The following is a 264457-nucleotide window of genomic DNA, read 5'->3' as shown; positions in this document are numbered from 1 at the left end:
GCGCCTGGGTGGCTCAGTGGATTAAGCCGCTGCCTTCGGCTCAGGTCATGACCTCGGGGTCCTGGGATCGAGCCCCGCATCGGGCTCTCTACTCCGCAGGGAGCCTGCTTTCTCCTCTCTCTCTCCCTGCCTCTCTGCCTACTTGTGATCTCTCTCTCTCTGTCAAATAAATAAATAAATAATCTTAAAAAAAAAATTTGCACTGCAGTGGTATTTTACCTCTATTCAGAGTTATGCAACCATCACCTCTAATTCTAGAACATTTTCATCACCCGGAAAAGAAACCCCTTAACAGTCATTCCCCTTCCTCGCTCCTGGCAACAACTAGTCCACCTTTTTTATATGCACTTGCCTAACCTGGACATTTCACATAAATGGGATTACACAATATATAGTCTTTTGACAGGCTTCTTTCACTTAGTATATAATGTTTTCAAGTTTCATCAACATTGTAGCATGTATCAGTGCTTCATTCTTTTTTATGGATGAAGAATATTCCATTGTATTAGTATACCTATTTTGTCTGCCCATTCATCAGGTGGATGGGCATTGAGTTGTTTCTACTTTTTGGCTATTATAATTAATGCTGTTACAAACATTCCTTTAGTAGTTTTTCTATGGACGAATGTGTTCGTTTCTCTGAGGTACTATACCTAGGACTGTCTGGATCATGTGGTAACTATACATTCAACTTTTTGAGGAATTCCCAAACTGTTTTCTGAATTTGCAGCACCACTTTACGTTCACACTGGCACATGTCTGGAGGTTCTAATATTTCCATATTCTTTTTTTTTAAAGATTTTATTTATTTATTTGACACAGAGAGAATGAGATCACAAGTAGGCAGAGAGGCAGGCAGAGAGAGGGGGAAGCAGGCTCCCTGCCCAGCAGAGAGCTGGATGCGGGGCTCAATCCCAGGACCCTGAGATCATGACCCAAGCCGAAGGCGGATGCTTAACCCGCTGAGCCACCCAGGCGCCCCTAATATTTCCATATTCTTGATGACATTTGCTATAGTCTTTTTTTGTGTGTGTTTTCAGGTGCATTTACCTTTTTTTTTTTTTAAGATTCACTTATTTATTTTACACAGAGAGAGAGTGAGTATGCAAGCAGTTGGAGGGGCAGACAGAGAAAATCTCAAGCAGACTCCCCATGGAGGATGGAGCCCAATGAGGGGCTCTAGATGGGGCTTGGTGTGGGGTTTGAGCTCATGACCCCAAAATCATGACCTGAGCCGAAATCAAGAGTCGCTGCTCAACTGACTGAGCCACCCAGCTGCCTGACTATTGTCTTTTTTATTGTAACTATCTTAGTGGATGTGAAGTGATAATCTCATTGTGACTTTGATTTGAATGTCCCTGTTGGCAGCTGTTGAGAATCTTTTCATCTGCTTATTGACCATGTGAAAGGAATTTATTTTTATCTTCCTTTAAAGTTATCTCAAACCCTCAAAGGATGATACAACAACCTAAAAGGGGTTCCAGTTCAATAACATAGTTCACTGTCTCCATGACATCACCATCTCTTTATTCCTCAACACTCATCAGTCAAGAGTCTGCACTCCACTTGACCTCCCGAAAAAATTTGTCTCATCAAGCTCTCCAGTGTCTTAGCTTCTGAATTCCATGGGTATTTTTCAGTCCTTATCTTACTTGCCACTTGGTTCTATCTGACCCATCCTACCAGACTTCTCATTTGATCATAGTGATTTCATTTTTCAAAAACCTCTATCTTAAAAAACAAAAAACCTCTTTCTTATTCTCTGTGATCTGGTTTCTATAAGGCAAGAGTGGGGGGCACAGAAAGGGGAAGACCATGGCCAGAATGTTGTAACAGTTTATTTTAGTCACACTTTTTTGGTAGCAAGTGACAGAAATCCACACTGTATTTGTATTTCCAACTGACCTGTCTTATATTGTCTTTCCCACTAGACTGTGAGATTGCTTAAAAAGAAAATCTTTTTAAAAATAATAAAGTGAAGCAAAATAGAAAAGAATGACTAAAAAGCTCATATGACTATTTGTGTTTGAAACGTGCCAGTGCTGCTTAATAATATAACATTTTAAGTATTTTATAACCCTTTGCCTCGGTTTTCTCATCTGTAAAATGGGGAACAACCTCATAGGGTTGTGTTCAGCTATATGAGTTCAGTTACAGAGCTCAATTTAGACTATTCTTGGAACATATACTGGATTAAATTTTGCTATTTAAAACAGAAGAAATTTTAACATATCTTATTGAGACAGAGAAACTGAAGGGACCCCATGGAGGGAAAAAAGCTGGTTTGGGGGGTTTTTCCCCCTCTTTGCTTCTCTTCTGGCTTCTGCCTTGCTAGGACCTGCACCCCTACCTCAGTCTATATACACCTTGTAATGCTATAGCATATGTCCTCCTTGTAAGGGACAAAAAGATAATGATGTCTCTGGAGTCTTCCAGTACCATAGATAACATCTAAGGAGTGACTGCTTGAGGTCATCATAAAGGTTCTCTAACACCACTGACTCCAAATACCTTGATGCCTACACCCCTGGCTTCAGGGAATGAGGGACTTCTGGACACCTGGATCCTGTCCTTGATCTGACCAGTTCCTGAATGCCTGAGAGGACTTGTGCTCTACACAAGACCACAATCGCTAATAAAACCCCAGGCCCCAAGTAAAGATAAGACTTATACCCGCTCCCTTCCAAATCTCTTGGATGCTCCACCTATATCTCTCTCACTCTCTCTGCATATATATCTTCAATAAACTCTGCTCTCACCTACTGCTGGCTCAGATTTGATTTCCATCCTGCATGAAGCCCAGGACCCTCTTCTCTAGTCCTGCAGGACTCCCTCTGGGTCCTTGGACCAGACCTACCCACGTCATTATCCCCTCTATTGGGTCGCCAGCTTCCTGACAGCAAATCCCAGATTTATTTACCTTTGTGTTTTACCCATGTCTACTGTGGGGCCTTGTGTCAGTGTAGATACTCAGAAAATACATGCTACGTGAGTGCAGTTGGATAGCTGGCTATATGTTATCTTACTTTATTTATTATTTTTAAAAGACTTATTTATTTATTTTAGAGAGTTGAGGCAGGGAGGAGGGGCAGAGGAACTGGGAAAGAGACTCTCAAGCGGATTCCCTGCTAAGCACAGAACTGGACTTGGAGCCTGATCCCACGACCCGGAGACCATGACCTGAACGAGTATCGAGCCAGATACCCAACCAACTGAGCCACCTAGGCACTGCTATATATATATCAGTTTAGACTAGTTCCTTTAGTGATGTGGCCCCTGAATTTCAGCAGTTTTGTGTAGCTTGGGAAGTGGTTATATCTGTTTGCCCAGAAAGTACATGCTCACCTTTTTTTTTGTTTGTTTGTTTTGTCTTGTCTTTTATCTACCATGGGTTTCTCTAGTGGAGAAAAATTTTTGATCAAATGACTGTGAAATGACCATATATGACAGTACATATGTTCTGGGAGGGATGGAAGTGCCTTCCTCAGACACTTTTAAAAGGAAGTCATGTGGGAAAACCACAGAAATATATCACTAGGATACAGGAGGGAAAGTCAAGGGAAGTCCTATGCTTGTTCTGTACCCTTGGCTTCTGAGAAAGAACACAGCCAGTAAATGCTAGAGCAGTGGTAAACTGGAAACTACCTCTATGTGTTTTGGATACCCACGTGTTTTCCATGAGAATTTTTTGTATTTTCGTCTTGTACACATGTTCTCTCTCACACACACACACACAATTATTCTAGGCCATGTAGTCTCATAGAATTACAATGTGAGCCACATGTATAATTTAAAACCTTCTAGGAATATATATAATTTTTTTAAGGCTTTATTTATTTGAGAGAGAAAGAGCATGAGCTGGGGCCATGGACAAAGGGAGAGGGAGAAGCACACTCCCCACTGTCGCTGTGATGCCGGGGCTCGATCCCATGACCCTGGGATCATGACCTGAGCCAAAGGCAGACTCTTAACACACTGAGCCACCCAGGTGCTCCTCTAGGATATATATTTTAAAAAGCAAAAATAAACACAAGTCAAAAACCCCGGTGGAATTAATTTTATTTAACCCAATATACTCCAAATAATGTGATTTTAACATGAAATCGATTTTTAAAATATTGAATGAACCACACTGCTTTTATTCATTCTAAGTCATCAAAATATGATATGAGTGTGTTTTACATACACACAACCTAATTCAGACTATATCCATATTTCATGTGCTCCATAGCCACATATGGCTAGCAGCTGCCATACGGGACGGTGTAGTTCTAGACCAACTGTATGACCCTCTGACGACACAACTTCAGTACCGTGGGTCCATTTGTGCTTGCTCTACTCAGCACCAAAGTACCAAGTTGTCATGATCTAATGAAACATTAACAGAAGCAAATGATACGAAAACAATGCATTAGCCCCAAGTGACAGCTACATGATGCCACGTTGGAATGAAGAAACCAAGGAAAAGGAAAATGATAGGAGAACAGAGTCATGGCTTAGTGGATGGTGATGCAGAATGCTCAGCGAAGAACTTGCCCGGTACCTGTCACTACCGTATTCATGTCGCAGGTGACTTCATTTCACCCAAGTATAACCCGTCACATTAAATGATGCTGGTAATTTGATTTTATTAACTTCAGTAGTTTTGTTGGTTTAATTTATAACATTGTTTTCTGATAGATGTAAAAAGCTATAAACACAAAAACACATATGGTTTTATAGTTTTATAATAACTTATATTATTTAAACAATGTAATTACCATGAAAATATTTCCCAACAGCATGGGGAGAAAGGAATTCATGAAAAATTTTCCCTCTTTTAATAGGATTGTTCAAGTTGGGCATCTCCCCTGAAGGTATGAAAGGCCACCGAGTTATTTAAAAAAACCTTTCAGGATAGCTAGATTTGGGGGTGGGGGAAGTGAGGAATCACAGGGATTTGGGGAAGAACCTAGGTCAATATTTGATCAGGATATCAACATAGTTCACTTAGGCATCAAAGATTAGATTTCTGAGTTGGGAGAGGAAGATCTCGAGCTAATTACCGATTGCTGCAGGGCAATCGCTCCCTTCCCGGGCCAGCACACAGCCTATAGTTTGCAAAGACTGGGGAGGTGTACTCCCTCCTTGGCTCAGTTGTCTAAAGAGATCATTACCCACCATCTGTTCACAGCAGATGCTGAAAGCAGAAGCTAAGCAGTAAATTATAAAGTAGCCAGTACTGCCTTTTCTGAACTTCTCCCAGCCCCCCACCGCCACCCCCTGTCATCACGCAGTTCCCCTTTCCAGCTCTCTCGGACAGAATTTGCAACCTTGCATTTTCATTCTGTGTCAGAGTCCTAGACAGGACACTGACATCATTCACCAAACTCCCACTTTGCCACACCAACCTCACCCACAGGCAGGGCCTCTTCCCACGTGGCTCACGGCACGATGCTGCCCCTCCCGGGCTAGCAGGGTCTCTTAGCAGCTGCTCCCGTTTCAGCTCCTGCCACAAATGAGTGAAAAAAGACAAGCAGTAAATTTGCTAAGCCGTCTTTGCCCATTCCTGTAGGGCTCAGGTGTTAGACTGTGAAAGAGAAATCCCAACGTATCAGGCACGGAAAACACTCAGCCAAGAAGTCCAATGAAAGTTTCCACTCTGAAAATATCTGAAGTCTGGGGTGCCAGGGTGGCTCAATTGGTTAAGCGTCTGCCTTTGGCTCAGGTCATAATCCCGGGGTCCTGGGATCCAGCCCCCACATGGGGCTCTTTACTGGGCGGGCGAGGAGTCTGCTTCTCCCTCTCTGCCTGCCGCTTACCCTGCTTGCGCCCACCCCCCAATAAATAAATAAATAAAATTTTGAAAAAGAAAATATCTTGAGTCTAAGGTCAGCCCTCTGCCAGTCACCTGGACAAGGCATAGTCCTTGCCCTCCTGGAGCGTATATTCAGTTGGAGAAGATAGATATTAATCAAATAAGCACACAGGTTCTCTTAGGAGGAAAAGCACAGAATGCATGAAGAGCATTCCGAGAACATCATGAGAGACGTAAGAGGGAGCAGGAAGTCTTAGGAGAGGCCACTGAAGCCGAGCCCCCAGAAGATGAGTTAGCCCAGTAAAGAGAGAGGGGAGAGGGTCCACTCAGTCAATAGCATTCCTAAAGGCTCTGAAGCAGGTAAGTGTTTGCCCTGATCCAGGCATCGAGAGAAGTCACTGAATGTGGCAGGCAAGGGGAAAAGTGAAGAGAGCTGAAGGCAGTCAGTAAGAATCTTGGATCTGATGTGAGGCAAGGTGGCCAGTCAGCGAGGGGTTTCCGGAGAAGGACGATGCCAGCTACACTGTAAAGCACCAAGGCAGTTAAGGCGCTATTACCGTTGTCCGGGCGGGAGGTGGAGTTGACCTGGACTGGAGCAGTGGAGATGGGTAGATGGAGCTGAGAGATGTTCTGGAGAAAGAATATGCCCATCTCAGTGCAGAGCTGGATGGGGTTAAGGCTGGGCCTGTGTTTCTGGCACAAACAACTAACTGGTAGCTGGTTTGTCCCAGTTACTAAGATAGAAAAGACTGGAGGACGGCGCCTGGGTGGCTCAGTCGGTTAAGCCTCTGCCTTTGGCTCAGGTCATGATCTCAGGGTTCTGGGATTGAGCCCCACATCGGGCTTCTTGCTCAGCAGAGAGCCTGCTTCTCCCTCTCCGTCTGCCTGCTACTCTCCCTGCTTATGCTCGTGCACTTTCTCTCTCTCTCTCTCAAAGAAATAAAATCTTAAAAAAACTGCAAGGAAAAGCAGCTTTGGGCATAGATCAGGAGTTCCATTCTGAATGCACTAACTCTGAAATGTCGACAATACAGATACATTCAGAGGTGAAAATCTGCAAAGAGACCAGGTTAGAGCTGAACTGGGGAGTTAGCAGCTGCACCTGGCTGGCTCAATGGGTTAAGCGTCTGCCTTTGGCTCAGGTCATCAGGGAGCCTGCTTCTCCCTTTCTCTTTCCCTTCCCCTGTTGGTGCCCTCAATTGCTCGCTCTCTCTCTCTCAAATAAATAAAATCTTACAAAACAAACAAAAAAAAAACCAACTTGGGAGTTAGCAGCACATAGATATTTACAGCGATGGCGGGATAAAATAGCCAAGCGAAGGGCAGAGATCTCCAGGATAGAAGCTGGTATTTAAAGTCCGCATAGAGGAGAACTTTGAGAGAAGCAGCCAGAGAAGTAGGAAGGAAAGTAGGAGGGAATCTTAATGAAAGCAAGAGAAGAGTCTTGAAGGATAAGAGAGAGCGTCAACCCTGTTGAATGATCTCGAAGTTTCGGTAAGATGAGGACTAAAGGGAAAGTCTGTGAAAGCAGTGACCGTGCGGAAATCTGACAGCTTTCTCATCTTCAGGTTCCACCTCAGTGATTCAGGACAGAAGACTTGTAACCGCCATCCCTGTGGGGGAGGGACCTGGGCAGGAACCAGATGTACTGATGAAAACCTCTGTCACCCAGGCATGGCTGCTCTACTCACTCAAGAGTAGCTTTCTCTGAAAGCTGCTCTTTCTTCAGTGAGAAATGGTGAAGAAAATTCGGGTCCAGTTGCCTTCTGCCATGGACACCCTATTGACCCCAAAGTTGTAAATGCCTTTTCTCTCATATTTTTCCACCATTTTACTTTGCTCTAGTAACTCTGCCGCTTACCAGCTGTGCACCGAGGGCAAGTTATTTCGCCTCTTTGTGTCTTCCTTTCCCCATTGGTAAAATAAGGATAATACCACAACAGGTATGAGGATTAGAAATACATGGAAAACACTTAAAACTCTGCCTCCTATATGTTGGCCATTATTAGTCTCAAAAACAGTTTGGGGTGATGACTTCTTTTCTTTTCTCTTAATGTTCAAAAGCAAATTTTCTTGTGTCTTGAAAAAGGAAAGGGGGGGGTGCCTGGGTGACTCAGTTGGTTGAGCAGCCTACACTTGGTTTCAGCCCAGGTCATCATCTCAGGGTCCTGGGATCAAGCCCCCCACAGTGTGCTCTCTGCTCAGTGGGGGTCTGCTTGTGGGTTCTCTCTCTCCTTCTCCCTCTGGCCCAGCTCTCTCTGATAATTAAATAAATAAATATTTTTTTTTTTTTTTAAAAAAAGGAAAGGAAATGCGTTTGAAAATTAGATCTGCTATTTACTTGACCATGTGATTTGGGGGGAAGTTACTAACCTCTCTGTGCCTTGGTTTCTTGATCTATAAAATAGGAATATTGTAGTATACTACTTTGTGGGGTTATTGTGAAGACTAAATGAGTTACTAAGCATAAAGCATTTAGAACATAAAGTCTGGCACACAGTAAGTGCTACTTGTTACTTACGCTGTTCTCTGCAGCAAATCATTCCCCTCAATATTACTACCACCTTTAATCTTTTTTTTTTAAAGATTTTATTTATTTATTTGACAGAGAGAGATCACAAGTAGGCAGAGAGGCAGGCAGGCAGAGAGAGAGAGAGGAGGAAGCAGACTCCCCGCTAAGCAGAGAGCCCGATGCGGGGCTCGATCCCAGGACCCTGAGATCATGACCTGAGCCAAGGCAGCGGCTTAGTCCACTGAGCCACCCAGGCGCCCCACTACCACCTTTAATCTTAAATGGAATTAAGTCAGGACAAATAGAAATTGTGTAGGATTATTTTCATGATCAAATAGATGTTGTAATTGATTTATAATTAATTATAAGGAGATAAAAAGCAACAGCATCCTGGGTTGGCATCCAAGTACTGATGTTTGGGGGACAAGCAGTATTTTCCATAACAATTCCTGGTGCTGCTCTCAGTACTATGTATTTTTAACCACTCCGATAAAGCATCATCTCTCTCTCTCTTTTTTTTAAGACTTTATTTATTTATTTGACAGAGAGATGCAGAAAGAACACAAGGAGACAAAGCTGCAAGCAGAGGGAGAGGGAGAAGCAGGCTCTCTGCTGAGCTGGGAGCCCGATGTGGGACTCAATCCCAGGACCCTGGGATCATGACCTGAACTGAAGGCAGCTACTTAACTGACTGAGCCTCCAAGCCGCTCCATATCTCTATTTTTTTTTTTAATATTTTACTTATTTGTTTGGGAGAGAGAGAGCAAGTGCACAAGCAGGCACGGGGTAGAGGGAGAAACATACTCACTGCTGAGCCGGGACCCCGAAGCGGGGCTCAATCATGACCTGAGCCAAAGGCAGACAGATGCTCAACCGACTGTTACCCAGGAGACCCTATCATCTCTATTTAAAAACAAAAAAAAGTCATACAACATTTTTGCAAGTGTTGAAAGTTTAATGAGTTCTTTTTAGATGGCCAAATAAACAAAAAAAAAAAAAAAAAAAGAAAGAAAGAAAGAAAAGAAAAGGAGAAGGAGAAGGAAGAAGAAGACAAAGAAGAAAGGGAAACAAAGGAAGGATTGGTAGAGTATAAGCTTCCGGGAGAATCATGTCCTTAAATGTTCTGTTGCCTTGTCAGGATTCCTTTTTCTACATTCCAGCCACTACATTCTGCCAGATGCCCTGTCTTCTGTCTAACTTAACACAACAGTGATAGACGTTGGAAGAGCATTGTTCCTAGATGAAAATACGCCTATGTTTAATCCTGACACTGCCATTACAAGCTGGTGATCCTGGGCAAATTACTTTAAATTTGTAAATTTGTGTCTTCTGTAATATACGTAATAACAGAATGATGTCACAGGAATGATTTACGTGAGCAAATGTAGGGGAAGGATCTAGCACAGTTACTGGCACGTGGCTAGTAGTCTGCGAACATAGAATCCTTCTTCCTCAACCTCTCACTTCCTGTCCCCTTTCCTTTCCTGCCAAATACGTCAGGTTTACTTACTTCTTAAAATTCTAGGGGCGCCTACGTGACTCAGATGGTTAAGCATCTGTCTTTGGCTCAGGTCACCCATGGTCTCTGGTTCCTGGGCTTGGAGCCCTCTCCCTCTGCCTCTCCCCTCAGCTCATGATCTCTCTCAAATGAATAAATAAAATCTTTTTTAAAAATAAGGAAATTAGAAAAAACCTGAATTGCATCACTTCTGGGTACCACACTGACTCCCCGATACAGAGGAACCCCTTACACTGAAGGACCCTCAGTTCAAAAGACAAGAAAGAACCTAAAGCTTGGAAATTCTGAGGCCAGTATTCTCCAAACACAAGATTCTTTTTCTTTATTTTTTAATTTTTATTTATCTATTAATTATTTTTAAAAATATTTCATTTATTTATTTGACAGAAATCACAAGTAGGCAGAGGCAGGAAGAGAGAGAGGAGGAAGCAGGCTCCCCGTCAAGCAGAGAGCCGGATGTGTGGCTCGATCCCAGGACCGTTGGACCATGACCCAAGCCAAAGGCAGAGGCCCAACCCACTGAGCCACCCAGGCGCCCTTTTTTAAAATTTTTGATTTATTTATTTTTGAGAAAGAGATTGAGAGCAAGCATGAGTAGGGGGAGGGGCAGAGGGGTAGAATCTCTCACACAGACTCCCCGCTGAGTGTTGAGCCCCACTCTGGGCTTGATCCCACTACTCATGAGATCATGACCTGAGCTGAAACCGAGTCAGATGCTTAACCGACTGAGCCACCCAGGTGCCCCCCTCCCAGCTTTCTATGAGCAAGAATGTACTGCCGGTGAACCTCCAGGGCTCCTTTTCCCTGTCGAAGGCTCTGCCAGAAAGGCTGGACATATTCCTCGGCTTCTTCTCCCCACCTACACTTTCACTGCAGCCATAGAGGCAATTCTGGTAGGAATTTGCCATGAGTTTGGGGTCCCTACGCTAAGCTTCCCGGGCCCTCTTGGCATATCTCTATCACTTATCCATTCAACTAACAAGATTTGTTTTCCATCCCACTGGGCTAGAAATCTGGTCAGTCTGAGTTTGCATTTTACTTGATGTTTTTATATACTTCCACAATACCATTCATTCACATCTGATGTCTTGAAGGTTCTCAGTACCACATTTTTTTTTCTTACTTTTCTGTTCACCATATGCCTGCCTAATCCCCAAGCACCATGAGGGTAGAACTCTTATTGGTCTTTTTCTTTTTTCACTTGTTTTTTTTTTTTAAGATTTTATTCATTTATTTGTCAGAGAGAGAGAGAGAGAGAGGGAAACAGCACAAGCAGGCAGAGTGGCAGGCAGAGGCAGAGGGAGAAGCAGGCTCCCATGAGCAAGAAGCCTGATGTGGGGCTCCATTCCAGGACCCTGCAATCCTGACCTGAGCAGAAGCCAGATGCTTAACTGACTGAGCCACCCAGGCATCCCTCTGTAGCTTACTTTATTGTAAAAAAACTATATGGATATAATACATATAGCATAAAATATATGTTAATTAAGTGTTTATATTATCAGTAAGGCTTTTGGTCAACAGTAGGGTATTATTAGTTAAGTTTCTGGGGAGTCAAAAGTGATATGAGGATTTTTGACTATGTGGAGGTGTGCACTCTTAACCTGCCTGTTATTCAAAGGTCAACTGTATTATATTATGCTATGTTTTAATATATATAGATATTTTTCTGAACCATTTGAAGACATGATGTCTCTTTATTTCTAAAGGCAAGTACATTCTTTTATATAACCACAATATGGCTAGGTAAAGCAAGAAATGAACACTGATACCATGCTATTAGCTGATCTAAAGACTTTATTAATATTTTGCCAATTGATCTGTAATATCTTTTACAGCAAAGAGAAAGGAAAAAGAAAAATGAAATAAAGAGAAAGAAAGATAAATTCTTTGGTTCCAAATCACACATTACATTTGTCATGTTGAGACTTCTCTAAATCTAGAACAGTTCCCCATGCTTTGTTTTTCATGACTTTGACGTTTTTCAAAGAGTACAGGCTGCTTGTCTTGTAAAATAACTCTGTTTGGGCTTGTCTGATATTTCCTTGTGATTAGATTAAGATCCACTAGCATCTTCCAAAATTTCAGGACTATGGTTTTTTTCTAGGCCGTTTTAATATTCCAGGTCTGTGTTCTCTCTTCTCAGTGTGTAAGTGAAAAATCTTTAATAGTTTTTAGGGGACTTAAAGGTTTAGGAAAAAATCACTTCATTCAATTTTCAGACTTGTGAAGAGTTATGAAGTGATGTGTCCTCTTCAAGATAACGCGTGTTTGTTCCACTACTGGTGGTGTTAACTTTTTTTTTAATTAAAATTTTAAAAGATTTTATTTATTTGACAGACAGAGATCACAAGTAGGCAGAGAGAGGAGGAAGCAGGCTTCCCTGCTGAGCAGAGAGCCCGATGCGAGACTCAATCCCAGGACTCTGGGATCATGACCTGAGCCAAAGGCAGAGGCTTTAACCCACTGAGCCACCCAGGTGCCCTGGTGGTGTTAACTTTGATCATTCATTTAAGGTCATGACTTTCAGGCTTCCCTGCTGTAAATTTACAATTTCCCACCTTTACTATTAATAAGTATTTTGTGGTAGAGATACTTTGACACTATGCAAAAAGAGTAGCCAGATAAAATACAGTTCAATTTTAATCGCAGAGGACCATCGAATACTACCCTAATACAAGTATGACGCCTCCTCCTAAATTATTTCTCTAAAATTCAAATTTAATTGAGTGTCTTGTATTTTTACTTGCAAGATCTGGCAACCCGGTAAGTACATACCCTGTTCCTCATCCAGTTGTTTTGACATCCACAGTGATCCGTTTTTCCTATGATTTTGCCAAATGGTTTCTTTCTAACTCCATCATTCTTCTATCTGCTTGTCTTTTTATCCACTTTTTACACTGCCTGGCACACAGTAGGCGCGTTCAAGCAATGAATGAACCAACTCTCACTCGGGCCGGCCTGTCTTCCGTGACACCCGCGGCGTCCTGCAGGGGCTTGCCTTCTTCCGCCAATCCCTGCAGACTACGGCGGCTTCTGAGCCTTCCAGGACCTCACCGCTTGTTCTTCTTGCTCCAGTCACAAGCAGGGCTTTCCTAGGAAGGGGCCAATGGGTGCGGGCGGGAGGCGGGGCCTGCCACGCGGCCGGGGTATAACTGCGCGACCCGCGCGCGCGCTTCTCTCCTGGCGCGGACCTCGGCGCGGGTAATGGCAGCCGTTTCCGTCGTGTCCACGTTGGCCACCCGGCTGCTCCGGCCCGCGCAGAGCTGCCGCCTCCGTCATCGCCCCTTCCACCTCTCGGTAGTTCGGTAAGGGGGTCCGGGAGCTGGGTCAGCGCCGAAAGCCGAGGGGAACCGAGGGTGGGGTACCGCCCGGGCTCCGGAGGGGCGCCGAGGGACGTTCTGCTGAGCATCTCTGCCCCGGGCGGTGACGGGGCGACGTGGCAGCCGAGCGCGGCCGCAGTCTGCGACCTGAGCGCTAGCTCCGTGGGGCGGGCTGGTGCCCGGAGCCCGCCTTTCGGAGGGAGCCGGTCTCCTCAGCCCCGGGGCGTCGCCCTCTCTCGGGGCCAGTCCGTAGGCGGGACAGGGCCCACGGTGCGGAGCGAAGGCTCAGGCAGGCTCTGGCGCTCCCGGATTTACTACGTGGTACAGTACGGAGGTTACCGGCCAGAACCTGCGGGCCGCCCTTGGCGGTGTTGCCGAGCCGCTTGGCCAAGCAGAGGATACGCTTTGGGGCGAGCGGGGAAGGGCTCTGAATGAGCAGCGTTCCGTGCGCGTCGGGATCCTAGCGGCAGACAGTGTTGGTGCAGTCTGATGAAATCCCAGATCCGGCTTGCTCGCCGGGTACCCGCTCTTCCCTCCTCCTCCGGGAGGTGGATATGGCTCCTGCAGCTCTTCAAGCTGCCCCTTACCCTCCCAGGATGATAAATGTGCTGCGGTCACCAAGGCTTTGATGCGGTCCACCCGGCACTACTCATTGCCAGGCTGAGTAAGGGATAATTCCCGAGAGGAGAGAAAGAGCTCTCTGTTTGCATTTTCTTAGGGAGCTGATAGGTTTTTCTTGATATTTTCAGACCTCAAACTTCGATTCTTAAACCTAGGTTGAAGAGTCTTCTTGGGGCCCGTGATTTGTCTCCCTAAATCTGCGCACTCTCTCACCCATCTTTAGAGCTCTTGCATTGCTAGCGAGCTAAGCCTTGTAACAGCAGCCCCTTCTTCCATCCAGGCACTGCCCTAGGCTGTGTGAATTCAGAAATGATCTTAAGTCTTCTTTCCTAGTGGAACTCACCTGTCAAGGGGCAGAACCCGTGTGTACTTTCTACTCAATGTAAAAAAAAAAAAATGTTATTAGAAACATTGCCAAGGTGCTGTCCTAGCACAGAATGCGGATTAATGCGTTCTTGAAGACTGGAAACCTTTAGGGCTTTCCTTGTTCTGACCCTGACCTGCCTTTCCAGCCCCATCCCTCATGACTACTGTCTGTTCTCCCCGTTGCTCCCTTCCTGAGTCTGGCCCCGTGTGCCTGTGGCTTTCATGATTGAAGACATTTGTAAAGATCTTCTAACTCATCATCTAGAAAACTGGACCAGTTCGTTCACTCTCCAGTAACAGATGCCCTCCTTTCACTAACGTTTCTGAATGAACAAGTAGGCTTCCACTTCTCTGAAGGCAATACTGTAGTATTTATGGTTCCCTTGTATTGCTTTGATCACTGCTGCCTGGTAAATGTGAAACAGTAATATCTTTTATGAGTATGCATATATTCCTTTTGAGGGAGGAGGGTTTCAGGAACATAAACTCATGGTTGGAGAGTAGTACTATAGTAGACTAGGGTATAGGGGAAAATGGACTTTGGAGGCTGGAGGCAGAGGTTTGTGTTTTAATCTTGTTTCTACTGTCCTCACTTTCTCCTCTATATACGAGTTATTATAATAATCCCAAGGTAAATGAGCGTAATACATGTAAAACTCTTAGCAAAATACCTAATGTTTAATAGATGTTAGTTCCATCCCTCTTTGTGTGTAATTAATTATTAGATAATTGAACTCTTTTCCAGAATAACTTGATCATGAATTGTAAAATGAACCTGATTTTTATGAATTTTATGGAAAATTACAGTGCTCAAAGCTATTGAATTGGAAGGCAAAGATGCTACTGAGTTGGATTTTAATTCTGATTTTTACTTGAACAGTCCTTGTGACTTTTTTCTAGTCTGTTCACTCATTTTATTCTCATTTGTCATCTTAATGAATTATTAAACACATCTGTGAAAAGCATCTAATTCCTACATAAGTGTTAGCTAATATAGTTAATACATTTTGGATTCCCTGTGGGACTGAGCTGAGCCTCTGTTTCTTTTGGGGTAGCAGTTGCTTTATCTGCCCTTTGGCAGAAGAAATGATGGGAAATTAGGTAATGACTCACTGGCAGGACTGTGTTTCAAATTTTGCAGAGTTGTATGTGCAGAGGAGGGCTAAAACAGCTGATATTACAGAAGATACTCATTGTGTTGTTGCTTTATTTTTGGTTCTTGTTGCTCTTTGATGGTTTTTTTAAAACCTAATTGGCATAACATCCAGAACCTGCCTTTGGGACTTGGAACACTGGGTTCTTCCAGAATCCTGTGTTCTTAACTGTAGTAGATCATTCTTAACCCAAATGTGCTTCTACCATTTTGTCTAAGTTCATTGCTTTCAGTTTTCTTTAAAAATATTTATTTATTTGAGAGAGGGAGGGAGAGGTGGGGGAGGAGCAGAGGGAGAGAGACAAGGGTAGAGCCTGACGGGGCCCTATCACACAATCCTGAGATCTCAACCTGAGCTGAAGGCTGACGCTTAACTGACGGAGGCACCCAGGTGCCCCCTCGAAAGGAACTTTTTAAGGAAATGCAATTTAAGACTCTATTGAATATTTATATATGTGTATATGTTTACACACATATCCTTATGAGTGTGTAAGTAAATATATATATTATATATTAAGATATGTGTTGTGTGTGTAAATCTAGCCAAAGGAAGAGAGTAAGAAATTAATTTTTATTGAATATATATGCCTTGCACTTTACATATGTTATTTTATTGAATATAAATCACTGTCGTAAGCTCTTTTAAAGTAATCTTTAAAGAAAGCGTCCCAGGGTTGGGAATATGTTTCTGGACTGGGGCTATTCCCCAGGAGTGTTGCCAGAGGTGTGTGTGTCCAAAGCCCTTTGAATGAAGTCTTCAACTCTAGTTCTAAAATAGATTTGCGAATGTTAACATGTTTTCAGTTCCTGAATATACCATGGGTGTATATGAAATGCTATTATATATTTTATGCTATGCTGCTTTCATTACATAAAATTTGGGTAAATATACTATTTGCTATAAAATTTTATCTTTTTAATATTCCCAAGAAACAAATACAAATTAATATAAAGTTTAGATATAAAATTACTGCTTTATATCCAAGACATTACAATCTGGTTCAAAGTAGGTATTTAATCTTAATGGGAAGGAAGCATGGAAGGTTTAAATGCTGTTGAAGCTTTAAAATTCCATTTTAATTAACAGTGGTCTTAAGAATGAATCATACCTAGGGCACCTGGCTGTCTCAGTTGGAGGAGCGTCCAGCTGCTGATCACGGGGTTGTAAGTTCAAGCCCCATATTGAGCGTAGAGATTACTTAAAAAAATCTTAAAAAAAAAAAAAAAAGAATGAATCATATCTGACCATACAAGATAACCAGCATCTTGGTGTTATCCCTGAGAATTAAATATGTTCTATTAGGGGAAATTTTTTCAATATTTCAGATAATTGTGTGTCTCCTTGGTCTTGAGGTTGAAGCATTCTTCATGATAGTGGGACAGAAAGAAAACTAAAAGAAAAGACATTTCCACTGAGACCTTTATGCTTAAAGAGCAGATGCTCATCCTACATTAAGTATTGGGAACTTTATTATAAGGACATATATGGGGGCGCCTGGGTGGCTCAGTGGATTAAGCCGCTGCCTTCGGCTCAGGTCATGATCTCAGGGTCCTGGGATCGAGCCCCGCATCGGGCTCTCTGCTCCGCAGGGAGCCTGCTTCCTCCTCTCTCTGTCTGCCTCTCTGCCTACTTGTGATCTCTCTCTGTCAAATAAATAAAATAAAAAAAAAAAAAAAAAAAAGGACATATATGGAAATAAGAAAACCAGGAATGTTCCACATTAGAACCCAGGAAGAGCTGTATAAACAGTCCTTATGGGGAAGAAGTGGTCTTTCAGAGATCAGAACATGGTTTTGGGAACTGGGGGTTCTTCTAGACCCTGAGTTTTCTCGTTGCCCCATCAGTAGCAGTTTCCTCCTCTCTTGCTCTGTCCTACTTTGGGTGTCACTGCTCTGTCTCTACTTTTTTCTATGTCTTTCTTCCGCTCCTCCCACCAGCAGGTCCTCTACGGTTCTAGTGTGTGAATGTGTTTCAGGGAGAAGCTCTTCCCAGTCTGGTTAACTACCACTGCCCTTGTTGCACTGAGCTTATACATCAGCTGGACCGCTGGCCAGCCTAGAAATTGTCCTAGCGGCAGATACTCACTCCTGGTCTGTCAGCTGTGGGTGGGTCACTGGGGTCCTGGGGTAGAGCACACTGCCACCCATGGGATGGAACCTCCTTCTTCTTACTGGGAATGTCTTCTCCAGGAGGGCTATGGAGAGCAATGGTAATTTTGAGGTCTGACCTGTCCAGAACATAGTCTGTTGGTTTAATTGGATAATATAATTTATATATTTAAAAGCATCATAGAAATTAAAAGCCAATTGACTTAACTGGGAGATGGTTCAAATTATATGGCTGGATGCTAATAACACAGGCAAAACACAAACTACAAAATTGTATATAAGCACATAGGAAACACTAACCTCATAGTGGTGACAGGTCAAATAAGACAATGCAAATTAAAACAATGGAAAACTTTTTTGGGGGGTTCTATCAATATGTCAGTGATCCGGGGGCAGGATGGTGTAGCGGTGAGAGCCTGGATTCTGGAGTGAGACAGCTGGATAGGAGAGCCCGCTTTGCCAAGTACTAGCTGGCACTCACCCTCTCTGTGCTTCAGGGTAATGATAGTAACTGTTTCGGTCAACTTTATCTTCCTAAACATGCGGCTGGACACAGATTAACCACTCTGAAACTGCCCTTCAGATTTCCGTTGACCCTCAGTTTAGGTACCATGCATTTTAATCTACTCTTTAAGTTTGGGGTATTGAATAACTTTTTTTTTTGGTAGTCCAATCTTTACTTTTCACAAAAAGGTAAGCTTTTTGGTGTTGTGACTGTGATTGCCTTCTGCAGAAATGAAGCTGTTGTCATCTCTGGAAGGAAACTTGCCCGGCAGATCAAGCAGGAAGTGCGGCAGGAGGTGGAAGAATGGGTGGCGTCTGGCAACAAGCGGCCGCACCTGAGCGTGGTGCTGGTGGGCGAGAATCCTGCAAGTCACTCCTACGTCCTCAACAAGACCCGGGCAGCTGCAGAAGTGGGTATGTGTCACTCGCAGACCCGACTGCTGTCAGATTGTGGCTTATCTGAGACAAACTCCGTTGGCAGTTGTGATTCTTTTCTTCTAATTAGGAGGCTCAAGCAGGGGAGGCTAATGGGATTGAACTGTATGCAGAACGTGGTCATAAAGAAATCAGGCCTATCTACTGGGGAGGCTTATAGACTAAAATGGGAGTGGTTGGTACACGCAGTGTCTTCTGGAATATAAGCTAAATTCTGTCTTTAGTCTTCACGTTGGATAAGCGACCTTGAACATGGTTTACATTTGCTTTCCTTAACTAGTAATGAGAGTCTGGCTGAGATGTTTGAGATTTGGTGAGGAGGCCTCAGTGATATGGCCTAGAACACCTAGGTTTGAAGGAAATGACTCTGACTTCTGGAAAAAGCTTTTGGCTTCTTTACCAACTGGGTCCAAAGCCAATTAAATCAGGCAGAGGGAGGCAACGAAGTGGCTCAGTTGGTTAAGCGGCTGACTCTTGATTTCAGCTTAGGTCATGGTCTCAGGGTCCTGGGATTGAGCCCCACATCAGGCTCTATACTCAGCAGGGAGTTGACTTGAGGATTTTCTCTCTCTCTCTCTCTCCCTCTGCCCTTCCCCCTGCTTGCATGCTCTGTCTTTAAAATAAATAAAAATACATCTTTAAAAAAAATCATGCAGTGGTTAGAGTTTGGAATGCAGAAACTGATGTTCTCGGTGATGGGAGGTTTGTGTTCGAGGTCTTGCTATACCACAGACTCTATGATGGTAGACCTGGGGTAGGTGGGCTTGGCTCTGCCTCTTCCTGCTCCTCTGTGGGTCGGTGGTATGCGTCCTGGATGCCCTTCCCTTCGGAAAAGCTGTGAAACCACTGGGGAGGCTGGGCCATTGACAGACCATGAGTCCTTGGTATCACTGAGGATTGAGGCCTCCTGCCCTTTTCTTTGAAAAAGCTTTAGAACCTTTGAAAATGGCAAGCTGTGGCTTTTTAAGACACTGGGAGGAAGCACAGTGCAGTGGAAAGAACATGGACTCCAGAACTGGAAGGACTGCCTTCATCACTATGTGGCTTGTGTTTCAATTTTGCTGAGCCTCAGTCTCCTTGTCTAAATTGAAGTTCATGAGGATAGTGTAGAATAATGTAGCTAATTGTCAAGCCAATGTTCTCTAGTGTGTATATTTGTGAAGTTACTTTTCTGGGTGCTCTGAGAACTGATCCAGGCTCTTTAGCTACCAGTGTTGGGCGTGATAAAGAACCTCTGTGTTACAGTACCATGGCAGGCAGCATAGCATTGCTCATTAAATGCTCGAGATTTCCTTTTTCTTTTCTTTTTAGATTTTTATTTATTTATTTATTTGACAGACAGAGATCACAAGCTGGCAGAGAGGCACGCAGAGAGAGCTGGGGGCGGGAAGCAGGCTCCCTGCTGAGCAGAGAGCCCGATGCGGGGCTCGATCCCAGGACCCTGGGATCATGACCTGAGCCAAAGGCAGAGGCTTAACCCACTGAGCCACCCAGGCGCCCCGACATTTCTTTTTTAACCTTGGAATTTTCTCATAGGAATCAACAGTGAGACAATTGTGAAACCAGCTTCAGTGTCAGAGGAAGAACTGTTGAATTTAATCAATAAACTAAATAACGACGATGATGTAGATGGCCTCCTGGTTCAGCTGCCTCTTCCAGGTGAGTTTTGGACTCCATCACTTAGAATGATTTTTGAGGAGTAGAGGATGCTTAGCTACTTTATACTCCCGGACCCTATGGGTTTGTCTTAAAGGGGAGGTAAACTCGGGAGAGTGAATATTTTATTAGGTATGCACAGACATACACAGAATACCAATTCCTCCTTGACTCGGGGTTGAGATCTTGATACAAAATGGCAGTGGAGGGAAGCAGCTGTAGAACAGGATACTGCCTTTGATATTGGCATTTGGCTTTGCTGGGTGTGTGTTCCTTCTGTGCAGATGAAGTCAATCACGGAGGCAACTCATGGAAGAGGAGCAGGTTTGTGTGATAAACCAGCTAAGCTGGTGTCAGGCAGTGCAAACTATGTGACAGTGACTTCAGGCTGCTGCTCTGCTCTCTGTTTCAGAGCACATCGACGAGCGGAAGATCTGCAACGCTGTTTCCCCAGACAAGGATGTGGATGGCTTTCACGTAATTAACGTAGGACGAATGTGTCTGGACCAGTACTCCATGTTACCAGCTACACCATGGGGTGTCTGGGAAATAATTAAGCGAACTGGTAGGTATATCCCATAGTTGTATGTCTGTGTTAGTATCATGAAACCAGTACTTGCCACCGGTAATAGTGCCTACAGTCGCAGAGTGGACACTTGGGCCACACATCCTCCAGTCCTGCCCCTGAAGCCAGCCTCTCTCTGCGGTTGCCTGTTTTGACTGTTTGCCTGGTTGACTTTGTTGCTATTTAATCCAGAAGCCTCCGTAAAGGAAACATAAGGTTTCGTTGCGTTGATAGTGCACACTCATGTAATATTTTATAGCTTCCAGGGTCCTTTTCCTCATGTTCTTTTAGCCTTTAGGATGTGTAGCAAGTGATGGGACCTTCTTGACTGATGAGGCTTAGTAACTCCCTTGCTTATCACAGTCAGATTCATGCCCTAGGCCTCTGTCTGCCTTCTTTGGTGCTCCTTCTAACATAGTCTAGCACTCTTTTCATGTAAATATATATATTTCTTCATAGGCATTCCAACCCTAGGGAAGAATGTGGTTGTGGCTGGGAGGTCAAAAAATGTTGGAATGCCCATTGCAATGCTGCTGCACACAGATGGGGCACACGAACGCCCTGGAGGTAAGGAAATGGCCTTCAGAAGAGTGTTCCCTGCTCGCTTATATGGGAACCTTCAGAAGGTGTCCTGTGTTTGTTAAACTTTGTATTTGCTGTAATTTTGTTAGCAGCTATTTGGGGGAGTAATCTGTGTAGGAGAAGCTGAACTCCTGTCACCTAAGACTTTATTTATATTCATTTATTAGGAACTAGTACAGAAATGGACATGCCTCAAAGTATATTTGAGAGTTTTGAGTATAAGCATGGTTGTAGGCAATTAGACATTTTCAGTTATGGCTTTGATAGTTGGAACTAAGAAACAGTTCATAGTAGCCCATCTTGTGTCATTTGATAGAAAAATATCTTAGACCATTGCAAAGGATTCACTTGATAAGACTATAAAATGTTATTATCTCAGGTTCTGATAATTTGAGAAAAAGGCTCAGAAATCAGTTATCACATGTGATTATCATGACCTTACATGATTATATCAGAAATAATGACAAAACTATGTATTTTTAGACACTCTTTAGTACACTTATTTTTTTTTTAAAGATTTTGTTTATTTTTACTTATTTGACAGAGAGAGATCACAAGTAGGCAGAGAAGCAGGCAGAGAGAGTGAGAGGGAAGCAGGCTCCCTGCCGAGCAGAGAGCCGGATGCGGGACTTGATCCCAGGACCCTGAGATCATGACCTGAGCCGAAGGCAGTGGCTTAAACCACTGAGCCACCCAGGCGCCCAGTACACTTATTTTTTAAACCTTGAATAATTCTAGTGATATTTTGCTTAGGAAAGGTAAAATTCATGAAAGACTGTTGAATAGGATAAGGAATAAATAAATTTAATTTTAAACGATCCCAAAGGGTAGAGTTAGTTAAGATGAGGGGATAAAAGTTATAAGAAACTGGGTATTTACCCAAAGGTTACGAACATAGTGATCTGAAGGGGCACTTGTACCCCAATGTCCACAATAGCCTCTGGAAAGAGCCCAGATGTCCATTGACTGATGGATGGGTAAAGAAGAGGTGACATATATATAATGAACTATTACTCAGCCATCAAAAGAAAGAGATCTTATTGTTTGCAACCATGTGGATGGAACTAGAAGGTATTATGCTAAGTGAAATAAGTCAGTCAGAGAAAGACAGTTATCATAAGATTTCAGTCATGTGGAATTTAAGAGACAAAACAGGATCCTAGGGGATGGGATAGGAAAAATAAATGGGAGGGAAAAATAAAATAAGATGAGATCAGAGAGAGATACAAACCATAAAAGACTCCTGACTGTAGAGAACAAAGGGAAGGTTGTTGGAAAGGAGTGGGGGTGGTAATTGGATGATGGGCATTAAGGAGGGCACTTGTAATGAGCACTGGGTGTTATATGTAAGTGATAAATCACTGAACTCTACTTCTGAAACTAATAATACACTCTGTGTTAATTGATTGAATTTAAATTAAAAAAAAAAAAAAGAAATGGTATTAATCGCTGAAAAGTAACCGGTACTTAGCTGTCCAGAAAATATGGTACACGAATTAAGTCAGTTACTTTTTCAGAGATGGTGAATTTCTAGAATGGGTTGCCTGGTTCTAATCCAATCTCAGTTTTGATTCAGAAATCAAGACATGTATTTTTTTAATCCCTAGGTGATGCCACTGTTACCATATCTCATCGACACACTCCCAAAGAGCAACTGAAGAAACATACAGTTCTTGCCGACATCGTGGTGTCCGCTGCAGGTAAGAACCCCAGGGAGGCGGGAGAGGCCTCACCTCAGAAGGGTGAAGAGCGGCTGTTTCAAATTTGCCTGCCTCCCTGCCACCCCATTCACCATTCTTCTAGCCGTGATACTGTATGCGGCCCATAAAGATAAGGCGAGAACCATGTGTGGGGCGTTGGTTTCTGGCTTTCCAATCTTGACTTGATGGGTGAATGTTACTTCAGAAACCTCTGAATATGTCTATTTACTGTTTGAAGTTTCAGTGGTTCCTTGGCTAATGGTTTTTACAGGTTTTCATCAAACAAGCTAATTAGTTCTTCCAGGTCTTTTCAAACTGAAATCAGATAAGCCTCTGATAAGTAGAATCTTCCTTTCAGGACTAGTGATCATTCCTCTCATTCCTCTCTGGTTTGCAGGCATTCCAAATCTGATCACAGCAGATATGATCAAGGAGGGAGCTGCAGTCATCGATGTGGGAATAAATAGAGTTCAAGATCCCATCACTGCTAAACCCAAGTTAGTTGGAGATGTGGATTTTGAAGGTAAATGATATAATTTTCTTAAAATATAAAATCAGTAAATAGTACCTTTAATGGACATTTAGGACAGATCATTTACTTTTAACTTATGTTACTCTTGGAGCACCCGGGTGGCTTAGTTGGTGGAGCATGTGTCTCTTGATCTCAGGGTTGTGAGTTCAAGCCCCATGTTGGGGGTAGAAATTACTTAAAAGAAAAGAAAAAACAGTTACTGTGGTAATTCAAAATGCAATCCACATGAATTAAGGGAAACTTAAATTACAGTCATTCTAGGACCATTTTAGTTGTTTATATCATAAAATTATGGGGATCAGGTATAAACTTTTCAGGGAGGTGTTTGCTCTTTCCTTAAGGTTACTTCATAATTCAAATGACTTCATCACTTTTAACAAGTGTGAAAATTTAATGAATTGACTTTCTGAAACCACTGAGTCTCCTAGAAGGTGTTACAGATTTATTGTTTTCACACTGAGGGGAGAGATCACAGACCTGGCATGTTAAAAATGATCCAGGAAAGAGCCACGTTCCTGGATTTTGAAATATACTTAGTTTTCTATTTCTAATAAAGCAACCAGACACAAGCCTAAGTATCTAAGTATTTTTCTTTAAGATTAGGTTAGAAAAAATCTTACTTCTCACTTTCCAGAAAAATACTTTGCTTTGGTGCTTGGGCAAACAGTATAGTTAAATAAATATAGTCAAATAATAGCAAATAAGAGAGTAAGAAATGAATGTTGTAGGTAGGTATTAATTGGTAATATGTTAATATTAATAATATAATTATAGTTATATCTCACATATAGTTAACCCCTTGAGGTTTTTCTTTCTAAACTGATTTATTTGATAGAGATCACAAGTAGGCAGAGAGAGAGGAAGGGAAGCAGGCTCCCCGCTGAGCAGAGAGCCGGATGCGGGGCTCGATCCCAGGACCCTGGGACCACGACCCGAGCCGAAGGCAGAGGCTTTAACCCACAGCCACCCAGGCGCCCCCTAAACTGATTTAATATGAAGGAAAAGTTTGGGTGGTAAATTATAGGTCATTTAGATGTATAAATATTCATTGAACAACTCTTATTATATGAATCTTCTTTTTTTAGTATATTCTAAAGCCTTTACTACTAAGTAATATAGATATGACTTATTTTTTTAATGAGTTTGAGGCTTATGAAGGTGCTTATGTATATTCTTGGTTTTTCTTTTTTTTTTTTTTAAAGATTTTATCCATTCATCTGACAGACAGAGATCACAAGTAGGCAGAGAGGCAGGCAGAGAAAGAGAGAGAGAGAGGAGGAAGCAGGCTCCCCGCAGAGCAGAGAGCCCGATGTGGGGCTTGATCCCAGGACCCTGGGATCATGACCTGAGCCGAAGGCAGAGGCTCTAACCCACTGAGCCACCCAGGCGCCCCTATTCTTGGTTTTTCTTTGGATGCTTCTTCCATGGTACGTTAAGATGCATACATTTCCTTTGCCAGAATTAAGCCAGAGCATACCCGTCTTGTTTCTATGTAGGAGTCAGAAAGAAAGCTGGTTACATCACTCCAGTCCCGGGGGGTGTTGGTCCCATGACGGTGGCAATGCTGATGAAGAATACCATTATTGCTGCAAAGAAGGTGCTGAGGCTTGAAGATCAGGAAGTATTGAAGCCTAAGGAGCGTGGAGTAGCAACTAGTTAACTGTTGCGTCTTCTGTCACAAACATCACTCCAAGCCAGTCCAAGAGGCAAAACAGGCCAATAGAAATGCAATATTTTTTATTTATTTTACTGAACTGGTTTAAAACGATGCTTTGTATTTATTGAAAGCTGAACTGGGTGGGCGTCTGTGTGTGGCTCTGCCGTACCTCACCACGGAGCAAGCTGGCCTCCGGCTAGGTCGTCTGAGCCGGCCAGGAGAACACTTCACCTGGTGACAAACGGGGAGGACATCGTCCCAGTAAGATCCGGTGCTTAACTTTGTCAGGCCACTTCCGTTAAAATTTGCCTTTTCTAGGATTGCATTTCCCAAGTGCTATTCCAATAAGAGTTGATACTCACTTTAGGTTCCAAACCTTTTGAGTTCAACTAGTCAAACCAAAGGAAAAATGTTGCTAGAGAAAATTAGGGAAAAAGTCAAAAGGAAGAAATGATAATTGAGTAGAAAAAACCTGTAATTTACATACCTATAGTATGTAAAACTACATGTGAACGGTGTCCTGAGCTGTCATTCCGTGGCTTAGTCATTGGGAAAATATTTAGGTAGTTCCACGTGCTGTCAGTCCTCGTCCCATGTGTGTTATATTCACGAGGCTTTCCCATGTTCCTCTAAGATTGAAAGGCTTATTTTATTTTATAGATTATTTGTGTGTTGTCGTATTTGGCTTTTTCTCTATCCTTAAAATTCACTGTTACATCTTTGTACTCTTGGGGGTGTCCGTATTGGTTTCCTTGGGATATCTTGAAACCTATTTTTGAAAAACAAAACTTGGGCTTGATAATCATTAGGATTAGGGCAGCCTGTTTAAGTATGCAACTTACTTTTCCACCAAAGACTTGTTAGCAGCTGCCTGCTTTTTCTCTGATGTACCTGTTGGCTTTCCCCAATGGGTTTTTGAGAATTTGAGTTCATATTGAATTTAATCAGACTTTCTGATTAAAAGGGTTTTTTGTTTGTTTTGCCTTTTTTTTTTTTTAATAAAACACTTCTGACTGGTGTGGAATGAGTTCTGCAAAATAATGTATCTTCCCGCCTCTGTTCTAGTTTTGACCTAATCATAGTTAATCTTTCTGATTGGATGCAACAGATGTCAGTATTCCTATATTTGGTAACCCCTAATCCTATGCCTTAAACGAAGTGCTGTGGAGAAACCAGTCTAGTCCTTTCAGTCTGGTGTCCCACCAGGCTGTGCCAAGCTGGGAGCTTAATCTACAAGATTCATTTAAGTGGTGAGGCTTATTCCGGGTGTTTTCTAAACCATGAAGTTGAATTTACACATTGTTGGATTTACAGAGGACTTCTTGACGTGCTTGATGCTCCCTGCTTTCTATACAATTATTTTTTCTTTTTCAGTGCGTGTGTGTTTGATTTGACAGATTGGAAGGTATTTGCTGGGCACAGTTTGAGGCTGGGATAGGTCCTGTGTATTCTCTCTTCTCTACCAGGGCTGAGTATTTTGGGGAGGTGGGACGAGAAGGCAGACAGGGATGTAATTTGGATCGACAGATCCTCCTGCTCCAGGCAGCTTGAGGTGGAAAGAAAAGAACAATGGGGCGCTGACTTCTTCCTTTTCTTCTGCCAGCTGACTTTACTCTTTTGATAGTTTCCTGGGTATGAAAGAGGATACTTTGCTGCAGATGTTTTTGTAAGCGAGATTCAGCTCATGTCCATATCCCATGTTTGCTGACTAAATTATTAAACATGGAGCAAGATGAGCAGACAGGATTAAGTTTTATTGAATTATAATTACAAGTGGAAAGAAGTTCTGACCTACGACATGAAGTAACAATATGTCAACCTGTTAAGAGCTGTCACAACGAAAATGTTCGTGTGTATACAAAATATAAATGACATGTAAGGTGAAAGTGACAGTGATCAATTTACAACAACCACAAAATTAACATTGTAGTTTCCAACTTGTTTGATTAATCAAGCACATTTATTCTGAGTCCATAACATTTCTACAGTTTCATTTGGACAAAGTACTATTGGAAATCTACCAACTTTTAAAACGGAAATGTTACGGATTGTTAGAACTTCCGGGATTGGTGCAGCTGAAGATACAGAATTTATCCCTAAATTCAAGTGATGGTTCTGGGTTAGAGAGCAGCTAAGTCATTTTGCTGCGATCAGTACAAGTAGGAGAGGTGTAGGGCTTTATCTCTTGACAGTATCCCTTAGAAGGGAGCTCTGAGATTTAACTTAACACAGTTTTCTAGGGACCAGGCACTGTATGAAGCTCTGAGGATTGCAGGCGCAATTGGCTGTCCTCATACCCAAAGTGTTAATCATCTAGTATTGTTTGTCTTTAAAAAAACAGAAAAGATTGAAGAAGAAAAGCACCTGCTTTGGTCACCATGAGTACATGTAGTAACTAACCAAAGTGATTTCCTCAAGACCGAAATGCGTAGTAGTTTTGGAGAAAGGAAATGTCAGCTGCACTGTGGCTGTCAGGCACATAGTGGGTGGTAAATAGACAAAGTTGGTGTTAAGTGGGGATTAAAGATAGACTGATAAGTTTCGTGAGGACAGGGTTTGCCTCCGTATTAATGACTTATTAATCTATCCAACTTCCAATCATTCCTTTAAAGTACTAATCTAATACTGCAAAGTTATAATCTAATATTTTACATTAGCACTGCCTAACATGCAGTGGTCCTGTGGATGGGAGTTTGACTTTGGGAACAAGGTCACTGGAAACTTAGAGGAAGGACCAACCCGAGAGTAGACAGAAGTCTTATTCTGGTTGTGAAAAACTAGTGATACTAATTTAAAGGATCATTTTGTGGACGTAATGTGGTTGGGAGTTTTCATTTTAACAAGAACAATTTTATTTTGAAAACATTTGCCTGCTCTCATGCATTTGTTTTCCATTAGCAGACTTTGGGCACTGGCTTCTCAGTCTGGGGAAGCTCCAGTCACACTTCCGTGCTGGCCTTGGGCCTAGAGCCCATGCAGATGGTGCAGACTTGCCGTAGGAGCTTTAGAAAGCTGCATGAGATGGGAAGGCGAGATAGGGCATTTTATGTATTTCTTAGTGTGTCCAGTTGCAAAACAAATTTTCCAACTTTGGTCTGTTGAAGTATGAGCATTTTAATGGTTTTTTTTCAAGACCTTCTAGATACTTTAAAATCTAAGCTTAAAAAAAATCTAACTGGTATTTGTTTCAATAAAAATTTACTATTGCTCCCTTTATCTTAGCTATATTTTGAGAGGCAAGCATTGTTTTCATTTCAAGAAACGTTATCATTTCTATCCTGGACAGCATTTTAAAATAAGGTATTACGTTTATATTGGTTGTTTTTTTATAACTACAGAAAGAAGGAGACAGCTTTGTACGTAAGTAGTACTTTTCACCCATAGATCAGTTTCCTAGCAAGTGGAATGACTCCGTCTGCTCAGCAAATAGGGAAACCGGCTCAGAGAAGTTGAGGGGCCTGACCAGGCCTCACAGTGAAGATGCAACCATGTCCTCCCACAGTGAAGATGAAGCCCTGTCCAGGGGCAGCTGCATCCTAGAGGGTGGTCTCGCCGTCAGTCTCTCTTCCGTATTTGTCCACGTCTGTGAGGTCACAGTCGGACTCCATCTCTATCTTCACCTGTGGCACCATGAACACTGGGCTCTGTGAATAGTTGAAAGCAGGCGAAGCTGGACAGGAAATTCTGAAGTGCAATGTGATGCTGAATGAGAAAAAGAGGGAAGGGAGAGTGACTGATCCAGTACTCGGTGTTTTCCACGCTATCCCCCAGAGCAGGGCTCTAAAGCAAGTTGTTTTGTCCTTGCTTATGAACTCTTTTTTTTTTTTTTTAAAGATTTTATTTATTTATTTGACAGAGAGAGATACAAGTAGGCAGAGAGGCAGGCAGAGAGAGTGAGAGGGAAGCAGGCTCCCTGCCGAGCAGAGAGCCCGATGCGGGACTTGATCCCAGGACCCTGAGATCATGACCTGAGCCGAAGGCAGCGGCTTAAACCACTGAGCCACCCAGGCGCCCGCTTATGAACTCTTAACGTCATGGCAACAATCCACAGCCTCTGTGCTTGGCCTTCACTGTGCTTTGCTGAGGTAGTCTCGCCCGGAGTCTCTGCCCAGTCTTCACATGACCGCCAAGGGGAACTTTCGGGATCAACCGTGTAAGAGATAGAATCCAAGCTCCTTAGTTTGGCCAGTTGGGGCCTTTTATGTTTGCACTCCTGGTTACTTCTAGTCTGACTGCCCGTCCAGCCCAGCAGTCCTCCCCGTGTATCTATTTTCAAATGGTATTTCAGGCATGTGCCCACTGCCTGAAATGTCCTTCTTTTGTCACTTTTCTTCTTTATTCTGCGCACCTGGCAGTCTCCTATTTATCGTTCTTGGTCTTTCCAGATAAGGCAGATCCCTCCCTCAGACACTGCTTTCTCTTACGTGTACTCCCTTGTTCTCGGCACACGGAGCTGTATATCTTTGTTCGTAGGCCTGTCTCTAGGCTCCCAGGGATTAAGCATCATGCCTGGTAGACCTCCGATGCTTAATCTTTATTAAACTAGATCATGTTGCTGAGTCTTTTCCTTCACTGAAATGGAATCCTGTTCAGTGCTCTCTGGTCCCACCTACTTACACAGAGCTGGTAAAACACCAGTGAAGCTGTACCAAGTTTGTACTGGAAATGCCCCACCCTGGTCCCTATTTTCTCTCCACGGACTGAAGTTGGGGCACTTAGAGGTTCAATTTGGTGTAGGCTACTTAAAACTAAAAAGTTGGGATAGACTGCTTTTCTCCCAACACCTTTATATATAAAAATCAGTGGCATTCATGTAATGGTGTAGGGACCCTGACTGGGGAGGTGGGATGAGAAGGCAGGCAGGGATGTAACTTAGCCCTGTGACACTCCTGGGCTAGAGTGGGCTTGGGTTCGCTACTTAGGGGGGTTCATTACGGGATTTCTCTTCTCATCTTGGCAATGTGGTAACAGCTTTGACTTCTAACTCAGACGATCTCGTGCATGTTTTCTAAAATCTCTTGGATGAGTGCATCTAAATCTGGAGGTTTATCTCCCTATAGGCTTGGGATAGACTATGCCTTGCTTATGTGTGATATAGTACAGTGATGCCCATCTAGGTTAGGGCACCATGTAGGAGCACCTTACTGTCTTCCCCAGTAACAGCTGAGGCTGACTTTCTTGCCCTGGATTTCTCTTCCATTTCTGAGCCCTCGTTTTCAGTCATCAAATTGTCCACTTTTTCTCTGGCTTCTCATTAAGAACACTAAGGTATCACAGTTGGCACAGGGAGCCCTGGAAACGGCTGGGAATCTTTTTGACTATTCTCTGCATTTATTATTATTATTATTATTTTTTAAAGGAATCTCTACACCCAACCTGGGGGTTGAACTCACAGCTCTGAGATCAGAAGTCGCCCATATTCCACTTAATCTTTGATATTTAGTTAGGTTTCTGACCTTTGCTAATTAACCATGCTGTTACTTTATTCCACATACTTTAGTCCTGGAGTACCTGGTGGTGTGATCTTTGGGCTCATTTATCCTGACATTCAATAATACATGCTTAAGTCATGTGTAGTTTTTCTCTGTTGTTTTTTCCCCAGTGTTTTTAATTGTACATAGTATTCTGTGATTCCTTTTCTAAAGTAGAACACCTTTGTGTACTGTAATCATGTTATGTCAGTAAAAGGACAGATTTGTTACTTGGCGCCAATAATCAGGTCCAACCCCCTCTGTCTCCCAAGGTGGACGAGCAAAGGCCTTTTCCGGAGACACTGGCTAACCTGGGAAATTAGCCCCTCCACCTTCCTGGCCACTGCTTAAGTCTCTTCTCTAATACCCAAGGAGTCTACTCATGGCCATTACCTTCGGTCGAGTTCTGAGTCACTGAAGGACGAATCAGAATGAGTAACTCCAACTGGAAGATCTTTTTCCTGGCGGGAAAATGAAAACATCAGTTGTGGAGCTGGTTTGAGGATGATACTGGAGAAGACCTTTCTCCAGTGCTTCCCTCTTGTCTTCCTCTTCTCCAATCCCCACAGCCAACACTATGCAAGAGGAAATCGGGGGCCTCATGGGTGCCTTCTGGCTCAGTTACTCCTTCCCCAGAGGGCTCTCAGCCAGGATAGGTGGGTGTGGGGCAGGGCCAGGGCAGAGTGAGAAAGGGTGATGGAAGTATACAAATGGGAAGGAGAGTTAGCAACTAAGAAAGAAGAGGTACCAATGACAGAGAGAGTGATGGGAAGCCCCTCAAGGAATCCCCTGGCAGAATCTTAATCTGGGCCTTTTAGGAAAGTGACAAGCCCTACGCTAGGAACACCAAGGTCGGGATTCAAGTGGGAGCCTCCTGATTACCCCGGGGATAGGCTATAGTCTTGATAACAGGACTGTCCTCTGGTAGGGGACCAAAGCTGGGAGGGAGTAAAGGCAGCCACAGAACACCACAGGATCTTTGTAAGCAAGGCTTACAGGCAGCCTCCCTTTCAGCAGGAGGAAGGTGCTCATTGTTCATACTGAGTCACAGCCCAGCCACTACGATCTTCCCTGCTAATTTATGATCCGAATGCTATGCTACCTGTTTCTCTAAAGGGAACAACTGGCTTGGATTTGAACCCTCAATCATTTTCAACAACCACTGGAAAGCATGGGAGGCTCAGTGGGTCGTGTGTGGATTGATGTGGTCTGAAACAATTCAAGGGAGGGCCAGATGGCGCCACAGGCCTCCGGAGGCACCAGGGGAACTGAAGGAATGAGGGGCTTTGCCTAAATGGAAATGAAGCTTGATCTCAGGCACCTGCAGGGTTTGATTTGGGGATTCCATTGGTTGAAGTCCGAATCCTTGGGGCCCAGTTCTCACTGAACTCTGCCTACCACAGGAGTCCTCTAGCATCTAAGACCATTAGGTCCCCCTGAGTTAAAGATGGAAATTCCTTGGAGGAAGAGGTGGAGAATTAGTAGTAAGTAGGAAGGGAGAGACACCATGTGTTTACTTACTGGCAATGCAGTGGATACCATTTTGGGGATCTGATTGGACACTTTCCATGGGAATCTTTATAACTGAGGGAGAAGGGAACTGGGGCTGGAGAGAAATAGTGGGAAAAGCTGATAAACACCACTAATTACAACAGCTTTCACTTTCTTGCCAAGATGGAAAATACACGCATCCACAATGTGCCAACCACCATCCTCTCTACATCCAGTCTAAACAGTTAGGGGGTGCTGCAAACACTCTGGGGCTCACTGAGGGGGTAATCATAGCCTGCTGTCCTAAACAGGACAGAACTGTTCCAGGAACATTATCGATCAGAACAGTGTCAACTATCATAGTGAGCAATCTCAGGAGTGAATCTCGCACAATAGCTGGTGTTGCTGTAAAGACGTGTAGAATGAATTTATACAAATTGAGTCCCATTTTTCCATTGAATGTATCATGCTTTCCCCCAACCCTGGAATAGTTCCTGGCATGTGGTAGCCACTCAAATATTTATTAGATGAATCAATGAAAGAGTATTTGTCTTTAAAAGGCACTTAGACTCTCAGTTTCTTTGTTCTCAAGGCTTGTCCTTGCAAACCATCTAAATCATCAATGAAAAACATGTGAATGAATGATGGGCCTCTTTCTACCTAGAAGAGGAAAGCAGTTAAGGACCAGGGGAGTTTGAGTCTATCACTACCATCAGAAGATGGTCTAACTGCCACCAGTCAGCAAGGATTTGCCTATGAACTTGGATCTGCAAAACGCAAAAATCACTAGAAGAGTTCCAGGTGGATGCAGGGATGTGGGTTCTGGTCAGACCCAGAACGGGAGCCAGGTGTGTTGCTAGGTGGCATGGGCAGCTTAGCATGTTGGAAGTGATCAAAGTCAGGACAAAGGGCGCCTAGGTAGCTCACTTGGTTAAGCCTCTGCCTTCAACTCAGGTCATGGTCTCAGGGTCCTGGGATCAAGCCCCGTATGGGGCTCCCTGCTCAGTGGGGATTCTGCTTCTCCCTCTCATTCTGCCCCTCTCCCTCCTCTTGCTCTCTTTCTCAAGTGAAAAAAATTTTTTTTAAATAATAAAATTTTTTTAAAAGTCAGGAACAGTTTTCTTAATTCCCTTTCAGACATTTAGCCATATGTCCACCTCAGGTGAACCACTTCCATTTTGGAGGATTGTTTCATCATCTCTAATGAGTACTTGAACTAGGAGATCTTTCTGCTTCACATTTTGTGACTTACTCTTAGTTCTGGACTGGCTTCCTGTCTATTGATTCCACGTGTTTTAGAGGTGGGATGGGGAGGAAGCATGAGAGAAAAAGGGTAGATGGGGCAACCAGGTGGTCCCAAGAATCTGGGGAATGTAGCCATTCTCCTTTCAGTGAGGACATTTGCCTCTCTCCCCACCTTCTTCCCTGATACCCCAGGGGCAGGCCAAGCAAACATTGTTCCTAGTCCTTCCACCTGTCTAGGAGTCCAATCTACTAACTGGTGTCCATCAGACTCTTCCCCTAAGACCTGCTCCATTCTTTGGAGGTTAGTCCTCATAACGTCCCCCATGATGGAGCCGGGTCTTCTGCCCTGTTCCATCAAGGACCTGAACTGCTGTTGGTAACAGCCCCGGGAGCTCACAGAATTGGAAATGAATGCGTGTGGCAAACAGCCTTTCCCTGGGTTGGGGGAGGGGTTCATTCTGAGGCTATTCCCACAAGCAGACAAGCTCTCAGCACCCCACACCAACACAGGCAGAAGACTCAGCTCATCCCGGACTAGGCCCAGGTGATCACAGCTGGCCACCTGAGAGCCCACCCTCTTCCTGGCCTGGGCAGAAGTGGAGGGAGGGTCTCTTTATCGCTTCCCTCAGCCCTGGGCTCACATCCTCCCCACCTCCTCGTCACTGTCCTCATGGGCCCCTTTCCTTCTCTTCTTTTTATCTGTCTCCTTCTTCTCCTTTTCTGGAAGGATGTTGTCAATCCAGGCCAGATCATGCTGGGAGAAGATGAGGTCCAGAAGCCTTCGAACGATGATGAGGCCCAGGATCTGTGGTGAGAGTTAAGAGAAAACCCTGAGATCAAGGCCCCAAACTCAGACATTGTTTTTTTCTCCCTCGGCCAGCTATATTTAGGGACTTCCTCTGGTATCTTTGGAGCCATCTCAGAGCTCTGACAAACCATCATTTACCACCTGCCCATCTTAGTTCCTCTCAACTGGCCTTTCCTCAGTTGAGTGGCAAAGCCTACCATTGAGCCAGGGCACAGAGCCTGTGACAGTTGAAGTGGGGAGCCAGGCAGAGACCGAGGGGCTACAGAACTACTACAGTTGTTTTTTTTAAAATCAGTGATCCTCAAACTTGAGCTTCCATCAAAACACCCGAAGGGCTTGCTAATCCATACACTGCCGGGACCCCCCCCCCAACAAGAGGTCCTGAGTCAGCGGGTCTGGGGCCCAAGAATCTGCATCTCTAACAAGTCTCCCAGGAGATGTTGATACTTCTGGGTCAGAGATCATGCTTTGAGGCCCACTGTCCCTCTGTCCCTATTTCTGAGGGCTGCCAACCTCTGTTAACAAGTATAACGTCCACTGAATAACATGTTCTGGAATATTGGGAATTTCTACAGTAAAGTCTAGAAAGTTTGGTTCTGCTCAGCATACACAAAAAGGGGAAAAATGTGTGCTTTGGGGAAAGGATTAAACACTGGACTTTTAATAATTAACTCCATGGGCCCGGGGTAACTAGTTATAAATATTGTCCCTTCACTACCAAGAACAGGCCACTAAATGAAGTCAGGAAGAAAATGAGCTAGCTGGATTTAACTCTGGCTCCTCACTGACCTGCTTCTTGGGAGCAAGTAGAGCTTGAGAGCTGGACAGACCTGAGTCTTAAAAATCCTGGGCTTTGAAAACAAATTAGTGGTTCCTAGGGAGGGGCAGGGGTCGGAAGAGGCACCGTCTGCATAGAAATGGCCTGGCGGGAGCGCCTGGGTGGCTCCGTGGGTTGTGTTTGATCTTGATTTCAGCCCAGGCTGTGAGATTGAGCCCCGGTCGGGCTCCGTGCCAGGCATGGAGCCTGCTTAAGATTCTCTTCCTGCCCCTCTCCCACTTGCTCCTGCGGTCGCACACACGCTCTTTCTCTCTCTCTCTTTATTTCTCTAAAAAAAAAAATGCCATGAGGGAATTTTCGGTATGATGGAACTGTTTCTGTATCATGACTATGGTTGTGGAACCACTAGTCTGTGCATTTGTCAAAACTCATAGAACCACAGAGTGAATTTGGATCACACACACATGCTCTCTGAGCCTCAGTTTTTGTTTTCTTTTTCTTTTTTTTTTTTTTTTTAAAGATTTTATTTATGTATTTGACACAGAGAGAGCACAAGCAGGGGGAGAGAGAGGCTCTCTGCTGAGCAGGAGCCCGATGTGGGGCTCGATTCCAGGACCCTGGGATCATGACCTGAGCCGAAGGCAGCGGCTTAACTGACTGAACCACCCAAGTGCCCTAGAGCCTCAGTTTTCTCACCTGTAAAATGGGGTTAGTAGTAGTATTTTTAAGGCTGCTGTGGACTAAATGAAACAACACTCCACACATGCTAATCGTGACTATAATTTCCTTTCCTTTCCCCTTGTTACGCTAAATCCCATGAGGGCCCTACTGGGGAGGATCCATTTCCCTTGCCCTGGAGTGGTGGTTCTCAACCTTGACTACATTTATGCTCACCTGCAGACTTACTACAGACACCAATGCCTGGGCTTCCCCAAGAGATACCGATTCAATTGATGTGGGGTGAGGCCTAGGCACACAGTTTTTAAAAGCTCCCAAGTGAGTCTAATGGTCACCCAAGGTTGAGAATCCCATGTGGGCACATTTCAGATCCCATCTCTGTGTTCTCACTCTGGCCGCCAGTCCAGCCCTTCAGGCTTTTCCCCACGCATTAGCCCCCAGGCTCCTGCATGGTCCCCCTGTGCCCCCCTCTCTATCTGGCCTGGACTCACTACCCGAATCTTGTTCTGCGCTTGCCTCTGTGACCCGGAGAGCATCAAGCCATCTGCACCAGCAGACGGCCCCACTGGGGATGCCTGCCCAGTCCCAGTCGTTGCAGTGGGCTGGGGAGCCCGTTCCCACCTTACCATGACGGGGAAGATGATGGCAGCCACCGTGGACTTGAGGATCCAGAGCACCGCCAGGCAGAGGATCTGCACCAGCGTGAAGAGGTGGATCCGGCGCAGGGGCACGTGCCGCAGGAAGGCGTGGTCTGGCTGGTGCTTGGCCGGCATGAGGAAGAGCTTGCAGCGTTCCCAGAACTGGCGGAGAGTGTGAGGCTCAGTCAGCATTGGGGACCCCGGGAGGGAGGTGGCCCTGCTGGGAGGTTGGGACCGGGGAGGGCGGGATGTGGTGGGGTCTCATAGGAGGTAGCTCCTTGTCTGGACTAAGAATGCCCAGGATGGGGGCTGCAGGTCTAGGAGGACACTTAGGGAGCCCTTTGGGGAGGAGGTCTGGGCCCTGCCTGGGGGTACAGCCCTGCAGCTGGCCACACAGCCACACGTGAACCCTGCCCCCAAAATGCAACTAACTGCAACACGAAGATATCCAAGACATCTGTACATCCTGCTAAGTAGAGAACAAAACGTTTTCTTCTGCTAGAGTTGCCTTAGAGAAGAAGAGAGATGTAGTGAGATGCTCATTGGACTCAGCCCCATTGGGGTGGGAATCCTGAGCCTGTTTCCTCGTCTTTAAATAGGTTTCACAGCACCTACTTACACAGAATTCATTACAGAACACCTATGAAGGGCCTGCTGTAGTGACTCGACTTGGCACAAAGTACATGGTAGTATCTTTATCACCATTATTTCTCCACTGATCTGGGAAAGTGAGCACTTGCAGTTTCGGGAATATGGCAGCTGACATGGAGAGCTGATTTGGGTCAGAGCAGCCTGGGGCTGGGTGGGGTGGTGAGAACCTTACCTGGATGCCATTGAGGGAGGCCACGCCCATGTAGAGGAAGACTCCATACAGCACCGGCAAGGGAATGTACTGAAACGGGAGGGAAGCAGAGTTGTGGATTGGGTCTCTGCTCCTGGCCAGGCTGTTGGCCGCCCTGTTCTGTATGATGGCATCTGCCAGGTCACAGAGGTGGCCTGGCCTGCCTTGGCTTTCCCCAAGCCGGGAAGGAGCTAATGCTTAGGGGAACTGAGCCTCTGACAGCAGATCTGGAGCCAGGGTGGGTGGGGAGCACTGCCCTGCCCCCTTTTGCCCGTGCAGCGGTTCCCCCAGCCCGACCACCCTGTTGCCCTGCTCCCTGTCCCGGCCGAGGCCCTGGGGTTTGACTGAAGACACACCTTCTGGAACACAGGAAAGCTTCACAGAAAGCCTCCTGCTGATTCTTATCAGCTACTCTCCCCTTCCAGCCCCAGCTGAGGACCCGCTACAAAGCAGCACTGCTCTGGGGACCTTTATTGACCTGATCTCCATCAGCAGAGAGTACATGCAGATTAACAAAAATTATACACCCTACATAATCGGATTAGAAAGCAAAACAGATGTGTATAGGTAAACCAACCACCATTAATTGCCAACTAACTGCTAATGGCTTGGTGGGCATCCTTTTCTGATCAGGCTCACAGGTAGTTTGTTAGCTTTTTAAAAAATAAAACCGTATCACTCATACTGTTCTTTTTTTTTTTAATTTGACAGAGAGAAATCACAACTAGGCAGAGAGGCAGGCAGAGAGAGAGGAGGAAGCAGGCTCCCCGTGGAGTAGAGAGCCCGATGTGGGGCTCTATCCCAGGACCCTGGGATCATGACCTGAGCCGAAGGCAGAGGCTTTAACCCACTGAGCCACCCAGGTGCCCCCACTCATACTGTTCTACGATCATCACTGTGACTCTTTAGGAGTCTTTTAAGGTATTTCTCCACTGTCTCTCTAAGCTGTGTTTCTGCTTCTTTCAAACCCCCCCCCAACTTTTTTTTCTCTTTTTTTGGAGAGTATATGTGTGAGAGCTGCAGGGGGAGGGGTGGGGAGAGCAGAGGGAGAGGGAGAGAGAGAATCTTAAGCAGACTCCATACTATGCCCAACATGGAGCCCAATGTGGGGCTTGATCTCACAACCCTGAGATCATGACCTGTGCTGAAATCAAGAATCAAACACTCAGCCAACTGATCCACCCAGTGCTTCCTCCTCCTTCCCTTTATCTGCCTCTTTGACATGTGCCACTGTGAACAAGGGTTGGCTTTGATTCCAGGGTGGTCATATTGGAACATGTAGACAAATACACTCTTGTGCTCAACTTTTATTCATTTATTTTTATTTATTATTTGACAGAAAGAGACAGAGAGAAATAAGGAAGACAAGCTGGGGGAGTGGGAGAGAGAGAACCGGGCTCTCCACTGAGCAGAGAGTCCAATGTGGGGCTCAATCCCAGGACCCTGGGATCGTGACCTGAGCTGAAGGCAGACGCTTAACGACTGAGCCACCGAGGTGTCCCTGTGCTCAACTTTTAGATGCCACTTAGGATGTCCATAAATCCTACCAAATAAGTAACCTCTTTTATCATAAGTTAGACTGGCCTCATTTTCTTTTTAACAGAAACCATGATTTGGACCCATATGCTGTAAACCTCAATCCAAGACATCTGATCTTAAAGAAGGGAAATATGGCCACTGCATCATTCCATTTGTACATGGCTTATGAGATTTTTTGCCTAATTATGAAACAAAGTAAAAATTACCATGAACAATACTGTCCTAATCATTCTCAAAGTGTGGGAGCAATTGAGAGAGAAATAAAATCTTACAAATTTCAGATGGCTTGAAACTTCCCTTTGATCATGACCTGAGCCGAAGGCAGCGGCTCAACCCACTGAGCCACCCAGGCGCCTGGGATCAAGTCCTGCATCAGGCTCTCTGCTCGGCAGCGAGCCTGCTTCCCTCTCTCTCTCTCTCTGCCTGCCTCTCTGTCTACTTGTGATCTCTCTCTGTCAAATAAATAAATAAAATCTTTAAAAAAAAACCAAAAACTTCCCTGTGGGTGGGAATGCAAGCTGGCAACCACTCTGGAAAACAGCATGGAGGTTCCTCAAAAAGTTGAAAATAGAGCTACCCTATGACCCAGCAATTGCACTACTGGGTATTTACCCTAAAGATACAAACGTAGTGATCCAAAGCAGCACGTGCACCCGAATGTTTATAGCAGCAATGTCTACAATAGCCAAGCTATGGAAAGAACCTAGATGTCCATCAACAGATGAATGGATAAAGAAGAGGTGGTGTATATATACAATGGAATACTATGCAGCCATCAAAAGAAATGAAATCTCACCATTTGCGACGACGTGGATGGAACTATGCTTAGCGAAATAAGTCAGTTGGAGAAAGACAACTGTCATATGATCTCCCTGATATGAGGAAGTGGAGATGCAACGTGGGGGGTTTGGGGTATAGGAAAAGAATAAATGAAACAAGATGGGATCAGGAGGGAGACAAACCATAAGAGACTCTTAATTTCACAAAACAAACTGAGGGTGGCTGTGGGGAAGGGGGTCGGGAGAGGGTGGTGGGGTTATGGACATTGGGGAGGGTATGTGCTATGATGAGAGCTGTGAAGTGTGCAAACCTGGCAATTCACAGACCTGTACCCCTGGGGATAAAAATACATTAAATGTTTATTTTAAAAATTTAAAAATTATTAAAAAAAATTCCCTTTGGACCTGAGGAGAACTGCACTAAGTCATAGAGAATTTGCAGTTACCAGTGCCTCATCAAAAAGTCATGCATTAACCCTAGGAAATTATCTCCGGTCTTGTCATTTGCAGGTTCAAGCAGTGTTCTCAGCAAACCCCAAAGGTCCATGACATCACACTGACAAGTGTTGGGGCTGTGATCTAGAACTGGAGATTAATCCATGCAAATCTTCCTTGGATCCCCCAGAAAGCCCTTTTCAAACAGTAATGAAAGAGTAAAATAGAAAAAAGGTGCCTCGAATGTTAGATTTCTACTCTCTGTTGGAGGAGTCGACAATGATCACAGTCCCACAAATGTAAGGACACTGCAGCCTTCCCATATGACTTGAAGCTGAGACCATGAAAGCAACTCATGGGGTTCAAAGAGGGGGCTTTTCATATGGCCAGGGGTTCCCTGGAGGCGGAAGGCAGAAATCCACAGTCCTGAAGAACAGTGGCAAGGTGGGAGCAAAACATGAAACAAAACAGGACAATGCTTGAGGGCTTGAGAAGGACTGGCGGTTTGCAGAACTGACTGGGTAAGATGTTCATGTTGCCCATCAGATACGTGACCACCTCATCCTCCAACGCCCTCATTTGGTAAGATAACCAAAGATTTGCAAATTGGTGATGACAGGGCTGAAGATTATCAATGATCTTCTAGCAGTAAAAATCGCAGTGTCTAAATCAGGGCAACCATCCACTGAGAGAGAGATTTCATCCCTTACTGCTCCAAGTGTGGCCTTTGGGCCGGCATCATTGGCATTGACCGTGAGCTTGTTAAAAATGCAGAATTTTGGGGGCGCCTGGGTGGCTCAGTAGGTTAAAGCCTCTGCCTTCGGCTCAGGTCATGATCCCAGGGTCCTGGGATCGAGCCCCGCATCGGGCTCTCTGCTCAGCGGGGAGCCTGCTTCCTCCTCTCTCTCTGCCTGCCTCTCTGCCTACTTGTGATCTCTGTCTGTTAAATAAAATAAAAATTTTAAAAAATGCAGAATTTTGGTTCTACCCATACTTACTGAATCAGTACCTTTTTTTAAGTTTTAATTCTAATTTCAGAATAGTTAATATACAATATTATATTAGTATCTTTCTTTAACAAGATTCCCAGGTAATTTTTTTCATATATATATTTTTTCACATATATACAGATAAATAAATTTTTCATATATATATGAAATACATATGTATATGTATGTATATATATATAATTTTTTTTGACCGTCAATGTTGGGCTTGAACTTGTGACTCTGAGGTCAAGACCTGTGCTGAGATCAAGAGTCAGATACTTAACCAATTGAACCAACCAGGTGTCCCTCCAAGGTGATTTTTATACACATTAAAATTTGAGAAGTGCTAGAGCAGAATTCTACTGGAGGAACTGGTACAAAGGTATAGTTAAGAACTGATTTAGAAACGTTGATAAAAATAGAAACACTAATAACTAGGATCCAAATTGTACCCTCTAAAATTTATAGCCCTAAAGAGCTCTCTCCCTTGTTGGCTATATAGACAAGAATTAAAGGTCCGAGGGTGCCTGAGTGGCTCAGTCAGTTAAGTGCCCAATTCTTGATTCGGCTCAGGTCATGATGTTAAGGTCCTGGGATTGAGCCCCATGATGGGCTTCATGCTCAGCAGGGAGTCTGCTTGAGGATTCTCTCCCTCTGTCCCTCCCTCTCTCAAATAAATAAATAAAGCTTAAAAAAATTAAAGTTCTTCAACTAATATCTTCGGTAGGCAGCTCTCCAATGTATGTTCTCTGAATCGGGTATGTACTCAGCTATGCCTAATTTGACAGACATGGGCAAATGATACAGTGGCAAAAAGGTAAATAAGCTTTATGGATAATTTTTTTAAAATACTTTTTTATTTACTTGAGAGAGAGCACAAGTGAAGGGGGAAGCAAAGGGAGAGGGAGAAGCAGACCCCCCACTGAGCAGGGGAGCGGCTTTGTTCCAAGAATTCTGGGATCGTGACCTGAGCCAGAGGCGGATGCTTAACCAACTGAACCACCCAGGCGTCCTGGAAGATTTTTATTGGAAATAAATGCTGGGATTAAATCTAGGACCTCAGATCTAGGTTAAGTTATATTTTTCTTGAATTGGCTATACAAAATATCTTTCCTTTAGCCTAAAATTAGCCTTACTACTTTGAACAGTAAGGGATGAAATTTCTCTTTCAATGGAGGGTTGTCCTGACTTAGACATAGTGACTTTTACTGCTAGAAGATCAGCGACAATCTTCAGCCCTGTCATCACCAATTTGCAGATCTTTGGTCATCTCTCCAAATTAGTACAAGTGTCAAAATTAGTACTAGCGTCAGCTAGTGACAATGCTTTAATCATTTAACAATTTTGAAACCCAATCTTTTTTCTGTTGCTGTTGTTAGAAGTGGTTTTATTTTGCTTAGTTAAGATGGGAGACATTTGGATAGTTGTCAGGCTGTGATGGGAAAGGTCTGCCTCAAGGACACTTGAGCTCTCATTCCCAGAAGCAGTTTTGGGTGGAATCAGTCTCTGAAGAAGTGTGTGCAAAGTTGCTGACTTCCTCTGAGAGCCTATCTTTATAAAAAGATATAAAAATATAAACAAAAAATGAAAATATATACCCTATATACTTTAATACAATCAAATGAGAAAACCTAAATCAACAAAAATCTAGATAGGTCTTCTCTGTTATAAAATTTATCAAACAGATTAATTGGTGGTGAGTAAAATGATATTATATTTTTTCTACTCTTATTATAAAAGAACATGGGTAGAATTTTTTTGAGGGGGGGATAGGATTTTTTCAAATCGTTTGTCATTGAATACAAAGACAATATCAGAGTCTCTGGAACCATGCAGACTCACGGAAAGTTTTCCATGATGGCCAAAGTAATAATTAACATTTCCCCATATCTGGCTTCAGAAGAGACCAAAGCTAGTGACGCTTTGATCAGAAACTTCTAGCCTCCAGAACTGTAAGAAAATAAGTGTTGTTTAGGCACCCTGGTTTGTGGTATTGTGTTATGGCAGCAAATGAACACAGCAGATGAGTGGCTGAACTGGAGAGACGGAGAAACCTAAGCAGAGTGTTCGCGGATGCCCACTCTGGGTGTACTCTCGTCTGACTTCATCTCTTCCAGTTGGACTGGGAGGATGCGACAAAAAGGAGTTTCAAACTGTGGGGGGTGGGGGGGGGAAACAGTTATGTGCCCAGGACATGCAGGACAGAGGAGCAGAGAACAGAGCACAGGAAAATCTACAAAAGCCCTCCCCTTGTAAGTCTGACACTTCAGAAAAAGGGTGAGCAAGGAGGGGTCTAGTGAGCCATAAAACTCAATGTGGAGACACAACCAGGGCAGGAGGCTCCTGATCTAAGCAAGGATGGAACTTGGCCAAGGACACCTGTGGGGGTTCAGTTGGTTAAGCGTCTGCCTTCTGCTCAGGTCATGATCCCAGGGTTGTGGGATCGAGTCCTGCATGGGGCTCCTTGCTCAGCGGGGAGCCTGCTTCTCCCTCTGCCGGCAGCTCTCCCTGCTTGTGTGTGCACGTACTTTCTCTCTCTCTCTGACAAATAAATAAATAAAATCTTACAAAACCAAACCAAACCAGGATGGGACTCGGCCAAACTTTCTGAAGGAGGAGCATCTCCAGAAAAGGGAGGGTAGACCCTGGGAGGAGTGGAAAAGAGCAGTGAGGATTGTCTAGTGCTGATAAGTGATGCAAAATTCCAGAAAACAAGGATGGTGATGAAACATCTCTTTGGGTCCTGCCTCTTGAGGGTGCATGTGGAGACCCTCTCCCCACCTCTGAGGCATCGGCCAGTGTTTCTTAGGGGGACATGGCCCTGGTGGAGGGTGCAGAGCCTCACCTTCAGGATGGGAGCCAGGAAGACAGAGATGCCCGTCAGGATGAAGACGATGGTGCCAGTCACTCTTTGCTCCCTGGCAGACAAGGGCACACGGTCAGGGGGTACTGGGAGAGGCTCCCTGCCCATTCTAGCCCTCTGGCCCTGTGTGTGCACCTAATGGCTGTTTCCACGCCCCGGCCTCTGCCCTGTTCCCCATTCCAGGAAGTACACCCGCTGCCTGAGGCCCAGCTGACCAGCACATGGGAAGAGAAGGAATCCTGACCGAGGCAGCTGGAGGGGCGTTTGGGAGGGTGTCCAGGGCAGTGACTAACAGCAGAGGCACTGGAGCCAGACTGACCTCAAGCTCGGTTGCGTGGCATCAGGCGAGGCCCTACATGTCTTCTGCCTTGGTAGAAGCAAGAGAGTGAGTGGTAGCTGTCTAGGGAATTGTGAGGCTGAAATGGGAATGTGCACTGCTTATGAGCCCTGCCCTTCGAGGCAGGAAGGTCCTTGTCTGTGGGGCGTGACTAACAGGACTCAGAGGGAGGGGGTCTGGCTTCTGGCAGAGCAGGCGAGAGGGGTGGGAGTGCCCAGGCCCAGGCAACAATCCAGGTGGGGGCTGGGGACTTGGGGGCAGACTGCTCAGGCCCAGTCCTCTGGGGTCAGGAGTCTAGGAGGGGACCCTGCCCTGGCCAGAAAAGGAGCCCCCAGGGCAGGCTGGGTAGCCCAGGTATCCTGAGGCAGTGAGGAGAAGCTCTCTGGACAGTTAAGAGTCTGGTGTGGGCTCACCCCGGAGACCCTAAGAGATGGAAGATATGTGTGGCCGCTGGGAACAGGCCAGGGAGTGGAATGGGCATGAGAGGAGACTGAGGAGGGTGTGGAGGTGATGGGTCATGGGCCACTGTCTAGGGAGTGGGGGCGTCCTGGGAAGACTGTCTGGAAGCATGGAGACTGGGGAGGACCTGCACCCACAGGATGGTTTGGGGGACGGTGGGGGTCTTGAGGAAGAGGAGACGAAGGATGGGTCAGAGGGGGCTGCAGGTGAGAGGTCATGTGCACGCAGGCCGCGGTGGTGCACTGCTTGCATTCCATCACTAAAAAAGCACCACTTAGAACGGAATTTTTGTCTCCCTCCCTCTCCCTTAGGAATATAACTCCTATCCTCACTGTTCCCGGGCTGCAGAACAAGGGACCTTTTTGCCCAGATAACTTGATGGTAAGAAAAACCTGCTTCCCTTCTCCCAACCTAAACACCCCTGCTCAGGTGGTCCCCAGTCACGGCTCCCCACCTACCTGACCCCCAGGAACTGGGGCTGCTCCCCAGGGGCACTGGTCTCCGTCTCCATCTTGAGGCTGTCGATGTGGGCGATGGAGATGACAGTGGCCGCCACATACCAGGGGAGCCCCATGAAGGAGCACAGCGCCATGAGGATGCCAACCCAGAACAGGTCCAGATGGTAGCCGGCAGCCTTCTGCATGGGGCAGGGGGAGAGGAGAAGCTATCCAGAGAGTCTGCACCAGACCACCTGTTGGTGTGAGGGGGAGGGAGATCCAAATCTCCCCCAGAGCAGCCATTTTGTGGAACCAGGTTCAAAGGCTCCCCTCGGCCTTCATTAGGGACTCTTAGGCTGTCACTAGCCTGAGGTGCTCAGGCATCACCAACCCCATGGTTTGCTGAACTAGGGAAGGGACACAGGAAAGGGAGGAGAGGGTTGTTTAGACTTGTAGAGGCCCTGGGCTTGAGTCCTTGGGAAGGAGGGCTCCTACCAACGGCCACAATCTCTCTGCAATTCTTGAACAAGGGGTCTTGGCCAGGCAGGCTCTAGACCAAGCTCAGAGTAGTCTAGATTGGGATGGGGACAGGGTAGCCCAAATCTCCTCAAACCCAGAGGAAGGGACCAGAAGGGCTAAGGACTCTCCTCAGCCTCATGGTTCTGGGTCAAAATCCCAGATCTACTTGGATTCCCAAGTGCCTGGTCAGGAGGCACAGAGCTGGAAGGTCACTTTGGAAGAAGCAAGGAGCCTGGGCCTAGAGGCCCACCCTGGGTTTCGTCCTGGTCCTTGGATAATCACTCTGGTCCTGGCAGCCTTACCTGCATCTGGAGGTCACATCTCCCCCCTTCCCCCGCCCGCACACACACCAGAACCCCAGACTTCTGACCTCACATCTTGCTTTATAAATGGCCCACATTTTGACAGAAGCACCATCTCCCTTCTCTGTTCCTTCTGACTTTGTGGGAAGAAAGAGGTTGTGCTCCTCCTCCCAGCAGCCGCCTTACCCTCAGCTTATTCTCCTTCCGGTTGACTATGACGGCGGTGATCTGCTGGTCCATGAAGATCAGGATGGTCACCAGCAGGGCGGGCAGGACGCTCGCCAGGTACACCCACCATGGGTTCTTCCCAAAGGGGGCCACGAACCAGCCTCGGTCAGGCCGCGTGGGCTGAGCAGAGCAAATGGAAACAGCCCTTTCCTCTCTCCCTTGTCCCAGTGCACTTGCTGCCCGGGGCCCCACTCCCCCACGTGGAGTGCTTCTTGAGTGCAGTCTTTTCCCTTCACGATGTTGGGTACCTGCAACTGTCAACGGACCACAGACGCAGACAGACTTGGGAAGGGATGGCGTCTGCTGCACTAGGAGCATTGGGGGCAGCTCCCTGGGCTGATGGGGAATGGGGAGGTGAGAGCCCAGGCCGCAGGGAGGGAGCATGCAGTCACTAACTGCAAGGTAACAAGAAACAGGAATGAGGCCCAATAGGCAAGAATCAGGAATTTGATGGGCGCAGTGCCGGACCCTTCTGCCTCTCCTCTGAGTTACCTGTCTGGGGAGCATTATAGGATGCTCTGTAAAACATTAATTCAGATTAATGTTTTACATTAATTGCACATTAGGACAAGGGATTATCTGTGCAGGAGCTGGGCTGAAATCTCTCTTTGGTTTCATTTAAGAGCAAGAGGTACTTTTTGTGTTTAAGCTCCTTAGGAGAACCCTGAAGCAAGCCCTCAAAGGCAGGGAGGGTGAATTCTAGAACCTTCACTTCTACGCCCAGGGTAGGTGGCTGGTGCTCCCAGGGAGGGAGCCGAGCCTGAGCTTCCCTCTGAGCAAGCAGCACCAGCACCAACGGGTGATTCTCCAACTTGGTGGGCCCTTTCCAGGAGGGGGGGAGGGGGTGGAGCTTATTAAAATGCAGAACTCCAGGATCCATCCCCAGACCTTCTGATTCCACAGGTCTGGTGTAGGGCTGAGCAGATGGCTTTCCTAGCAAGTTCTCAGGTGATGGTGTGATGTTAGTCTGGGGACCACATTTTGAGAATCAGTGTTCTAAGGGATCATTTTCAACAGACCCCCGGTGACTCCACTTAAAGATAGCTGGAGCCTGGGGATCAGAGCCCCGTAAGTGGAAATCAGGGGACTGCTGCTGGGCTGGAGCGGGGTTTCAGCACTTCTCCATGCCATGACTCCACAGCAGGATTTCACTGTGAATATGTCCCCAACCTCCCATGGCAAGGGATCTCCCGCTGGGAGGCTTTGTGGAGGAAGGGCAGGGCATACCCAGAGAAACTCCCAGGTTGTTTGGCTGAGAGTGTATGGAAGTTTGATCAGTCTAGAGGGGAAAGGAGCTGCAGTTGGTAGGCAGACCGGGCTAACGCCCAGAGCAGGGGCCAGGGGCAAACCTTGATGACACTGGGCACGTGCAGTTTGGGGGTCGCCAGGCCGAAGCAGGCATCGATTCCACAGAACAGAAGGATGGAGAAGATAATGGAAAAGTCGGCAACCAGGGCCCGGACCTGCAGGAGGGAGATGCGTAGGTAAGGGAAGTCCCTGCCCTCCTCCCCAAGGGCTCAGTCCTTCCCTGCCAGCATGAGGAGCACAGGTAAGAACTTGGGCTTCGGTGTCAGCAGACTGAGCTCGAATCCTGGCTCTACCCTTGCCAGCCATGTGACGGTGGGGAAGCACGATATCTCTTGGCGCCTCAGTTTCTTCATCTGTGAAATGGACATAATGATAGCACCTTTTCCATAGACATAAGTGAACAACTATAATACACCCAGAGGGCTTGGCATAGGAGAGCGAATGTGGGAACTGTTATTAGTCATGTGGCATGGCGCCACGGCCGAAAACATTTTCTGGTGTGACAGACTGAACTCAGCCGCCATGAAGGGCGGTGACGGCAAGGCTGAACTTAGATCTCAAGGAAGTCCTATCTCCTGAAAATGTATGGCAGAGGGCTGCACTGCCACCTGGGCTGGGAGGGAGGTCCCCGATTCTGCTGGGGACCCCTACTTGCTCTCGGACCGTCTGTCCACTAGAAGTCCTTCACCTCTTGCTCCTGTGTCTCGGGATGCCCATCCTAGGCCAGGTTCACGACCTCACACCCTCTGCCCTCTGACCAACGTCCACACTGCTGCCTTTTCTATGATCTCTTCAAAGAGAGTAGTTTCCAGAGAACAGCAGGGAAAGAAGTTAGGAAGGGCAGGGGCCGGTGATGGCACACTGAATGCATTCCCTTACCCCCCCCCCAACTCCCCTTTAAAATTGTTATTAAAAGAACATATATAATTAAAGAAAAACCCACATGATATAGAAAGCCAAGTCCCCCACTTCACCTTTCCTCACTCCAGATGTACCCGTATGTCTGCTTGATTTTAGTTGTTCTGGTGATTTCTTCCATGTCATTATCTAATACACTATACTTTTATATGTTGATTTACTAATTTAAAGCATGATCTGCTAATAAAGATTTGGCTTACTTGCACTGGCCCTCCTGCCCCTTCTTCAGCCCCAATCTTTGAGAGTTATTTTCAAACACTTTCTATGGGTTTTTCCTTTGTTACTTTCACTGCGTAGTGAAGCCTCTCTTTCTGCTGACTTTGCCATCCACTCGCATGCCCTGTGGCGTGGCTAGCTGCCTCCTTTCTCACCACCAACCCTCCCCATCCTGTTCCCTCTGTGACCCTTCCCTGTGAATCTTGACATTGTCAAAGCTGAGAACACTCACATTCTGTTCCATGACCACATGTCTTTTGTGGTTTATCTATAAGGTGATTCTAAAAGTTGAAAATCAGTAACAGCTTTATATTACTGTGATCATCTAAGCCAAGCAGCGTGCAGGTTTCCAGTAATTTTCCTGCAATATCCCCAGCACTCAGATCAAAAGTTAAGTTAAACCATATGAGTTTGCCATTCTTTGTAGGGCAAAACAGTCTAACACACTCCATTTCGCATGGTCTGACCTAGCGTAAAGATGGATATGATAAACAGCTGTGTACTCCCCATACCGTAAGAAATGAATATACACCCATTTAGTTGATGCCTCTCTGTGATCCAGTTATGGCATCCCTGTCTCTGCTCTCTAGAGAGATCCACTGCTCTGAATTTGGACTTTATTATTCCAACGAATGTCTTAAAACTTTTAGTAAATATGTACATAGCCCTAAACAAAATATGGCATTTTTTACATGCTTTAAAAATTTTACATAAATGGTTTCATATTATTTGTAATCTTCTGCAATTTGCATTATTGGCTCAACATTATGTTGGTGCTATGTTTCCTTGTGGATCAATACGGCTGTAATCTACGTGCATATGTGCTGTAGCTTAATACATGATTATTTGGGGCACCCGGGTGGCTCAGTGGGTTAAGCCTCTGCCTTCAGCTCAGGTGTGATCTCAGGGTCCTGGGATCGAGTCCCGCATCGGGCTCTTTGCTCAGCGGGGAGCCTGCTTCTCCCTCTCTCTGCCTCTGTGCCTGCTTGTGATCTCGCTCTGTCAAATAAATAAATAATAATCTTTTAAAAAAGTATTATTTCCCATTTATTTCTTCATTCTTCTGTTGATAGATCAACTTAGATTATTTTCTTGGTTTTCCCCTTAGAATCAATGCTTCTTTGAACATTCTTACACACATGAGGATTTCTCTGGGGTATATTTCTGGGAATGGAAATGCCCACTGGAAAATCACAGCCGTCTTTAGCTCTACCAGACAGTGCCAACAACTCTCTGCATTGCTCGTGTCTATTTACGCTCTCAACTCGCTTTTCACCTCCCACACTTGGTGTCCCAAGACCTTCATATCTTTACCAGATGGGTGTGAAATGGCATTGTCTCATTCTTCTCTGAAACACTAAATTTCAGGAGGCAACAGGGCAATTTGTAAGAATGTAAGGGGGAAAACGGTGATAAAAGAATTTCCTGCTATGTGAATTATATTTCATCCTCCAGGAAACAGACACTCTCAGATGCAATCGGTGCTCTAGATCTTTTACATAAGAGGTGACTTGGATACGATTTGGTTGGAAGTAGTGAGGAAGGGAGTGAATTTGTCTTGACGATGCATTTGTGTGGCAAGCACAGGATTTTTTCCACAGCTCATACACTGCAAAACTTCCTAAAGAGTCTTTTATTTAGTCTTTTGAAATATTGAGAAAAATTCAGTGATTATCAATATTACCATCATTATCATGTGTAGTTGTAGTAGCAGGAGCAGTAATATTTATTTAAGATGGCTTTAGGAGAGGGGTGCCTGGCTGACTCAGCAGAAATGAAACTCTCACCCTGGGGGTCATGACTTTGAGCCCACATTGGGTGTAGAGATCACTAAAAGTAAATAAACTTTAAAAAGATGACTTTAGGAGAGTGCTCGTAGGATTTATGGTGGGAGAGTGTTGCTAAAATTCTTCCGAGCTCCCCTCTCTAAGGCACAGCTTTGCTCATATATGCAGATGCTGTTTTGATTAATTAATGTTTTATTCTCACCACAGGAAAAAAATGCAATTCAAATTAGTATTTAGCATTTTAATAGCATAAAAGAATAAAGTCCTTAGGAATATATCTAATAAAAAGTGTGCAAGAGCTTAAGGCCCAAACCTGAAAAAAATTATGGAGAGAAAAAAAGACCCAAATAAGTTGTGAAGCATGCAGTAGTCTGGATCAGAGGACTCCAAACGTAAAAGGTGGCAATCCTCTCCAAATGGACATTGAAGGTCAAATAATCCGATCAAAATTCCAACAAATTCTTATTTAATAAAATTAAAGATGATTCTTGGGAAAGAAGGATAAAGAGGGAGAGTTTGGTCCATAAGACATACAGACTTAAGAGCGCCTGGGTGGCTCAGTGGGTTAAGCCGCTGCCTTCGGCTCAGGTCATGATCTCAGGGTCCTGGGATCGAGCCCCGCATCGGGCTCTCTGCTCGGCAGGGAGTCTGCTTCCCCCCCTCTCTCTCTGCCTGCCTCTCTGCCTACTTGTGATCTCTGTCAAATAAATAAATAAAATCTTAAAAAAAAAAAAAAGACACACAGACTGAAGAGCCATACAAATGGAGACTGTGGCACGGGCAGACAAACCAGTGAAGCAGAATAAAGAACCTAGGAACACACCCCATCGTATGTGAATATTTGACATCTAGCAAAGGAAGTATTGCAGAGCAGAGGAAAAGATGGTCTTTTTCAAAAAGTGCTATTTATACACACATAAAAGGAAACACTATCTCACCCTATATGTCAAAATTGATTTTGATAGAACACGAAAGGAGAAAAATGATGCTTTTAGAAGATAACAGGAGAATATTTTCTGTCCAATATTTTCCCTGAAGAAAATTCTGATATATTATAATAAATATAATATATAATAAATATATTATAATTATAATAATATAATAAAGCTAAGAATTTCTATTAGTCAAAAGCTACCATAAAGAAATAAAAAGTTCAGTCATATACGAGAAGATATTTGCGACACATATGATCACAAAAAGGTTTCTACCCAGAATATGTATAGAACTCCTGCAAATAGACACTTCCATTAAGAAATTCAAATGGCTATGTGGCCAATAAACACACAAGACTTTCAACGTCATTAGTCATTGGGGAAATGAAAATTTTAACAACACAATGAGATACTACTACACAGAAAGATCAAAGATAAAAGTCTTACAATACCAAGTGTTGCCAAGGGGACTTGACAACAAGGGAACTCACTTCTCTCTGATTCTGAATCTGTGCTCTTAACTTGAAAAATCCCAGTATGTGGGCCGGTGCTAATGTGGTGGTGTCCATCCTGTCAGGGCCAGAACCCTCACAGGGAGACTCAATGGGGCTTCCTTGTGAACTGCATAACTGTAGGCCCCTTCCTCACTGCACGGTGAGCTTACCTTGGTAGGGAAATAGCGGCTGAATTTGAACTTCTTCAGGGTCAGGGTCATGGAGTACGTCCCGAAGAAAAGGATGAAGGACATGAGTGCCAGGTCTGGGATGAACTGGCAGGAATTCCCGAGCAGCTGCCCACCATAGTTCAGACACTCCTTCTTGCTCAGCAGAGACCAGTCCAGTGCTGTGAGGTTAAGGGGGTTGTACTTGGAGACCAAGCACGGGAGAGAAAGGGTCAGGGCCTTCCTGGGAAGTCAGCTGTATCCTTGCCCCTAGAGTCCCTCAGGCAGTCCACATACCCCTCCCATCCTCCATGGGGCCCAGCAACAGAATTATGTTCCTGGAGAAAGGCTATGTCAAGGAACAACAAACAGCAGAGCCCCTAGGAAAATTAGGAGCTGACATGTGTTTCTTCAGTGTGTTCGAGGATGCACTGCTGAGTTAGCAAGGAGAAGTCGCTCAGAGGTTGGGACGCCCTCTCCTGCAGCAGGTTTGGCTCCGGCTCAGTCAGCTATGCATCTCTTCCCTGGAGCAGGTCACATTTATTCTTCCTTTTCCTTCCCCTGTGCACACCTTCTCACACATTTCACCCTTGTCAGATCTCTCTTAGGTCAGTCACTTCCCCCTTTCATGTCTAGATGCCTAAAATCCAGTGTACACAAAACAATTACATATACAGAAACAAACACACACGTATATCTGTATGTATATGAATGCATGTGTAGACACACATATATGTTCATATACATGTGTTTCTAAGTGTAATAAAAGCAGGGTAATTTATAATAAAATTTAATATATATTTTTAAAAATTACTGTGTAGGGGCGTCTGGGTGGCTCAGTGGGTTAAAGCCTCTGCCTTCGGCTCAGGTCATAATCCCGGGGTCCTGGGATTGAGCCCTGCATCGGGCTCTCTACTCAGTGGGGAACCTGCTTCCTCCCCACCCCACCCGCCTGCATCTCTGCCTACTTGTGATCTCTGTCTGTCAAATAAATAAAATTTAAAAAAATTACTGTGTAAATATTCATGAACCTACAAAATGAAGTAAACAGATGTCTGAAACCACCTGTAATGAATCTTTGCATTAAGAGGAATGTGGGACTTTGAAATAATCGTGGTTTCCAATGAATCAGGCCTCCCTGTGTCCATACTCCTTTGCCATGTGACACCAACAGGTCTCCCTTCAAAAGGTGAAGTCTGTCTCTCCACCCTTTTGAATCTGGCCTGGCCCTGGGTCCGCTTAGACCAAAGGAATGGGGAGGAAGTGGCTTTGAGCAGGTTCTGGAGCCTTAAGGGGCCTTGCCGGATCTGCTCTTACCCTGTTACCTTACCGCCACAGAGTGGGAAAGCCCAGGATCAGAAAATACCACATGAAGAGAGAAGTCCAGATTTGTAAGACATCTGCTGAATGCCAAGACCCCTCTCAATCACTGAAGCTATCCAAACTGCCCCCCGCCAGGCTGCGTGCTTCCACTGCCCCACTGGGCCGGCCCCACATCTCTCTCCCAGCTCCCCTCTTGTGCTTCCCCTGGGCCCTGCCACACGCTCCTGCTGTCTTGGCTGGGCGGGCCCACTCGCTGTGCTCAGGACAGCTTTTGTGTTTTCCTTGTCTGCCCTTCTGTCTGGGCTGGTCCCTGGCCTGGAATGTGGCTCTCTCTAGGGAACCAACTTTCCCCACCTTCCAGACCAGATCACATTCCACTTTCTGAGGCTTTCCTCCCAGTTTGCAGGGTGCCTCCTGTCTCCATGGCTGGAAGGACACGTTTGGCCTATACTTGACAAACGACATGTTCTGCTTCTGCTGTCCTGTTAGCCTTCGTGTTTGTCTCCATACGTATACCACACACAAGTTGGACGGCAGGCAGGAGCCACATCTGTTTTTGTCTTTTTGGTCCTCAGAGTGCACACAGCACCTCACACATAGCAAGCATCCAGGCTTAGGCCCTGGTTGAGTCCATTCTTCCTCCCTCAAAATCAGATATTTGAAAGACCTTAGGCTAAGTTGCCAACCGAATGGGCGGCCACCTCTGCAGGAGTGACTGAGGGAGGAAGCTGCGCGACACAGAAAGTCCCAAGATCTCCCCCAAAGCCCATCAGGAGCTGCTCCTCTCTCGCTGTTGGACTTCCCACCCTTGGAGCCACCCAGGCCGGGCCCCTCTCCTGAGGGCCACTGCCCATCATTGTGGGGAGGGGCAGACCAGACCAGACGGGGACTCGTGCGCACACAGGACAGAGCAGATCCAGCGAAGCGGGGTGTTGGGGGGTAGAATTCATAACCTTTCTGGGACTGGGGAGTGGCACTGTTGGGTGGGAGTTGGAGATGCTGGGTGGAAAGGCAAGGAAGAGGTAGAAAGCCGGCTGGGAAACTGTTTATACTGTTGTGTGGCCCTACTTACATTCCTCCCCTCTACCTCCCCTTCTGTGTGTGGTATTTATGCACATGGATGTAATAGGATGAGACGTGTTTTAAAGGGGAGGTTTTGACTGTACACATTTACAATAAATGTCTGCATTTACACAGCTCACAGGTGACCCTGATGTGCAGCTGGGACTGAGCGTGGCAAAGTCTAGCTGGCCATAAAAGGGTCTCTGTTTCCCAACCTCTCCCACTCTCCCCACAAGCAAAAACCCTCGAACTTCTGAGTTAGAGGCGAGGACTTACCAGAGAAGTGTTGGTGTTTGGTGTCAGCAAGGCTGAAGCATTGAACACGGTTGTATTCGCTGTGGATGAGCACAGGACACGGAACTAGTCAGCAGCTGCTGGGTTGGGAGCCCACGGCCAACACCAGGCCCCCACCTCTTCCATCTCCCACCCTTGCTCAGAGCCCAGGAGTGGCTTCCCTTGTGAGGGCAGCTCATTGCGCCCTGACCCAGTGAGGACAGGGAGGGTGCTCGGACAGACGCACTGGGCCAGTCTGGGACAGCTCCTGCCTGACCTGGAAGGGCTGGCTTTAAAAACCAAAGCAAGGCATCTGCTGCCACGACATAGTGCGGACACAAGCTGGGGGAAAATGGGCCTTGTGAATCCCTACCAGCACCCCAATCCATGTCTGTGCTCTCAGACATTTTCAAAGGACTTACTCTACGTCACGCACTATGCCAAACCATACACACATCATCTGGCCAAGTTCCTAAATTCCCAAGTCGTCTCCCCCTTTTTAAAGATGAGGTCACGGAAGCCCAGAGAGACTAAGTAACCTGCCCACTGCCCACAGTCAAACAGCTCTGGCTTGCAGGAGTCCTGATCCATCCCAGGGAGCTGGCCCAGCCTGGATGTCTCCAAGCTCTACACAGCGAGCGTCCCTTCATACATGCTGCCCTTCCCTCCCCATTCCTGTCCACACGTGCTTTTTGTAGGCCAACTGTAAGAATGCATCGGCTTTACTATTAAATTTTCTAACCTGCCCCCTGAATGCATGCGTGGAACATTAAACCGAAGTCTGGGACCTGAAGGAGAATCAGAACCCAGAGGTGCTGCTCTGAGCTGTGGACACATCCCTTGTCTGGGCACTCCCCTACCCAGTCTTGTGTCCTGAACTGTAAGTGGAGCATATAAGGGTTCCCATCATAGGCCACGGGAAGAATTGAGAGCTGTTAATTCTCTTCCTGTGGCATGTAGCCATTCATTAGAAAGGCAGGCCTCGGAGGCTGCTGTTTGCCTTCTCTCTTGCTCCTGCACTGCATGGGTGGAGAAGGGCCAGGTCCTCCTTGCCTTTCTTCTCCAAGTGAAAGCTCATTAAGTAATTCCGATGCAGCAGGTTTGGGGAGGGAGGGAGGAGGCCTGCTAGCCAGTTGGCGGGCAGTAAATGTGAAATGCAGTGCAAGCCATGTGGCTCCTGCCGGCCGCCCACGGTTGGTTAGGAACCCAGAGCGAAACCAAGGATATTCCTGAAGCTTCCTTCAACTTCCAACAAGCTGTCATGGGATGGAGGGGGCTCACAGGGCCCCTCTGTGTTGCCCACTTCTGGGGCGGTTGGGGCTGCGAGCCACTAAGGAATTCTGTCTTGACCCAGGGCAGAATATTCCTGAAAGTTCTACCAACTAGAGGTTTGTTACGATTATTCTGAAGAGAGCTTCACTAACAGAAATCAGGACACCCGCTGTTGTCCCTCACAACGCTGACCAAGAGAGCACAACGCACAGTTAACAACAGAGCAGAGAAAGTAGGCAAGAAGGCTAACTCAGGGCCACACAAACACTAGAGGAGGACTCGGGGCTAATGTCTGAGCCTGAGCGTTCAGGTGCCTTTCCATTACCCAAGCTTGTCAGACCAGACACTCCTTTGATGTCTTCTGCTTTGGCTTAGCCATTTTTTATATTGGGTAGGGTTTATCTGAAAGTCACTTCGAGATGAAGAAGGATAAAATAGAACATGGAAAATTCCAGAAAGGGTCCAAGTATCAAATATTTTTAAATGCTAGTGTTTACAGAGTGGTACTCACTTGGGATTGAAAGCAGCCAAGTCAGTGTGTGCAGCATCCATAAACAGAATACAAACCAGTTACAATGGAAACAAGATTAATTTTAAAAAGAGCGCCCCCGCACAATGAGCTCTTAGGATGAAGAGTGGGGAAGACTGAGAGGGTGCCTTGCCCAAATGCGGCTTTGCAGTAAAGCTAGGAACGTGGAATATTTTGTAAGCAAGTGGCCCACAGACTGGGAAAGAAACACTCCTCACTTAGTTCCCCCCTTGCCCAACTCCTGTTGTTGAGAACTTTCCTTTCATATTCTAATCAAAACTAAATTGTCCTGATTTCAGTTCCTTTACCCTTGGTGAAGAAACTGAAAATCTAATCTTACCAGGGTTAATGACTAATAATGGCTACGTATCACTAATTAATAGTTCAAGGGAGCAATGGTTCTCAAACTTAGGCATGCATCAGAAGCACCTGGAAGGTTTCTTACTATACAGCTGGCTCTACCCCAGAGTTTCTGATTAGCAGGTTTGGGGAGAGGCCCAAGAATTTGTATTTCTAACAAGTTCCCAGAGGTGTTAAGGTTGCTTCTGGGGACCACACTTTGAGAACCATGGCAATAGACTGACCCAGAATCATGAGGTGACATCAGGCAACTGGGCAAGGCCAGAGGAGGCACTGTTTGGAGGCAAGTAGATTTTCTTATGGCCATCAATTCCAACCTTATATGCTCCTTCGTCCCCTGTTCTTAGGACATGTCTAAGTTTGGTTTCTCCTGGGGACAGATGATTCTCAGAATGACCAAAGTGCTACATATGACCCCAGAATTAGGACTGTTTCTAAAAGAGACCAAGGCATGTACTTCCAAAAGCCATGTTTGTGGGAACATTTGTGTTCAGTCAGTGCAACGAAGCCACCATCCAATGGGCACAAGCAGTAAATGGCAGTGCCCTGATGGGGCCCAAGCCACGGAGGAGAGATTCGCTCCAGGGCAGAATGAAAGGGCCTGCAGGTAGCATCTCCTCCACCCCTGGGCAAGCAACACGTTCTGGCTCAAGACAAACGTTAGCTTCACATATTTTTAGATTTTAATGAAATAACTCTAAATTAATGATAGAAAAAGTTTAAGTCTAGACTTCTTTACAAAACTAGTGCAGTGAAAGAAGGAGAGAGGATATAACTAAAACTATACTCTCTGAGGTCAGAATATCTTCCTCCCCACGAGGCCTAGTCTAAAGCTGGGTGCACGGTGATGGCACAGTAATATTTTTGATTGACTTGTGATCAATCTTTTATCAATAACATGCGTTAGAGTGCTAAACAACACGGAATCTGCTTGTGTCAAACTCCGTTCTGATCTGGGCATAGATCTGAAAGCCTCACAAGAGTTCATGAGACCGGCAGGGCCAGCACTGTTATCCCTCCTTCATAGCTAGGGAAACTGAGCTTCAATGTGACCTTACGTGGTCTCTGGACCTGTTTGCTCTCTGTGAGTCCAGCTTGGTGGTGCTCAGAGATATATGGATCTCTCTCTCTCTCTCTCTCTCTCTCTCTCTAGATCTATGTATCTACGGGCGTCCTGGCTCTGCAGCATCCTGGCTACCCCAGGCACAGTCCACTGAAGGTTCCGAAGGCATAACTGGGACTGTGAAGGGAAGCCAGTGGTTGAGACTATAGGAAGCCCTAACTAAACAGATGACACTTCTTTGGTCAGTAAGGAATTCCACAGGAATGGCACGGAGTATTACCAGGTTGACCAGTTGGTTGATTCAACCTCCTACCCAGTGCAGAATTTTTTTTTTTTTTTTTGAGAAAGCAATATAGTGGGGATGCTGGGGGAGCAGAGGGAGAGGGGGAGAGAGAATCTTAAGCAGGTTCCATGCTCAGCATAGAGCCTGACCTGCAGCTTGATCTTATGACCCTTAGATATGACCTCAGCCAAAATCAAGAGTCAGCGCTTAACTCACTGAGCCGCCCGGGCACCCCAGGAATTCTTTTTGTATCACCCTTGGCAGATGGACATCCAGGTAGTGTTCAGGTCACTTGCTACCACCCAAAGGGGCTGATAATCTCTCAGGGTGGTATCTCCTACATTTGAGTAGAGAGCTGTGGTTGGGGAGAGTGAGTGGGTGGGGGCCCAGGGCACATCTGGGATTACCGGTCACCTGTGTCAGGGGCGACACACTCGCATTTGTAGGTGGTGATGGAGTCAGGCTTAAAGTCCATATTGATGGGGTAGTACTTGAAGGCACCAATCATTTTCTTGATGGCATCATAGATGAAGATGAAGCTGATGAGGGTGGAGAAGCCCTCTTCAGTGAAGCGGGTGATATACTTGATGATAAAGCTGGCGTCAGTGGCCACCAGGATAAGGCACTGGATGGCTGAGTGGAGGCCAATCCAGAGGCGGAACTCCATGTAGTCCAGACCATTGCCTCTGGAAGACAGAGGGAAGAAAAGGGCCTCGAGCCCAGGGCTCTGGGACGTGCTTGGTTCCCCAGACCCACTCTTGGTGGCTCATCTGTCCCTCCTGTGGCACAGATGCCCTCCTGGGAACTGTGAGAGGACTAGGGACAGGGACAATTCCTGGGTAGGGTTGTCTCATCTTTGCAAATTCTGGGAAAGAATCTCATAGGGGTTGCAGGAAGGTGCTAAGACATCTCAATCTTACACATTTAGTAACAAACACCCAGGATGAAAGAAAAACAGGGAATATCCAAGTGACAGAATCAGGGAAGGCCTCTGAATGGCCTCATCTTGTATATGAAGCATCTGAGCCCAGGGTGGTGACAGGAGCTGCCTGGTTCAGGGCATAGCCTTTGGACCTCCAGCTCAAGACCGCACTACTTCTAGTTATAATTGTTTACAAACAGTGAGAATGGTCTCCTCTTGTTTTGCCTTGATGTCTCCCTATCAGCTATGCTAAAATGCACTAGGACAGCTAACGGCAGCTAGCTGGAGGGAGTCAGGAGGGACCACCTGGCAGTCCCTCCCACAGGGTAATAAAGGCAGCTTTGGTACCTCCTCACCTTTGCCTCCCTTTTGGGCCTATTCCCCTGTCCTGGCTTTGGTATAGTGCCCCAGGTGTGACAGCAGGCGCCGGGGGCTACCAAGGGCACCTACTTGCTGAAGTCGAAGAGGAGCTTCTCAAAGATGAGGATGGGCCCTGTGCTGCTGAGGATGATGAGAGGCTGTCCCGAGAAGAGGCAGAACAAGGATCCGGCCATGGCAGTGCCCAGGAAGCTCTCCATCACTCCCTGGGGGCATGAGGAGTACGAGGCTCAAGGGAGGCAGGAGAAGGGACCTCTTAGCATAGCCTAGAACCCAGCCAAGGGCTCAGGCCACAGTGCTCATCTTTCATTTTGGGCCCTTTCCTCCCAAAATTCACTATGTGGTATACCTGAAAACTAATATAACATTGCATGTCAACTATACTTCAACAATAAAAATTAAAAAAGAATAGAGTGCAATTAATACTACTTAATTAACAGATAATAAACACTGAAAAAGTTTGATCTGTTTATGTCATCCTTACATTTGGACTTTAGTAACATGATTTAGCTTTAGGTCTTTTAATACTACTGGCTTGTTGTTATTATTTTTTTTTTAAGGGTAAAGAATTACTAAAAATGATGGTCCAACCCCAAAGTGGATGAAACCCAAGCCTCGGTTTTGGGATTATGGGGTGAAGCTCCTTACCGCCACCTGGTGGCAGCAGTTTTACGAAGGTTTGCACTAGGGTCCCAGGCTCACACACACCTGATAATTGTCAGTGGCATCCCCCAGAAGCCCACCAAAGGTGATTGCATTGGTGATGCAGCCGAGGTAGATGAATAGGATGGCAGAGATGGACTGGATGTGGAAGCCATCGTAGAAGTCACTTGGGAACCAGGGCAGCTTCCTCTTGATATCCAGACACAGGCCACCGAAGAACCTGCTCAAGACAGGTCCAGAGGCTGCTTTCTCCCCGAAACACCAGGCAGGCGCAGGGCTATTTACAGGAGCCTGCAGAGTCTTGGGCAAGGAAGGGAACTTGACTAGAGGTGGATGGGGACAGAGACCTTTCTACCAGTACATTTAATGGCAGGGAAGGATTTTTGCAGGACAGAAAAGATTGTGGTCAGCATCATCCCCACCGGAAAGGTGGTCATGGACAGCCTGAATGGGAGAGAGGGGAGGCCTGCTGGGGACATGTTCTGGAGTAGACCTAATATTCCATGGGGAATGGAAATCATGGAGTCCACAGAAGTCCTTGCTGTCCTCCTCAGAAATGTCCCTGCTCATCTGTAGGGCCCCTGCCTGTGCTTGGTTAAACATAGGTGTGTCCAACTTTAGGAGAAAACAACATCCCAAATTCATCAAGGGCAAGTTCTTGAACTTATAACTGGTTTCTGTATTCTCCAGAATAATCGAGTGGGGAATTTGAGTTTAACAACAGTGTTTATTGGGCCTACTATTCCCCCGCAGCTCCTAATGCAATGCTTGGCATGGAGGCAGGTTTCTCGGCCTTGGTACTATTGGCATGTCAGGCTGGGTAATCCTTGGTCATGGGCCTGTCCTGTGCCTCACAGCAGGCTAAGCAGCATCTCTGGCCTCTGTCCACTAGATGCCAGCAGCATCCCCCCTCTCAGTGCGGCAAACAAAAATGTCTCCAGACATTATCAAATGTCTCCTGGGGGAGGTGGGGTAACAGGCAAATTTACCCCCAATTTGGAATCACTGGCTGGGATAGAGTCAAAGGCATATAAAACATGACTCCATTCTCAAAGTCATAATTCACACATTGCTTTGCAGGGCCATGTCCTTTCCTAAATTCAGAGCAACCTGAATTATTCTAAGAGTCAGCAAGGAAACCCAACCCAATTTCTCTCTCTTTCTTTTAAAGAAAGAAAAAAGAGAAAAAATTCAAATGGTACTGTTATGGATTAAATTGTGTCACCCCCCCAAAGACACATTGAAATCCTAACCCCAGTACCTGTGGATGTGACCTTCTAGGGAAATTGGGTCTTTGCTGATGTATTCAGCTTAAGATGAGGTCAGGGCAGTGGGCCCTAATCATTATGACTGGTGTCCTCAGAAGAAGAGGAAAATGCCCCAGGAAGAATAGGGAGAAGACCAAGTGAGGACAGACGCAGAGGCCAGAGCCACACCGCCACAAGCCAAGGACACTGAGAATCGCAGGCCACTACCAGAAGCTGGGGAGAGGGAGGGAATTTGTCTCCCAGAGTCTCAGAGGGAGCCGGCCCTGCCGATGCCTCAATTTGGAACTTCTACCCTGCAGAACCGAGACCGAAAACTTCTGTTGCTTAAGCCACCTAGAATGTGACACTCTGTTAGGACAGCCCTAGAAGACTCATACAGGAACAGAGTCAAGAGAAAAGTTCGGGTGCCTCCACTCCCGTGCTGGATCCCACTTCCCTTCTCCTGCCGAAACCCTGTCGCCAGATCCGTAGGGGTTTTGAGGGCGTGGGGAGGAAAAGAGTGCAGTGGCTAAACCCTGTGGCCGGGAGGGGGCGCTGCACGCAGCGGTGGGGAAGGTTCCCGCAGCTGGGTGAGGAGACAAGCCTAGAGGTCGGCCGTGTCACTGTCAGGCCTGGGGTGGGCACCTTCCCGTCCAGATAAGCTCTTCTCCGATTTCGTGCACGGCTGGCATCTCTCCATCGTCCCCGCTGCTCCCTCCGCCGACCCCGCCGCCGCCGCCGCCGCCGCCACCGCCTCCGCCGCTGCCTCCCGCAGCCGCCCCGCCGCCTCCCCCTGCAGAGCCGTTCATCTGGCCTAGCTCCATCAGCGAGAACACAGATTTCCTGTAAGGAACAAGGGGGTTAGGGGACGGTGGGGCTCCCAATCCTGGCACGAGCTTAGGCCCTCTAGAGCTGTTCTGAGAACACGTCTTACCTCTCCAACAAAAACCATGAACTAAAAAGAGACAAATGCAGAAAATGATCTCACATTACCCACACACAGGTCACCCAGATGTTACAGATGTTCACATGCAATATATTGCTTGCCTTTTTTTTTTTTTTTTAAAGAAATAAAATGACACCAGGAGAAGAAAGCATAAACCTGTCTATACTGACCACAAAAGCCATGGACAGACTCAGAACTCCCTTTGAACCCCAACCTCCCTCACCACCCCTCCATCCCCATACATACCTCTTATCAGCAGAGGGCACCTTCTTGGGGGGCTCAATTCGAATATTTGGGTCCCATTCTCCAGGGGGAAGGACGATGACCTCATCCAGAAACTCATCAATTCCTGCTATCAGATCGTCCCGATTCCGGGCTTTATAGGCCACGTCACTGAAGAGCTGGCAAGGGAAGGGGAAGGGGCCGTCTTGCTGAGGGCTGCCTCTTAGCCACCTCCTGGGAGCACATAACGTACAGCGCTGGAGAAAACCCCTCTGAACATTTGTTCCTTCCAGCTCACTCTCTGTCTTTAGGGAAAGACAGAGTCCTGCCGGGGAAATTCTGCACAACAGGGAGCAGCGGGCCTTGAAGGAAGGCCTGAAGGCCAGGTCTCCGTGGCCTAGCTGTAGGGCTTTGGCTGAATGACTTAACCTTTCTGCTTTCAGTTTTGCATGGAACAAGCTCATTCAAAAACCCGTTAGAGCCCAGTCCCAGAAGCTCAGCTATTTTAGATCTGATTATAACTTCTTAGCCCCTCATCCTTGGAGGGTCAGGCTGCATCTTTCCAGGCTGTCTACAGGGTGTTCTTTCTGATGTAGAGCTCATTAGAGCCTTTGTTGAATGTCTTCTAGGTTCCCCATCACTCCTGGCACAGAGAGAGCTCTAAGCTGTGCCTCCAGGCTCCATGTCATCTCCGGTTCATCTCCTGCTCTTGAAGACCTTACACTGAGCCTAAGTTGAACCACTTTTATCCAGCTTCTCCATTTCCAAGCTTTGGCTCCTTTTCCCATTATCTGGAATGCCTGCCTCTTAGGCTTGTGCAGGGTTGACCACCTAACTCCTGCTCATCCTTTGCATAAAGCCCTCTCCTTCAGGAAGCCTCACCTGGCTACCGAGACAGTTAGCATGTGGTTCCCTTCAGAATTACAGGTCTGTCTCTCCCACTTGACTGGTGCTCCTAAAGGGCAGTGACTGCCCCGATTCTCATAGCCCTTAGCACACCACACAACCTGGCACACAGGAGTGCTCCAATGTGCCTGTGGGGTAAGCGAGTGAGGGGAGGCCCAGTGCCTGACGCAGGAGCCGTGACAGTCAGCAGTATGCATTTCTCGTTACCACTTACATCGTCTACCATAAGGGTTGCAATGGCACGGCCAATTTCATTGTAGGATTTTGCTCTCCCAGAAGGTCCGAGCAGTATGAACAGAAATCTGCAAAGATGAGGAGGGAGGAGGTGGAAAAAAGCGAAAAGGAAAAATAGAAGCAGGTGAAGAGAGGGATTCTCTGGCCCTGGACATTATTCATTCCCAACTCATGAACTGACCACACACTTGTCCCTTCCCTCCTTTAAATCCCATATTTGCTCTGCAAAGACATCTCTTCTTCACTTCCACCAGCTCCCCCTTGCGCATCTTCCCCATGGTCTTGCTGCCCAAGCCCAGACAACGGTGTCTGTCTCAACTCCTTCTTTTTATGATTATTTTAATAAAGTCTAAAACTCTTCCCTAGTCAGAAGATTTCCCTCCCCAGCAATTGCCTGATTTTCCTTCTGTGTTTTAGGGGTGCCTCCAACAGTACTTTGTGTCGACTGCGGGGACAGCTGGCTTCCCTCTGGTGGGTGGGGGGGGGGTCAGATTTCAGTGACCCTCACCTGGTGGGAACAGGCACCTCAGTCACTCCTCCCAGCATGGCTGACTGGATAAGGCGCACGAAGGCGATGAACGGCTGGTCCAGGAAGTCCACCTCGCCCACAAGCACGTTGGAAGCTTCTGAGTCCTTGGGGATCTTCTTCATGAATTTGTTTTTCCGCTGGTCAGGGAGGGGGAAACAAGTATGGATACTCTCATCAGTGGTTTCAACTCTCGGTCCCTCAACCACCTTCAGATTGCTGTGAAGGTCTGACTTTAACAAATTCTCCAAGCATTTCTCAGGAGAGTGAAATAACCAAATATTTTGCCCTATTCTGCAAATGAGGAGACTCAAAACTGGTTAACTCCAGGACCAAGCAAGCCTTAGGAGGCGGGAAGGAACAGGCAATGACTTGACCCTTAAGACATTCCTTGATGGGTGGGAACTTTGCTCAACTAAACTGTGAGCCGAGGGTCAGACAAGAGACCCAGGGTTGCTGGACATCAGGCCTCATCCCCAAGCCCTCTGAGGCCCAAGCAGATGGCAGCCGGCAATTCCATGGCGGGCACACAGTCCTCCCTGTCTGCTTTCATCTTGGGTGGCCGTGGGAATGATGAGGCCCATTCTGATGAGCAGGGCAGACATGCTTTGGCATCAGCTTCCTGGCTGACAGGAGCCCCTGGACCCCACCTCCAAGTCTGAGGGAGACTTCCATGGCCCCAAGATACCCCCAGGAGAACTCCCAAGAAAACTCATAGCTTCTGAAACTTTCCAACTAAGACCACTGACATGCTAGGGGCTAGTGTCTATTCAGGAGAGGAAGGTCAAATAGGCAGAAGGAGTGGGGTCCAATATAAGAGGTACTGGAGACAGGTCCTCATCCCAAACTCATTTCCACTCTCTACGTGTCTGGCTTCATTCCTAGGGTTAGAACATGGAGTCCTCCTGAGTCCTATGTACAATGAAAATGCCCCAGGGACAGTCTATAAGTTGTCTCTGAGAGACTTTCACCAGGCAATGTTTTCTCATCATGGCTTCACCATCTGCATGCATGACTGTGGTAAAGTAATTTTCCCCTCTAAATAACATTCCAGAATATTCCTTCCTAAGTTGCTCCCAAAGTAAGGGCTCTAGAATCACACTGCCTGGGTCAAATCACGGTTCTGTTAACCTTTCAGGGCATGGACTTGGGCACATTATTTAACTGTTTTAAGTCTCAGGGTCCTCACCAGTAGAGTGGAGATGGTAAGAGCAGCTTCACAACGCACACAACAGCTCAGCATGGACTAGTGTGTGCAGTGTGTGGACCTTAAATGTTAACTGATGCCATTCTTCCTATTACTTTAGCCACCAAATGGCCCTCGAGGCTCTGACATGAGGGACTGCTTTGTTTTGCCTTCCACCAAACTTGGGGTGCCTTGAAGGTCTGCAGGTCACTCAAGCTCCTGAGGGGTTCTCAGCAAATTTTAGGTTTCCTTCAACACCTTTCTTCCTCTTTCTGGGGGCACAGGCAAGGGGACCATGATCCTGCTGCCTTCAAGATGTGTGGGGGTTGCAGTGGAAGGGGGCTCCCACCAGGCTTCTCCAGGGGCACAGTCACGGGGTACCTGGGCTGTGGGGCTTAGAACTTGGACTCAACATGTTTGTAGGATTCTGATCTGCTCATGGGGGTTTTAGGCAAGCTGGTGGAAGACAAGAATGGATGTTATCCTCCCCCAGCCTAGGAGAAGACCCACCAGTGGGCACTGGCCCTGTTGTCTCCACGAGGAGGCCTCACTGCTTTACTCTGCCAGCCCAAATCCCCACTCCATCCTTAAAGGTGCTTAGGGGCTCGAAGAGGGTAAGACTCTGTGTGCTGGCCTCTGTCCAACAAATCCCCAGCTCAGGGATGGCTGGGCCCTAACCTGATCATGCTTCTTTGTTCCCCACTCCCCCTAGTGCCTGGCATATAGGGTTTGGTCGGTACCTGACTGATGGGCTGGCCAATCACCAAGGCAGCCCAGAGCCCCCACCCAGGTGCTTCCTGGGGACTCCTACTCCTTCATGGGAGTGGAGTTCTGCCTATAGGGCTTCCCTGCCCAGCAACAAGAGCAGGGTCTTTACTACCTGGTCTGTGTTTGGGGTATGAGAAATATCATTCATGCTTCTGCTCTGGGTGTGACCTAGGAGAGAAGGAAAAGGGGGAAGTCAGGCTCTTACAGGTCCTTTTCTCTTGGTCCCCATACATGCTTCCCCCAGCTTTACAACCAAAGCAAGACCCCCTCTCCCCTCAGTCCCCTGGAGCTAGCCTCTGCTCCCTCTTCTCCTCTTTCTTCCCTTCTACTGCAAGTTCTCCTTTTCCCTGCTCACTCCTCAGTCGGCCGCACTCTGCTCCCTGCCCCTCCGTCCCCTCTCTTGGAGCAGAGATGAAGATGTCTGCTCTGTGCCAGGTCCCGAAGGAGGGGAGGGGACGCAGACACACTATCAGGTGAAACTCCAGGTGCCACCGAGCTTCGACTTGTTGGAGAGAAGACCACTTTCACCTCTGTCCTCCATGACCCATGTGAGTGTCACGAGCTGCTCGGGGATTTGGCTGGCAGGGGATGTGGGGCGGGGCTCTCTGTAGGAAGAACAGTGATGGCAAATTTTCTGAACTGCCCAGTGGTTCCTTCCCCTGTCCAGGCAGGAGAAAGTCAGCTCTCATCTTCCAGCAGTGGCTACATCCAAGGGGCACTCTCAGGCCTGTTATTTCTTGGCTTTCTGTGGCCTGTGGCAGCCCCTGGCTTCCAGAACTCTGCCCGCTCTTGGCTCCCTTCTTATTTGTATCCAGGATCCTCTCCTGGCGGGCTTGGGGCCTTGCTTTGCCTTCACTCCCTGCAGAGGCTTCACCCCTGCATCCTTGTTCAATCATGTCCGCCCCCGTTGCTTCACGCCCACCCTGGGCTGAGGACGCCCAGACTGGGTCTCCCTCCCACACCTCTCTCCTGAGTCCCACAGTCCCCTGGGCAGCCCCAGCTGGCCCTTAAGCTCAACACCCCGGGAAAAGGAACTCACGGACTTCCACCAGATGACGCCCATTCCATACCTTCTTCTGTTCGGTGTCCCTCCCTCCCATCCACCAGCCTGGGGGCCTGCCTTGCCTCCCCCACTTCCTCACCTCCTGCTGCTTCTGGTCCTTGCATCCCACCTTGAGCCTCTCCTCTCCACTCTTCCTCTGACAGTCTCTCACTTCCAATCTGGTCCCTTTCTAGTCTATTCTTTCTCAAATAAGAATCTGGTCATGGGGTGTGCCTCCACTTAAAGCTTCTCAGAGGTCCCCATTACCTTCAAAAGAGAGGCTCCTTCTGTAGGGTCCTTTTGTAGGGCATGTGGTCCCTCTTCGGTTTGACCTTCTTGCCCTCAGGCCCTGCCCTCCTCATGAAGTGAGCCGCCTCCTACACAGCACCTTCCTTCCGCTGTTTGTTTCCTTTGTTTGGACACCCTTCTCCCCTCTCACGCCCACCACATCCCGTGCTCCTAGAAAACGCCATTTATTCTCCAAGACTCAGGCATGTCTCCTCCTTGAGCCTTCCAGGGGCCAGCCCAGGGAGGGATGGTGTGCACACAGAATCTCCCTCCAGGCCTCCTTTACCACAGTGTTGGGCACAAGGGAGACCTCGGGCACAAGGGAGACCTCAGACACAGGGAACAACTGGGAGGAAGGCTCACCCAAAGCCATTCACTGCTGGCTGTCTCCTGGTGTCCCTCTGTGTAATAACCAAGGCCAGAAGGATGGGGACCCGGGGTCACCAAGAGCAGAGAGAAAAGACTACAGCTGAGCCCTTGGCCAGCGCCCACACCGCCCTCCAAATCACTCCTTGGGCCTGGTCGTGGCGCAGCTGACATAACTTGTTCATATCTTGGCCTTTTAGTAAAAGTTCTTAAAGGAACATACTCTTCTCACTCCTTTTTCTTTCTGTTTTGCAGGTTCTCTTTGCTTTGCTTTGCTCAGCTGCGTGCCCCCTAATGAGCTGCCTGAAGGGTGCTGTGAGAGCACACCTCACAAGCTTTCTCACTCAGCCTGGGCTACAGGGGGCCATGACTGCCCGCGGCCCATGGTCACGGTGCACAAGGCTGTCATCCAGTGGGGGCAGGAAAAAGTCCCTGGCCTGTTTCTAATTCCATGTCAAGGATCATTTCTTACCAAAAACAGGGCTGATGGTGGAAACAAAGGTACAGACTAAGACAAAAGCGCCTAGAACCGTAGGACTGAGTACCGATCGTGTCAGCACATGATTTAGAGCTGCACCTGTCAGAGCAATTACCTAGACACTTAGGGTAGCAAGTTAGGCCCCAAGGACAGCCCGGGTGTGGGGGTGAAGGTTAGATTTCTCCTGATGCCTGTCCTGAGAACTCTGGACAGGTCCTCCCCCCTCGAAAGCCTATGGAAGCTGGCTCTGCTTGCACGGCAGCCGAGCACACACTCACACAGCCGGCCGTAACTGGCACTTTGCCGTATCCTCAGGTCCTCGGTGGAGCGGTGGAGGCTCGGGCCAGCCGCTGGGCTCCGGGCCGGGCTGCGACCTGAGAGGAGGCACAGGAGGGGTCTGGCGTCAGCAGCCTGCCTGTCAGCATGGCTGACATTTCCAGTCATTCCACCTAAGCAAAGCTGGGCCTTGAGACACGTCTCTTCCCCTTTCAGGAAGAAGGCCTATGTTTCTCTTTTGAAGTTAATAGTTTGAACAAGATAACAGAAAATACTAGTACTCTTGAGAGTGAGATCGATACACAATTGTTAAATAGGCAGCTGGTGTTGTGGACTGTTGGGTTCAGCCCCAACTTCACCACTTACGAGCTGTGCGACCTTAGGTAAGTAACTTAACCTCTCCGTGTCTCAGGCTCCTCCTCTGTAAAATGGGGATAACAGGAACAGTAGCTAGCCACAGGGTTACTGTGGAGAAGACGTGAGTGAACACATGTGGAACACTCAGAACTGTGCCTGGGACACGCTAAATGCTGACTCCACACCTGCTGTTATTAGCATAGGCTAAACACTTCCTGTTTTAAAACCATTTATCTAAAGAGGTACCTCAAGGTGCCTTCTTCAGCAACCTCATCAACTTTGTTCTGGCAGGTTCAGCAAGGCTACTGTCTGGGCATCTCGAGTATAGCGTCAAGAGTGGAGGGTTGCAGGCTGGAGACATGTACTTGGAACAAGCCACTCGCCCTAATGGCCCCAGGCTCAGCCAACCACGGTGACACCGCAGCCAGATTTACAACCCTGGCCCACTTGAGATGAACCCAGAAACTTCTACTGCCTTGATGTGCTTCATTTTCTGCCAAGGCTCCTGGCTCTTCCTGGGAGTTCAGTGGGAGGCTTTCAAGCTCTTTCTACACACAGGTCATCTCCACCAGCATTTCACAATCCCAACCATACAAGGGAATCTCCTGGGGAGCTCTGTGAACTCCCTATTCCCAGGCCATACCCCAGACCACCTGAATCCAGCTCTCAGGGAGAGGCTGAGGCACTGGGACAGGTTTCATACCCCCAGGTGATTGCCGTGTGCTGCCCAGGCTGAGAACCAGCTATCTTCCTAGGACTAGTTCTGTTCTGCTGGTGGGGACAACATTGGGGTAAGGATGAGGTAGGTGGTAGGTATAGGCCTGCCAGAGAAGGAGGCTGAGGGATCCCCAGAACTTCTCCAGGATCATTAAGTCCAGAAGCCTCCACGTTGCCAAGACTCTCCAGCCACCAAGGTGGGCTCACTCGGCCCCTGGGACTTGACACCAGCCCCTACATGCCCATTGCCCACGAGCATATGGCCCGACTCACTGGTGGTGGAGGAGACGGACTTTCCAATGTCGACCAAGGAGCGGTGGATGGGCTTCTTGGTTTGGTGACGGTGTTTCCTCAGGAGGACATAGCTGACCCTCTCCCGGAGCTCAGGCCGCAGGAGGCCATCCTCGATTTGCTTCTCAATGACGTCATCTAAGTGGGGAACAGACACACCTCATCCATGTAGGACAGAAGGACCAGGTGTGTGGGGGTCTTGTTTCGTCTGTTATCAGTCGGTTAAAAGTAACTAAAGGAGACTGGAGCTCTGGAAATAGTTCCAGTTTTTCCACAAACCATGGAAACACGGGCAGGTCACAGGCCTTTGAGTACATGCGCGCGCGCGTGTGTGTGTACAACTCTACCCTCTATCAATGCTATGGTGAAAAGTCAATGAAGTACCCTAAGAAGCACAGAAGTTCTGTGTTCAATGGTTTTAGTGCTAACATGAAGTCCTTTTAGAAAAGCATTTGGGGCAAAACACTTGTGGCAAATTTGGGTGGAACAAAATTCGCAAACATTTTAGGGACAATAAGAGCTAATTCCCTGAAGATGAATGATGATCCATTTACTCTGACAAGAGACAGGTTGCCATGGTCATAGGTATCTCTGACAACACTAGGAAGTCCCTCTCTCTTTTGCTCCCTTGCAGGATGGCATTTCAGAAGATGGCATTTTCCCTGCTGGAGCTCTACATGGGACCCAGACCTGGAGCCACTGTGCTGGGAGTGTTAGACCCAGAGCCCAGTCTCTGCAGAATTGGGCAGGCATCACATAGACCTATCACAGGCATGAGGCTGCCATGGCTTTCTGGGGCCCCAGCCATCCCTGCCTCACCTATGATCTGTGGTAAGGAGCCGCTGTCCAGATCCAGCAGCACCGTCCCCGTCTGCAAGCAGGTCCGCAGCTCAAAGAGGCTGTGCAGTGACAGTGTAGACACGTGCGGCTTGCTCCAGCGTTCGCCTCCTTCCTCTACCTTTTCTTCAAACTTTATCCACCTGGAAGGGGTTAGGATGGGGCTCAGCATGGCCACTGTCCTCAGGAGCACCCCCCAGCGGGTCTCCCCGGGTAAAAGGGTGCGACCTGTTGTTGGGACACTGCTGCTGGGCTCCCAGGCAGAGGACCTTGGGAACCTTCTCACTCCCCCCACCCACCCCACCCCGCCACTTCTCCCCATGCTGTCGCACTCAGGGTAAAGTGACATTCCAGAGCAGGACCATAAATGGGCATGAGGGGTCTTTTGGGGGGTGGCAGAAATGTTCCCAAACTGGATTTGGTAATGGTTGCACAATTCTGTACATTCACTAAAAGTCATTTAATTGTACATTTAAAATGAGGGGAAAAAACAAAACAAAAAAAAATGAGGGAAGTTGATGATAACCTATAAAAATAAGGCTGTCTTTAAAAAAAGTATCAACGGGAACCTGGCTACCCAGGGTGGGTGACACATGTGTTCAGCATCTGCCTTATGGGGTGTGGTTCGCAGGGAGCAGAGAAAGCATTCCTGAAAAAACGTTTTTCCCCACAGCTTCTACTGCAGGGCCTGGAGATTCTACACACCCACTCTGGGTTTTGGTTCTCAAAGTTCTTATTAAAATCTATAGATCAGGGGCGCCTGGGTGGGTCAGTGGTTTAAGCCTCTGCCTTCGGCTCGGGTCGTGATCTCAGGGTCCTGGGATCGGGCCCCACATCGGGCTCTCTGCTCAATGGGGAGCCTGTTTCTCCCTCTCTCTCTGCCTGCCTCTCTGCCTTCTTGTGACCTCTCTCTCTGTCAAATAAATAAAAAAAATATTTTTTAAAATTTATAGATCATCTGGGGAAGGAAAGAAATTAAACCAAGGGTGCATAGGAATTTTTTCTTTCTAGAGGACAGAATCAGAGACTGGGTAGGGTTGCTGAGTGGAGGCCTGGGACAGCCCGGCAGAGGACAGCAGCAGACAGCCTGGAGAGGTGTCAGGAGCTCACGGCCGACAGGCTCCTTTGCGAGACGCCAACCTCAAGTTAGTGGGTAGCTTCAAGCTATTCCAATCAAAACCCCAAAAGAGTATTTTTGGACCATGTGACTAATTCTGAAGTTCTTCTGAAAAAGTACATGCCTGAAAATGGTTGGGGAAAATCTTAAAAAAAGAATGGGCATGGCCATGCTGTTAGGAGACAGAGAAACTCGCCTAAAAGCTGGAGTGTGATTCCTGTCTAAATACAGACAAAGGGATCAATGAACAACAGTCTACAAGCAGACCTGGGCCCTCATGGGAATTTGGGTTTTGATAGAGGAGTTGTTTAAAAGATGACCAACTTAAAAATAAAAAAAAAACTTACCTGTCACCTACTTCTAACCAAACGCAATATTAAATTCTCTTATGGATTAAAGTCTAAACATAAAGTTAAATCTACGATGGACTATTCCTGACTCTTAAAAAGAGAAGAAACTCTGGCACATGCTATAACATGGATGAATCTTGAAGACTTCATACTACATGGAAGCCAGGCGCAGAAGATGAACACTGCAGGAGTCCACTTACGTGGAGAACCCGAGTAACCAAATTCACAGAGACAGGCAGTAGAATGGTGGCTTCCAGGGGCTGTGGGGAATGGGGAATGGGGCTTACTGTCTGATGGATAGAGAGTTTCAGTTTTGCAAGATGAAAATTACTTCTGGAGATGAATGGTGGAGACAGTCACTCCATCATCACCTTAGGTGAACGTATCTAAGGTCACTGAACTGTACATTTAACCGTGGTTGGAATGGTAAATCCATTTTATGTATATTTTCCCACAATTAAAATAATTTAAAATGTATAAACAACAATAAAAATGTACTACAAGAGAATATAGGAAAGTCTTCTCATATTCTTGGTTCTATAGAAAGAATTCCTAAACAAGATGTAAAACCACAAGGGAGAAAAAACGGGCAGCTTTTGTTACATAAAACTAAACTAAACTAAAACTTCTGTATGACAAAATAAGACAAAGTTCCAAGAAATACAACACTGTGGGAGAATATTTACAACACACAGGGCATCAAAAATTGATATTTATAATATCACACAACTCCTTCACATCAATAAGAAAAATTCAAATTACCCAACTGACAAGTGAACGGTTCTGGAAAGAAATGAAGATGGCCAGAAGACCTTCAACTTTACTAGGAATCAAGAACATTTAAATTATTGCAAACTGGATGACATTCTTCATTTCTCATATTGGCAAAAATAAACAAGACTGGTGACTTCCGTTGTCGGTGAAAACATGGCGGATGTGGGCGTGAGATTAGTGGGTGTACGTACACAGTGTACGCATGCATGCATATGCTGTGAGTATGTGTACAGTGGAACGGCACACTCTTGGTGTGGGGAACCGGGCAGCTGCTGTCAACATTTAGTGGGCATGTCTTTTATTGCAGTGATTCCATTTCTAGGAAATTATCACAGAAATATCATGACACACCTGCATACAGTAAAATGTATACAAGGATATTCACTGCAGCTTTGTTCATAAAGGTGAAGAACTAGAAACATGGTCACAGTGATTCTCCCCACATGCCTGCTGCACAACATCCCTCAGAGGTAAAGAGTATGAGAGTGAATGATGCATACTGACAGGACAGAAACTACCGTCACATTTTATAAAAAAAGAAACACACACATCCTTGTGTTTGGCCACATGTGTCTATAAGTGCCTGGTAGAAGCTTTAGAAGGCTACCTGTCAAATGGTCAACAATGAGTCTGGGGAGAGGAGTGGGTTTGCTGGTGGGAGAGGGGTTAAGAGACTCTCATTCTGGGTTTAATTATGGTAGCAACAGGGCAGCCTGACAACCAGGTTGTGTGAGTCCCAGCTCCATCATTTATTAGCTGTGGGCTTTATCATTTTGTTTTCTTCAGGAATAATAATAGTACGTAACAGAGCAGAGTCCAGGACGAAAGTCACATTCTGTTAGTGTCAGTTATTAAGGTAAAAATAAAGAACATTGCTTTTGTAATTTTAGAAACAATGAAATATAAGAAAGCAGGGGCTTTCAAAGATCTTGCAACCAGAGGACACCATGGTTGATATTTCAAGGACTATCATTATTATTATATTTAATTTTTGAGAGAGAGAGAGAGCATACGAGGTGGGGAGAAGTGGAGGGGGAAGGGGAGAGGGACAGAGACCCTTAAGCAGGCTCCGTGCCCAGTGTGGAGGCTGAAATGGGGCCCCATCCCAGGACCCTGAGATCATAACCTGACCTGAAATTGAGTCTGACACTTCACTGACTGAGCCACCCGGGTGCCCCTACACAACTATCATTATAGGTCTGTGTGCATCAATGCACACGTGTACATATGCACACACACAATTTTACATTAATGACACCATAAGGACATAATACCTATTGGACATTCTTTCATGTCTACAAATGTATATAAATATTGATATCATTTTAAAGGCTCTTTAGCATTTATTTTGTTGCATAAATGGACCACAATTGATATGAATAACCCTCACTGGTGGACATTTAGGTTATTTCTAATTTTTTTCTTCAGATTTGATTTATTCATTTGAAAGAGAGAGAGAGAGGGCAAGTCTGAACAGGGGGAGAGGCAGAAAAGATGGAGAAGCAGGCTCCCTGCTGAGAGGGAGCCCGATGCGGGGGCTCAATCCTAGAACCCTGAGATCATGACCTCAGCAGAAGGCAGATGCTTAATCGACTGAGCCACCCAGGTGTCCCCTAATTATTCTTTATTATAAATAAGGCTGGCTTGAATATCCCTGGCCCTGTTCAATAATTCCCTTAGGATAAGCTCTCAGAGGTGGATTGCTGTGTCTGTACACTTCTAAGTGAATGATATACATTGCCAAACTGTTCTCCAGAAAGCTTCCGCCAATTTACACTTCCACCAATGCACAACCTCACATTACCCTGAAGTCTCTCAAACCCTGGTATTGTCATTCTTTTTCACTTTTGTTCATTCGGTAATTGAAAACTTACATCACGTTTGCATTCTTCTGATTACTAGTGAGGCTGGACATTTTTTTCTTTTGTCAGAATTCTTCTTTACACACCTGTGTGAGTGCTCTGCCTCGTGAATGCCTAACTTACACTTATTTGTGACCAGTTAACCAGGGGCCTGGCAGGGCCTTGGGGGCTTGAATGGACACAGGATGGGAGGTTGGATTAGAAGAGGCTTGGGAGGTGAGGACCTATAACATGGGGGTTGGAGCAGAGACCATGCATACACTTGTCTTAAGATTTACCAAAGCGTAGCTGACTTTTTTAAATGGGAAAAATCTGTTTGGAGGAAACATTAGCTAAATTATGGTAGATCCAAGACTGTGTGATGTCAATACAAAGTTTTTCTAAAAGTGGTATTAATATAAGAGTTGGTAAGGAAGAGATCAAAGGACAAATCCAAATGTTTTGATTGAGAAGATGCTTACCCTCTCCCTGAGACTTTTCTCCCATGCAAGCAATCACATTGCCCTGTTTTTTCTCTAAAATATGCAAGATAAATTATACTGTCACCTTGTCACTGAAGACCCTTTGCTACTCTATAGCCTTGCCCTATCCACCAAAAGGTGTGATGTGTCCCAGTACACCAGGCCGCTTGCATTGACTGCTCTCTACCCTGTCTCGTGAACTTTCTCTGGCAGCTCTCTGCCATGACATCCGTTCTTAGTGTTCTGCCTGTGCAAATCCAATTCCACCCAGAAAGAGTGGGTGAGAGCATACCTTCTCTTTGAAATATCCTCTATTATCTCCAGACAGCAAGGACAATCAGTTCTCTCTTCCTCCCAGAACTTCAAATATTTGTACTGTATTGGGTCCCCACAACACAGTCGGAGCACAGTTTGCAGAAAAGCAAAGTTATCTATTTCCAAGTTCAGGGCAATATCAGATCTAGTCTCCTACTACCAGCATCCCTGGAGAACTTGATTTCGAAGAATCCCAGGACACTCAACAACTTTACTAGGAACAGCTCTCCAGGTCCTCTTTGCAACTATTTTGGGAATCCAGATGTTGCAACAGTGAGCCAGTGCCCTGAAACTTAACTTTGTGTTTTTAATGGAGACTACTAGACATCGAGCTCACTTTTACCTTGAGTGGAACATGGAAACATGGAGGACCCAAGATGTGTAGCAATGGTTTTCAACTTTGGCTGCTAATTAGAATTTCCTGGGGAGATTTTGTAAAATACACCCCTTCCGGAGGGTGACCTGACCCTGAAAGCTCCCAGTTTATGTGACTGTGCCCTGAGGGTTGAGGAGCCCTTGCTCTTGAATCATACAGTCTGTGTCATTCAGGGATGGCTGGACTTGTCTGGGGTCCCAATGCAGACAAGCAGTTCTGTGCATGTGGGTCTCACTCTCCTGTACAAGAGGAAACATGGCTTTGAGAACACCAGCTGAAAGAGCAGACCATATCTTCGGAGTCTCCTTCCTAGCATGGCCATTTTTTCCCCCTGTATCTTTGATTTATATAATTGGAGTACACACACTATATCAGTGTGCCTCCCTCAAACTTTAATGTACAAAAAAAATCACAGAGATATTGTTAAAATATAGATTCTGATTCACCAGGTCTGGGGTGGGGTCCCAGATTCTGCATTTCTAACGAGCTCCTAGCTTTTGAGAGTCATGGATCTATATAGTGAGACGTCCTCTTTCCTCTCTGTTTTCCAGATCGGACCATTTCATTTTCTTTCTTTCTTTTTATTTTTAAGATTCTATTTATTATTTTTTTGACAGAAAGATCACAAGTTGGCAGAGAGGCAGGCAGAGAGAGAGGGGGAAGCAGGCTCTCCACTGAGCAGAGAGCCCGACACAGGGCTCGATCCCTGGACCCTGAGATCATGACCTGAGTTGAAAGCAGAGGCTTAACCCACTGAGCGCGGGTGCCCCTGACTCCTTCATTTTCTACTGCCCAGCAAGAAGACCACTTCCTCTCAAACCTCTACCAGTCATCCTGTTTATTTCTCCAACAGTACACTGAGGACAGGGTTCTCAAACTGAAGTACACATCAGTATCACTGGAAGGCTTAGGAAAATACAGATTACCAGGTCTCACCCTAGAGTTTCTGATTTCATAGGTCTCAGGCAGAAGAGAAGGAGCACCAAGAATATGGACATTTCTGGGGCGCCTGGGTGGCTCAGTGGATTAAGCCGCTGCCTTCGGCTCAGGTCATGATCTCAGGGTCCTGGGATCGAGCCCCGCATCGGGCTCTCTGCTCGGCGGGGAGCCTGCTTCCTCCTCTCTCTCTGCCTGCCTCTCTGCCTACTTGTGACCTCTCTCTCTGTCAAATAAATAAATAAAATCTTTAAAAAAAAAAAGAATATGGACATTTCTAACAAGTTCCTAGATGATGCTGATGCTATGATCTAGGGACCACACTTTAAGAACCCATATCCTAGGATAATGATTCTTAAACTGAGTTGCACAGAAAAATATCTCAGATGCTTTTAAAACTTTGATGCCTAGGTCTATCCTAGATCAATTTACACCAGAATACCTGAGTGGGTGGGTGGGGCATCTGGGTGGCTCAGTCGGTTAGGTGTCTGCCTTCAGCTCAGGTCAATATCTCAGGGGCTCAAGTCAAGATCGCAGGGTTCTGGGATCAAGCCCTCATCAGGATCCCAACTAAGCAGGGAGCCTACTTCTCCCTCACCTTCTGCCTACTACTCCCCCTTCTTCTGCTCTCTATCTCTCTGTTAAATAAATAAATAAGATATTCAGAATACCTGAGTGGGATCTAGGCAACTCTGCTATAGACCATTATGGGTAAAGTTCCTGACTTCTGGGGCTCAGATGCTAAAATAAACTATTAATTGTAGTCAATCATGTTTCCTGGTTATTTGGATATATACCTGCTTCCCCAAATAGACATCAAGCTTCTTGAGGACAGGGACCACTGCTTTCTCACCAGTGTCCCCTTACTGTCATTAAACGCTCACTCCTTTCTGCTTGAGGGTAGTGAGTCTTGACTGATCACGTTGGGTGAAGTCTAGGAGGAGGAAACGACTGGAGAAAAGAGACAATGGTGGGGCTTAATACTGGGAACAACCGAACTGATAACCATCATAGTCATCAGACACACACAAAGATCAGTGGGTAGGAGCGGCCTCCTGATAAAGGCAGACACTGGTGAAAACAGTCTTCTGAAAAAGGCAGACTGGAATTAGACAAGCCTGGATCCCACCATCACTTTAAAATAAATATAGATGGGTGGCTCAGTGGGTTAAGTCTCTGCCTTTGGCTCAGGTCATGATCTCAGGGTCCTGGGATCGAGCCCCGCGTCAGGCTCTCTGCTCAGTAGAGAGCCTGCTTCCCCCCCTCCCTGCCTGCCTCTCTGCCTATTTGTGATCTCTGTCTGTCAAGTAAATAAATAAAATCTTTTTAAAAAATAAATAGAATAAAATAAATATAGATGTTAAGGGGCGCCTGGGTGGCTCAGTGGTTTAAGCTGCTGCCTTCGGCTCAGGTCATGATCTCAGGGTCCTGGGATCGAGTCCCACATCAGGCTCTCTGCTCAGCAGGGAGCCTGCTTCCCTCTCACTCTCTCTGTCTGCCTCTCTGCCTACTTATGATCTCTCTCTGTCAAATAAATAAATAAAATCTTTTAAAAAAAAATATAGATGTTAAACCCCATCAGAGACATATGCAATCCAGAAGGTGCAAAACCTATAGGACAAATGATGCCGTTTCTTTAGCAATAACAACAACTATGAGGGAAAAATAGAGGAGGAAGAACCTGTAGAATAAAAATGACTTCAGAGACCTATCTCCCAAATGCAGTATGTGAACCAACTTTATATATATATAAGTCATGTGAGCTTCCCAGGCACCCCTAGACCAACTATATTTTTTAAAAAATAGAGGAGATGATCTGAGAAATATAGACACTGCCTAGATAATTCCATGAAAATAAAGAATTAGAAGTGTCTGGGTAGCTCAGCTGGTTAAGTGTCCAACTCTTGATTTCAGCTCAGGTCATGATCTCAGGGTCCTGGGATCCAGCCCCGCATCGGGCTCCACGCGGAGCATGGAGCCTGCTTAAGATTCTCTCCTTCCCTCACCCTCTGCCCCTCCCCCCACAAAAAAATTTAAAAATGAAAAATTAGTGTCATTTAAAAAAAAAAAGATGTGACAATGGTATTATGGTTGAAGCAATACCCAAGTAATTATTTTTTTAAAGATTTTATTTATTTGAATACCTAAGTAATTAAAACAGGGTCTTGAAGATGGTCTGTGGCTCAAGATCCATAGTCACAGTGGCATTATTCACTATAGCTAAACTGTGGAAGCCACCCAAGTGTGCACCAGTGGATGAATGGATAAGCAAATGTGGGATATACACACAATGGACTATTACTGAACCTTAAAAGGGAAGGGAATTCTGGCATATCCTACCACACCAATGAACCTGGAGGACATTATGCCATAATAACAAAGTGCAATAAGCCAGTCATGAAAAGACAAATAGGGTATGGTTCCACTTCTATGAGGTAGTTAGAGTCGTCAAAATCATGGAGACATAAGGTAGAAGGGTGGGTTCCAGGTGCCGGGGGTAAGGGGAGAAAGGAGAGTTATTGTTTCATGGGTCCCCGGTTTCAGTTTTAGAAGTTGAGAGCACTGTGAGGGTGGATGGGGGTGATAGCTGCACAGCATTAGAAATGTATTTAAAATCACTGCACTGGGGGCACCTGGGTGACTCACTGGGTTAAAGCCTCTGCCTTCGTCTCGGGTCATGATCCCGGGGTCCTGGGATTGAGCCCCGCATCAGGCGCTCTGCTCAGCGGGGAGCCTGCTTCCTCTTCTCTTCTCTCTCTCTCTGCCTGCCTCTCTGCCTGCTTGTGATCTCTATCTGTCAAGTACATAAATAAAATCTTAAAAAAATAAAATAAAATAAAATCACTGCACAGGATGCTTAAAAAACAGCCAAGATGGTAAGCATTATGTTAAGTATATTTTACCACAATAAAAAAATGGGAAAGAAAGAAGAAAAGAGACCTTATCTTTTAGAAGCACACACTGAAACATTTGCAGATGGAATGGTGTGTGTCTGGGATTCGTGTCACTGTGATCCAGTGTGTGTGTGTTCGGGTGGAGGGAGTGGCAAGCAAGGAACAGAGACACAAGATTGGCCATGACTTAGCTGGTAACCATTGAACCTGGGTGATGGGTGTGCGGGGGCTCATTCTACTACATACTACTTTCAAATTTAAATCTTCCATAATAAAATGTGTAACCACTTGTCAGAAGGAATACAGGAATGGGCTCTTTAAAAAGCGTCTGATCAGAGCCTGGCTTAAAAACTCTTGGACGCCTAATAAAATGGTTAATGTGTAATCCCAAGCAACTCATTGCAAAGTGACCTTTATACCATGGTTGGCTTTTAAAAATAGGGAATTAGAGTTGGAGAAACAGGTCAAGTGGAAAGAAAATCTCTGGGCTGGAAAGGAACTCACAGGGATTTTGTCCAGCTGGGAGGCGGGGCACCAGGTGCCCCTCTTGTAGCTGGGGAGGAGCTGAACAGAACCGTGAAGAGTCACATGTCCCAGAAAGCAGTTCCCTGTCACGCACAGAGGGTGTGGAACAGTGGCCTTTTCTGTGACTCAGAACTCGGCCACAGTTACGATTAGAGAAGCTGCGTTCGGTTAATACCTAGAGTGGCAGAAAGTGTCATGGGGGCAAGCTGCCAGGTATAGCCAAGGCTTTCCAACACTTAAACCAGGTTGTTAGAAGAAGACGGGGTTCTCCTGGAAAGAGCTGGAAACCAGAAGACCTGAATTCTAGCTCTCTCCTCGGACGGAGACTTAAATGATAACCCCACTCGCCCTGTCCTGGCCAGTGTATCAGTCACTCTTAACCTCAGCTGCACTGGTGTCATTTGGGAGCTTGTGACAAATTCCAGCACCTAGGGCTGAACCCCAGACTAATGACATCAGAATCCTAGGTGCCTGAGAATCGGACATCAGTACTTTTAAAAAGGAAGACATAGGTCTTTAAGAGGATAATGAGCAGGCCATCGGGTGTAGTTAGCAAAGAAAAAGTCTGGAAAATATAGACAAACATTTTGACTGGAGTGGAGGTCCTTTCTTTCTGCGCTTATTTTGCATATCATTATTATTAGATTATATCCTGGTTAATTTGTTTGCAAAAATTCCTCTAAGACTATCCTAAACTTAAAGATTAAAAAAATGTAGGGGTGCCTGGCTGGCTCAGTCAGAAAAGCCTGTGACTCTTGATCTCAGGGTCGTGAGTTCGAGCCCCATGTGGAGTGTAGAGACACTAAAACTAAAAACTTCAATAAAAAAAATAAAGATTTAGGGGCGCCTGGGTGGCTCAGTGGGTTAAGCCGCTGCCTTCGGCTCAGGTCATGATCTCAGGGTCCTGGGATCGAATCCCGCATGGGGCTCTCTGCTCAGCAGGGAGCCTGCCTCCCTCTCTCTCTCTCTCTCTCTCTCTGCCTGCCTCTCTGCCTAGTTGTGATTTCTCTCTGTCAAATAAATAAATAAAATCTTAAAAAAAAAAAATAAAGATTTAAAAAAGTAATCTCCGGGGTGCCTGGGTGGCCCTGTGGGTTAAAGCCTCTGCCTTCGGCTCGGGTCATGATCTCAGGGTCCTGGGATCAAGCCCCACATCGGGCTCTCTGCTCAGCAGGGAGCCTGCTTCCTCCTCTCTCTCTCTCTGCCTGCCTCTCTGCCTACTTGTGATCTCTGTCTGTCAAATAAATAAATAAATTTTTTTTAAAAAAAGTAATCTCCTATAGAAAGCAGCCTTTAATGTTAAGGTTACGTTGCCTCTAAACATCTGTTGTAAAACTTATATTTGTGTGAATTTATTGCTCAGATGAAGTTATGTATACTCACCTAAAAGTTGAGAAGTACACACTACACTGGTAATTCTCCACTTCTACGGCCTCACTGACCTTATTCTGCACCTCTCTCATCCCTGCCCCATCACCATTGTCCAAAGACTTGACTTCCATGTCTCAGTTACAAAGCATCAAGACATGGTGTTTTTGCTTGCTGCTTGGGGCCAGCTGGTAATAGATTTTGTGACTTTAACGGATTCATTCTTAAAAGTAACACAAATATGAGTTTTCCCCCATCATCTGGCAAAGCTGTTTAACTTTGCTTTGAGTCATATCAACACCCTGAATTTTCCAGCAGAAACCAAAGGCCAGTGTTAATTCTCTCAGGGGCCAATCAAGAATTTTCCTGGAAATGTCTGAGATATCTTTAGATATTCCCTAGTTTCAGTCTTTGAAAGAGGCACCAAGAGATGGCATTTGGAAGAAAAGTTTTTCAAAAGGGGAACTCCTAAGCAAATTTTTGCCCATTCCTACAACTTATTTGGCAAATTCTTACTACATAATGATAAGCACATGTATTTAAAAAAAAAATATATATATATATATATATACATATATATATATAAAGTAACACAAAAAAGTTACTTCTATGACTGATTAAAATTGCACATATGGTATATATGTTCACAAACCAAACATGACAGTGAATTTGAAAGACTAAAGCATGGAAGACTGAGCAGGCAGGTATGGGTCAAGGGTCAACATGGTAATGCAGAGGTTTAGAAGGTACCAGCAGGAGAAAAGCCTCACAGGTCTCTTAGGGTATCCACCCCAGAGCAGACTCAGAAATTTGTCTTTTTATTGTCCCAGAGATGATTAGTTCCAAGGATACTGACTAATGGTAACCAAGTTCAGAAGGATCGATGAGTAAACCCAAATTTACAATGAGCTTTCCAACAGTTACGGAGTTAGTTACTGTCATCTTGCAGCCCTTGCTTTCTCTCCTTCTAGGCAGATGCACGGGGAAAGCCAAATTATCATCAGAGAGATACGGAATCAGAACGGAGGCTACGTAACTCAAATGTTTAACAGACAGGATAAATGGAATCTTCCATCTCTGCAAATGAGATTTGTCTGGGACTGGGACCAGACAAGTAGGCACCTCTGTTATAGGCTGTTCTGGAGTGAACCCCGCATGCTTTCACGGCTGACTAACTCCCTGTGATTGAAAGTCTCTCATTTTGCTAGCATAGAGGTCTCTTCTAAGGGCCTTTGGTTAAGCAGTGCAGTTTGGGCATTACAGGAGAATCAGTTCTCAGAAAGCGCACTCAGTGGTTAGCTGGGAGCAACGAGGCAGAGGTGTGTCATTCCAGGAGTGTGGTCATGGAACGGGGATGGGCACTCTGCTCCTGAGGTCATGCATTTGGTGAGGGGTCTGTCCTGCTGCATATCGTATCTTTATTCAGCAGTAAGACGGAGCCCACAGCTAAGTGAATGCCATCAAGCACAGCAACTGGCAAATTCCTACCTGGTTCCTTCAGGGAAAGGCTTCTGGAGCCAAATCTCTCTGAAGACCACTTGTCTGTGTGTCCCAGAGTTTTTGTAATGACCTCCAAAGGACTCTCATTTACCAGCTTGTCAGTTCCCCTCAGGTCTCCTCCTCCCCACCTCTCAGAAAAGGCACCCTTCTCTCCCTGGGTACTCTCTCTCCCACCTTTGCTATTCAGGCCCTTGTCCAAAGGTCACTTCATCCACGCAAAGCCTCCCCAGGGACCCAGCTTGAAGAGACTGCTCTTTCCTTTCACTACCATCCCATCCCGTGCCATTTATCACATAGCACTTAATATAACAACAGTGGCTAAAGCTTACTGGGCACATACTATGCGCCAGGTATTATACTAAGAACTTCGCATGTATTATCTCACTTAATCCTCAAATCAGCGCCTTGAGGAAGGTCTGCTACTATTCTCATTGTCCAGGTTAGTGCTGAGCAGGGAGCCCAATGCGGGGCTCGATCCCAGGACCCTGGGATCATGACCTGAGCAGAAGGCAGACGCTTAACGACTGAGCCCCCCAGGCACCCCTGGTATTTATATTTTTAAAGGGTAGTAAGAAAGGAGGAAGAAAACTAGAAGAAAAAGAGGAAGAAGAGATCCTATATAAACAGAAAGCCTAAAATACTATCTGACCCTTACAAGAATTCTGTTGACACCTGCACTAGATCATAAGCATTTCCAGATCAGATTCATACATGTCCATTTCAATTCTCCTGTAGAACCTGACACAACATCCCCTAAAATGCTTTTAGAATGAAAGGAGAGAGGTATGGATAAGATAGATTTTCCAAAGGTCCAAACCTTCCACATTTCTGCTACCCTGGATTTGGTAGGATCAATAGGAACTGATCCAGGGGAGTGGTGACAGTAGTTATCCATGTACGGAGACCGGATGTGACTGGTGAAGTGCTTGTCCAAGAGGGGGCAGGTAGGCAAAACTCCCACCTATACTCTCGTGGTGGCCTGGAGACTTCTGGAAGTTCCGCTTGGCATTAGAAACACAACTGCAGCCATAGACTAGGTTACATAAAGTGCACATCTTTGCTACTACAGATGTGCAAAAGACATATTTGGGGTGTCTGCTCTGCTGCCATTCATGGGGATAGGTCCGTAGGCCATGCCCAGCCCTCCCCCTAGCTCCCCATAACTATAAGATCTGGGTCACAGTGTTGGGACAACCAAAGTTGGGCAAATCAGATGCTCTTTGAAGAATTAGGAATTGGGACTAAGAAATTGATGCACATTGTGGGACGGTCCCTTGAGTAGAATAGGTGTAAACTTAGAAGCTAAGGGATAGCCAAGGACAGAGACAAAAGGAAGGGACAGGAACAGCGGCAGAAGAGGAAGACACTGCTCAGAGACAGGCAGAGACCAGAAGCAGAGAGAGAGAACAGCCTGGCTTCCTGGGTTCAGGCCTTGACATACCTGACCGACCATTCCCGGGTACCATGAGGCCACCCCATATTCGGTTGATGTTCCCTCTTTTTGCATAAGTTAGCTTGAGTGGGCTTCTGTTATTTGCAGCCTACAATGCCCCTAAATTGACAGGGACATTTCCCTGTCCCTTGGCCATCCTACAGAGGCCCTGCCAGCTCCCTTGAGCTTAACTGTGCTCGTGAGGCTGGGTATATCAGATGGGAAAGCTCCTGCCTTTAGCACAAATGCCTGACAAAGGGACAAAGGCCCCTTTTCTGGGTGGTCTTTCCCTTCAGCATCTGTGGAATCGGACAGTTCTGATCCTAACAAGACAGGAGACATAACCACCAGAATCAGTTGGTGGACCTTGTTTTGATTAGAAGTTGCAAAAACCAACAGTAATGCTTTTGAGAAAATTAGAGATATTTGAAGGTAGACTAAATATCATATTAAGGAAGGGCTCTCAGTTTTGTTAGGAGACAAAATGGCATCGGCGTTGTCTTTATAGAAGAAGTCTAATCTCATCAGGTTGTGTACTAAAATGTTTACAACATGCAGGATCTTCTTTAAAACATTGCGGCAAAAGAGAAACAACAAAACAAAATTCCTAAATGCAAACTAAAAAAAGCGGTGAAGATAGATCCAATATTAATCACTGATGAAGCTGGGTAATAGATAGGTGAGGGCTCATTATATTGTTCTCTCTATTTTTTGTGTTTGAAACTTTCCATAATAAAAAACTATAGACAGACAGCTATTTAGATATTTAAAAGTTAAAAATATATATATTTGGATTTAGACAAATACATATTTACATTTATATGTATATGTGGATGAATCAACTAGTGTCTTGGCAGGCAAGGTGGTCTGATGATAGGCTTTCTCCCCCGACCCCCACCAACTTCTTTTTTTTTTTTTTAAAGATTTTATCTATTCATTTGTCAGAGACAGCATAATCTGGGGAAGGGCAGGCAGAGGGAAAAGCAGGCTCCCTGCTGAGCAAGGAGCCAGACACAGGGCTTGAACCCAGGACTCTGGGATAATGACCTGAGCCCAAGGCAAGACACTTAACTGACTGAGCCACCCAGGCTCCCCTTCTCCTCTTTTGCAACTGCAACTGAGGGAGCCACCCAAGGATGTCCTTGGTTGTGGAGAGGTGATCCTTCCTGCTGACCAGCCTCTAGGGGCTGTGTGGAACTGTCAGCCAGTCAAGCCACCTCCAGGAAGCCTCCTGCCCTCTCTCCTCACTTAGCAAGCCTTCCTGGCTAAGTGGTTAGCCAGCTAACCCTAGCTTACTGTCCTGAGTCTACCAGGTGATGGCGTTGTGTCACTGCCTGGCCCTCCCCAAGGGCGGGCTGGTGCTTCGCTAACCAGTCTGCAAGCACTCTAAAGCTGGCCCCTCCTGGGCTGTTAGGCCTCAGGGAGCCCCCACCCTGAGCTGTGCTGACTAGACGTGATCAGGAAATCCCTGGGGGACACACACCCTGGCTCAGGCCCCCAGTCTGTGTTTACACGGCTCACAGGTGAGAGCACTGGAGGCAACCAGGGCCTCAGAGGCCTGGGGAACATTGCCTACTTCTACCTGGGCTGCCATCCAAGTTCTGATTCGTACAAAATCACTTTTTCCCACTTACCCGGCGTAAGTGTCAGGTATCAGGGTTTGACTAGTGGAGGGAGAGGAAAGCACCATGTCAGCTACTGGATGTGAAAGCGGCTTGATAAAGACTGTGAGACTGTTCAGACCAGCAACTAGTCAAGGTCAAATAACCTTGAAAACTTTCATGGGACCACAAATCTCCATGCAAGGCTCAACGGCAGCCAAAGGAGGCCCCAGACCCACAGATGCTCACCTTCCTCAGGACCACCTGGCCACCAGCAGCTTCCGCAGTCTGCTCTTCCACTCCCCGCCTTGTCCAACAAGAGATGGTTCTGGCAATCACCAGCCCTCTCTAATTCCCTCATAGGAGCCCCCAGGCCTCGCTGCAGCTGCCCTGCCCTCTGCTCCTTCCTTCTGGCCTGTCACACAGAAGGGGTGGGGCCTTCCAGCTGGGGGCTCAGGGCCCTGTCCCCTCCACCCAGCAGCTCCTCGCACACTCACGCATCTTTGCACCACTCTCCTTCATCTATCTGGCCCCTTTCCATCAGCCTTCGGTATGCTCAGATCGCTCAAGCTTACAAAGAACAAAAGCCTCCCTTGGGAGACCAAGCTCACTGCCACCTTTCACAGACAAGCATCTTGGAAGAACGATTCCACTGAACCCACCCTCATCATCCTGACTCTTTCCTCCACCCTCTGCCCCACGTCACCCCTGAGGACTGCTCCCGTCTCTCCATCCTATGGATACTCTTCTGTTCCTCTCCCAGTGGTGGTCACTCCTTCCATCTTGAATGTCTCCCTGCCCCTGGTCTCCAGGGTACAGCACTCCTCTTATTCCCCTCCTACCTCTCTAGTGGCTCCTTCTCAGTCTCCGTGGTGGGTTCTACTCCCTTCTGCCCACCCCGCAAACATTAGTGACCAGGGGGTTCTTCCCTGGGAACTCTCTCATTTCATGATCTCAGAGCCAACCTTACCCTTTTCTATGGGTTTGAGTCCCATCTAGATGCTGAGCATGGACAAATCTAGCCTTCTCCACTCAGCTCCAGACCTCCGTGGCTACCTGGTGACCTGCTGGACACCTCCACCGGCAGCTTCCAACAGATCATGTGCCAGGGGGCACTCATCATCAGCATCCACCAGAACAAAACAAAATGCCCAACACAATGAAAATTTGCTCTTCCTCCTGGGTTTCCTATATTGCTACCACAAGTTACCCGCTTGCTCAAGCAGGAAAGGTGGACATCTCCCTGGCTATCCTGGTCCCCCGTATGCCACCTGTTACTAAGTCCTGTAAATCCTCCCTGTTAAGACAGGTCTCAAATCCTGTAAAAAGAGCAGTGGCTGCCAGGGATTAGGAAGAGAGTGAGATACGAATAAGCAGAGCACAGCAGATGTTTAGGGCAGTGAAACTACTGTGTAGGAAATAATAATGATGGATACACGTTCTTACATATTTGTCCAAACCCACAGTAGGTGCAACACCAAGAGTGAACCTTCATGTAAACTCTGTGCTCTGGGTGATGGTGTGGCCATGTAGACTCAGCAACAGTGACAAATGGACCACGCTCATGGAGTGTGTTCGTCACAGGGAAGGCTCTGCCCATTCAGGGGCTGGAGGAAAATGGGAACTCTGCACCTTCCACCCACATTTCTTATGAATCTAAAACTGCTCTAAAAAATAAAGTATATTTAAAAGGAATATATATATTAACACACACACATATAATATATATATTAAATTACATGCTCAAAATATATTAAGTTATCTGCTCAAAAAAAAAAAAAATCAGTCTCAAATCAACCCCTGCTCTCTGTTCCCACTGCCAACATCTAGGTCTGTGGTCCCATCTTTCACCGGGACCAGCCTCCTGGGATAGGCCCAGCCTTGCCTCTTTTCATACAGAGCCAGAGTGCCTCTCCCAGACCATCCTGCTCCGCTTCCCCTCAGTGCGAGCTCCCACTGAGCTCAAGTTCAAACTGCAAATACGGCGGCCTGCGTCGGCCCTCCACGACTGACCCCACACTGTGCAGCCTAGCCACAGGCATTTCTGCCCCTTCATCTGTGGGTCTGTTCTCCTGGTTCCTGGGCCTCTCCTTTCCCCCGCCATACCCTCTCCTGGCTCACTTTGACCTATCTTTCCGGTCTTAAGGGGAACACCTCTTGCTCCAGTTTGTCTTCTTTGAGCCCTGCTGTCTGGGCTGGGTGCCCCCACACTGTGCTTTCACAGCACCCCATCTTCAAATGCCTGTTTATCCACTTTCGTGCCCCATTCGACGGAAAGCCCAAGTGAGTCAGGATGGCATCTGCTATGCTCATTTTTGGATCTCCAGCAGCTGGCTCAGGTTTACAGACAGTAAACACTTTGTAAATCATACTTAAACGAATGAATGAGGTTTGCGGACTTTTGTGCTAAGAGCTCTCAGCTTCCTACTCCGCTTTTAATCCGTAGAGTGGTCCTGAGGGAGTAGTGAGGCCAGAGGCTGAGGGTGGATTCTGCCCCAGACTAAGCAGGGAGATGATACTAGGAAGGCGTTCTACAGGACTGTAAGTGGGAGCACTTTAAAGCTGAGACAAAGTTCAGGCTCTCCTCTCTATCACACATGGAGTGTACAAGCATTCCTGCACAGAGGATGCTTTTGAAAATATGCTGATTTGGTTTGACCCAACTAAGCCGACCCACTTTTCCTGCCCTTCCTTCCACCCTTTCCTGGTCATCACAGGAATGTCTTTAAAGCACAGGTGTCTCATAAGAGCCTCTGCAAAATGGGGGGTGCCTGAGTGGCTCAGTGGGTTAAAAGCTCTGCCTTCGGCTTGGGTCATGATCCCAGGGTCCTGGGATTGAGCCCCACATCGGGCTCTCTGCTCAGTGGGGAGCCTGCTTCCTCCTCTCTCTGCCTACTTGTGATCTCTGTCTGTCAAATAAGTAAACAAAATCTTAAAAAAAAAAAAAAGAACCTCTGCAAAATGGCCAGTCACCAAACTGGAAAGAACCAAGATGCCCTTCAATGGACGAATGGATAAAGAAGATATGGTCCATATATACAATGGAATATTATGCCTCCATCAGAAAGGATGAATACCTAACTTTTGTATCAACGTGGACAGGACTGGAGGAGATTATGCTGAGTGAAATAAGTCAAGCAGAAAGAGTGAAGTATCATATGGTTTCACTTATTTGTGGAACATAAGGAAAACACGGAGGACATGGGGAGATGGAGAGAAGTGAATTGGGGGAAATTGGAGGGGGAGACAAACCATGAGAGACTGTGGACTCTGAGAAACAGACTGAGGGTTTTGGAGGGGAGGGGATGGGGATTGGGTGAGCCTGGTGGTGGGTATTATGGAGGGCACTTATTGCATGGAGCACTGGGTGTGGTGCATAAACAATGAATTTTGGAACACTGAAAAAAAATTAAATTTAAATAAAAAAGAACCTCTGCAAAGTTCACTTTTTGATCTGCTCTGAGTTGAGATCAGAGACAGCTTGGATTTGTAATTTTCTCTCATATCTCTTAGAAGGCTTTATTATTTTTTAAAAATTTTATTTATTTATTTGACAGAGATCACAAGCAGGCAGAGAGGCAGGCAGAAAGAAAGGGGGAAGCAGGCTTCCCACAGAGCAGAGAGCTCAACACAGGGCTGGATCCCAGGACCCTGGGATCATGACCTGAGTCGAAGGCAGAGGCTTAACCCACTGAGCCACCCAGGCGCCCCTAGAAGGCTTTAAACTCTGGCTATCTCTGGGTAACCCCAAAGGGCCGTCCACACTTGGGTAGGTTATAGCCCAGGTCACTCTTCTCTTGCTGTCCTTGCAGCCAGGCCGACTTGGACCTGAGAGAGGACAGCATTCTGGGTAAGTTGTTTGCAGAAGTGAGGGGCTGTGTGCCCCCACCCACCTGACCCAGCCCTCCCTTCAGGCAAGGTCAGGATCAGCCAACAGCCAGCTTCATTTTCCTCCCGGGAATGCTGAAGAGACAGAGTAGTAAAAATCTATCTTATTAACAGCCTGACCTACCAGCATTGATCACATCAGAAGTGACGCCTGCATACACAGTCCCCATTAACGTGCACAGGGGCAAGGATTCAGTGGAGCTCAAAAAGCCATTTAAATCCGTCCAGGGGTGACTCCTTCTCCAAGGGCTCAAAACATCCCCCAAACTAATAACCCCCAACAAAGCACCACCAGGGAAAATTCCTTGCGGATTTGAGATTTTCACTCTGTGTTAATCTCCTAACTCAATAAAGCAAACACTCCTGAAGCAAATTAAATGCTTTTATTAAAGGGTCCCCTCCTCCGTTCCCTTTGATGTGGGTATAGGCCTACAACCCTCCCAGGGCCTGAGTGTCTGTGTGAGGGGTTGTCCACTCCCCAAACCACCATCGTTTTCTCCCATTACCCCAAGGAGGCCAGAACCCCCTAGGATTTGCAGATTCTTGGATTCTGGAAACTTCTAAGACCTCTGGCTTCCCTGTCAGCTGAGGGAAATGCTTCCCATTCTTTCATGGGGGTGTGGCCTGGCCCCAAGCACTTCCACTGCTGCAGTTGACTCAGAAGAGTCTCCAGCACAAGTGTCCAGGCCAAGGTGGACTTGTTGGCCAATGGTCAAGCCCTTCCTCTGACCTCTCTATAACCTTGTTGGTCAAACCTCCAACAGTGAGGTGAAAAACTGAGGCGACTGGCTGGACAAAAGATTAAAGAAGGCTAGGTAGAGAAAGGGGGCTCCAGGTAGGGAGGTCTGAGCTCCTCTCCTCCCACTGTTTCCAGCCCCCAAGTTGACCCCCAAGCTGCTTCTCCCTCACATCTGCCTGGAATTGGGTTCAGCCATTTTAACTTCTTCTAGTCATCACTTTTTTTTTTTTTTAAGATTTTAATTATTTGTCAGAGAGAGAGAGAACACAAGCAGGGGGAGCAGCAGGCAGAGGGAGAAGCAGGTTCCCCACTGAGCAAAGAGTTCCATGCTGCAGGATTCAATTCCTGACCTGAAGGCAAACGCTTAACCAACTGAGCCCCCTCAGGCGCCCCTAGTCATCACTTTCCTCTCACTGTTGGTTTGAGGTCCACAGAGGACCCTTTCAGGATCACCACAGATGCTGTCCTCAGAAAGCCTACCTCACAGGGAAACCCAACAGCTTGTAGATGGTTAAGGATCAGACTCCTTTCTATTTCAGGAGGAACTTGCTTCTACAAACATCATCTCCTACAGTTTACCAGTTTCATCACAGGGTCTACAGTGCAGAAGGCACTATGGATCTATGCTCAGACCAGAAACAGTATTTTGTCTATGGTGACAGACAATTGGGTCTCTGAGGGCCGAGAGGCATTCTTAGCAAGGGTTCTGTGGGCCTGCATGATAGGTCCTCATGGAGGGTCTGGTCCTGGCATTTGTTGCCAGGGGCGGTCCTGGATGCAGATCTTGCCCAGCGGAGAGAAAATGCTCTTCTTACGGGGTCTCTGAGAAGGCCCCTCTCAATGTTCCTTCTATCAGCCCACCTTGGACAAGACAGGGAGGAGCAGCACTAGCTCCTCAGATGCAGTAAGCCGCCATCGCCCAGACTGGGCTCTGGTCATGCCCTCTCTTCTCAGCCCTGAATAGATGCCCTGGTCTCTGTGGCTATCTCCATTTATCTCCCATCCCAGTGAAATTGCCTCTAGACTCATGTATTCCCATGGAAACCCAAACAGAGCCCCTGGAAGTTGGGGGAAGGGAGGAAGTTAGCTGAAAAAATGAGGAAACATGACAAAGTGCATAAGCCCTCAGGCTGGGGTCAGACAGACCCGGTCTAGAACTCAGACTCAGCAGCCTGCACACTCTGAGACTTGCAAGCTATTTCCCCCTCTAAACCTCAGTATCCTCATCTATAAAATGGGGATAATCTAGCTCCCACTTCCTCATGATCATTGTGCAGCTTACATAAGATAAGCCTGTAAACTCTTGAGCATATAGTAAGGGCTTGCTGAATGGCTCATAAATAGAGGCTCCAGGGCTTCCAGACAGGGATTGGGGCAGGCTGTGAGGCTAGAATTCATTTGCTCCCGGAAGCCTGCAGGATCTAGTGGTCCACCCAGTGGCCTTTCTTCTAGGAGAGATTTGAAGGAGGCGGCTTGGGGATGTTCAAACTTGCTATCCTCACTCTAGAGAGCAACTGACCAGGTGAGTGAGGTTGGTGGGTGAGGGAAGAGCCCAGGCCATGGATGGAGCCTCTGCCAGGATCTTGGCATCCTGGTGGCCCCCAGGGCCAGCCAGTCCCGGACACAGGCATTCTCAGCTGGGGCAAAAGCAGCCCCAAAGGAGTCTTGGGGAGCAAAAAGTTTTAGGTATTACCATGATTTATGGCATTCCAAAGTTCAAGCCAACCTGACTTAAAACATGTTCCTTAGTATTTAATTCCTCTGAGAAATAAATACTAATTTAATAAAGTTAAATTTAAATTAAAAATTTCTTGGGAGTGAGGGGCACACTAATAAAAAAAAAAAAAAGAAAGAAAAATTGGTATGGCCCAGTTTTTGGCCTTTCTCAAGCTCCTACCCAGCCACTTTTTGGCCTTTCTCGAGCTCCTACCCAGGAGCAGCCCTTCTTGCTGCCTCCTACCATAGCCTACCTTTTCCTTAGACTCTTGGCAGCATTTGGTGTTGCTGACCAGTCCAATTAGAAAGCAACCGTATCCCAGGCACTGGGTATGGCCAGCACTACTCCTTACTCCAATCCTCCCCTGGCTCCACGTCTTCACCACGTTGTTCCCCAACAGCCTTCTGCCTCTTCTGCTTCTGCTACCCCTGTATACACAGTCAGTTCCTCTGTCCCAACCCCTCCACAGAGTGGAGCCTCCAGAGCTCCACTCTGCTTGTCCCAACCCAAACTCTGCTGAGTCTCTTTTCTTCAGAGGTCCACCAGACCTCCCCACCTGGATTTTTCATGACAAACATTTTTCTTCCTCTAGGAAGCCTTACCTGCCTACCCCAGCCCTATTGGTGTTTTCCCTTCTCCTTTCCCTCAAACTATAGCATTTAGTTTGAACCATTTGACAAGAACGTATATATGTCCTTTTATTATTCTCTCATGGCCTTATGGGTATCTGTTCTACTTTCCCACTTGGGTTTTAATTTGAGAATAAAGACAAAGTGATAAGTATCTGTTTGCTTATTTGTGTCCAGCCCAGTTCTGGACACCAAGGAAGGCCAACATGGAGGTCTTTAGGGCTCAGGGAGTGCCCCAGCAGGATGCAAGGTGCAAGACGCCAGTGGTCAGTGGTCCTTCCCACTAGGAAGGTCAGCTCAGCCTGGGCCCCAGGCAGACTGCAGTGGGAAGCCGCCTTCTCCCTTCCCCTGGGGATCTGCCTCACCTGGCTGACTCCTTCCACTCCATCTGGTCTCCGTCGTGCTGCAGGGTGTCCATTTCTGTGAAGAGGGTGGGGTTGGGAGCCTCATCTTCCTCCCCCAGGATGTCCTGGAGCTGCTCAGCAGCTGGAGACCCTGCAACAAGAGGACAGCAGGGTCTTGTGAAGGGCCCAGAAGAGGCTAAGGGCTGCAAGGCCAACTGAAATGGAGCAGAAGCCAGGCTCAAGGGAGATATAATTTAGTAAATTTAGTAAAATTTAGTAATTTTACTAAATTTAGTAAATTTAGTAATTACTAATTTAGTAAAACTAAGTCCTCACACCTCTGTGGGTTGGATGTGGGTGAGATTCTTTGAGATAAAGGGCATGACCAGATTTTTTTTTTTTAAACTTTATTTATTTGACAGACAGAGATCGCAAGTAGGCAGAGAGGCAGGCAGAGAGAGAGGGAAGGGAAGCAGGCTCCTCGCTGAGCAGAGAGCCTGACATGGTGCTCGATCCCAGGACCCTGGTATCATGACCTGAGTTGAAGGCAGAGGCCTTAACCCACTGAGCCACCCAGGCACCCCAGGATGACCAGATTTAATCTACATTCAGACTCCAGGGTCTGGGAGTCAGATGACAAGAAAGAAGGATAGAAAATGGCCAAAGCTGGGCAGCAGCAAGGGTGGAAAACAGAAAAGTAAGAAGTGAGAAAAACTCTGACCCAACTTCAGCATAAAAAAACCCAGAAAGACCCCTCTTCCCACTGGATCCCAAACCAGTCAACTCCCAGTGTTGGCCTTAAAGGGCCGGTCAGCCTGTGACAGGACGGGCTCGTACCTGTGTGCAGCAGGAGCCCACCTCCTTCTCGGGCACGGTAACAACCTATTCCTGAGCTCCCACTCTGCTTCCCAACTCCCCAGTGCATGTCACCTCCTGGCTGTTTCTCAGGCACCTTCCAACACTAAACATGTACCCTGCCCCAAACATGCTCCCCATCCTGCCTCCCTCCTTCTTTCCTCCCCCTCCCCTTCAAAAAAAGAAAAGATTATACTTATTTATTTAACAGAGAACACAAGCAGGAAGAGCAGCACACAGAGGGAGAAGCAGGCTCCCCGCTGAGCAGGGAGTCCGACGCGGGCCTCGATTCCAGGACGCTGGGATCATGACCTGAGCTGAAGGCTGACTCCTAACCAACTGAGCCACCTGGGCATCCCTTTTCTTTCCTTTCTCTTACTCAGCATTTCATGAAAGTTAACTATATGCCAGGCATTGTTCCAGGTGTTGGAAAACAAAGCTCAGATAAAGGCCCATATATGCCATATATCCCTCTTGAATGTCTGTTCTAGTGGTAGAAACAGACAAAAACAGGTAAAAGGATAAATAATCATTTCAGGTACTGATAAGAGTCCTGAAAAAAAAGAGAGAGAAAATAAAGCAACAGAGAACTACATTAGAAAGATTGGCTAAGAAAGACCCCTCTGAGGAGTAGGTTTACATTGTGACTTGGAAGAAGAGACTGTACCACTTCTGCATCTCTGGAAAAAGAGTGCTCTGAATGTTTCAAAGACTTTGAAGTGAGAATGTGCTGGCCCTTGTGTCTAGAGCAAGACAAGAGAGGCAGTACTTGATGTGGAGAGCCTCGGTTAAAGGCATGACTGTCCGCCCAACTGTACAGGCTAGATACCCTGGAGTCATCTTCACCTCAACCACTTTTTCTCACCTGTACCCCTCTATTGAAAGTTTTCAAGAATATTTCCCTCTTCACCAATCCCTTTGCTTCTGTTCCAGTTCAGTCTCTCATTGATTGTCTCCTGGGCTTCATCAACTCTTCCCCTTCCCCCAAGCCCCTCTGTCCCCTCAATTCATCATCCCCACTGGCCCTCACTTATTTCTCCGTGGATTCCCAGTGGTCAGTTTTCAACTACTTTGTCATCATACTCCCAACTCTTGACTTCCCAGTAAAACATGGCAGCCAATGCCCAAACAAGAATTCATTGGCCCAGTCTTCACCTCCACAGGAACATCCTGGGACACAGGGAGAGGCAGTGTGATACTGTGGTATGGTGGAGACAAGGCGCACAATGGGTTTGCAACCCAGCTAGACATGGGTATGAATCCAAGAGCTGCCACTTGCTTATAGGTGTTCAGTCTGAATGAGCAGGGTTGTTGAGAGGAGCAAGGAGATAAGTCAGTTAAGGAGAATAAGACACATGACAAGGGCCTGCAGTGTAACAGGTGCTAATCCCCTTCACCACCAACCCCAGCACCCAGGCTCATGAGCCCTGCTGGAGAAAACCATCCAGCTGTGCAAATGGAGGGTCTCCACCCTCAGCAGGTCTCAGAAGTGCAGCCACCGCCCACTCATCCTTGTCAGCGGCGTGTCCCGTGTCCCTTGATGCCATTCATACCCTTGCTCCTCTCTTCAAGCCTCTTGATCCATCTCCTACCCACTTCACCAAGGAAACAAAGGCCTCAAGATGTGAAATCCACTGCTGTCTCCCTTCTAGTTTGTCTGTACCCTTACCACTTCGTAGTCCATTTTTGAACAAAGGAGTCCTTCCTCCAGCTTAATCTCTGGCCACATTTATTCTCTTCTGCCGGACCGTTATTTTATTGACTATCCTTTCTTCACCTTGATTTTCAGCTTCGTTTCCCCACTCTTTTCCTCCCAGACTATAAACAGTTCTTCTTACCCTAGAACGCTCTCCCCTGACTCTACCTGCCTTCCATGCTCTCCTGCTCTCCTTTCTCTCCAACTTTCTGATGGAGAGGTCTCCACTTCCTCCTTACCCAATCACGTTCCAACCTGCTGCAACTGGTTCAGCCCACCTCTCTAAGTGACAGAGATTTCAAACTGGCCACTCTGTGTTTAATTTAGTCCTCACAGAGTATAACAGTTTTTGAAATAATTGCTAACATAAAGAATTGTGAGATTTCATTTAAGAATCCAGATTTCTGACTTCCCTTGAAGATTCAGATGTTCTGAGGACTGTGCCTACATTCCTGCTTGGCACCGATCACTTGTCACTAAGGCTGAGTGACAGCTGCTTTCTTCAGGTGGGTATATGCATTTTTAAAAAGTCCTTTTATTTGAATACAGTTGACACAAAGTGTCATGGGCAAATGCATTTTAATTTGCTAAAATGCTCCCTCCTCTACCCTGCTAATCTCTTTTATGCTACACACCTGAGTTTACAACCATGCCCTGAGATCACTCTTGCTAGCTTATTCTCAAACCAATTAGTTAATAAAACCAGGCAAAACAACAGGTCTGGTTTATCTCTTTGGGTCATCAATGGTGGTGACTGCTCCCTCTGGACAGACATGCTACACTCTTGGTTCTCATAACAAAGTACTTTCTTGATATTTTTGTCCTATCTCTTTGAGGACTCCTCAGTATTTTTCCCTGGCCCCTCTTGCCTGTCTTACTTAAATCTTCATCTTTCCCAAGATCTTTCCTTGGCCTTCTTCTCTTTTCTCTTTCTAAACTCTATACCATCTTGTGTTCTTTATGGTGTCACCCTATAGATGAGGTCCCCCAGGTCTCCAGACTCTGCTTGTATTGATCCAGCAGTCAACTGGATTACTCCATCTGGGAGTTCTGCAGCCTTCCCAAGTCCACCTCAATATATTCAAACCACTTTCCTTATTCCAACACCCCAACCCTGCCCTTCTCGATTTTGAATGATAGCCATGCTAGCTCTCCAGTCATCTAGGTAAGAAATATTGAACTCGCTCCTGAAGCCTCTTGCTCTCTCACCATTCATGTCCAGACACTAACTTCTTTCCCTTGCTTCCTAAATACTTTTCAGCTCTCTCCTTCTTACCCACTGCCACCATCTTAGTTCAGGTTCTGATTATTTCCTGATCCTATCACCACGAGAGCCTCCTCCTACTTCTACCTTTGGTTGCATAATCCACCCCTACTCCATATGTGGCAGTGAAGCTTGCTTTTAAAACATTTCAGACATGGGGCGCCTGGGTGGCTCAGTGGGTTAAAGCCTCTGCCTTTGGCTTGGGTCATGATCCCAGGGTCCTGGAATCAAGCCCGGCATCAGGCTCTCTGCTCAGCAGGGAGCCTGCTTCCTCCCCTCTCTCTGCCTGCCTCTCTGCCTACTTGTGATCTCTATCTGTCAAATAAATAAATAAAATCTTGAAAATAAAAAGAAAACATTTCAGACATGTTCACATGACACACTACTGGGAGTTATGGTGTTACTTGGGCAGCACCATAAAATATTTTGCATATATGGGTTAGAAATAATTTACTATCAAAAAATACTATTACTTTATCTGTATATGGCTCATTCTACCTCATTTACTTAAAGGAATTTTATTTCTGAATTTTTCTAATACTTTAAAATAGTCTTTTCATTGGGTTATTGACTGCTGAGGCTTGCTAGCAAACCTCAAAAGTTAAGGAAATTTTATAGAAGAAAAACTAGCAATGGAACACATAACCTTATTTTTTCTTTAGATTGGGAGAAGACTAAGACTCTGATTCTGAGGACACACCAATTCTCCACAGAATCAGAATTCAAAAACTACCCTCTTAAAATGTAGACTTGATTGTTACTCTCTAGGTAAAAAACCCTTAATAAGCTCTGTATTACCCAGAGCCTAGGGTCTAGGACATGGCTGAAAACATCCCTTGTGATCTGGCTCTTCCCTGCCTTTTTAGGTTCTACCATGTTCCTCGGCCAGATGTCCTAGAGCCCAGTCACCCTTAACCCCAGATATCCTTGGCCGCAGCCACCCCAGACCCCAGCCACCCGCAATCCCAGACAGCCTGGACTCCAGCCACATCAGACCACAGACAGCTCTCTGGAGAGAAGGGCACCTCACTCCTCATGCCTACTGCTCCCTAGGTCTGGAATTCCCCTTCCCCTTCAAGGCCAGGTAAGAAGACAAACAGATGCCAACAGTCCTGGGGAGTTGAGACCCGGCGGAGAGCAGGATGCCTGAGGCAGCCCTGAGTGTGGCATTACCTGCTCCCTGGGACAGCTGAGCGCTGGGGTCTCCGGCTGTTGGCACTGCCTCTGGCCCCAGCCTGCCTCTGCTGCCGGCACCCTGGCCACTGCCTCCAAACGTCCTCTTCCCCAGCGGCTCACAACAAACTCAGTTTTGTTTCCAGTTCAGCACCAGGGGAGGCGTCCGGAGAGAAGAGGGAGAGGGAGAGAAAGAGAGAGACAGGGAAGGAAGGGGAAAGAAAGGCTGGGGAGGTGTATGCGGGAGAGGAAAGAGCTACAGTAAGTGTGACAGAGATCGTGCGTAAGAGAGACTGTACTGAGGGCGAATTCAAGCTAGGGCGGGTGTGAGAGAGAGAGAATGTGAGAGGGAGCAGTGTGAAGGGCGGGGGTCCTCAAGGGCTCAGCGGCGCCGCAGCGGCGGGGGCTCCCCAGGGGCGGGGGCGGCGGCAGCGGCCGGCCTGTGAAAGGGCGCTCGGGACTGCCCCGAGCCCCCTCCCCCGCGAGGGCTCCAGGAGAGCCCAGGCGCTTCTCCTCAGGCCCCTTTATAAAGGCAGGGCTGGAGTTTGCCGGGAGACTCCCCGGGGCCTCCTTAAGAGCCTTCGACGCGGGTGAGCTCGTCTGAGAGCGGCTGCCAAGGCAGAGTTCTCTCAACAGCCACGCAGCCCCCCGGAGGGTTGCTGTGGGGTCTCGAGTTTCAAAGCAATCACACTTGGTCAATAAAGTTCCATGCACCTGGTTTCTCTTTGCCCCAACTCCAAATCCAAACTCCCCACCCTCCACCTCTTCAGCCACTTCCAGTCGGAGTGCCAAATGCCATCACTGGGGCGGGGGTGGGGAGGTTCCCGGATGCCCACGGACGGTGGGAATGGTCACTCCAGGGTGCGTGGCAAACCCCACTGCGGAATTATTTTGCTCTGCTGAGAAACTCCTAATCTCCTGGGTTCGGTTCAACAAGTGCTTACTGAGTACTTAGAATGTGCCAAGGTTGATTAGAGGTCACTGGGCGGCTGCTGCTCCAAGGGGCGCTGAGCCCTGAATTCTCTAAGTCTCAGGGCCAGGAGGAAGCTTAGCCGCTGTCGATTCCAAGCCCTTTACTTCACAGATGAGAAACTGGAAACCCAGTTTACAGCACAGAAGGCCCTACCAGGCCCCAAATTAGGAGAGCCCAGAGGAGAGCAAAGTCAGCTGACGTCCTCCAAGCCACACTGCCCACTGTGGCTGGCCTCACTCATCTCATCTTCATACCTGAGGCTCAAGAATCAAGGATGCCTGCTTTCAGGTTGAATAAACAGCAGCAGAAGGTCAGGAGTGTACGTTTAGGTGCTGGGTTCCCAGCAAACGCCACCATCCAGGAGTTTCTGCCACAGTGGACTCTCCAGCAGGACAGGACATGGAGGAGACAGGCACTTCCCCAGGGGCTCAGGCTCTACAGGTCACACTACAGTGTGGTTGAAGTCGGCCTGTCTCCTCCTGAGTGCCGATGGACAGCTACTATACACCACACCAGGTCAGGGGCTGGGTGTGACCCCGAAACACCACAGAAACACCCAAAGAGATCACCAAGGAGGCCAGAGAATTCTCTTTATTCCTGTGGTGCTTTAAGAGCCCAGACCTGGGTTTAACACCTGACTCTGCTAATTATTAGCAGTAGGATGTTGGCAAAGCATGAGTCTCTCAGAGTCTCAATTTCACCCCTCTATAAAGTGGGGCTAATCACACTGCACTAGACCCTGGTGGGCATTAAGTGAGATAATATATGTGATTTGGATGGCACAGTGCTTGGTACACACCAATCACCCAATAAATGCTCTGGCTACTGCTCTTGTTGCCAACGGGTCCAATGCCTTTCTCCCTTGTTACCAGTCACAAGCCTGGTCCTTTTAAACATTGCAAGGGCTCAGTCCTTTTCAGCTAAATGCCCATGCTGCTCCCATGCTACCTCCGTACCCTTCAGCCCACTGCCCTTCCACTCTCTCTGCACCTCCTCCCTGCTCACAGAAGATTTAGCGCACCACATGCTGGGCTCCCGGATCAGGGTGACTCTAATGCACTGTGGGCCCCACGTGCAGGCAGCACATCAGAAGTTAATCCCCATAATGAGAAATGCCACAGGTAATGCCCCTGTGGTTGATAGCACACAGCTGAGAGTCACATAGTGACGGCTGGAGGACTGGACTCCACCAGCAGTTGCTGGGAGAAACCTAACAGTGCAGGAGCCAGCTTCAGGAAACACAATAAAAAAAAACAAGCAGAATTGTGCTTTTACTGAGCAGGAACTGTCTAGTCATTGGATGAGCAAAGCACAAAATGATCTAGTGGACTACAAACCAGCAAGACTTCACCCCTAGGAAAGACCTTTAGGAAGGCATTTAGGACAGTCAGGAGGTTGGTCCTGGGGCCCTGTGCTCTGGACGAGCCCTTTCACAGGTTCCTGCCCTCTCTCTCCGCATGCATCTCTAGATAGCCAGCTTTGCGAGGGTGGCATCTGCCTTGCTCAAATCATGCTGCTGGCCCCCAGCACAGAGTTCACACAGCATGGGCACTCAATAAATATTTGCTGGGTGAATGAATTTCAGTGATTAACACTCATGAGCGTATCAGCTGGGATTAGCCTTGGCAAGAAAGGAGCCCAGGACAAGGAAATGCAGCTGGGGGGGGTGAAGCTGGGGGGGGGGTACTTTGGGTAGCTCCAAGGCCACTGAATACTGGGGAGTTGGAGACTGACCTAGAGTTCTGAGGTCATTGTGTGAGGTGGGTCTCGAGAGGTAATGTGAAGGCCCCAAGTCCTAATTTCATGGACAAGAGTTCTTTTTCTAGGAAGCTGTCCCTGAACTCCAAACGTGCTGAGAGAAGAGCAAGAGAATCTGCCCTCATTTGTGTTTACAGGAATTCCTCCCGTTGTGGGTAATTTTAGGGATGTCAGCCCAGCCCATAGCCCTACCCAAAAGGATGAAGCTCTGGCAGCTGTGTGTGTCGGTGTAATGTATGACCCCTGCCCCTTGGCTACAGGTAATCAGACCACGAAGAGTTCATTGGACATCTCACCCAAGCCTGGAAACTTTGAATTGGGTCTCTAAGACAACTGGGGCCTTTCCTGCTGCTCTCTGGAAGAGACAGCATGTAAACTGGAAGACAAGGGCACAGAAGATGCAAAAAAAAGGCTACAGAAGGAGGCAAATGGAGCAGACCCACGGGAAAGGCAGAGGAAGAGACCCATCCCGGAGAGGGGATTGAGAGGTGCTGTATCCATTCACTGAGCCTGGCTGTTTATTCTGCTTTGGGATCATGAGAGGCTTCTTTGGTCTTATAACATCAACCCACACCCACCCACATGTGCACGTACACACACACACACACACACACACACACACACACACACACATATACACACAGATTCCCTCCTTGCCCAAGCCAGCTCAGATAGGTTTCTAATACTTGTGATCAAATTACCTTCTTAATCATGAGTGCCCCTTTTATGAAATTCTAGGGTATGGAAATTTTCTTCTGTGTACCTTCTTAAGAACCGCAAGTGTGAGAGTTATAAAGAATGTTGAGTCATGGCAGTAAGAATAGTTAACATAAGGAAGAATGGGGCATCAATAAAAGAGGGGGAGTAAAGCAATGGTGGAGCAAGCCAAAAGCAAGACAAGAAGGAAGGTCAAGGAAAAGAAACCTTGGCCGTGGCCCTGACCAAGAGCAGAGCTGCATCAGAGGACAGAGGACCAGCATAGCCTGGCAAGTGCACTGCTGGCTTCCCTACAGGCTCATGGATGGAATGAAGGCTGGAAGGTCTTGGTGTGTCGGGCAAGTGGGACACTCACCCAAATTCAAATAAGAAATCCCTCTGCCTTCCCTGGAAAGAGCATCAACCTCAATAGGAAATCAGACTTTGAGCATTTGCAGGAGACCTCATAGAGAAAAAAGAACAATAGCATTCATCTGCCTGGAGCCCTTTACAAGGAGGTTCTGATATTTCTGGGGAGCCAAAATAGTAAGAAGGAATTGATTGTATCATATCCATTATTCACCATTTAAGGCGTGTGAGATGTTAACCATAGTCTTCAACTAGCATGTGGGTTTTATTGTTTTGTTTTAGTGACTATAAATGCAGTTAAGTGAAGAAATTGTTATTTAAAATCAAAGCAGAGGGGCGCCTGGGTGGCTCAGTGGGTTAGGCCGCTGCCTTCGGCTCAGGTCATGATCTCAGGGTCCTGGGATCGAGTCCCGCATCGGGCTCTCTGTCAGCGGCGAGCCTGCTTCCCTCTCTCTCTCTCTCTCTCTGCCTGCCTGTCTACTTGTGATCTCTCTCTGTCAAATAAATAAATAAAATCTTTAAAAAAAATAAAAAAATAAAATAAAATAAAAGCAGACAATTGCTGCTTCTCCTGCCTAAGCCATCAGGGATATGGGGCCCAAGTCACACAGGGAATCCTGACCTGGCCTGCAGAAGCCCAAGGGGAGAAAGAAAGGGAGAAGGAAGCATCAAGCCTCTTTCGGGTCTTTGAGGCTGCTGAATATGGTCTTTGTGTTTAGGTTAACCCACTATGTGGTCTCAGCTGTGCGAAAATGGGCCCTGAGCCAAGGAGGGGCGGGAAGAGAAACTGATGTGACTGAAAAGTGAGGGGACTGGGTGTGTGTGGGTGTGTGTGTGTGTGTGTGTGTGTGTGAGGAGGGGACTTAGCTGAAAGCAAGGAGATGTGAAGGGACTTGGGAGGGGACAGGGGCTGGGCAGATATGGTACCAAAATATAGCAGGAGACTGGAACTGCAGAGAAAAATGACCAGTGGGCAATTTCCCATGGCCAGAGGATTTTTAAGAAGAGGGATATATAGTATCTCATTTTATTTTTTTTTAAATTTTATTTATTTATTTGACAGACAGAGATCACAAGTAGACAGAGAGGCAGGCAGAGAGAGAGGAGGAAGCAGGCTTCCTGCTGAGCAGAGAGCCCGATGCGGGGCTCGATCCCAGGACCCTGGGATCATGACCTGAGCCGAAGGCAGAGGCTTTAACCCACTGAGCCACCCAGGCGCCCCCCTAGTATCTCATTTTAAAAATTGTGTATCTCTACGACATTAAACTTAGTTCTGAACCTCTGGCAAAGTCTGCCACTCACCATGTATGCTATATGCGACCAATTCTGGGGAAACCAAAGAAGGTCTGAACTCCATGCCTGAGCTGGCCTGGAGGTGAAGGCAGAAGACAGGTATAGGACATGAAACACAGGGAGATGGGGGGCCTGGATGGCTCAGTCAGTTAAGCGTCTGCCTTCACCTCAGTCATGATCTCAGGGTCCTGGGGTTGAGCCCCGCATCGGTCTCCCTGCTCAGCAGGAAGTGTGCTTCTCCCTCTGCCTCTCACCCCTGCTTGTGCTCTCTCTCTGTCAAATAAATAAATTAAATCTTTTTAAAAATTTATATATATATATATATATATATATGAAACACAGGGAGATGACAAGCCCACCAGGAAAAGACTTAGAGCCAGGGTGAGGCTGAGATTAGCAGCTCCCGGAAATGCACAGCAATTTCAGCAAAGACATGGACGTCCCCTAGGATGAGGCCAGAGAGACTGGAGTCCACTTTAGCTAATTCTCCAGGAATAAGGTAAACTTGGCTGGTGCATGGTTTATGAAAACTTTCCATTTATTAGGACTTTCACTGGTTCACTTGCAAACTTGGACTCTCAACCCAGTTACCCCTCAAGGTCTTAAGGTCACTAACTCAGGATTCTCTTCTAATGGGATTTTTTGTTTGTTTTTAGAATAGCCCTCATGGCTGGTGAGGGAATGTTGTATATGTTGATGATTCCAGGAGATCCAGGTTTTAAAGTGTCAAAGGACAAGGAGAGAGAGAAAATACATGATTCTTTGGGGAAATACATTTTAATTTGCTTTCCTGCCTGCCCCTCACCCCAAAGGGGGCATATAAGGTCTAGAATGATCCTCATTCTTTCTCCTTTTCTGTCTTCCTTTCCCCCTTCTCTCTCCAAGTTGTATCCTTCCAAGACACAAATTTATAGGTACACAAAGGCAAGGAAGCTACCCCGTTTCAAAGCTTCAAAGTCTAAAAGAACCCCAACTGTCCTTGCACTTATGCTGGAAATTGCCTGTTTCAGGAACCCTTCATGGAGGAGACGCTTTAGAGACAAATATGTGTTCTGTCCCAACCCTTGCTCCTTCCTCATCAGAAATGAGAATGGAAGGCCACAGGAAATATATCCTTGATCCTAAGGCCTTGGAATAAGGCTCAATATGAGGCTTAAATGCCTGGCTGGAAAACAGCCTTTCTCTCCTTTACTGCTCATCTTGAGGCAGTTTTGATCTGTTAGTGACCCCAGAGTTTAGTGACCAGGCAAGTAGAAGATCTTAATATTTTTTCACACCTCTCCCACCAGAAGAATCTCATAAGCCCTTGATGCCAATGAGCATAGCCAAACCAAACCAATATCCTCTTGTAGAGGAAAAAGATCTGGGATCCTCACTCTCATATTGGGTTAATGTGTATTAGTTGAGCCAACATCTATTAAGTGTCTACCACACACCTACCATGTTATTTGTTTCTTCTCTGCCTCAGGAGGGACCCAGCATACTCAATTTTACAAGGGGACCTCATCCCTAAATGTGGGGGAGGTGGTGGGGTATAGGAGAATGACCCAGAAGGGGAGGATGAGGCATCCAGATCTAACATGGGGAGCAGGAACTCTTCCCAACAGGCTAGCTCTCCTTTGGGTCTCTGATGTTCCCAGCCCTGAGCTGGTCCGTGTACACACTCATGTTTTCATCAGCGCTCATCTCTTCTGCTAGACAGCGCCAAAGGATTTCTATCAACCCATCTCCCACTTAGACACGTTTACTCTAGAAAAGCCACAGGACTTGGTAGACTTGGTGCCAAGGAGAGCAGTTGTTCAGGGCAGCTGCAAGATTGTGGGTGACTAAGGTGGCCTTTGGGAGCATGTGAGTCAGATCTCTTCCTACAGGGACACTGAGACACTGCCACTGCCTCTGACATTCCTTTGAAGATTTATAGTAAAATAACTAATTTTGCCTTGTCCAAGACAGGGGAAATATATAATAGAGACCAATCAAATACAATTTATTGGGCAGATTTAGGATATGCTGAGGTGAAATCATGTCCCTAGAAACAGCAAATTCTCAAAAGAATAAAATGTCATAGTTGGGCTCTCAGGATTCGAGTCTTTTCACTCTCTTAAGATTGATACTTTTCGGGGCACCTGGGTGGCTCTGGGTTAAGCCGCTGCCTTCGGCTCAGGTCATGATCTCAGGGTCCTGGGATCGAGTCCCACATCGGGCTCTCTGCTCGGCACGGAGCCTGCTTCCCTCTCTCTCTCTCTCTGCCTGCCTCTCTGCCTACTTGTGATCTCTGTCAAATAAATAAATAAAAATCTTAAAAAAAAAAAATTTGAGGGGAGCCTGGGTGGCTCAGTGGATTAAGCCGCTGCCTTCAGCTCAGGTCATGATCTCAGGGTCCTGAGATCGAGCCCCGTGTCAGGCTCTCTGCTCCGCAGGGAGCCTGCTTCCTCCTCTCTCTCTGCCTGCCTCTCTGCCTGCCTCTCTGCCTACTTGTGATCTCTCTCTCTGTCAAATAAATGAAATAAAATTAAAAAAAAAATTGATACTTTTCTTTCCACGGGAAGGAACAAAAGATGGATTTTTAATTAGCCCAAAACTGATTTCTGCAGCAGCAGCAGAAGGCCTCAGGGGATTTGCTGGCCTGGGAGAGAGCTTCCCAGGGGTCTGCAAGCTACCATACCAGTGCCTAGACAATTCTCTACTGTGCTTTCAAGCTCAGGTGAGGAAAGAGGGTGGAGGTAATGTGATGTGGAATTCAGTTTACAGAGCACAATGGCTCCTGCCAAGTCATGTTTGTGGTTAGGACAAGAGCTGTACGGCCCCTAAGAATTTGGAAATGAGGAAAATAATTAAGCCATGAAAACAGCTTGGGGTAGCTCAGAGCAGAGGTCTCCAAGTCACCAGAGAGAGACAGGGCTCAGCCTGGCTAAATGTATCCCTGGGCAAGGAGGTCGGTCTGCATGGGTGGCATAGCAGGGTAGTGAGAGCCCTGACCCCGGTGGGACATCATTGAGTCTCCGGAGAATCTCCCGGCTCTGTCACCCTGTCTGGGCTCCCCAGCAGATGGCTCCCCTGAAATGTGCCCCTCAAGAACTCACGAGTCCTGCTGACATGATGCACGTTGCTGTCCCGGCTGCTTCCCCTGCTGCCCACACCAGTCAGTTCCTGTTGTGGCTTGTCTGGCCGCAGGCCCCAGCAGACCTTCTGTAGGCCTGGAAGACGTCCCTGTGGGTCTCTTTTCCTTTGAGGGTAACTGGGGACTGAAAGCCCAATGTGGATGGAGCGGCAGTCTATGGGCAGAGCACAAAAGAGGGGGGAGGCAAGGATTACTGAAAATGGGCATTTCTCCTTACTATCCTCCAGTTACAAAGAGCTAGGGCCACCAAAGCAGAATGGAAGACATGGAATTCCTGGCCAGGACCACTGCCCCAAGTCTTGGGTTTGACAGAACTCCATTTCTGAACAATTCAGCAGTTGCTAGAAATGATACCCTTGGTGCTATAGTTAGAACTCAATTAGAATCAGCAGAACTCCCATCACTCTGTTCTTGCTTGTCCAGAATGGCAATAACTGCATAAGGCTTATGACACATGGCCTGAGAGAGTCCCTCAGTGACTCACAGATTTAGTCCAAAATGCCAACCCCCCTCTTTGGGAGGGCTGTATGCATTTCCATCAAGGGCCACTTTTACTCATAACGAAAGACTACATAAACTACTTATCAGAAAAGGGAGTTACTCGGACTTCTCAAAGCTGGTTTTGTATAGTAGAATTTTCAAGAACTTGACTCATGAAGAACCTTAATTTTGAATTCCACTAAGAAGCCTTGTTGGTCTGTAAAGCCCCCACTGGGTCTTTGCACACAAAAAGTAGCTGGAATTCTCTCAGCTCTCAGGATGGACATTCTGCTCTCAGTGTTTCATCAGTGTTGGCTTCAACTGGTCAACAGTTTTTAAAATAATCAATAGATTTAGTTTTATATATACAGAATAATTGAGCAGATAGTAAACAGGAAATGAGACTTCCATCCTACCCCCACCAGACCCCTGCTCTACAAACAGATCTCCTATTATTTTTTATTGAGGTATAATTATACCTCAATTATACAATATAATATATATTACTGAGGTATAACATTATATTAGTGCAAGGTGTACAACATACTAATTTGATAGATGTATATATTGCAAAATGATTGCCACAAGAAGTCTAGTTAACATCCATCACCCCACATCGCTGTACTTTTTTTCTTGTGTTGAGAAATTTTTAGAATCTACTCTCTTGGCAACTTTCAAATAAACAACACAGACTAATAACTATACTTACCTTGCCGTACATTCCATCCCCAGAATTTATTTATCTTATAACTGGAAGTTTTTCCTTTGACTGCTTTTACCCCTTTGCCCACCCCCAACCCCTGCCTCTGGCAACCACTAATCTGTTCTCTGTTTCTTTGAATTTGGTTCTTTAGATTCCACATCTAAATAGGATCATACAGTATTTGTCTTCTCTGTCATTGCCAAGACTGTCAAGGAGCTAATCCTTGTGTTTTCTTCTTGAAATTTTGTTGTTCAGGTCGTATATCAGACTGCCATCGATTTTGAATTTTGTGTGTGTGTGTGTGTGTGTGTGTGGTGTAAGATAGTGGTCCAATTTTATTCTTATGCATGTGGATGTCCAGTTTTCTCATCAGAGAGATCATCCTTTCCCCACTGTATATTCTTGGTTCCTTCATCATAAATTACCTGAACTTAAAAATGTGGGTGTATTTCTGGGCTCTCTTTTCTTCTCCACTGATCTATGTGTCTGTTTTTTTTTTTTTTAAGATTTTATTTTATTTATTTGACAGAGAGAGAGATCACAAGTAGGCAGAGAGAGAGAGGAGGAAGCAGGCTCCCTGCGGAGCAGAGAGCCCGACACGGGGCTCGATCCCAGGACCCTGAGATCATGACCTGAGCCGAAGGCAGCGGCTTAATCCACTGAGCCACCCAGACACCCCTCTATGTGTCTGTTTTTATACCAATACTATACCATCTTGATTAATATAGCTTTGTAATATCTTTTGAATCAGGAAGCATGATGCCTCCAGCTTTGTTCTTTTGCAAGATCACTCTGGCTATCGAAGGTCCTTCATGGTTCCATAAAAATTTTAGATTTATTCTATTTCTGTGAAAAACATCATTGAAATTTTGATAGGGATTACACTGAATCTGTAGGTTGCTTAGGGTAGCCTGGACACTTTAAAAATATTAATTCATCCAATCCATGAGCATGGGATATTTTTCCATTCCTTTGTGTCTTCTTCAATTTCTTTCATCAAGGTCTTAAAATTTTCAGAGCACAAGTCTTTCACCTCCCTTGTTAAGTTTATTTATTCCTGTTTATTTTATTCTTTTTGTGGCAATTATAAATAGAATTGTTTTCTTAATTTCTCCTTCTGACAGTTCATTATTAGTACATAGAAATGTACCCTTTTGTATTAATTTTTGTATATTGATTTTGTATCCTGTAACTTTACTGAATTTATTAGTTCTAACAGTTTTTCAGTGGACTCTTTAGGGTATGCCATATATAATATCACATCATCTGTGAATTGAAAGTTTTACTTCTTCCTTTCTGATTTGAATGTCTTTTATTTCTTTTTCTTGACTAATTGCTCTGGATAGGACTTCCAGTACAATGTTTATTCAACAATGTTGAATAAAAGTGGTGAGCGTGGGCATCCTGATCTTTTTCCTGATCTTAGAGGAAAAACTTTCAGCTTTTCATTGTTGAGTAGGATGTTAGCTGTGGGTTTGTCATATATGGCCTTTGTTATGTTGAGGTACATTCCCTCTAGACTCAGTTTGTTGAGATTTTGGTAAGGAATAGATATTGAATTTTGTCAAATACACTTTCTGCATCTATTGAGATCATCATATGATCTTTATCCTTCATTTTATTAATGGGGGTATATCACATTGATTGATTTACAGGTCTTGAGCCATCCTTGCACTCCTGAAATAAATCCTACTTGATCATGGGGCAAGACCCTTTTAATGTATTGCTGAATTTAGTTTCCTAATATTTTGTTGAGTATTTTTCACCTTAGGTCATCGGAGATATTGGCATGTAATTTTTTTTTCTTGTAGTGTCCTAGTCTGTTTTTGATACCCAGGTAATACTAGTGTCATAAAATGAAACTGAAAATGTTCCCTTCTTTTCTATTTTTTGGACGAGTTTGAGAAGGATTGGTATTAATTCGTACTTAAATGTTTGCTAGAATTTGCCAGTTAAGCCATCTGTTCCTGAACTTTTGTTTGTTAGGAGGTTTTTCATTACTGATTCAATCTCCTTACGAGTAATTGGTCTGTTCAATTTTTCTGTTTCTTCACTATTTAGTTTTGGTAAGTTGTACCTTTAGGAATTCATCCATTTCTTCTAAGTTGTCCAAATTGTTCACATATAATTGTTCACAGTAGTCTCTTTTGATCTTTTATATTTCTGTGCTTTCAGTTTTAATGTCTTTTCCTTTTCTTTCATTTCTAATTTTATTTGAGTATTCTCTTTTTTTCCCCTTGATAAGTCTAGCTAAAGATTTGTCTATTTTGTTTGTCTTTTCAAAAACCAGTTCTGTTTCATTGATCTTTTCTATTGTCTTTTTAGTCTCTATTTTACTTATTTCTTCTTAGATCTTTGTTGTTTCCTCCCTCTACTAACTCTGGGCTTAGTTTGTTCTTTTTCTAGTTCCTTGAGGTGTAAAGTTAGGTTGTTTACTTGGGCTCTATCTTTTTTCTTAATGTAGGCATTTCTTGCTATGAATAGATTACCCTATTATTAAAAACTTGCATTAGGGTGAACTGTTTGTTACAATTAATAAACCAATATTGATGTATTATGATTAACTCTAGTCTACTGTTTACATGAAGTTTCACTTTTAGTGTTGTATAGTTCTATGGGTTTTGAAAAATGCATGCATCTACCATTACAGTATCATACAGAATAGTTTCACCAGCCTAAAAATTCCCTGTGCTTTACCTACTCATCCGTCCCCTTCCTGAATACTCAAGTTACTTTCCTCTTTTGGCCTTTACACTTTGTTCTCTTTCCTTTTTTTCTTCTTTTTGAGGTGAAATGAGAATGGGTTGGGGTATATGAGTGGGAAGATCTTTTTCTCTGCTTATGTGAACTGCAGCAAAAATGTTTGAGAACCACTCTTTTAGAATAACTTGGAATAGTCTGAAATTCCATGGTGATGATTTTCCAAAGAGCAGGATGGCCAAAAAATATTATTGTAGTTCCTCCTTTCCACAGAGGATATGTTCCAAGTTCCCTAGAGGATGCCTGATAGTGCACATAGAACTGAACCCTACATATACCATGCTTTTTCCTGCACATACGTACCTATGATCAAGTTTAATTTATAAATTAGGCATAGTAAGAGATTAAGAATAATAAGTAATAATAAAATAGAATAATTATAATAATATTTTATAATAAAAGTTATGTGAACGAGATCCCTCTCTCTTTCTCTCTCTCTCAAGATATCCTATTGTACTGTATTCACCTTTTTACTTGTGATGATATGAGATAATAAAATGCCTATGTGACAAGATGAGGTAAAATAAATGACATATGCACTGTGACATAATGTTGGGCTACTACTGACCTTCAGATGATGTGTCAGAAAAAGAATCTGCTTCCAGACCATGATTGAATATGGGTAACTGAAACTGAAAAGAGTGAAATCACAGATAAAGGGGGGACTACTGTATTTTTGAAGCCCATGGATGGCAACTGAGATTTGAAAGCTGCTGTAGAACAGGAAATTAAACTCTGTGTTCTTACATCAAGATTTACCTTAACTTGATTTTATTTTCTTTGGAGGGGAGGTCTGCCTCTTGGCTCAAACTCCTGAAATGTAGATGCTAATGTCTGGGCATTCTTTGACTACAGATGTCACACAGAAACCACATCAAGCTGAACTTTGGAGAAGCATATCTAACTAAGCCCTTTCAAGATAGGTTGAGTGTCTACTCTGGTGAAAAGACTCTGAATCATTCCTAGGTACGGGAAAGTGAGTTTGCCAGGATGGCAGTGTCCAAATCTCTTTAGAACCCAGCTCACACCAGCTTACCTCACTGCTCACTCTTCTGAACCTCCAGTCTTTCTTGGCTGTAACCAAGAACATGACGTGGAGATTTTTATGAAGTACAGCCTTGCTTTCTAGTGGTCCAATACCAGAATGATTGGTCCTCCTCTTTCCTTCCCTCCTCTCCCTCCAGTATGGCATGACTTCCCTTGCTCAATTCTACCATTTCTTAAGCAAGTTGTAATTTGAGTAATCCATGGGACACGAGTAAGAGGTAAGCAGTTTTAATCTAAGGGCTTAGCAGATGAATTCCTAGTTTCCACTGTTGAGGCCAGGAACAGAAATGAGAAATGGCTGGTATATCAGAAAAGCCTCTGCCAAGAGTCACCTGCCTTGGATGCTCCCTGGCTCGTTTATCACTTGCTCCATGGCCATGGACATCTGCCTCTCAAGAACTCAGTGTCCTCACCTGTAAGGTGGAAATGAAACCCCTTCTCTACTATCTGGGCAGGGTTTTCGAGAAGACAGAATGGGATGGTATATGGGAACTTGATTAGAGAATTGTAAGGGCTACATACATGAAGAATATACTTATTGGAGAAATCAGGGAGGATAGCTGTCAGGAAAGTATTATACTTTTGCCCTGGATCTAACCTGTCCCTTTTTTTCCCTGGCTTCCATCATAATCATCAGAGTGTGGCTGTGTAGCTGGTGAAAGAATGGCTAGCCCTCTCCCAAGCTTCCTCTTTCACTCTGCAGGACCTCTCCACTCACTGGGAACATCTTGCAGTTGGGCTCAGGACAGTGCCAAGTTCTAGGAATTCCTCAACTGCATTCTTCTCCATTGACAGCTCCAGAATGGGTCTACACATTCTACAGCTCAGCAAGCATCCAGCTGGGCAGCGAGATTGGTGTTTCCCTCCAAGTGGGGCAGTGGCAGGGTGGTAGCCTGTCCGGTTGCCTCTTCATAAGTCCTGTGGTTGCTTCTTTGTAGAGTGTAGGAACTTAACACCTCTGCATCAGCAATTTTTGAGCAATAGATACCCCCATTCAATATCTTCTTGCAGTAGTTTGAGCTGCCATTTTTAGAATCTGTGAATGGTGGCATCTTGTATGGTTTGTAGGTATTGTAAAATTAGGTAAGTTTAATTTTGTGTTGGGGATGCTATGCCCTAATTCATAGAAACAAAGTGCCAGTTTCCTGTCTTCGGCCCCATGATGTGGTCTCTTTAAGACTGGTGCCACTGGGTCCACAGAAGACACCATGGGTGGGTCAGGGAAAGGGACCAGCTCTCTAGATCCTCCCACTGGAGGGTTGTTATAAGGATATTTAAGAAATTGGCAGACCATCCTAGGATTTGCATCAAGTTCTCAAGATGACCTTACCTTCCTGATCCTGACATCTCCTCCTGTAGTTAGCAGGGTCCAGCTTCCCTACCCCAGCCTTCTCTTCTTCCACCTTCATAACTATAAAAGATGAACACAGCCTCAAAATATATACAACACAAAAAGGTAGGATTTTGAGGAGAAATGGCCAAATCCACACCCATAGTAGGAGACCCTAAAGCAGATGAAAAAATTAAGGCAAAGGAACAAATTGTAAACAAATTGAAGAAGCTCAAATACTATCGCTAACAAATAGAGAACAGATCTCTTTTTCAAGTATAAATGGAACACTTATAGAAAGCACATATCTAGGTCACAGGTAAGCCTTAGTAAATTTCAAAGTAAGAATGTATATATATATATACACACACACATATATGTGTGTGTGTATGTAAGATGTAAGATATTCATATATATATAATAAATGTATATAAATATATGTATATACACATATAACTTTAGAAACTAAAAGTAATTTCTACTCATGGGTTTAACAGGAAACCACATAGAAATTATTAAATATTTAGAACTCAGCAATTACAACTACCAAATATTGAAACTTATGGGTTGCAATATATTTTGAGGAAACAGAGAAGGAAGGAGTGGAGGGAGGGAGGAAAGGAGGAAAATAAATGTGATAAGCATTCAACTAAAGAGCCTAGGGGTGGAAAAAAACAAGAGAAAAGCTAAAGAGAGTAGAAAATGTAACTATAAAATAAAAAACAAAAAAAAATAATGAAATAGAAACAAGAATAGATGGTTAACAAACCCAAAGGCAATTATTTGAAAAGATTCTTAAAATAGGCAAACTGTGCAAAACTAATCAAGCAGAGAAGAATGGTCATAAGTAACAATATTGGGAGTAAGAAAGCAACATAACTAAAAATATAGTAGAGAATTTAAAAATTAAAAGTGAATGCCATGAAAAACTTCATGCCATTATATTTTAGTTTGGGTAATAATAATAATTACCATTTCTATGAGCCAGGAACTATTTTAAATGCTCTGAATGTGTGACTTTTTTTTAAAGATTTTTAAAATGTATTTGACAGAGAGAGACACAGCAAGAGAGGGAACACAAGCAGGGGGAGTGGGAAAGGGAGAAGCAGGCTTCCTGTGGAGCAGGGAGCCCAATTCGGGGCTTGATACCAGGACCCTGGGATCATGACCAGAGCTGAAGGCAGGCACTTAAAAACTGAGCCACCCAGGTGCTCATTACTCATTTTACAGGTGAGTAAACTGAGGCACAAGAGCTTAACTGACTGCCCAAATGGAGGAACAGAGATTCAAACCCAGACAATCTGTTTCTGGAATTAAAATTCTTAGCCATGAGGCTGATAAATGGATATTTTATTAGGAAAATAATAGAAGTGACCAAAATTGACTTTAAAAGAATTAGAACATAGGGGATAACATGGAGGACATTAGGAGAAGGAAAAGAAAAGTGAAAAAGGAAAAGCAAAGCACAAGAGACTGTGGACTCTGAGAAACAAACTGAGGGTTTTAGAGGGGAGGGGGTGAGGGGATAGGTGAGCTTGGTGGTGGGTATTAAGGAGGGCACGAATTATATGGAGCACTGGGTGTTGTACATAAACAATGAATCCTGGAACACTGCTTCAAAAACTGATCATGTATTTTATGGTGATTAACATAACATAATAAAAATAAATAAACAAATAAATACTTTAAAAAAAGGGGAAAAGAGAATTAGAAAACCTCAACTAACCAATAACCATTAACTGAAATATTTATGGGTAAGTCATTACAAGCAGCCTTTCCCATGTCCCATGGATAATTTCTGAAGCTCGATTATAAGTACAAAAGGATTATCATTTTTTTCTATTTTTTTATGTCTGAATTTTTTTTTCCTATCGTGAAAGGAAAGATAAACACCAGGAGAAGACAGTTGTTTAAAAAATGTTTTATCTGAATCTTCAAGGATTAGATAGTCTCTGATACAAAATGGTTTTCAAAAGTAGAAAAAAAGGAAATTGGAGGCAGTAGATATATCTAAAGACCAGAATACAGGGTAGAACTAAAAGCAGAAGAGTTTGTTGAAAATCTTCCTAAGGAGTCAATTTAACCCTCAGATCCTCTTTCCTAGGCTCCAGTCTCCTAGAATGCGCCTCCTTCTAGAATATGGAGGGGTCAAACCCGAAGACCTCTGGATAACTAAGGGCAAGGAGTCATTTCATTGAGGGGTGGGGAGAGGATTTAAGCAAGGGAAGTTAGCCACTCAGCCCTCTGCCTACTTGACTCCTAAAACACTAATGAGGTTTACACACTCCAGGTGGGAGACTGGAGGATTTACAGATCCAGACATTTTGGGAACCTCTAACAAATGGTCAAGGTTCCACCCAACTGCCCACCATGAGTCTATCATTCAATAAGTCCAGCCTGTCAAACTGTTGTTGGGCAGTTCCACTCCAAAATCATGGCCAGCCAAGAATCGCCAGAATGACAGAGACCAAAACAAGCAGGAGGAGGGGAAGTCCAAGGAAACAGGAGCACTGTTGGCAGCCAAAGAACCATTTAAAAAGCATATAATTCACATATCCGAGTAGACTAGAAAACACCTTGTATCCATGACAAAAAGAAAAGTAGAATGCTACAAACCTGGGACTTCTAAAGAATAAGAAATAACTCTTGGGGGCGCCTGGGTGGCTCAGTGGGTTAAGCCTCTGCCTTCAGCTCAGACTGTGATCCCAGCATCCTAGGATAGAGCCCCATATCGGGCTCCCTGCTCAGGGGGGAAGACTGCTTCTCCCTCTCCCATTCCCCCTGCTTGTATTCCTTCTCTCGCTGTGTCTCTCTCTGTCAAATAAATAAATAAAATACTAAAAAAAAAAAAGAGAGAGAGAGAGTGAAATAACTCTTGAAAATTAAAGATATGTTAGAAGAAAATTTTCAGTAAAAGAATTAGAATATGAAGTTGAAAAAACATGTGAGATAATAGAGCACAAATACGAATAACTTTTTAAACAGTGGGAAAAGGCAAGGAAATCAGAAGACCAATCCAGGGGTCTAACATCAAAGCAACAGAAGTCCCCAAAGAGAGGCCAGAAAAAAATAATGGAGGGGAAATAATCAAGGACTTAAGAATATTTCCCAAAACTCATGGATTTGAATTTCCTGTTGGAAAGAACTTACTGAGAGCCCAGGAAAACGAATTTAAAACAAAGTCCACTCCAAGTGACATCATTACAAAGTGTTAGAATATTACATATAAAGAGAAGACCTTAAAAACCTTCCAGAAGGGGCACCTGGATGGCTCAGAGGGTTAACCCACTGCCTTCAGCTCAGGTCATGATCCCAGGGTCCTGGGATAGAGCCCCGCATCGGGCTCTCTGCTGAGCAGGGAGCCTGCTTCCTCCTCTCTCTCTGCCTGCCTCTCTGCCTACTTATGATCTGTCAAATAAATAAACTCTATTTAAAAAAAAAAAAAAACCTTCCAGAAGAAGGAAATAAGTCACCTACCAAGAATCAGATGTGAGAACTGGCATCAGACACAATGGAAGCTGTAAGACAATGGAGTTATGCCTCCAAAAGTGAGAAAAAATTATTTCCAACCTTGACTTCTAGTCCTAACTAAAATATCAAATGTGAGGGTAGAAAAAGTATTTTTAGACAAGTCTTAAAATTTTACTGCTTATGCACTTTTTTTCAGGAAGTGGCTGAAGGAAGAACTCCAGCAAGATGGAAGAGCATCTAAGGAAGGAATAGAGCATCTAGAAAATGGGATTCACCACAAAAGACTAGCACAGGAGGCCCTGGAAAGAAGCTGTATAGCAATCCAGAGAGTAGTGGGTTCATCTTAGATCAGGCTCTGCACGGGTTCTCAGAGAAAAACCTGAAACTGATCAATTATCTGGATGTGTTCCACTGTTTTGAGAGGATACTAAGATTCTTCCAAGAATAAAGAGTCATGGAAAGGAAAAGTGACCATTGAACACTATGTAACTCAAATGTGAGCGACATTTATGCAGTCATAATAAATAAAAATGAATATATAACCCAAAACTGGGATATAAGCAGGCTTGGTCTCCCACCACTGTGCATTATTATGCATATGTTGCTGTTTGTGGCTGGTGTTCAGGTATTCATTCCGACAGCTCGGTGTCAATGCCATATGGGTAATTAAATATTTTTAACTTCTACACTGGATGTAACTATTTGGAGAGATGAGGATTTGTCAGGGAGACAGGGGTTGTAAGACACCTGTAGAGGACACTGCTAGATGTCCATCCCCCTTTCTGCTCTGATTTTATTCAGGGCAGCAATGTGGCTGACTAAAAATAATCACTTCCTCCAAATGCCTCAGCAATCTCTGAAGAGATATCTCTAAAGAGATGCAGCAATCTCTAAAGAGAAAGAACCTAGGGAAAGATTCCCTTCCTGGATGAAGCCTCTGCAGAAGAAAGCATCTCTATTTTCCCTTCCTCTGCCTTCCTGGATAAGGTTGCCAGATTTAGCAAATAAAAATAGAGTTTTATATATACAATTAGTGGTTTTTAGTATAAGTCCCATGCAATATTTGGAATATACTTATACCAAAAGATGACTCATTGTTTACAAAATTCAAATTTAACTGGGCAAACTATTTTATCTGGCAAACTATCTCACCTCTGTATCTCGAGACTCAATGCCTGGAAGTGCAGCAGCCCTCTTGTCATCATGGAAATGGAGGCTATATGCTAACTGTGGATACAAGGGGAGGAAGAATCCTGGATCTTTAATGTCTTCACTGAGTCATTCTACAGCACTGGACAGCCCACACTTGGGTTTCTTGTTATGGAGAACAGTTAAAACACTACTTGTTTAAATACTATAGTTAACTTTTCTGTTACTCAAAACCACACCTGGGTCATAGGACAAAAGACTCTGGGGCTGTATTTACTGGGCAAATAAGATTGGGTTCCAGGGGTGCCTGGGTGGCTCAGTCGGTTAAGCATCTGCCTTCAGCTCAAGTCACGATCTCAGGGATCGAGCTCCATCTTGGGGCTGAGCAGGGAGTCTACTTCTCTCTCTCCCTCTGCCCCTCCCCCGCTTGTGCGCTCTATCTTGCATGCACACGTGCTCGCAAATACATAAAATCCTAAACTGTTGCCTCCAAAAAAACACATTAGAAAAAAAAGATTGGGTTCTGTTAGTAAGGAAAACAGGGGGAATGGGCACTGAGTGGTCATGTAACAGTGTTTGCTACACTTTCCAACACCAATTCCCTCCTTGTCTAGCCTGTTCTGTTCAAGTAGAGACACATGGCCCTTCATTGCTATAGACACCTTCCCCAGCTCCAGGCATGAATTAGCTCTGTCTAAATTATTCATGATAATCATATGGCCTTTGACCAGTAACTGATCTTAGAAGTAGTCATGTACCCCATCAAGCCAGTGAGATTTAAGTGGAAGTCCATTCAGTAGGACTTCCAGGAAAGCTTTTATTTCCCTAATAAAAAGTGACAGAGCCTTCTGGAATGCACATTTGGTCAATAACCCTCCCTACTTTCCTGCACAGACCTTGGACGTGAGACTGCTACTTGAAGCAGTCCTCTTGCAACAATATGGGTGACAAGTATGAAGAGCTAAGGCTCAGGCTGAGGACAGAGCAGAAGGCTAGAACAAATCTTGGTTCCTGATAATGTCACTGAGCTCCAGACTGCTTATCTCTGGGCTTCCTATTACATGAAAAGAAATCTACTTTGTATATTTAAATTGCTAGCCAAGTTTTATGTTGCTTTTAGCTAAAGACCTTTCCAGGGATGCCTGGGTGGCTCAGTCAGTTAAGCATCCAACTCTTGATGTCACCTCAGATCTTGATCTTGGGGTTCTGAATTCAGGCCCTGTGTTGAGCGCCATACAGGGTATGAAGCCTACTTAAAAAAATAATATAAGAAGAAATAAAGACCTATAAATAAAATAAAGATTATATAAAAATAAAGACCTTCCTAACTGATACATAATAGAATACTATGGGGAGCTGAAATGAATGAACTAGATTTCTGCATATTAACATGTATAAATCTCAAAAACATAAGAAATAGAAAAAAGCAAGGGAGCCTGGATAGCTCAGTCAGTTAAGCATCTGCCTTCAGCTCAGGTCAGGATCCCAGGGTCCTGGGATCGAGCCCCACATCAGGCTTCCCGCTCAGCGGGAGGGTCTGCTTCTCCTTCTCCCACCCCGCTGCTTGTGTTCCCTCTCCTGCTGTCTCTCTGTCAAATAAATACATAAAATCTTAAAAAAAAAAAAGCAAGTTATAAAGATACAGAAACAAAGTGACATTATTTATATAAAACTTCAAAACATTGTCTTAAATTTTATTGTTTATTGCTACATTTATAAGCAATAGCAGAAAATTGTCCAGAGGAATGAGACACAAAAATTCCAGATTAATTCTGAGAAAAGGTAAGGTTTAATCTTAATGTGTTAGCTGCATCTTTGATATTTTGGATAGATATAGATGGAAATGAAGCAAATATGATAAAATGTTAACATCTGTTAATTCAGGACAGAGATATACAAGTTTGAAATATTTTATTATTAAAAATTTTTAAATGAGTTTTTTTTTTTTAGGAAATAAGAGAACTCCCCACCACTATGATGTAACAGTCTCAAAATGGCCAAGTGAGTACCCTGCACAAAGAATGACTGGTGGGAAAAATCCTCACACTTTGATATATCATTGTGAAATTTTAGAACACTAAATAAATGTCAAGAAAAAAGGAAATCCTACAAACTTCTAGAGTGAAAGAAACAGAAACGGCTCACCTACAAATGAATAAAAGACTATCTGATTTCTCATCAGCAACTTGGATAACAGAAGACGACAGAGCAATGCATCCAAAATTCTGAGGGAGAATGATTTCTAACCTAGCATTCTCTACTCAGGCAAACTACCAGGCAAGAGAGGGTAGAAGACATCTTCACACATGCAAGAAATCATTTTACTTCTCTCTTGTAACTTCTTTTTTTTTTTTAAAGATTTTATTTATTTATTTGACAGAGAGAGAGATCACAAGTAGGCAGAGAGGCAGGCAGAGAGAGAGGAGGAAGCAGGCTCCCCATGGAGCAGAGAGCCTGATGCGGGGCTCGATCCCAGGACCCTGAGATCATGACCCGAGCTGAAGGCAGCAGCTTAATCCACTGAGCCACCCAGGCGCCCCCTCTCTTGTAACTTCTTATGAAGTTATTTAAGTATGTTACCACAATGAATCAAGAAGGGGAAGACAATGGGATCCAAGAGAGGGCTCCAAGCTAAAGAAAAATAAAGGGAGGTCCCTAGATGGGAGCTGTGCCACAGCCCTAGTCCCTCCTCAGAAGAGCTAAAAATGACATTTCAGAAGGAGCCACCCAAGGAAAAGATGAAATGCCGGAGATCTGATTCACTTCTTGAGAATTTGGAACAATTTAAGACAGAGAAAAAGATAGAAAATGCAAAGGAAGGCAATTAGAAATACCAGGAAAAAAAATTAATATTCCAAGAAATAAAATGTGGTTATGGTACACGATCATAAGAGTATAAACATTGATTTTTGAATTAACTAAAAACAATGATGATATATCTACATTGGGAGAAGGGAGAAGAGATGGCTGTGGTTTAATTATTTACCTGTAGGTGGCTAATATCCAACTCTGATAAATAGCAGGAGATACATATATAAAAATAATATGTATATATTATTAGAGGGGTGTAGGTAGCCAACAGAAAAAGCTAAAAGAATTACAGGTGACCATCCTTGGGAGATGGAACAGTGGAGTATTTAGAAAGCTAGAATGGAGTTTTGTTGTTTTTTTGTTATAAGCTCTTACATGTGTTACTTTATTTTTAATTATGGTTATATATTATTTTATTTTAAACATTTTAAGGCAAATAATTTAATATGACATGTATACTCCCACTTAATGAATAATTCTATCCCCCTGATAATCCAGGGTTAAATCCATTTGTTCAAAGTGTATCATGTTTAAATATTCAGGAGAACTGCAAAACAAAGAACCTTCAAGAAGTGGTTTGTAGGAGTACTCAAAGGTAAGCATGTGTCAGAATCTTCTGGAGGGTGCGTTAAAACCTGGATTTCTGAGCTCCACTCAAGAGTTACTGATTCTGTGGATCTGAGCTGTAGACTGAAAGTTTGTGCTCTCTACAAGTTTCCACTTGATGCTGAAGCTGCTGATCCAGGGACCACACATTGAGAACCGCTGTTTTAAGGAAATAACTCCTATTTATATTTTCTATTAAACTGAATCACCATACATGGATCTTAGTTCACATGAGCTTCACATGCATAACAAGATCACATCTTTGCTTTCAAACTGGGCACTGTGAACTGGTAAGCTTAGCGATGACGCACTGGTAGCTCCAACTGATTGGTGATTTTCTGACAGTATCTTCCTCAACCCTCACAGCATGAGTAAAGACAAGCTGAGTAACAGATCGTCTTTTCCCATATGGAACCATCTCCAAATCTTTTAGATGGGGCTCACCCCATCTCTCCCCAACCAGAAAAGGTCATGTGGTCCAGCCTAGCCAATCAAACACTCCCCATTCCCCCATCACAGAGATTGGTTCCAATCTCTGTGATGGCCAGTAAGCTTGGGTGCTACCATGTTGCTTGCCACAGGGAGGGAAATATCCAAGAAAAGTAGAAAAGCAGAGTACTGGTAACACTGTAACTTCCTAAGTCAGTTAATTCTAAACTGGCCTCACTAATAGAAATGAAATGGAATTTTCCAGCATGTTTTAAAAACATATTCTTTCATATCTGAAGTACTATGGATTTTCAGATTGGAAATCAAACAAAAGTGAACGCAAAAATGACAAACAGATGAAAACTTCATGGAACTATAGAAGCATGGAGATGTAATGTAGTTCATATTTGGGTAGATGCATACCTCCCAGTTCTGCACTAGTTCAGACCATTCCTTCCTCACCTCCTCCGCAGGTCCTACCTCCTCACAACTTGAGATAAGGTCCCTTCGAAGAGGATGCAGAAGTAGGAGAAGAACCCAGGCTGCCCCAGAACATCTTCAATGGAAATCATTCATTTGAAACAACTCAAGCAGAGTGCTAACCATTTGCAAAGTGTTTGGATTAACTATTCTAATCAGCAGATGCATGGCTTATCGCAAAAATTTACAAAAGTGACCTACCTCTTGAAACAGAATTTCTATCTCCACCATTTTGTATAACGTATATTAATTGAATGTCAGATATCTTGCTTTCATACTCTCATTTACTCCTGATTAAAATTCGGTGAGGGGGCGCCTGGGTGGCTCAGTGGGTTAAGCCTCTGCCTTCGGCTCAGGTCATGATCTCAGGGTCCTGGGATCGAGCCCCACATAGGGCTCTCTGCTCAGCAGGGAGTCTGTTTCCCACTCTCTCTCTCTGCCTGCCTCTCTGCCTATTTGTGATCTCTCTGTCCAATAAATAAATAAAATCTTAAAAAAAAATAAAATAAAATAAAATTCAGTGAGGTGCATAATTTTCACCCCCATTTTACGGATGAGGAAATGGAGATTCAAAGAATTAAGGAAGTTACCCTGTTTCACAGGCAGAGAGCTAAGATTGAAATGGGATTCTCTCTGATTCCCCAACCCCAGGTAGAAAGGCAGACAGCGAAAGAGAAAGGGAGAAAACGAAGGGAGGTAGGGGGTTGGAAGAGGAAAGAAAGAAGTGAAGACATAAGAGACAGAGAGGTCTGGAAGAAGCCATCGACTTCTGAGTTCTAGGCCCTTCCTGAGGTCTAGCTGAATTCCCATCTCCAAGACCTCCCAATGGCATTATAATAAACTTGTCTTTTCTCTTCAGCTAGCTTCAGGTGATTCCCAAGAATACTAACCAGTACAACCGTCCACTACAGTATGTTGCCAGAGAAAGTTATTAGCAACAAACCAGCCCCTGGCAAACTTGTAACAGCAGTTTGTCCTACACCAGCCCTTCCACTGCTGCACTCAATCCTCATTATTCTCCCATCCATCTTTAGACCCTGGCGGTGAGTATGCCTTTACAGTGAGGATCAGACCAAATTCTTTTCTATCCTGAGTCACCAGGGACCCATTCCACTTTACTGCCCCTGCCACCAGCCTGGACTCCCACTGTGGGTCCCTGAAAGCCTACTGACAGAATCAATGACCTAACACTGTGAGGCTAAGCACCAGAGTGCCACACCAGGGAACAGATACACAGGGTCCCTGCCCAACCAGCCTTCATGTCCGCTGCAGCAAGGAGGTGGTGATACAGCCAACCTGATGGGCATACAATGCATTTTGACTATCAAAACCCTGGTGATTGAATCATGGGCCATTTAACACTGCTCCCTCCCCAAGCCCCTGGCCAGAGAGGCACATCAGTTCAGTACAACAAATCCACTTTGTTCCAGATATTTGCTCTAGACACTGGAAACAAACAGAACAAAATAGATTATTCGGGAAGAAGGGCAAAATATGGTAATAAATCCTTTAGATTAGACATCCATATGTCTGGGGGGAAAACTAAGTAGAAAAAAGGTTGTGCCACAAGCATCGGTCAGCCTTTTAGGAGCTTTCCCTCCCATCCCATCTTCTAAGCCATTTGACATTATACTTAAAAATAGGACTAGCCCAATGTAGTATCCAGTGAACTCCGCAGACGGCTCAAAGTATTTCAAAAAAGGACCTCCTGGAGAGCTCACCTGGGATGATTTTGTGAGCTTAATTGACAGAAATGATGTGGGGTCATGAGTGCTTTAAAGACTAAGCTTAGAAATTAGAGAAAGGCCACCTTCCCAACCGATAGCTTATTCATTGCCTCTGGGCCCTGCAAACCTCACCCATGCGTGCCCCAGAAGAGGAAGAGAAAACAAGCAAACAAAATATCCCCTAGCAAACCACCAGTAGCAAAAACAGGTGCAGTATCCAAATCTAACAACAGAAATGTGTAATGAAAGGAGGCTAGCCATTATTTAGTTTCTATCCTGAGATGTTATATCAACAGATATAATCTATTTCCCATAGTTTTCTGGGGAAGAATCAAGTCTCAGTGTTCTTGCTTACTTCCCATAAAAATTTTCAGCCAGTCTTGTAAATTTCACAAAGTCAACAGAAATGTGCATTGCCTAGAGGAAAAAGATTCTCAGTTCCATCTGAGAAGAAAAATGAACTCACTTGCCAAGGTGTCAGAGAGTGCATTTCATATCATTTCAGTTAATTTGATGTGAGGTTCTATGCTCCAAACCAGTGAACTCAAGACAACAGGGTGACTGATACAGGATAATTTTTTTTTTAAAGAAAAGGCAAATATCCAGTGCTCATTTGGAGGATTTATTCAACTTTCATGGTATTCTCCTTCTCCGTGTGTGTGAAGCTCACTCTCAAATACTCTGTTCACATTGTCAAGCACATTTGTCTTTATCTGTATAGTTTTGTCTACTATCTCTGAAACTCCAAGCTGCAAACTTACCTTCACGCTCTTAGCACTGGAAACCAGGATCCAAATCTCAGGAAGGCTGGTGTCACTTGCTCTGGTGCTGGTAGGTGGCAAGAAGGACACTCTGTGATTTCCAGACTGAACTGTATTTGGGGCATTGGAGATTGACTTGTGGGGCTCAGTGGCGGCCAGCCATGTGACCAGGGTGGGGGAAGGGACACTCCTGCAGGGCAAGGGACCAATGCCTGCTCGGCAGACAGACCAGGGTAGAGCAGGGTCTGAGCAGAGCCAGCCATAATTGTAGGCAGACAACTTTGCTCTAAATTTCTTCTTGGATTTTAACTTAGCCTTGGTTTTTAGATGCTTGTTTATCTCCCTACATGATTTCTATCCTACATCCTTTTTGGATTCCGTCTTGGAGGGATGTTAGAGAGGGAAGAGACTTTAGGGATGATCCAGCACCTCCCCCCACCCCAAGGTCACCCATTTTACAGATCAGTGGCAGCACTTCCAGGAGCTTGCAGAGGCCTGGGTTTGGTATGGTGTACTGGGGAACACCAGCTGGCTGGCACCCCAAATTACAGCTCACTTGAATAACTTCAACCCTTAGATCATTAGAGCTTTGAGAACTCCTGAGACACCAGTAATGAATCTTATAACATTGCAGGTGCCTAAATCTGCAACTGTCAGATTAGGCCATGGCTTAGAAATTGTACTTGCGGTCAAAGAGTTTATATGGGGGCTCCTGGGCATCCGACTCCTGCTTTCAGCTCAGGGTGTGATCTCAGGGTCCTGGGATTGAGCCCTGTGTGGGGCTCTGTGCTCAGCATGGAGTCTGCTTGTCCCTCTCCCTCCCTCTGTGCCCTACCCCCTTCTCACTCATGCGTACTCTCTCTCTAAAGTAAATAAAAGAATCTGTTAAAAAAAGGAGTTTATATAAACATGTGCACTTATGTTTCTGTATCTCTATCACAGTCTCCTTAAAACACTCCGAGATGATCTTTTTGGAGGGATTAGGGGACACCAGGAACTGGAGAGATATTTGACCTCAAAGACCCTGAAGACTTCTCAAGACCAGAGCCATCTGAGCAGCCTTCTAGTTCACATCTAATTCTGTACCCAAATGGTCTGTGCTGGCTGCCTGCTAACCAAAAGGGGGATCGTAGTAATGATGGTGGAAATGGTCAAGAGAGAAGTAGCAGGGGGAATGGTAGCAGTGGTGATCCGGTAGCTGGGCATAGAGGGACATCGTAGAGGCATCAGCGGAGGTGGTGGAGGTGAGGATGGAGGTGATGAGGGATAGATGGAGGTAGTGATGGGGGAGGGGCAAGAAGTCCCCCTGAATGACAGAGTAGGAGATTCTTGGTACTGACTCGGGCTGATGACCCTGGATGAAGCTGTCCCCCTGGGATGACAGGTATGAAATGGTAAAGCCATGGCGTTAGAAGTCTGAAGAACCTCATTCTATCCCCAGAGCTGTGCAGTCTTAAGGTAATCACTTCACCTTTCTGGATTCTAGTTTCCTTGAAGTAGAGTTGGCACTTAAATGGTCTTGTTGGGGGAAACTCATCCTTCTCCCTCTAAACCCTTTACCATTCCCTATAACATAGTAGCTTCTGTCCTTTCTAAAGTCTCGAAAAGAGTACTCACTTACCTCTCTACCCCTCACTCAGTTTCACCTAGTGGAGGAAGAGTGACTCAGGCACATTTGGGAGAATACAGTGGGCATGTGCCATGGCTCAGATCCATCTGAGAACTGCCTGCTTCAGAGAAAATCCAAGTTGGGCTCCTCTCCTCCTCTCTTCACAGCAAACTTTTGAGACAGTTTCTCACCCTGCAGGTAGGGAGTCCTCAGTGTTGGGTAAACAAGCTTAATTCTGGTGGAAAAAATTAGGAAGCCTGATTGTGGGTGTACATTCTGAGACAAATTCTCTAATCAGCTTTACCTGTTACAAAGTTATTTTGACTTCTACCTATGGGACTTCTGTGTCTTATTATTTCTCATTTGATTCCAAGCATAGTGGGAAAGATTATAAACAAGTATCCTCCTCAAATCCCAGTGCTGATGAATTAATGAAAGAGCTTGCATAGAGTTCGTTGGACGAAACTGTCTCTAAATTTCCTTCAAGATTTAACATTCTGTGATTCTATGAGTCTATGCCTCTGGAGTAGAACAAATATTTGTGAAGCTGGGCGGGAGGTTGAGCCCTTTAGTGGACAACTTCCTGATCTCTGCCTCTCTTCTTTCCTGCTTTTCAACCCGATGAAGACCTCTACTCTCCAGACATCTTCCTCTTCCCCTTTCCACCAGCCCTACATGGCTTCATTTACCCCCATTCTGGAGGTATGAAGAGTTACTTCGCTCTCCCTTCATTGATACACACAATGTCTTGTTCCTGCCCTGCCAATCTTTTGGTGTAAATCAGCCCCACTGCTACCCTTCTCCTCCTGTACTGAGCTCTCTTTTGTCTCTGGAGAAAGCCTGTATTCAGGGGGAGAGAAAAGAGCCAAGACCCAAGACCGAGAGTGGTAGAAATGCGTGTGTATGTGTGTGTGACTAAGAGACAGAATGGAGAGAGACAGACCTAGTCCAGTGGTACCTATGGCCAGCTCTACCCCCTGGTCTTCCCCATGGTTTAGTTTTGTGAGTAAAAAATGTTGAAGGAGGGCGCCTGGGTGGCTCAGTGGGTTAAGCCACTGCCTTCGGCTCAGGTCATGGTCTCAGGGTCCTGGGATCGAGTTCCGCATCGGGCTCTCTGCTCGGCAGCGAGCCTGCTTCCCCCTCTCTCTCTCTCTGCCTGCCTCTCTGTCTACTTGTGATCTCTCTCTGTCAAATAAATAAATTTAAAAAAAATGTTGAAGGAAGATCTGGCCATCCCATTTCTCTCCTCTCCCTTACCTATGGCCTCACTCACATTACTGCTAAGGGGACTGGTTTGCCCAGCCAGCATTAAGCATGGGGACAAACGCTTGAGGGCTTTCAGTCCCTCCTCACCACCAGAGTGGTAATGGCTGAGACTCATGCATTGACTTAGGAGCAAGGGCAAAGATTGGACCCAATGTGTTCTTAGTCAGAAGTGTTTCCCCCCCAAGGGGACATCTGGCAATGACTGGACACATTTCTGGTTGTTAACACTGGGATGAGAGTCCTACTGGCCTCTAGTGGGTAGAGGCCAGAGATGCTGCTAACATCCTACAGTGTACAAGAAACCCCAGAGACTATCAACAGTGCCAAGGTCAAGAATCCTGGATACGACTGCTCAGACCCCTCTGGTTCTAGAAACCAAAATGCCTCTAATCCAGGCCAAAGAGTACTCCATATGCGCCCACCCCAGTCACCAGGATGCTACAAGGAGGAGGGAAGGGCAAAGATTCTTAGTAATTTGCAGCTTTGGACCTCTGGGCCTCTGTTTCCTTTGGAGACCTGGCACACAGAGGTGGTTACTTCACAGGGACAGGTTCCCTTCCATCTTCTGGTTCAATGCCACCTGAACCCCACCTGGGTTTAAAAGATGGCAGGTCTTAGGCAGGTCTGACATTGGGGGTGAAGTCCCATGAAAGAAAAATGAACTTCCTACCCTGGTGTTCCTGGGAATAAGGATTCATTTGGGTCTCTAGCAGGCTTCCCTAGAACTTTTGCCCACAAGAGGTTTTCCACAAGCAGGCGAGCCTCATGCCAGTATGCGTGATTTTGGGCTCTCAGATTGTTTGTGCCAAGCTTTGGCGGGTGGTACAAGACTGGCTGCCCCAGATTCTTTTCCACTTTAGCTGCTTTTGAACTGTATCCAGGGCTGAGGAGGGAACATACTGTGGCATGTCAAGGCTGTATGAGAAGGCAAGAAAAGCTGAGAGATATCTTAAAGGGAAGCTGAGAAATCTGAGGAGGCCAGGCTCAGGTTATGTGGTGGGTGGGTTCTCTCCTTCTGCCAGCTCCATCTACCCCCAGGCACTGCTATGGCCTGTGGCCTGCAATAGCACAGACCTTACTTAGCTCACTCTGCACCAACCACACTGCATATCCTGCTGTTCTTCCAACATCCCAAGCTCATTCCCACCTCAGCACCTTTGCACTTACTGCCTCCCCGACCTTCAGGTCTCTCACGTACCCAGCTTTCTGATGCCAAATACCTAAGAAATTCTTCCCTGACCAGCCTATCCAAAATGCCCCTCTCTAGCCTTTAACTCTGCCTTATTGGACTATATGGCATTTCTATCCAAAACCACCTTATATATTTGTTTGTTCATTCATTATTTTCTCTTCCTCTGATCTGACAGAGACTTAGTCTTGTTCACTGAGGTATCCCTGACACCTATAATAGAGGCTTATGAACGGTTGGTTCGAATCCTCACTCCACAAACTTTGGGATGTTGAGCAAGTCACCTATCTATTTTTTTCTTCAATTTCCTCAGCTGAAAAATGGAAATCATACCTACCTCAGTGGTTATTATGAGAACTGACTGAATCCATGTATATAAAATCTTAGGTCAATGTCTGGAACACAAAATAATTAGTATCAGCTAGTGATATTATCATTAGCATACTCCCAGGAAGTTCACACCCTGCCTGTTCTGTGGAGGCGGGGGAGACAAAATCCCTCCGCAGGCCTGGAACAGGACGTTTTCTCTCCTCTGCATCTGCTCTCTGCTGCCCTCTGAAGGCCCTGGGTGGAGGTTGTCAAAAGAGAATATTAAAGACTCCATGGATGACAAATTTCCCAAAGGAAAATGAGCCATCCCTTTTTTTAAGCAAGCCACACTCCCAAGGTGGCAAGCTTGGCCCTTGACAGAGCTGCCACTGTAGCCATCATTTGACAAGTTCAATTAGAAATCACTGAGGCCACAGAGGAACTGCGGGTGCTTGGGAATCCATCCTTCCCGCTCCAGGAGGGTCTTGGAGCAAACCCTTCTCCCTTCCCCCAGGCTGTACTTCCTGAGCCTGGGGACAGTGATCCGTCAGCCAGCCTGAACCACCCTGGAAAGCCATTCCTCACCCTGTCCCTCATTCCCTATTGGACTGTGTTTTACCATGTGGGTCAAGTGATCTTCATGCTGTTAGCCTAAAATGAGAGGGAAAGCCACTCCTCTGGGGGCTTCTGGATGGTGATTCATTAACAAGAATCTGGAGACACATATACACTGTCTGATGAAAAGATATAATAGGGAGAAAGATTTTATTTTCAATAGTGACAAAATTCCTAAAACATCTAGAAATAAACTTGCCTAGAAATGCATATTTTATATGAGAATGTAAGAAAAAATTTTGCTAAGAAGCATAAAATAAGGTAACATATTCCAGAATGGGAAAATTGAATAGAGATATATGTTAAATATTTATAAATGTATATACAGTTTAAATATGACAAATAGTCATGGTTAAGATATTAGCTTAGAATTCAGAGCTTTTACTATGTGCTAGGATCTGGGCAAACAGCTCTGTAAAAGCAATGGTTAAGAGCAGGAGGTCACATGACTCTGGGCAGGATACTTACAACCCTGAGACTTGGTTTCCTTATCTGTAAAATGGGAATAATAGTATGTATCTCATGAGTTTCTGCTTAGGATTAAATGAAATAATTTGGAATAGTGCCTGGTAAGTGCCAAGCACTTAATTAATATGAACTACTGTTATCTGCATTTATAGATAAGGAAATTAAAGCTGTGAGAGGATAAAATAACTTGCCCAAGTCCACCCACAGCTGATAAATGTCTGAACTAGCCTGGGGGATGGGGTTAGGGAGTCTTTCCTAAAAGATACAGAAAATTATATCATAATAGTTAAAACAAAGCACATCTTATATAAGGCATTCATATATGCCTTGCAAAATAATATTCTGAATGATTAGCCAGTGTCTGCTGTTGATGAATGAATGAATGACTGAATGAATGAATAACAGCCTGGCATTTTCTTTACTTCCTTTCCTGCCTCCCATTTAAACAGTCAGACCATTCCATGCTTTGCCTCAGGGAAGGCATGTGAAAGCAGAAATAAGAGATAAAAGAAGCCTCTTCCCTCAGCGCAACTGAAAAGACTCCTGAGCAAACCTAGACTGAAGTATGGGAGAGGATGGTTATGATGATCAAGGCTGTCCCCTCCCCCTCACCCGAGGTGGCACAAAGACATGGAGCGAGACTCGGTGCTCCACAGGAACCTATAGATACCAACAAAGAAGAACAGAGACAAGGACAGATGATGTCAAGGGTAGGGGCCTTTGTAGGGCCCTAATAGTCCAGCACCCGACTCTGACCCCCAAAATGGAAACTGGAACTGACAGGGATTTAAAAAGACAGCACCTTTTTAAAATGGGGGCTCAAAATACAGATGGAGATTGTTAGAAATAAACGAATGCTTCTTATACACTTCAGTTTAGAGGCTGAAACTGGATTCCAAAGGATAGATTTTTAAAGAAAATAGCGTTGGAGAAATGTGCCATTAAAAAATTTTCCATTTAGAGGAGAAGCTTGGTCAATGGACAAAGGCAGCAATGTATTTATTTGTTGGACTCAGCACATTCATCTCTGCCCTGAAATTAAATGTGATTGTCCTTAAGACTGGGGTTGAACTTGCATCTCAATTTGCCTTGGACAGTCACCATCTGCCCACTTGTCTTGGCTTCCCTGTTAGTACTGCCCCCTTTCATTCTCAAAAGCCTTCCTGGGCAATAAGTTATGTGGTTAGTCTGTTAAGATTTTAAAATTCAAGCAATGCTGTGGGTGAGCAACTCTTAGCTAGATGCCATGAAACAGAAAGTTTCATACCCTCCAGGCAGGGGCGGCTGGAGGTCAGTGGTGCAATGAAGTGAAGCCTCCGGAGGGGCTGAGAATCTTACCTGGGTGGGAAAGGAAGGGGCAGGCTCTGTCTCATGAGAGGAGTCTGGGAAAGGTTGAAGGTCAGGTGCCGTGTGGAGTTAAGAGGACACTGGTGGGGTTAGAAAGGGAGGTTTGAACTTAATCTTTCACACATGAAACAGCTCAGAGTGTCTCAATATCAGCATGGCCCAGGTTATGCTCATGGGAGCAGGCAAGAAATGGAACCCAAATTGTGTTTGGGATTAGGGTCTAGGCAGCTAAAGAGACACTTGAAAAGAGGGGATGTCTACTCTATACCCTTTTACTCCTATTACATTTTGAATCTTGTGACTGTATTATCTATTCGGAAAAATACAGATGCAAAATGGAAATTTTAAGGAATGGAGTCTACCTTGCCCATAATCTCTAGATAAACTGTGGAACCATTTTGTCAGGTTTCTAAAAATGCCATCAGGAAAACAAGTGGCCTTTAAACATTTGAAAAGATGTTCAACCTCGTTTTTAAAAAATTGGGTTGGAGGCCTGGCTGGCTCAATCGGTTAAGCGGTTAAGCATCTGCCTTTGGCTCAAGTCCTGATCTCAGGGGTCCTAGAATCTGAGAGTCATGCTCCCTGTTCAGTGGGAGTATGCTTGTCCCCCTGCCACTCCTCCAACTCATGCCTGCTCACTGTCTCTCTCTCTCTCTCTCTCTCTCGCTCAAATAAGTAAATGAAATCTTAAAAAAAGAAGAAGAAGCAAATTAGAGCCATAGTGAAATGCCACTTTTTAACTTTCAAATCACCAAATATCAAAAGATTTCATAACAGTAACAGGGGAAGAAGTGGGCCCTCTTCCACGCAATGGCTGGTGACCCTGTATTTGGGCATATGAAAATGCAGGGTTGATGGGGCCACTTTGGCAATATTTATAAAACTTTAAAATGCACATACCTTAGGGTGGCAGTGACTTTTTGTCTAGAAATTTATCTTGGGCATATACTCCCACCTGTGGGTAAAGACATATGTGTGGTTTGGGGCAGTTACCCACCTCCCTGCAATTTTATGTCACAGGATTATCATGGAAATTAAATGATATAATACATGGAAAGAACTGTAAAGGATTTGAACATGACACATAATAAATGCCCAGTAAATTCTGGCTGTTATTATTACAGCATTGTTTGTGGTAGCAAAGCACCGGAAACAACCTGAATATCCATCTATCGGGGACTGATTTAAAAAAAGTTTTGTCTGTACACTGGAAAACCATGAAGCTTTTAAATAGAGCGAATACTCTTTAAACAATGCTATGAAATGATCTTTAGAAATATTAAGTTGGGGGAAAAAGCAAAGTGTAGAACAGTGCTTATGGTTTGCCACCATTTGTTGGTGGGGGGAGCAGCAGGTGCACCTATGGGGGCATAGTCTCTCCAGGGAAGAAATCACAAGAACCTGGTTTCACTGAAGATTCCTGGGAGCAGAACCAGGAGGCAGGTGCCCATAGGCCACTGGTGTAACCTCTTGTCCCTTTTATATTGTCCACATAAGGATGTATTTGCTATCCAAAAACAAATTCTACTTCTGGATATATATATCCCAAAGGGTTAAAAAGCAGGGGTTCAAAGAGGTATTCATACCGTACACCAATGCTCGTTGCTCACAATAGGCAAAAGGTGGAAACAATCTGAATGTTTATCTACAGATGAAAGGTCAACCAAAATGTGGCATATCCATGCAATTCAAGATTACTCAGCCTTGAGAAGGGAAGAGGGGTGCCTGGCTGGCTCAGCTGGTAGAGCACATGCCTCTTGAGCTTGGGGTTGTAAGCTTGAGTCCCACACTGGGTGGAGAGATCACATAAAAATAAAATCTTTAAAAATATTTCTAAATGAAAGGAAGGAAATTTAACACTTGCTACAACATGCATGAACCTTGAGGACATTGTGCTAAGTGACATAAGCCCAACCCAAAAAGACAAATGCTGTATGATTCCACTTACACGAAGTACCTAGAATAGCCAGATTCATAGAGACAGGAGGCAGAATTGTGGATCTGAGGCTGGGGAAAGGGGCAATGGGGAGTCACTGTTTAATGGGTACAGAGTTTTAGTTGGGGAAGATGAAAAAGTTCTGGATATAGATGGTGGTGATGGTTGTACAGTAATGTGAATGTACTTAATGCTATTAAATTTGTATCCTCAAAAATAGTTAAAATGGTCCATTTTGTTATGTATATTTTACCACAAAAAAGTAAATAATTTTAATTTAATATTAAATAAGATATATATAATTTTAAACACTTCTTTAAAATAGTGGGGTTTTTTTTTTTTTAATTTGACTGGAGTTGTGTTAGAGGTAGAGTCTGATTACAAGGAGCTATAATGTATGAGACACACAAGGAATAAGCCCTAAAAAAAGGACCCTTAGTCTCTGAACCCTGGTGTCCTCCATGCCAGGCCAACCTACTGTGCTGACTGGCTTCTGGGGGATTCCTGATACAGAGCAGATGTGAAAGGCTGAACCAGGACCAAGGAAGGAGGGCAAGCAATTTCATCTAAGACAGGGAAAAAAAGGAAGGGAAGAGATGGTGGGTAGGGGCAGAAGCAGAGGAAATTCCCACCTGACCACATAGATTTCTCCATGAAAAGTGGTGAGGGGTGGGAGTGTGTGCCTTTGGGGTGGATTTTGAGGGTAGTAGAAATGTTGACCTTCAAGGGGTCAGACCAGGGACGTGTAAAAGAATTGCCATGTCCCCACTGAGGGCCCTAGTCATGCTAGAGATCAGACACTTGTAGAGAAAATTTTCCTACGCCTCCCACTTCTTCTCCGCCCGCCCCACCCCCACCCCCAGGCAACATCGCTGAAGCCTTTGCAGAACCCTGGGAGCTGAATAAGAGAGGAGGAGTAAAAACAAGGACTTTCCATCCATACCACCAACCACCATGGGCCTCTCTTCTTCAGCAACATCAGGTTGGATTGGGAAGAGGCCCCAATTTTAAACTGAGATTGAGGTTTGGATTATCAGTGGGATCAACATTATAATTTTTGAAATGAGCCTGAGACCAAGGGTGACCAGAGCAATAATATGACTTGTCTAAATTTTATCCAGGGGCAAAGCAAGATTCAGCCATACTGAATAAATCTAAAAGAGCAATCAGAGGTAAAACTCAGGCTGCTTTCTGATTTTGCCCCATGAGTCATGCTGTTTAATGGAACACTTACTACCTTCAACTGTTACTCAGCTTGCATGTATCTTGCACCTCCCGCTAGACTATAAGCTTTCTGAGGGCAGGGCCCATGGGCTATTGATCTGCATATTGCCACCACAGCCCAGCAAAGTGCCTTACATGTACACAGTAAGCCACAGGGTTATATGATTCAGTGCATGGGGATAGGGTCACTGGCGACATGACTAGTGCACCATGGTAAAAATTGGCTAGGCAGCTAGAAGCAACAAGGCAGTACTTTGGAAACTCATCCCAGAAAACTCCTTAGCTAGATCACTGAGTTCATGAAATACATTTTATAAAGGGGCTAAGTGGATTGGTTGGTTAAGCATCTGACTCTTAGTTTTGGCTCAGGTCGTGATCTCAGGGTCCTGGGATCAAGCCCTGTGTTGGGCTCCCCACTCGGTGGTGAGTCTGCTTCCCCTCTCCCTCTGCTCCTCCCCCTGCTCATGAGCTCTCGCGCTCTCTCTCTCTCTCAAAGAAATCTTCAAAAAATTAAAAAGAGCCTGTGTTCAAGGAATTCTGATATAAAATGACCTGTGTGCCCAGGTTTGGGGTAAAAGGCATAGAAATGAAGTAGGCGTGGATGATCATGTTCTGTTTCTCTGTTAGAGCTGCTCCTGTTCTGAATTAAGGGGTAGCAGACTAAGACACAAGAGGAGGGTGCAGTCAGACCCAGCTCATGCCCTATGAGAGCAGGCATGAATGCTACAGTGCCACATTAGGCTTTAAACCAAGCTGAATCCATTTTCGCATAAGGAATCTTATAGGGCTCCTGCCTTCAAAATTATATAAAATAATGCAAATTATGTACTTCTGAGAGAATAAATTAGCTGAAGAAGTACAGCGCCCAACTCTTCAGACAGGGAAGTAGATCTCGAGTAGCTGAGTAGCTCGAGAAGCAAAGTTTTCTCCAGATGAAGGTTATGAAAGGAAGACCCAAGACCGGTTGGTTCTGGTTTGCGGATGGTAACATCAGAGAACACAAACTGCCTTCTATTTTATGTGACAGCATCACTCCTGCTGAAGTATCTCCTTTGTTGGCCCGGCCTCCATCAACGGTCACAGAGCAGGGAGGTAAAAGAGAAGCTATTTGAGCATCTCCATCAATAACTCTGAGTATTCATTACTGCCTCTCCGATAAGATGAACTTAACCAAAGGGAGAGTGGGCAGGCATTCATTTAAGAGACAAGCCACTCACTGAGCACCTTCAATGGGTGGGGAAAGATGGCTCTCCTCAGACTGGGCAACCCAAAATAAGCTGGGGGTGGGGGGGAGTGAGGGGGAGAGGAGCATAGTTGGTGGGGTTTTAGGATACTCCTAAGAACATGATTCAGCTTGTGAGCTCATAGCTCAGTCCCAAATTGCAGGAAAGTAAAAAACTCTTTCTGGGCGACAGAAGCTCACAGAGCTAAGGGCTCTGGATTTCTAAGTTAGAATTTCATCAAGGAAAAAAAAAAAACAAAAAAAAAACACAAAAAACAAACAAACAAATAAATAAATAAATAAAAAGAATTTCATCAAGGGCTGGGTGACCCTTTCTTGGATAGACAACTGATCCCCAGAAGTCCTGATTTGCAAGAACTACAGTCTGTTACATCTAGAGAGAGGAGGACTAGCTCCCCGGCTTCTCATGCATAACCTGCCTCCCATTCCCGGAGCCCAAGAAGCAGATCCTTGGTAAAGGTCACCTCCTTCGGGTGGGAAAGCTCAGGTGAAGTAGGGATTTTTATATAAGTCTTATGTTTCCCTGAGTCATAGAAGCCTCCAAGAAGATGCTGGACATAACCCTTATTGAACTGAAAGAAGCTCGAAGGAAGCACAGGACCAAGCCTCATGACTTCCATGGCTGAAGAACCTGGATTAAGAAGGGCAGTTAGGGGGCACCTGGGTGGCTCAGTGGATTAAAGCCTCTGCCTTCAGCTCAGGTCATGATCCCAGAGTCCTGGGATTGAGCCCCACATCGAGCTCTCTGCTCCGCGGGGAGCCTGCTTCTTTCTCTCTCTCTGCCTGCCTCTCTGCCTAGTTGTGATTTCTCTCTATCAAATAAATAAAATTAAAAAAAAAAAAAAAGAAGGGCAGTTAGACCAACGTGCAGAGAATACAACGAGATCTAGATCTTAGCCCCTCAGTGCATGTCTGACATTGCATAGATGCACGTGCCCCTAGACGCTCCCCTCTCCTAAGGTGGGGGTAGGGGAGCGCAGAATAGCAACACCACCACAGGACAACCTGGTCATTATCTTGTCCTTCACTATGTTGAAATAGGTAAAAATTAAACAAGAGACTGTCCCTTATCTTTGCTCTCTAAATCCGGCACCCGCCCTTAGCAAAAAGCAACAAAATTCTCACCCGACCCTCTGTGGGCTGGAGACACCTGCCTATACCCTTGGGTTCATTCATTCACATCCCCAAACCTGAACCTACAACCAAGCTGTTAACTCCATATATTTAAAATCCACTCTACTCACCCGCGTGCAGTAGTGCAGTAACTGGCTGGTCTGCGGCCACTGCCACCGTTGAATCCAACCCTTTAGGGTGGGCCTTGCCTTTGGAACCCACCCACCTCTCCTTTTTTTCTACCTCTTCTATTAACATAGCCCCTCCTCTATTACCTCACCAACCAACTATTTTGGAGCCAAAAAGTCTTTGTCTATTCACAGACACCGTAAAAGTAACATTTAAGTTTTTAAATCTAGTGTCTTTGTCTTCCTCAATTCTTATTGTTTTATCTAATCAGCATGTTCTAGGGAGGGTTATTACTTGAAGGTTTAGTTTGCCCAAGCACAATGGGGCCAACTGAGCCGTTTCCCCAGAGAGAATCAGCTTCTTTAAAAGACAAGCCTCAGGGAAGATGTTCTCTTTGCCTCATCTCCTCACAGGCCTGAGATTAAGGAGCACATTCCACATCCTACAGCCCCTCCAGCTCTGCAGCCCCCAATTCCTGACTCTTCAGAGAAGGAAATGGCCAAGAGAAATGAAGAAGGCATTTGAACAAATCAAACCCTACAAGAAAAGCCTGCGTACTTTGTGATTGTTTACTTTATGATTGTTCTAAGTCTTGTGCTGAATTTTAACCTCATTTTAACTGCTTTGTAAGTAGGAAAGATAGACCGATCAGTGGGAAGAGCTCAGGGAGACGGCAGAGACAGTGAGTGGAAGTGAGGGATAAAAAAGTGCTAGTGGGGGAGGGACACACAGTGTTGGGTGTGGGCAAACATGGTTGGGGTGTGAGCACACAGCGCTGGGTGTGTGCACATGGTGTTGGGGTGTGTGAGCACACAGGGTTGGGTGTGAACACATGGGGTTGAGATATGGTATGCAGAGTTGCGGTGTGAGCATGGTGTTGGGGGATGGGCACATGGTTTGGCTTGTGGGCACACAGAGTAGGTGGGATGAGGAAGAGGGGCATGCTGAAATCTCTGGTGGCCTCTGGACGCCAAGTACTGGGCTCAGTGATAAACACAGCTTCTCTTATTTAACTCTCAACAGTCCTGCCAGGCAAGCATTTTACATATGGAAACTGAGACTCGAGAGAGTGTAATACTAGCCCATGGACACATAGATGTGGGAGGAAGAACAGGGGCTGGGAGCTCCTTGAGAAAAGGAACTCCACCTCTTTTCTTACACAGGCCCTATTGTGGATCTACTGAGTGTCTTCAGACCCATATTTCAGGGTTTACCTTTTCTTTCAGATAAGAAACTTATGTTCTGTATAAACTCCTCACTGTGTTCCTAGCTCCCTGGGGCTTCCGCCAGTGGAAAAGCCACACATACAGCAGACTTGTAGGAAGGTGTGTTTTAGACACCATGGCTGAACCATAACTTTAACCCTATGTCCTACTTTCTTTCCATAATCCATGGACTCAAAGACTAGCAAGACTAGGATGACCAACTCACCTTGGTTTGCCTGACACTTTCCCACTTTTAGCTCTGAAAGCACTTCAGCCTAGGAAACACCTTGTCTGGGGCAGATCAGGGTAGGCTGGCCCAGAAGATGTGGTCTCTAGCCTCAGGGCATTTCCACCAAATCAGAAATTAGATGAATACACAAGCAGAAGAGTGCAAGGCCCCATAAAACAGCACAAAGGGAGGGAGAGGTTTAGTAAAAGAAAAACCATATGTGTTTAGAGGACTTACTCATTTCACAAATGGTCACGGCTTACCTTTGAAGTCCCCAGCCATAGCTTAGGCCCTCTGTGTTGAAGAAACACTTCATGGAGGGGCCGCTGGGTGGTGGAATCAGTTGAACATTCAACTCTTGATTGCTGCTCCAGTCATGATTTCAGGGTCATGAGACTCAGCCTGCAGAGGCCCTGCATGGGCCCCTCATGAAGCTCCATGTCGGGCTCTGCACTGGGCATGGAGCTTGCTTAAGATTCTCTCCTTCCCCCTCTGCACTCCCCCGTCGCAATTGCACGTCCTCACGCTCTTGAAAGGAAGGAAGGAAGAGAGAGAGAGAGAGGAAGGAAGGAAGGAAGGAAGGAAAAGTAAGAGAGAAAGAAAAAGAAACACTTCATGGAGAAAATGGCCTTCAGTAGGACATAAAGGGAAAGGGTATAATGGTGGGATTTGGAATAGCAGACAGGAGGGAAGGAACCATAAAAACAAAGACCTAAGTGACGGAATAATGCAGTGTACCCCAGGAACCAGGGAGCAGTTTCCCTGGTACAGTGTGGGTTTGGGGAGGAAAAGGACTGGGCCATTCTAGGGAGAGACATAATTATCAGCAAATGTGTCTGAGCCCCAAGGAATGTGGAATGGGACTTTGTACAAGAATGGAAGGATTGGGGGCACCTGGGTGGCTCCGTGGGTTAAAGCCTCTGCCTTCAGCTTAGGTCATGATCCCAGGATCCTGGGATCTAGCCCTGCATCAGGCTCTCTGCTCAGCGGGGAGCCTGCTTCCTCCTCTCTCTCTGCCTGCCTCTCTCCCTACTTGTGATCTCTGTCTGTCAAAGAAATAAAATCTTTAAAAAAAAAAAAAAAGAATGGAAGGATTGGCTTCAGGGTGGGACAGGTTGGCACAGGTGGGAAGACACGTTGGGCCGTCACTGCCAAGCATTCCAGGGAGACCCTTTGGCTTCTACTTACCCAGATTTTGTTTAAATCATGTGGATATTTAGTTCAGATATTTTAGCTTTTGATTCTTGTTTTTGTTTTTCACTTTGTGTAGGAATTAGAGGGTGAGGTTCACCCTGGGTTAGTGAGGGACAGGATGCACAAAGGGAACAGGTTTGCAGGCTGAGGATCCTTCCTGATAAAGGAAGTAGGGAGAGGACTGCTCTGGTAGCAAAGTGCTTTCCAGTGTCCACTGGGAGTTCAATGAAGGCTTGTCTGTTCCTCCCTCCAGCTCTAATGACACCTTTGCTGTCAACCAATGCACATTCTTATTTACTTTTTTTTTTTTTTTTGGCTTAAAACAAAAACATAATTCCAAGAGTTCTTATTTACTTTGAGAGCCTTTCTGTCTTGCTGTAGAAGAATTCATTAATTTGCTGCGTGTGAGCAAAGGGCCAGGCAGGGTGGAGGCTGGGGCAGACGGCCTGACATGCCCCCACTGCCACCAACCGCCACAATGCCTGCTGTCTCGGGGCCGCAGGGCTTTCCCACTCTACCTAATTCTCAGGTGACCCCTCTTCTCTCCGTATGAGGAGGCAGCTTCCTCAGCAAGTGTGATGCAAGTTCAGTTTATATCCAGAAGTCTAGCAGGAAGGGACACTGAGAAGTAAGGTTTGGGGCTCTCCCATCTTTCCCACTAGGAGAGTGAAACGGAGCTTAAGAGAGCCTATCCAAGAATGTACCACAAGGTTTCTAAGTCTTGACCAATGGTAAAGCTATATTTGGTCTTCCAATCGACGATGATGTGTCGACGATGATGTGTCTGTTCCATAAACTAGAACCCAAGGTGAGGGTGGGAGGGGGCGGCTGAGAGGCATCCCTTCCCCTCACTGTGCCCCAGCCTGAGCCTTTCAGCCAGGACTCAGAAGCGGGATCTGCAGGAACGTGACCGTCCAACCTGAACCACGTGAGTGGAGTGAAGCTGGAGGACTTTCCTGCCAAATGGACAAGAGCTCGGTGTCTGATCCCAAAGAATCTACCGTACAACAGTCTCCCTCTTCCCCGCAGGCTCACCTTCTGTGGTTTCAGTTACCTGCTGTCTACTGTGGTCCAGAAGCACGTGCTCCTCCTTCATTAGCAGGTCAGCAGGAGCCTAAGGCTACGTAGATCACAGCACCTACATTATTCCCCTCACTGCATCTCACCCTGTGGGCATTTTATCATCTCACAGCATCACCAGAAGGGTGAGTACCATACAATAAGCTATTCTGAGAGAAAGAGAGAGAGCACATTCACATGACTTTTATTACAGTATATCATTATAGTCGTTCTATCTTATTATTAATTGTTGTTAATTACACTGTGCCTAATTTGTAAATTGATATAGGTATGTGTGTATAGGAAAAAACATAGTATAAAGGGAGTTCAGTGTATCTGTGGTTCCAGGCACTTACTGGGGGTCTAGGAACATATCTAGATAAGGGAGAGCTACCATACTTGTTTTCCAGCACTGCTTTGGAATTTTCCTTTTCTTTCCTTAAAAAAATTTAGTTTCAGTTGAACTTAGGGATGAATGAGAAGTAAATGTAAGAATTAGATTCATCTTGAAACTAGAGTTTTTTATTTTTTTTAAAGATTTCATTTATTTATTTGACAGAAAGAGATCACAAGTAGGCAGAGAGACAGGCAAAGAGAGAGGAGGCAGAGAGAGAGGAGGAAGCAGGCTCCCTGCCGAGCAGAGAGCCCAATTTGGGGCTCAATCCCAGGACCCTGGGATCATGACCTGGGCGGAAGACAGAAGCTTTAACCCACTGAGCCACCCAGGGGCCCCTCTGGTGTATTTTCTTGATAGACCTCTGTGGTACATTGTTGACAATTGTTTCCTTCTTGAAATCCCCTTTGGGGTGGTTTTTGTTTGCCTGTTGTTTTGTTTTGGTATATTTTGGGACATCTGGATCTTTAGGCATGTGCATCTTCATCTTTGCTGAATACTGCCACAATGTGCTCTAGAAGGAAGATAGTACTACACACCCCCACATGCAGTATGAAACACTCTAATGGGATTATTTAAGGAAAAGGGTTGGTAGAGTTGGGATGCTCCAGATCTCTGCCAGCATTTGCTCAGCTCCCCCTTTGCACCTTCTCCCCACAAATCTCTCTCTTGTGAACCTGAATCCTGCTGCTGGCTTAAGTCAACCCCATGACCATCCCTACTGTCCCCACAACACAAACCAACTGAGAGCGTTAAAGGCTCACTCTCCTAAAAGCTTGTTTTTGCATTTTGTTCCTTGTCCCCCAATCACCAGAGGCCTTCCAGGGCAGTCAAATAAAGTCTGAGCTCCTTGGATTGGCACCTAAGGCCTTCCCCTGCCCAGCTTCCTCATTCTTTCCATGACTTATTTCCCCCCACTCTCTATGGGAGAGCACTTGAATCCAGGCAAGGGGACCCATCCCGGTGCTGGGGGATAAACCAGTACAGCCACTCTGCAAAAACATGTGGTAATACTTGATAAGGTTGAAAATACACATACCAAACAACAAAGCAATTCCACTTTTGCATATATGTACCAGAACCACACGAACAAGGATATTTGTGTAGCGTGGTTTGCAGGTGCTTAAACTTGGAAACAACCCAAACGTCCATCAAGAGCAGAATGGAGAGGCACCTGGGTGGCTCAGTGGGTTAAGCTTCTGCCTTCAGCTCAGGTCAGGATCTCAGTGTCCTGGGATTGAGCCCCACAACAGGCTCTCTGCTCAGTGGGGAGACTGCTTCCCACCCCACCCCCCCACAGCCTGCCTCTCTGCCTACTTGTGATCTCTGTCAAATAAATAAATAAAATCTTTAAAAAAAAAGAGCAGAATGGATAAGTTCCAGTCTCTGTACCCTTCCCCACTCTGACCCCCACTGACCTAGCATCAGTGGGGATATTTCTTTTTCAGACAATATATCTTCATTCAAAACAGGAGCCTGACTACCTACTTTATAAAAGTTAGAATTTTTTCCCCCACTGAAAAATGAATTTCCTGTGTCATGTAAAAATGTAAGAAAACTCTAACAAGTTGTGGTCAACTACTTATTTTATCATTTTTTAAAATCTTTTTAATCCGATATACTCTTTTTTCATCCACTTTTAAAAGTTTATTTATAGTAAAATCCATTTTCTTTTAGCGTTCAGTTCTAAGAGTGTTGACAAATGCATACAGCCTATCTTTTGTCTTTTTTTTTTTTTTTTTACAAAGGAGTATCAATGTGGGTCTCACTTAATTTATCTTAGATTTTGTCCACTGAGATCTGAGACTTTGGAAAACAAAGCCTGATTTCACAATTCAGTAGGCAAGTTGTGTTTTCTCCATGAGTTCACAAAAGTTCAGTTTCACCCATTGGTCCTTGCTCAATTGTTTGCATAAGTTCTGATTGTCTTTTAGAATGGCCAGTCATGGGCTGACCCTTTCCACCAAGATCAGAAGGGAAAACACACCTTGCTTTCAACTCTCTACAGACACTTGACAAGCCGTTGCTGCAGGTGAAAGGTCCAACCAAGGAGCATCTAAACCACGTGCCCTCGGCTGCCAAGTCCAGAAGTGACCTAAAACTAAATAGCAGGAGAGGGTTTGCCGTTTCTGAGCTACTTTGTCATCTAGAAAGTGCCAAGATTTGATAGCCTAAGCATTGAGGGAGAGTGAACACTTGTCCCTACACTTCTCCAAGAAAGGCAGGGAAACTTGGACTCTTAGTAGCCATATAGTTTCCAAAGTACATGAAATCAACTAAGTTAACTCTTTAACCATAAGTCCACCATTCTGTTTGTTCTGACATGATACAAAAAAATTTTAGTTATTCATTGATTAAAACCTAGAAATACTTGCATGCCATCCCATCAAGAGACCAACTACTACCTCACCCAATATATTATCCCTTCCTACCCCAGTTGTATTGACCTTTATTTTTTAATGGATGACTTCAAGAATAGGATGCTAAGCCTCACCAAGATGGTGACTTTGATGGCCAGACTGTCTGAGGTGGCCAGCCCCTCTTGTGGTGTAAGAATTAACATATCTTACAAATTTCCAGGTGGTGCGGATGCTGGTGGTGAGGGGACCACACTTTGAGAATCACAGCTATAAAGCTAAAAATATATAGGAAATGTGGAAGGCAGAGGAACCTGTTAACACTATGAGGATATATTTTAAATCCAGACTCTGAGAAATAGTTCCTTCAACAAATAAATCATAAGGAAAAAGAAAGCAAGAAAGAACCTAGAGATTCCATACCTACTTAGTAGGTATGGAAAGTAGGGCCAAGAGAGCATAGTCGAAATACAAGCCTTGATCTCTGTATGAAGCTGGATGTCAGCATCTACCACATTCTGCCCAGCACCTCCAACAATAGCTACAGGCCAGCCTACTTAGACTGGTCACCTCCAAATCACTTCAAAAGGGAAGCTTGCCTATCAACTCGAGTATAAAATATCATGGGAGCTCTTTGTTTGAGCACCAATAGAAACAATGTCCTATCATTGCTGAGGAGATAGTGACAGATTCTAGCTTCTACTGTGTAATCTGGTTCCAGGACGACACTGGGCATAGTGCTTTCATTGATACTTACTTCATAGATCAGGTGATGTCTTTGACTTTAATATCCTCCTACAAAATTACTTGAAGTGGGTAAAACAATTATCTAAGATGTCCAGTGAATCTCAAGAACTGGACATTCATCCCAAGTTGGATCTGGGCCTCAAGGAAGGACAGATCATCAAGTTGAGTAACAGTAACATTGCAACCAAGAGAGGATGGGTTTCTAAGCCCAGGACTACAGGGGACTGGGGGCCTAAGTTTACTCCCAGACCCACTTGGAGGCAAAGTCATTATTCCCCCTCTATCCTCAGAGGATGTCATGAGCAGTCATGTTGCCCCCACCACCAATTCCAAATCTAACCATGGAGGCAATGACACAGATAACCTTTTATGATGGTCTTCTCCTACTCCTCTCATGACACTAGCTCCAGTCTCTGAGCAATGACTTGGGGAGACTTTGGCCCTTCATCCAGCTCTGTTTCCAACCTGGCACCACAGCCATCCAACTAAGTCCAGGACTGAATAGCCTCAGCAGAACATCAAGAATGGACTCGAAGAATAAAAATGACCTTGAGAAGTTGGGGAAGAAAACCCTATCTTTGATGAAGAAAATGGACAAGGTGCAGAAAAGACTTTTTCTAAACACTTTCAATATATAATATATCTGTTTGGGTGATGATCAGAATACTCACACAGAGCCAGGGGATATTCTTGAAGACTTTGTCATAGAGTTCATCCCTGAAATGATGCACAAGGCAATGTCAATTGAAAGACAAGGTCAAGGGGCATCTGGGGTGGCTCAGTTGGTTAAGCCTCTTCCTTTGACTCAGGTCATGATCTCAGGGTCCTGGGATTGAGCCCCGCATCGGGCTCTCTGCCCAGTGCGGAGCCTGCTTCCCCCCTCTCTCTGCCTACCTCTCTGCCTACTTGTGCTCTCTCTCTCTGTGTCAAATAAATAAATAAAATCTTAAAAAAAAAAAAAAAGAAAGAAAGAAAAGACAAGGTCAAGTACAAGCTGAAGATTTCATCTTCTTGATTTGAAAGGATCCAGGGAAGTTTGCTAAGGTTACTCGTGATTACTGTGATTACTGTGAAGCAGTCTGGAAAAGAATTTGATGAAGTCTACTATGGATCTTGACACTTTTTCTAATTTCTGAAGCTTCATTATCTTGTGGGGCAACCATTGATAGTAACTGATATTTTCTGCAGTAAGTTTCATGTAATTGAAAGATGAAGAACAAAACTTTCATATCTTCAATTTTAGAGTGAGATTTGAGATCTTAACTGCTTGCTTTGATATTACTATACTTGAATTACTTACTGGGTTTCAATGACCACACAAAAGTTAAATTATTTTACAAAACACAGTTTCTTCTGACTTTTGACTCTAAATGATGAAGCAGTACTTATATTAGATGTCTTTGTGCCATTGTAAGCTTCTACTATAGTTGTTTAAAATGTGAAACCTAGGGGCGCCTGGGTGGCTCAGTGGTTTAAGCTGCTGCTTTCGGCTCGGGTTATGATCTCAGGGTCCTGGGATCGAGTCCCACGTCGGGCTCTCTGCTCAGCAGGGAGCCTGCTTCCCTCTCACTCTCTCTGTCTGCCTCTCTGCCTACTTACGATCTCTCTCTGTCAAATAAATAAATAAAATCTTAAAAAAAAAATGTGAAACCTAAATGTCATTTTTGACACTATGATACCTGAAATATGTGTTTCATGTACTTTGAAGTTTCTAGACAACAGTAATCTAGCAGATTATTAAAGATAATTAACTGTTCAATCATTATATTGTATACCTGAAACTAATATCACACTGTATGTTAACTGGAATTTAAATAAAAACTGAAAAATAAAGATAGTGAACTGGTTTGTGTTTTTGTTAAGTAGAAGTTGATATTGGAATGTAGTCTTTTGTAAGAATGTTTATGTCTTAGAAGATAATTTGCACGGAGGACATGGGGAAATGGAGAGGAGAAGAGAGTTGGGGGAAATCGGAGGGGGAGATGAACCATGAGAGACTGTGGACTCTGAGAAACAAACTGAGGGTTTTGGAGGGGAGAAGCGTGGGAGGTTGGGTGAGCCTGGTAGTGGGTATTATGGAGAGCACGTATTGCATGGAGCACTGGGTGTGGTGCATAAACAATGAATTCTGGAACACCCAAAAGAAATTTAAAAAAAACCCAAAGAATTGTTAAAAAGATAATTTGCTCTATTCTTTTCTTTAGATAATGAGTGATTTTTGGAGAAACTATATTTCACATGAATACTTGTATTGAAAGATTTTTGACTTTAAAACTTTGGGGCTTATATATACTAGATTTCAAGTCATAGGAGAACTCATTCTCCTGGATCAGATTAAAGCATCTAAAATACATGCTTTTAGTAGTAGTTGGAATGGAATTGCTTAAAGAACTGATGGCAGAATAAGCATTTGGGGTAGTGTTTTGTTAACATATTTGTTAGTTCTTGTTCATTGTGGAAATGCGTACTTGATTAAAATCAAATACGGCTATGGAAACCACTTCCTCACCTTCCTGTAGTTCAGGATATACATATTTTGTGTATATTTAGCTATACTTTATTAAATTATTATTACACTTATTATAAAATAAGGATTTAAATTGCATTTAAAGAGATCAGGGAATATTGCTATTTGTGGGCTGTTTATAAACATTATAAATCAGTGGGGCGCCTGGGTGGCTCAGTGGGTTAAAGCCGCTGCCTCCGGCTCAGGTCATGATCTCAGGGTCCTGGGATCGAGTCCCGCGTCGGGCTCTCTGCTCAGCAGGGAGCCTGCTTCCCTCTCTCTCTCTCTCTGCCTGCCTCTCTGCCTACTTGTGATCTCTCTCTGTCAAATAAATAAAATCTTTAAAAAAAATTATAAATCAGTAATTGTGAAAACTCTACTTTCTCAAGCTACTAATACCAGGAATAAAATATGAAAAATTAAAATGAAATGACCCATGACCCTGGGGATACAAATCTTTAAGTTGGAAACCCTTTCTCTGTCCCAGAACTAAAACTACTGGACAGTCTTTTCCTTAACTTTCCCAGGGCATGCAAGCTGGTTTATGTCATTCTCTTCGACGTTACTTGCTGTGTATCTGGTCTCTTGCTCATTAACAAGGCAGGAGTAGTAGTACTGTACCTGTGGCTTCCTGTGAAGGGTTCAGCAGGCCAGGGAGAAATGACCTCTAATGTCTGTAAAATTCTTCTCCACCTTTTAAATTCAATTTATTTCGGTCATCTCATGATCCTTGGGCACCTCTTTGTGAAGTCTTATTTAGCAATTTCAGGGGACAAGAAATCCTTGTACTTCCTTCTCCCCTGAGCTAATTCTCTGAAAGTGGATGGACTAGCCTGGGTGTCTGTAATTCAGAATCTGGGAAGGGATAGGGATGGAGAAAGTTGTCTTCCCTGGGCGCTGTCTGTACCTCACTTCCCTGCATCCATGCTGACTGCAGCTCCATCCCCTCTCCTGCGTTCACATGGGAAAGGGTTGTGTCGATGGCATCTCCACTTACTCTTTTCTGTTGGCTGAGAAGCACACCTTTGGCCTGTAGGTATGGCTTGGATGAAGGAAGTTCAAGGGGCTGCTCTCAGTTATATTCTAGGGCAGTGTTAGTTTTCTTGTAGCTCCATCCTGTTGCTCCACGTGAAGCAAAGTTTTACTTGGTATTCACCCCAGTGTTTAATCATTGGCAGGTTTAGAACTTCTAACCTGATCTGTGGTGCAGAGAGATTGAAACCACTTAGTTCATGATGAATATCCATGTTGCCATGCTGCCAGGGTATCTGGCCCCTTTCTGTCAGTCTTCAAGTTCTTCAGTAGAAATGTGTTATATCATCATTTATTAAGTTGAAGGGTCATAGCTCCAGCTAACTGAGTCTTCCCAAAGTGAAGACTCTAGTACCCAGCACCTAGAGAACCTCAAAAACAGGTTGCTTTCCCACCACTTTCCCTTCTACCTAGCCCACTTTTGGTGTACAGTGCTGTGAGGAGACTGTCCCTTCACAGGTGAAGGGGCCCTATCAATTTGTTTAATTAATGGGCAACTTTGAGGCAGAAGTAAGAGCATATAATTTCTTAGCACTTACTTGGATGCTGTTATGGACTGAAATTATGTGTACCTCAAAATTCATGTTGCAATCTAATCCTTAATGTAATGGTATCTGAGGTAGGGCCTGTGGGAGTGATTAGGTCATGAGTGTGGAGCCTCATGAATGGGACTAGTCCACTTCCAAGAGGCCCGAGAGCTCGCTAATTTCTTTCTGCCATGTGAGGATCCAAGATGTCAGCTGCCTGCGACCAGAAGAGCACCCTCTCCAGAATACGACTATGCTGGCACCCTGATCTCAGACTTCCAGCTTCCAGAACTGTAAGAAATCAATTTTGTTGTTGATAAGCCACCCAGTTTATGGTATCTTGCTATCACAGCCCAAGCGAAGACTGATGCTTGCAATCTGAATGAAGGAAATCCTTACGTTTGGTTTCAAAATATATTCTCTCTTGATTTCCCTCCTTTATCTCTTCCTAACTTTGGGTCCTTTTTTTTTTCCTTCCCATTGTACTCCCCCTCCAACAGGTCTATGGTCACAGAGCCATGGCAGGGCATCTTTAAAGTTTTAAATGCAAAACACTGAAAGGAAAATAACTACAACCATTGGTGACTAAGAACTGGGAGCCTATGTTCTCAATCTTCCTCCACATTGTATTTATTGTATTCTCAAGATGATCTTGTGTGTGTGTACATATATGTAATATATATGTACATATTGACTGACACACTAAAAATGAAGTTTAAGGGGGTGCCTGGGTGGCTCAGTGGGTTAAACCTCTGCCTTTGGCTCAGGTCATGATCTCACGGTCCTGGGAGCTCAGCAGGGAGCCTGCTTTCCCCCTCTCTGCCTGCCGCTCTGCCTACTTGTGATCTCTCTGTCAAATAAATAAATAAAATCTTTTATTAAAAAAAGAAGTTTAAGGCATATGAGCATAAAGCATATGTTGTATTGGTGCAATAGTGGTAACTTAGAAAACGGACTCTAGAGACAACTATTTGTGGTGTATTGTCTTTCCCTTGAAACTTACCCGAATACACATACTATAAAACAAAACATTTATAAGACAATCAGGGAAATTTGAACACTGGATCTTTGATGAATTAAATTTTTTAGGTGGGATAATGGTATTATAGTTTTCGATAAGAGCACTATCTTTTAGGGGTCCTAAAATACTTTGAAATGAAATGAGAAGACGATGGCTGAGATCTGCTTCAAAATAATCTAGAAGGAAAGGAGAGCAAGGGGATGTGGGGAAACACAATCAGTCATGAAATGGTAGATTTAGGCAAATGGAGATTCTTTACACCCTACTCTCCTCATTTGAATGTTAAAATTTCCCATGATAAAAAGTAACAGAATGAAACACAGGGTGACAGACATATATTTACTGACACGTTATTTGAGCAAGATGAGTCCAGGTCTCACTTTCCAACTCCCCAGGCTTCCAGAGAGGAATGGAGGTCAAACATGCCAGGCTGGCCCTTTGCACACATCAGCAGTAGCAGCCCTGGTGTCCCCGGGAGCAGCAGTGCCCATTCCAGCTGGCATACGTGGCAGAGATGAAAGCAGCCTGGATGAGTGACAGGTTTCTCAATATACCTCAAGGAGAGGGCTACATGGAGCGTACACCCACAGGGAGGCAGGAGGAGCCCTCACCCTCAGAGCCCATGTTCTCTAGGTGCCCCTAGGCCTCCCTGCCAGGGATCAAGGTATTTCATCCTAGGAAGCTTTCTTTGCTTTCAGCCCCAGGGCTGGGTAGGGCACGATGGGCTCTGGGGCCTGGCACATTTCCCAGGATGAGCCAGCAGAGATTCAAGTCTCCATACTGCCTCCACTCCTGCTCCCCACCATCAGGTAGCACAAAAATGGGAACTAAGCAAGCAAATTCAACTGGGGTGGCTTTGACTCTCCCTCAGGCTTGGCCCACTAAAACGAAGAGGAAATAGTGCCTGGACGGTAGTGAGTAAGATGGTAACTGCCCATAAAACAAACTGAAAGCTGGGCACCAAGGACCGCCTCTCCTTTGATACCCAAAGCTGATTATTTGCGTCATAAATCTATGTCTTCGGAACATGACTGCTTGTATGTCATTCCATTTGTTCAGCATCAGCTTCTCCCAAGTATCCTTTTTTATTGCGTACCTGGGTCAAGCATGCTATTCCACTTGATCTTGCCCTGATTACCTCCGGAGGGGATACACCTGAGAAAGGTGCAAATAGCCCCAGTACAGACACAGAAATTGACAACAAGATTAGGAACTTGCCCAAATTCCCATAGCTTATAAGTGGAAGAGCTGGAATATGAGACTTATTCTTACTTCACAAAGCTGCCGCCATATTGGGGAAAGTGCCATTGACCCTGAGAATCGGCCCAAGAACCCCCAAAAGAGAGGGATTTCTAGTTGACAAGATTTAGGCTGCTCATACCCTGCCCCTGCCAATGGCTAGCCAGTCTGCTTGGTTCTCATGTCATAGCTATCAGCTGAGTGGATGGACCAAAGGAGGCGATTCCCATGCTCTCCCCCATCCTGGTACCGAGTGCATCACTAGGCCTCTCTCCCCCCCATCATCTCATCCCAGTTTCCCGAACCCTCGTGGGCCCCATAAGCAGCTCCCATCATTATTCACAGGCAATGATGCTTGTGTCAGCGGTCTGCCATCCGCTGGCCAGCTTCCACAATTGAACATTGACTAAACATTGGGACGCAGTACACACATGCTGCTCTCTCCCCCTTCTTGCCACCATGACCCAGTTCCTGCTCCCTCTAACCCACTGAGACTGCTCAGCTCACCAGGCATCTGAGAATCAGATGTGACTTTCTAGAACGCAGCCACATTGCCTCTGAGCTGTATTAGAGGCTGTTGACTACCTCTCCTGAGTCTCTCCTCCTTGGCCCTGACATTTCCGCTGGGGGCCTCTGTTCCAATGAATGCTGCCCTGGGTTCCACAGCAGGCTCTTCAATACTCAGGACTGGCCAGGGCTCTGCCCTCCTTCTGCCTAGACACTCTCCTCAGGTGACTTGTGGCCTCACCTGATTTCCAAGCCTTCAGTCACTTGCTCTGCCCTGACAAAGTCCTGCAGGCCAGTGGCCTTCTGTTCACCGTACTCCTTCAGGACCTGGGGGACTACAGGGCATGGGATCTGGCTTTCCCCGTGGCCAAGTCATACAATCCCAGCAAGTGAAGGAGAGCAACACCTCACAGGGCAAACTCAGACCACAGAAGACAGAAGACAGGAGGGAGAACAGGCGAATCTGCTTTCCATCCCTCCATCAACCCCCGTGTAATGTTGCGGCCGGGTACCGTGCTTGTGAACGGTCTCTCCAGAGACAGCCTATGTGGGCAGGTGGCTAGCTATGCCTTGGCAAAGCAGTGGGTAACTCATTAAAACAAACCTTGTTTCTTCTCCTTCCCTGCCTAGTTTCCCGCCCTTTTCCTCAGTCACAGTGCTTTGGGACTGCAATTACTATATATAAAGTATTACACTTTGGCTTTGCCTCTGGTTCAGTTCTCTGAGTGACCTGGACTAAACCTCATCCTCATCCTACACCTCATCCAAACCAACCACCACTGACACAACACATCCCCGAAACTCTATCTCCAATCCAGACTTCCCTGCTAAGCTCCAGACCTGAGCTCCAACTGCCCAGGGCCATCTGCACTCATACATCCTTGCAAGCACCTCATATCCATTTCCAAAATGAAATTCACAGCTCTCCTTCCCAAACATGTGCTCTTCTCCCTGTGTTTTGGGGGATGCCGAGATAAAAGACAACTTCTAGGAACTCTCACTCTGTCTACAGTGGGTAACCGAAGGGTTAACTGATGACTGCAATGACAAGAGATGTTTCCTGGTATGAAGCAGTGTTGTGGGTGCAGGCACTGGTACGAGAAGCAGGCCTGCAGGGCATAGGCCACGGTGCTGGAAGCCAGCATGCATTCTCTCTTTTAGCCTTCATGGCAACCCTGGGAGGCATCATTCTTCCCATTCCGCCATTGAGAAAACAAACCAAAGGTTAGAAACTCTGTCAAAGAACAAAGCCACTAAATCCAAGCACACCTGGAAAAAACGTTCACATTCTCTACTACCTCCAGTACAGGAGCACCCAAGAGGCCACAGGAATTGGAGATTTCCTAGGACGGCAACGCCAGGGCTGTCTTAATAAATGAACAGGATGTCAGCTGAGGAGGGGTGGGGCACGCAGGGGGGAGCAGAGGGCAGGAGGTGGCTGGCATCTTGGGCAGAGGAAAGGAGCCTGAGAGAGCACAGGGCGCCAAAGCAACTGCAGGGATTCACTAAGGAAAGACCACAAGGCACACGTGGACAAGTAGCCCCTTGCGAAGCTGGAGAGGTGGGCAAGATCCAGAACACAGATGGCCTTGTGTGCACTTCTAGTGAATTTAAAGTATCTCTAGATACTTAGAGAAATGACTTCAGGATTTCATTTAAATTAGAAATTTTAGTTGGAAGAACCATTTCAGGATTTAAAGCAGGGAATAACATGGCCCAGTTTGCATTCTGGAAAGGTCCCTCTGCTGTGAGTGGGAACTGGCTGACAGATGCATGGAGGTAGGGTGGCTGACCCTAAGTCCTAGCTCCCCTAACTCCATAAAGAACTTGGGTGCCAAGCCCCTGGTCTAGCCCTTTTCCCCTTGTTCACAGTAACTCAGTGCTCATGAGTGTTAGGGGCATGCCGTTTCACTGGTCTCTATAGAGAGGGACCCTCAAATCTGGCACAGCCAAAGCCTCCTCAGCATCCCTTCTCCTCCACTCCTGCTCTGAACAAAAAGGCCCAAGTCCCACTGCCAACACCACACAGAAAGCACTGAAGCAGAAGTTGCTTTAATCAAGGGGTGAAGTCCTCTATCAGGGGGACCTCACTGAACCTTTGGTGGTGGGGTCTCAGCCTACCCCCCACATGCCCTGAGGCCCCTCAGGAAGGAGGGAGCAGCTGAACAGCAAATCCTGGCAGAGGCCAAGGAATGGAAATAGGGGAACCCAAGTCAAGGAGCAAGGGCAGGGCAATGACAGGTGGAAATAAAGCTGAACAGGGCAGGAACAGCTGTGCACACAGTTCTACAACAGGGACTAGCTGAGGCGGCTGTGCGTCAGGCGGAGTGGCACCAGGAGGGCGGAAGGTAGAAGTGCATGGGGTGGAAGGAGCACTTAGGAGATGAGGCGACCATGAAGCTGGTGCAGCTGCTCCTGGGTCAGCACCAGCCGGTGTCGCTGTCCAAGGCCAGCTGCGCACGAGAAGGTCACTTTGCCCATGTAGACCGTGTCGTCTTGCTGCTCCTCCTTGGCCTGGGAGTTGGCAAGGGGAAGAGGTCCCCAGGTCAGAGGTTCACCTGAGCTGTGTGCCACTGACAGGGACCCTGAGCACTGGGACAAAGGCAGCCCCCATGAGACAGACTTTGGGGCTCCTAGACTATGGTGACCACATATTCCAAATCAGAATTGGGGTACAGAGTCTGTCAAGAGAGTTCTGAGCCTCTCCGGGTCTCAAAAGTAATAGAAGACGTTCAACTGCTAAAATACTGGGATTTCTGGAAGCACTGCAAGTACATCTGAGTTGCTTACAAGTAAGACTTGGATAGTTAACTCAGGATGTGCAGTTGTTGGACCTGAGCCCCCAAAGGCTGCTTCATATTCTGGGGAAGAGGGAAGGAGCCACCTGAGACCTCAATTCTCCTCATTCTCTCTCTTACCCTAAGGAAGGCTGACGAAGGGAAGATGGCAAAGTCAGTGGGGACTGTGGCTCCAGGGCGCTGAGATACGGTCTCCTTAAGGACCTCATCCTGGCAAGGAGGAGAACAAGGATTCATTTAAGCAACAACCCCCGCCTGCCCATGCTAGCCCAGAATCTCCCTGGTTTCACAGGAATGCCAGGATCAGGAGGAGCAGGGACCTGGTCCTGTCACCATACTTCTGCTCTCACCTCCAACCCCATCCCTATCCAACATCCTTACTTTATGATACTTATCCTATAAAGCCTGACTCAGACTCTACAGCCTCTGGGAAGCCACCCTCAACCATTCTACCCCCCAGTGATCTCAGCACTGAAGAATCTGCACCTGAAACCCATGCTCTAAAGATGATCCTAGCTCAACCCAATTTGTTGATGAGAATCTGTCTTCTGTTTGCACCAAGACAGTGAGCTTCCGAGACAGGAACCTTGCCTTACCCTCCACCTTCTCCCTAGTGTGCTGTCTAGCACAGGGCTGGGCCCAGAGGAACTCTGGGAGTGCCCATGGAAACAAATGTACTAAGGGCTCTAGCAGGGAATGTTATGAAGCAAACTCTGCAGACCGAGGAAGAGTAGGGTCTGAGCTAACCTTGAGTTTCTCGATGGTGTCACTTAAGGACTTGAGCTGAGCCACCTGCTCCAGGAGCTGGGCCGATGGGCTCTTGGCAGCTGTGGGGAAGAAAGGCTAGTGAGGCCCATCAAGGCCCAGGCGAGCAGGTGTCCTGGATGAAGGGTCAGGAGTGCAGACAGTAGACCCTCTCATGGAACAGGTCCATAAGAGAATGGATGAATCAAACGGAACACCGAGGCCAGAATGCAATGCTAGGAAGAGGCTCTACCATATGGCACATGCCTGGGTAGGGGTTACGGACCTGGGGCAAAGGGAGGGGGTTACGTTACTCATTTCACAGGTTGATGGGTCCATACCAGGGCTGGAACGAGTGATATCTACTACGTGGGTATGTGTGCTCAGTTGATTCAACGTCTCCAACAGCTGGCTGGTCTTACGATACAGTGCACCAGCTGCTAGTTCACTGTCAGGGCCCTCGTGTGGTGAGGGGGAGAGCTTTGCCACATGCAGAGGGGGCAAGGCTGCTAAAGATGCCTTCATCTGGGCTCCCTGTGGGGGGAAGAAGAGGAATGGTGGTAAGAGGCAACAGAAGGCCCTGCCATCTATCATCGATGGGGCAGGTAGACTCCATCTGCACCCCAGTCATTCCTGTGACCCTCTCACCTTGAGGATGCTGTTCTCATGCTGGAGCTGGGAGATGTGCAGCCTCATGGCAGAGATCTGCTGAAGCAGCAGTGGTGAGTCCTTCACCAGCCCAGGGCCTGGCACAGATCCTGGAGCCTGCCCAGGGGCACCTCCTGTGTGTACCAAGACCAATGTCATCAACCCCAAGCGGAGAGGGTGGAAGATGGGCCCCATCCCTGCTCATCCCCTTTCATTATCCATTCCCACCTCCAGTGCTGGTTGCTCCCAAGGGGGGAGTCTTACCCTGCTCCCCCAGACCCACTTCCCACAGCCCTGGAAACCCCCCGCCAGGGAGGCTCTCTACCTCGCTGTTGTTCTTCTGTGCTCAGGATAGCCCATGGGGGAGCAGGAAGAGAGGAGAGATGAGTTAGAGGACTTGGGATAAGGGGCCACACCAGAGGAATCCTAGACACAATCTATAGGAAAACCTGTTCCTAACCCTCACTCCCTCTCCAACAAGAACCTGCCCGCTCTCTGCACCTGTGGGAAGAGCAAGTATGTGTGAAAGAGGGGCGAAGTGTGAGGAAGAGCTGCAGTGGGGGTGCACACTAGAGGGAACACTTGGGGCAGGAGGTGTTCCTGCTCCCTGCCTCACATTCCATCTCTAAGAAGGGCAGAGGGATTGCTCCCCAAGACCCCAAGATGTCTGCACCTGTACTATTCTGCAGCAGCAAAGCTGAAGTTGAAGGTATAGCTGCAATCCCTGTTCCTTGGGTTCCCCATTATTTTGGGGTGAAAGATGCTCTTTTTTAGTGGGAAATTTTGTGAATCAGAACCAGTATCAGTTTAGAGAGCCTGTGCTACAACAACACAATGTGGTAACTCTGGAGACCCCTTGCCCAAGGAACAGGAGCCAACTGTACCACACAAGTCCAAGGCCAACAAGTCCTCGGTCACCTCCCAAGAACAAGAGGCACCAGTGAGGGGGGTTTGATGAGAACAAGAACCTAGGGAAGGCCAAGTGACAAGACAGGCATAGCAGGGGAGCTCTAGAGATCCTGATGGCTTCAGGGTAAGAAGCCTGTCTTCTGGAAGTAAGAAAAATGGAAAAACTACAGGGCAGATGAGAACCAGCACAGCAGTGGACATCTCCTTGGTCCTGGAAAACTAGGGAGACTGGGCTTCAGAACCAGAAACACTCCAGGTAAAAAGCCCTGACCATATAGAGACCAGAGAGAGGTCAGAACACAAGTCCCAAGTGGAACTGGGAGAACTCAGCAATGGAAAAGACAGCCATACCACAGGATAAAGGCACATGAACTCAGTAGAGAGAAATACAAAGTGCAAGGAGAAGAGCAATCAAGATCAGGCATCAGGCATGGCTGGATACAGCAGCAAAGTTAGCCTAATCTGCTGCAGGCTGATGACTGTCTGGGATATTGGGCTGGCACAAAAAGGCCAGACCCAAAAGGGACATCTGCTAGAGTCTAACTGTTGTTGTAATTCTGGGCTCCGCTGACAAGCTGGTAATGCCCCCACCTTGATCAGGGGGACTCTACGCATTATCTTCAGAAGTAAAAACTTGGTAAAAACCGGGGCGCCTGGGTGGCTCAGTGGGTTAAAGCTTCTGCCTTCGGCTTGAGTCATGGTCCCAGGGTCCTGGGATCGAGCCCCACATCGGGCTCTCTGCTCAGCAGGGAGCCTGCTTCCTCCTCTCTCTCCCTGCCTCTCTGACTAGTTGCAATCTCTGTCTATCAAATAAATAAATAAAATCTTAAAAAAAAAAAAACAACAAAACTTGGTAAAAACCTTTCACAGAGCAAAACCGGGCAAACACATTCCTGGCTGAACATCCAGGAAGAGAGGGTGAGAAATCAAACTGAGGCCAAGGACAGGAGGGAAGTCATTCAATCTCCTCTGGGCTAACGCTGCCTCTCCCACTGCACTCACCACCAGCGATGCCAGAGACCAGGGTAGCAATACCCGAGGGAGGGGGCCCCCGGAGCCCCTCGATTGTGCGCTTCGACTGGCTGTTCAGCCGCTGCTTTAGCTCTGCCTTCTCTGCCTCTAGCTGGTCAATGTCAGCCTGGAGTGCATCCATTGTTTCCTCAAACTCCCTGCAGAAGAGAATCTGGGCTTGGGCAGTGTCCCTTCCCCAGAGCGCCAGCCCCACTTCTCAGTCCTGACAGGGCCTCAGAGCAGCCCTGCTGGTGAGGAGCCAGGAGCAGCACATGCTCCAACTGGGATGACACAATGGGGTTGGCAGTGGGAAAGGAAAATGGTATGTGTTCCCCTGAGGAGAGTCTCACTTGGAGAGGGCCTGGGGGGGGAGGGGTTAGGAGGGAGAGCAGCTGGCAGGAAGGAGTGGAACAAGCAGGGACGCAGGGAAGGTGCCTGACTTCTCCTTCTTCCGCAGCAGTGCCTGCGTCTCCTCCAGCCGAGTCTGGACTTTCTCGATGCGCTCGTCTGCATCCTTGGCAGCACTGTCCAGCTTCTTCTCCAGGAGACTTAGTCGCACATTGGCCTCACTCAGCTCCTCCCCCTGGACAAGGGCAGAGTGTCTAGTTCCCTTACATCCTCTCATGGGCCCCAGGGACCTGGGACAGACCACGAACCAGAAAGCTCCAAAGGGCCCATAGGTGCTCCCCCCCACTGATCACAGGTGCCACTTCTCCCCTCAACCCCCAACCAGTTTCAGTCCCAGGAGATCCCTAACACTCAAAGCTGTCCTGTACCTCAGCAGTATTTCCTGGCCCCGCAGATCCTGAGCCTACCCTCCACCCTCACCTTGATTTTCAATGACTTCTTCAACTCCTTGATAACTGTTTCTCGATCTTCAAGCTTCAAGCCCAGGCCTTCAGCATCAGTGATTTCTGCACGAAGGGCTGCAGCCCTCAGCTCAACTGGGGGAGGCTAGGGGTCAGGTGGGAGCAGAAGGCAGAAATGGGGAGAGGAGGTCACCAATGCGCTCCTTCCAGAGAGAGCTGGGCATAGGGAAAGCCTTGCCTTCCAAGCAGGGTGGTGCTCTCCAGATTCCCTTCTCCCACCTCCCAGCCCTCCCACACCAGCAGCAACTCTGTAAGTCCAACTCCTCTGTGGTCCTCGAGCACCTCCAAAGAGCTCCCTACCCACCTTGCTGGGGGGCCGCTCTGCATCATACTCGCCCTCCTGCATGGCTGTGGCCAGTTTGTTCATGGTACTGATGAGGATGTTGCTCGACTGGCGCAGACACTCATAGGGGCTGCTAGAGGGGGTCCCGTAGATCTGCAGGAGCAAGAGCAGCAGTGAAAATCCCATACTGGCCCCAGGACTTTGCCACCACCTCTGCCCAGCCATCCAGGCCCACCTGCTCGCTTGCTTTGAAAGCCAGCTCCTCCAGTGCAGCCACAGGCAGTCCCTCATTCTCTGCGAGCGGGGCAATGAGCTGGGCGGCAGCAGCTGCCACCTCCTGCAGCACGGCCACCACCCACGTCAAGTGTTTCCTGCAGTCTAGGAGTGTGTCTGACACCTGTGCAACAGTTCAGAGTCAGGAGCCCACCCAGGTCCTGCGCCAGAGCTCCCACAGCTATCTCTAGACCATTCTTGCTTCCTGACCAGATGCAGACCTCAACACTCTAGGCCCCTCCTGCTTCTACTCAGCTTCCTTTCCTTCCCCCTTCGCTGCCCTAAACCTGTGCTCCAAAGGCCAGTGCGGCTGGAATCCCAGGAGCATCTGTCCCTGGCATTCGCCTTCGGATCTTCTTGCAGAACTGGCGGATGTCACTGCATGATGTCTCCAGGTCTCGGAGCAGAAGGGCAATATCTGAAGCCTCCTGGCCACCCTACTCAGGGAATAGGAAATAGACAGGGTACCAAGACAGCATTAGGGCTGGAGGTGAGCATGTGGGAACTAACGAAGAAGAGGAGGTGAAAAAGACCTGGCTGTGCTCTTACCTGCAAGAAGGCACGCAGCCGTCCCACCTCCACACTCATGCAGTCCAGGGCACTCTGGGTGAACTGTAAGGACAGACGCGTGTGGTTGTCAGCCCCCAACAGGAGCCCTTCTGCCCCATTGCTATTTCTAACAAGTCCCTCCTCTCCACCAACAAAGATGTCGGTTCTCTGGCTTCCCTGATCTGACTGTTTCAGTCTTATGGGACACCTGACATCTAAGGGCCAGGTATCTTGACCTGATGTCCCTCACTGCTGACCTCTACAGGGGGTTCAAGCACTGGCCCAGACACCTCACCTTAATGTGGTCAGCCAGCTGCATGGTACTGTCCTCAGGTTGTTCAGCAAGATGGATACTATACAGATGCTGAGAAGAAATGACAAACAGACCGCCTTCAGACCTTGGAAGGATGGAGAATTCTTCCCAAACTGCCCCAGTCACCACGGGACTCCAGAAGTATAAGAGAATCTGAGACCTCAAGGAGCTGTATCCTCAGGCAAGTCCGTTTAGGAGCAAGCCAAGCCTTAAGCAGCCAGCCTAGGACATACAGCCTTGGCCACACTGGCAACAGCCCCAGCAGATGAAACCTTCCCTCCCTGCTGTGCCAAGCCTGAATTCTCGCCCCAGACCTGGTAGTACTTAATGGCCTTGGTGAGAGGCTCTACGTTGACAGTCTCATCCAGTTGATCCTTGTGTAATAGCTCAATGAGGAAATCCAAGGAGCGCTCATGGGCACTCATCTCAGGGTAGAGGCTGCCAATCTTCTTATACACGTCCACGTTGCACTGAGAGAGGGCGCTGGAGACCAGAAAAGGGTCCTCTGTGGCCAAGACCTGCCAGGAACTCTCAGTTCCATCCAATCTTGGCCCTGTGGTCCCAGGGCAGGGGCCGGGGAGTCACTTACTGCTCGTAGCGGTGGAGTGTGGCCTGCAACAGACTCAGCGAGTATACCAGCCCAGCAGCAAAGCTCAGCTGCTCCCCTGCAGCTCCTCGGAGCCCAGGCCGCTCTGAACAGTTTTCACTTAGTTCAAACTTCTCCTGGGCCTGCTTCCGGATCAGCTCTGCCTGTGGAAAGAAGCACCAGGGACCTGGGGCTCAGAGCAGAGGATGGAGAACAGACTCAGGAACACAGGATACAAAACTGAGCAACTAGGCGGGAGGGTGGGGCAGGGGGGACGACGCATGGACACATGTGGAGGAGGAAAGCAGAAACAGTTCTTAGGTGGCCAAGGGAGTCTCACCGAGGGAAAGGATAATGATGTGATTACCCGCGGCTGTGAAGATTTGGGATGTGGAGATGAAAGGGTAGTGAACCAGTGGGACTATGCTCTTTCCTGCCTTAAAGCTACTGCACCCACTACCCTTTCACCTGAATCCTTTCCTGACAGTCATCCCCCGCACTAGCTCCTACTCACCTTCCGGGTCTCAGTTCCAATGTGCTTCCTTTGGTGCCACCCTTCCACCTAAATCAGACCCCCAGCAGTGCTGTCTCAGAGAAGCCACTTGCCCTTCACAACCCAGTGTCTGTAAAACGCATGCACCTGCGACTTGGCCAACTGCATTCCTCCGCCACAAGATAAGCAGGGACGCCGACCGCTATCTTCACTCGGCATCCTCTGGGCCTGCTACACACCAAGTGATTAGACTGACCAGCCATACCTTGCAAATAAGACGAGGCATGAGCAGCAGCACCAGGACGCAGTCATGGTCTCCACCCGGCCGAAGGAAGCTGTCAGGCATGAAGGCCGTCAGCAGGGACATGTGCCGGTTTGCCTGGGCCACCTCCATCTGCCTCAATTCCATCTCAATTGCCTGTGAGGTGGACAGGAAGGTGGGCTCTCAGCCAGGATGGAGAGAGCCTCAGAACTATCATGCCTCATTCCACCAGGCCCCCTGCTTCTGGGACAAGCCCTAGCGAGGAGTCTTCCAGACCATCATGCAAAGCATTCCCCCCTCCAGCAACGTGAAGTCCAGAACCCCACGCCAGATCAGCCTACAGTCACAGCCAGTCTGGATGCCTCAACACTCCCCACTCTCTGGCCTATCCACTCCCCTGACCTTGGCATGAGCCTTAGTCTCAGCAAACTTGATTTTGAAGTCAAAAGTCTCTGGGGGTGGCTGCTGCTGCCTCTCCACGGATGCTTCCTGCTGGTTTGTCAGTTCCCGATTCACATCCTAGGAGGAGAGATAATGAGGCCCAGCTGGGTCATGAGGGAGCCCGGGGTGACTGTGGGTGGACAACGGGGGGTACAAAGGCACCTGAAGGTGGGCGGTCAGCTGGCGGTACTTCTTTATGGTTTGCTGGTAGTCTGCAACCGTCTCCTGGGCTGCCTCCACACGCTTCTGGGCCTCCCGGACCCGTGCGCCCGCCATGTCCAGCTGCTCCCGCAGCTCCAGCTCTGTCTCGCGTGCGTTCTCCTGCAGCTCATCGTTCATCTCATTCATCGCTTCCTGGGAGGCCACAAGGCAGTAGGGGCAAAGGAAAGGCAGAGTCAGGGTAGCAGGTCAGGGTGGGCCACTCACCACACAGCCTGCTCAAAGGTCAGAGGTCATATCAGTCCCTCTTTCAGCAAGTGCCTTCCAAATACCCTTTACCAGGGTGGGAAGTCAGACGTCTATTCTCTTACCAAGTCCCCCACGGTCTCTCTCAACTCTCGTACTTTCTCTTCTAGATTCAGGTTCCGGTCTGTTAGCATCTCCACCATCTCCTCGGCACCCAGAGCAGCATCCACCTGTATTATAAGGAGGGAACAGGGGGAAGAGCTGCTGAAAGGCACCTAGAAAGAGGAGCCACTGGCCTTTGAAGAGAGGGGTCCCCTGGGTGAGGGCCTGGGCTCCCCAGACCTGCTCCTTGAGCTCATCGATGGTGCTCTCTGCCTGGCTCAGCTCCTCCTGCAGACGCTCCCGCTGCTGCCTCACAACCTCCAGCTCTTGGTTCTTCTTCTCCATGAGCTTCTGGAGTTTCACATGCTCTTGCTTCTCGGAGGAAGAAAGATCCCGCATCCTGTGGAGAAGCAGGGAGGGACGAGGGAGGAAGTGCTGTGTCCGAGTCACTGGCCATGGGCACTCTCTAGTGCATCTAGAGAAAGGAGAACGAGCCTGGAGCCAAGCAGGGCAGGGACCCTACCTCACCAGGGCGTCCTTCAGGCGGGCGTTCTGCTCCTCGAGCTGCTTTAGCTGATAACTGGACGCTGCCCCATCTGAGCCTGGGGAAGACCATTAACACGCTCAGACACGGTTCCAACCCCACCATCTGGCCCCCATCAGCATCTGGTCCCTTACCCTTCTCTTCTATCTCAGCTTTGAGGATCTCTAAGTCGGTGGTGAGCTCATCCACACGTTCCTTCAATGCCTCCACCTCCTGCTGCAGGGACTCGGCCCGCTCTTCGGCCATCTCCTTGTCCAGAGTGGCCATTTCGATGGCATCGGCAGTATCAGCCATCTCCTCCATGTAGCGCTCCTTTGCCTCCAGGGCCTCCTTGGCTTCCTGAGGAGGGGTGGAGTTTGGTGGGAGTACCAGCAAGGGACACCTCACATACTCTTTCTCACGGGATATTCCAGGTTCCAGCCTACTGTCCGGTGCACTGGCTTGGGTCCCAAGCTCCCCCCAAGTCCTACCTTCCGCGCCTCCTTGAGGCGTCGCTGCAGGTCTGCCTGCTGCTCCTGCATCTTGCTCTTCCATTCTTGCACCTGCTCCAGCTGGATCTTATGTTTCTCCAGCTCTTTTAGTTTCGCCTTGTCTTCTGCCCGTTTCAACCGCAGGGTCTCCAGTTTCTCCTCCAGGTCCCGCACCTGGGCTCTCAGCCCCTCCTCCTCCTGGAAAGGAGAGACCCCTCGGTAGGTACACAGCTTCCCCCCTTCTCCCCACCAAGGCTGAGCTGGAGCAAAAGCACAGGAATGTACACAAACATCTTTCCAGTCCCAGGGTCAAAACCAAAAGTGGCCTACAAACATCCGAGAAAGGGGGGTCCAGAAGGGAAAAGTGTGGAAAAGGGCAGAAAAGAAAAGGTAGCTGAGTCAATGACAGAACCATATGCTGTGTCCACACCCTTTGGACTCAAATTCTGGGTCTCCCCCACCTCTGGAAAATTTCTAAGATCCTGCCTGGGGTCACAAGCCCTCCATGTCTTAGTTCTTCTTCACTCCAACCCCAGTCCTTACCTTGGAGGGGGAAGGTAGTGGAGGTGCTGCTCCAGGAGAGGTGAGAGCCGGCGTGGGGATGATGGGTGCCGCCAGCGGCGTCTGAGCCGGGGTGCTGGGCTCACTGCTGCTCAGCTCACCTGCTGATGCTGAGCCAGAGGGGCCCAGGGAGCTACTGGCCCCAGCCACCCCAGTACTGGCTGGGCGGGTGGGCTATTCAGAGAGGGTAAGGGCAAACCAGAAAAAGAACAGGGTGGGGGGGTGAGAAAGAATATGAGAATCCACCAAGGAAAGGAGACAGAGAAGGAAAAAGGCAGTGAGAGAGTATCAAAGCACAGTGAGAACAGAGAAGCAGAGTGAAGGGGAGAGGAAAAATGACACAGAGTCAGAGATAGTGACAAAGGACGGGGGAGGCAGGAGGCGGGCAGAGGAGAGAGGGAGGAAGTGATAGAAGACATAAGATTATAATGCTTCTCTCTTGGCACTGACCCCACATTCCTCCCAGTTCTGGCACTACCCCCTTAGAGCAGAATCCCTTACTCCCCAGTCCTCCCCTCTGTGACCCAGTTGTGATCATTATAGCAATTTCTTAATACTCCCAGTTCTACTGTTGTTCTGGGCCTGTACCCTCCTCCCCCAGGAAGAAAAAGTGCCTCAATGTCATTCCCAGAGCAAAAGAACAAATTGGAGTTTGTTCTCTAACTTTCATATTCCCAGAGAAGGCTGGGCTAAAAGTGGGGGTACCAAGGTCTATATGCCACTCTTTGGGAGTTGAGGTGATTCTCCCATCCTTGGTCTACTTTAGGCGACCCTTCAGGTAAAAGGGCCAGAGTGAAACTTGTACTCCTAGGCTCCCCTCTGAAACATGGTCAGTAGGGCCAACCTTCTGTCATCTCCCCCAACAAGACAAAGGAGCTCTAACCAGGCAACATTTACCCAGGGCCCCGTGGGGCTGGGGCAGAGCTCTTGGAGCCCCAGGCCCTGTAGCAGACAGGCCTGCCCAGTGCTCTCTCTTGCAGTACTGAACCCTGAAGTTCTGCTGATGGGCTGACACTCAGAGTTCATATGCTACCCACAGATAACCCCAGGTCCTTATCCCCTGACACTGACAAGTTCTTCTTCACCTTTCTTCTAACTTCTATCCCTACTCACACATCAAAAAACTAGTCAAAATGCCCTTCTTCAAGAAAGCCAGCCCTGACTGACCACAACCACTCCATTTCCCTTCTGCATTCAGGCTGCTGGCTCAGATAACCTCCTAAGAGTCAGAAGTTATTTTCCCAGGAGAGGCCTGTCACCACCCTAAGTCCCCTTACTCCTCTGAAAAAGAAAACCCAGGATGCACTGCGACCACCTTTAACTTGTTCACACACATGCCCACACACAAGCACATGCCTGAAATGTGAGTCTACACTCAGCAGTGGCATGTACAGAGGCCTTTTTTTTTTTCTCACCTTGGGCCGCCGAGTTGTGGTCTGGACAGGCAACAGGAGCCAAAGGAGGAGGAGGAGTCAGGAAAGAAAGGATAATGGCAGAAAGACAGCAGAAAGGACAGCAATGAGAGCAGAAGAAGTACCAGGAATGGGATTACAGTTAGCTGCCTCCCCACTCCCATCCCCACCCCATCCCCTTTTCCCTCCAGTGAATCACCTTGTTTCTCCTCCAGGACCTCAGAATCCTATTCTCCATTGGCTCCTTGCCCCACTTATGCCCAACCCTTGCAGACCTCACCCCTGAAAATCCCAGAAATCCCCATCTCCTAGGCTGAGCCACAGGAGACCAAAGGCAGCAGCTGGTGGAGGTCCCCAGAGATGGTCCTTCTTGCACTCCAGCCCAGAGCCAGAGGCCCCGCCCACCCACCACTCCCAAGGACTTTCCCAGGTCAGCCCCTTCCTTCAACTGCCAGACTGCAAAGAAGACCCCCTAGAAATACCATGTGACCAGAGTGATGCTAGAAGCCCAGAAGTGAGTGATATGACCCCAGCAGGGGGGTGCTCAGGCCCCTTAGGCAAAACAGCACTGCTGTCTTCCCCTCCCCCAGGACCAGATCCTGCAGCAGTCCCCATCCCTAGGGCAAAGGGCTCAGATGTCAGGACCATGAATACTGCATTAACCAGAACCCAGAGCTCAGCAAAGTAACCCCACCCAGCTGCAAGAAAGGACGTGGGGGTAGGCAGCAGGATAGAGAAACTAGTGCCCTAAACCAAAATAGATGATTAATCCCAAATTCCAAATTGTATTCTTGCTACCCAGTATCTTACAGCAAAACAGCAAAAACAGATTTGGATTGGACCCTACCTCTAGGTGACACTGAGTCTAAGGAGACCAAACCCCACCCCTCCTACCCTGAGCTGAGCCTCCATAGTTGTGGGTCAAAAACTATTCTAGGATCCCCATCCCACCCTGGAAAAGCCCTTTAATACAAACCCTGGTGGAGAAGGGATGCCGAGAGTACAACTAAGAGGCATCCTAGCAAAGGATAAGGGTGAGGGAGGCCTGCTAGAGGCAGGGAGACACCGGGACCTGCTTCCCCACATCCTCTCACAGGAAACTCCCAGAGCCAGTTTGCAGCAAAACCTGCCTGAAGCCCAAGGCTGTGAGGCCACTGGGTATAAGGCCCAGAACACAGAGTAAGAGCCCAAAGCAGGGAGCAAATGCCCAGGGTGTGGGCCATGGCAGTGACACACACCTCTCCCTCCCCCTCCACATCCCTACCCTCCTCCCCCAACCAGGTAGACAGATGAAGTCAATCAGCCCCCACCCCCACCCCAGCAGCCTGCTGCCACCATCGCCCTGGCAACCCGGCAGCAGGACCAGAGCAAGCAAGAGTACCTTTCGGGCTGTCGGTGCCTGTCTCATCATTGCAGAAAACCAAAGAAAGCCAGGAGAGGAAAGAGAAGGAGGGACAGAGGAGGATGGACAAACACACAGAGGAAGGACAGACGAAGGGAGGGAGGGAAAGAGACCGAACAGAGGGAAAGGCGGCGGAGACAGGAGATTAGTGCATCAAATCCCAACAATGCAGCCTCAGCTTCCCGGCAGGCCGGCTTCCTGGCCCGAAAACGGCTGTGGCTCAGTTGCAGAAGCCCCCGCAGGTGCGCAGTGGGACAGCCAGGCTCCAGCAGGCACCGGAGAGGAGCCCGGCCCAGTTCACCAGCTAAGGCTGATGGCAGCCTCAGTGGCCGCTGCACCAGCTCCACCTGACGTCATGCACCCACCCTCCTCTGATCCGTGGGGGTGGAGCCACTGCTCCTTGGTCTCCTAGCAACTGCCGGGCTCTGCTGGTTCCTCCTCCTCCACATGACTGGACAAAGTCCTGCGCAGAGCCCGCCCTGCTTCTGCCTCCATATGCGCAGAGCCCGCCCTGCTTCTGCCTCCATAGAACAGGTTCTGACTCCTCCCTCCCCTTCCCTCCTCCCACCCCCATCCCCAAGCGTCTGCTCCAAAAAATTGGGCTAGGGACCATCCCAGAAATGGTACTCTCTGGGGCTGAGGCATGACTGGGCAGGGGCACAGAGCCTCACTGCTCCACCAGCCTCTCTCAGACACTCCCCTCTGTCCACAGCCCCATCAACTCCACTTGTCTCTTATACACAAGGACAACGCCCTTACGGTTGGTCTCTCATGAGGCACAGGCACCCAGAATCCGCTCTGAGGGGCATACAGTGACACTAAGAAACCCCTGGAAACACTCAGCAGCAGCTCTAATAATGACTGTTTCGCTCCTCTCCCAAACCTCCCCTGGTTACAGGCAGGTTAAAGCCTGTCTCTAAAGACCTTCCAGAAGGGACTGGGCACCTTGCAGAGACATCTGGATTCTCTTATACCCTCCCCCTCAAAGTTCCTTTTGTTGTTGTTGTTGTTGTTCTGGTGCTAGCCCCCTGTTCTCCCCAGGGGGTGAGAGCAGGGCCCTGGACTAGGTGTTCTTCTGTGCAAGAACCACTGGAGATGACGACCTGGTTGGGGACTTGACTATTTGAATGGCACTTTGCACATGAGCAAGGAAGACAGCCCAGGCTGGGCTTTGCCACATTTCCCCAGGCAGATGCCAAAACCCCCACTTTCCGACACAGCTCAGGCCCTGTCCAGGGTCAGGTCCCCCTGTGGTGAGAAGGCCTCCATGGATATCAGACTGCAGCAGGTCCATGCTCTTCTCTACGCAAGGGCCTGAGGCAAGACTAGGAGCCCCAACCAGAAGGCAACAATCCAGGGAAAAGGCCAAGTTTCTATAACCTTATAATGGGCTCAGCACCCTTTACAGCATTATTTTCCTTCTTATATCCCCACTCCCACCTGAGCCAGGACCTCAAGGCAAGAACCAGAATGTGGTCTCTTCCATGACAAGACTCCAGAATGAGGACCCATCAACAACCAGGAGTGGAAAAGATGTTTTCCTCTCCCCAACCACTGGCCCAATCGAGTAGCTCTTCATGCAGGTCAGAAGGGCCAGAGACAGCTGGCAACAAGGAAGTCACAGAACCACACATATGGCACAGGACATACAGGTCAGACAGGCACATGCAACTCAGAGATAGCTTGGGCACAGGCCCAAGACACGGGCTGGTGTGAGGAAGTGGTTACGGCAGTGACTTCAGAGTTTAAAAAGAGTCTGGGGGAAGCAGAGTTGAGCCCCACGCAATGACAGTTGATGGAAGGCCACAAGGAGTGGGAGGCAGGCCTCAAGTGCAGCACCAGAGGCAGGAAGAGGTAGGGCAAGACTGACGGAGCAGAGTGAGGGCGGGCATCCACAGCTAGCACCAGCACAGCTAGCGCCCGCCCAGAAACAGACACACGGACTCTAAGGCCTTCTAACTCGACTGTTCTTCCTGTGCTCTGCTCCCTGGCCTCCTGTTCCTTGCCCAGTCATCTCGTTTGGTACTTTCTCCACTCCCAACCTCCGTGTTTCCTCCCATTGCCCCCAAACTCAGACTGAAACCGAGTGTAACCCAGTAAATGCCCTACTCCATGCTACTGCTTTACATTTAATGTCGAATGTCTGGAGTCTCTGACTAGAAGTCCTAAGGCCGTGGGGATGGGGACAAGTAGGTGTAGCGGTCATCTCCAATGAGTGCCACCTGAGCCTGGACACTAAGCCTATTGTCCTTGCATCCCTCAAAGGAACCCTGAAAGCCAAGGCCACCATTTCCTCTGGCCATCCCAGCCCCAAGGTCACACAAACATGCATGCAGCAACCCAAGGACATGCAGGACAGCTGGGGAGGGGGCTCATGGCCCTCACCCACCCAGGCACAAATAGTAAACACACCACCTTCTTAGGCTTCAGTCCCCGCTGCATGAGGAGTAGGAAAGGGGAGAGTTAGAGAACAGACATCACGGTGTGCTAGCTGGCCAGACATCCTGGGGGAGGTGTTAAGACCAACTCAGGTACACACAGGTAAAGGGGAGAGTCGGGTCACTACCAACTCCTGGGTAAGTGAGATCCCTGAAGGATCAGCTTCCAGGATGTCCATACCCTGACCCAGAGAAGCTGGAGGGTCTGAATCCCCACCACACATATCCTGTGCAGAGCAGCACAGAATTACAACAGAGCCTCTGCATACAGCCTAAAACAGGCAGCAGTGGGGCTGGCTCCTTATCATTCACTTGTGAGCAGGACAGCTCCTTCTTCTTCTAGTTTTCACCTTATCCCTACCCTCTGACCTTTAACATCCTGGCAGTCTTGGGTACCAAAAGGTAGGAAGATGGCAATAGCACTACTAGGGTCAGACCTGTCCTTCCTGTCACCCCTAGCCTTGGCCCCATTTGACCGTAAACTTCTGGGCCCTAACAGTTCTTCCCTGCTACCGCCTTTATTCTACCCCTAAAGCATCAACTCATACCCAGAAAGCTTCCTTCTCAAGGAGGTTGGAGACAGGAAGGCTTAACTCCGTTTTACTCACCTACTATTTCTACCTGCCTAGAAGTGGTCTCCCTCCTCTTTCTCCTTCCCCTCTTTCTCTCTCTTACTCTCCACTCCCATCCCCAACCACTCACCAGTTTGCTGGTCTTTGCAGTTGAGTCTGTTCCCTCTGTAGAAAGCAAGCAGAAATAAATTGTGTGTTTGTATAGAGGGGTGGGGGCAGAGACCATCATGGTGGGGTAGAAGAGATGTAACAAGGGAATATGGTGGTGATGGAAAAATCTCATGAACCACTGTGGTCCTGTATTCTGGGCAGAAGTCCTGGAGACTTCTAGATGTGGGAAGGCAACTTAACTGAGTGGCTGTTACCTCTTTTGAGGACCTTTGAGGCAGAAGAATCCGGTGTCTCTGGGGAAGTAGTATCTGCTCCATCTTCAAATACCTGGATCTGAAGCCAGAGAACAGACTTAATATAGTCAGATCAAGGATGGCTGTGATCTGCCCCCACCCCACGGCCCAAGCAAGCCTGGGGTACAGGGCAGCTTCAATAAGGATGGACATAAGGACGGATCACCAATCTCCCCTCCCCTGCTACCTCCCACTCTCTCAACCAGAGATGTACACTCACGCCCAGGAAAAGGGAGCCCCACACAAAAGCTGTACAAGCGACAGAGCATATGCACAAGCACACACCAAAACGGGGTAGAGGTACCTGGGACTGACGCACAAAGATACCATGCCCTTCATCGCAAGTGAAGTACTTCCTGCCTTGGACAGTTCCATCATTCTTGCCCTTTGCTTCATCCAGGATCACGCCGACCCATTTGCCAGTGGCAAAGAGCGTGGCTCCGACATAGGCCACAGTGCCTCGGTGGCCTTTTCCAATCACCTCCACACGGGAGCCCACTCGCAGAGGCCGGGCACTTGCCTCTGCACTCATTCTGCTGCCACTGGGCGTCTGAAAGAAAGACACGTGCAAACATATGCAGTTAAAGGCCTCAGGTCAAGGGTAGCAGCCTAATGCACCAGAAAGGCCTTAGTCAGGATCCTGGACTGAAAAAGGACAAGAAGTCACTTTCCTGAACCCCACTTTCAGGGTGAAGTGGGTCCCAAATTCCCTTCTGAAAAGTACCGGTGATGTTCTAAGACTTCTCCAAACTCCTTTGGAATCTGCTACCGTTTTTTAAAGAGTTTATATTTAAGTTTTATAACAAATCAGAATTCAATGACAGACCTGTGAATGTCAGTGTCTTAGGAGCACTGCCCCCAAGGAGGGGAATGAAGCTCAAGTGAATAACTCAATTGAGACCAGGCTCTCCAAAACCCAGTGCCCTGACTCAGGAGCCCAAGCTGAGAGGACAGGTGACTCATGGGTGACCCCAGGGGATCCTATTCTACTCCCACTGCTGTCTGTCTTCCCTGTGGTCAACCAGCTCTCTTAGGCCTCTCCCTTTCAAAGGTACACAACTGTGCCTCCTTCCAGCCCTCAAGTCACCATCACTCCTTCCAGACCCAACTCCCCCCACCCCATCCACACACCCACCATGACATTCCTAGATGCCTCACTGAAGCCGATTCAACCATTTAGTTCCCTTCCTCCTGGCCTGAGCCCTGTCCTAGCAACTCTACCCCAAGCTCTAAAGATCCTTCCCCCACATTATGTTGCTATAAAAAGAAAAACAAAGGCCAGGTAAATCCGGTACCTCAGATCTGACCTACACTGTCCCCTAGACTCTGCCCAGTGGTCCGAATGGGTGGTTATCTTCCTATGGATCGACAAAGCAAAGGAATAGACTAAACATTGTCCTCTGGAAGTTCTCAGCTTCTGACACACCCGTGATGACAGGACACAACCTGAAATTAGGTTTCCAAAGAGGACCATGATTTAGAAGAAAATCACACCTAAGCCATTTTTAGCAATAGCAGTTCCATGAACCAGGGGCCTTATAGCAAAGAGATGAATGAGGCATGAGAAAGTGACTCCTTGGTTCTAAAGATTCCACAGGGCTCCCTCCGATGCTCCCACTTGGCTTCGAAAGGGAGCCCTGCCAGAGCTTGTCACTCCCCAAATCCCTTCCCCTAAGAGCTCATCCAGGAAGATAAGGCTATAGCTCCCAGGGGCTTCAGGACCCCAAATCACACCTGGGACAGCAGGGTTGCTCTCACGGATCTCACAATAAAAAGAACTGACAGTGACATCAGGACTAGCCCTAAACTCAAGAGACTCCCTCAACCTCCCAACCCTAATAAGCCTCTCAAAACCAGGTGGACACAATAGTGGGTACAGAGTCAATCTCAACCAGAAGAGAGAGAAAGCAAGTGACAAACAACAGAGCAGCTCTAAAGAAAGGCGTCACTGTAAGGCCATTCTAACCCACCAACCCCACCGAGAGTCCCCAGCATAGTCCAATCCCCTCAGGACCCTCTAGCCAGAGGTCCAGTTAGAGTCAAAGGTCAGGCCTTGCCAGTCCCCACTGAAGGCCCAACACTGGGAGAGGAGGCCCGTCCAGCCTCACACCATCAGTCCCTGCTGCGAGTGGCCCCAGTCTAGCTCCAGCCTGTCTCCCCAGCCCCCACAGCAGTGTCCACAGGCACCCAGGCCTTCTCCAGCAGCCCTCCCAGGGCCATCCCAGATAAGGACCACTTACCCGGCTGTACATATGCCTCTTGCTCTGGGCCATGTTGCTCACCCGGCCTCTACCCCCTCCCCCAGCGGGCCAAAGACAGAGAGAAAAGGCAGAAACCTAGGCAGGAGGGTCAGGGCTCCAGGCCCTCATGGACAGACACAGAAGCCGTCAGGCACGGCCCTCCCCAGTCCATGGACCTCACTCGGTGGCCTACCGGGGTAGGGATGGGGGCAGAGATGGGGGCTGAGGAGCAAGTCCTCTCTGCTGCCTGATGATTCCTGAACCCAGAGACACCGAATCTGGCTTGCCAGCTGATGAGTCTCACTCTGCGCTAGTGCTGCTCTAGACTTGTCAGGAACCGTGTTAGCCTCTGGGTCCTAGTGCCCCCCTGCTTCACCTGGGCCAGACAAGCAAGGCAGGGACTTGCTGGGGCTCCGCCCACACCACAGACCCTCAGCAGTCACCTCTAGAGTAAACCGTCAGTGTTTGGGGCTGGGAGCACAGCCCTGACTGGTCCTCCTAGTCTGCACCCCTCAGCATCACTGCTGCCACCCCCAACAATTCCCCCCACAATGTGCCTCAGCAGGACCACAAGCATCAAGGGACACTTCAAGAAGATCAGCTCCCTACCTGCCTCCACGCAGCCAAGGTAAGGGTCTCATACCCCCCTTTCTGGGGCTCCTCTTTCTCCCTCCTTCTTCTAAACTCTAGACTCAGGGTCCAAACCCATGTAATTAGTCTGGATTTCAATTTCACACACTTGATGGAAGCAGCCAGACCCAGCGCACACAGCAAAGGAAGGGCAGTAATGGAAGTAACTTCATACAGCAAAGCAAGTCAAGTACCTACGTTCTCCTCCACACTGGCAAAGGTTGCCAGACTCTTTCTCCCTCTGGCTGTTATAAAGGGCCAAGCTCAAACCCTGAGACTGTCAGGTTCAACTGCATGAATAAGAGCAAACAGCTCCACATGTACCTTGTAGCACAAGGCCCAGTCCACCTCAACCACCTGCCCCTTACTTACACTCTTGGCTTCCCAGCCACCTCCTTAACAGAAAAAACGAGATGGCTTCTTTTCTATATATCACCAAATTTCTGTAACAGTCACATATTACTTTTATAATTATAAATATTTAATAAGATTAAGCATTCTCGTGAGAGGTCTCCAGAGGCCTATGTCACGATGCCTCTGTGTTCATTCACCCATCTAACATGGGCTACGAGCTAGCACACCAGGCTCCCTACCCCTGAGCACCAAACAAGGTTGGCCTGGGGTCTGACCGGTATAGCTCCGCCAGATGCGATGTGGATCTAGGGATACCTGTCTTGTATGCACTGGACTTCACTGGCCAAACAGAATCTTCCTCCACTCCACTCTCTATCTAAGGCAGGCCAGATAGCCCGATACTAGAATGACAGCCACTAGCCAGATAGATGGCCCCAAAACACCTCTCCCCACCTTCAATCCTGGCCAGACCTGCTAGGGAACCATTTCTCTAGTAAAACTCTCCATGTTTGCCCCCTCCCTTCCCTTCACATTTACCCAGGTAGGCAGGGCCATGCAGCCCCTTACAGCCTGGACTTCCCGAGCTCAGAGCACTTTACAGTCTAGAGAGCACCTTGAAAAACATAACTCTATAGTACCAAGGTTAAGAGTACTGTTTGTAGACTCGGACTGCTTATGTTCAATTCCTGGCTTCCCCACCTGGGAACTACATGAACTTGGGCCAGATATTTAACATCTCTGCTTTGATTTCCTTATCGGTCATTTGGGAACAAAGAACATATCTCAGAGAGAGGTTTTGAGGATTAGCCAAGATAATCCATGTAAAACATTTAGGACATTGCCTGGTATTTAGTAGGTACTCAACAAGTCAGGTAATATCCATGCTGTTATCCTTGGACATCACAATAACCCCGCAGAGAGGCAGGGAGCCTCTAAACTGAGGCTTAGAGAACTGAGTCACTTCCCTGAAGTTACATAGAAGGTGAGGCGTGGAACCAAAACTGGAACTAGAGGCTGCCCCAGGACCCTCTGCACTTTCCACTCACCTCAGTGTTGACCATACATCTCTCTAGGCTTCTTCCTAGGATATGCTCCCCCTCTAGACCACACTGTCTCCAGATATTCAGGACAGCTCATCTAAGAACAATCTCACAACTCACCAGCCACATAGGTTTACATGATCACCTAACTTCTTGGAGGCTGTTTCTTCTCTAAAATGGGAATATCACCTGTCATCTCTATGCTAATGTTACTAGGCCCGAATAAGATAAAGCATGTAAAAGTGCTTTGCAAAAATACAGAGTACAAAAAATTAGCTGACATAACAGATGATATATAAGTCTAAAAATAAAATATCTAGACAACAAGTGTTCTAAGGAACTACGGACAAAAGAAAGGTGAACTAAAAAGGGGTTAAAAAATAAATAAGAACAAGAAAAGGGGTACCTGACTATGTCTCGAATTATGGGCTGTTTTCTGAATATGTGAAAAGGCCTACAAACACTATAAGTTGTGAATACACTGAGTAGAGACAGCATACTTTTGCTTGACTAGGAAATATTAAAGAAGACTAGATTGGCTTCAGTAAAGAATTCTAGATGAGTTCTATCGAACTATAAGCCTTTTAAAGCACAGCCCACAACTTCCCTCTTTGTGATCCCATCACCCTTAGCTCATGGAGTTAAATATTTATTGAGTAAATAAGGACATCAATATTGAGATGCACTAGAAGGTAAGTATGGATAGTTAGGGAGTTTAACATTCAGAAGGAATGTTAAATAGACAAGTCCATCTACATGATCCAGTAACAACAAGTGGGTCTCTTCCTGAGCAGGAGACTGGCATGACAAGTTATTTTAGGAGGATCAAAGGGGTGGCAGAGCAGGCTGGAGTGGAGGCAGGAGCAACCCAGTAAAGACAGGAAAACAGAGAGGAGACTGCTGCATAATGTACAGGGGGTGGGGAAGGTCTGAGCCAGAGAAGGGAGGGAAGGAGAGAGGGAGGGAGAGAGAAAGAAGCAGGAGAGGATAGGAGCTAATTCAGAGAATGTACAAAAATGCCCTGAGAAGGCCCTAAGATCACACGTGGGGAAAGAGGCAGAATGCCTGCACGGACTCCAGAGACAGACAGACCTAGACACAGCTTTGGTTCCCTCCTCACCTGTATGACTCTAGTCAAGATAACTTTCTGAGCCCAACTACCTCATCTGAAAAAAGGGGGGAAATAATACCTACCTCACAGGGATGTTGTGAGGATTAAGTAAGATTGAAGAAAGCACTTAACACAGTGCCTGGCACAGAATATATGCTGAACAAAATGTAGATATCATCTCCATCATTATTGGGAAGTTACATCAATGATGACTTACATACAGCAGAACTTGAAAGATGCAGGAATAAATGGATGGATGAAGGAATGCATGAACAAAAAAATGAACGAACAAACTCAGGAGCTTTCAAGCGTGAGTAATGGAAGAATGATGACTGAAAACATTTAAGAAATTGGGAGGAAATGGGAAGGCAAGCTGAACATGTTAGGAGAGAGAAGGTAAGTCCTGTTCTTAGGACCTTCTCCAGAGCAAATTTAACTATGTATACTACCATGCATATTTCACTGTCTCCTTCCAAAATGCACCTGTGATGCAGACAAAACAGACTGCATCATCTCTGCCCTATAGGTGATGGAACTGAGTCTCAGAAGTCAAATGACTCTCCTGAGTCTCATGGCCAGAAAATGGCAGGGGGGCACATGTGACTAGCTGTACAGGCAGGTGATCGTACCACAGCACCATTGGGCCCCATGCCATGTCACAGAGGACAATTCTGAGTTACAAGTTCCCTCAGCCAGAGACAAGACAAATACACCCTAGACTTCTAACTCATTTTCTTCCCCAGTGATATTAAATACTGTTGAAATATCTATGAAAACAGGTGTCTGATAAATAGGTAATCAATGGTCTTGGAGATTATTTCAGAAAATGGCAGGAAAGCGAGTAGCTTGTTAAGAATTAAGAAGGAACAAGTAGGGGCGCCTGGGTGGCTCAGTGGATTAAGCCGCTGCCTTCGGCTCAGGTCATGATCTCAGGGTCCTGGGATCGAGCCCCACATCAGGCTCTCTGCTCCGTGGGGAGCCTGCTTCCTCCTCTCTCTCTGCCTGCCTCTCTGCCTACTTGTGATCTCTCTCTGTCAAATAAATAAATAAAATCTTTAAAAAAAAAAAAAATTTAAGAAGGAACAAGTAAAAAGAAGCCTCTTTGGCACTGAGCCTGCACTATTCCTACCTTGCTTTTACTAGCACCCTAGCATCCTTTGAGTCTTTGACCTCCTCTTGTCTCGATCTCACCCAACCTTAATCCTGAGCTAACCCAGCTGTCTGATTTCCCTCATCCCTTTCATAGAGGAGCTGGTCTGAATCCCAGGCAGTCTCATAGCAGGTTCCACATACTTGAACTGAACTATATCAGGCACTGAGTATAGAGTAGTTTGGTTACAAAGATAGAAGAAATGCAACAGTAACTAGCAAGATTCAAATTTTCTTCAGACTAGGACAAAACTGTACATCTCTGAAAGCACTGGTAAGGAAGGGATAAGTGTGGATGTAAGTCCCTCAGGAATCAGGGAAAAAAGAGCTATTTGCTCACTGAGTGGGGAACAGAAGCTACGGGCCTAGAAGTATGGAAGGCTGGGTTTCAGACACACAGGAACCCAGAAAAAAGACAGGTACACAGCCCATTGCTCCAAAGTCCTACTCCAGGATCTGCCTTACAGATCTCATACAGATAGGGCCTAAATCCTAGATGGACTTTCTTTACATTTCCAGCTGCTTGTTTTACATAGAAATGTCTGCAGCCCACTCTCATTATGAATGTAACTCAATCTCCTCCCAAAGTATCCCCTTCCCCCAAGAATACCCAGTGACTGCCAGGCCCACCTCCAAAGGCCCAGACCTCGAAGAGCCAGGAAGAAAATCTACACAATATTCCCCACTTATCCTCAATAAAGGAACTTTTGCAGGTACATGAGAAGCCCCCAGCCCCATATTCAAGAACTGCAACCTTCCTTGTGCTAGCAGGAGTCCTACTTGACAGCCTGTTTGAAGTTGCTCCTCGCTCCTCCCCATGAATCAACCAGCAATTCTCTGGCACTAGGACCCTGCAGACAGGGAACCCTGAGCCTGCGCTCTAAAGAGAGAGATGCACCATTTCACAACTTCAGCAAAAGCCAAGGCAGCCAACAAAGCCACAGCCACCTTGGCTGTGCTTGGGCTCTGCCTTCTGGGCAGCTCACCGGCCACTCCCCAAAAGCAGAGCGTTCTGTCCTTTCTCTTTTTAAATCCACGTCATCATTTGATCGTAATGGAAATCAATCTCCTCAAGTCACCACGCAAAGGCGTATCCATAGCAACCACAAGAGGAAGGACACGGAAATGATGCTCCAGTAGCTGCAGCAGCAAAAGGTAAGCCTGTTTCTCTACCATCCATCTATCCCACCATTCTCCCCCTTCACTCAAGCGTACCTTACCTGCAAATTCTATCATATCAAGGGGGAAAACGTAAAAGGTGAGTGTTAATAATCTATGCTATTATGTAAGGTTATAAGTCTGCCTACTCCCATATCTGGCAGAAAAAAAATTCTTTTTCTGGTTGGATGGGGACAATTCCCTTTTAAGTATTCACTGTCTCGGGTGACACAGTCTCAACCTGCAATACTTGACAAAGGACTCTCAGTCACTTGTCTTTCTGGTCGGGACGCTAGTCTCATTCATGGACTTCAGAGTTCCCGATGTGGCTATAAAAGGCCAGCAGGCACACTGACCCCACTACCCTGCCCACCCATGCCACCAGCATGCCCACACACCAGCCAGGTAAGACCCACTCTGTAGCAGCCCTGGACCCCAGCCCCTCAAGGTCCAGAAACCTGGAGCTGGGATTCAATTTCTGCCTCCTCTGATGCCTCAAAGGAAGGAATGCCATTTCTGCAGAGGTAAGAGACTCATCAAAGCACTACTAACCCTAAGTAATCCTCCATGCCTCCATTTCCTCTTGTGTAAAATTGACACTGTAACAATTCCTTTAAAAGAGCTGTTGTGAGAATGCCTGAAAAGAGCTCAGAAGAGTGCCTGGTACGAAGCAATCAATAAACATCAGCCATTATTATTAGGAGAAAGAGGAAGGAGGGGCCTACAGTGTGAGGTTTAAATTCTGAGGGTACTTAACACTCTTGGAGAGAATCTCAGGTCTGATCTCTGTCCCTTTCCTCTGGACAGTTATTTCAAGCCTCCCTTACTACTGTAATTCCTATCTGAGCCCACACCACACCTACCCTCAGCAGATAAAAGTTCCTAAGAAAAAAACCTGAACCTATTAGAGCAGAATTCCTTTGCAAATTTAGATATATCTGCCACCATCACTGTCTCTTTCTTCCTACATTCTTTCCTTTCTTCTGCCACTCCTCTTTCAAAGAAAATGGTGTCCCTTTCTTTTCTTTTCTTCTACCGTCCTCTGAGGATCTGACTTAGCTATCATCTTTTCCCTTGTCCCTTCAACAGCACGCACCCTCTCTACTCGCTCTTATACATTATCCGGTAACCTATGCGTGAGACTTCTATTCTAGGAAAAACTGTCTCTAGTCTCTGCTACCTCCTCCGTAAGATGCCACCACCTCTCTTCCTTCCTTCCCTGCCAGGCTATTCAAAGTGAGTACACCCTCTCTCTCCTCCTTTCCCAACCACTCCTCCATCTGGCTTAATCTCACTCCTGTCCCTACCACTTCTCAGTAGCTGCTCACACTAAAAAAGTAAAGAGTCCTGGTGACCACAATCTCCCAACTGTCCAGTCTCAAGGTACATTTTCCAAGCTCATCCTGCTTGACTTCCCTGTAGCAACTGAAGTGGCTGCTCCTCTTCCTAGAACTTCTTCCTCTCTTGGGTCCCCAGGCAACATTCTCTCATACCTTGCACACCAATCCTTCTTGTCTCCTCTGTCATCTTCAGCCTCCTGGAAGCAGAGCTGGGCTCATCCATTCCCATGGCATCAAACACCACTTACACCTACTGGCCCAGGCACAGACTCTCTTCTGAATCTCAGACCCATATTTCCACCTGTCTGCTAAGTGCCACAGACACCCCCCAGGTTCAACATAACTCAAAACACACTTGGTATCTTCCCCTCAAAAAAAGTTCCTCTTCTATATTCCCTCTTTTCTACTGGCACCACCACCCACCCAAAACAGAAAACAGAGTCATCCCTAACAATTCCCTCTCTTGTTCTCAACAACCCATTAATCATTACATCAGGTTGACTGTCTCTACTGTCTCAGATTCATCTCCTTTCCACCCCCACTGGCCTAATCCTTAGTCCAGCATTATACCATGCCTATGTTATATTACAAGAGTCTCCTGATGTCCCTGATCTAAATTCTCCCCTTAGTCTACTTCCACAGTTAGCTTCCCAAAATACAATCAATACCACTTCTCTGCCCACAAAGCTAAATCTCCTTAGCACAGCACTTGAGGTCATTAAAAACCTGGCCTCATTATGAATATCTAGTCTCATGACTTAGTTTCATCTCCTCTGAACTCGAAGTTCTAACATTCCAGCTACATGGATATACTTAACTTCCCCACTATGCCTCTATAACTGTTGCAAAAATCAACAAGACCATTCCCTTTCTTAATAATCAAGGCTCAGTTCAATTACCACCTTTGTCCTGAAGATTCCCAATGTCTCCATACAGATCTAGTCATTCCTTCCTGTGCTCTCTCACAGCACTCCGGACATATCTCTATTATAACATCACATTTTTATTAAAATATTGTCCCCCTTATCCCATCACGAACACCTCCAGGGAAGAGAGTTTTTATTCATTTCAGTATCCTAAGCACTGCACATGGAAGACATTCAATGTTAAATACAAGCCTGTACCAATACCAGGCTCTGGGATATAAGCTGGCTCTGACAAATTTTCCAGAGTAACTCCACCCTCAAAGACCACCCCCCCCACCATAGAGGAAATTAACAGACATGTACACAAGGACCCCAGCAGATGTACCTCTTTCTTCTCCAGACAGGAGCCTAAGAAACTAAAAATGGAGGGTATCGAATTTGGTAATGACTGGTTCTCAATCTCACATATTTCCATGGTGAATATTTCCGTATTTCCATGGTGAAAGGACTCAGAGAGAGACTTCTAGCCTATAGCTCAAATGCAGATCTGGGAAAACAGCTTGAGTGAGGCTTTGGAGGTGACAAAGGTCTAGTCTTTGCTTAAGTGAAGCCCTCAGGGGATGTGTAGGAGCATGGGGACACTCAATTTGTCCATCAGCCAAGTGCTACTGGTACTAGCCTGAACTTGAAAAGAAAAATGAGGGGCGCCTGGGTTAAGCGGGGTCCTGGGATCGAGCTCCCATCAAGCTCCTTCCTCAGTGCGGAGCCCGCTTCTCCCTCTCCCTCTGCCTGCCACTCCACCTACTTGTGCACGTGCGTGCACTCTCTCTCTCTCTCTGTTAAGTAAATAAATATTTTAAAAGAAAAGAAAAATGATAGAAAGCCAAATCCAGAGTCTCCAAAATGGAAAGGACCCTAAGACAGTACCACTAATAGCTATACACAAGCCAAGGAGCCTGGGAATCCTCTACTCCAATCCCTCCCAACCCATAACTCCAGGCAGCCACTAGCAATGACAGAGATGACAGAGTAAAACCTAGAGTGGAAGTTGTCAACAGTATCACAATGCTCCCACATCTTCTGAATCTTCCCTAACAAGTTCTTCTCCTTTGTATCCTCACGTCAGGCCCAACTCACCAATTCTTAGTACCGCCTCCCGCATCCCTTTTTTCTTCTCCATTACCACTGTCATCTCCTTGGTTGGCCATTTAATAGCTCTGATAATTGAGGCAAACTATTTTCCCTCTTTGGAGCCTCATCTATGAAACAGGGTAACAGCTGCTCTGCCTACCTCACAGGATTATTAAATAAAATGAGATCATGCCGGTGGAAGGTTCTGTCATCTGTAAAATCTTAGACATAAATGGAAGGCATGCTTATTATCACCAACCTGAGTCCTCTACTACTGATTCGTGAAGCACATCTGGCTCCCTCCCCCCTCCCCATTTCCAGCCACACATTATATCCCAGAGTAAGACAATGACACACTCTAAAATACTGTTTTGCCCAGATAGCCCCTGGCCCCAAATCTTTCATTGACACACCATTTCTTACTTCAAACAAAGAGGCCTCCCTGTGACATATGCAGTGTCATCTCTGCACTACTGTCAGCGGCGTAGGATGCTTTCCCTGGTCTTGCCAGCCCCACCCATCCTTCAGAGGCCAGCCAAAGCCCCACTACACTCCCTGCAGAAAGACGAAATTTAAGAGAGGCATCTAAAACAATGTCATGGAAGAATTAAGGATAATTCAGTGGAGGAAACTTGGTGGGAACAGCTATCATCTAACACTTTAAGAGTCACCTTTGGAAGGGGGACTGTACTTATTTTCCTGTTCAGTTGTCAAAGAGAACCTGGGACCAATAGGATAGAAGTGGCAAGATGTATTTCAGCAAAAATTTGAAAAACTTCCTTATTAAGCTATCTCAAGATGAAATGTAGTAAATTACCCGTTATTAGAAGTGTTCAAGCCCAAACTGGCTATTTGGGAAGGATATTTTAAGTGGACTTCAACTATCAGAAGGGCAACTGAACTTGAATCACAGCATTTTAGATCTGAAAAGAACCTTAGTGCTCTTCTAGTCCAGCCTCCTATTTTATAAGCCTGGACAGGTCAAGGGGATCGCTCAAGGCAGCAAAGTTTGTGTCAGAGAGCAGGAAGGAGAACAGAGTCTCTAAATTTCAATCCAGTGACTTACACCCTTGCTATTCGAAGTGTGATCTGAGGAGCAGCAGTAGCAGTAGCAGTAGCAGCAGCAGCAGGACCTGGACACTTGTTAGAAATGCAGAACCAACTGCAATCTGTTCTTTAACAAGACCAGCAGGTGTATGCACCATTAAAGTTTGAAAAGCACTGACCTACACTGTCCCTTCCAAACCTTGATTTTCCCAACCTGGAACTGCACTTCCCAAACTACTTCAACTGTTAAACAGAATCAGCACCCAAGAAAAACAGCATTCCCCATTCAAATCTGTGAAACTCTCCATACCATACTTCCAGTGTGAGATTCATGGTAACTATCTTTAGCATAGTGAAGGCTCTGAAATATTCCACAGAAGAGAAAACTTTAACCATGAAGTTTCTAAACATATTTGAGCACGAAATGCCTTAAGGAAGAAAAAAAAAATTACGGCAATCTCCTTTAACATCCTCGTGACTCATGCTCTGGCTGGACACCAGGTAAAGAAAGTCAGTCTCCACCTCATAGTTCTCGGACTCTCGGTACCTTGAGCATACTGGATTAGTAAGCGGTCAACGTGGGCTTGCTGTTCTCATCACTGCAATACATGAGGGGAAGCTTCCAAATCATTGTTTCTTTAAAAACACCGGACTTCCTCATCTGTGTGATTTACCTGTGGTTCTGCCTTAAAGACAAGCGGAATGTGCAAGATGACTTCTCAAGGGTCATCCTGCCCGTTAAGGCGGACCGCGGGAGTGGGAGATACAGACATACCAGACCCATATCCAGGTCCCCATGCTTGAGTCCTCCATGGGATTCCGGGCGTTCTTTTTGTTTTTGTTTTTCGTTTGACACAAACTTCTTAACCATGTGCCCACAGAAACCTGTGGCTCGGAAGGGGTTCAGGGGTGCCTCAGACGCTCCCAGGAAAGGAGGGAGACCCTCGCCGCTGCGGAGGAATTCAGGGGCGCAACCACTCCGACCCCGGGAGCACACGGCCAGGCGGAAGAGCGCAGGTGGGTCGGACAGGCCCAGAATCAGGCAGGCGCCCACCCCGCCGCGGCCCACCCCTACCGTCCCTGCTCCGCACACCTGGCTCCATGCCGCGCCCCAGCCCAGCCCAGCACCGGGCCCCCCGTCCGCCGCCGGGAACCTAGCGAACACGCAGGGGAGCGGCGAAGGAGACGGTTGGCAGGGTGGCCGCCTCCTACCTGTCCTGTCAGGGGCTCCGCGCCCGGCTCCAGCCCCACCACCGGCGACCGACGCCCAAGTCCTTGCCGGTCGCGCCCCGCCCTCCCCGCCCGCGTGGGCTGCCCGACGCGCCGCCCGACCCCTTGAGGCCCGCCCCACACCCTCTCGCCCCAGAGGCCCAGGGACGCTCCAGCTCCAGGAAACACGCTACTTCTCCCCGAAGACCAGCCCGGGTTGAAAACTGCGCGCTGAGCGCAGCCGAGGAGACCTCTGTCAGGCACAAAGGGGGACACCTAGAGCGAGATATGCGCGTGCGCACTCTGCCTGGAAAGCCAATTAGGACCACAGGAGAGAGGCGCCTTTAGGCCTGCGCCCTCTGCCGGCCGTCGGGAGACGGCGTTTAGGGATTGGAGGACTCCTTGCTCTGGGCAAATGTATCTCCAGGGGTCCGTAAGCTTTTGAGCGCTAAACTGCTAATTAAAACTTTAGTGATAGGGGCGCCTGGGTGGCTCAGTGGATTGGGCCGCTGCCTTCGGCTCAGGTCATGATCTCAGGGTCCTGGGATCGGGTCCCGCATCGGGCTCTCTGCTCTGCGGGGAGCCTGCTTCCTCCTCTCTCTCTGCCTGCCTCTCTGCCTACTTGTGATCTCTCTCTCTGTCAAATAAACTTTAGTGATAACGTATTTCGTCAGTTAGCTTGAGGAGAAAATTTAAATTTTGCGGCTGCTCGGCGTCATCCATATGGGGAAACAGTTTTCTCACGCCTTTGCAATGGGAATGTAAAATAACGCAAATGCACCTAATGGCGTTTTGGCATGTCTAATCTACAAAGAAAAAACAGAACAGGGGCGCCTGGGTGGCTCAGTGGGTTAAAGCCTCTGCCTTCGGCTTGGGTCATGATCCCAGAGTCCTGGGATCGAGTCTCGCATCGGGCGCCCTGCTCAGCGGGGAGCCTGCTTCCTCCTCTCTCTCTCTCTGCCTACTTGTGATCTCTGTCAAATAAATAAATAAAATCTTAAAAAAAAAAAAAAAGAAAAAACAAAACATTAAAAGGACAAACCCCTTGACCCAATGTAACCACTTATAATAGTGTAGTTAAGTGAAATAATAGGCAAGTGTTCAGAGATACTTGTACAAAGATGTTGGGAGAGCCAGGATTTGATATATGAGGGGGTTTAAATTCTAACTTTGATTTACAGGCTGTATGAGGTCTTCGGTGGGCTCCTTAGCCCGTCCATGTTCCCCTGTTGCCTCATCTGTAAAATGGGGATGTTAATGATATTGTCCATATTACTAAGTTGTTAGGAAAATTAAATGAATCCATATAAAGAAACTGAATAATAATCATTGTGATGTCATGCTTATCTCAGCTAATCTAACATTGAAAACAACCTGAAAAGTCCATAAAATTGATGGTGAGGTGGAGGTGGGGGTGGAGGTATAAATGGTAGGAAGGATGAATTGGGCAACGTCTCTACCATGGCCCTGTTTTTTTCCCGTTTCACCTTTTAAATATTTCTAATATCTAGAATGGATAATGTATTTGGATAATTCAAAAATCAAAACAATATAGAAAGTAAACCGCCCTCCAGATTTTGTTTCCATCCATTCTTTCCCTTGCCCACTACAGGTAACTTTTGTTTTAGTTTGTTTATCTTCTCAATGTTCTATGCAAATTTAGGCAAATATGAATATATAGTCTTAGTCCTCCCATTTCTTATGCAAAAGATAGCATGCTATATACACTTGTGTCTTGGTTTCTTCATTGAATATATCCTGGATCTTTCTAAATCAGTAAATAGAGATCTTCCTTTTTAGTTGTTTTTTGTTGTTGTTGTTGTTGTTGTTTTAGAAAGAAAGCACAGGAGGGGAGAGTGGGGCAGGTGGAGGAGGCAGAGGGAGAAAGAATCTCAAGCAGGCCCCACACCCAAGCCTGATGTGGGGCTCAATCCCATGACCCTGAGATCATCACCTGAGCCAAAATTAGGAGTTGGATGCTTAACCAACTGAGCCACCCAGGGGCCTCTCTTATTTTTTTCAGCTACATAGTACTCTATTGTCTGGATATACATAATTTTTTTTTTAAGATTTTATTTATTTATTTGACAGAGAGAGATACACGTAGGCAGAGAGGCAGGCAGAGAGAGTGATAGGGAAGCAGGCTCCCTGCCGAGCAGAGAGCCCGATGTGGGACTCGATCCCAGGACCCTGAGATCATGACCTGAGCTGAAGGCAGCGGCTTAAACCACTGAGCCACCCAGGCGCCCTGGATATACATAATTTATGAGCCAGCCTCTTCTAGTGGGATACTTTGTTTCTAGGCTTTTGCTGCTGCAAGCAAGGCTACAATGAATCACCCTGTACATATGACACTCCATATGTGATCAGGTATATACAGGTAGGATACATCTGAATCAAATAATAAATGCATCTGTAATTGTAGTAGAAATGGCTTCCATCCCCTTCAGTCAAAGAGAAACAGCATATAAAAATTAATCAGAAGATACTACATGCACATACTTTTTATTGTGATAACACATGCATAAAGCTTCCCATTTTAACCATTTTTAAGCATATGGTTCAGTGGAACTAAGTATACCTACATTATTGTGCAACTCTAGGAACCAAGGGCAGTCTGCCCCAAAATGTGCCACTTTGACATGTAGATTATTTCAAACTAAAAACAATCAAGGACCAAGGGAGGAAGAAATTTTGACCTCCCACCTAACTGTCTTAAAGAATTTAGATAGAGGACCTGCTTCAGGAAGAGAGCTCTCACTATAGATAACTACATTACAATATGAACTAGGAATGGTAGAAAGGGAGGAACATAACAAGGCCTGTTTGATCAAAATTCCTTCTGTGTTTCTTGTTTCTGGATGGCCCAGCAACTATTTATTCACCAAAACTTACTCTTTTCATATGCCTGTGGCTTGCTTTCCTTCCCTTTGTAGGAAAAAACTTTCCAGACTTCTACTGCCCTCCCCTTAGTTCAAGATGACATACATGCTTCCGTTGGCCTGACTGGAATGGGAGTAGGGATACAGGAAAGACCCAACTGCTTGTCAGCACCATAAAAGGGGATGCTCCTGAGTCTAAAGGGGATGGGATGTGCTAATAGGAGAAATATTGTTTCTTTTACATTGGATTAGGCTGCATGGTCTTCAAGGAAAATTAATAGTGTCTTTGTTCTATGTCTTTTTTCATAGGTGCCTTCCTGAGCATCCCTCTGATTAGGAATTCCAGTCTGCATGACTAGAATCCATCCTCCCAAACTGTGATGCTGAACAGAGAATATCTGTGCTCATTGGGTGGAATCCTGTGCTTTACAGAACATGGGAAGGGACCAAGAGGGGAAAACCTCCCCTTGAGGAAAAGAATACTGGTTCCTAGGGGGAGGAGATGGTTTTCAGGTTGAGAGACTTGGAGAAGTGATTGGATAAAGGCAGAGAACAAGCCACATGCAGAAGAATGAAATTGGACCATTTTCTTACACCACACACAAAAATAGACTCAAAATGGATGAAAGACCTAAATGTGAGACAGGAATCCATCAAAATCCTAGAGGAGAGCACAGGCAACCACCTCTTTGACCTTGGCCACAGCAACTTATAATACACATCTCCAAAGGCAAGGAAAACGAAGGCAGAAATGAACTATTGGGACTTCATCAAGATAAAAGGCTTTTGTACAATAAACAGTCAACAAAACCAGAAGACAACCAATAGAATGAGAGAAGATATTTGCAAATGACATATCAGATAAAGGGCTAGTATCCAAAAATCTATAAAGAACTTATTAAACTCAACACCCAAAGAACAAATAATCCAATCAAGAAATGGGCAGAAGGAGGGGCGCCTGGGTGGCTCAGTGGGTTAAAGCCTCTGCCTTCAGCTCAGCTCACGGTCTCAGGGTCCTGGGATTGAGCCCCGCATTGGGCTCTCTGCTCAGCGGGGAGCTTGCTTCCCTCTCTCTCTCTCTCTGCCTGCCTCTCTGCCTACTTGTGATCTCCATCTGTCAATTAAATAAATAAAATCTTAAAAAAAAAACAGAGAGGGAGACATGCTGTAAGATAATCTTAACTATAGGTAACAAACTGAGGGTTGCTGGAGGGGCGGTGGAGAGAATGGGATAACTGGGTGATGGAATGAGCACTGGGTGTTATATGCAACTGATGAATCACTAGATTCTACCTCTGAAGGGCTCTCTGCTCAGCAGGGAGCCTGCTTCCTCCTCTTTCTCTGCCTGCCTCTCTGCCTACTTGTGATCTCTCTCTCTGTCAAATAAATAAAATCTTTTAAAAAATCTTTAAAAAATTAAAAATAAAGTATTTAAAAGAGGAATCTAAAAATTATTAGAATTGATTTAAAAATAGCAAAGTGGCTAGAGGTAAAAATCAACATAAAAAATCAATTACATTTCCATAACCAACAATGAAAAGTTAAATAGTATAATTTTTATTTTTTAAAAAAAGTTTTAAATATTTTGTTTATTCATTTGAGAGGGAGACAGAGCAGAAGCAGGGGGAGCAAAGAGGGAGAGGGAGATGCAGACTCCAAGCTGAGCAGGGAACCCCATGCGGAGCTCAATCCCAGGACCCAGGGACCTTGACCTGAGCCGAAGGCAGACACTTAATGGACTGAGCCACCTGGGTGCCTCAATAATATGATTTTTTAATGAAATTGATGCACCTATTAATAAGCTTAACAAAATATGTGCACAACCAAATTATAAAATCTTATTGAAGACATTAAAGTTCGTCTAAATAAAGGGGCACTTGGGTGGCTCAGTGGGTTAAAGCCTCTGCCTTCTGCTCAGGTCATGATCCCAGGGTCCTGGGATCGAGCCCCACATCGGGCTCTCTGCTCAGCGGGGAGCCTGCTTCATCCTCTCTCTGTTTCTGCCTGCCTCTCTGCCTACTTCTGATCTCTCTCTGTCAAATAAATAAATAAAATCTTTAAAAAAAATAAAGTTAGTCTAAATAAATGAGAGATATGGCATATTTATGAACAGGAAAATTTAATGTCACAAGGAACTTATTATCCCATATTTATGTATTTGAAACAATCCCAGTCAATAACCCACCAGGATATTCTAAGAGTTTACGCTAACAAATTAGTAAACCTGTAGAAAAGAGCCCCAGGGCCAAAAATAGCCAAGAAACTCTTGAAGTAAAAGAACACAGATCAGGGGTGACTGTGGTTATTTTAAAATTACTGGAAAGAAGGCAATATGGTACCGATGTAGGTACAGAAAACAAAATAGACCATTAGAACAGAAAAGAGTCTAGACCTAAAACAAACACAAATACATAGGAACATTTGATATTAGTCATAATTTATATGATTGGCCAGTGGGAGAGAGACACACTATTCTACAAATGGTGCTGCAATAACTGGCTATACAGACATGAAAGAAGGGAGGGAAGGACAAAGGAAGAAATAAATGGGTGCTTCCAGTTCTGGCAATAGAAGACAAAATATCATGGAAATTCCACCTGGTACAGTGTAACCAAAAATGCTGGAATGCAACATTCACACATGCACGCACACACGCAAACATGCACACGCACCTGCCCATGTTGCCTAAATGAACTGGTGGGAAAGTAAGGGAATTCCTCAGAAGGTAGAGATGACGGGAAATTACAAATCCCAAGGCACAGATGATCACTGGAGCCAGTGTTTGCTACCCAACCCATAGGTGGCCTGGAACTGGGGTTTAAAGAGCCTTAAGTAGGGACAGAAGACCAAATCTGGGGTTGAGCAGAGAAGACTGGAATAGAAAACTACCACCCCCTTACACACATGCACATAAAGCCAGGAGAGTCAAGGAGTAACACCCCAGACGGTGACTTAAGAAAAAAAAAGTGGGGGCGCCTGGCTGGCTCAGTGGGTTAAAGCCTCTGCCTTTAGCCCAGGTCATGATCCCAAGGTCCTGTGATCGAGCCCCGCATCAGGCTCTCTGCTCAGCAGGAAGCCTGCTTCCCCCTCTCTCTCTCTGCCTGCTTCTCTGCCTACTTGTGATCTCTGTCAAATAAATAAATAAAATCTTTAAAAAAAAAGAAAAAGAAAAAAAAAGTGCTCCGCAAAAGGAAACAGTAAGGATAAAAGCTTCTCATCCTTAGTCGTGGGTGTAATGGGGGAAAATCCTCTCTGGTAATTCGAAACAATAAGCTTGTACTCACATCAGTTTGGGACCAGAATGTATATCACATGAGTGGCCAAAAAAATTCCAAGATGATATAGAGAGAGCATATGTATATATACATATATATACATATATATATACACACACACACACACACATACACACATGAATGTATATGACATATTATTCAGCCATGAGAAAAAAGGATCTCTTGTCATTTGTGACAACATGGATGGACATTGAGCATCTTATGCTTAGTGAGACATAGTCAGACAGAGAAAGACAAATACTGTATGACATCATTTATATATGCAACCTAAAACAAGTCAAACCTATGAAAAAAACAAGTAAAATGGTGGTTACTAGGAGAGAGGGGATGGGAAGGATAAGATTAATGGCGTTTAAGAGTATAAACTTGTAATGAGTAGTAAATAGGCCATAGAGGTCTGATGAATCATATAAGGGATATAGACAATAATGTTATACTGTAATGATGTACATTGCTTCTATAGCAGTCATATTACAATATATAAATGTATCAAAGTAACACACTATATACCTTAAATTTACAAAAGGTAACATGTCAAATCTATCAAACAAACAGAAATACAGGAGACATATATGTCCTCAGATTCAGGAAACCCAAGCGAGTACCTCCAGGATAAACAAATAGAAATACACATCTGGATTAACAGATGTGTATTTCTATTTTTTTTTTTTTCCTTTTAAATGCTTCTTTTATTTCATTGGTTGTACATTGGGTGAGTGAACTGAATATTACAACCAAAACATAGAGTTGATACAAACTAGACTCCTGTTTACACTATAAGGTAATGAATGAGGGAATTCTTTAAGTGTTACAGAAAGATTTAGTAGAAATGTTAAACTACAGTATTTGTTGAACTGCTATCTTCTTGTCTTGGATATTGGTGATTTTATTTTTGTAATTAAACAAAGCATTTAAGATTTATTCATCATAGTCAGACTTCTGAATATAAACAAACTTTTGGCAAATAATATTTATACAGAAAAATAGTTTTAGATACTCTCAAATCCCAGAATTATTCTATAAATTTACATTATAAATAAATAAAAAGCAAAATCTGTTGTACATATATTTGTACATCTATGCATTTGCCTTGCCTCCTCCTTATTGTAAATGGCATATTTATGACTCTTTACATATTATAATCACAATTCTGGAAAATGGATATCATAGTAAAAATACAGTGCAGGAATATGATGACAAGGATAACATCATAAAAGGAGCAAGAGAGAAAAAAGGACTGTTAGATTAACCCCTGACTTCTCATAGCAACAATGAAAATCAGAAGACAAAGGAATATTATATCTTCAACGGGTTAAAAAGATAACACCTGCCCGCCTATAATTCCTTAGCCAGCAAAATGATCCCTCAAAAATGGTGAAATAAAGCCATTTTTGGGACACCTGGGTGGCTCAGTCAGTTAAGCTGCCGCCTTCGGCTCAGGTCATGATCCCAGGGTCCTGGAATCTAGTCCCGCATCAGGCTTCTTGTTCCGCAGGGAGCCTGCTTCTCTCTCTGCCTCTGCCTGCCACTCTGCCTGCTTGTGTGCCCCCCCCACCCCGACAAATACATAAATAAATAAAATCTTAAAAAAAAAAAAAGGGTGGCATTCTGTTACCTCTCCATCTTTGGGTGCCTGGGTGGCTCAGTGGATTAAGCCTCTGCCTTCGGCTCAGATCATGATCTCAGTGCCCTGGGATTGAGGCCCATATGGGGCTCTCTGCTCAGGGGGGAGCCTGCTCCCCGCCCTCTGCCTGCCTCTCTGCCTGCTTATGACCTCTCTCTCTGTGTCAAATAAATAAGTAATATCTTAAAAAAAAAAAAAAGACATTTTCAAGCCAATAAAACTGAGGTTTATTATCATCAGCTCCTATACGAGTCTTCCATTGCTGTGTAACCAATCACTACACTTAGTGTCTTGAAAGAACCCATGTATGGTCTCATGGTTTCTGTGTCAGGATTCTGGGTACATATTAGTAGGGCCCTTTGCCCAGAGTGTCACCAGGGTAAAATCATGGTGCTGCTGGGGGTTTGCAGTCTCATCTGGGCTCCAGGTCCTCTCCCAGACTCAAAGACAGAATCCAGTTCATTATGGCTGGGGAACCAAAGTTTCTACTCCTGAAAGCCAGGTGCTCCCCTCCACAATGTGACAGTTTATTTCTTCATGGTAAACAAGAGGATCTTTCTGAATTCTGGGAAGACCTGAACACTTTTAAAAGGCTCATCTGATTAGGTCAGCCCTCCCCCGTCCCTGGCAATAATCTTCCCTTTGATGAATTCAAAGTCAGCTGATGACAGAGTTTAATTACATCAGCAAATCCCATTTGTCAGTACATAAGGTAATCACAGGAGTGAAATTCCATCACATTCATGAGTTCTGCTCACACTGGAGGGGAGGAGATTATACAGATTGTGCACACAGCAGGTAGGAATCTTGGGGACTGTCTTAGTAAAATTCTATGTACCTTAAATCCTCATGACAAGAATATGAAAGGATGGGGGTGCCTGGGTGGCTCAGTGGGTTAAGCCTCTGCCTTCGGCTCAGGTCATGATCCCAAGGTCCTGGGATGGAGCCCGGCATCGGCATCGGGCTCTCGGCTCAGCAGGGAGCCTGCTTCCCCTTCTCTCTCTCTGCCTGCCTCTCTGCCTACTTGTGCTCTCTATCTGTCAAATAAATAAATAAAATCTTCAAAAAAAAAAAAAAAAAAAGAAGAAGAAGAATACAAAAGGATGTACTTCAGGTAAAACGAAAATAATCCCAGGTGGAAGATCTGGGACACAAGAAAGAAGAGAAGGCAAAGAAAATATTTGGGGCACCTGGGTGGCTCAGTGGGTTAAAGCCTCTGCTTTCGGCTCAGCTCATGATCCCAGGGTCCTGAGATCAAGTCCCGCATCCAGCTCTCTGCTCAGTGAAAGCCTGCTTCCTCCTCTCTCTCTGCCCACTTGTGATCTGTCAAATAAATAAATCTTAAAAAAAAAGAAAATATTAAACATGTGGGTAAGTCTACACAAATATGAATTATTTAAAATAATAACAATATATTTGATTTGTGCAATTAACAAACGAACCATCATCAAAATATCAGATTATAAAAGCATATAAATTCAAAGAGAATAGTTAATGTTAAAGAATTCTAACATCTATGTATTGTTTGAAAGAAGTATAAAAATACCTACTAAAGAGACAACGTACGTGTTAAGTCTGCAGCACCTGAATGACTCAGTTGGTTAAGCGGCGGGCTCTTGGTTTCAATTCAGGTCACGGTGTCAGAGTTGTGAGATGGAGCCTTGAGCATTGAGCCTCTCCTGGGCTCTGCACTCGGTGAGGAGTTGAAGAGTCAGCTTGAGATTCTGTCTCTGCCCCTCCAACCCTTGCTGCAAGCCCTCTTTCTAAAATAAATAAAATCTTAAGAAAGGGAGACTGTTAAATCAAATGTACAGGTTGAAATTTTTTGATTAAACACTAAAGAAACAAAATAGATTATCTAATACTTTCAAAATAAGAGAGGGAGTTTAAAAATGGAAAAAATCCTTCCACTACTCTCTGAGGCTCCCAACCAGCCTTCTTCCCCTCCCTCACTCAGGGTCTGATTCAGATCCCAGTCTGGTGGCCCCCTCAGCTTCTCCCAGATTCCTTCCCAATTTCTCTCACAGCCATTTCCCCTAAAGAGTTTCTTGTACATTCAGTCCCAGCTTAGTGTCTGCTTCTCAGATGATATTCCCGACTAGCACAAATCCCCAATTCATTTCATGAAGTGAATAGATCCATGACAGTGAACAAGTCAACGGCAACATGAGTAAAGGAAAGTACAGGCCAGGGGTGCCTGGCTGGTTCAGTTGGAAGAGCGTGTGACTCTTCATCTTGGGGTCATGAGTTGGAGCCCTGTGTAGGGTAGAGATGGCTTAAATAAAATTTAAAAAGAAAGAAAGTACAGGCCAGTCTCATTTATGAACACGGTACAAAGTGCTAAACAAAAACCTGAGTATGCTCCATTTAGCAATGTCTACACAACACAGTGACCAGAAATGCAAGGTTGGCTTAATACTAGAAAACCTATAAAGGTCTTCTAGAAAAAGAAATAAAAGAATTGTGGAAAGAGAAGAACTAAAACTGTTATTTTTCCTAGACAGTGTGATTTTCTGTGTAGAAAAACCAAAGCACCTACAGATAATTCATGAAACTTAGATAATTTATTACAGTCATTCAACAGACAATCAGCACACAAAGGTTAAAGCATCATTCACAATAGCATCAAATTGTAGTACCTGAATTAAATGTAATAAAACCAGTGTAATATCTTTATGGATAAAATTTTGTAAAGATATTGGGAAGAATTAAATAGTAGATACAATGGAATCACAGAAGGGTTTCTGTGCATGTGAAATTTGAAGAGCTGAATCCCAAATGTATATGGCTGAACAAAGACCCTGGGAGAAAAACAATGGGCTCCCAGCACCTGCATTAACTGATCTTGCTGCTTGGCTTGTTACTCCGTCTCATACTCTGTCTCAACACCAAGTGGGACTCTATAGGTTTGAAGATCCTAGGGGCCACAGGATGAATACTTCCATCAGAGAACTGGCAGGAAATTAGAAGCTGAAACAATCCTCTGGCTAATCTGAGCTTTCATGGCCCTGAGCCTGTAGGAAGAGCAAGTGATTGTTACCGGGACAAGATGATTGATGCTTGAAACCAATAAACAAAAGGCATGATCAGAGGAGGGCTGGGAGCCTGTGAGGACGGCAAGTTAGGGCAGGGGTCGCAAAGGGTCAGTCCATCTTCTCTAGGTTTGTTAGCTGGACTGTGGCATTCCAGAGGCTTTGGGCCACTTGAGGATCCCGAGCAGTTTTAGCAGGAAGAGTTATCATACAGGAACTGCTAAAATGTTTTCCAGAAACACCATCCAGCTCCTTTGCCAAGCTCAGGTAGAGGACTGGGATTGCCCCTTGTTTGACGTTCTATAGAGGGGAAGAGAGGGAGTCAGGCCAAACTGACTTTCCCTTGCTGGGGACACACAGAAGCACAGCGCTGCCCCACCCTCTTGAGGCTGAGCTGGCTCCTCCCCTACCCACCTTACAGAAGAAGCTGAAGAGCCAGAAGCAGCACCGGTATGGCCAAGAGAACTGCTTCATGATCTCTGTGTATACTACACCTGGGTCCACAGAGTTCACAGTTACACCTGAGAGGAGGAGACACGGGTATAGTGCACAGTGAAATGAGAGGAGGATATTGGGAAGAAAGGGGTAAGTGTGGTTCTCCAGTGGGCAACGATGGGAGGATCCTACCAGGTCTGTGGGGCAGAGGTAACCAGAGATTTGGGGGTGGTGCCATGGAAGTCAGTCCTCTGGAACTTACACAAATGGTGATATTCAAGCCAGTGAGGAGACAGGAGTATCGGAAAGCCCTGGGTGAACACGGTAGATGGTGTTGGTTTGGGAGAATACTGAGAGGAGAGAGCTGTTGTGAGTGATAAGAGAGTCGGAAAGATCGAAAAGGAGATTGAAGACAGGGTTGAGGGAACTATAGGCTGCACTGATGACCAATGGGGGAGATTAACAGCTGGACTGGGGGACACTGGGAGTAGGTTATGGCCAGAACATGTTGGGTGAGATGTGAAGTGTTGAAATCTATAAAGGTCTTCTAGAAAAAGAAATAAAAGAATAGTGGAAAGAGAAGAACTGAAACTGTTATTTTTCCTAGGGGCTGGGATGGAGGATTAGGGTGTGTCAGAGTCAATTACCTGTCCCTTGAAGTCTCCGGGCAAGCTCCCCAGTGAAGGAGGTCAAGAGCAGTTTGCTGCAATCGTAGTTCTGGTTAAAGGCCAAAGGCTTCCCAGCCCCTGTCAGATGTTTCTCATCAACATAGCCATGTGCATGCCGAAAGGAAGACACATTCACTACCCGGGCTGACCCTGTCCGTTGTAGGGCCCCTGGGTGAAAAGAGGACCACACTCCTTCAATCCAAGTTCTGGAGTGAACTCCCATGCCCACTCCCCAGCCTGCCTCTCCAGGAGACTCCAAGAGAGCAGAGACCATCCAGGGCTTTCAAGATAGGGTCACTGAGCCCCACACCCCATGCTCCCCAGGCTAAGCACAGGACAGCTTAATGTGAACAAAGACTTCATTTTCATTAGTTGCTTTCCTAATGTTTTTTTCTCCTCTTTTATTGTATTATTTGGATTTTTCCCTTGCTTTTCTTCCACTTGTCTGTTGGAGCTGCTTTAATTGATCCCTGTTTATGTTTCACCTCACTGGTGGCTAAGAGAGAAAATCAGAGGTTGGAGACACTGTGAAAGCTATCTTTGGCATATTTGTCACACAAACGTTCATTAGGTGTCTGGATTATGACAGACACCAAGACAGATGCTAAGGACATGAGGGTGCTGGGTTGAAGGGGGAAGAAATGTATGTAGAGATACTTGGGAAAGTGTGTGAGTGTGTGTGTGTGTGTGTGTGTGTGTGTTTTAAACCAGCTCTCAGGAGGCCTGGGTGGCTCAGTTGGTTAAGCATCTACTTTCGGCTCAGCTCATGATCCCAGGGTTCTGAGATCAAGTCCCACATTAGGCTCCTTGCTCAGTGGGGAGCCTGCTTCTCCCTCTGCCTGCAGCTCTCCATGCTTGTGCTTTCTCTTTCTTTCTCTGACAAATAAATAAATAAATAAAATCTTTAAAAACCCAGCTATCTTCCAGGGTAACGAAAATAAAATTACAATCAATAGTATAAGTTAAATCTTTTTAAGAACTACCTCACTATATATCTATATCTATATAAAATTTGGATCATATACAATGTGAAAAATAGTAGTGGTCACATATGAGTTTACGGTGTTGAAAATGCCAAAACTGGGGCACCTGGGTGGCTCAGTGGGTTAAAGCCTCTGCCTTCGGCTCAGGTCATGATCCCAGGGTTCTGGGATCGAGCCCCGCATTGGGTTCTCTGCTCAGCAGGGAGCCTGCTTCCTCCTCTCTCTCTCTGCCTGCCTCTCTGCCTACTTGTAATCTCTGTCTGTCAAATAAATAAACAAAATCTTAAAAAAAAAAAAAGAAAAGAAAATGCCAAAACTATTTTGAGCCATACATTTAGATCACAAATCACAAATGAAAAACCGAACAGGTGGTATTTAGTTAAAATTTGTTGGGGAGAAAATTATTCTTAAAGAAAACAGACCTGAGATTTGCAGACATAGTGACATAAAGACTAAAGGGGCTCACAGCCTAGTTGGAGACAGATCCTCATGGAGCAGTGTTGATGAGGGAACAGGAATGTATACAAGGGCGGAGGGAGCCTTGCAAATGCGGGGGGGAGGGGCTGCTGGGGGAGGTATTGGCAGGATCCACAGCACAGGTGATATCTGTTCTGAGTCCTGGCGGAGGAACTAAAGTTAAGTCAGCTAAAAGAGCAGGAAAGGATATTCCTCATAGAAACAATCACACGTGCAAAAGCAGAGCCGGGGGTGGGGGGTGGTGGGGAACAAGGTCCAAGAGCTACAGAGTCCATAGCTGCAGACTGTCTGCTAGAGAGCAGAGCATGGATTAAGGAAGGGGAGAAGGTAAGGCTTAGTCTGAAGGGGGTCTGTGCATGAAAAGAACAGGCTTAGAGTTTCTCCTCTAAAGGATAAATACCTTCCAAGGATATTAAGCAAGTGATGTGGTGAATAATGATTTCCTACAAGCAGGAGAAAGAATGAAGAAGGGGAGGAGATGGGATGCCTGGGTGGCTCAGCCAGTTAAGTGTCTGATTTTTGACTTGGGCGGTCCTGGGTTTGACTCCTGCATCAGACTCCTTGCTCAGTGGAGAGCCTGCTTTCCCCTCTGTCTGCCACTCCCCCTGCTTGTGCTCTCACTCTCTCTGACAAATAAATAAATAAAATCTTTAAAAAGAGAAAGAGGAGGAGAGAAGACACTTTAAAAAAGAGAGAGAGAAGGGGAAGAGAGAAGACACTTTGAGAAAATAGGACTAGGCAAAGTGTAGACAGGGTGTTACAATTTGTCAAAAGGGGAAAAGGGGGAAAGTTCTACTTGAGAACCCATAGAGTTTTGCCTTGCTCTTTGTTCTCTTTCCAGTTGGGGCTCATTTAAACAGCCACTAAGAAGTCCATGAGATCCTGACAACATGAATTGCCTATCAAGAGGGGAATGGTAGCTCATTTTCAAGGAGAGGAGAATTTTAAAAAATGTAATCCTTTTTGTACACTTTCAATTTTGTGTTTTGGACACATATTACTTAACCCAAACAATTGATTTTATTTTAAAAAGGCTATTACACAGTCCCGGAGAAAATATTAGGAAGAAGTCACCTGCCCCTCATTCTGTCCCAGCCTCCCCAGGAAGAACCCAAACTTCCTTACTCAGAAACTATTAAAAAATCAGAAAATCAAAGGACTCAGGCCCAAGAGAGAGATGCGTTCTGTCTAGATTCCTGGTGGTTCTTGAGTTGTTTGAGAGCAGGAAGTAGGGCTTCTTGGTGTCTATGTTCCTAGTGGTCTTGTGCTCCCCTTAAGAAGCTTTTGTTGAGATAACTGACTCTACTGGTCTAGCTAAAATGCAGATATGGGGGTGCCTGGGTGGCTCAGTGGGTTAAAGCCTCTGCCTTCGGCTCGGGTCATGATCCCAGGATCCTGGATCGAGCCCCACATCGGGCTCTCTGCTCAGCAGGGAGCCTACTTCCTCTATCTCTCTCTGCCTGCCTCTCTGCCTACTGATCTCTGTCTGTCAAATAAATAAATAAATAATAAATAAAATGCAGATCTGGGGGAAGGAGAGGTGGGATCTTAAACCCTCTTGCTGGTTGTATTTGGGGCTCACTGATTTTATTACCAACCTCCTACTCCTGACTTGTGTCAGCTGGGTTGCCCTGCTGTGTGAGGGGGGAAAGCATATCGGGTCATCACGCAGTGAGCAGCTGGGGCCAAGTGGAAGGAAGTGGCTATGGGGACAGTAAGCCACGAAAATGCCAGGAGAATGGAGAAGCAAGGGTGGCACAGAAGGGAGGCACCCCATTCTTCCTTACCTTGGAGTAGATTTGTAAGCAGGAAGGGCCCAACATAGTTGGTAGCAAAGGTGAAATCAAGGCCCTCTGGGGTAAGTGTCTTGGGGATTCCTGGGAGGAGATGAGAACACAGGTGAGGTAATGGAAGGAGACAAAATCTGGGAGACAAATTGGCATTTAATAGAAATACCACAGAACATGGCATGTATGAATTCAGGTTTTTAGAGTCATGTATGAATTTCAGGTTTTTCAGCAGAGTGCACAGGTTAGGTTTGGTGGATGCCTGTTTTAGGGGCCCTGAACCAGGAAGGAGGCTCCTGAGACGAGTCCAGGGGAAACATACCACAGATTGCAGCATTGTTAACCAGCAGGTGTATCTCAGAAGACTCCTGCAGAAGCCACCGGACAAAGCTTCGGATGGAAGCCATTGAGCTCAAGTCCACCTGGCCGAGCAGGAGGCAGTTATCCTTTGAGACTACTTGGATCTCAGCCAGGGCTTGCTGTCCACGCTCCCGGTTCCGGCAGGCAAGGATCACACGGGCCCCACGGCGAGCCAGCTCCTGGGATACAGCCTTCCCTATGCCTGGACGAGAGCAGCTTCAGAGTAGCCTAGCCTGGGGAGTGACTAGAGAGGCTGGTCCTCACCCCCGCCCTCCCTCCTGGCGCCACTGGGGCCTGAGGCACACAGGATGAGACGAGCACTCACCACTGTTGGCACCGGTCACCACTGCTGTCTTCCCAGTTAGGTCTGTGGAGCACTGCTGGAGGTCCCAAAGATGAGACTCATGCCAGAACCACACACTTAGTCGAAGCAGGAGAGCCAGCATGAACAGAACAGACCCAGGGCTCCAGACCAGGGTGCTGAGCAGCGACCACAGTGCCATAGCAAAGACTCGGCGGTCTGCCACCAGGGAAGCTGGGCTGTGTTTGAGGTAAACTGGGGAGGAACTAGCCAAAGCTGAATGCCAATTAGCAATCAGGCTGGGGTAGTGCCTAGGACACAAAATTTAAAGAGGCTACTCACAGATTTGCTCAAGCATGCTGTTTGGACTGGGGAGTAAATTCCACCTTAAATTGCAAGTTTTGAACATTTGATTGCCTCACTGCTCTCTTTAGCCCAGAGCCAGTGCTTCTTTGAAATGTGTATAGGCTGATGGTTGTCTCCAAGTGAAACTTGGACTTGCACTCTAAGCTGGATTGGTGAATTGCAGGTATTGGAGAAACAAGATAGCAAATCCCCTGTCTTTAATCAATGTGTGCTTAAGAAGCCCCTACTGCAAGGAGACTGAGTGATTCCAACTGAGACAGACCCCTCTTGCAGCCCTTATGTCTACTCCTCTGGGGAGAGGGGGATGGTTTTCCAGAATGCCTCTGCTGGGGAGCAACAGTGACCCAGTGCAGGGTCTCCCCAGGGTGGAAACGGGGTCATTCCCTGGAACCAGTGTTCTGTATCCTTCTAGGATTGTAGGGCAACTGCTCCTGATTGAGCGCCCTTGGAAGAAACTGACAAAGACATCAGGTCAACTCTTCAGGCAACTCAGGTGTTTATTGGGCAAGCAGAAAGAAGGAACGCACCACCTGAGCTTCAGGGCCCAGAATAGGGTAGGTGCTTGGGGAGGAGTGACCACACTTTGGGCTTTGGGTTCTTCATTATTTGTCTCACAGACACCTGAGGATTTGGGGCGCCTGTCTGGATGGGCTGCTGCTCAATGGGAAGAGAGGTGCCACTTTCCCTGTCCTCCTGCTGGGGTACTGCAGCCCTGAGCAACACCTGGGTGGTTGGGTTCCACATGCTCACACCAGGAGCCAGCTTCATTGCGTCAGGCAGCAACATGGGCTTCCACATCACCTGGGACGTGGCCTCAAGGACTCGGGGTGCCGTATATGGCCCCCTGCGAGGATCCTGACCCTCCCGGTCGACGGGATCCAGGCCCTGTGGATTTACACGGCTGCGGCCAGCCCATATCTCGCCCAGCAACTCAGCCTCCCCTTCCCAGCCACTGGGCCACTTGGCACCAGGCCACAGTTTGGGGCTGGGGCTCCGGGCCAAATCAGGGAAAGCCAGATGAGTGGCAAGAAAGCCAAGCCCGGGTTTGGGAAAAGGCAACTTTGACCCAAAGCCTGGCGATGGTAGGCCTAAACTTAAAGTTGGGGATTGGAGGCCGGGGCCCAGGCCCAAGGCAGGGAAATGAACGCTAGGCGGGAGAGAGAAGAAAACTGTCGGAGAGACACGGGCACCAGGTCTGGGTGCTAGGGATCTGGTGGGAGCCTCAGAAGTTTTGGTCTTCGCGACCCTCTGGCGCCCACGGTAGGCTTCCGGGGGGCGTGCCTCGGCATCCAGAACCAGAACCTCGGCCAGAGGGCGCACCCAGTGGCGCGGCAGGCGCCTGGGGTCCAGACGTGCCCCAGTCTTGCGACCCATCCTATAGCGAGGCCGGCTCCTCAGCGGGTCCTCCAACCTAGGCTGCTGTGGCTCTAATGAGGCCGAGGGGATGAGCGTGGTGGGGCCGCCCGCAGAGAGGTCGACCCCCAACACACCCGAGTCGATGAGGGGCACGTCCTCGTCGATGAGGGGCACGTCCTCCTCCTTGAGCTTCAGCCAGTCTCCAGATAGGTGCGGCTGGGATGTGCAACAATAGAGGTCCTCCAGCGAGAACTGGGAGCCCCCAGGCTGTGCCGCCTGGGCCAAGGCCTGGGTGCTGGCTACCTGGGACAGCTCCAGAGAAGGGTAGGGACTGCCATTGGGAGCCATCTCCACCGACGGTTGGCGGCTCGCATTCAAGGACCCCACTGTGGCCTGGTGGTCTCTGGCCTGGATGTCCAAGTCCTCTAAAGGACCTTGGGACCCTGTGTCCTGAAACAGCTCTGGAGTAGGTGGCGGGCCCTGAGTGACTGGCAGCTCTGGAGAATGTTCCCAAGATTCCATCTGCTCCTGAGAGCCTCTCCCCATCCACCGTGTTCCTAGAGACATCTGATCCTCGCTCTTTTGGTCCTAGGGAAATGCATTGGGAGTAGAGGGTAGAGGGTGGGTAGTGAGACCTTGGAAAGAGGAGAAAGGAACTAAGGGTAGAGGAGTCCAGAGAGGACCTGAAGAGAAGGCTCGGTGGGGCTCAGGGTCGGGGTGTGGGAATCAGATGGAGCTGGGGGTTGGGCTTACCTCGTCTCGGAAGGTCTCCTCTGGGCCCATGGAGGCGGGGGCATGCAGCACAGGCACTGATCCCTGAGCCCAGGCATCTGTCGTGCATGCCAACGGTTCCTCATCCTCGCCCCACGTGGGGTCCTCGGCCACTGCTGATTCTCCCTCATCCCTGGCCAGGAAGCGCCACTCGGTGATCTGCAGCATGGCCTCCCGGGCCTGGCTAATGGTGAATGGAATGCACTATGGAGATGAGAGAGGATCTCAGCCCAGGGAGGGCTGGACGGATGGGTGGGTGTGGGTGGAGATGGGTCTGGAGAACCTGGATCCAGGCCCACCTGCTGGGTCAAGTAGACTTTGAAAGCGGAGTCCATGACTCGTGCCAGCAGATCAGCCAAGATGTCTCCTACAACATCCTCTCCCTCCTCTAGAGCCATGAGTGCCATCCATTCAGCCTCCGTGAGCCGCCCAGGCACAATGTCCACCTGTGGCGCCTGCACTGTAGGGGGCCGCGCCTTTTCTGCCTTGGATCGGGTCACCCCACGGTCCCGGACCTGTCTCTCCTGCCTCTGTGAGGAAAGAAAAGGGCAATCAGGGCAGGAAACAGAGAAGTGGAATGGAGAAGCAGCTATAGACTAGGAGGACGCTTTCTCAAGCTGTCCAGTAGGAAGGAAAAGCCTTTTGAAAGGAATAATTTACTAACAGCCTACTACATGTCAAATTTATTTTAGATGTTTGACCTTACTAATTTACTTTTTAAAGATTTATCTATTTAGGGGTGCCTGGGTGGCTCAGTCATTGGGCGTCTGCCTTTGGCTTGGATCATGATCCTGGGTTCCTGGGATTGGGCCCTGCGTCGGGTTCTCTGCTTGGTGGGAAGCCTGCTTCTCCCTCTCCCACTCCCCCTGCTTATGTTTCCTTTTCACTATGTCTCTCTCTGTCAAATAAATAAATAAAATCATTAAAAAATTTATTTATTTATTTGGGGGGGAGGGGCAGGAGGAGAAAATCTTTCAAGGAGAGTCCCTGCAGAGTGGGGAGTTGGACATGGGGCTTGATCTCTGGACCCTGAGATTATGACCTGAGCTCAAATCAAGAGTAGGAGGCTTAACTGACTGAGCCAGCCTGGCACCTCTGGCCTAACTAATTCAATTTTCATTTTTAAAAATGTTTTTAAAGATTTTATTTATTTATTTGATAGAGTGAGAGAGCACAAGTGGGGGGGGGCAGTAGAGGGAGAGGCAGGCTCCCCGCCAAGCAGGGAGCTGGATGCGGGCTTGATCCCAGGACTCTGGGATCATGACTTGAGCCAAAGGCAGATGCTTAACCATCTGAGCCACCCAGGAACCCTGCTAATTTAATTTTCATGACAGCTCACTAAACCCATTTTACAAAGGAACTGGAAGGACACAAGTTAACCAGTGCTTGCTTGAGATTACAGAGTACACCCTGGCTATGTAGAGGTCTAACACCGCAGTCTCTGCTATTGGCACTAGTTCAAAAGGTTCAAAGTTCTTGAGAGTTCAAAAAATTAAGGATAAGTCAATAAATGGTTAGTCTTTAAAGAACACTAGTCTCCTTCTCTCCCACAAATCAACTTAGATGCTCATTTTACAACACACATCTAAATAATGTATTAAATACACATACACACACACACACACACACGAAACAAAAATATAAGCAAAAAATAAAATGTAGGAAAAAATAGATTAAATTGTCATATAATCTCTGGGTGAGAAGAAACTGCTGAAGCATAAAAATTATGTAAGAAATAATAAAGAGGATGCCTGGGTGGCTCAGTGGGTTAAGCCTCTGCCTTCGGCGCAGGTCATGATCCCAGGGTCCTGGGATTGAGCCCCACATCGGGCTCTCCGCTCAGCAGGGAGCCTGCTGCCCTCTCTCTCTGCGCCTGCCTCTCTGCCTACTTGTGATCTCTCTCTCTATGTCAAATAAATAAAATCTTTTAAAAAAATAAATAATAAAGAAATAGCTAGAGAGTTATATACATGTAGGCAAACTTTTCCTGTACTTTTAAAAAATTTTTATTTTATTCATTTATTTGACAGAAAGAGACAGCAGGCAGACGCTTAATGACTGAGCCACCCAGGCAACCCTTCCTGTACTTATTTTTAAGACACTTCTAATTACAGGTTGGCAGTAGTTACCATTTACCGGCACCTAAGCATATCAGTTACAAACACTGACTCAAGTCCTACATTTTTAGACTACATACTATTTTTATCCTCATTTTACAGAATTTGCCCAGATCACACAGCAAGGAAGTAGTGAAGTCATAATTCATATGTAGGTCTGTCTGACTCTAGCCTGACTTTATCCTGCTTTCCAAAATAAAAAAAATTGCAACAAATATGAAAAAGGATAAATATCCTCAAGTATATTAAAAACCCATATAAAAATTAAAATCATAAGACCCCAAGGATAATAAGCAAAGGACATAACATTACACAAAAATGGAACTGTAAATGACTAATAAACATTTGAAAAGATGTCCAACCTTCAGAAATATCAATTGCAATTTTATGAACACATCCAAAGGCACATCATGAAATGAAAATAAAATTATATCCTCCAACATAGACCCTCTGCTGTCATTTATAATAGCAGAATATTGAAAATATCTATCTAACAAAAAGAGAATATATGGCTAATTGTGTGCCTTCTATACTAAGGAATATTATGCAATGATTAAAGATAATTTTAGGAAGAATTTGCAATATAAGTAATGATAAATGAAAGAAACAGTATACAAAATTACATACCAAGTGTCATCTCTGATGTATAAATCAGTATATGTTGGATTGGTTGGTTGTATTGGTTGGACATCTTTTCAAATGTTTATTAGTCATTTACAGTTCCATTTTTGTTTAATGTTATGTCCTTTGCTTATTATCCTTGGGGTCTTAAAGAAATCCTTGGGGTTAAAGAAAAGAGAAACATCAAAATTGTCACAGTGGATATGTTTCTTTCTTGTGCTCTATCTTGTAAGTTCTCTACAATGAGTCTGTGTCCTTTTGTAATAAAAAAAAATCATATAAAAAGAAAAAGACTAGTTCCATAAATTCATTTTAGGGACATAGGAAGCTTATAGGAAGATTCTTGGGAGCCTCCTCCTTTCCTACATGTCTCCCTTCACTTGGTTCCTTCCAAAATTTACCTCTAAAGGTAATCTTCCCACTCTTTACCTCCTCACCCCAACCTTATTGCCTCCTATGAGACGTCCCCTCAAATTCATTCTCTGCCATATCTAAGCATTACACTGAACTCAGAGCCCCTTAAGCCTCATTTTCTTTCTCTGCTAATGAAAACAGCCCTGGTGGCAAGCCTAGGGAATAGCTCACAAACCAGTCCAGGCAGGTAGGGCTGGGAGAGGAGAGCCAGTTCCTTAGACTTACCCTCCCAGCCTCTCATCTGCCACTCCAGACGGTGACCGTACCTAGATGTGGCCTCTAGAGGCCAGAGCTATTATTGCACAGTCTCCTCAAATCTGTTTTATTTAAAAATTTCTTGGTTTGGGGGGCACCAGGGTGACTCAGTAGGTTAAGCCTCCACTCTTGATTTTGGCTCTGGTCATGATCTCGTAGTGGTGAGATCAAGCCCCTGCATGGAGCTCCCAGTCAGTGGGGAGTCCGCTTGAGATTTTCTCTCTCCCTCTCCCTCTGCCCCTCCACAACTCCCTGTCTCGCGTGGGCTCTCTCGCTCTCTCTCAAATAAAAATAATTTTTTTAAAAAGTCTTGGCTTTTAAACAACTTTACTTTCAAATGCAGTCTCAGAGCTGTTGTTTAACCCATTCCTTCCTCCTAAAATCCTTGAATGGGAGTTTATTTAGAAACACCTCTCCCCAGTGCCTGACCAATTCTGGCTTATCCATTTGAATGGGTGCCTCAGTGTAAGAGACTTATTACATGCCTTCGCTGCTTCCAAAGTCAGTTCCCATTCTTGGGCACTGAACCATACATTTGACTTTTTCCCTCAGGTTCCGAGTGTGACAAAGCGTGTTAGTGTGCGTGGTGCAGGTGCAGATTTTCTGCCCAAAACCGACTTGGCTTCCTTGGTCGCCATGTACGCCCGCATGGTAGGCTGGCGGCGGCTGGCGTGGGGCCCACCCACGGTTCCCCACGCCGACCTTAAATGCTAGTCCGGACTCTGGCCCACCCCCAGCTGAGCTGAAGCTCACCGAGCCTTCGTGAGCCATTGCCGCAGCTGTCGCTCCAACGCCGCTGCTTCGGCTTCCCTTCCTTGATGCTGCCACCTCCGCCTAACCGTCTCCCAAGCAGCGACGCCTTGCACCTAGTGCCAGACCTAGAGGAGAGAGTCTCGCCCCGCCCACGGTTGCCCTGGCAACCGCGCCGCGCTCAGCACGTTTGGGTTGCTCGGCTCCGCCCAATGCCCGTGCGTGCGTGCGTCGTCTCTATGGTGGCGGCGGGTTCGGAGGGACCAAGCGATTCCCCGAGTCAGGCAAGCGACCCTGGGGCTGCGGGTGTGACTTCTGGCCCGGGCCGGGGGGGTTTGGGGAGCCAGCTGAGAGAAGAAGGGTCTGGGGGCTACCCTGCCTCATCTGCCTTCGCTCGGGCGCTTGGGGCCACCAGGTCCTGTGCCATCACCGTTCCTCCTCTGGGATTCCCCCATCGCCCCATTGACTCAGCTCTGGGGCACCCCTTTCCTGCTCCACAAGACCTCCCCACACCCGACTCCCCTGTTGCAGTCCTCGGGTTCCCCATCAATTCTGACCTCAGTGGTCTCCTTCAGTGCCTCACGACAGCACCCCCCATTCCTCCCGCAGGAATCACCACTGTCGTGTTTTCTGCGCGCCTGTGATTCGGGCCTTTCTCTGCTAGGATGTTCCGCCGGGAGCGCCCGATTCCCCTTAGAGGTTCGGCTGCACCCCTGTGCAATAACCTCAGTGTGCTGCAGGTGCCCTCCCGCAACCTCACACATTTTGGGGTAGTCCATGGACCCAGCGCCCAGCTTCTCAGCGCTGCTCCTGAGGGTGTGCCCTTGGCCCAGCGCCAGCTCCACGCTAAGGAGGGAGCCGGAGTGAGCCCTCCACTTATCACCCAGGTGAGGCATTGAATTGAGAGTGGTGTTGCTGAACCCAGTCCTCATCTCTGTCCTTTCTTTCCAAGCCTCAGGAATAGGCCTTCCCTAACCCTCTGATTTTCCACCCTGGAGACCTCCTGTCCTCCAGTCTGACTACTTCTTCCTACTCTGGGCCATTTCCCTATAGGTCCATTGGTGTGTCCTCCCCTTCCGAGTGTTGCTGGTACTCACCTCACATAGAGGAATACAGGTAAGAAGAGCTTCCTATCCTCCCCCACTAGAGTCTTTTCAACTCTTCCCCCAGACCCGTAAACACTTCCCCACTTACCTCTAAACACCTAAAACCTTTTACACGTTTAGCCCATTCTTCCTTATTTCTCCCATCCAAGTACTAACCAGGCCCGACCCTGCTTAGCTTCCGAGATCAGACGAGATCGGGCGCGTTCAGGGTGGTATGGCCGTAGACTCTTCCTTATTTCTCATCTTCATTCCTTCCATCTTTTCCAGTTCCCAAGTGCTATCTCCTATACCTGCCCCTTTACTAGCTGCATGACCTCAGGCAATTTAATTAACTTCTCAGAGCCTCAGTGTCCTTAGATGGAAATAAAAGTAGGGCCTGACTCCCACAGTTGTTTCGAGGATTATATACCTGCTTCTCACACATGGTTTGTCAGCTCAGGGGAGTGAGACTCTAACCTGTATGTGGCTATATGAGGCTAACCTGAATGTGAACTACTCAGCATAGCTCTGCAAAAGTCAGCTGGATGTGCCCCCATCCTTGCTCTTTTCTTCCAGATGTACGAGTCAGATGGCTCTGTCATGGTCTATTGGCACGCACTGGACTCTGGAGATGCGTCTCCAGGTACCTGCAGGATGAGTGGGGTGGGGGTAGGGAGTATTTGGTGGGGCCAGCGGAGGTGCTATTTCTAATAGTTTTCCCCTTTCATACTCAGTACAGGCTGTGTTTGCCCGAGGAATTGCTTCCAGTGGCCGCTTCATCTGTGTGGGTGAGGGGGCCAAAGGCAAGGCATTGGGAGGTGCTATGGCTTGGGGTGCGGGCTTTGCCCAGGATGATGCTGAAGGTTTGAGGGAGGTTTTGAGGGTTAGAGGGAAGGGTGGGAGTGAAGGGGGCTCTTATAGAGACTGCAGAAAGCCATGGCAGGCTTCAGAGGGGCAGGATAGGATAGAGTAATGGTAGTCAACGGAGGAGCGGAGCTGTTGGAGCTGTGAGTGGTGGGTTTGCTACAGAGGTTTCTGTGTGGTGGCTGGAGACTCGGGAGGATCAGGAAGCCATCAGTGGGGCACTGGTTCTTGCAGGAACGTGGTCGGGCCGGGTATTGGTGTTTGACATCCCAGCCAAGGGTCCCAACATTGTACTAAGTGAAGAGCTGGCTGGGCACCAGACATCAGTCACAGACATTGCGACCGAGCCTGCCCAGGGACAGGTGAGTGGATTCCCCCTACTTATTCCAGTGAGCCTGGGAGCCTTCCCACTTCGGCAGGCAGCAGACCTGGGTTTAAGAATTGACTCCACTGCTAAACAGCTGGATCACTTTGGGCAAATTGCTGCCCTTTCCCAGGCTTCAGCAGCCTCAAGTCCAGTGATAAAATCTGATTTTCCATTTACGTGACATTTAATAGCTCATGAACACTTTTCAGTACTGGTGTGAACTGAGGAGTTGGGACAGATGGTGTCTTAAGATACTTTCCAACTCTGACGTGTGCAGCTTCCTTTTCTGGACTTGCCAAGTCCTGCCCACCTCCAGTACCACTCTCTTCAGGAAGCCGTCCCCCTATTCCTGCTCCCACTGATCTCCCGTGGCTGAGCCCTGAATTGATACTGGCCTCAAAGACAACTCTTATCTCCCTAATTGGATTACAAACCTCTTGAGAACAGGGTATGTATGTTCTCATTCATATCCTCCATTGCACCTGATCCAGGGCTGGGCCCAGGGGCTATGTTGGTTGCCTGGGATTGGGGACTGTCCAGGGGCTTGGACTCTAGTCATGACTGTGACTGGCTTACTGCAGGACCTCCAGATCATAACACTGTGGCCTCAGCTTCCTCATCCATCCAGTGAGGGCAGTTATATACCCCGCTCCTCATGCGTGGTTTGTCAGGTCTGGGGAGTGAGACTCTAAGGAAAGCAAGGGAGGCACTTTATGCATCCCAAGGGAACCCTACATCCAGCTGATGAGGGCTCCACATTTTGCCCTTTCCCTGGAGAGGTAAAGATGCAAATGCTGCCTCCCTTCCCCTCCTGCCCTCTATATAGGACCCAGCAGGGGAGGAAGGGAAGGACTGATCCTGCTTTTCTCCTCAGGACTGCGTGGCTGACGTGGTGACGGCAGATAACTCAGGCTTGCTGTCTGTCTGGCGGTCAGGGCCCAAATTCAAATTAGTGACCCAAATTCCAGGATTTGGGTAGGTGAGGTGGAAGGGGGTGGACGCCTTCCTGAGGGGTCAGAGGAAATTAAAGTGGTTTATCACCCTTGCAGGGTCCCATGCCCTTCCGTGCAGCTGTGGCATGGGACAGTAGCAGCAGGCTATGGGGATGGGCAAGTGCGTCTGTATGAGGCCAGTACGGGAACTCTGCACGTCCAGATCAGCGCCCACGCCCGGGCCATCTGTGCCCTGGACCTGGCTCCGGAGGTGGGCAAGGTCAGTCTCCTCTTCCATCCCTACGTACCTGTGCCCCTGGTGCTGGGACATTGAGAGGGACTCCACAGGCTTGTCTGCTTCTCAGTGGAGCCCTCTCCCTGGGTGCCTGGGCCAGGCACTCCAGCCTATACTCGTCCCATCAGCACCTGCTAATGCCCACTCATCCTCCCACCTTTGGTTTTATAGCTTCTCTCTGCAGCCGAGGACACCTTTGTACACATCTGGAAGCTGAGCAGAAGCCCAGAGAGTGGCCACACTGAGGTGTGTGTTGTGGGAGGAGTGGAAAGGGGGGTCCATGCATGAAGGCAGCAGGCCCTGAGCAGCCCTCTTCTCCCCCAGGTGGAACACTGTCATGGTGAGTGTGTGCCTGACACCCAGGTGTGCGGTGCCCGATTCTGTGACCCCTCAGGCAGCTCCTTTGCTGTGACTGGCTATGACCTTGCTGAGATCCTGAGATTCAGCAGCGTGTGAGAGAAGAGCAGCCCTCCTTTCTCCTTGTGGTATTTATAAAGTACCCCTCCACCCAGCCCTTGTCTGATTACTCAGTATCACAGACCGGTCAACTAAGCTCCAGGGATGAGGGGAGGGGCAGTTCCAGACCAAGCGGAGAGGCAACCTGTCCTCAAGAACCAGGTGAGGGCTGCCGTTAAATAACTTTAATGGTTGATGTGAGAGTCACAGGGAGGTGCACTCCCTCCCAAGGCTCTTCAGTGCCATCCTCAAAGCTGGTTAGTGCAGGGAGGTAGGGCAGGATTGGTTCCAGTTTTCTCCCAGGAAGGGTTTGGGGGGTCCGAGGCAGTCCCAGGAAGGAGCCCTTGAACACCTTGGCAAGCACAGCTGAGGAGGGGCTTCTGCTCCTGCTCCCCAGCCTACCCTCAAGTCCAGCAGAGGAAGGGGAGGCCAAGCTGGCCAACCTGCTGCCGACAGTGCCGCACCTGGAGCCCAGCTGCTTGTAGGTTGTCTCTTCCTCTGGCCAGATCCTTCGGCCAGCACCTTTCTCTCTCACACTGGCGACTGGAGCCAAGTGCGGGGTGGGCCTTTGCTGAAGAGGCCTCTGGACCGTGGGGATCGCTGCTGGGGTAGAGGGGCAACGGAGCGGGAAGCCCCGGGGGAGTGATCTGGGGGAACAGCATCCAGGGAGAATGTTCGGGGTCGCCCCCAGGGCATGGGGTGGGTCCGAGCTGGGGCTGGGGCCACTGAGGCAGGTGAGCAGGGGTTAGGCAGGGCAGGCTGTTCTGTAAACATTGCTAGCCAGGGTGGGGGTGTCTCCAGCCTTGTGCCCTCCCTCTGGGCCAGGATGTCTGTCACCGCTGCGATGTCATCCAGCGGCTCAATAGCTGTGACACCAGGAAGGGGTTGAGGGGAGGGGGCCAGTCAGAACTTAGGCCCCAGGCCTACCCAGCCCTGACCATCACCTGTCACTGTAATAGGAGGAAAGCAAAGCCCGGATCTCAGCTGAGATTGTGTTATCCTGCAGGAGAAGCCCCTCACCTGGGCCCCCTGGAGCCATGGGCTCTGATAAGACTATGGGATACAGGGTGCAGGGGGGATGGAGATGACGGGGTGGGCAGAAGTGGGTGAAAAAAAAAATCAAGAAAAGAGGAGGAAAATGAAAGCAGTGCCAAGCAAGTGAAGGGTCAGAGGAAGAGACAGGAATCCGCATGCAGAAAGGGAAACAGAGAAGAAGAAATTAGGAAAGAAATCCATGAAATGAATCCGGCTCTTTGGGGGTTGGTTTGGAACTTTGGTGGAGATGGCTCTAAGAAGAGCCGGAGAAGAGAAACAAATATAACAGGACCAAGAGGGCCTTGGGTCCCCAGAGCTCTGCCTCAGCCTGTTGCTTTCTCTGTTCCCATTATCTGGGCTGCCTTGAAGCCCCCAACCCCATTTGCCGTCAGGTTCCCGGAGTGTACTTTCACTCACCCATCTCATGGTACAAGGACCCCTGCTTGGCCAGTACTTGGGGTGGTTTCCGGGGAGCAGGGGTTTCAATCTTCATGACTTCATCACAGCACTGCTTCCACTGGCCTGAATGGAGAGCAATGACTAGGGTGGGAGGAGGAAGACTGAGAGGGCCAGGCCTTCTCCTCCCCCACTACATTCCCTTCCACGCTTTCTGGAAATAGAGCCCTTTGATAAAAATAAACCCCATCCCTCCCAAAGGCTCAAACCAGCCCCCTCCTCTTACTCATGTCAAAGAAAAGCTGCCACAAAGCCTCCATCCAGCTATGCAGGGCTCCTCGGCTCTCTGTCTGAAGGGTGTGTGTCACCTCGTCCTCCCCATACCGGTTACTGATGCTCAGGGTCAAGGGCCGGCCTGCAGCCTGGTCCGGCTCCCCTGCTCGGACTCGAGTCTCCTGCAGGAGAAGGAAGGGGTCTGCTTCCACCTTCACCTTGGTCACAGAAGTCAGCGGTCACAGATACCAGGCAGGCTTGCTCATCCCTGCCTTAGAAGGAAGAGCTGGTTGGGTCTCTCATCTGCCTCCTATTGAGCAGAGCAGGAAGGAACAGCAGGAAAGGACTGGGGATGAGACAGAGCATCCTCATTCAGGAAAGAGGAGCAGACAGAGACGGGATTGAGGGAGGTATGGAGGCGAGCAGGAATGCTGAGGCCTAATATCCCTCAGTACTTTCATAAAAGTCGTCAGGAAAGCTAGCAAAAGGGCTTGGAAATGAAGAGGGGTCATTGGACTTGGGTTGGGAGACAAAGTCAGGAAAGGGGGAAGAAGATGCAGAATGGAATTTGAGAGAAAAGGCGGAAAGAGAATGAAAATCCTAAACTGGCCATGGGACCCTGTGGGACTTGACAGGGGCTAACGCTAGTGAGTAGAAGAGCCTTTTCCAGTGACACCAGTGGGAACATTCCTGGCTCTGAAGCTGGGTGCGGTGCTGTTAGGAACAGCAGGCCTGACTTCCATCTCTCTGCACCCACCCTCCTGGGACCTGAAGGAGACGCTCCTAGGCCCTGGCACCTGGTAGCTTCACCACCAAGGGACCCATCACCTTGTTGATGGCAATAGTAAACAACGGCTCTTCCCCAGTGTCTGCGTCTTCGGGTTGCCGGTAACAGAAGAGGCTTGTGCCTTTCAGGACTCCATGCACTCGCGCCCAGTCCTGCAGCTCCCCAGCTTGCTGCACAAATGACTCAAGGTTTCCTAGGGGAATCACACCCCCAACACCCTTCTTCCCATTCCCCCACTGAGAGTCTCTTCCTTTCTGTCCACCCTCGTGTCTGATCCTCCTGTCTTCTTGCCATAACCCTCCTTCCTCCACCCAGATCTTGATTTTTGAATAGTCCTTCGGTGCCTAGATGATCCAGCTGTCCTTTGCCTTCTCCAGGTTCCCTTCTCTGCCTCAGGGCCCCTCACCTGCACCCTGAGGGTACCACTGGCGGTAGGCTGAGTCATGCAGAGAGGCTGAGCCACCAGGCGGCAACACACGCTACCATAGAGGGGAAGCCAGGCGGGGTTGTCCTCTGGGGGATAGGAAGTTTAGGGTAAGGGTGGTGAACGAAAGGGACCATCCCACAGCCCCTCTTCTCACTGTCCAGCGTCTCCTCCCTCCACAACAGACTCACCATGGCTAGCGAGGGTGAGGTCATGTGTGCGGAACCCATCCTGCACTGCCGCCAAGGTGAGCGTGGTGTGAGCCAAGAGGTGGTAACGAGGACCACTGCACAACAGAAAAGTGGGCCTCAGCCTGGCGCCGGGCATCCTAGACTGCAGGAAAACTAGCTGGCCTCCCCCACAGGGGTAAGGACATTTCCCGAGCTCCTGCTAAGTGCCACATCCTGTGCTTTAGGTATGTTATCCCACTGTGTTCCCACGACAGCCTTGGGAGGTTGGTGGCATTGTTTCGTGAATAGATGAGAGAGCCTGAGGCTTAGAGAAGTTAAGAAATTTGCCCATAATTTACAGCTGGTGGGTGGTAGAGCTGGAATTTGACCTCCTGTCTGTCTCCAAAGGCAGCAAAGTCACTGCCCTAGAGCTTCTCCAACTGCTGCTCAGAGACCCAGCGTCTCTGGGTGCATCCAGGCATCAGCAGGCAACCCCGCGGGACCCAGGCTACTTCGCTCCAAGCAGGGCACTCTGTCCTATCCACATAATATGCATTTGCTGCTGCAAAAAATTCAAGCCCCCCAAACTTAGCTCTACCCACATTCCTACTGGTCCTCTTGGCTGACTTGGGCCTGGCTCCAGGGCACAGGCCAGGGTGCCTCCCAGCCAAGTGGCCGCCACTCATTCATGTAGGTCTACACGCTGTGGCAGTGGCACAAAATAGGTTTTCATGCTCGACACAGCTCAGAGGCCACCCGAGGCCAGGATATATGCAGCTGAGGGCAGTGGGGGCATGTAGGGCCTTACCCCACAGCCGGGGTGGGGAGCAGAATGGGACTGCTCCCCGAACCCGATGCACTCTCCAGTGACGCCCGGACACGCCTCCCAGAGGAGCGGCCTAGGGAGCTGCTGAGTTTGGTGGCAAGCCTCTTGGGGGCTCCAGCCAGGGCCCCCTCCTCTTCCAAGCAGGCTCCGTACAGCTCCAGTCGCAGTTCAAAATCTGGCCCTGCCTCGGTGCTATAGGAGGGTGGGCGGAAGAGAGAAGGCTGGTCCTGGGGAAGTTCAGGGAGGCATGAGGGGCTCGGCGGGGTGGAGGATGATGTGGTGCGAGTACAGGACAGCTGTCCAGGTAAGGCCCATCTTCCTTCCTCCCCTGCAGCTCCATCCAAGGACTGGAGGAGACTGGAGAAAGGAGGGAGCCCCCAGGGACAAGGCACTCACAAGAGCACGTTGTTCTGAAAGGAGATGTCTGTGAGGGTCCTGTCCACCAGGATCATCTCTGTGTCCTGGATGTGTTCCCCTAGCTGCAGCAGCAGGAACACAGCCCAGCGGTGCAGGTCTGGGGACAGAGGCCCAAACTAGTAAGCACAGTGTCCCATGAGAGCCTCCAACCTCAGGTCACTCCCCTCAGTTTGTCCCAGCATGTGTGGAACTTACCGCCTTTGTTCTTGAAATATTCTGTGTCCTTCCACATGAGTGGAATCCGGAGGTCTGAGGGGCAGAGGAGCAGAAGGGATGTTGAGACAGGGCAAGAGATCATGTGGTTGGGCAAGGAACGCCAGCAGCTGGGGGGCCGGGGTAGGGGGGGCAGTGGTGGAGAAGAGCTGTGTTTCTTACCGGAGATGCAGACACGCCCTCGGCAAGGGGAGCGCTCAGCAGGTGGCCCACTATCAGAAGGCCTGTGGGCAAATCACAGCATCCTGGCTGGCCTCTAGGCATTACTCTCCCCCCAACCCCATTCTGGTTCTCAAGGGCTCTAGGATGCCTCCAGCCCAGGACCTACCCCCCAACCCCATTCTGGTTCTCAAGGGCTCTAGGATGCCTCCAGCCCAGGACCTACCCCCCCCCACCCCGCCCTGGGTTCCCAGCCAGACTGACAGGGCAGGGCTGAGGGACTGTTCAAGCTGTCACTTGAACCCAGGGGTTCACTGGGCCTGGGGACACCAGAGGCACATTAGCTCACAGGCAGTACAAGCTCCAGGCTCCTCCCCCTCCAAGCACCCTCTCTGACTATCTCCCCCAGACCCCTGCCAGGCACAAGTGAGGCTTGAGGGAATAGGTGCCTGCAGAGAGACTCCTTTTCAAGGGCTCATCTCCACGAAACCCCAGACCTGGAGGAGTTTGCAGGCTTTCTTTTTAACAATAGGGGAGGCTGTGCTTTACATCTTATCACTTCTTCGATATAGGACAGTACTGGGGTGGTTGGAAAATCAAGAACAGAAGTAAAGAACATCTGTGTCCCATTTGCCACAAACCTCTCTCTTCCCTCCCCCTCAGCTTTGATTTCTCCTCTACCATCCCTAGGTAGGCTGAGCCTTCCCAGTACCCCAAGTTCCTCAGCCCCCAGTGCAGCGACCCAGACACCTGGCCTTTCTCCCCCCACCCCACTCATCAGCAGCACTCTCTGAGCATGTGTCTCTCCTCAGGTGTAAAGCCAGTTTAGCCACCCAGTTCAGAGGGTCACTAATGTCATTAGCAACTTAGTAAGGCCTTAAGCTAAACGATGTACCACTGAATGAGGGCAAAGCCTTTAGCTGTCAGAGATCTGGGGTGTACCTCACCCCACACTGCCTAGGCCAGGTGGGACTTGGGCAGGGCAGAGCCTGTTGAGGGCTGCCTCTCAGGAGACCTCGAATTCATATTAGGACCTGCCCTCCCCACCCCGTCTGCTTGCCCGTTAGCTTTGTGGAGAAGCCACAGAGCTGGTTATCTGCCTTCACCTGAGGACTTCATGGACGGGCTCTGGAGGGCTCCTGGCAACCCCTTCTTGTGGCAGCCTTCAAGGCAGAGCTGGGATGGGTGTCACGCCAGTGAGCGGCTGGCACTTTCTCCCCACTCAGCCTTGTGGGGTCAAGCAGGCTTATTTTGCCAGCAGCCAGTTTTCTAAATGATCAGTTTACCCAAGTGGCCAGTTTTCAGAACGATAAACTTGTCAGGTATTTTCTCCAACATTTAGTTGTAGCCGAGCATCACCCCAGCCATCTGGCTGCAGCTTTGCCAGACCGGCAGCGCGAACTGTCGGTGCAGCTGGCGTTTCACTTCCGGAAGCCAACCCCTTTTAAAATACACCATCTAATTTATATGAACAGGGAGGCGTTCCCTTAAACACTGTTTTATTATTCCCTTTCTCAAGCAGTGCTCTTGCTGGTGAACCTCAGGTACGCTGTTGTCAGTCTGTGGTCAGCTGGCCACCTGGTGAACTGACTTCCGGGAAGTTAGCTTTCCAGAAACCACCCAGCCCGCCCCCTCAGACCACCAGCAGCGCTTAGCCAAGGAGCACATTTACATTCTCAGCCCTCAGCCCGCCAGCCTTTCACCAGATACACGGCTTTCCTGCGCCCAGCCTGAGCTATTCATCAGTGCACCTTTGGGCGGCACATTGTGGTGAGAAAACACCAAGGGGTCTCCCAGGCTCTGACAAGGCTTCGTGGGGATGTCATCCTCAGGGTGACCTACACCCCGAACACACACACCCTGGGTCACTACCCTGTGCTCACCGCCGGCCAGTCTTCCTCAGCACCTGCGCCTCCTTCCGCCGCTGCAGCTCGCCCATGTAGCTCAGGATGCGGCTGTTGCACACCAGCAGGCTCTTGGTGGCCTCCAGAGCCTGCTCTCTCTGGGAGCAGGCTGCCAGCAGCTTGCAGGCCCCTTCCCTCATCCGGATCTCATGGTCTAGCTTTCTCTGCAACTCTGTGTCCTAGACAGAGTGGGGGAAAGGATGAGACGGAAATGTCAGTTGGGGACAGGCTGAAGCACGCTCCATTCCCCAAGCAAGATGTGCTCCAGAAGAAACTAAGAAACATATTTCAGGCAACTCAGCCTCACCTGCCCAATAATAACCAGAGAAGCTTTGTAAAAATACAGATGTCCTTATGCATTTGATGGTAGGAGCATAAATTCCACTGGCTTGTTTTGAGTACAATTTGGAAAAATCTATGAAAACTAGAAATTCACATATCCTCTGATCCAGCTATTCAATATCTAGGAGTTTATCCTACAAATATAGTTACACATGCAAGCAAAGCCACATTCATTGCAACATTGTTTTAAAACACCAAGATTAAAAGTCCTTCTCTCCGGAGCACCTGGCTGGCTCAGTCCCTGAAGCTTCTGCCTCCGGTTCAGGTCATGATCCCAGAGTCCTGGGATCGAGCCCCACTTTGGGCTCCCTGCTCAGCAGGAAGCCTGCTTCTCGCTCTCCCACTGCCCCTGCTTGTGTTCCCTATCTCACTGTGTTTCTCTCTGTCAAATAAATAAAATCTCAAAAAAAAAAAAAAAAAAAGTCCTTCACTCAGACATTGGTTAAATAAGTCACAGCATTCCTGTGGAATATGGAATACTACAGATATCAAAGATTTAGGTAGACATATATATGCAGATATAAAATAATCTTCAAAATGTATGAAGTGATGGGGCGCCGGGGGGCTCAGTTGGTTAAAAGCATCTGACTCTTGATTCTGGCTCAGGTCATGATCTCAGTTTTCTGAGACTGAACCCTGGGTCAGGCTCTGTGCTCAGCGAGGAGTCTGCTTTGGGATTCTCCCTCTCCTTCCTCCTGCTTGTGCTTGCACAGGTTCTCTTTCTCTCTCACCCCCCCAAATATATATATAGATAGATAGATAGATAGATATAGATATATAGATATATAGATAGATATAGATAACACATATATATGTTATTTATATATATATAGATATCTATATCTATATCTATCTATCTATCTATATATATAGATAGATAGATATAGATATAGATATCTATATCTATAGATATATATATATAGATATCTATATATATATAGATATAGATATAGATATCTATCTATATCTATCTATATATCTATCTATAAATCTATATATATAGATATATATAGATAGATATAGATATCTATCTATATATATCTATATCTATATATCTATAAATCTATATATATAGATATATAGATATAGATATCTATATATATATATAAATAACATATATGTGTTATTTATAACATATATATATATATGTTATAAAGTGGTAGCATGCTGTGATACTCTCTTCTCACTTCATATATATATATGCATAAAACAGACACTGTAGGCCTGGGTGCCAGGAATGGAAAACAGATTTATACTACTTTAAAATACATCCTTCTTTACTTCTGTGCTATTGGAAATTGTGTTACCTTTTTTTTGTTTTTTCTTGGAGATGGAGAGAGAATCTCAGCAGGCTCACACCCAGTCGGGAGCCCGATGTGGGGTTTGATCTCATTACCCTGAGATCATGACCTGAGCCAGAATCAAGAGTCAGACAGTTAACCAATTCAGCCACTCAGGCACCCCTTGTGTTACCTTTAAAAAAAATTAAATCCTTTCAGTTAAACATAGGCATGCACGCGTGTGCACGTGCACACGCACACGCACACCACACACACACACACTACCAGGCTCTACTTCAGACTTGCAGAATAAGAATCTCTAAGAATTTAGTGGGTGTGTTTTTTTGAAAATTCCCCAAATGGTTCTGAGGTGTAGCCAGGGCCAAGAACCACCAACTAAAGAAAATGGACAAGATAGTAAAGACCCTCCAAGGTTACCCCGAAGACTCAAGGGATGGGGAACATCTAGTTGGCAAGGGATCTGTGCAGGAGCATACCCCCTACAGCATTCACCCATACTTCACAGAATCCTGTTCACCCTCCAGATTAGGGGCTCTGCCACCTGCTGGACCTCTCAGCTTGGGAAGTTGAAGAGAGAGGCATGGACTGGGGATGGGGAGACAGGTGGGGCAGGAGATCAGGAGTGAGGGGCAAAACAGTCTGTGAATAAGGATGGGGGGTGGTGTTTAGGCACTGAGACAGGCAACAGGATTCTCAGGAACATTCACTCAGAAAGAGCCCTGGAGGTCTTGGCAGAGAGCAAAGGGCGAGAGCACCAGTTTGACATAAAACAAATCTGGGTCTGAGTCAGTCCTGCCAGTCTTGAGAAGCTGGGAAGAAACTTACTTAAAATTTACTCCACCTCCCTAAAACTTGGTTTCTCCATCTATAAAATGAGGTTGGAAGTAGTCGCACAAGCTAGGGCTGTGAGGATTCAGTAAGCCAGGAATGTAAAGCATTTAGCACAGTGCCTAGCGCATAGTGTGGATTAATCGTGAGGACGCTTTCTTTAAATGCTACTTTGGCAGAAGTAGCGTTCACCCAAAAATCCTGGAGCATCCCTATGCTGTCCGAGGGCCCACATTTAAAGTCCAGCTGGGCAGTGAGAGATGCAGACGCTAATGGCTGCCCCGTAAGTGCCATGTCATGGCATAAACACACTAGCGGGAAACAGCCCCTGTTTGCTTCTGGCTGAGGTGATGGGGAACGCTTCAGAAAGGAGGGGGAAGCCTAACTGCATGACAGTGTGAGCTTAGTTTGAGAGGAAGCCCAGGGAAGGCACCAGGTAGGAAGAGGGGGGTGAATGTGATCACCCAAAACCTGTCTTTACCCTCACATCAGCTCTCACACTGTGCACTTGATTCTGTCCCCTGTGTCTCTGGCATTCAAGTCTCCAAGACCAGAACACCCTAAATTCCTACTTTCAAAAGCTTTGTCCAGCCTCTCTGCACACTCTTCCTTCACAATTTATCTCCTGGGCCACCACTAGGCTGGGCCTAACTTTCATCACCCCTCTCCCACAGTTTCTCTTCCTGACCTTTCAGAAGTAGGCCAACCAGGTCCCAATGCCCCCTCCACCAGGAAGCCCTCCCAGACTACACAGCTCCTGCGGCCCCACTCCCTCAGCCCCTCTATGTCTGTCTGCACCAGGGTCCCACCTCTGCTAAGCTTTCCTGCTTGCCAATCCCCATCCCATTCTGCTCCCATCTTCGGCCACAAACACCAGGAAAGGATGAGAGAAGGGAGAGGGAGGGGACGGAGAAGCATGCTCAAGCCCTCTCCCAGCTAGTCTCTTCACCCGGGCCCCAGCACTCACGGATCCTTCCCTAGCCCTGTTCATTGCGCTTGAGACACCAGTGCTGGCGGCGCGCTGGGTCTGGGGAGTTGCAAGTGCCCCCGCCCGCCTGCCGTGGCGCTCAGGGCGCTGGTGACATCAGCTCCCAACTGCCGCGAGAGCGGGTTGAGGGGCTCCCGGGCGCAGGCGGTTCCTCCCTGCGCCTGGCGGGGCTAGGCTCCGGGCAGCATAACACTGAGACACAGTTGTGTGCAGCATTGCTCCCGGAGCTCCCCCATCGCCCTGGATAGGGTTTTGGCCTTGGTGCCGCTATAGCTGCGGGAGGCCCAGAGGCTCCTCCTGCTTTGCGGTCGCCCTCCAAGGTGACCCCTTGCCCAGAAGCACAGGGGAGGGAGGACAGTGTGTAAACTGGAAAAAACTGGAGCCGTGGAAAAGTCTCTGGGCTCAGCCTGAATGAGCCCAACACCTCTGCTACCACCTCCCACCCCACTCTGGCCCCAGACCCACTCTCCCACAGCTTCAGGGAGGACAGGGCCCCAGAAATTCTGGCTCCCACCCTTTGGGCAGAGCATCTCAAGAATCCTGGCACTGTTTCTAGATCCCTATGCTTTGTCCCCATCTTGCCACCCCAGGGATAGCTTCTTGTCCCCCCTCCCCACCCACACACACCCCTGTCTCATGATGTAGGCAGTGTTTTCACTACTCTCCTGGGAAAGAGCCCAGAGTTGGATGTCAGCACGACTTGGGTCAAGGCCCAAGGGGCTGAAGGAGGATGAGTCATGGGCAGAAGTCCAGCACACATTAGGCCCTCGTGGATGTCTTTTCCTGTCCCTCCCTCCTGTTCTTTTCAGTCCCTGACTTACTGCTCTGCTTCTCATCACCTCTGTTCCCTTCAGAATCTCCACTGGGGCTAAATCCAAATCCTGGCTTGGGAATTTGACTAGCTGTGAGAACTTAGCCTCTGGAGACTGTAAACTGGGGAGTGCCCCACCTCCTTCACAGTACTGTTTGAGAATTAAGTGAGAAAGTCTAATCACTACTTTGGACAAGCACATATTTAAGAATGACCTTTCTCTCACTCCCATCTTCCCTTTACTTGCAGTTTAAGTTGCTTCCTCCAGAAAGTTCTTGGATTTACCCTGCCATGACTACCTCTCTGGCCAATCTCTGAAATATCAATGGATCTCTCTTTCTTGAGTGGGGACTGGGGCGGAGGGGGGACTGCTGAGTTTGATGGAGAAGGAACACAGCATCCTCAGCCTGTACCCTAGTGGAGGTAGGAGAGGTGATCAAAGTGAAACCTGAGCCCCATCCTCTGTTCCAGAACTCAGACAGGCCTCCCATGAAGAAAAATTACATGGGGAAGGGGGTGTTGTACAGGGGAGTAGAGAAGATGCTGAATTTAAACATTTAAATACCTAGACCAGCTCTGTTCAATATCTCCGGCAGTGATGGAAATGTTCCACAGCCATCTTGGAATGGCTAGAGCAACCACAAGAAATTGTTTATTTCACTTTAATTAACTAAATTATACATCCAAGTAGCCACATGTAACTAGTAATGCGGACAGCGTAGAGGAATAGGTTTCACCTCCTGTGCTACTACAGGACAATAGGTAGTAGCAGAGTCCCTTTTTGCATATTAGAAAAAGGTAACCCTCTCTAGGCAAACAAGTTAGATAAAGGTGTCCCCTCCTGATGTAGCCCTAAACCAGGCTGGGACTCCTGCCTCTGGCTGGTGCCCTTGTAAGGGAAACAACCTGCACAATTTGTGCCAGGGACATGCTGAGAAAAATCAAAAGTCCACGTCTGGGCTTGCTGGTCAAGAGTGCCGTAACTGACCAGCAGTGTCTGCTATGGTCCAGGGCGTGGGTGCCAGGGCAGAGGGGCAACATTGGCAATAAATTTCCACTCCTCATCTGGACTTTTTACAGTCCCTCCTCTGACCTTCCTCAGCAGCAAACTCTCGCCTTGTCCAGGTGGTCACTTCCACAGCCTCCTTTACCTCCCCTATCTCAGTAAATGGCCACACCACCCAGCTTGGGCACACCTGGGAATCATCCCAGAGTTCCCTCTTTGCCATGAGGCAAATCCATCCGTGTTCAGTTCTCAAGGCCCATCCACCAATAAGCCCCATCAGATCTACCACCGTCATCTGAAATCCACCCCCTTCTCTGTCTCTACCATGAGCACTTCCAAGCACACCACCAGGTTCACTCCCCTAAAGCCATACAACTTCCTATCTGGTGGTCTTCTGCTTCCTCTCTTGTCAACACTCCTCTCTCCCTCCCTCCATGCCTGCCTAGCCTATTCACCACAGAAGCCCTTATTTTAAAACATTAGATGAAGGGCGCTTGGGTGGCTCAGTGGGTTAAAGCCTCTGCCTTCGGCTCAGGTCATGATCTCAGGGTCCTGGAATCGAGCCCCACATCGGGCTCTCTGCTCAGTGGGGAGCCTGCTTCCCTTCCTCTCTCTGCCTGCCTCTCTGCCTACTTGTGATCTCTATCAAATAAATAAAAATCTTAAAAAACAAAACAAAACATTAGATGAGTCGTTCCCCTGATTAAAACCCTTGGGTGAACCAACATCCCACCTAGAGTAAAAGGCATTATGTAAGGCCTTACTCTGGGGTCTGTCCATGATCTCAGCCCCAACTCCTATGTTCCAGCCACACTGGAACTGGAGCACAACCTCATCTAAGAGCCTCTGCCCTTGCTATGCCCTCCAGCTGGAAAGCCCTTCCTCTAGTCTCCACATATCTTCATATCTTTCTGGTCTCAGTTCATGATCTCATCACAGAGGCCTGCTCTGACCTCCATGCTGAATGCTGCCTTCCCCACCTGATGGGTGTTACACCCCTGTTTTTATCATCATGTCACTGGGGGGATGATTTCTGTGTTTACATGTTTACTGTGTTTTCCCAGTTGAATGGTTCACTGAGGTATCCCATGGTCAACAAGGAGCTCGGCATATAGGCAGTGTTCAATAAAAGTGTTTAAGAATAAATAAATGAATAAACAGCTCCCTGCCACCTCCAAGGCCATCAGATCCTTACATCCTGTCAGAGTCGCCTTCCCTTCTTCAGCAAGGCCACATCCTTCCTGCAAACCTCTCTTACCCTGAAGTCTTCTCTTCTTCCCACACCTAAAAGGACCCCTGGGGCCCAAAACACACATCCACCCCCACCCCCAGAGCTTTTGCCAACATAATGCTGGTTGGCACTTAACAAGCAAGGCACGCAGAACCACCTGTCCCTCTCCCCACTTGGAGCAGTGCCCCCCTCCCTCCTCAGCCCCTGCAGGGACCCGCAGGGCACAAACCCAGGCTGGGTTGCACACAGAGGAGTCCTGCGGGCGGTGCGTTACCTCCAAGCTGAGCGCCATCTGCCGAATGTAGAGCATATTCAGGTCCTCCAGGATGTGCAATCTGTCCTGCATCTCTGTGCCCCCAGTGCCCCTTCCCCTGTGGACCCCTCCAGAGGGGGGGTGCTGGGCAGGCTCCGCGCTGCTCCACAATTCCTCCTCCCGCTGCTCCCCTGGTCTTGAAAGAGTGGGCGGAGGGCAGAGGCTGCCCCTGTCCCTCTGTGCTCCTGTCACACCCCTCGGGCTGCTGGGACAAACCTTCCTTGCCTACCACTGTTCCAGGGCCCTGGTGGGAGCCAGGCATGGGAGGGAAGGAAAGCGAGGTGAGAATGAGCAGGGTCCCAGGAAAGGAGGCCAGCTGCAGAGGGGGCTATAGGCACAGAGTGTCCAGTCTTGCTTTGGTGGCAGCTGTTCTCCCAGCTGTGGAAGAAAAAGGCCCTTTCATTCTGACTCTGGCCCCTCCCCAGCCCCCGCCCACATCCCTGGCCGAGTGGACAGAGAATCTGTGTGCCGGGAGGGCGTGAGGGGCAGGCACAGCTGGAAGGGGGCAGGGCGGGGCCGCCTCAGGCAGGTTTTACGGAGTTGTGGGGTTTGGCCGGAGGTTGCAGCTTTCAGAGGGGGGTTCTCACTCTCAGAAAGAAGAGGATGGAGCTGAGGACTTGTGGGGAGAGTGAGCCCAGGGAGCGGGACAAAGGGGTAAACGCAGCCCAACCCCCAGAGCCACCTCTTCCAACTTGGGGCCTTGATCCAGCCCGCCCCACCCTGGGCTCACAATTACCTCGCTTTTCCAGCAGAAGGGAGGTGTGGGAGGGAGAAAGGCTGGGGTGTGCCTGTCTGCTGCTGCCCCCGCTCCCCTCTGCGGGCCCCTTCCCTTCCAGACAGGAAACCAGCCCCGATTCCCAGCCAGCTGCAACTCTGCCACCTCCCCCCCCACCCCAACCCGGGCCCACGGAGTCACACTCCCCTCGGCGGCCGGCGGGCTCTGCGACTCCGCCCCGGCTCCTCGGCCCAGGCCCCGTAGGCCCGATTTGTCCCGGGGGCGGCCCCAGCCCACAGGCCCCTCCTCCTCGCCTCTCCCTCCCCCACGCTGGCCCCGCACGGGGTTGCTGGTAAGAGACCCGACTGAGCCCCTCTTCCCCAGGTCCTCTAGCTTCTGAGTCAGAAAAGGCCTGGGACACGGGACATGGATGTGAAAGGGTCTTTGTTCTGGGCAGGCTAGGGGGGAAAGGGCAGAAGCCAGGCCTGGAATCCCGGCCGGGAGAGAGAGGGGGCGGGAGGGAGGCCCCCTCACTTAACCCTTTCCAGGCCCAGCAGGGTAGGAGAGCTGACCTCAGGGACAGCCTCTTTGCTGTCGCTACTCGCCCTCTCAAGTCCCAGACCTTTCAGCAACTCCCGAGTCTCTACCAGGAGTAACAGGTAGGGCTCGGACCCGGTCGAGGGGTAGAGCTGTGGGCCGGGGGAGGACCTGTCAGATTAGAGGTGGGATTACAAAATTTTGGTGTGGTAAATAACCCAAATCGTTAAAAGGGATATCCCCCTAAACATACACACACACACACACACACACACACACACACACTCACTCACTCACTTTCTCTCTCTCTCTCTCTCTCCCCCAGCCCTTCAGGGGCACAGAGGAGCAGCTGGGGAGGGCTTCAACGAAGTGGTCAGACGTGGCCTAGGAGCCCAGTTGATGATGAAGGTTGTCCCAGGCGGCTGAGACAGGTTGTGAGATGGGGCTGGAGGCCGGGGAAGAAGTGGGCGCCGCCGCGGAGTCCGAGAGGTCTAGGGCCCGCCTACCTGCCCACCACCCTTTGCCGGGGCGGGGGGCGGGGGTGTTGGATGCCCGGGAGAGGCCGTGTCCAGGCATATTTTGGGAATCGAGCCTGCGGACCCTTACACTGAAGCCAACCCGGAGTTTTTCCAGGTAGAGGCAAGTCATCCCAACTGGTCAGAGTGTCTGACCTTTCTGAGAGGGGTCCGATGAACTTTCAGACGGTCCGCGCCTCACAACAACAACGGGTTTATACCTGCACCGCTGCATCTCCGCCCCTCGGCGCGCGCGCGGGTTGGGGCGAGGAGCCCAGGCAGGCAGGGCTTCGGGAGCCGGGGAAGGGAAAGGAAGGCAGGGACGTGGGTCTCACCTCCGGCGGGTCGCTGAAGAGGCTGAGTCGGAAGCGGCCGCGTTTGAACTCCATCTCCAGGGCGGAGCCCCTGGCCACGGTGACCCGGCTCCGGTGGTTTCGCGAGAACATGCTGATGGCCCCGCGCCTTTACCTACTCGGTGCGTTCCCAGAGCCGCCTGGCTGTGCCTGTTCTCTTCCGCCGCTGTCCCTCGACGCCCGCTCGCCCGTCCGGCCGGGAAGCTCCCGCAGCCCGGTTCCCAAACTCCGCCCCCGGAGACGACACCTGGGCAGGGCAGGGCGCGGCACCCTCCTTCTCCACCCCCGCCAGAGGCCCGGCCGGCCTGGCCAGTCCTGGGGCGCCAAGCAGGCCTGGCCCGATAACCCGACAGCCAGGCACCCTACACCTCTCGAGTACTGCGGGGGCGCACCATCCGGTTGCGCCCCAGGCTCCGGCGCCTCACCTGGGCAAGGGGCGGGCCCAGGGAAGCCCCGCCCAGCAGCCGCCCCCACCTGGCAAGCCGCACTCCCTGCGCGCGGAAAATCCCTTGGCCGCAGGAATAGCCGCGTGGCACACTGCGGTTCTGGCAGGGCCCTGGGACCGCGCCCAGTTGCGCCCCTAAGCAGCTTCCGAAGTGATCATCTGAACTTCCTGCAATTCCAAATGTCCCTTCTTCAACCCCCTCCCGCTTTAAGTTCCCCATGCAAGGCTGCGTGCACATCCACCCAATTGGTGGGGCAGGGCTTAAGCACGTTTTGTAATCCGGTTCTGTCACTAATCTTGGAGCCTCGACCCAATCACTGAACTTTCTGAGCTTCGGTTTTTCTCACCGGTTCAACGGGGAATATAGTGATTATCTCCTTCCCTCAGGTTGCTATGAGGATTACATACGAGAATGGGTGTAAAATGCCCAGCATAGCGCGGGCTTAAACAAGTGTCCCGTAAGTGGACCTATGAAGATAAAGACGCAGGTGCAGCGCCTTGTGTCTTTGAATAGGGGCACAGGTGACCTCAGCTCCCTGGACCCAGACCTTAAGCGCCTTAAGAGGGTGAGTTGATCATTGACCTCAGTATTGACTATTTTTCAGCGGCTGCTGGATGGCCAAGATTACCACTCAGTTTGTGAAGAAAAGGGGGCTCTCCTCACCTCCACAAAGCCTAGTAAGAGAGAAGGAAATGGCAGAGTATTAGCTTGCTGGCCACACTGGGGAGTCTTCTGGGGACTCCAGAACTTCCTGGAGAGAACTTGAGAGACAGTAGTGAAGCTCCTTCCTAGCAGATGGGCTGGAGCCAGAGAAATACTTGCCTTTAGCTTTAGAGACGTTACAATTGCTCTGCTACGGCAAATTGCTCAGTGGTCTACACAACCTGACTTAAATTACTTCAGCAAAGGGGAAATTAATTGTCTTAAGGAACTAAAATGTCCCAAGGTCAGGCTAGAGGTGGCTTGACCCAGGCATTCCGTGTCACGAGAATTCCTTCTTTTCCCTTCCTCTAGTTCTACTTGGCTCCAGTTTGGCTTCACCCTCCACAGCACAACATCATTGCCAAAAATTCCGGGTCTATATTTTTTCAAGGGAAAAGACAGCATCTGCTTCCTGAACCTCCTATACATGTCTTGGATTTACTATGGGCCATTTGGGATCTTTTATCCAACCTTTGTAACCAGAGGGGTGGCCTGACCTGAACCAGTCACTATGCTGGGGGGGGGGGGGATTCTCTGTGCCAGTCAACCAGACCTGGGTCAGTTGGCCATTCCTGAAGACCAGCTGGAACCTACTGAGCTGGGAGAGGAGGGAAGGGAGAGGTAGTTTCCTAAAAACTGTTCCTGTATGACCACCAGACGGTGAGGGAATGGATGCTGGACAGGAAGAACAGCAAACAGCATTGACATACAAAAATCACATGGAGAAGGGAGTTCTTCTGGTCTGTAGGAAAGGCAGATCAAAAAATTTTATAAAATATGTGGACTCTGGAAGCAGCTTTTTCTCCCCAGGGTCCTGTTCCCTTGCTTTAATAAAATCATCATTTGCACCAAAAAAAAAAAAAAAAAAAAAAAAAAAAAATCTGTGGCCTCTGAGCTCTGAGATAAACTTCAAAGGATGGGTGAGGAGGAAGAAGGGGAAAGGCATTGGTTCTTCCTTCCTGGTAAACTCTACCCCCAACACAGAGCTCAAACTCAGGACCCCAAGACCCCAAGATGAAGAGTCACATGCTCCACTGACTGAGCCAGCCAGGCCTCCTGGAATTGTTATTTAGTTCTTCAAATATCTATTGTCACTTCTCTTAACTGTAAGCTCCCCAGGGAGGAACAGTCTGTCTTGCCCACTGCTTTATGCCCAGTGTCTGGCACACAGGAAGTACCCAGTCAACTATCAGTGAAGTAAATGAACACAGGAAATGCCTCAAGGAAACATGCAGATTTCAGAGCACCCGACTGGGGTGAGTAGCTGGTGGACTAAAAGGGTTCATTTCAAACACTGGGGGTTTTTGTTTTGTTTTTTGTTTGTTTTTTAGCAGCAGAATGCGGTGTTTTGTTTTTCCAAATGAACTCTTACCTGGAATATGTGAAATAGAATCAACGGCTGTGATGGAAGCAGGTCTGGAGCCTCAACCATTGTCCTCTCCCCAGGTCCTCAGCTGTGCTCACAGGCTCTGGGGAAGGGTTTGGAAGCCCCTGACAAAAGGTGGAAGGATGGAAGGCGTTTGGAAAGGAGACAGAGCTCAAATCCTGCCTGAGAATTTGGACTCCACGTGACAGAAGATTTTGCAAAAGAAGCGGCACAGCGAAGAAGAGTCGTATTTTACAGATTACAATCTGGCAGCCTTTTGCATAAACCAGTTGGAGGAAGTTTCGACTAGGGTCAGGGAAGCCAGCGGACACCGTTCATGACAGAGTGGAGAAACCAGGGTCAGCAGTTCTGTGGATTTATTTATTTTTAAGATTAAATTCCTTTTTGAAGACAAAACAGTTTTAAAAGAACACTCCTAATTGTACCACTTAAATATAATATAAGGTAAAAAAAATAAGAACAAAGGCATGCCTTCTCTACCATCAAAGAAAAACACTGAGACATTTGGTGCCATGGTGTACTGAAGCCCCACACGGGCTCCTGAGAGACAACTGCTGAATATTTCAGAATTGTGCATCCCAGGTGTTAAAAGCACAGCTTTAATTAAAGATTGAACCTAAAAACAATGAAATAAATTATATTAAAGCAAAGGCGATAAAACTCATCACTTCCTAATTATTTCACTGTGTTTTCCTATTATCTCTTGAGGTGATTTGCATTGATAGTATCGAGTGGAAATGCTACGTAACACTGAGCTATTGCTAAGTTCCCATGTTCCATCACATCATGTTTGAAATTGGGCGTGGTGGGAGCAGTTACACAACAGAAACAGGTGAACACAAAAATCAGGGCTGGGTTTTTTTTTCTTTTCCCTAGGGAGCGTTTGTTAAAAATTTATCAGCATGTTACTGGTTTGCTGCACAATCTTTCCAACTTTTTCCTTTGCTTATGTAGGTATCTCTGTCTCTCCAGCTCTGAAGTAGATATTTGGAGGAGTTGCTGGTCACCCGGTGTTCAAACCATTTTCCTATTTCTGCGGATCCCCTACTGTGGACGATATTGGTAGGCTGAGGCTCGACCCTCTTTACGGCAGCTGGAGAAGGTCATTCATCTTCTCTCCCGCTTCTTCACAGCCCAGGTGTAAGCACTTGGCCTAAGCCAACCGATTGGAATGCTCCCAACTGGACTTTGAATCTTGAAAGAGTGAAAACAAGACCCAGGGAGAGTTCATGATATGATCGTTGCACCTGCAGTCCATGAGGGGCGGGTAGCTGTGTCAGCAGAGAAGTCCTCATCAGCATGGTACTGTTGTGTGACTGGTGTACCCTCTGTGTAACCTCACCTACAGGTTGCTACTTCCTGGCCTCTCTTGGTTCCCACCCCTTATCAAAGGAAAGTACAAGAGGAGCCCAAAACATTTTTTAGTGCTGGGAGCTAAAAAAAGCACTCAAAGCATGATGGAGACATGTCAAAAGGACACAGAAATCATCTTAAGGAAATGCCCCCTGACCAAAGCTGGGACGTATTTCAGCATCAAGATAAATAATGGTAGTAATGGACTACCACTCATTGACAGAAATAGGAAACCGTAATGATATAAATAACTACACACGTAAAGGAATGCAAGATGAAATCTCTTCACGGTAGCAATGCCCACTAATGCATGTAGTTGGGATAATGGAAGTAGAAAGATTCCATGGCCAATTATTACAGTACTGCTGATTCATACAGTAGTCATCAATGGATACTAAGCCTGATGGGTGGGCGTTTGATGGGGAACAGGATATCAGAGTATTTTCAAAGTATTTCCCCAGAAAATAGCTCATTAGTTACAAAAGTGAAAATGGTGACCCTCCAGTGGGGAAAACTAGCAGACACCACCTTGACCAGGTGATCAAGGTTAGAACATCAGTGGTGCTTTCTGATGGGACACACTGAGAAGAACACAGCGGAGTCTTTTTTGGAGAGCACTCCCACCAACAATTATGAGTCAGGACACGAGCAAACACCAGATGTATCCAGGTTGAGGAACATCCTAGGGAATCAAAGGCCTGTATTCTCTGTACTTTTTTTTTTTTTAAGATTTTATTTTTTATTTATTTATTTATTTTTTTAAAGATTTTATTTATTTATTTGACAGAGAGAAATCACAAGTAGGCAGAGAGGCAGGCAGAGAGAGAGAGAGGAGGAAGCAGGCTGTCCGCAGAGCAGAGAGCCCGATGCGGGGCTCGATCCCAGAACCCTGGGATCATGACCTGAGCCGAAGGCAGAGGCTTTAACCCACTGAGCCACCCAGGCGCCCCTAAAGATTTTATTTTTAAGTAATCTCTACACCCAGTGTGGGTCTCAAACTTCCAGCCCCAAGATTGGGAGTTGCAGGCTTTATGGATTGAGCCAGCCAGGTGCCCACAAAGGTTTGTACTTCCTAAAACTGTCAAGGTTATGAAAGATAGGGAAAGGGTGAGCAAATGTTCCAGATTAAAGCAGATCAAAGAGACATGACAAGGGAATGTACTGCATAATTCTGGATTTGGATCCTGGGCTTGAAAGGAAAAGTAGACATTGGGCAGCTGGTGAAACTTGAATGGGGTCTGTGGGTTGGACGGTCATGCTCTATCAGTGTTAATATCCTGATTGAAAAGGTTGCACAAAGGTTATAGGACAGAGTACTTGTTTTTTTTTTTTTTTTTTTTAAGATTTTATTTATTTATTTGACAGACAGAGATCACAAGTAGGCAGAGAGGCAGGCAGAGAGAGAGGAAGGGAAGCAGGCTCCCTGCGGAGCAGAGAGCCCGATGCGGGACTGATCCCAGGACCCTGGGACGTGAGCCGAAGGCAGAGGCTTTAACCCACTGAACCACCCAGGTGCCCCCAGAGTACTTGTTTTGAGGAAATACACGATGTGATATATTTAGGGGCGAAATGGCATCATGTCTGCAACTTTGTCTCAGATGGATCAGAAAAGGAATAACCGTAATAGTAACTGTGGGGGATAGTAAATGTGAACAATCACAGCATCTGATTTTAGGAAGCAAGAGAGTTCTTTGTATTCTTCCTGCAACTCTTCTGCATGTTCCCAATTATTTCAAAGGAAATTGTATTTAAAAATAAGGTTAAGAACTGAAGAGAATAAAGTTCTTCCTTTTTGCCTACAAACATGCTTACACCTCTTCCACTCTAAACAGAGCAAAATAATGAAGCCAGTGGCTACTTGGTGTGGCTACTTCCTCTCTGCTGGGCATCAGGATGTTGAGGAAACACCACTGGGCCTGGTGTCAGGAAGCCTCTGTTGGAGGCTGGCTCTGCCACTCCCTAACTATGCCACTTTGGCCAAATCATTGAACCTCTCTGAGCCTCAGTTTCTTCATGAGGGAACAATACTATCTCCCCTACGGAGAGGACCAAGGGAAAGCAGGGATATGAAACCGGGTGATAAGCTATAATGTGTTTGACAAACACTAACTACAGGTGATCCCGCACTTTGACTCCTGATGGTACAGCACTATTGCCTTCACACCTTGCTAGACCGTCTTCTAGGAGCTCAGCCTGCCCTCTGCAGGACAGTACACAGCGGATCACACCCTTGGTCTCCTGATACTCTCTGATCTTGAGTGTCTTTCTTACCTCTCTCTTGACTTCCTCTTCTTAACCCTGCCTGGCCGGTCTGCCTGCCTGTCCAGGACAGCTACTCACTCAGACCTGGTCCTTTCCTCTTCATCTGTTTGCTCATTCTGGAATGTCTCACTTACTCCATACCTTTGGGGGCACCTCTGTTACTATGCCCATGACACCCCCATTCACACCTTTTGCACTGGATCCTCCAGTCAGTATTTCATCTCTGGGCATCCCTGCAGGCATTTCAAATTCACCTTGGGCAACACTAACTGACTTGCTTCTCTTATGTTCTCTTTCTTATTTAACATACCACGCTCCCTCTAAATACTTGAGCTAGAAATGCACAGGTCATTTATTAGGGGTGCCTGGTAGTTCAGTCTAAGTGTCTGCCTTCAGCTTAGGTCATGATCCTGGGGTCCTGAGATGGAGCACTGCATCAGACTCCCTGCTCAGCAGAGAGCCTACTTCTCCCTCTCCCTCTACCGCTCCTCCTGCTTGTGCACTGTCAAATAAATAAATAAAATCTTTTAAAAAAAATCATTTGTTATTGTTGTTGTCATTTACTTATTGAACATCTACTATTTTCTAGATACTAGGTGCTTTGCATTCTTTTTTTTTTTTTTAAGATTTTATTTATTTATTTGAGAGAGAGAAAGAGAACATGAGAGGGGAGAAGGTCAGAGGGAGAAGCGGACTCCCCATGGAGCTGGGAGCCCCATGCAGGACTCAATCCGGGACTACGGGATCATGACCTGAGCCAAAGGCAGTCGCTCAACCAACTGAACCACCCAGGCGCCCCTAGGTGCTTTGCATTCTTGATTTGCTTTTTTCCTTGAAAGAGCCCTCTAAAGTAGATCCTACTTCATCCCATCTTACAAGGCTGAAATCTAGCATTCAGAGAGTTAAATAACTTGAGTTCAAGGTTATACAGCTAATAAATAGGGGAACTGGGTTTTTATAATAGGCTTGTCTGAGTCCAAGGTTCATTCTCTTAATCTCAATCATTATATAACGCTGACTTCTTCCTGAATTCCCATATATAATTTCATTGATTCCTTTTAATTTTGTCACTGAAATGTCTCTTGAATCAGTTCTTTCTTTGTTCATTGATGCTACCTTTTTTGGACACTGATCTTGTACATATTGTACATATTTAAATATATATGTAGGTGGTATCTTTTTCTAATTATAAATGTGATACATATTAGGTGTTAAGAAAATTCATTATATGGGGTGCCTGGGTGACTCAGTGGGTTAAGCCTCTGTCTTCGGCTCAGGTCATGATCTCAGGGTCCTGGGATTGAGCCCCACATTGGGCTCTCTGCTCAGCAGGGAGCCTACTTCCCCAACCCCTGCATGCCTCTCTGCCTACTTGTGATCTCTCTCTCTCGGTCAAATAAATAAATAAAATCTTTTTTAAAAATAGAAATAAATTTTAAAAATTCATTACAGATCTAGATAGTAAAAGTTCCCCAACCCCAATTTCTTCTTCTTTTTTTAAAGCAGGCTCCACACCCAATGTGGGGTTTGAACTCAGGACCCCAAGATCAAGAGTCACATGCTCCACTGACTGAGCCAGCTAGGGGCCCCTCCCAACCCCAGCTTCTGAAGATAACCAGGCTAAGGAGTAGTATATATTCCTCAATTTCTTCCTGCATATATAGAAGCATATTACTCTTTTTAAATGGCATAACATCATATTGAAACTCACCTTTCTTATTTCATATGACAGCAGATACAGATCTACCTCACTGTTGTCCTTTTTTTTTCCCCAGAGGGAGCCTGCACTCATGAGAGCAAGGGGCTGGGCAGAGGGGGAGACAGAATCCCAACCAGGTTCCACTCCCAGCCCAGAGCCTGGAAGGGGCTTGATCACACGACTCTGAGATCATGACCTGAACTGAAATCAAGAGTCAGACAGACCCTTAACCAACTGAGCCACCCAGGAACCCCCGCCCTCTTTTTTAAAAGATTTGTTTATTTGAGAGAGAAAGAGAGAGAGAGAGCACGAGGGCGTGGGGCAGAGGAAGAGGGAGAGAGTGAGACTCTTCACCAGATCCCCCTGTGAGCACTGGGGGGGGAGGGGGCAGCATGCACACGAGGCTCCAAGATCACAACCTGAGCCAAACCAAGAGTCCCACTCCTAACCGACTGCCAGCCAGGCACCCCACCCCCTTCTTTTTTCAATTAGGTAAAACCGACACATGTTTTATACAAAGTTCAAAAGGCACAGAGGTGTATAGTATGAAAAATAAGTCTCCCTTCACCCTTGTTCCCCAGTCACCAAACAGAAATGATGTCACCAGTTTCTTGGGTAGCACTCAGAGGCCGCATTTCTTTGAAGAGCAGCATAGCTGCCCATTGTATGGATGTACCAAATCCATGCACCAAATTATTTTGGTGTTTCATTTGTGGGACACTTAGATTGTTTCTAACGCTATAATCCTATAGGATCTAAGGTCCATGTCAATCATTACTTATCATAGTGTTCCAGATTGTATAGATGCACCATAATTCATTTCTCTACTGATGAGAATTTAGGCTTAAATACCGTTTGCTCTGCTCCTAGGGCGCTTGTACTATTAAGCACTTCTGCAATTTTGCGGGCAATGTAGTTTCCTAGTACTCACTGCACTGTGAGCTCCTCAAAAGCAGGGGAAAGTGTTCATATTCATATTTATAGCCTTATAGCTTAAACCCCGAATTAGGTCCACAGTATACACTCACCACGTTTGAGTACAGTAATAATAGAATCGCCCGCGCTGAGTTCTGGAATCGAGAGCGGGGAGGTGGGGCGAGGGGAAAGCCGCGCCCCTTCGAGCTGTCCCGGCCTCAGAGGGCCCGGAACCGTTGTTAGAAGCCTCATTGTTTGTCAGGGAGGGTTTCAGCTTCAGCGCGCAGCCCGCACAAGCATGGGTGTTACGCACCGGAAGTAGCCTGTTATTTTGCCGGAGTCGGTTTTTCCGCAGGGCGGAAGAGGCTTGTCAGCATGTGTCCCTACCATTTCCAGCCCCCTTTTCTTGCAGGACCCCATGAGTAAGCTGTGGCGGCGCGGGAGCACCCCTGGGGCTATGGAAGCCCCTGAACCCGGTAAGCGCGGGTCGATAACGCAAGTTAGGCGTTCGCAGCAAAGGAATCCCATTTAGCTCTTACGAGCCTCCGGGGTACTTCGCCTCAGGTGGAAAGGAGAAAGGCGGGTCTGTTGTTATGGTAACAGCGTGTCGGACTGGAAGAGTGGGGCCCTTCGGGGGGGTATTGGGTTCTTCAAGGCTCCTCCTGCCCCGCTCTTGTCGTACACCGTTGACAGGCTCTCCTTACGCAGGGGAAGCGCTGGAATTGAGTCTGGCGGGTGCCCACGGCCATGGAGTGCACAAGAAAAAGCACAAGAAGCACAAGAAAAAACACAAGAAGAAACACCATCAGGAAGAGGAGGCTGGGCCAACGCAGCCGTCACCTGCTAAGCCCCAACTTAAACTCAAAATCAAACTGGGTGGGCAGGTCCTGGGCACAAAGAGGTGAGGCCAAGAAAGCCAAGGTTTTACTTGGGGAAATTTAGGAGCAGGCACAGATAGAGGGAGAAGCTGGCTGGGCTTTCCAGTAGACAGAGGGTGGACACTGACTTCAGGGCCCAGGTGAAGGCAGAACCCAAGAGGGGGTAGGGGAATGCTGGTTGTAGCTGTCAAGCAGGAGGAGAGAACTGCTCAACTTACATAGTGGTTGCTTCTCCGCAGTGTTCCTACTTTCACTGTGATCCCCGAGGGTCCTCGCTCACCCTCTCCCCTTATGGTTGTGGACAATGAAGAGGAACCAATGGAAGGAGTCCCTCTTGAGCAGTACCGTGCCTGGCTGGGTGAGAAGAATCTGGAGGTGGGGAAACTGGGCTTCTCATTATATCTGGTTAACGGAATAGGGTTGGTTCTGAGGAGGGTGAGAATTTTGAGTGTCTCAGTATTAACTTGGCCAAATTAGGGTTCTCCATCTGAATAATTCTACTTTTAGCTCTCCAACTTTGCTTTTCAGATGAAGACAGTAATCTGTCCCCCTCCCCACTTCGGGACCTGTCAGGGGGCTTAGGAGGTCAAGAAGAAGAGGAGGAACAGAGGTGGCTGGATGCCCTGGAGAAGGGGGAGCTCGATGACAATGGAGATCTCAAGAAGGAGATCAACGAGCGGCTGCTCACTGCTCGACAGGTAAGTTGGTTCATTCTTTGTTCACTGGCTAAGTATATATTGAGAACTTCCTATGTCTCAAGAATGTTGCTAGGCAGTGGGGATATCAATGGTGAAGAAAAAGGTTTCTGTTCTCATGGAGCAGGTATTCGTGTGTGTGTGTGTGTGTGTGTGTGTCTGTGTGTCTGTGTGTCGGGGGAGGGGGTAAGTAATTAAGTAATTGTGAAAAGTATAGTTTACAACAAAAATAGGGTGATGAAATGGAAAGTGGTGGGAAGAGACAACATTAGATAGGGAAGGCAGGGAAGACCTCTCTGATGAGATTACATTTCCAATACCAAAGGAGCTTTTCAGGCAGAGACCAGCAGGTGCAAAGACCCTGAGAGTGGAACATGCCTAGTAGTGGTCAAGGAGAAAAATAAGTGTGACTAAAGCATGAAAGGATTGTCTGCAGGAGAGTGATTTGATTTATATTTCAGTAGATTACTTTGACTTCTTAGTGGATAAGGAGTAGAAGCAAGACCAGCCAGGAAGCCATTGAAGTAGTCAGGTGAGAGGTGGTGGTGGCTTGAACCAAGGTGAAGTTATGGTGGTGGAGGAAATCAGATGGATTTTGGAAATAATTGTTGGGAGTTAGGGAGTGGGCAGAAAAGAGGAATCAAGGATAACCCTCAGTTTTGGGCTTGAGCAATAATCCAATTGATGCTATCCACTTGAGATGAAAAGATTTTTTTTTTTTTCCAGGAGAAACTTTATTCAAATTTTGTGTCATTAGAATACTTCCAAAACCAAACAGTATTAGTCAAATGTTTAACTAGACAGCCAAGGCAAAGCTTCAGGAACAAAACAGAAAATCTGAAGGAGTTACTGCTAACAAAGCCATTCCCCTAAGTAGCATCTTATATGTCATAAACCTGGAATTTTCTGTTTTAATTTACACACTATATTAAAAAGAAAAAATTTTTTTTTTGAAATTAGTGTAATATGTTAGCAAATTGTGTAGCAAAATAAGTCCTCATAATTGATTAGGAACATATCACTTTTTTTTTTTTTTTTGAAAGATTTTATTTATTTATTTGACAGACAGAGATCACAAGTAGGCAAAGAGGCAGGCAGAGAGAGAGGAGGAAGCAGGCTCCCCACGGAGCAGAGAGCCCGATGTGGTGCTCGATCCCAGGACTCTGGGATCATGACCTGAGCCCAAGGCAGAGGCTTTAACCCACTGAACCACCCAGGCATCCCAAGGAACATATCACATTTAAAGAGAGAAGAAAGATCCCAGATCCATATATACAGCAGCACCACTATAAATACACTGCATAGTCACCCTGAGATCTATTTTGTTTTCAGTGCCTATCACAGTTTTCAAAAACGACAGCTTCTTGTGACTACATGCTCTTGATTTTCTCAAATTCTCTGTCGGTGTGGGTGAGATGCCACTTGTTTAAGAGCAGCTTCTGACTAACTCACTGGACACATTTTTGGGTCCACTCTTAAATCTAGATCACCTCCAGACCCCCTTTCTTCAATTGTAGCATCATCCGGTGACATGAAGCAAAGATCTTTTCCCACCGTTTGGAATGAGATGAAAAGATTTAAAACAGAAAAAACAAAAACACCTCCAGAGAGGTGGTAAACAGAGTTTTGGTACTCAAGGCAGACAGGAACCATTAATGCTTTTCTTGTTTAGAGTCAAGGATCTGAAGATGAAAGTCTGGAGATCTGGGAGAAGGCAGTACTGGAGAGGGTGCTCATCCCCTCCTTACCCTCAAGGCCAGTGTTTCTCAAGAGCCTGCTTTCCAGATCCCCACTGCCGCCCCCGCCCCCCCAACCCCGGTTTGGGCAGACGTCGCCCGCCTGACACCACTCGGTGTGTCTCTCCCCAGCGAGCTCTGCTGCAGAAGGCGCGAAGTCAGCCTTCCCCCATGCTGCCGCTCCCTGTGGCTGGGGGCTGTCCGGCCCCGGCCCTCACCGAGGAGATGCTGCTGAAACGCGAGGAGAGGGCGCGAAAGAGAAGGTTACAGGCGGCTCGGCGGGCGGAGGAGCACAAGAACCAGACTATCGAGCGCCTCACCAAGACCGCGGCGCCCAGTGGCCGGGGAGGCCGAGGGGCGGCGCGGGGCGAGCGCCGGGGTGGGAGGACTGCGGCCCCGGCCCCCATGGTGCGCTACAGCAGCGGGGCACAGGGTTCCACCCTTTCCTTCCCACCTGGCGTCCCCACCCCCGCGCTATTGTCCCAGCGGCCGCCCCCATCTGGCCCTCCCCCTAGATGCTCGGTCCCCGGCTGCCCACACCCCCGCCGCTACGCCTGCTCCCGCACGGGCCAGGCGCTCTGCAGCCTTCAATGCTACCGCATCAACCTGCAGATGCGGCTTGGGGGGCCCGAGGGCCCAGGGTCCCCTCTTTTGGCTACTTAGTCCCTGACCTGACCCGGACTGCGCCCTCTCCCCTGTCCTGTTTTCATTATGTTTCCCACCCTATTATTAAATTTCATCCGGTGCCTCGACTTGTACAGAGTTGGGGAAGTGGGGTATGGGCAGGCCAATGCCCCGTACACACATTTTGCCGTCACGGGAGATTGCGTCGACACATGGGAAACGGCCACTAGGCCACAAGAACACTGGGGCACTTTTGGGACGCGCCCCATGCCCCGCACCGCCTTTTCCAGTGGGGTTACCTACCTTGGTCAGGCCTTCTGCGCCATCCCGGAAAATAGCGCTCGAGCCAATCAGCGGAGACTTTGCTTTTCTGGACGGTCGCTTATTGGCTGGCAAGTCAGAGCCCGTTCTGTTGTCCATATTGGCTATTGTCGCTGTCAGTCAGGGCCATGGTCGAACCTTGCCCCGCTCTTTGTCTGTGTAAGCTCCTGTTGTCTGGGAGAGTGGCGGAGGCGCTGCCGTAGATTGGTCCCTGGGAGAAACCTCTGGCCCGTTCCTATTGGTCCGTCCGCCGGCGGGCGTCGCTGATTGGTAGGATCGAGCAATCTGGGTGCTAGTTGGCAGAGCTCTCCCCGGATGGAAGCGCCGGCCGCGGAGTGATGGTGGCGGCAGCGAAGATGGGCCGGGCAGGGACCATGGCGGTGGCGGCAGAAGTGGCAGGGGCGGGGCGCCTGGCGATAGAGGAGGCTGTGGTCTACCGGGGGCTGTAGGTGGAGGCATGGCTCAGGCCAGCAGCGGGAACGGCAGCGAGGAGGCCTGGGGGGCACTTCGCGTGCCGCAACAGCAGGTATCCCGACTGCTCCAAAAGCCTATCACGACAGCCATTTATTTCTCTTTCCCCTCTCCTTGTCCCTTCCTTTTGGGGGGTTGGGGAGGAACTCACGTAGCCAAAGATGCTGAGAAGTTCCTAAATATGTCCCTTCTACTCTTTGTCTAAACTTTGTAATGTAGATGCAGTTGACTTTGCCTTCAGCTTCTTAGACCCCCATCCCGTGGCTGCAGTGGAAGCTTGCAGTGGCTCTCCAGTGACCAAAGGCATAGTGAGGCCCAGGGAAGCTCCCTCTGTCTTGCAACAGTTATTTGTGATGTTTTTCTGTGTGCCTGTTGTCACAACAGAGTCCGGCAGCGTCTTCTCTTGAGGGAGCAATTTGGAGAAGAGCTGGAACCCAGACTCGCGCCCTGGATGCCATCCTTTATCATCCACAGCAATCCCATCTGGTTGGGAGCACTGCTCTGTGTCTCAAATGGCCCTTCCTCTACCCTAGGAAGCCTGAGACCCAGGGGTGCAAAGATCCAGCGTGGGGGTGGGGAGGCAGCCCGTGGTGGGGGAGGGTGGCTAATGAAAGCATCTTAGCATTGGAAATTGCCTTAAACCCCTTACCCATTGTCTGAGACTTTGAGATAGCTCAGACTGCCCCCTGGCTTCTGCCCAAACACTCCCTTAACAGAAAATACCCTGGGAGTCAGCCCCAGTGTGAGAGAAGTCTCTGTACGCAGAACTGAAATCTGCCTCTTTGTATGTCCACACCTTGCATCTTGTTTTCTAGACAGATTCTTGTTATTCCAAATCCTCTGCCGTGTCAGCAGCCCTTCAGATATTTGAACACTCCTCTCACTGTCACTTTTCCCCTCCCCACAGATCTCTCTGAGCTCAACTTGGCTCACAGGGTGGGACTATGTCCCTGCATGCAGGGGTGTGGGGGTGGACAGTGCCTGGGGCTGGGATCTCCCTTGGTTCTAAGTGCCTCCTTGCTCCCAGCTTCGAGAGCTCTGCCCAGGAGTGAACAACCAGCCCTACCTCTGTGAGAGTGGTCACTGCTGCGGGGAGACGGGCTGCTGCACCTACTACTATGAGCTCTGGTGTGAGTCTCCAAGGGGGCTATTCTCGGGTCCTTCTGCTCACTCTCAAAATTCCTCGGGCCTCAAAATTCCAACCTTCATGGACCCCTGTTTACCTGGGAGGTATCTAAGACCCTCCTTCCTCACCCCTTGCAGGGTTCTGGCTGCTCTGGACTGTCCTCATCCTCTTTAGCTGTTGTTGCGCCTTCCGTCATCGACGAGCTAAACTCCGGCTGCAGCAACAGCAGCGCCAGCGCGAGATCAACTTGTTGGCCTACCACGGGGCATGCCATGGGACTGGCCCTGTCCCTACCGGTTCACTGCTTGACCTTCGTGAGTGGCTTGAGGCTCTGGGCACATTGCCAGTGACCCCTTCCAACCCAGAACCCTGAATCATCCCCACATTCCCTTTTCAGACATTTCAAAGCACACTTTCGCTAATAGCAAAGATACCACTATCCCACCGCAGGCTGCCGCACCAACCATGCCATTCTTTCCTGCAGGCCTCCTCAGCACCTTCAAACCCCCAGCCTATGAGGATGTGGTTCATCGCCCCGGCACACCGCCGCCTCCTTACACTGCAGCCTCAGGTTGCCCCTTGACTGCTTCCAGTGACCGCACCAGCTGCTCCTCTGCTTCTAGCTGCCCTGTCCACTGCGAGGGAACAAATGTGGAAGGTGTTTCCTCCCACCAGAGCGCACTCCCTCATCAGGAGGGTGAGCCTGGGGCTGGGGTGAGCCCTGTCCCCACACCCCCTTCTTGCCGCTATCGCCGCCTGACTGGTGACTCAGGTATTGAGCTCTGCCCTTGTTCTGACTCCAGTGAGGGCAAGCCAGTCAAGGAGGCTAGGGCTAGTGCCACCCCAGCAGATCTGGAGGACTCTTGTGTGCTGCCCCTCGATCCTGTACCCCAGGTCTCTCCTGTGGGGCTAGCTTCCAGTGAAGGGGACATCCCATAAACAGTTTTGGGAGGGTGGGTGAATTCCTTGCCCACTAGAAACAGCCCGGGGCCCAAATCCTTGAATTTTTCTTGGCCTCTCCCTTCCATCTCAAATCTACCTGAAAGGGTGGAGTCCTGAGGAAGAGTGGCAGTGTTTGGGGGACTGTGCTAGCTCTACCCCCAAAAAACATACACAGGAGCCTTTGATCTCATTAAAGAGATGTGAACCAGCTGCTTGTGAATTTGGGTGGACTAGTGCTCAACTTGCTGCATTGCACTTGACCTAACTGGATTTGGAGGGCACATGTAATGACCACTTTTCCCACCCTCCTCTGAAGAACAGTAGGCAGTTATAAGGTCTGGACTGAGCTAAGATCTCTTGGTGAGGCAGAGTTGGCAAAAGCAATAGAGTTTGGCATGGTTTTCCATTTATTTAGAAAAATAGACTCTGAATTCACATTCACCCCAGGGCTGTGGGATGACAGTAAGGAGACACCTGAGATGAGCTGAGGATGGTTTGAAGCACTAGTATCTGAGGGCTGGAAGCAGAAGCTAGAGACCTTGTCCTATTCCAGAGTGCGGGCCTGCCACCCCTCTCACCCTCCCCTTAGTAGTCTTCAGCCATGGCCAGTAGGACAAGGCTAGTCCAGCCCTGGAAAGGGCGGCAACCCATGCCCCGCCCATCCCGGTCACTGTACTGCTCCCAAAGGAAACCTGTGGCCTGATACTGCTGCCACACATTGCCCACCACATTGGCACGGAGCTCACTGTGGAGCTTGGCAGCCCGGGCCTGGTGGGCACCCTCCAGATGACCATAGTGGTAGAGAGCCCCTAAGGCCAGGTAGTTGACATTGAGCCACACAGCACCCCGCCAGTAGGGAGGATCATGCTCTGAATTGCGCTGGCCATAAAAGGGGCTGGAGGCTGCAAGGGAGCGCAAACCAAAGGGGCTCCAGAGATGGCGGCTGTCAGCTAGAATATCCAGCAGGGGCCCAAGGCGGGGAGAGTTGGGGTCCAGCAGCCGCAGAAGCATGGGAAAAAGACTGACATAGCCCAAGGCATCCACATACTGTAAACGAGGGTGGGGCCGACCCACTACCCGCACCAGCCCCTGTGGGGGCCGAGGCTTCAGCTGCACTGCTCTTGTGTGGTTCCCAAAGTCTGCAAAGACTCCTAGCTCTGCAGCCCAGTGCAGCTCATCCAGGCTGTCTTCTGCCTCCAGTGATGCAGCCAGTGGGCCCAGCTCTGCAGCTGCTTCAGCCTCTCCTAGCTGCTCTGCCAGCCGCACCAGCACACGGGCCCCCAGGGCCACCCAGCACCGCAGGTCCAGGTGCCGCTCACTGGCTGAAGGGTGTGAAGCCCGGGGATAGTCATCCAGCCCAGAAGGTAGCGTCTTAGGGTTTAACAGGGTTGGCAAGGCAGGGTCCCTGCCCCGCCACCGATAAGATAGTGGCAGTGGCCCTGCCTGGCTCTTATGGAGCCAGGAGAACCAGGCACGCAGACGGGGGAAGGCCCTGCGGAGGAAGGCTAAATCAGCAGGGTCACCACCCTTTAGCATGTGGGCTATAGGCAAAAGCAGGGTTGGGGGATTGGCGTGGGCTGCCCTTTGCACCAGGAATTCTGGAGGCACTCGGGCTCGGGCCTCATCCCCCAGCACCTGCTCCCGTCCAATCCAGCCATCAGCATTGAGCAGTCCCAGCCAGTGACCTAGGACTTCCCGAGTAAGGCGGGGATCCCACCGCTGGACCACCAGCTGGTGAAAGCCCTCATCCCAAAGGAAACCTCGTGGGAAAAATGACCGGGAGGGCACTGCTGTGAAAAGAGGAACAGGTGGAAAGAGAGCTGGGTCCACCTTCTGCTCAGACCCTTCAACCCCCATGTCTGCCAACACTAGACCCTGTCCATAGAAGTAGCCAATCCCACCGAGGAGGCCACTGAGGGCAGCCTGACCCAAAGCCTGCTCCTCAGGACTCAGGCCCTTCTCCTTCAGTTGAAAAGTCTTCTCAAAGTGCTCTCTAAAGGCTTCAACATGGTTCTCCAGGGCTTGGGTCAGCAGGCTGCCTGCCAGCTGCTCCAGGGGTTGGCTTCCTCCTGCCCGGGCACTGCCCGATTCAAACACAAACTCCACAGAAAAGGGGACTTTCAGTGTCACCTGTTGTATCAAGAATTGCCCTTGTCCCTGTCCTTGCCCACTTGGGCCTCTGTCCTCCCACTTCAAAGATCCTGGCAAGCCGAGGTAGCGTTCAGGGGAAGCCCCTGGTGGCCGGTGCTGGAACCAGCTGTTTAGCCGGCTCTTCACCATCTCTGTCAGCAATGCAAGTCCTGGGTTGGAGGACCAGAAAACATTGTAGCTTGAAGGGAAGAAAATAAATAAGAAAAAATTACTCAGAAAATGGCGAGGAATATAAAGAGAAATAAGAGGAGATTGGGCGTCAGGATGGGAGGGTCTTGGCAGTGCAGGGGACATGGAGCCTGGTTAGTAGGGAGATAACCAGTGGAAAGAAGGAAAGAAGGTAGACTGGGGGAGACAGAAATCAGGCTAAGTCAGCACCCATACCACCCCTACCATCACCCCCACACTCTTCCCCCAGTTACCTGCCATACTTGGGGGCAGTGTCCCCTGGATTGGTTGGTGCCATAAGTGTAAGGCGGAAGTCACCAAGTTCACTGGAGTGACCACTGATGAATTTCAATTGCCCCTTGGCCCCAACCTCTGGCACTAGGACTTCCTTGCCATCTGTCACCACATAGAAGAACAGGGACACCAAAGGGAGGGCAGAGGTACCTGAAGTCTGGGTGACCAAGGAGGACAGAAAAACAGCATTAGATTGGCAGTATCTCCTGGAAATTCAGCCTTACTGAAAGGGGCACCATGCAGGAGCAACATGGTAAACATACGTCTACAGTGTTGAGGGTCAGTGAGGGTAAGCACGCAGTGAGATGAGGTATAGAGCTTTGCACAGGGTTTGCTGGGAAATTTTAATAGAGTGCTTTTGTGTCTATCCTATGAACTCTACATATCATTTATCACTTTCTTTCATTCTTATAATCCTATGAGTTAAGTGCTATTTGTATCTACGTTTTGCAAAAAGGAAACTATGGCTTACGGATAGTAAATAGAAATGGTCATATAATGTTTAAGGCAGGCAGCCAGACTTGGAGCCCCTGCCGTTAACTGCCACATCATACTGCATTTGCTGGCAGAAATTCCAGCAAAGAAAGGGTGGAGGAAGTCTGGGCTGGGGGAAGGGTGTCCTGAGGCCCTGACCTGAGACTCTACAGTCACTCTCCAGCTCCAGTCCCCTCCGTGCTGACCCCCAGGCCTCTTGACGAACTCAGTGGTGAGCATTAAGGCCCCATCGTGGATGTGTTGCCGCCCGAAGGAGAGACCGTCGTGGAACTCCCAGCCATAGGGACCCACGCCGTCCCCCTGTTCACACGTGTGCCTGAGCTTAGGGGTCCCTGGGGTGGCGCCTTGCTGAGCCCACATCAGTCCTAGGGGTAGAATGGCCACGTAAGTCAAAGAGAGAGCAGGGCACCTGTCCCTCTGGGTCTCCGAGAATTTCAGGGTCATCCCTCCTCATAACTCTCCTGAACAACACCCCTCCCCACTCTTGCTCTGGCGTGAAGCTGGGGCTCCCAGGTTAAGAATCCGCCTGCCTACCCGCCCGTCCCGAGGCCCAGTTACCGGTGAGAAGGGGCTTCGGGCTGCGGGTCTTCATGCCGAAGTAGACGTGAGGGCGGTAGGTACCCCAGAAGAGGTCCGGGGCCACGGCGGGGCTGGAAGAGTCGGGAGGCAGTGCCGGGGGCGCGGAGTGCAGTGTGACCGCCCGCCGCGCACGATGCCACGCCAGCAGCCAGCATCCTGACAGGCCCAGGGCCAGAGACAGGACCACGACGCCCAGAGCCGCTCTCCAGGCGGAGCCACGGGCCTCGCCGCCCCGTCGTGCCGGGCCGCCCCGAACCGCCCTTTCAGTTGTCCGCGTTCCGTCGGCCGGCCCTCCGCGGCGCCGCCGCTCGCCCCGAGCCATCCCAGCACCGAGGTCTGCGTTGCGGGAGCTCGGAGAAGCGGCAGTGGAGCCCGGGTCCTGCTTCACCGCCTCGACTTGCGCGCGGCGCCCGGACGACCACAGATCTGTCAGCCGCACCTGCCGGCCCGCGCCTCCCGCTCCGCTTCCGCCTTCTGCCGGAAGTCCCGCCCCGCCACGTCAGATTAAGTCTCCGAGTCCGGAATCGCCGCCAGCAGTGTGGCAAAAGGGTGGTTGTCTCCAGAGTTTCTTTGCCATTCTCGCGGATTTCACAGGCTAGTAGAGAAAAGTAATCTCACATTGGCTTGTTTTTTAAATGAATATCTGTTAAGAACCTGAGGGCCATCCCGAGTGTTTTACATTTAACTGCCCCAATAGGTGGCCGAAAACTGGCCTAGAAAGTTCAAGTAACTTGGCACCGGCCACAGAGCCAGGAAGAGGCCAGTTTGGAGCCCGTGTATCTGAAACAGTCTGGATCACTTTGCCCACGCCCGTGACTTCTTTCCTAGTTAAGTGGAATGTGCCAGAGTGGACCCAAGAGGAAGCTTGAACTCTGTTCCAACAGTGTCTTTAAACGACCCTGACAGTCTAGGACTCCTTGTCTAGCTGAACCCTAAAAGGACCGTAATTGTGGTGCATGCACTTTAAAGTATGCATTTTACTCCCCCACCCCCCTTTTCTACAACCAGGAAGCAAAGCAGCTTAGGGGAAGGATCATTTATATCCAGGGGAGAGAAGGCTGTAGGAAGTAGCGCCTGCACCTCAGGGGGACCCAGGAGAGTTAACATCACAATTAATGGTGGTTCAGAAAAGCAACTTGGATTTAGTTACTTGTTTCTCACCAACAGCTTAGCATAAAAGGCGTGTTCATAAAGTACAAGTCCCTATCATCCTTTAAAAAACCCTACTCAACACCATGATGCTACTCTAGCTCCCATCCAAACTCATTATTTAAAGCTAATACTGTATGTTGTATGTCCACTTACTATTTTGCTATAATCTATTTGACACCGCCTCCTCCACTGGTAGACTTTTTGCTCTTTCAACAATCACCTTCTGACCAATCCCAATTGTCACTCCTGTCTTTGTCTTTCTTACTACCATTGCATCTAGTTCGTATCTCTATTGTAGTACTTATTACATACCTGCGTTTCATTATTCATCTTTGTACGCCAGTACTAATCAAAGTTACAAGCACAAGGTAGATAGTAAGTATCTGTCAATTCAACACATGTTTATTGCACACTATGTGTATCAGGGAGTATGCAAAGTGCTGGGGACACAGAGAAAACAGTCCCAACCTCAAGTTCACAGTGCCAGCATTCAATCTGTGTTTGCAGCAATGTCTGAACCATCCCCACTTTTTTGGACGAGAAGATCGGTAAAATCTGGCCAGAGATAAGTCAGTTAACCATCGAGTTGAGGAACAAATCTAGGCTGTCAGTATCCTTTTGGCTACAGCATTAAGCCCTCTTAGACAACACTTATGCTCCCAGTAATGTTCTAGGTGCTTTACAGGCATTGGCTCATTCAATCCTCTCAAAAGTTCTAAGAGATAGGTACTATTATCCCCATTTTATCTGTGAGGGAACAGGCACTGAGACTAATTTTCCACAGTCACAGAGCTACTTAGGGATAAGAGTTAGGATTTCAACCCCAGGAATTCTGGATCTTCACTATACCATACTCCCTCCTGATAGGCTGTTTGTTTTTTGGTAGTTTCTTTTTTAAAGAGGGAGGGGGAAAAACCAGTTCTTGAAGACAGCACCCTTGTAAGCAGAGCTGCACTGTAGTAACACTGTTAACAAAGTCATGGAAAATGTATTTGGCAAAGAATACAGCAGTGTCTACAGATCCTTGATTGCCTAGCTAAGCACTCTGAAGTTCTTTAAACCCATAGCAATCAAGCATTTTTCCTACAACCCAGGCTAGAAATAATTCTACACTGCAACCAAGTACATGCAGATACCCACACATATACATACTTTCTACTTTATATATGTATTTTGTTTATAGGCTGCAAAATTTCTTAAAAGATACTTCTCTCAAGGCACCTGGGTGACTCAGAGGATTAGGCCTCTGTCTTCAGCTCAGGTCATGGTCTCAGGGTCCTGGGATCAAGCCCCTCTGCTTGATCGGGCTCTCTGCTCAGCAGGGAGCCTGCTTCCCCTCTCTCTCTGCCTGCTGCTCTGCCTACTTGTGATCTCTGTGTCAAATAAATAAATAAAATCTTAAAAAAAAAAATACTTCTCATTCCCTGTGCCATGCACTCTGATACTATTCTACTTTACTTTGTTTTTAAAAGGCTGATTTATCCCCCTAAATTGATTTCATGATCCACACTAATGGGTAGCAACCCAGTATGAAAAACAGGTTAGGTACAGTGTGAAACAAGGAGACATAAAAACAGTGATGTGCTTTGAAAGATGAAGTTAAGCAGCAGCAAAAATGATGAGAAAAAAAGAGACTGGGTGGGAGAATACAATAATATAGTTAGTGGGAAATAAGTGAATGGGAATGGAGACATTTCAGAAGCTTTTGTTTAAGACAGACTATTCTGAACTTACTGACTGGATATGTAGGGAAAGGGGGGGCAGAACCAGAGAAAATGCTGTGGTTTCCAGCCCCGGTAGCTGAAAAGATGAAGTGCCTTTAAAAGGAATGGGGAAGTCAGGGTAAGAGGCAAGTATATGTGTAAAAAAGATGATCAATTCTATTTTGAACAGTGTTGTGGACTTTGGAGGTTATCAGTAGTACATAACCTGACTATAACACAGTAGTTGAGATTAGAGCCAAAGAAAAATGTAGGATTTAACAGGAGAGGGTAGCTCAACTTATGACAGAAGATGAGATGCCCCAGAAATAGAAAGGAAAATGAAGGATGAGAGTGGTACACTTTTATGGCTAAAAGGAAAAAGCCACAAGAGGAAGAGAAGTTCTACAAGGGAGTGAATTAAAAGTGGCAGAAGCTACTGAGATGGAAAGATGAGGATGGAGAAAAACAGCACTGGATTTGGCTGATAAAAGTAAGAGGTACCTTGGGCGAGTGATGGGAGAAGCCAAATTCAAAAGAGTTAAGCACGGGATGATGGTTAGAAAGTGAAATAAATTCAGGTTTGTCCAGACCCCTATCTGATTGTGTCTTGTTCCAGAAACGCTGGTTGTATCAGTAATCGCATGGCTCTCTCGCGCTTTTTTTGGCGCTCCGTGTCCCTCCAGATGGTGATTCGAGTGATGAAGTCTCTCAAGTTCTTCTCAGGTAGGTATCCTAGCCATCCCAAGCTAAAATCTGCTTGGTGGGCTATTTTGCGCTATCAGCGCCCGGTACTCGCGCCGGCCTTGTCCTCGCTCCCCGGCGTAGCCCTGGCCTGGATGTGGGAGGCAAAGGCTGTGAGCATTTCCTGGGCGGTGAGGTGAGCGCCGCGCATAATTAGGCGATGCCCGTCTCCTGGGGAAGAAATAAACGAGTCAGGCACTGGGAGGGCTGCGGGGTCGGGACTGAGGGCGCGCGGGCTGCCTGGCTCCCCTTCCGCCCGCCTCCCTACCCGAGCCCACCGAACAACACGTCCACGCAGGGCTCGGAGCCGTCGTGCCTCACGTCCGCAATAACCGAGCAGTTGAGGTTGGTGGAACGGACTTTCTCGCTGCTCACCGCCTGGAGGAAGGTCCTGCGGTGTGAAAACTGCTTGAGCTCCCGGCCCGGGGGGCTAGACCCCCGGCGAGAGGAAGGCGCGGCCCCTTCCCGTCCCCGCTCCTTCCGCCTCGTACCTCGTGGACTCCACATTCTTCTCGAAGGGGCAGAACTGAACTCGAACCTGCTTCACCGAGCGGAGGCCAAGCCGAACCAAAGACGCCGCCATGGTGACCTCCGCGCCGGAAGCCCTCGTGCGGCCGGAAGTGTCCTCTGACGCAGCGCCCCCCCACCTTCCTGCCCTCCGCGGCTGCAGGGTGCGGCTCTCCGATCCTCCGACTCCGGAACCAGCGTTGCGCAGTGTTTGCGCGCCCCCGCCGCCGACCCGGGCTACCCAGCCCGAGAGGAGGAGGAAGGCCGGCAGGGAGGGAGGTGGTTCCACACCGAGTATGGAGGGCCCTGAAGTAAGCGGTCAGTAAATACCTACCAATAGACCTCTTGTACCACGGTGAAGACAATAAATAGTGCAGAAGCCTGTGCGCCTGGCTCCGGTAACACGTCCGTCTCCTGCAGCCTTTACCCCTTCTGTACGCTGTACGCTGCTGTGCCAGATCTAGGTTAACACCATCTTCAGCGCTGGTCCCTTCGGTGGGGACACTACCAAGGCAGGGATTATATAGCTTCGGGGGGTTGGGGGGACCCCACTCAGGTAACTGAAGATTAAACTTGTTGAACTCTGAGTAACGGCAATTTAAACGCGAAGGTCCTTAAGCCCAGTATTCTTAAGTGACTGAAAATAGTTACGAGACGGGGAGTGGAGGGTAATACAACTCCTGGGACTGATCTAAGTGTAGAAATGCCTGTTCCACCCTGTGGTTCCTGATGAACTGTGTTTAGCTTGGCTCTTAGGACTTACAAGGAAGTGGCATCCTGGTCTCTCTGCTTCGTACTGCTTTTTTCCTTTCCCTTTCCTCTGGGATCCAACGCTATGGCCCTTCTCCCAGTGCGAGTCCTGAGAGGTCTTCACTGTTGGGGTACTAGGCCTGAGCCTCGCACCGATGCTGACCTCCAGGTTCCAGGCTGTGGTTTGGCCCTTTACTCTGGATTGCAGGCACTGGAGTGATCACGGATGCTTCACTTTAAGTCCAGGTTCTGTGTAGCTTGTGGTTCTCAGGTAGCTTTTCTTCTAAGCTCCCAAACGTAGGCTTTTTAAATATGCAGTTCTAAATATTTGGGCTTTTCCAGCCAGAGTTGGGGAGCTCTGACTTTGTGGCTCTTGGTCCTAGGCTCCTTAGGATTCAGGGCTGATCCCCAGGCAGGAAAGAAAAGACAAGTGCCAACGCGGGCGCTGGTGCTGCCTCAAGGCCAGCCAGGCCTGCTGATTTCCCACCAGGTAAGCTTCTGGGCTAGGTCCCCCTCCCCACAGTGTGCTTAGCAGCTGAGCTGTCTGGGCTGAGGGTGATCCAGGCCGAAGAGGGGGCTCCAAGCTTTCTAGGCTGTTGAGGCTGCTGCTGGGCAGTTCGATGGACTGGACCTCATTGCATGTACCTGGGAAGGCAGGAGTCGAAAACAGGCAGTAGGCAGGAGGAGGGGTTTGACAACGATTGACAACCACACGAGGAAACTGATGAGGATGGGAGGTAGGATACATAAAGTAGCAAGAGGCAGGGCAAGGAGCCTAGAGTTGGGGAAGAGTGACTCACAGCAACAGGGGGGCCTCCTCTGGACCTCAGACTTAGGCAGGGGCTGCTGGAATAGACACAGCAGGGCACCATCCAGTCTCTGGAAGATGCTGAGTGTGAGCAGAGTCTGGCGAAGTTCCGGGGACAGGCCCCACTGTTCCTCCTCCAACAACTGGCGGACCACTCCAAAGTCTTGTCTAAGCTGCAGCGCCCCCTGCAGGCTGAGTGAAGGCCAGGGTACAATGTGGCCCCGGGCCTCTACTGCCTCTGCAACTGCTCTGCCCCACTTATCCCCTCCCCTTTGCCAGTTCCATTTAGCCCTCGGCCATTGCCTCCTTTTCTCCCCACCTGAACTGGATCCCGTGCGCCAGGATGTGGTCTAGCCAGGCACCCAGGATGGCTGTCAGTGCCTGGCCAAGGGCAGGGGCCTGCGCTTGAGGTGGCAATCCCTGCAATCCTTGCAACACAGGCTCCAGGACAGTGCGAACCACCAACCCAGCATACTCACTAGGAATGCTGGGGAGTTCTGGAGTGAGAGAAGAGAAAGACCAGGATATGAGGCTATGGAGATCCGTTAAGCCCCTAACAGAGTGTTTGGGGGAAGACGACAGGATTTGCAGGAGCACAGAAGGCAAGGACAAGGATGGAGACAGAGCAGTAGATCTAGGATTTGGAGGGATCAGAAGACTATTACCCCTTAGGAACTGTGGAAGGGGATGCTGGGAAGAGGAGTTACCGGGAGAGAGACGATGCCGCCAGTACCGACCCCGTGGCATGTAGATTTCGAAGCCCCGTGTGGCTTGTTTATGACATTCTTGAAAAAAGAGACTTAGTGACTCCTCAGGCAGGAGCTGTGGACATATGGAAAAAATGAAGGGGGCTTACCTGTTAGGGACTTGCCAAGTTATGATGCTCTTCTAAATCTGAGGTGTTTAAACTGGCTTCCATAAAGCCCCAGAACAGAACTGTATGCGTAATACAGTTCGGGCTTGGACCATTCTGACAAGAGATACCCTAACTTTTATTGGGTCTTCCTAAAGGCCAGGACCCAGAAAAGATTATAGACAATTGCCATAGGATTACCCTGCTTTCTTCAGCTTGGTTCAGGTTCTAGAAGTCCTCCAGGTTAATTTTACTTTATAGGAACATCAAGAGGAAAAAAACAGGGACACACCCTCACCACTATGAATGTTCCAAAGCAAATGCTAGAGAGAGGGGTCTGCATTACCTACAGACAGGCAGAGGCTGAAGAAAGGGAATTGTATGGTCTTCCATCAACTGTGAAAGGAAGGCAGGAATTATATGCAGACCAGGAAAAATGACTTTAACTTTCTGAGATTCAGGAACCTTTGGAATGTCCTTAACACTGAATATTTTTTACACCCTACTTCCATTTTCCCAGAGTAGTGTAACCTATAAAGCAAGAAAAGGCCCATGTGCTGGTTTGGTTTCTGTGCTTTGATAGGTTATCTTTTTGGAATGGGAGAGCAAAAAAAGAGGGGTCTCTTCAGCCTATTTTGGAGAAGAACCCCAAGAAATGGGTAATGTGGTAGCAGCTTCTGTAAAGACAAGGTGACTGGATGCCTGTTAGCCTGAAGAGAAGAAGGGGCCTGGGGGCCGGACAGGGAGAAGTGGAGCCCATGCAGCTTCTGGTACATATCCTGACAGTGGCCTATCTTAAATCCAATTCTTCCTCTCTTCTGAAAACCCAGACTCCCTCTTATTTATGCCAAGGAAATTACCCTTTTGTTGACTGACATTTATTAGGAATCTCCCTGCATTCAATACTCTGAGGAAACACAAGTTCACATTATGAAAGAGTCTTTCTGCCTGAGATGTTCCTAGAGGAACAAGGCATGCAGAGTCCTTCCCACAATGGTTAGTTCACATGGTAAGCACATTGTTCCTGTCCCTGTTCTCACAACTAGCAAGAGCTGGACCCTTCTCTTAGGTCTCCTTACTTCCCAACCTGACAGCTGCAGCTGAATGAGACTCTATCACGGTCTCCACTGTTCCCCTCCTGCTCCTCCCGTGGTTTTCCATCTCTCATGAGACAAAGCCCAAATTCTGTGGGCTGGTGTTCAGTGCCCTCCACAATTTTATGCCAACCTACTTTATCCTCCACAGAAACTCCAACAGGGAGTTTCTGCTTTGGTCAGTCATCTCCCCATTACTCCCTCAAGGAACTATGAACGTCCCATCTCCAGTAACCCCTGCCACTCTTCTGAGGCTGCATAGCCACCACCTTGAGCCACAGACCCTGTAGAGAGCTTCTGTAATGACATGCCTGCCATGGCCTGCCTTCCTCAGGGGATTCCCATGGCCATCATTGGGCAACGCCCTCATGAGAAGCCTGCTTTGGAGTATGTTGAGTTGAAGGAGACAGCAATAAACTGAGGTGGAACAGGCAGGTGCAGATCATAGATTAGGGCTAAACTATGCAGTGCATAGCACCAAGGCACTGTGAGTAAGCAGATATGTGGAGAAAAAAGGAGCAGAGGGACAAAGCCTGAACTCTATAGCCTTGCCCCTATTCAGGGCACAGGAGAAACTGGGGCAGGAAGAGAAAACAAAAAAAACTGAAACATCTTCCATAGTAGGAGCAGATACTGTGCAAAATGGGGAAAAATTAAAATAAAAATATAATACTAGTCATAAGTTTAGAATAAAATAAAATCTTAGAAGACAGGCAAGAATAGATGAAGCTTATCACTGTGGAATAGGAATCAGAAGTAGGTTGGGGGCAATTAAAGTGCTATTTTTTTCATTAGAAGACTTCTAAAATAATATCCTACTTCATTTTTAAACTATGGACATGTATTACTTTAATAAAAATGTAAATGGAGGCGCCTGGGTGGCTCAGTGGGTTAAAGCCTCTGCCTTTCGCTCAGGTCATGATCCCAGGGTCCTGGGATCGAGCCCCGCATCGGGCTCTCTGCTTGGCAGGGAGCCTGCTTCCTCCTCTCTCTCTCTCTCTGCCTGCCTCTCTCCCTGCTTGTGATCTCTGTCTGTCCAATAAATAAAATCTTTAAAAAAAATAAAAAATAAAAATGTAAATGATAAACAGAGAAAAGAGGAGAACATACTCTCAAAGCTAGTAAGTAAGGGGCTGACCTTGGCTCAGGTCATGATCTTGGGTCCTTGGATCCAGCCCTCCACCCCAACCTCTGTGCACTGAGCAGGGAGTCTGTTTGTCCCTCTCCCTTTGCCCCTCCCTCTGATTGTGCACATGTGCGCGCTCTCTCTCTCTCTCTCTCTCTCTCTCAAATAAATAAAAGCTTTTTTTAAAAAAAAGCTAGTAGATAGGGGCACCTGGGTGGCTCAGTGGGTTGAGCCTCTGCCTTCGGTTCAGGTCATGATCTCAGGGTCCTGGGATTGAGCCCCATATCGGGCTCTCTGCTCAGTGGGGAGCCTGCTTCCCTCCCTCCCTGCTCTCTGCTGCTCTGCCTACTTGTGATCTCTCTGTCAAATTAAAAAAAAAAAAAAAAAAAAAAAAAAGCTAATAGGTAAAAGGAAAGATTCAATCATTTATCTTGCTTTTTCTTTACAAAATATACTTCAACGTAACCAAGTAACTAATGAGGGCAAATTTCTTTATAGGAGTAAGTACTAATAAATAAAGATATGATAGAATTGGAATATCACCACTTTGTACCCCCTAATGAAATAATGGATCTAGGCAGTGATCATCAGTGGCTGTTAGCATCACAAAATGAGAGCCTGACATATAGATGAAACAAAATTGACCACAAGCTGATAATTGTTAAAGCCTCAGTGGTAGGAATATGGGGGTCCATTATACTCTTCTCTCTAATTTTGTTTATGTTTGAAGTTTTCCATAACAAGTGAAGGAAAGAGAGAACAAAAATGAACAGAGCAAGAAAAAATAAAATCAGCAGAGACTCCAAGGAGATTCCAAGTCAGTGGAATGTTCTGTGACTATCACCACCACCCCACCCCCCAAACTGGGCACAGAACTGACTCTCCAACTACCACTGTCAGGGCCCCTGCTCTTCTTTTTTTTTTTTTTTTTTTTTTCTTTTTCTGTCTCACACAGTGCCCCTGCTCTTCTTACCTGGATCTGTGAAGTTAGCTTCTGGATCTCCAGGCCCAGTTGCTGCTCCACTTCCAGGCCCAAACTTTCCTCTGCCGCCAGTCTAGACAGAGCTGCTGCCTCGTGCAGTAGAGGCTTTGGCAGAAACAGGAAGTGAGATTTGAGCCCAGCCCAGGCTGCTCCCCTTCCCACTTGCTAGCTACTCACAGGTAAGTTCTTCTGGATCAGGACCAGGAAGGAACCTGGGGACCACGCTGCCAGATGCTGTTGAGTTTTGCCCAGAAACCAGACCAAGGTGGTCTGCAGAGTACAGAGCCCCAGAGCAAGTGGTGCGGGACCTGGGGAGAGGAGGATGGAGTATCTGAGGGGTCGCAGAACCCCTCTGGGAGGAAGCAGGCTTCAGAACAGAGTAAAGGAATAATGGGGACATCTTCAACTGTCCTGTTCCTCCATACCCAGCGCCTTGTCTCACCTGGAGGCTGACAGAGGAGCAGCCCTGACCTGGGTTCTCGAAGGGCATCCAAGAGAGGAGGGAAGAGCTGTTGCAAAAGTTCAGTGGTATGAGAGGATGAGGCAAGGCTGCTCTGATCTTCACCAGCAGATCCCAAAGCCTGGCAGAAGCCTGAAGATGAGGGATAAGATCTGATGAGGAAGGAGCAGTCTGGGGCTGTTTCACTCCCAATGCCCCTTCCTTCTCACCTTGGTCCCAGCTCCAGGTAAGAGACTGATGAAACAGGTTGCGACACAAAGAAGCCAACTCCTTCTCACACTCCTGAGGCAGGGATGCTAGTGGGAGAAATGGCTCTGGAGCCTGAAAAGAGGCCTCTCTTTTCCAGAACCACCGCCCACTCAATGACGGAGGAAGAGGGGAGGCTGCCACTAAGACTCAAGACTTGAGTAGAAAGGAAGACTGGCCTTGAAACCCAGATGCTAGAGCCTGTCGGGTCAGGAGGGGGTTAGAGAGGTTGGGAGTAAGGGGTGGGGGAGGTAGTGTTCATTCTAAAGGGCCTGCTTCCTCAGTCTGCTTGGCAGGGGAGTGTTGTGGCTAGGGAGAAAAAGGAGACCCCGGTCTGCCCAAAGGCCCATCCAGGCCCCATCACTCACCCTGACCCAGTGCCTGACTCAGCTGTTGTGCCACTGCCCTGCGGTCCCTCCAGGGTCCTAGACTTAGGTCCAGACTCTGGGCACAAGCTGCCCACAGCAGGGTCCAGTACCGGCTCCACAGGGCTCCAGCCCCTTCAAGCCCCAGTCCACTGGTGGCTGAATCCGCCACGCCCCCCAGCAGTCCCAGCAGCCCCGGCAGCAGCTCCCGCTCTTCTTGGCATCGACTGCGGAGCTGATCCCGCAAGCCCGCTCCCTTGAGAGCCTCACCCAGCTGACCCGCCACCTGGCAACCCCGCTCCCCCGTCAGGAGGCGGAGCACACGGGCCGGCGGGAAAGGGCGCGCTGCTCCGGGGACATGGCTCAAGGCTTTTTCCTGCAGCTGGTGGTAGGCAGGAAGCGCCAGCAGCACGTCGGCAAGTTGGGAAGACAAGCCGGGGCTGGCCACCTCCCGACCCAGAGCCCGAAGCTGCATCTCGATGGCAGCATCCAGGCTCTGGGCGGCCAGTCCGATAGGGCGCGCCAGGAGTAACGGTACGGGAGTCTCCCGTAGGCCGATTTGCAGCACAGCTCCTCGGGAGGGGTGCGGTAGCAGGTCGCGGCACAGCTGAGGCCAGGGGCCCGGGTTAGGGCCCGGCGCGCTGTCACTCAAGATCCTCAGGAGGCGCACGGCCGCCTGTAGGTGGCGGGCGCAGTCCCGGGCTTGGAGGAGCTGCTCCCGCTCGCGATGCAGCCGCAGCAACACGGCCCGGAGACGCTGCAGTGCGGGAGGGATCGGGCGGCCGGCTGCCGCCTCCCGCCACCAGTCCGCCGCGCCCTCGTCGTGGTGCTCTCTGGCGTCCGCCGGCGCCGCCCACCACGGCCGCCCTCCCCGAGCTCCAGTTGGCCGCGGGTCTAGGCAGGGGATGCTCCCGGCAACCGGCAGCCACGACCAACCACGAAAGTCCCCGCCAGGAGTCCCCGCCTGCCTTCTCTCCCACTGCTCCTCCACAGCGCCTCCGGATTGCGCCCTCAACGGCGGTACGGTAGGAAGCGGAGGCAGAAGGCCACCAGAGCGAGATGCCTGGGCCATGGGGCGCCGCGTCCGGGACGAACCTAACGATTCCCACTTCCCCGCACTGCCCAACGCCCACTGCCGCCGGGACTCCGCCCCGTCCCAAGAGCCGTCATCTCTAGCCCGGGAGCCGCCGGGACCGTCGTGGACTCTCTCGCGCTCCGTAAGCGAAGGCTTCTGCCCCTAACAAAGATGGCGGTCTACCCTGTGCTACTCCGCCCCCCCATCCCCCCCAACCTCCCGGCGGTAATACCAGGCGGTCTTTCACTTTCGGATCACTGTTGATGGGAGATGGCGCCGATTCCGAAGGCAGTGGGGCGGATAAAGCTAGGTAAGCAGGTGTGACAAGACGACAAGGAGGTCCAGGAGGGGAGGGACAGCCCCACTTGGGTTTACCTGTTTTCAGTAGGGTCTTGTGCTTCACGGTTTGGGCGAAAGGCTCCGGCCCATCCTTCCCAATTCCCTTGACGCGCCACCGCCTTCGTTTACTATAGACTGTCCTCTGCAGTCTGGCTGCCCGCTGGAGGTCGCTGCTGTCCCCAAACTCTGCCAGGAATTCGGTCCCGAGGACTACGGCGCCGAGGTAAAAGGACTCCTAGCTCCCCCTCGCCCCGTTTCTCTGGGTCACACCTCTCTCCAGCCACACTGGGCTCGGAGGGCTCGGTAGAGGCGTAGCCTGGGGCTCGTGCTTGGAGGAGCGCGTGGCAAATGGAGGGTGGTGAAAGTGGGTAGGATTGGGCGGACGATGGTCTGAGTTGAGAATTGGGGAGTGGATGGGAGTTCTTTAGGGTAAGATAATATGAATAGAGGGAAGAGTGTGAGCAAAGACTCCAAGGCAAGGAAAAGTTTAGAAAACATCACTGAAGTGAGACTTGAGTGGTTTGGTTGGAACTGCAAGAAATGAGGGGGGGGAGGGCTAGGCAGCAAGTGGCTTGAAATGCTTGGATGTCCTCAAGTAGGTGATAGGGTTATTGAGGAGGGGACAGGATCAGATTTGGGAGCACTTAAGAAGCTGTATTTCTAGCTGCTTCCTGGGTATCACCAAAACCTCAAATTCAGCAATTCCGTTAGTTAATTCATCTATTTTGCAAGTTGATTGCTTTTCCTCTAACCTTAGTTTTGGCTAGTAACACAAACGGATATCCAGTTACTTAATGCAGAAATCTGAGAATCATTGTATATAATCCTCCCTTTCCTTTACCTCACACATTTAGCCAGTCTCTAAGATCCACTTTGGAAATGTCTCTCTCTCTCTCTTTTTTTAAAAAAGATTTTATTTATTTACTCATGAGAGACAGAGAGAGAGGCAGAGGGAGAAGCAGGCTCCCTGCTGAGCAGGGAGCCCCATGTGGGACTCCATTCCAGGACCCCGGGATCATGACCTGAAGCCTAAGGCAGATGCTTCACTGATTGAGCCACCTAGATGCCCCTGGAAATGTCTCTTGACTGTAGCCCATCATTTCCATTCCTGCTTCTGCTGCCACTGTCTTAGCTTAAGAATTCATTCTTTCTGTCATAGGGGCCTGCCAACTAAACATCCCGCCCCTAGAATCATGTCCTCCTCACCCCCACCCCAGTGCTGTTTCACTTGAGTGTTTGACTTGAGTGCTTCACTCCCCAGATCAGGTCCACTCCCATCCCTAACAAGACAAAGTCCAAACTCACTGGGTCACACAGGGTTCTTCAGAGCCAGCTCCTGGCTGCATCTCTAATGGAATAGTCTCCTCACCAATCACTCTGCCTTTTCTCATTCACCGCACTTACTGAGCACCACCAGTGTACCAGTTTTAGGCACTGGGAAGACAGCAGTAAACCAAACACAAAAATCCTTTGAGTCAGTGAATTAGAAGCATCTAGTGGAGGCAGCCAGTCAACAAATAAACAATACAGTATGCCAGATATGAAAAATACAAGGAAAAATAAGAAGGGTGGGGAGTGCTGAATGAAGTTGAGTTTCTCTTTTTAAAGGGAGTAGTCAGAAAGGGCCTCCTGGGAAAGGTTTAGCAGGCAGGGATCTGAAGGGGTGAGCCATTCACTGGGGAAAGAGCATTCCAGGGAGAGGAAGTAACAAGGACATAAGCCCTGAGATGGGAACACACTTGGTTTGTTGTAGGACCTTCACAGACCACTGACCACTGTAGCTAGAGGTGGGAACAGAGGAGAGGAGATGATTCATGGAGGACTGGGGAGCCAGATCGTGGCTGGCCACATGGTGAAGTAAGACAGTAGCACAGATTGTGCCTTGGGGAGAGGTAGAAGGTCAAGATCATCCCCCCTTTTTTTTTTTTTTGGTTTGTTTTTAGAGATGGCTAGACTGGGCCAGTTAGAAATTGAATTAAACCCAGCAGGAAATTGAATTTGAGAATAAGACTTGATGAAAGCCCACAGCAGTGTCACGAAGATGCTGTTGAGTCAGAACTATCTCCTGAAGGATAGCCTACCGCTGAGACTGTTTAGAAAGTTGACCATACCTCCCTGAGCTGAAGTCCTTCCTATGCATTCGTTTAGCACTCTGGTGTTTCGTGTGGCTTCCACGTTTCTCAGTCAGTGGGCCACCACCTAGTCAGGGGTGTGCTCTGTTTATACCTGAATGGCCCCAGAAGGACGAGATGACTCCTGTCCTCCTCCAGAACTGACACCAAACGAGGAATCTTGCAAGAACCACAGAATGTAACAGGCGAAGCCTTGAAGAGTCTTATCTCATGTTGTGAATGATGAAGCCAAGGTTCAGAGAGGCTAAATGACTTGTCCAAAGTCAATCGCCAGGCAGTATGGCAAAGCCAGAACTAAGATGCAGGCAGCAAAGTGCTCTTTCCGGTTCCATGCTTCTTGCCAATTGAAAGCGCAATAAAAAGCAGTGAATAATAAGGTTCTAAATTGTATAACACAGACCATGTATATACAGCTTGGTTGAGTGAGAGCAGAGATCACTGGAGATGAAGAAGTTTGAGGGAAGATGGAATTTGAACTGAACCTTGAAAGTGAGACAGGTGTGGTGAGAAGCTCAGAGCCAGGAGGGATTTAGGGACAGTTGGAGGGACGATCCCAACACTAGAAAAAACCTGAGAACAGAGGGACAACAGCAGCCAAGCAGGAGGAAATTATGGAGGAAGATTAGGAGGGTCAGTTCGGGCTTTCTGGAAGGCTCCAAATCCCAATGTGAGGAGCTAGACCCAATCCTGCCTATGGCCCTGGCAGCGGGGGATTACTGGAAGTTCCTGAGTAGGGAAGTAACTTCTGAGAGCTTGGTTTTGGGGGAAACAGACGACATGCAGGGGAGAGGCCAGCCAGGGATGCTGCACTCATTTCAGAGTGATGTAGCTCCAGAGCGGGTTCTATGGAGTTGCCTATATTTAAGGATATGGCAGGGTGTGTAGCTGGAAGGAAGAGGGCTCTTTCTGGGCCTCAGTGTAGCTGACATAGTGGCAGGTCAAGGGGAGGAGATCTTATATGATAGAAAAGGCTGGGCTGAGGGCCACACAGAACGCTTGGGAAGCAGGAGGATGGTGAAGGAGGTGATAAACCGGGAAAACCAGAGCAGCGTGTCTTCAGGCCCTGAGCAGGGGAGAAGGTCAGCCAGTAAGGTTCTCCAGGTTGGGTGGTTGGGTTGTGGTCTCCATGGTGGAGGAGTCAACCCAGCCAAGTCCCCCATTCTCTCCTAGAGCTCCCCCCAACTCCCCTCTTCTCCCCCTCCCAGGACATAGCGGATTTTCTTCAACGGCTTGTGGCGAGTGATCCCCAGGGCCTGCACCGGATCCATGTGGACAGGAGCAGCGGGCGGCTACAGCTCTGGCACCATGGTGGGGCGTGCAGGGGCCGAGCCCAGGGATGGAGGCTGGTACCCTGGGGAGGGCCGGCCCTCAGATGTTCCTCTTTCTCATGTACCTTTTCTTTCCCTTCTCCCTGTCCCTCCGGACAGATTACCTCCTGGACCATTTCTGCGATGAGGGGAAAACGCCTAGACAGAGTGACATGGCCAAGGGGGTCAAGGGATTGGGCACCTACTGTGGTCTCCGAAAGTCCTTCCTATATCCTTGTCAAGGGTCTGAGCCCTGTCCTCCTAGCCCCTCTGCCCCTTCCCCTGGTGGCTCAGACAGCCTACTTCAGGTGGCCATGCCCCAGAAGCTCCTGCTGACAGAAGAGGTGAGACTGTCAGCAAGGGGCCTCCCCTCGCCCAGTGCTCTTCTAACTGCCATGTGCCATGTGCCCTCATGTGCCCTGTCTGGCCCCTAATCTGGACCTTTCAAGGTCCTTCCATCCTGCTGGCCTCCCTTTGGTTTTCTCGTTCTCCCTCTCTCTCTTTTCCGGTCACCTGCCTTTTCTTCTCTAGGAAGCCAACCACCTGGCTGAGGAGCTGGTGGCTGAAGAGGAGCGCATGAAACAGAGAGCAGAGAAGAAACGACTCAAGAAGAAGGTAGCTGGAGGGCAGGAGAAGTGGGAACCCAGAGGGATTGGGGAGAGGGAAAGGGGGACACATTGCGAGGACAGGAAAGAACTTGGGGTAGCCCATAATGGATCCTCTTGAGAGAGGGGGCCCAGGAGGCTCAGAGTCTGGAGGGGAGGGTCTCATGGAAGCCCTATGGTGTGATGGTTCTGGAGTTACACTGTGCCGCCTGGGCTGAATTCTGCCTCTTTCTTACTGGGGGACCTCTGCCTGGTGCGTCTCCTGTCTGCTTTTTCACCTGTAACACAAGGATAACAACAAAACCTACCTCATGGAGTTGCAGGGATCAAATGAGATAGTGTGTGTGAAGCTCTTAACCTGGTACATGACCTGTAGTCTCTACTGTACATGTAAAGAATTGGCTTTAAGAATCAGATTGTGGGGGCGCCTGGGTGGCTCAGTGGGTTAAAGCCTCTGCCTTCGGCTCAGGTCATGATCCCAGAGTCCTGGGATCGAGCCCCACATCAGGCTCTCTGCTCTGCAGGGAGCCTGCTTCCTCCTCTCTCTCTGCCTGCCTCTCTGCCTAGTTGTGATTTCTCTCTGTCAAATAAATAAAAAATATTAAAAAAAAAAAAAGAATCAGATTGTGTGTGTGTGTGTGTATTTACATGTAGCGTTCAAAATAAATCATCAGCGTCAGCATCATTATCATTGCAGCGTCAAAAGGATCGCAAGCGACAGGAGCGCTTGGAGCAGGAGGGTGGGGAGCCCAAGGTGAGTGTCTCCAAGCAGGTATGAAGAACACTAGGTGCCAGGAGGGTGGGAGCTCAGAGGGCAGGCAGCTCAAGTGATCCCCATCTGCCTTCCCTCCAGGTCATGGCCACCCCAAATGGGGATGGGAGCCCCCCATCCAGCCCGGGGAACCCTTCTCAGGGACAGTGTGGTGAGGAAGAGGTGAGAGCTTCCTTCCTTTCTTGGTCTCGGACCCCCCCACCCCGCCTCCCTCTCTCCCTACTCCAGGACACATTTCATCTCCACTCCCTCCTAACTTTCCTTTCTGCTCACAGGACTCGCTGGATCTATCTAGCACGTTTGTGTCTCTGGCTTTGCGCAAAGTTGGGGATTGGCCTCCCAGTGCCCGCAGAGAGAAGGGACTGAGCCAGGAGCCTCGAGGCAAAAGCCGGAGTCCCCAAGAAAAGATGGGCCAGGCGGAAGTGAGCTCTCTAATAGAAGAGAGCCCCAGGCAGAGTCCTAAAGCAGAGGTGAGGTGACCAGTAGAAGTTCTCTGGCTCTAGGATTAAGAGATGTGGGTAGGCTCCATCACTGACAGGGAAGGTAGGGCTGATCCCATCTTGCAGGACTGTCATAAGAATTACAGAAGTTGGGAAGTTGGCAATAGTCATTGTTTGAGCAAAGGAGAAGGATTTGGGGAGGCTGAGGCCTGAATCCTGCTTGACTTTGCTCCCCATCCGTAGGCATCTCCGGGACTGCTGGCAGTTGCCTTACAGCAGAGCCAGGAGCTAGCAAGTGAGATTCTCTCTTTCTCTCTCCCTCCTTACCTCACCCTCCCCGGGATAGCCCCATCTCAACCCTCCCACCTTCTCTCCTCCCCAGCACTGGGTACCAGCTTTGCCCAAAATGGCTTCTACCACAAGGCTGTGGTTCTCTTTACCCAGGCTTTGAAGCTCAACCCCCAGGATTATCGGTGAGTGGGGGCTTGGCCGCTGTGCTGGGAGGTCAGGGTGAGGCAGAGCGTTGCGGATCTAGACTTTTGGTCACTTTGTCTTTACCAGGTTATTTGGAAACCGCTCTTTCTGCCATGAGCGGCTGGGTCAGCCCATGTGGGCCCTGGCTGATGCCCAAGTGGCCCTCACCCTGCGACCGGGCTGGCCCCGGGGCCTTTTCCGCCTGGGCAAGGCCCTGATGGGACTGCAGGTAAGGGATCTGAGATTGGAAGTGTGGGTGGAATTTGGGTAGCATGGGGTAGGGATTGGGTCTGTACTGACATTTTCTAGTAAAGCTGGTACCACAGTGTCACAGTGTCAGTGGTACTAGGAGCTGAGGTGAGTTTGAGGAACGGGACAGTTTTAATTTCCTTCCCCACCTTGATACCTAAACTTTCCTCTTTCTAATCACTCTGGGACGAAAGCGTTTTGAAGAGGCAGCTGCTGTGTTCCAGGAGACTCTGAGAGGCAGCTCCCAGCCCGATGCCGCCCGGGAGCTCCATTCTTGCCTTCTGCACCTTGCTCTGGTAAGGGAACCAGGCCCACTGGCGGGCCCAGAGCGGGCAGCCGGAGAGCTGACTGGGATTTCCACAGCGAGTGCTGCTCCTTTCATCAGGATAGTGATGGCAGGGATGGGTGGGAGGAGGGGCATGGGCTATGCTGCTGGAAAGGAGGAACAGGTGCCCCCCTCTCTCCCTTCTCAGCAGAATCAGCGACGAGGAATCCGGGAGCCACTTCTGTCAACTGGGTTCCCACAGCCATTTTACCAAGCTGGGCCTGGCACCTCAAGCCTCCTGTCTGTCATTTGTCCTCCAAGCACTGCTCCAAGAGCCGCTGGCCTTCTGTCTCCACCGCTGCATTATCCCCCGAGTCACCTGAGCCACTGTAACTCGCCCCTTCCCCAGACTCAGAGTAGGAGACCCCACCCTCTCCATCTCCGGGGCGCCTCAAAGGGCTCTGGTATCCTGGGACTTCGGCCGCAGCATTTACCTCAGGCCAGATGATGGAGGACCTGTCTCTCATAGGACAAGGCCATGTGTGCCTCCCCTAGTTCCCTGCATATCTTGAGATCTTGTAGTCTAAAGCCATAATTAAAGATACCGCTGGTGGCCGTTCCTCTTGCCAAAGAGACCCGATGACAGAAAGGAACCCCATGTCCACTGAAACAAACTTCCTTTGATTCTGAAGCAGATGGCTTTCTCTGGAGCAGTAGAGAAAAATAAAATCCACCAAGGCTAAGGAGGGAACTGTATAGAAGTTCAGGTTTTCAGACTATATTAGACCCAGAAGGGAGCATCTGGGGCCTGCTTTGATTTTTGGCTCTGGGCACCTCATGCACCAGCCAGAGATCTGTGCTCAGGAGCAGGTTCAGGGGATGCCTGAGGCCTGAGTCCCACCCTGCATCGTGGCAGATGCTCACAGCTTCCTGAGCCCGGCCTCACCTTGTTCCTTCTAGCCCCAGCCCCTCATGCCTTGTTTCCTGTCACTAGGTGCACATTCTGACCTCTCCTTTGCCCAGGGGCCTCACCTTCTCCAACTGCCAGAAGGTTCACTGGGGTTTACATTTGAGAAATCCCTTCCCAGGTCCTGCCTGGAGCTGGCAGGGTACACACATCTCCACAGCCTGCCCACCCGTGCTGGCTCTCCTGCTCATGGGACCCCAGCAGGCACCCCGGCTGCTGCTCCTGTGGCCGTGCTTTCTCCACTCCGGCACTAGGCGTTGTAATGAGCATCTCCCCATGTCAGTTTACTCAGTATTTCGACCAAGCATCATTGCCCCCAAAGAAGGCTGTCATTCCCTGCTTCCTGTGTAAGAATCATGATCTTATGGTTTCTCCTCGAAGATCCTGACAGCTTCCCCTGACTGCTTCCTCCCTAGCCCTTCCTGGGACTCTCAGCTCACTGAAATGTGGATCTGCAGGGGACTCAGGCCTCCCAGAATGCCTTGCCCGGAGGAACCATTCATCGGGAGAAATGATTCTTGCCCCCCCCCCCCCCCCCCCGCCGTGGTCTTGCTCAACACCATTCACAGCTGTGTAGGGGATGTTGAAAAAAACCTTTATATAGGGCTTTCCCAGATGATTTTTGTTTACAGAGCAGGCTCCTTCAATACTGTATAGCAGAATGAAGCCTGCCAGCATGAGCTGGGTCACCTTGGGCAGGTCTTAACGTCTGTGCCTTAGGTCCCTCATCTGAAAAATGGGGGCAGTCCCTACCTCACAGGGCAGTTGTGAGGACTGAAAGTCATAGTGTGAAAAAATACAGAATAGGTGCTAAATAAATTTTTTAAAAAGATTTTATTTATTTATTTATTTATCTGTCAGAGAGAGCGCGAGAGCACAGGCAGGCAGAGTGGCAGCAGAGGCAGAGAAAGAAGCAGAGAGAAGCAGGCTCCCTGCCGAGCAAGGAGCCTGATGTGGGACTCAATCCCAGGATGCTGGGATCATGACCTGAGCCAAAGGCAGCCACTTAACCAACTGAGCCACCCAGGCGTCCCAATAAATTGGTTTTTATCTGCAATGGTCCTACATACTCATGATTCCCCCACAGTGGAAAGAGGGGATTATGAGTGAATTGTTGCTTATTTCACAAAATACAGAGCTCTGGGGCTGTGGTTCTCCAAGTGCAGACCCTGGACCAGCAGCAACCTGGGAACTTGGTGCAAATGCATTCTCAGGCCCCACCCTAGAGCTTCTCACTCAGAAAGGACAATAG

At 47.7% G+C, this 264457-nt stretch overlaps 13 protein-coding genes, 1 long non-coding RNA gene and 1 pseudogene across 35 annotated transcripts; 7 read left to right on the top strand and 8 right to left on the bottom strand.

Moving 5' to 3' along the window:
* Window positions 1–13013: 13013 nt before the first annotated feature.
* Window positions 13014–26032, top strand: MTHFD2 (methylenetetrahydrofolate dehydrogenase (NADP+ dependent) 2, methenyltetrahydrofolate cyclohydrolase). Its single transcript, XM_045979544.1, has 8 exons — window positions 13014–13133; window positions 18131–18315; window positions 19873–19995; window positions 20405–20557; window positions 21017–21124; window positions 22747–22839; window positions 23237–23362; window positions 24868–26032. The coding sequence occupies exons 1-8, from the start codon at window positions 13033–13035 to the stop codon at window positions 25029–25031; spliced, it is 1053 nt and encodes a 350-aa protein (XP_045835500.1). The 5' UTR covers window positions 13014–13032; the 3' UTR covers window positions 25032–26032.
* A 729-nt stretch (window positions 26033–26761) lies between these two features.
* SLC4A5 (solute carrier family 4 member 5) lies at window positions 26762–124372 on the bottom strand. Of its 3 annotated transcripts, XM_045979542.1 has the most exons (27): window positions 124283–124372; window positions 112849–112929; window positions 106491–106682; window positions 93352–93481; window positions 70485–70645; window positions 69648–69803; window positions 68303–68398; window positions 65963–66018; window positions 63879–64036; window positions 63351–63438; window positions 62255–62409; window positions 61708–61905; window positions 59861–60035; window positions 59225–59358; window positions 58267–58538; window positions 54349–54407; window positions 51691–51891; window positions 47215–47328; window positions 45824–45985; window positions 44838–45016; window positions 43566–43638; window positions 36961–37029; window positions 36126–36299; window positions 33888–34040; window positions 32021–32105; window positions 30893–30960; window positions 28643–28730 (listed from the first exon to the last, which is right to left on the bottom strand). In XM_045979542.1, the coding sequence occupies exons 2-26, from the start codon at window positions 112925–112927 to the stop codon at window positions 30926–30928; spliced, it is 3354 nt and encodes a 1117-aa protein (XP_045835498.1). In that variant the 5' UTR covers window positions 112928–112929; window positions 124283–124372; the 3' UTR covers window positions 28643–28730; window positions 30893–30925. The 3 variants fall into 3 exon arrangements, with proteins under 3 accessions (XP_045835497.1, XP_045835498.1, XP_045835499.1); XM_045979541.1 differs by lacking the exon at window positions 32021–32105 and having other exon boundaries at window positions 26762–28730; XM_045979543.1 differs by lacking the exons at window positions 106491–106682; window positions 112849–112929; window positions 124283–124372 and adding an exon at window positions 98319–98680.
* A 15761-nt stretch (window positions 124373–140133) lies between these two features.
* On the top strand, window positions 140134–144288 carry LOC123925670 (annotated as a pseudogene).
* Window positions 144289–152780: 8492 nt separating this feature from the next.
* On the bottom strand, window positions 152781–182626 carry DCTN1 (dynactin subunit 1). Of its 8 annotated transcripts, none has more exons than XM_045978800.1 (32): window positions 182515–182626; window positions 169541–169786; window positions 169198–169276; window positions 168963–168997; window positions 168238–168258; window positions 165802–165819; window positions 164424–164444; window positions 162991–163182; window positions 162448–162645; window positions 162112–162316; window positions 161957–162035; window positions 161674–161833; window positions 161457–161561; window positions 161089–161280; window positions 160888–161004; window positions 160489–160641; window positions 159734–159894; window positions 159459–159627; window positions 159127–159195; window positions 158832–158894; window positions 158570–158719; window positions 158245–158406; window positions 158031–158162; window positions 157686–157811; window positions 157298–157440; window positions 156849–157015; window positions 155263–155277; window positions 154938–155071; window positions 154631–154823; window positions 154293–154372; window positions 153666–153755; window positions 152781–153261 (listed from the first exon to the last, which is right to left on the bottom strand). In XM_045978800.1, the coding sequence occupies exons 2-32, from the start codon at window positions 169766–169768 to the stop codon at window positions 153124–153126; spliced, it is 3795 nt and encodes a 1264-aa protein (XP_045834756.1). In that variant the 5' UTR covers window positions 169769–169786; window positions 182515–182626; the 3' UTR covers window positions 152781–153123. The 8 variants fall into 8 exon arrangements, with proteins under 8 accessions (XP_045834756.1, XP_045834757.1, XP_045834753.1 ...); XM_045978801.1 differs by lacking the exon at window positions 182515–182626 and adding an exon at window positions 180679–180765; XM_045978797.1 differs by lacking the exon at window positions 182515–182626 and adding an exon at window positions 171477–171763.
* Window positions 176557–186006, top strand: LOC123925534. The gene is made up of 3 exons (XR_006815038.1): window positions 176557–176915; window positions 182184–182319; window positions 185703–186006. It is a non-coding gene; the product is annotated as an uncharacterized LOC123925534 (long non-coding RNA).
* Window positions 186007–192858: 6852 nt separating this feature from the next.
* On the bottom strand, window positions 192859–198643 carry LOC123925543 (retinol dehydrogenase 12-like). Its single transcript, XM_045978825.1, has 6 exons — window positions 198381–198643; window positions 198018–198257; window positions 197696–197785; window positions 194428–194616; window positions 193760–193866; window positions 192859–193645 (listed from the first exon to the last, which is right to left on the bottom strand). The coding sequence occupies exons 1-6, from the start codon at window positions 198556–198558 to the stop codon at window positions 193457–193459; spliced, it is 993 nt and encodes a 330-aa protein (XP_045834781.1). The 5' UTR covers window positions 198559–198643; the 3' UTR covers window positions 192859–193456.
* Window positions 198644–199242: 599 nt separating this feature from the next.
* Window positions 199243–205201, bottom strand: C15H2orf81 (chromosome 15 C2orf81 homolog). 3 transcript variants are annotated; one of them, XM_045978813.1, is made up of 5 exons: window positions 205010–205196; window positions 203594–203745; window positions 201149–201379; window positions 200832–201053; window positions 199243–200666 (listed from the first exon to the last, which is right to left on the bottom strand). In XM_045978813.1, the coding sequence occupies exons 3-5, from the start codon at window positions 201254–201256 to the stop codon at window positions 199260–199262; spliced, it is 1737 nt and encodes a 578-aa protein (XP_045834769.1). In that variant the 5' UTR covers window positions 201257–201379; window positions 203594–203745; window positions 205010–205196; the 3' UTR covers window positions 199243–199259. The 3 variants fall into 3 exon arrangements, with proteins under 3 accessions (XP_045834769.1, XP_045834768.1, XP_045834770.1); XM_045978812.1 differs by lacking the exon at window positions 203594–203745 and having other exon boundaries at window positions 205010–205199; XM_045978814.1 differs by lacking the exons at window positions 201149–201379; window positions 203594–203745 and having other exon boundaries at window positions 205010–205201.
* Window positions 205202–205238: 37 nt separating this feature from the next.
* WDR54 (WD repeat domain 54) lies at window positions 205239–209076 on the top strand. The gene is made up of 10 exons (XM_045978824.1): window positions 205239–205290; window positions 205616–205893; window positions 206060–206122; window positions 206668–206734; window positions 206826–206879; window positions 207190–207317; window positions 208197–208297; window positions 208372–208534; window positions 208721–208795; window positions 208874–209076. The coding sequence occupies exons 2-10, from the start codon at window positions 205672–205674 to the stop codon at window positions 209003–209005; spliced, it is 1005 nt and encodes a 334-aa protein (XP_045834780.1). The 5' UTR covers window positions 205239–205290; window positions 205616–205671; the 3' UTR covers window positions 209006–209076.
* Window positions 209077–209163: 87 nt separating this feature from the next.
* On the bottom strand, window positions 209164–224976 carry RTKN (rhotekin). Of its 4 annotated transcripts, none has more exons than XM_045978816.1 (13): window positions 223166–224497; window positions 222391–222807; window positions 215589–215788; window positions 213709–213770; window positions 213529–213582; window positions 213313–213430; window positions 212899–213108; window positions 212112–212206; window positions 211903–212009; window positions 211538–211666; window positions 210723–210891; window positions 210458–210562; window positions 209164–209871 (listed from the first exon to the last, which is right to left on the bottom strand). In XM_045978816.1, the coding sequence occupies exons 2-13, from the start codon at window positions 222460–222462 to the stop codon at window positions 209537–209539; spliced, it is 1656 nt and encodes a 551-aa protein (XP_045834772.1). In that variant the 5' UTR covers window positions 222463–222807; window positions 223166–224497; the 3' UTR covers window positions 209164–209536. The 4 variants fall into 4 exon arrangements, with proteins under 4 accessions (XP_045834772.1, XP_045834774.1, XP_045834771.1 ...); XM_045978818.1 differs by having other exon boundaries at window positions 222391–222673; XM_045978815.1 differs by lacking the exons at window positions 222391–222807; window positions 223166–224497 and adding an exon at window positions 224532–224976.
* An 8593-nt stretch (window positions 224977–233569) lies between these two features.
* On the top strand, window positions 233570–237380 carry INO80B (INO80 complex subunit B). Its single transcript, XM_045978823.1, has 5 exons — window positions 233570–233789; window positions 234022–234214; window positions 234431–234549; window positions 234720–234889; window positions 236755–237380. The coding sequence occupies exons 1-5, from the start codon at window positions 233732–233734 to the stop codon at window positions 237283–237285; spliced, it is 1071 nt and encodes a 356-aa protein (XP_045834779.1). The 5' UTR covers window positions 233570–233731; the 3' UTR covers window positions 237286–237380.
* A 382-nt stretch (window positions 237381–237762) lies between these two features.
* Window positions 237763–240314, top strand: WBP1 (WW domain binding protein 1). Of its 2 annotated transcripts, XM_045978826.1 has the most exons (5): window positions 237763–238093; window positions 238423–238524; window positions 239066–239168; window positions 239302–239478; window positions 239649–240314. In XM_045978826.1, the coding sequence occupies exons 1-5, from the start codon at window positions 238025–238027 to the stop codon at window positions 240101–240103; spliced, it is 906 nt and encodes a 301-aa protein (XP_045834782.1). In that variant the 5' UTR covers window positions 237763–238024; the 3' UTR covers window positions 240104–240314. The 2 variants fall into 2 exon arrangements, with proteins under 2 accessions (XP_045834782.1, XP_045834783.1); XM_045978827.1 differs by lacking the exon at window positions 238423–238524 and having other exon boundaries at window positions 237776–238093.
* A 94-nt stretch (window positions 240315–240408) lies between these two features.
* Window positions 240409–244362, bottom strand: MOGS (mannosyl-oligosaccharide glucosidase). The gene is made up of 4 exons (XM_045978806.1): window positions 243773–244362; window positions 243353–243579; window positions 242680–242876; window positions 240409–242435 (listed from the first exon to the last, which is right to left on the bottom strand). The coding sequence occupies exons 1-4, from the start codon at window positions 244113–244115 to the stop codon at window positions 240692–240694; spliced, it is 2511 nt and encodes an 836-aa protein (XP_045834762.1). The 5' UTR covers window positions 244116–244362; the 3' UTR covers window positions 240409–240691.
* Window positions 244363–246237: 1875 nt separating this feature from the next.
* On the bottom strand, window positions 246238–248015 carry MRPL53 (mitochondrial ribosomal protein L53). Its single transcript, XM_045978828.1, has 3 exons — window positions 247881–248015; window positions 247668–247780; window positions 246238–247560 (listed from the first exon to the last, which is right to left on the bottom strand). The coding sequence occupies exons 1-3, from the start codon at window positions 247970–247972 to the stop codon at window positions 247427–247429; spliced, it is 339 nt and encodes a 112-aa protein (XP_045834784.1). The 5' UTR covers window positions 247973–248015; the 3' UTR covers window positions 246238–247426.
* Window positions 248016–249034: 1019 nt separating this feature from the next.
* CCDC142 (coiled-coil domain containing 142) lies at window positions 249035–255658 on the bottom strand. 5 transcript variants are annotated; one of them, XM_045978807.1, is made up of 9 exons: window positions 254584–255658; window positions 254179–254265; window positions 253952–254101; window positions 253687–253817; window positions 253501–253614; window positions 250162–250276; window positions 249774–249951; window positions 249447–249646; window positions 249035–249291 (listed from the first exon to the last, which is right to left on the bottom strand). In XM_045978807.1, exons 1-9 carry the CDS (start codon window positions 255650–255652, stop codon window positions 249035–249037), a joined length of 2301 nt encoding a protein of 766 aa, XP_045834763.1. In that variant the 5' UTR covers window positions 255653–255658. The 5 variants fall into 5 exon arrangements, with proteins under 5 accessions (XP_045834763.1, XP_045834766.1, XP_045834767.1 ...); XM_045978810.1 differs by having other exon boundaries at window positions 249096–249291; window positions 249447–249525; XM_045978811.1 differs by lacking the exon at window positions 249774–249951 and having other exon boundaries at window positions 249096–249291.
* Window positions 255659–255834: 176 nt separating this feature from the next.
* Window positions 255835–264015, top strand: TTC31 (tetratricopeptide repeat domain 31). 3 transcript variants are annotated; one of them, XM_045978821.1, is made up of 13 exons: window positions 255835–255965; window positions 256129–256217; window positions 259332–259434; window positions 259554–259777; window positions 259965–260048; window positions 260736–260792; window positions 260892–260972; window positions 261086–261280; window positions 261494–261545; window positions 261633–261723; window positions 261812–261953; window positions 262168–262269; window positions 262450–264015. In XM_045978821.1, exons 1-13 carry the CDS (start codon window positions 255926–255928, stop codon window positions 262744–262746), a joined length of 1557 nt encoding a protein of 518 aa, XP_045834777.1. In that variant the 5' UTR covers window positions 255835–255925; the 3' UTR covers window positions 262747–264015. The 3 variants fall into 3 exon arrangements, with proteins under 3 accessions (XP_045834777.1, XP_045834776.1, XP_045834778.1); XM_045978820.1 differs by having other exon boundaries at window positions 262447–264015; XM_045978822.1 differs by having other exon boundaries at window positions 255841–255965; window positions 256143–256217; window positions 259332–259777; window positions 262447–264015.
* The last annotated feature ends 442 nt before the right edge of the window (window positions 264016–264457 follow it).

The sequence above is a fragment of the Meles meles genome, chromosome 15 (genome assembly GCF_922984935.1).
Source record: "Meles meles chromosome 15, mMelMel3.1 paternal haplotype, whole genome shotgun sequence".
NCBI classification, from domain to species: domain Eukaryota; kingdom Metazoa; phylum Chordata; class Mammalia; order Carnivora; family Mustelidae; genus Meles; species Meles meles.
This window is presented reverse-complemented; position numbering and strand designations above follow the sequence as displayed.

Excerpts from the sequence above, each read along its gene's own strand:
- INO80B (XM_045978823.1), top strand. The coding sequence starts at position 233,732 with ATGAGTAAGCTGTGGCGGCGCGGGAGCACCCCTGGGGCTATGGAAGCC. Across the intron at positions 233,790-234,021 it reads TATGGAAGCCCCTGAACCCG|GGGAAGCGCTGGAATTGAGT; the intron begins GTAAGCGCGGGT and ends CTCCTTACGCAG. Across the intron at positions 234,550-234,719 it reads GCAGTACCGTGCCTGGCTGG|ATGAAGACAGTAATCTGTCC; the intron begins GTGAGAAGAATC and ends TTTGCTTTTCAG.
- C15H2orf81 (XM_045978812.1), bottom strand. Across the intron at positions 201,054-201,148 it reads AAGTCTACTTGACCCAGCAG|TGCATTCCATTCACCATTAG; the intron begins GTGGGCCTGGAT and ends TCATCTCCATAG. Across the intron at positions 200,667-200,831 it reads AGGAGACCTTCCGAGACGAG|GACCAAAAGAGCGAGGATCA; the intron begins GTAAGCCCAACC and ends GCATTTCCCTAG.
- RTKN (XM_045978815.1), bottom strand. The coding sequence starts at position 224,642 with ATGTTCTCGCGAAACCACCGGAGCCGGGTCACCGTGGCCAGGGGCTCC. Across the intron at positions 210,563-210,722 it reads GCAGCTTTTCTTTGACATGA|GCCAGTGGAAGCAGTGCTGT; the intron begins GTAAGAGGAGGG and ends CTCTCCATTCAG. Across the intron at positions 209,872-210,457 it reads GTCCTTGTACCATGAGATGG|CTATTGAGCCGCTGGATGAC; the intron begins GTGAGTGAAAGT and ends CTGGTGTCACAG.
- DCTN1 (XM_045978797.1), bottom strand. The coding sequence starts at position 171,509 with ATGGCCCAGAGCAAGAGGCATATGTACAGCCGG. Across the intron at positions 159,196-159,458 it reads AGGCCATTAAGTACTACCAG|CATCTGTATAGTATCCATCT; the intron begins GTCTGGGGCGAG and ends ATTTCTTCTCAG. Across the intron at positions 158,895-159,126 it reads AGCTGGCTGACCACATTAAG|TTCACCCAGAGTGCCCTGGA; the intron begins GTGAGGTGTCTG and ends CTGTCCTTACAG.
- MTHFD2 (XM_045979544.1), top strand. The coding sequence starts at position 13,033 with ATGGCAGCCGTTTCCGTCGTGTCCACGTTGGCCACCCGGCTGCTCCGG. Across the intron at positions 19,996-20,404 it reads GGTTCAGCTGCCTCTTCCAG|AGCACATCGACGAGCGGAAG; the intron begins GTGAGTTTTGGA and ends TCTCTGTTTCAG. Across the intron at positions 23,363-24,867 it reads TGGAGATGTGGATTTTGAAG|GAGTCAGAAAGAAAGCTGGT; the intron begins GTAAATGATATA and ends GTTTCTATGTAG.
- WBP1 (XM_045978826.1), top strand. The coding sequence starts at position 238,025 with ATGGCTCAGGCCAGCAGCGGGAACGGCAGCGAGGAGGCCTGGGGGGCA. Across the intron at positions 238,094-238,422 it reads TTCGCGTGCCGCAACAGCAG|AGTCCGGCAGCGTCTTCTCT; the intron begins GTATCCCGACTG and ends TTGTCACAACAG. Across the intron at positions 238,525-239,065 it reads ATCCACAGCAATCCCATCTG|CTTCGAGAGCTCTGCCCAGG; the intron begins GTTGGGAGCACT and ends CCTTGCTCCCAG.
- CCDC142 (XM_045978807.1), bottom strand. The coding sequence starts at position 255,652 with ATGGCCCAGGCATCTCGCTCTGGTGGCCTTCTGCCTCCGCTTCCTACC. Across the intron at positions 253,615-253,686 it reads TGATCCAGAAGAACTTACCT|CCTCTACTGCACGAGGCAGC; the intron begins GTGAGTAGCTAG and ends TTTCTGCCAAAG. Across the intron at positions 249,952-250,161 it reads GCGGCATCGTCTCTCTCCCG|AACTCCCCAGCATTCCTAGT; the intron begins GTAACTCCTCTT and ends CTCTCACTCCAG.
- SLC4A5 (XM_045979541.1), bottom strand. The coding sequence starts at position 112,927 with ATGAAGGTGGAAGAAGAGAAGGCTGGGGTAGGGAAGCTGGACCCTGCT. Across the intron at positions 54,408-58,266 it reads GTGTGTCGCCCCTGACACAG|CGAATACAACCGTGTTCAAT; the intron begins GTGACCGGTAAT and ends GCTCATCCACAG. Across the intron at positions 28,731-30,892 it reads GACTCAGAACTCGACCGAAG|CATCACATTGCACTTCAGAA; the intron begins GTAATGGCCATG and ends TTTCTCATTCAG.
- MOGS (XM_045978806.1), bottom strand. The coding sequence starts at position 244,115 with ATGGCTCGGGGCGAGCGGCGGCGCCGCGGAGGGCCGGCCGACGGAACG. Across the intron at positions 243,580-243,772 it reads CCCGAAGCCCCTTCTCACCG|GACTGATGTGGGCTCAGCAA; the intron begins GTAACTGGGCCT and ends TTCTACCCCTAG. Across the intron at positions 242,877-243,352 it reads GAGTGACTGTAGAGTCTCAG|ACTTCAGGTACCTCTGCCCT; the intron begins GTCAGGGCCTCA and ends TTGGTCACCCAG.
- TTC31 (XM_045978820.1), top strand. The coding sequence starts at position 255,926 with ATGGCGCCGATTCCGAAGGCAGTGGGGCGGATAAAGCTAG. Across the intron at positions 259,435-259,553 it reads GCTACAGCTCTGGCACCATG|ATTACCTCCTGGACCATTTC; the intron begins GTGGGGCGTGCA and ends CCCTCCGGACAG. Across the intron at positions 260,973-261,085 it reads GACAGTGTGGTGAGGAAGAG|GACTCGCTGGATCTATCTAG; the intron begins GTGAGAGCTTCC and ends TTCTGCTCACAG.
- WDR54 (XM_045978824.1), top strand. The coding sequence starts at position 205,672 with ATGTTCCGCCGGGAGCGCCCGATTCCCCTTAGAGGTTCGGCTGCACCC. Across the intron at positions 208,298-208,371 it reads ACCCAAATTCCAGGATTTGG|GGTCCCATGCCCTTCCGTGC; the intron begins GTAGGTGAGGTG and ends TCACCCTTGCAG. Across the intron at positions 208,796-208,873 it reads CAGAGAGTGGCCACACTGAG|GTGGAACACTGTCATGGTGA; the intron begins GTGTGTGTTGTG and ends CTTCTCCCCCAG.
- LOC123925543 (XM_045978825.1), bottom strand. The coding sequence starts at position 198,558 with ATGGCACTGTGGTCGCTGCTCAGCACCCTGGTCTGGAGCCCTGGGTCT. Across the intron at positions 194,617-197,695 it reads GCTTACAAATCTACTCCAAG|GGGCCCTACAACGGACAGGG; the intron begins GTAAGGAAGAAT and ends CTTTTCACCCAG. Across the intron at positions 193,646-193,759 it reads TCTTCAGCTTCTTCTGTAAG|AACGTCAAACAAGGGGCAAT; the intron begins GTGGGTAGGGGA and ends TCCCCTCTATAG.
- MRPL53 (XM_045978828.1), bottom strand. The coding sequence starts at position 247,972 with ATGGCGGCGTCTTTGGTTCGGCTTGGCCTCCGCTCGGTGAAGCAGGTT. Across the intron at positions 247,781-247,880 it reads AAGAATGTGGAGTCCACGAG|GACCTTCCTCCAGGCGGTGA; the intron begins GTACGAGGCGGA and ends TTCACACCGCAG. Across the intron at positions 247,561-247,667 it reads CTGCGTGGACGTGTTGTTCG|GAGACGGGCATCGCCTAATT; the intron begins GTGGGCTCGGGT and ends TTTCTTCCCCAG.